The sequence below is a fragment of the Leucopleurus acutus genome (assembly GCF_964270905.1).
Source record: "Leucopleurus acutus genome assembly, chromosome: 1".
Taxonomy (NCBI): domain Eukaryota; kingdom Metazoa; phylum Chordata; class Mammalia; order Artiodactyla; family Delphinidae; genus Leucopleurus; species Leucopleurus acutus.
The window spans coordinates 12,642,873-12,931,230 of NC_139142.1; the positions used below are offsets into that span (position 1 = coordinate 12,642,873).

General features: G+C 40.4%; 2 protein-coding genes across 2 annotated transcripts; one reads left to right on the forward strand and one right to left on the reverse strand.

Moving 5' to 3' along the window:
* Positions 1-54,863: 54,863 nt before the first annotated feature.
* On the forward strand, positions 54,864-242,151 carry RPS6KA5 (ribosomal protein S6 kinase A5). The gene is made up of 17 exons (XM_082841951.1): positions 54,864-55,133; positions 116,449-116,520; positions 138,893-139,111; positions 168,051-168,166; positions 171,177-171,284; positions 196,718-196,801; positions 200,515-200,618; positions 218,151-218,301; positions 221,485-221,646; positions 223,330-223,455; positions 223,833-223,966; positions 224,637-224,730; positions 228,222-228,392; positions 231,758-231,949; positions 237,118-237,277; positions 238,641-238,804; positions 240,428-242,151. Exons 1-17 carry the CDS (start codon positions 55,028-55,030, stop codon positions 240,665-240,667), a joined length of 2,403 nt encoding a protein of 800 aa, XP_082698077.1. The 5' UTR covers positions 54,864-55,027; the 3' UTR covers positions 240,668-242,151.
* Positions 184,429-184,803, reverse strand: LOC309960178 (protein FAM136A-like; the record flags this gene model as incomplete). The annotated part of the gene is made up of 1 exon (XM_082836821.1): positions 184,429-184,803. The coding sequence occupies exon 1, from the start codon at positions 184,777-184,779 to the stop codon at positions 184,429-184,431; it is 351 nt and encodes a 116-aa protein (XP_082692947.1). The 5' UTR covers positions 184,780-184,803.
* Positions 242,152-288,358: the final 46,207 nt, after the last annotated feature.

The following is a 288,358-nucleotide window of genomic DNA, read 5'->3' on the forward strand; positions in this document are numbered from 1 at the left end:
AAATCATGGGATGATGAACACAGAATTCTGTATAGTTTCCATCTGATAGAAGGATACGTGCCTGGGGGGAGCATTCAGATATTTCTAAGAAACTGACACTGGTCTATTTCTTAACTTGGGTGGTGGGGATGCAGGTGTTTGTTTTGCTATTCTTAAGCTGAACATATGGTTATGAACATATTTCACAATTTTTTAAAAAAATTAAAAGAGAGGATAAAAAGTCTCTCGGTGATGGCTAAGAATGCAGAAAGAGGGTCAAATCCCCTGAGGGTGAAGGCAGGCTGCATGCTCTTGACTAACAGGAAAATGCAAATCAAGAGCCTGCTCAGAGGCCTAGCCCCTCAACACTTATTTTTGTCTCCCCAGCACTTTTTTCCTTTCAGAAACTGCCTTTCCCCCAACCCAGAAGGGCTGTCGTTCATGTGGCACATCAATGGTGGGTATATGACTCAGGCCAGCTAGAGTATTTCTACTTGTCTGGCCTCAGTGGTTAATACTGGGATGAGCAGAGGTCCCAAGCCAGCCCAATCAGAGCCATCCCTGCCCTTCTGTTGGAGCAATCAAGAAAGAGGTGGGGGCTTCCCTGGTGGCGCAGTGGTTGAGAATCTGCCTGCTAATGCAGGGGACACGGGTTCGAGCCCTGGTCCGGGAAGATCCCACATGCCGTGGAGCAACTAGGCCCGTGAGCCACAACTACTGAGCCTGCGCGTCTGGAGCCTGTGCTCTGCAACAAGAGAGGCCGCGACAGTGAGAGGCCCGCGCACCGCGATGAAGAGTGGCCACTGCTTGCCACAACTAGAGAAAGCCCTCGCACAGAAACGAAGACCCAACACAGTCAAAAATAAAAATAAATTAATTAAAAGAAGGCTCAACATTTAAAAAAAAAAAAAAAGAAAGAGGTGGGATTACTATATGTAAATGAATGCATGGTAAGCCTAGACCTCCATGAAAATCAGCCTGAAAATGAAGCCAGCAGAGAGAAAGCAGAAAGGAGGACTAGAGAATCACAGAAAGGCAAAGAGACGGGGTAAGAGAGAGAGAGGCAACGTCCTCATTGAGTATCTGGATCCAGCCATTCCTGATTCCCATTAAGTAGACAGTTGCAGATCCAGCTGCAATCAAAAGTGTCCTAAGTAGCACAGAATTTTGGACCAGGAGCAGGATTTTGGAAGTTGGTTGCATTGGGGTGGAGAGCAGGGCAGTATGAAGCCTCCCCTCCGTGACCAGGAAGTGAGCCATATCTGTTAAGTGGAGCAAAGTTGCTAAACTCTCTCCTGTTGAATCCGGTGAGGTTGGAAATTTAGAGGACTTGTTATTCTTTTATGTTAAAGCCAGGTTACTGGGGTGTGTCAGCCCTTTCTTCAGCCCTAAGTGAGGGTCTATAAGAAAAGATACACTTGAATCTCAGCTGGGCCTTTCTGAAAGCAGGGAAAGGGAAAAACAAAGACTCTTTCTGCTGTGGCCTGTAATTCAACTGAACTGAGAGCCAGAAAATCATTTTCAGGATTGCAACAGTCAAATTCCTGCCCCAGGCTAAAGTTGGTGCAAGCACAGGATGGGAGAAGGAAACACAGGGGAAGATAGGAGAGGGGCCCTGGAGAGGGCTTCTCCCCCTCCAGCAGCACCTGCTGGGCACTCCCTGCCTGAGTGAAGTGCCTTTTACCCCACTGTAGGCAGCTGTCCACTGGGAAAGAGCCTGAGAGCAAATGGCCTCCCCCTCCCCCAGCCCAGTGTGTCCAGGGCAGAGGCCAAATGGACAAAGTCTAAATGAAAGCTGGGAGCGAGCAGAGCACAGAGACGGTTGTTAGGGGATAGACGTGGTGAGGACAGGGTCCAGATTCCAGAGCATGACTTGTCTGGGTTCTGGCTCTGGTTGCCAGCTCATGGAGTTATCAAAAAACTAACTTCCCAGCAACTATCTAAGAGTTTGAGAGAGTCATACTGCCAGAGACGTCTCAGTCTAGCAAACCGCAGCACGAGATTGCACAACCACTGGAGCCAGACCCAGATCTCTGGACTGACATCCTCAAACTGTGGCCTGCTAGAGTCTATGGTTTCCAGAAGGGACATTCTCTCTGATCCACCCATGGAGGGCCATGGGCAAGGGACAGTCTTCCAGAGATAGAGCCCTGGGTACCCCTGGCTGATTGAGGAACTCACATCTTTCAGGGATATGAAGTGGCTCCTTGTCAATCCTCTTCTGCAGGATGTTGGACAAGTGACTGGAGCCTCATGTTTCCCCTTCTCCCCTTTACTAAATGCAAGTGGCTTTTATTCAAAGTATCTTACTTTTCTCCACTATTAAATGCCAGGGGTGTTTGAAATGATCATTTAGCTGTTGGTTAACAGACTGTTAAGAGCAATAGTCTTAATGCAATAGTCTTAGCAATAGTCTTAGTCTTCTTGACTAGACCTGGTCAAGAAGAAGGTATATCCGCTCGCTTTGCTTTTATGTGGATAGCCTGTACCATGTTCCAGGGGGTGCATTTCTGAAATTGTATGGGAAAAGGGCACTGATGGATGCTAGGAAGTCAAGGAGCAGAGTTAATGGCTATCTATTACTCTTTCTGCCCTGTAATGGGTTGAATTTTGCCTCTACTCCCTGCAGCCCCGGCCAAAGAATATGTCCAAGTCCTAACTCCCATCACCCGTGAATGTGATCTTATATGGAAAAAGCATCTTTACTGATATAATTAAGCACAGGGTCTCGAGATGAGATCATTATGGATTAATCCAGTGGGTAGAGACAGAACAGCACAGAAGGGGCAGTCATGTGAAGATGGAGGCAGGGCTTGCAGCCATGCAGCTATAAACCAAGGATTGCCTGGGGCCAAAGAAGCTGGACAGGCAAGGAAGGATTATACCCTGGAGTCTTCAGAGGGAGTATGGCCCTGCTGACACCTTGATTTCGAACTTCTGCCTTTCAGAACTGTGAGACAGTACATTTCTGTTGTTTCTAGCCACCCATTTTCTCGTGATTTGCTGCAGCAGCCCTAAGAGACTGATACATGCCCAGACGTTTTTAAGACTGTCCCTCCCCTGGCAGGACTGTCAATCACTATCTCAGACCTAGGTGACCAATCAAAATACCCCACCCCCATGATCACAGTGTTTGGTTTGGAGACGATCACTACAATGGACTGAATGTTTATGTATCCCCCAAATTCATATATTGAAATCCTAACCCCCAATGTGATGGTATTAGGAGGTGGGGCCTCTGGGAGGTGATTAGGTCATGAGAGTGGAGCCCTCATGTATGGGATTAGTGCACTTCTAAGACCCTAGAAAACTCTCCCCTTCTATTATGTGAGGACATAATGATAAGACAGCCATTTATGAACTGGGAACTGGGTCCTCACCAGACACAAAATCAGCCACTGTGTTGATCTTGGACTTCCCAGCCTCCAGAATTGTGAGAAGTAAATGTTTATTGTTTAAGCCACCTAGTCTGTGCTATTTTTGTCTTAGCAGCTCAAACAGACTAAGACAGTCACAGGAGAGAGCTGGCCCGTGAAGGAGCCTGCAGAGAAGTAAGCAGAGATAGGAGTATAAGGGGAGGGACAGGTCTCAGTGATGCCACCCCTGGACCTACAAAGAACCATGTCTAAATACAGATCTCCCTCTAGACTTTTTTTTTGGGGGTACGCGGGCCTCTCACTGTTGCGGCCTGTCCCGTTGCAGAGCACAGGCTCCGGATGCGCAGGCTCAGCGGCCGTGGCTCACGGGCCTAGCCGCTCCACAGTATGTGGGATCTTCCTGGACCGGGGCACGAACCCGTGTCCCCTGCATCGGCAGGCAGACTCCCAACCACTGCGCCACCAGGGAAGCCCTCCCTCTAGACTACTGAGTTAGTAAATTCATCTTTTTGGCATGTGTCAGTTTGAGTCGGCTTTGTCATTTGCAAACCTTCCAGGTCCTGATGTGCATATCCTGTGAGGTATCTGACCCCAGCAGATATCCTCAGTCATGTGAGAGCCCAGGCTTAGAGGAGCAGCAGACGTAGAGGTCCCACTTGGTGATAGGCACAAGGCTCCTGATAGGTCTGGCTCTCAGGGTCTGGGCCATTGGACCTGCCTCGATCCACACAGCTGGACAGAGGGCCTTATTTGCCAGGCTTAGTTGATGACCAGAGACTAGGGAGAATCTCATCTATTGCAGAGAGCAGATTCGGCAGCAAGTACATTTCAAGTACAGTAGGTAACACTGCATCAAAACCAACAAGGAAGGCTTCTGTAAAACATGAAGATTTGCTTCTGTTCCACCACAGAATCAGAGTGAGTTACAACCAACTCTACTGGGACATGACCGTTTCCCTGGCCAATGCACCATCGCCTTCCAGCAGCACTGTGTCCAAGCCTCAGCGTGCTCCTGGTTGAGGAAAGCCACGTTGTTGACAGAAATTCTAATCCACCTCAAATCAACAAGCAGCTACCCCCACAGGGGCCCCAGTTCCTACCTCAAGCCTTGAGTCCTCCTGCACTGTGAACCCCAGAGCCGAATGCAATCATACATGGAATGCAGAAACCCCACAGTAAAGAGGAAGTGGCAGCGAGAAGAGACACACGGTGCTTCCCTTTGCGAAGCGAGACACACGGTGCTTCCCTTTGCTTAACTCCTCGAGGAGTGAATTAGTAAGGAATAGCTGTTTCAGTGGGCTGGGTGTGCAGCTTCTAAACTTCTGATTATTGAAGCCAAATGATGTTTCTATTTAAAAATCAGACACATGGGACTTCCCTGGTGGTCCAGAGGGTAAGACTCTGTGCTCCCAGTGCAGGGGGCCCGCGTTCGATCCCACGATCGAGCTAGATCCCACGTGCATACTGCAACTAAAGATCCCACACGCCACAACTAAAGATCCCACACGCCACAACAAAGATCCCATGTGCCACAACTAAGACCCAGCGCAGCCTAAATAAATAAACGTTAAAAAAAAAAATCAGACACACCCTGAAGCGTTGTTACAATGCACCTTAACGTGATGCATCAGGCTTTGTGAGTAAGAGTTAAAAGTTTCTGAAAAAATGGTGGGTCTGCTTTACCTTTTATAGAGCAACTTCTGTGTGTTGGGCAACATGCTTAAGCACTGGAACTGCCAGTGAGGAAAGAGATGCATGACACTGTGATGACAGTACCAGGCAGTTATGGTCTGGGAGGTGATGTATGAGCTGAGTTTGGACGGACAACTGGAAGTTAGTCCTAGGAAGAAGGGATAAGAGGACACTGCAGTGAAGTCATGTCCCGAGGCAGGAACCTGCAGCACGCTGAGTGGTTGACACACAGGGAGTAATGTTCGAGAGGGGCTGGAAAGGTAGACAAGAAATGGATCAGGAAGTGGATCCATGGATATGATTACACGAAGGAGTGTGAACTTTATCCAAGAGCTTTGGGAGTGCTGAAGAACAGAAGGATGTTCTGAGCAGACAGCCTTGGATGGATGACCCAGGCAGGACCCCAGTGGAGGATTGGAGTGGAGAAGAAGGTCCCTCAAGGGCCCTTTGACATAGCTGTGTGAGAAGCAATAAGGGCTTTCACCAGTGGTAGGGGAATGAGAGGAAGGGGGGATTCAAGGCATTGGAAGAGGTAGACTCATCTGGACAGGATACTTGATTGAATGTAAAAGGTGACATGAGAAGGAGGAATCCGAGATAATTACTAGATTTCTTTTCTCTGGCATGAGCAACTGGGGTAAGGGTGACATTCCTGAAAATAAGAGATACAAGTAGAGGGTTAAGTCTTGGAAGAAGCTGGTGTGGAGCTTGGCTTTAGAACTGTAAGTAGGAAGAGCCAGGCTCAGTTGATGACCAGAGACTAGGGAGAATCTCGTCTATTGCAGAGAGATGTAAGTAGGAAGAGCTGTAAGTAGGAAGAACTGTAAGTAGGAAGAGCCTGTGGGACAGCAACCAGCAGAGGGCCATGACAAGCTGGGCATTCAGATGTCAGAAGAGAGATCTGTATGGAGGAGGGAGAGCTGGGAGCCGTCAGCTCATGGTGGTTGGGGACACCAAGGAAGAGGGGCAGAGGGCAAGAAGATCGGGGGTGGGATACAGACCCAGGGGACATTCAGGGAATGAGTGGACAGGAGGTCTCTGTGAAGGAGATGAAAAAAATGTCCATCAAACTAGGGTGGAAGCCTAGAGAGTAAAGCCAAGGAGCGAGAGGCTCAAGGGGCAGGGGAGTGCAATGGCACCAAGGTTCCAGAAAGAGGGAATCAGGTGAGGGAAGAAAAGCACCTTCTGGACCCAGAGTATGGCTGTCTTTAGTGACTTTAGTCTAGGCATTGATCATGAGAACAGAAACCACATTGCAATGGGTGATGGAGGACTGAATAGGCAGGTAGGCAGTAGAGATGAGTTTTTCAAGAAGGTTGGCCATGAAGAGACAGAGAAAGGGAAACTGAAGAGAGAGGTTAGAAATATGGGATCAAGAACTGGATATTTTTCAGATTGAAGAGACTGAACACGTTCAGGTACTGATGAGAAATGTTGGAAGAGAAGAGGGTGAAGATGTGAGTGAGAGAAAAATGACTGGAGGGAGGCTCCAGGGGCACAAGGGGAAGGGCAGCTGGGGGCTGGAGCACACTCCTTCCCTGGCATGGGGGGATGGAGAAGAAGAGCAGGAGATGTGTTAGGTGGTTGAGCTGGAGGACCTTGAGAGAGTTTCTTGGGACCTTAATTTTGTTGTTTTATCAAAGGGCAAGTTGGGTTCTCTGTCAATGACAATGACAGACACGGAGGTTAAAAAGAAGGGTTGGTGAAAGAGGGACGGTCAGGAGGAGATGCCAGTGGCAATGGACAGGGAAGGACCTAGGGACATCTGGAAGCGTTTCCAGGCATCCTTGGGAATTTCTCTAGCAGCAGCCGGCACCCCAGGAAGGAGCAGGGCAGAAATGTCCTAGAAGTAGGGTTCAGCTGGGTGGGTTCACACAGAAGGATAAGTGGACAACAGTGGTTAGAGAGAATGCAGGTTAGAGAGAGAAACTGACCACCATAGTCAAACAAAGCTGACCGCCGAGTTAACAATAGTAACCGGTTCAGATGTTCAGCAGAGTGGTCAAGGTCACTTCTGTGTATAGACTAGATTCCCTCTTCAACAAAGAAAGTGACAGGGGGCAGATAGAGTAATGATGGAAAGAGCAGGATTTTTCTTGGCCGCACTGCAAGGCTCGCGGTATCTTAGTTCCCCAACCAGGGACTGAACCCCGGTCACGACAGTGAAAGCACCAAGTCCTAACCACTGGACTGCCAGGGAATTCCCAAGAGCAGGACTTTAAGAATCAGCCAGGGCTTCCCTGGTGGCGCAGTGGTTGAGAATCTGCCTGCTAATGCAGGGGAGACGGGTTCAAGCCCTGGTCTGGGAAGATCCCACATGCCGTGGAGCAACTAGGCCCGTGAGCCACAACTACTGAGCCTGCGCTCTGCAACAAGAGAGGCAGTGATAGTGAGAGGCCCGCGCACCGCAATGAAGAGTGGCCCCTGCTTGCCACAACTAGAGAAAGCCCTCGCACAGAAATGAAGACCCAACACAGCCAAAAGTAAATAAATAAATAAATAAAATTAAAAAAAAAAAAAAGAATCAGCCAGATGTGGGTTCAAAAGCATCCTTACTATTTCCCTCTCTGAGCTTAGCATTTTTGTCTATAAAATATGAAATCCTTTATATTAATTTTTTGCAGAGTTGCAAGGATTAAACACGATGATTAATGTAGAGTAATCCTGTTAGGTTGTAATCTCCATTAGGTGTCTGTCTTGTTATTTACTGCTCTAACTTCTGCTTCTTGTAGGTGCCTGGCACATAATAGGCCCTCAACAAATACAAATTTCCTTCTTCATCTCTTAGGCAATAATCATCATAGCACCTTCTCTGGTAAGTTCCCCTGAGACAACTGGCATTCCCTTCCTTGACCTGTCCAATCTCAGTTACTTGCAGTAATGAGAATGGGATATTGATCCACACTTCCTTTAATTGAGCCAGGCTGTTACTTAACTTTGATTTCAGGAAAGTATGCATCATTGGAGGTTGAACTCTAAGACCACAGAGATTCAGGACCAGGTGGCTGGCCATCCATCCACCAAACAAGTGGCTTGGCTTCTTTATCACAGCTTTGTGGGCTCATAGATAATTCCTGATGAGGTGGGGATAAGTTCCCTCCTCAACACATATAAAGATGGACTGCAAGGGAATGGAAGGAACACAGGTACCTTCCCTTAATCAGCCACCAGAGGCCCAAGATCCAAGGAATAGTGACTCTCAAGAGACAAGGGAGTACGGAATTTACTTTGCATGTTGAGAAAATTGTCCAAAAATTCAGAAGAAAAGAATTTAAAACAGAGCCCAATGCTACTCTTGCTGGGAGATTTGGGCAGTGAAGGAGCAGGCTGCCCAATCCAGTGGACAGTCAGTCTGACCAGCCTGTTGGAGAGAATCACACTGCCACCAGAGGTGTTTATCTGAAACATGGAGCTAAGAGCCATCCTTGGATTTTGCTAAAGAAGAAATCCAAGGGTAAAGCAGACATCCAATAGACAAGATGTAGCACACCAATGGGCTGAGAAACTGGTAGACCAAGAAGACCGTAATGACTTCAGATTCAGGTCCAAAGCACACGTCTCTGGCAACATGGTACAGAGACTGTGAACTATCCCCATTTCCACTCTCCCTTTCCTCCTTTTAATAAGAGAACTCCTAAGTTTCAGCTGGGCATATTTAGCTGGCCCAGTTAGATAATACATTTCCCAGGCTCACTTGCAGCTTAGTGTGTCCAAGTTCTGGCCAATGGAAGGACATGGACAACCTCTGAATGACATCATTTAGAAGGGGGCTGCTGGCCTTCCCCCTCCTCTCCTCTTCTCCTTCTCTTCCTCCAGGCAGGAACAGGTGGGTGTGATGTTGAGCCAGCTTTGACTATGCAGAAGAGGACACCATAGGGGATGGGGAGCAACACAGTGGAGGGAACCTGGGTCTCTGAATGACCCTGTGGAGCAGAGCTGTTTACCTGTCCTGGACTGACTAGCATCCTCTTAGCTATGAGGTGAAAGAGAAATACATGTCTCTCCTTTTTTGAGAAAATGTATTTTTTGGTCTTTTTGTTACAACTTAGCCGGCACCCTAAGTAATACAGAACATTTCCCTAAGGAACAGATAACAATAATTTTAGTACTGATAGTAATATTTACTGAAAGCTCACTGTGTGCCAGACATTGTTCTAAATACTTCACATGTATTATCACATTTAATCCACACAACACTCCCTAGATAAGGGCCATTATCATTTTACAGAAAAGAAGGCACAGGTAGATTGAGCACTTTGTCCAAAGACTCATGGCTATTGAGTGGCCAAACCAGTAGTCAAACAAGTGATCTGGATGGAGATCATATCCTTAGTCACTATGCTTTTCAAAGCATAACTTTTCACAATTCCATGCAGCCAAAGAACATGGCTTAGTTTTCCAGAGAGCTGTGCCCAAATGTTAACTTTTCTTCAAAATTACTGCAGGACCAAGGGAAGTCATTTAGCTTCTCTGCTAGTTGGTTTTCTCCAAGAGAGCACAGGAAGGAGACGCAAACTACTTGACCTCACACAACTGCTAGAAGGATAAAATCAATTCATGTACGTTCAAGAAATGTTGTGAAGCTATAAAATGTGGCATAAATGAAATATGGCCTTAAGGCAAGCTGGGAAATCCTTAAAACCAAAATAACAAAATGCACTCAAAAATTTTTTTAATGCAAATACCATCTAGCAATTTGGCAGATCGCCTGGAAAGGCTGCGAAATCTAAGGAGAAAGGTACGTTTGGTTTTGTGCATCTGTCATCCTCAACTGAAAAAGGGAGAGATTAATTGAGGTTAATTGAAAACGAGCATACCTGTGTGCCTGGTGTGTGTGTGCGCACGCACACACACGCACACCGGCTCTCAACAGAAGAGAACCATTATTATCAAGAGCAGAAGTAGCAGTAATCTGCAATGCCTACGGGAAGCAGGCACACAAGTTGGGGCGTGGGGTGGGGATGCAAAATGCTTGCAGGGTGAGTGGGGACTTTGGTGAACAGGCAGCTCCAGCTTCAGCTGCCCTGCTGCAATGTGAACCTGGTGTTTCAGAATTTTCAGGGTCACATATGAAATACTTCCATTGTCTAAAATGCTCAGATTTATACATCAAACATGTCATGGGCCAGCAGTTGATTTCCTGGAATCTAGCCCTGCAGCTGGAGGTCACATCTGACCCTTTAAGATGTTTCATCATAATTAGGTATAAGCCACAGTTTAGCTTTCTCTCAGCTAACCCCACCCTGCCCTGCCCTGCCTCACCCCAGGCCACCTTCCTCTTCCTTCTTCCCCACTTTAACTCCACCCCTCTGGGCTTTCTCTTTGCCTTCTGCCCTTGGACCTCTCCTTCCCTTCCTTTCCACTTGTACCCAGTTATCTTGAAGACACAGAGTAGCTTCCCTCCTCTGCATGCCAATCAATGTCAACATAATCGCAACCTGCTACCCGCCGCCAACACATGATCATTTTTGCATGCCAAGTAAGGTGGATTACAGCGGGCTCTTGATGGTCCATCACGAAGGAGGGGGGCAGGGGGGCACAGGTAACGCTACATAGGGGACACCCAAAAGTCACAAGGCTTTGTCTTTAGCGTTTGGTGGCCCACAAGTCAGAAGCCCGCCACGGCGGTCACCTGCGCCATGTTGGTCCTGCCCCGCCAGTGGAGACCCAGACAAGGGGGCTCGCAACTGGGAGAAAGCTCTGTCTCCAGCCAAGGTGGGGGTGACGGCCTCGCCTCCACCTTTCCTTCCCCAGAGGTCCCCGCCTGTGTCCTGTGGACGCCCAGCTGACTGCCCATGTCTGCGGCACCTGGAGTCCCTGCACCCCCGCTCTCCCCACCCTCACCTTGGCCATTAGCTTTATCACCTCGTCGCCAGCAAGACTGTGGCCCAAAGGCCAACGGTTACTTCTGACAGGTTTCAGTTTCTCTTTCTTTGCTTTCACATGACCTTGGGTCCTCAGGGCAATGACCTGAACTGAAAGGCCCAGGAGTGAGGGAGGACAGAGAGGAGGCAGGCTACCCACACGTGGGGTGCGTCCGTCATCAGGTGCTACCTATCATGAGCCCAGCTTTCCAAAGCTAAGAACAGATGGGAACCCCTGGGGAGAAGTTCAGGAAATTTTGTGCCCTGCTAACTGGCTTTGCCCTGCGCGGGCTCCGCAGGCCCTTCAGCTCCTCCGGTGGCGGCGGGGTATGCGGACATCGCCTGGGACAGAGTGGGGCTGTGCTGTGTTCCGTGCCCTCCTGACTTACTGTTTGCTTGGGACGTCTGGACTAGGGCTACAAACAGTTCCTCTCTTTGTTTACCGCCTTGCAAAAATGTATGCTTCCCTCAAAAAGGCACAAAGGTCCCCTTTCTTCAGCTCGCCTGCACCACCCGGGTTGTTCTGCAGGGCTCGGGTCTGCAAGCCCAGACCAGCCCCAGCGCAGACTGTCGCAGCCTTGCTCGGCAGCCCGTGCTCACGTGGCCTATGCGCTGGCCGGTGGCCTCCTAGGCAGGCAGCTGGCCCCAGTTCTTAAAGCCGCAGAGCCCCCGGCAGCTGGGTGGATGCTACCAGCTTGTGCCTAGTTTCTCTGCAGGAGTTAGCCTGCCCTCCCTGGAAACCGGGACACATAATGCAAGAACTTGACTGACATCACCCAGGGAACTTTGAAAAATTCCGATGCCCCAGAAATTCTTTTTTTTTAACTGAAATATAACTGATACACAATATTGTGTTAGTTTTAGGTATACAGCAAAGTGATTCAGTAATATATATATATTTTTCAGATTATTTTCCATTATAGTTATTACAAGATATTGAATATAGTTCTCTGTGCTATACAGTAAACCCTTGTTGCTTATCTATTTTATGTATAGTAGTTTGCATCTGTTAATCTCATACTCCCCTACCCCTTCCCCTTTTGGTAACCATAAGTTTGTTTTCTGTTTGTGAGTCTGTTCTGTTTCTGTTTTGTATGTAGATTCCTTTGTATTATTTTTTTGATTCCACATACAAGTGATACAATATTTGTCTTTCTCTGACTTACTTAGTATGATATTCTCTGGGTTCATCCCCATTGCTGCAAATGGCAATATTTCATTCTTTTTATGGCTAAGTGATATTCCATTGTGTGTGTGTGTGTATATATATATATACACCACATATTCTTAAACCAATTGTGTGTTGATAGCCCCAGAAATTCTGATGTAATTGGAGTGCAACCTGGGCACCAAAGATTTTCAAAACTGCCCAGGAGAATCTAATGTTTTGGGAATCACCATCAGTGCTTTTCAAACTTCAGTGTGCTCAAGAATCATGTGGGGATCCTGTGAAAATGCAGGCTCTGATCCAGAAGGTCTGGGGTGGGGCTGAGGTTCTGCATTTCTAACAAGCTCCCAGGAGATGCAGTTGCCTCTGGTCCACGGACCACACTGAATAGCCGAGTTGATGGTTGGGTCTGCATCCTGCCACCCCCACTTGGAGCCCTTGGTGAGTTTCTCTCTAGGCCTCCATTTCCCTGTCATTCATCTTGGCCAGCTGTTGTGAGGATTAACTGAGATAATAAGCCTGAAGTACTAGAGCAGCACCTTGTACTCGGAAAGCGTGCAGATATCGGCTCCTGTGACTTTCTGTTAGATGCCTTCTTCTTCAAGGGAAGAACAGGATCTCTTTCTTCTGATCGGTCCCTCTCCTACTTCAAAGCCATCAGGACTTCTCTTCTGCCCCAGGATTAAGCCCAAACACCATCCGAGGTCCCTCACCAAATGATCTCTGCCCGCACCTGTGGCTTCACTTTTCCGGCCTTTCATGAATCTTAGCACCCTCACCTCAAAACACAAGTCATACACCTAAGCCGTCCCTCCTAGGCCTGGCTCACTCTTCCTGACCTCCTCCTCCACCTGGCTAACTTTTTCCCTCTCCTTATGACTTGACACAGGTCTGACTTCCTCCGAAGCCTTTCCTGGCTTCCAGGTACAGGTGAGGGGTCCCCTCTGTGTTCCCACAGCCTGCCATTCTTCTCCTCCCCAAACCCTCACCCTTAGATGTTGTCAGTAGCAATTTACTTGTCTCTCTGCCTCCAGTGGTTGGAAGCTCAGGGCAGGCTGAGCTCACTACCTGATTCAATAATACTGGAATGAGTGAGTTAATGAATGGACGGATAAATGAATGGGTTTAAATGAAAGGTCTCTTTTCTTATAGAATCAGAAACCCTGTGTCATACAGCCCCACCCACCCAGGGTGCTATCTCTGACCAGCTCTGCAAAGGTCCATACATAAATAAGCTACCCATGCTTCCCCCTCTCTAGCCCTAGCTTGCCTTGCCCAGCCCTGGGTCCAAGTCATACTGTTTGATATCCTATTTCCAGAGAATGAAATAAAGTAAATCGAAAGGTAGTTGTTAAATTGGTCCTGATCTCAGAGAGGCAGCAGCGAGTGGTGGTGTGAAGTGAGATCTTAATTCCCTGCCCAGGAATTGAAGATGGGTAGCCTGGATGAAAACCAGGAATCCCAGCCACCACACCCCCTGGCTCTTGCCACCAGTGAAAAATGCATTTCTCACGTAGGCAAAAACTGTGAAAACAGGCTCAAAGTTTATTATTAGAGACATGGCACAACAACAAGTGGGAGAGCACACAGAGAAACTGTTTAGTTAAGACAGAAGCAAGGCAGAGATGCACACCCCGAGAGCAGGGGTGTGGGCGTCCTCCCCAACGAGGAGGAGTGCGGTAAAGAGGCGGTTAAGTCATTCATATAGGGCAGTTCTTCTGGGTCTTTGCTTACCTTTGGCCAATTACCTGGTTTCTTTTTCCACACCTGACCTGCCCTAGGACTCTCCCCAACATGTGTGCGCAACTTTTTTCCAAGATGGGTTTCAGCCAAGAGGCCTATGGGACAGCCTTAGCATCACATATTATGGGGCGCTGCCCCCTCCTTTTTGACCCCCAAGGAGCCTTTCTGCGCATGTGCAGTGTTTCCCTTGCCCCAAGGATAGGAAATATGTGACCTCTTGAGCTTTTTCTCGGACAGGGTTTAGCTCCTCTCTGTCCCTGCCGTGACTGTTATCTTAAGGCATCCAGGGGAGACAAAGCCTGCCTATTTACCCTGTTTCTGTTGTTACTTCCCTTTCGGAGAGCAAACAGGGGGCTGATTTTTTTTTTTTTTAATAAATTTATTTATTTATTTTTGGCTGCATTGGCTCTTCATTGCTGTGCACGGGCTTCCTCTAGTTGCAGCGAGCGGGGGCTACTCTTTGTTGTGGTGCGCGGGCTTCTCATTGTGGTGTCTTCTCTTTTTTTTAAAAAAAATAAATATATTTATTTATTTATTTTTGGCTGCGTTGAGTCTTTGTTGCTGTACGCGGGCTTCCTCTAGTTGCAGCGAGCGGGGGCTACTCTTTGTTGCGGTGAGCACGAGCTTCTCACTGCGGTGGCTTCTCTTGTTGTGGAGCACGGGCTCCAGGTGCACGGGCTCAGCAGTTGTGGCTCTCCAGCTCCAGAGCGCAGGCTCAGTAGTTGTGGCGCACGGGCTTACTTGCTCTGCGGCATGTGGGATCTTCCCGGACCAGGGCTCGAACATGTGTCCCCTGCACTGGTAGGCGGATTCTTAACCACTGCGCCACCAGGGAAGTCCCAGGAGGCTGATTTTAAATGTCTAACCTGGAGCCCATCTATCTCCTGCTTCAGTCCTAGGTCACAGAGGATCCAGATCCCACCTATTACATTAAAGGTTATTAGACAACAGCCAATGGAAACAACCCGAGTCCATCGACAGATGAATGGATACACAGCAAGTGGCATAAACGTACAACAGAACTCTGTTCAGCCATAAAAAAATTCTGATTCGGGCTACAATATGGATGACGCTTGAAGGCATTATGCTAAGTGAAATAAGCCAGTCACAAAAGGACAGATATTGTCTAATTCTGCTTATATGAGACACCTAGAATTGGCAAATTCATAGAGACAGAAAGTATCAACAGAATGGTGGGTACCAGGGGCTGGGGGAGAGAATAATGGGGAGTTACTGTTCAATGGGTACAGAGCTTCTATAGGGGATGATGAAAACGTTTTGGAAATGGACAGGGATGAAGGTTGCACAACATTATGAATATACTTAATGCCATTAAATTTTACATTTAAAAATGTCTGAAATGGTAAATGTTATGTTACGTATATTTTCTCACACACACAAAAACTATTAGAAACTTTGTGGCAACACCCTAACCTGCACCCCTCAGGGGATGACTGTTTATGAAGAAGCACAGCCTCAGGGCCAGAAACATGCCCCAGCCTTTCCATTTTCCTTGAGGCTTAAAGCTGAAGTGCAGAGCCCCAGAAGGTTAAACTGTGTGGAGGACCAGAGGGGCAAGGAATGTCAAATATTTACAGTTGGTTTTTCAGTGGGTGTGATCCAGGAAAAACTGCTAAGGGAGAGAAATATTACAGTATTCAGATAGCGTCAGAGCCCGCTTTGCAAAAGAAGCAATTGCTTGTGTCAGAAGAATTTAGAAGTATAATCAGCTATTGTTTGCAACTACTCAGCTAAAATGAGGCCTCCTCAAAAACAAAATTGAAACCCAGGTAGCTATCCTATGCCAGGTAATTGTAGCTATTTAAAAGTTAAGGAAAGGGAAGGCAATTGAAGGGATTCAGTGGGTGACAGAAATTGGAATTCAAGATACTTTTCCTAAAGAGACACCTCAACCTGAATTAGATGTGAAGCTTCCAGAAATGGCAGTCTCCGACAACCGCAAGGCTGAGGGATTAGGCCTCTGGTTGGAATCCTGATTTCTGCAAACCGTTGAAGAGAGATCAAAGTCCATTTCCTGCTTTGGCTCCACTGAGCTGGAGTATCCAGGGCCTGCCCTGAAACCTCAAGGAGAAATGGGCATCGGGCAGCCAGCACCCTCAGTACCTTATTGCTGTTTTTTTTACGTCAGCCCCAGGACATTTAAGTTAGGGCGGGAAAAATGCAAGTTCCTGTGTGTGCTGGGTTGGTGCTCCAAGGACAATGGTGCTTCAAGGACAAAGGTCCACCCTGCCTGTAAAATTGTCAGCGTTACACCCCCTACGGGGACTCTTAATCGCCCTCCCCACAATGTTGCCACGGTTACAAAATTCCTGAGCCCACCTGGGTGACGCCCACCTGGGAAACGGGGACCTGTTCCAAATAAGGAAAGGCATCTGCCCTGTCCCACTCCCACGCTATAGAAGGAAGGTATATGTGCCTCAACCAATCAGTAAATGAAATTTTCACCTCTGACTATTCCTTTGTTTTCTGGCTATAAAAACTGATCAATAGCACATGTTCAGTCTCGACCCTCCCAGACTACTAGGAAGTCTGCCCGCTGTTCTGGCAGCAACATTTCCCTCTAATAAATTCTGTCTTCTTTACATTCTGCCTTGTGTCTGGAAATTCTTTTCCAACCCGTGTTTGGACCACGACACTGGGTCCACAAAGGTAGCTGGGAAGGACCTGGCTTCTGGTTTCCTGTTCAGGCTGTCTCCATCTGGGTCTCCACCTTCTCAGGTATTACACACCTCTCCCTTTCTACAAAGGGCTTTTGCACCGCTGATCTCCTCCAAGTAACTGCTCCAGCTCTCCAAGGGAAAGGGATGGAGGCAGATGGCTGAGTATTACAATCTGAAACTTATACCTGTGGGATGAGGCGCCCAGAGTCTAGGGCAGCCAGGGCATAAAGACAGCCAGGCCTCAGAGGCCCCACAGGTCCAGGGAGGTACAGCAGGACAGGCTTAGTCACTTCCATCATCTTCATATCTTGAATCACGCTTTACTTCCTCTAGAAGTCACCCTGACCCACCAGACCAAGGCAGCACCTCCTATTATAAACTCTCAAAGCTGCCAAACCTTTCCTTCAAAGCACCCATTACTTTAAGGAATTCTAAACCCATAAAATTATTTGATTGTCTGACTCTTCCACTAGACATTAGGTTGCATGAGAGCAGGAAATATGCCTGTTTTGCTGGCTGCCATGTCCCCTGTGCCTAGCAAAGTGACTGGCACATAGTAGATGCTCAATAAATACTTGCTGAATGAATGAATCAAGGGAATCAGAGGAGATGGAAAGGGAGTTCTGAAATATTTCATTGAGGTCCTGAAAATTAAACTTGCTCCTGTGTTTATTCCACGTTATCCCACAGTTACATTAAGAATAGCTACCATTTCCAACCATACTAGTAATTATAGTAACCATTTACTGAGTTCCTACTATATGCCATGTTCATGGTTTACCTAATTTAGGGGTTAGTCTCATTTGATCCAGACAGCTATGCTCTAAAGTAGACACTATTACTATTCCCATACCAAGGATGAGAAAACTGAAGCTTTGAGGGGTTGGCTAAGTGTCTTGCCCGCGGCCGTACAGATAGCAAGTGGTGGAGCAGGGATCTGACTATTGCTGGGTCCTTTATATACATAACTGCATTTCATCCTCATGGAAATTCCATGAGGGAACTGAGGCTCAGAGAGGTTAAACAACTTGCATGAAGTTACACAGCTAGGAAGCCATGGAGTCAGGCTTCAAACCAGGCTCTGATTCCAAAAGACCACTCTCTAAAAGAATGCCTTCATGGCTTAATGAAATGTGATTTTTAGAAAATGATTAGAGAAGTTCAGATGAGTGAGGCCAGCAGGGTGAATCAAAACGAGAAATCCAGATTCAACTGAACAGAAGACTAGAATTTCCTGCTTAAGGGGCTGGTCCCCCAACTCTAGCTTGGTGTCTACTGAACATTCTCGTCTGCCTCTGTCGCAGGAAATTACCTCTCCTCTGAGATCCGCCATCCTGCAGCCACTACCTCAAACTGAAATGTTTGTGTAGGACCAAACCCTGGGGCAGGGGAGGGTTTCCTGTGACCTCCTTGTAAATCTCTCTGCTTTCACAGGGCCTGGCGGGCACTCAGCCAGCCTCGCTCTCTGCAGTGCCAGGGGCCCACACCGCTGGAAGTTCCTGAAAGGCTAAGTAAGCAACCTTGTTCCCTGTCCTAGGAACACAGCAGCTCTTGAGTCCATTCTGCTGGCAGAGCAGAAGGAAATCATGGCGCCTGTTGGAATAGGGCCCAGCCAATGGGAGACTCCTCGAGCACAGCTGAGCTTCAGCACAAGGGACCAGTGGTTTTCATAGTTTTCAAAAGAACATTTCTCAGCCACAAATAATGCCATTGTCACGGTAGCCCTTCCTGTTTTGCACAAATCAACCACATTAAAAACAGAAAGAGGCAAGAGGCTGCCACTCGTTACATCTGCAGTTGTTTGGGAAATGTTGGCTTCTGGGGATGTTTAAGGCAGGCAAAGGCATATGAAAGGTGGGGAGCCATCAGCTTTTCTTTCCACTGCCTTCTGTTCCAACACCTGGGCCCAGACCATCACAATAAATTTCCCGACTGGTCCCGGTGCTCTGGTCTCTTCTTGCCCCCCGCCGTTCTCCACACGCTTCCAGACCAACAGTCCCCAGGTGGTAGCTTGGTCACATCATCTATCTGGCCAGACCCTTCAGTGGCCTTTCCAGAGACCACAGAGTAAAGTCTGAAGACGTAGGCATCTGAGGCCCTCCTCTAGTGACTGCGACTCCATTTACACACACCCCGCTTCCGGGGCTGAAACCAGGGTGAAACTAGTACAAAAGGTAAAAGGGTACCAAATAACTCAGTAACCGAGATAAGCACTGATTTAAAAAAAAAAAAATTAATGCAAAAAAATCCACGATGAGCAAATTACCAAAATTTCATCTGCACTTCCGTGCTCACCTCACTGGCCTGTTGCCTGTCTCTTGCCCCTTCCCCACCCAGCTCCTGACCCCTCTCAGCCTGCTTTGGTTTTTCACAGCAGGTATCGCCATCTGATGTTCCATTCATTTATTTCTCTCCAGTTATTGCACTACAATCTAAGCTTCACGAGAGAAGGGCCTGATGTCTGTTTGTTCACGGCCGAGTTCCAGGGCCTAGAACGGGGCCTGGTATGTGGCACGTGCTCAACTAGCATTGGTAAAATTGAATCTCTTCAGTCTAACTCTTATGTACACGCTCAGTACATAAAGCAGATAAGTGAAGTTTTTTAGTTAGTATGAAATATACATTATATACGTTCACATTTATATAATTACTTAGAAAGGCAGCCAAAGGAAATATTTTAGTTTGCTTGAACATAAAATTTTGAAAATTGATATTATGGACACTTGTGGGCATCAGGTACCACCTTGCAGCATCTTCATTTCACTTTATATTTGCATTTTCTATGACGGCACAAACTCAAGAGAATATGGATTCATTAAGATAAGATAAGCAGTTGCAATCTGTAACTGTTAAAAAAAAACAAACCACCAAAACTTTAAATGGGTGAATTATATCTCCAGTAAAGCTGTTAAACAAACCAAAATAAAATATTTCTTCTTGCAACTCTTATTTAGATAAACAGAGATTTTCTTTTATTGAAAAGAAATGGAAAGAGACCCTTCATTATGGCCTGGACAAAATCTATTGACCCAAACTAAAGCTTAATGTATTATTACCGTTTTAAATTTTTTATTACAACTTAAAACAATTTAAAATACACTTTAAAATAGAAATTTGATTATTGAATCATTACATTGTATACCAGAAACTAATATAATGTTATACGTCAGTTATACCTCAATTTTTAAAAAAGGAAATTTGAATTCAAAAGTTTGAGGACCCTGTTGAAGCATCTCTAAAGAGTGGGTTTCATGAAATCCTCTTTGAAAACTACTGTCTCTCAATAATTGGGCACCTGTCATATGCTGCCCAACACCTCCATGTATTCTTCTATGTTTCTCTCCAGTGTACTCACTGCAGATAAGTTCTCCGGGAAGCAATCCTGCCTTGCACCATAAATCCCCAGTCTTAGTACTGTGCCTGGCACACGGCTCGTCCTCAGGCAGTTTTTGTTTTTGTTTTTAATTTGATTGAACTTAACACCTGTCTCAGTTTGATCTGGTGAGTCTTCAGTATCTGTTCCTGAGCTCTCTGGTAAAAAGTAAAAAATATGCAATTTTTATGTCTTAGAGTCATAAGTAAAAATAACAATAGATAGCATGAATTAAACCCTCTGTTGTGCATTTATTTGGATTTCCTCCTTCAGTTATTCTGTGCAGTACAGTGCTATTATCATCAGCCCCATTTTACTGAAGAAGAAACTGAGGCTGTCAAGTAACAGAGAAGAAATTGTTACTATGGACACATAGTTGGGAAGCTGAGAGCTGGGACTCAGACAGTCAGGCTCCAGAGTCAGCTTGGAAATGATATGAAGCCACCGGATGGACTAATTAGCAGGAGAGAAGAAAGAGAGATTCGGGAAGAAAGCCCAGGACTGAGTCAGGTAGAAGAGGATCATGCACGTGAGTGGCCCGAAGTATGGGTGGAAAACCAAGAGAGAGAGAGAGGAGTCATGGAACCCAAGAGAGCAGGACCGCGTGTGATAAGCACCTAAGAGAGTTTCTCGGACGTGGCGTCACGGAAGCTCTTAGTGACTCTGACAAGAGGAGTCTCTTTATCAGGGTTTCTCAACTGCGGCACTATTGGCATCTGTGGCCACAGAATTCTGTGTGCAGGGGGCTGGCCTGTGCACTGCAGAATGTTCTGCAGCAGTCCTGGCCCCCACCTGCAGGATGCCAGTAGCACCCCTCCCTGAGTAGTGACAACCAAAAGTGTTTCCAGACATTACCAGAAGTCTCCTGGGGGACAAAAGTGCTCCGGGTTGAGAACTACTGCTTTGGGAGTGGTGGGGGCAGAAGCTAGTCTGGAATAAGTAGAGGAGAGAAGGGGAGGTGAGGGAGAGGAGAAAGCCAGAAATGAGGTGGGGCTGGAGGTGGCAGGCAGGGCCAAGGGACATGTTTGTTGCTGTCGTTGTTGTTTTTAAATATTCATTAATCATTTGGCTGCGCTGGGTCTTAGCTGCAGCACGCGGGACCTTCATTGCTGCGTGCGGGGTCTTTAGTTGCAGCCTGCGGGAACTTTTTTTTTCAGTTGCGGCATGTGGAATCTAGTTCCCTGACCAGGGATTGAACCCAGGCCCCCTGCACTGGGAGCGTGGAGTCTTAGCCACTGGACCACCAGGGAAGTCCCTCTGTGGTTGTTTTCAAAACTCATATATATATATATATATATATATATATGTTATATATAGGTATGTATATATATATGTTATATATAGGTATGTATATGTATATAAATATACATTCATATACACATATATATGAAAGCTTTAAAACTCTCATTATGTCTCGATGTATGTATGTGTGTATGTATATTTTTATATGTATATATATACACACATATATATGAAACAGCAGAGAAGGCCTATAGGTTGATGGCATCGATCCAGGAGAGTGAAAATTTGTTGATGAAGGAGAGACAGAGAGAGAAACAGTAGGTGTGATTTTCTGGGATACGCAAAAAAAGGAATGGGATCTGGATCACAAGTTGAAGGATTTGCCTATGAAAGGAGTAGAGACACTTACTCCAGCATAAGAGTAGAAAGAGAGGCCTGCTGCCAGGGTAGACGTTGGAAGGTGTGTACATTCGGTGGTGGCAAGAGGAGGGGCTTCCATCTGTTGGCTTCTATTTTCCCAGTCAAGCCTGTGGCTGGGTCAGCAGCAGAGCTGGGATGGAGAGCAAGGAGGAGGGAGGAAAATGCACAATACTGTGTTGGAGCAAAGCAAGCTACAAGGAGGAGAGGGTAGGATTCCTAGGCGGTGTCATAGCCCATTTGCAGCCTGAGGCCAGGAATTTCAAATGAAGCCAGCCTACGAGGTGTGAGGATTTTCTGCAGCAACTTCGGCTGCACTCGGGACAGCAAGGAGCAGGTGGGTGGAGCCTCGGTGACTGGCGGAAGCTCCCCAGGCAGCCGGCAGGAACGGAGCCCCAGCGTTGGGTTGTTCATCCTCCACCCAGAGGGAAACCCGGAGGTATCTGTGCACCTTCGAGATCAAGAACTAGGGGCAGATCATCAAAAAATCTACAAACAATAAATGCTGGAGAGGGTGTGGAGAAAAGGGAACCCTCCTGCACTGTTGGTTGGAATGTAAATTGATACAGCCACTATGGAGAACAGTATGGAGGTTCCTTAAAGAACTAAAAATAGAACTACCACACAGCCCAGCAATCCCACTACTGGGCATATACCCTGAGAAAACCATAATTCAAAAAGAGTCATGTACCAAAATGTTCATTGCAGTACTATTTACAATAGCCAGGACATGGAAGCAACCTAAGTGTCCATCGACAGATGAATGGATAAAGAAGATGTGGCACATGTATACAATGGAATATTACTCAGCCATAAAAAGGAACGAAATTGAGTTATTTGTAGTGACGTGGATGGACCTAAAGTCTGTCATACAGAGTGAAGTAAGTCAGAAAGAGAAAAACAAATACTGTATGCTAGCACATATATATGGAATCTAAAAAAAAAAAAAAAAAGGTTCTGAAGAACCTAGGGGCAGGACAAAAGACGCAGACATAGAGAATGGACTTGAGGACACGGGGAGGGGGAAGGGTAAGCTGGGAGGAAGTGAGAGAGTGGCATGGACATATATACACTACCAAATGTAAAACAGCTAGTGGGAAGCAGCCGCATAGCACAGGGAGATCAGCTTGGTGCTTTGTGACCACCTAGAGGGGTGGGATAGGGAGGGTGGGAGGGAGAGGCAAGAGGGAGGAGATATGGGGATATATGTATTTGTATAGCTGATTCACTTTGTTATAAAGCAGAAACTAACACACCATTGTAAAGCAATTATACTCCAATAAAGATGTTAAAAAAAAAAACAAAAAATAAAAACTAGGGGCAGGGCACAGCAGCTTCTCATGCCCAAGAGCAGACACACGTCTCCCAGACCACGCCCAATCCCCCAAGTCCATGCTCTCTGTGTCGTGCCTGTGAGCCCCTACTCTACCGCACCAAGCTGTAACCAAGGTCCACTAACCCTCCATGTTTCGCCAGTGGATGTCCCTGCTCCTCTGCAAGTCATGCCTGCCTTCCGTTCCCAATAATACCTTCCTTTTGGCTCCTGTCCCCAGTCCAGAGAGAGGGCAGCAAGTATGAGAAATGATTCCAGGTAGGAAGCAACATTCAAAATTCCAGACATTACGATCTGCTCATCTTGAGGGAAGTCCTCTACTAGATACGAGATGGAAATTTTAATGAGAGGAATTTCAACTCGCCCCAACACCTCCTTCTGGAATCCAGAAAACTTCAGTAAGAATAAGGGAAACAGGGGCCTTCCCTGGTTGTCCAGTGGCTAAGACTCCGTGCTCCCAATGCAGGGGATCCCTGGTCAGGGAACTAGATCCCACATGCTGCAACTAAGAGTTTGCATGCCACAACTAAAGATCCCACATGCCGCAACTAAGACACGGAGCAGCCAAATAAATAAATATTAAAAAGAAAGAAAAAGAAAAAGAATAAGGGAAACACCCAGAAGTCTGGAGTACTGATCAATTTATTGGAGCCAGAAAGTCACATTAGAAAGACAGTTTCTGGTGGTTTATTTTGACTTGACTCAAGAATGCTTCCATAAGCCAACTTTATGATTTGTGTGGCATTTGGAACCTCCCTAAGGTTTTAGGATGTTACCCCCTTGCTAGGGGGTGGGTGGTTTTCAACATCCCAGTGGAAAGGTCATACCACTGTGAGAACATCAGAAATATTGGCTTTCTGGGGATCCCAGTGTGACAGCTGACCATGCTACTGTCAAGGGGCAGCCTACCATCTAAGGGGGTTTTCAGATGTGAGTGTGCATCAGAATCTCCAGGAGGGCTTGTTAAAATGCAGATTGCTGGGCCCACCTCCAGAATTCTTGATTCCACAGGCCTAGGGAATTTGCATTTCTAAGCTCCCAGGGGATGCTGCTGCCCCAGGACCACACTTTTTACCCACTGGCCTAGCGGAAGACGACAAGTATTGGTATCAGATTAGAGCTTGAATCCTGGCTCCATCAGGCTTTGGAAGCCTGGGCAAGTCACCTCACTGCTCACTTATAAAGTGGGAATCATCTTGCACACGTGGAGAGCTTGTTTTGAAAATCAGAGAGATTTCATGTCAAGTCCAAGGCTCCAAGCAGGCACTCGGGAAAAGAAAGGGGCAGCTATTTTCCACACCTCCACAACTCATAGCTATTTGGATTAGGCATTCAAGACAAGCATCTCCTCGGCCTCAGAAGTCGAGAGGAGGTTACTGAATTAGTAATCTCTCCACCCTCTCTTCCTCTTCTTCTGAACATCCAGGCACCAAAAATAGCCCCCAACGCCCACCAATGCACTGCCAGGGATGACATTTCCAAGCGGAGGAGATAAGTGATCACTTTCAAATTTTGTAATATTTTAAGTACATTATCTTTAAAATCTAGGTCAGGATGAGAAATGAACTTGGGCTGACAGAATGTTAGAGCTGAGAGGAAACTTTAAAACCATCTCACTTTCTTGTTACAGGTGAGGAAGTTAAAGGGGAGGAACCTGAGACCCTTTAGAGAGGGGTGGCCATTTGCCAAAGGGGGCAGAGCAAGTCAAATGGCAGGTGCAGACCTGGAGGCCAGGTGTGCTGCCTGCCAGCCCTGGGCTCAGTCTCTCCCATCCTGAACCTCTGCCTGGGAGATGAGGGCGGGAGGAGATCAGTGTAAAAACTGCTCAACTGACCAAAGACGTTATGCTTTCATAATTAAAACCGCGAGTCCCTTGGGCTGGTGTGGTGACCCAGAGCTTCTGCGTACAGATGATTCTCATCCTAAGGCAATGGTTACCTGCCAAGGGGGACAAATCAGAATCTCTACAAAAGAAGGGAGATCCTTAAGCTTAACAGTGAAGGACGTGTGCTAAAACGAGTTTGCAAACACCGACCCCGCACCCTGTCACCTCCCTTCTTAATTCGTTTTTTCTCTTTTGTAGGTCAGAAGGTAGATCAGTTTCTTTGCCTTAATTCTTCTAAAACTACTTCCTGCTTCAGGCAGCCTCCCTTCTACTCTCCATTTTCTTTCATTCTCCTCTCACATCACCCCCCACATGCAGAGAACGCTTGTTCCGGGCCCAGGACAGAACAGACAACTTTTACTAAACTTATAAAATGAATAAGCGAAAAACCTATTTGCATTCAATTTTCTCTTATCCCATTTTCTCTTGTCCCAAACAGCCAGTATTGTCAGGGGCCTATTATTTGCCAAGCATTCTTTCATTGCTGCCGCGGTTACAAAGGTGGCCCTTCGTTATGCGAGCACGCACTGAGCACACCTAGTACCTGCTGACCACTGGGCCACTCAGGTGTTTCAATGACCACCCAGGTGGGCACTCTCCCTGTCCTTGTAGAACGTCCAAGCCGCCTTCTAAGAAATTATGTCTTTTCGGCAAGAGGACAGGCATAGACAGGACGAGACGGGCTGGAGCTGGCTCATTCGAGCTTATAGGAGCTGACTGATCGATTTTCAGGGATTTTTGTGAGCCAGTGGTTAAACAGCCATTATTAAAAATTAAGTTATATAAACTTACAATTAAATAAATTACATCAAAGACAAAGGTGGTACACACTCAGAGCTCATCACTTCCTAATCATTTTATGATGAAAACATCTACAGATTTAAGGCTGTTGTTGTTTTTAAGTTGACACAGAAACCAGAAATTGTATGAGTTAATCTTGGAGAGTGTTTTCATGGGTAGCATGCTCTGTGCCAGTCCTGCAATTTATCCAATTTTCCCAGGGTAAGCTCAGTAAAATAGTCTCTTGACCATAACTTATCCATCCCTTCCCAGTGGGCCAACTGGTTTCCCTGGGAAAAAGCAAGGAAGGAAATTCCCCGTGAGTAAGCAGAGTTGTCATGAAAGCTGGCCCCAGGCTGAAGCTGTAAGCTAAGATCCTGGTGGTTGAGGAATTCAGAGAAACAAGCCAGACGGGGTGTCCCCCTCAGCAGTGCCCCGAGTGTGGGTGTGGACCCAGAGCATCCCAAAGGCAGACAAGCCTCTCAGGAGAACTGTGCCGTGGTCAGTCCCCAGGCATTTCTGAGAAATCCCAGAGTCCTGATGGCTGTACAAACTGCTCCACTGACTCGGTGCCCCCAGGAGGAGTGGAGAGAGGGTCTCACTCCCCAGTTTTCAACAATGCATTGTTCCACTGGTTCAGTTGGCCCCTTACGCAATTTAACTCGAAGGCACGATGAAGACTCCAGCTATCTCAAAATGTGCCCACCAACAGCCCATCAAGCACCTGCAATCTCCATCATTTCTCTGAGTTACGACAGTATCTCCAGACGCCACAGGGGAGACTCTTGTGAGGAGGGCCTGAGTGGAGTGGAAGGGCACCAGCGCCTATAGATATAGCGGCTCAAGTCAAAGTCTCAGGCCAGCAAGATTTTACCTTGGGAGGCAGGGACTGCATCCTGCTTCCGTGGGACATTGAAATGTGAGGTTTAGATTGGGGCAGTAGTGACAGTTCTAGGTTATTAAGATAAGAGGGTGTGTCTGGGGGAAACGCGGGCCCAGATGAGAAGCTGGGGAGGGCGGGGTAAACCAATGGAGAGTTCCACTGAGATGTAGAAATGAAAGGCCCCCAACATTGGAGGAAAAATCGGGGGCATTGGCTCCTATCTGGTCCCTTCAGCCACCATTTTCCCCCCCGCATTTGTACAGTCATCTCTCTCTCCTCTCATCCCACATTACAAATAATTGCAAGTCTTTGTTCTTTGCCTTCCTTCCCCAGCTGTTGCCTTATTTCTGAACTGAATAAAGGCTCTCTTTTGAAATCCACAAAAGAAATTGATTGAACTGTGTGTACTTTTTAAGAGAGCCTTGATTTCATTAGGAGAAAAAAAAACCACTCCCTTGAAAAAGGAAGAACGGAGTGCATCTAATAGTCACTCTCCTTCATGCGGAAAGGGGTAGTGGTGAGCCCACTCTTAAGGCCACTTGCCTTGTCGTGGCCGGAGGTGAGATTAAGTGCAGGCTGGAGTACAGCTTGACCCCGGAGGATCCTGAGAGGCAGCCCTCACCCTCCTCCCTCCTCATGCCCACACCCCCACACTCCCCCACAGAACAGCATTTCCCGACCATGTCTCTTGGAGGCTCTTTCGGCAGGGGTGGATCAATTGCTTAGCAATAATCACTGAAAGGCGGGACCACAGAGGAATGACACCTGTTCTGTGGCTGCTGAGAAGAGTGAGCATGTATCCTCTGTGCTTTCAGGGCCAAGGCAATCGTGAAAGAACTGGAGGGGGATTTCTCATGGTGCCATTGGGGAGGAGGGACGATGGCTTGAGCTTTGTGAGAGGAGGAGAGGTGACTGGGAACAGGAGTTCAGCCGGTGCCTTACACCCCTGTGCCCAAGGCTCAGAGTGAGAGGGCTTCCTTCACTTTGGGTGGATCCTTTCACAGAATTATATCTTCTTTATATTGATGCCCAGATGACAGCCCAGTCTCGTGAGATCACGGCTTGAACTCTCATTCCAGGCCTGAAGAGATTCCCACCTGTATCTACAAGATTCCAGAGGGCTGTTTTCAAATGGTCACCCCCACCTCTGGGATCCTGCTTCCGCAAGGGCTGTTGTCACTCTTTTTTTTTTTTTAATTGTGGTAAAATATTCGTGACATAAAATTCACCACTCTTAAAGTTTATAACTTCAGTGACATTTAAGCATATGAACAATGTTGTACAACCACCAGCACCATCTAGGTCCGGAATTTGTCATCACTCTAAACAAAAACTTCACAGTTATTAGGAAACGCTCCCCATTCCGCCCACCTCACAGCACCTGACACACACTAGTCTGCTTTCTGTCTCTATTGATTTGCCTCTTCCGGCTATTTCATACACATGGAATCATACAATATGGGGCCTTCTGTGCCTGGCTTCTTTCACTTAGCATCATACTTCAAGGTTCATCCAGGTTGTAGCATGTCTCAGTCCTTCATTCCTTTTTATGGCTGAGTAATATTCCATTGCGTGGATAGACCACATTTTGTTTATCTGTAGTTGCTGTTTTGTATCTCATCTACCCAAATACAAAGCTTGGCCTCTTCCTTCATTTCCACGTGACCACACTCACACTCTCCTCATGAGAATAACGATGTTTCACAGGATTCTGTGAGTGTTAAATCATGCACAATAGATAAAGTGACCAAAAGCACCTAGCAAGTAGTGTTCAATAATATATTATTAATATTATCGTCATGAGTATATGAATTCCTCTAATCCCTTTTCTGTTGTATCCATCCATTTGTTTTACAAAATACCTTAAATGCAATCAGCATCTCATAGCAGCACAGAAAAGATGCCTGGATTAGGTAGTTGCAAGGACTGTATTGAAAGCATACGCCAGTGGTTCCCAATCTGGGCACCCAGAAGCCATGGGGTCTCTACTATACAGTTACAGCAAGGAGCTCCTGAGCTGTATCTGCAGCAAGCATTCTCCAGCACTCAGTGGCTACTCTTACTCTTCCGAACATGCAGGCATGGCTATTTCTCAAATGTGCGTAGTCGCCATTGGAATGAACAAACGATAAGTCATGCAAAAGTCTTTTATCATCACATGCCTTCTCGATCTAGCAATACTCAGCATACCACTCACTTCATGTGGTCTTTATATTTGAAAAGATTAGAAGCTACCAGCACACAGCAAAACTAACAGAAGCCAAAGCATTTCAACTCACTATGAAAATCAAACCACTAACAAGAGTTTATTGAACATGTACTACGAGTTTGGTACTATCCTAAGCACCACGACGCGAGAGTGGGGATATGAAAACACGGAAGGCAGTTTCTGTCGGGCACACCTGTAACTGAGAAGATCAGACCTACAGGCCAGCGTAATAGTGAGGAATGTGTCCGCGTGAGACCGACTGTTGAACTAGTCATATGGATGATAAATGAAATCAATGTGGGTGAAAATTCTCAGGAGAGGCTTCAAGGAAGAGTCTGGCTTGAAGGATTGCAATATTAGAAAGGGTCGGGGGGCTCCAGGCAGGCAGAGACAGGAATGAGTAAGGAGAATAGGAGGATGGCTATCAACCTGCCTGGAGTCCAGGGTTTGATCTGGGAGACATGGTAAATTTCCATGGGTAGGAGGTCAGAGGACAGAGCGCCAGAGTTGCAGGGGTGACTGATGGACAGCCAAAAGCCACTCAAGTTTTAGAGCAGAAGAGGGTTGAAGGAAAGCCGTGTCCCAGGAAACTCAGCCTGGCTGAGGCAGGAGAGCTTGGAGCCAGGGGACCTGAGGGCATTTATTCCATGCTGCAGTCATTCCCACCAGGGATGGAACAGGGGTCTAAGCTGAGAGTGGTCTCTCATGACAGAACCTGGGTGTCTTTATCTTCTGCCCCAGAAATGCAAATCTGAATTGCCCAGGCAGCCTATGAACCTTTGCCAAGTTGCCAGAACTTTTTGCATCGTTTCCAGGTTCAGGAAAAAGCCTATGCCCTCTGGAAATGGACAAGTGGACTGAAATTTACCAAGCTGGTTTAATAGATGTCTTCCCACGTCAACACTGCTTAAAGCAACAGCCCTTCACATGGTAAAGTCCACACTGGCCCCACCTTCCTCCCAGGCTTGTTGAGGGCAAAGGGTAGAAGAGGCCGGGATGCTTAGAGAAGCCAGAGTAACTGGTGGAATTACACCTGAGGACGCAGCCCCCGGGGTCACGTTGAATAGTCCCTGACAGCTCACCCTCCATGACCCTGGAGGATGGGGCCGTCACCACCCTCAACATGTACACTTCCTGGGATTCTGGTGAGGACAGCCTGGCTCCACAAGAAGGGGTTGGGCATCGCTGCCAGGACCTGCCTCTTCCCAGCTGTCCCGGAGAGCTGACCAGTGTGATTCCGCAAGTGGCACCGCATACGGTCGCAAGGGCTGAGTCGTGCACCCCACGGCCACCAGTGGACTCTTTCTGGACATCAACAAGCTCCTCCCAGTGGCTCCTAGTTTCCTAATTAGGACAGGCCTCCCCCAGAGCCTAGGCAGGAGCCACCCCCCAACATTCAGGAACTCCTTGTCACCCTCAGCTCAGACGAGAAGCGATGCTTATGGTCAAAGGAACATGGGAGGGAAGGTTTCAAAAAAGTCACAGGTGGTAGCTCAGGGGGCAGCAGCATCTGAAACAGGAGGGCAGAGCATGTGGGGATGACATTACTGTCATTGAGCAGGCTCCCTCCCCCTCTGCTTTTTTAAAATTTATTTTTGGCTGCATTGGGTCCTTGTGGCTGCACGCGGGCCCTCTCCAGCTGCGGCAAGCAGAGGTCACTCACCGCCGCGGAGCGCAGGCCTCCCATCACGGTGGCCTCTCCTGTTGCGGAGCATGGGCTCCAGGGTGCACCGGCCCCAGCAGTTGGGGCTCGTGGGCTCTAGAGCGCAGGCTCAGTAGTTGTGGCGCACGGGCTTAGTTGCTCCGCGGCATTTGGGATCTTCCCGGACCAGGGCTCGATCCAGTGTCCCCTGCATTGGCAGGCAGATTCTTAACCACTGCGCCACCAGGGAAGTCCCCCCTCTGCTTTTCTGATTGAGGAAACAGAGGTCCAGAGAGAGTAAGTGTTCCTTTCCAGGATCCATGGCTAGGACGGAACCAGTCTAGTTCCCAATCTGTGAGGAACCCCCCTCTCGCCGACAAGCAATTTTGGAACAAGCTGGGAACAGGGGCTTTCCTCTCTAAGGTGTAGTGAAAGCGTGGTCAGGCAGGGGGTGGGAGGAAGAGCTACCAGGAAAATACTTCCACCATCAGGTATTCCCTCCATCTTCACAGCCCCACCTGCTGCACCTCGATGTTGGGCAGATTGATTTCCATCCTCCTTGTATTCATGGGTTATAAGGAGCGTGAACAGAATCCCCAGGTTATAGCTGTTGTCCCAGAGAAGAGTCATCTCCCCCTCAATTCCTGCAGTGTGCAGTGTGATGTCACTCATCCTGGGGTGGGAGATGCAGCTGGCCTTGGAGCAGGGGAGGGAGGGGTTTCCTTGCTTCGGAGGGTGGGGCTCCTGAGGAAAGATGCTGGTACCCAGAATGCATGTGGCTTTAGATTGGGAGCAACCCCACCTGGGGCGTGCTTGTGTGTGCGCACGTGTGCGTGTCTGCGTTCACGGGGCCTGGAGCGCTGGGCGCTGAGGTCCACTGTGACTGCCGCGTCCCCCACCGAGGGTGACCCTGTGGAAGAGAGGCTTCTTCCCTCTCGCTCTTCCTGACACAGCCCACACCTCTTGTGCTGGAAGCACTTTCTTCCTTGGACAAGCTCTGCCCCAGGCTCCCATGTGTCAGCAGAGGTGCTGCTACAGCTTCGGCAACAATAACAGCCGAGAACACAACCCTCCGGGTGCTCCGGCTTTTCTGGTTTTCTTTGCGAGAGGCAGTCACCAGGACTCTCATGGACCCACAAGGGTCCCTGGGTTTGTGGACTTACTATGGAAGGAGACGCCCCCAAAGGGAAGAAACGCATCCTAAAAGCAGTGGGCTGGAGGCTCAGAAGCAGATTCAAAGTGTCATCTTATTAAGTACCTCCCCCCCCAACGTAACTCAGAATATAATGCTCAAATTGTTGTTTTTTTCACTTCTCATGTATATTTTACTGTAAATTCCTTAAGGGCACGGTCCTTGTTTCTACTTGGTTGTAACCACAGAGCTGGGAACAGCACTTGGCACATAGACTAAATTCTCAGTAATTACTTGCAGTCCCCAGTGGGGCCCTGTTCTCCCTGGCTTCCCGCTCGCCTTCTCTGCCTGGAACATCTTCCTCTGGCCCTTTGCCTACCTAACTCCTTCTTGTCCTTGGAGACCACTCAGCTGTCCTCTCTCCCCGACGCCCCCTCTGAGCAGCGGGCTGGGTCAGAGGCTCCTCCCCTGGCCTGTCTGAAGGCACAGACCACACTGCCATGTCGCGGCTGACGATAGGTCTCTCTCCCCTCACCGCGCAGGGGGCTTCTGGAGGCCAATGCAATTTCTGGTACACAGTAGGTGATCAACAAATGCTTTTTGAATGGATGAAGATGATTTTTTTTTCTCAATATAGTTTAACACTTTTACATGATTTTACAGACGAAGATGATTTTGTAAGCAATGTTCTAGGTACAGATCGGATGAATAAGACATTGACCAAGTCCCCTGAACTTCTCTGGGGCTTGACTTTCTTGATCCCTGACAAGGAGACCAGGTGACAAGATCGGCTTGCATCAACATTGTAGCAAATTGCTGGAGCCCCTCTGGGCCTCTGACTTTCAAAGGTGGGTCCCAGGAACTGCAGCTCCTTGTAGGTACAGCCCTGCTCTGGACCCTGGGATCAACCCTGCCCTTGGTCAAGGGGGGAATTTAAGAAAGCCTAGGTTCTTTACTTGCTTAAAAAATGCTTACTGAGTTTCATGGGCTGAATGTTTGTGCCCCACCCCACCCCCAAATTCATATGTTGGAGATGGGGCTTTGGGGAAATAATTAGGTTTAGAGGAGCTCATGTGGGTAGGGCCCTGGTCTGATGGGATTAGTGTCCTTCCAAGAAGAGAGCTTGCTCTCTCTCTCCACCACGTGGGGACACAGCAGAAGGTGGCCGCTACAAGTCAGAAGGAGAGCCCTCACCCAAACCTAAACATGCTGGCAGCCTGATCTCAGACTTCCAGCTTCAGAGCTGTGAGAAAATAAATGTGTATTGTTTAAGCCATCCAGTCTATGGTATTTTGTTATGGCAACCTGGGCTGACTAGGATACTGAGTGCCTTGCCCTCATGGGCCACCCAATCTGATGGGGAATCTGAACAAGTACAAAGTAATGACCCATCAGAGCTGTGGACACACGCTAAGGGGCTTAGGGGGTGGGCAGTTAGCTCTATGGGGAAGAGGAAAAAGAGGTGGGCAGGCATCACAGGAGTGGCCTTTGAACTGGCCCGTAAAGAGGGGCAGGAGATCAAGGCGTGCCCGCATGGGGAAAGGCACAAAAGGGTGAGATTTCATGACCAATTTAAGAGAAGGAGCAAGTGACACCTCTCTTAACTTTTAAAAACCACACCTTCGCCTCCTTGATAAACACAGAATCTCAGGCCCTCCCTACCCAATATTTGATACACAAAAAAGTAAATATTATGAGTACAGAACAGAGCAAAGCTAGTGGGAAAAGCATTGCTTTGCTTTCAATCTGTACATCCTTATTCTCACCCTCAATTCCAATGTATCCCCAGGGGGTGCCCCCTCTCTGCCACCATACCGTAAATCAGCCAGTTGGTTTGCATGGAGGGGCATGAAGGCAGGCTTATAAACGGGGAAGCAGCAGGGTGAGATGCAGGAGGAACGCTTGGTGGCAGGGTGGGATGCAGACTGGGGTGGGCAGAGCAGTTGTGACTATTGTAATTGTCTTAGGAGCTGAACATTACTGCTGGGGGTTAGGGAGGATGGAGAGGAAGAGATGGGTTACAGACATATGATGAGGGGGGGACGGTTCAGGCTTGGCACTGAGTGGCTATGGGGCATGCAGGAGCTCAGGGCACTCACTCGTTCAACAACATGTATCACTAGTTCTACCGTGTGCCACAGACGATGCTAAGCACTGGGGATACGGCACAGAACAGCACAGGGAAGCCCCCTACTGCCATGGAACTTGCATTCTAGAAGGGGGAGGATGGGCAGCAAACAAGCAAGTAAATAGATGAACATTATCACATTAGATAGTGGTTCCTGCTAGGAGGACAATAAAGTGAGGTGAGGAGATGGAGAATGATGGGGGTGGGGTGGGTGGAAGAAGACTCGGGGGTCACGGAAGTGACTCTAAGAAGTGACAGCTGAGCTGAACCCTGAACGATGCTTCAGCAACAAGCCACAGGGAAATCTGGAGGCAGAGCACCCACGGCCCCAAGGCAGGAGCACATATAAAAAAAAACCACTGCTGGCATCCCTACTCTCAAGATGACATAAAAGCAAGGAGACATCTCCAACCCCGGAAGGAACTTCAAGGAGCATACTGTCTTGCTGCTTCTACCCTTGCTTGCCTACAGTCGGACGTCTGGGTCGGGGCCTGGAGGCTCACTCTTTTCCGGGTCTTTCTCTTTGTTCTGTAAGTGTGAAGCAGACCACAAGCCTCACTGTGGTGAAGGGGTAAATGTCTCGGAGCGCGCTCACAGAGAAGGCTCTCTTCCCTATTCTGTTCCCAACAGGGAGATTGGGGGTTGAAGGTGCGGGTGAGGCATGCAATGCCTGCAGATCTTTCTGAATGAGCACAACCCGTACCTCTAACCAAGTGAACCAAAGGCCTGTGTTGGGGACGATGAAACCTATGCCAAACGTGAACTTCACTGGGCTCCCCCAGGCATGTTAAAATTTTAAAAAACCTGGAAAAAAATACTAGAAGAAAATATGCCAAAATAGTAGCAGAGGTTGCCCCTGGATGGCTGGATGAAAGATTATCTTCTCCCATTTCTTTATTACTTCTCTGTACTCTCCAGTTTTCTTCAGAGAACGTGTATTACTTTGAAGACTAAAAACCAAAACCCCAAAATGTCTAAAACCCCAAAACTTCAGCCTGGCATAGTTCTCGCTTACTTGGGTTGGCCACATCCTCCAGGGTATAGGCTACGTCCTTTTCTAACAACTGCTACTTGAATCTTCCTTGTTGAGGTCAATCTAATGTTTCAAAAAGAGGTATCTGCTTCTTGGCAGAAAGGCAGACTGACCAATTTAGTGAATGAATGGATGAAAGGACAGACAGAGAAAAGGTCTCAAAGGAAGAGACCCATGGCGGGTGGGGGTGGGAGGGGGGCAGGTACCGTTTCATTCTCCCCACTGTCGCCTTACCATAAAAAAATTGGGTCCTAAAACACTTGTTTTCATGTTCAGGATAAAAGGAGACAACCAAGTCTTTTGAAAGTAAATGTAGGTCAACGTTATTAAATTCAGTTTTCGAGGGGAACTGAATTTAATTGCTCATTAGCATACCCTTCAAAGTAGCTTTTTTTTGTTTTGCTTTTTCTTTTTGGCTGTGTTGGGTCTTTGTTGCTGCGCACGGGCTTTCTCTAATTGTGGCAAGCAGGGGCTACTCTTTGTTGCAGTGCGCGGGCTTCTCTTGTTGCAGAGCACGGGCTCTAGGTGTGCGGGCTTCAGTAGTTGCAGCATGAGGGCTCAGTACTTGTGGCACACGGGCTTGGTTGCTCCGCGGCATGTGGGATCTTCCCCGACCAGGGATCGAACCCATGTCCCCTGCATTGGCAGGCGGATTCTTAACCACTGTGCCGCCAGGGAAGTCCCCAAAGTAGCTTTTATTGACACTGTTATTATCTTTAAAATTAATTAAAACAAAATAGCTTAGTTTTTTAAGGCCCGCCAGTGTTTACTGTACCAGAAAGACACTATAAGCAGGGTCTGTTTTGCAGGATGTTATGAAAAAGAAATTTATTTTACTCTGCCACCTGTGATTTCCCAGCTCCTGCGGGGTCACCCCGGTCCTGCAGCCTGCCACATGACTTCCTCCCTATGCACTACCTTGGGGCTCTGGGCATTTGCAAAACTCCCAGGCTGCTGTCTTGTGTCTTTTTGTTTTTGCCCTCACCGTTGCCTTTCCCTGGAATGCTTCCTCCATTGCTTTGCCCACTCATCTTTCAGTACTTAACCCAAGAATTGCCACCCCTGTGGAGCTTTTCTCTCTCCTCACTGGGTTTGAACACTCACCCCTTTTCACTTCCACCAGGTTCTAAAGAGGCTCCTATCTAAAAAGAAGGAAAAAAAAAACAAAAACAAAAAGGGACTTCCCTGGCAGTCCAGTAGTTAGGACTCAGCACTTCCACTGCAGGGGTCCTGGGTTGGATCCCTGGATCCCTGGTCAGGGAACTAAGATCCCGCATGCCACGCAGCAGCGCTGCGAAAAAAAATTTTAAAAATAAATAAAATAAACAGGCTCCTATCAGAACCCCCAAGATACTACCACACACAATTGTTTTCATGTCTGTCTCCTCTTGCCTACCAGGAGCTTCTGAAGTGCAGGCCTGTCTGCGATTTGTCGTTATAACCCCTGTAATGCTGGCACACCAAAAGAGCTCAGGAAGCTGCTGAATCAACGAGAAAACTAACCATTGGCAGTGACTTCTCTGGTGGTAGCAAGAATTGACTTAAAAGATGATAAGACGCATTGGGACAGGAGTGAAACGCAAGCCCTCACTCCGTTTCCTCTTCTCCATTCCCGCAACCAGCCAGCTCCAAAGTCAGGCCATCCTATTTCCAAAAATCAATGATTTGTCTCTGAATTCGTCCCTCTGCCACCTGCCTCTGTACCCTGACAAGTCACCCTAATCACACATGGTCTGTCCTGTGCACAAGGGTGATGACAGGTACCATATGGGCATGCCAAAAGAGAAGCTTGGGATGTTTCACTGTCACCTCCCTGTTTAAAATTCTTATTTTGGGGCATGAATTATAATGTTCATACCAGTATTACTAACTCTTATTTAGCACTTACTCTATTTTTAGAGACTGTTCTGAGCACGTTACATATATCTGTCTATTTAATTCTCACAACAATCCAGTAAAATAGATACTATTAACCCCACTTTTCAGATGACAAAACTGGGGCAGAGGGGTGAGGAAATTCTCCAATGTCATATAGCTAGTAAGTAGCAGCTCTGGGATTTGAACTCAGGCAGTCCTACTTCACAGTTCTAACTCTCGTCCACAGCCCTTCCAATGTTGCTTATGTATATGAGTAGGTGTAGTGCACAGGATATATTAAATAATTTGTATAAATAGGACATTCATGCCCCAACTTTTATTGGTGAAAGTATGCAATTAAGAAATGACATATATTCCATGACTTTCTTCAATCACTGGCCATGCCAGGGGTTGGCAAAATTTTTCTGTAAAGGGCCAGATAATAAATATTTTAGGCTTTGCAGGCCAAGAGACAGAACCAAGGATATTATATAAATACTCATATACCAAGAGAGAAAACATATTTTCACTAATATTTATGGATGAAATAAAAATATAATAATAATTGAATATAATATTTTGTCATATCAGGATACTAATGAGTAGAATGGAATTCTTTTCTAAAGGCTAATATTTCACTTCAGTGGGGTTCAAATATAGTGGTCCCTATCACCTGATCAACTGTGAACGTTCATCTGTAAAAATCATTGTTAACTTATGGCCCCCAAAACAGATAGTGAGCAGATTTGATCTGCAGATCACAGTTTGCTGACCCCTGGACTATGCCATTATTGCCCAAATTAGTGCAAACTCCACAATAAAGCCCAAGTATCTTTCTAGCTTTGATCGTTGGCATTCCCCCGATGAATTTTATTTTCCATCCAACTGTATTACCAGTATTCCTTGGACATCCTTTGGTTTCTCCCGAAAGGTCTCATGAACAATAGAACAAGCAGAAATCCAGAAGATCTGGTTTCAAATCTGAATTCTTTCACTTTACAGCCGTATGCTTTGGGGCAAGTGATTCATCGCTCTGTGCCTCAGTTTCCCCATCTGGATGTAACCTGGTTTTCAAGCCTCAACACACTAGGGGCAAAGATGGAGTCACCAGTTTCCCTGGTGTTTGTCTCCACCTTCTCAAATAGGGCCCTTGGTCCCTGTCAAAGCCTCCCTCACTGGCTTCTGCCCACCCCTCCACCCTCCTGTACAAGTCCATTCATGCTGGGCACCACCATCGTCTAGCTGGGCACCACCATCGTCTAGCCAGGCCCCATGGAGTCTCACCGATGCCCTGGGTCCAGATCCCACCTGTGACACCAGAGCGGTTTGGTCAGTCAGCTGGGATGACTTGGGAGGGGGATGACTTGGGAGGGAGACGTCTTGTCCTGTCTACACTTGATTGTTAGAGAAGCACCAAAGCCATACTACTTACGGCCCAGTATTTAAGAGAGTTTCTGGTAAAATGAATCCTTCCCATGTCAGCCCCACCCCCACAGAATTCAGAGGGGAGGGCTTGAGCCAGGAAAACCCTTAAAGTCCCAGCCAGGAGACTATTGTCAGAACTGCCTTGCTTCTTGGATGACCATGACATTCTTATCAGGGAAATCTCTTTGTGCCTGACTGGACTGCTTCTTCTCCTGGGATATTCACTCCAGAAGGTTCTTGATCCCCCCTGAAAACAGTCCTCTGTGAGATTATCCAGTTCATTAACTTGGATTTGAGGTAAGACCCTCCTCCTGCCCCATTACAAGTCCCAGGGTCAAGAATAAAAGCAATGACTCAACTGCAACTTTCTTTTGCATTAAATAACAGCTTAAACACGCTTACAGAGCTCTGCTTCCACTGACACATATAGCTGAGCTCCTCCTAGATCTTTCATTCCATGTCTAGGTGACCTGGTTCTTCTCACTCGGGATGATAATCACTAATGAGGGCAGTGTCCGCATATGCAGCCTTCTCAGAATATATGCACTGATGGTTTCTGGGGTTTTCCCAAGTATGAGTGTGCGAGGATTAGGCAGTGTCTGTGGCATCCATTTCCTCTCGAAGGTTGCCAGATGTGTCTGCCTGCTATGAACAGCCCCACCTCGGACAGCTGCAGACCTCACCTGTCCGCAGGTTGCAGATGTTCACCAGCCCTGCACAGCTGTGCTGCATTATTTAAAGTCAAGCTTCCGTGTGGTTTCAGCTGGCTTGTACTGCGCAGAAGGGGATGTGACCGTTCTGCCTTGGTCCAGTCCAGCACAACTACACCTGTGCTGTTACCATTCCCCAGTGCGAACCACTGTGCAAATACCCTTTTAATGGCTGCATAATCCTACATCATAAAAATATGATTTATTTAATTGACAAGCAAATATGTCATTTTCAAATGCTTTGTTCATATAAAAATTGCTTCTGTGAACATATTTGTACAGCAATCCTTGTGCCATTCAATATGAAATGTACACAATAATGATGAAACTGAATGAAAAAGCAGACATTGCCTGGATTGGAGGTCATAATCTCCCAACCAAAGGAAATGTAGAGGTTCCTGCTCTTCTGACAGCTGAGTTGAATTAGAACTTGGTGTGGCCTCGACACCACAGTTCTCTATGTTTCCCAAAGATTGTAAGGCCTAAAGGGCATTTTCTGACCAGCATATAAGTGGAGTTCCTGAAAACTAAGGAGGATCTGTGGTCTTCCGGAATTGCCCTTCCCAAGTCGTCACGTGAATACAGGAGTCAGCACATTCCAAGGACTTCCGATGACAGGATCACCTCCTTTCCTACTGTTCCTTGTTAATTTACGTGTCTTATTTACATAGGTTTAATGAAATGAAATAAACTGCAGTCCATTGCATCAGACGGAATGACATCAACCCTGAAATGACTGGCAATTTCATCACAGAGTAACCTTGGAGTATTTCTAAGGTTTATGTCCTGCCCCACCCTGTACAATTCAAATGCACCCTTAATTTCTCCAATAGAGGCGATGGTTTATTTGCAATCACAATGCCATCCCCTGGCACATTATCTCATTTGATTCTCGGAACAATACTATGAAGTACAAACAGCTATTTTTATCATCTCAGTTTTATAGAGGCCGAAGTTCTGGCTCAATGATGTTAAATGGTTTCTGTTCCACTTCCCAGGCTCCAGGCAGGCCTCTGGCTAAAAACTGCCCCTTGTCACCAGTCCTCAGGGTTTCTGATCTCCGCCTCCCTCCTCATCCTCGTCAACACCTGTATTTAGTATTCATGAATTCTTCTGCTGTGCTATGGGTTCTGTCATCCAAAAGGAGGAAGATTTCTTTGAGCAAATGACTTGAGAGAAGAAAAGGGGAGAGACTAGCTGGCTTAGGATCTAAGACAGGCAGTGGGGTTGTGAATGTTAAGAGGAGTATGAAATGATCACCAGACCCATCTCCCAGAGCGTCTGGGGCTCAGAGAAGGCACACTGCCTGGGTTTGTCTTCACCGGACTTCTGTGATTGGCCAGGGGTCCTGCCACGGCTTTCACTTTCTGTTCCCCCCACAATCTCGTTTCAGGTTTTCTCTCCCAAGTGCAATGTCTAGAGGCAGCAAACTAGTCACCGCAGCTTGTCTACAGCCACAGTTGAACTTGAATTATTTGCCGACATTTTACATCATTACCCAATGATACCTATTACTTAATAATCTGAATTTTGATGCTTCTTGAAAAATCAGATGAGGCTAGGGTTGGCCAGCATTCCTGTGTGGCAGCAACTGGCCACAGCTGAGGAGTAACTGCCACTTTAAAGGAGGTGTGTGTTCCCCGGTCCGGTCTCCCCCGGCTGCTTCACTTTATCGCTCTAGCCTACAGTAACTATTTGAGTGGGAAACTTTCGAAGGAAAGAATATGATCCTAAGGCACTATAAGCACTTAAAAGCGGACAAATCTATCATGTCTGTTGAAAAATAGCCCCAAGTTCCTCATCCTTTTCGATCAGACCTTAACCATGCAGTTGCTAGGATGCTGTGGTGAGTGCAGGGACCTTGGCTTTGGAATTCGAGAGTGGGTTTGAGTTCAGGCTCTGGCATTCATTGGCTCCGTGACATCAGGGAAGAAAAAGTCATGGTCTAGATGGGTGGCTTCCCCAGTGGGGTGCAACAAACCATAGAACGGCAGGAGGTTTGGGGCCCCACTCTCTGGAGTGCACACAGAGGTTTGTAGGTGGGAGGAGGCTGATCTTTCCAGCTGAATCCCAGAGAAGCTCAGGATGGGACACCACCACACGTGGCAGAGGATGTGAGACACAGGGCTGAAAACAGGGGGATTAATTGAAAGTCTGCATATGGAAACACTTAGTCCTTCCCATCTCACCCCTATCTCTAAAGCAAGGCCTCTATCACCCAGGAAAGGTACTGTCAGACTCCACTCTTTATTGATCTTTTTATTTATCCACGACATGCGGCTTGCGGGATCCGACCGGAGGTTGAACCCAGGCCCTCGGCAGTGAAAGTGCGGAGTCCTAACCACTGGACTGCCAGGGAACTCCCAGACTGCACTCTTTAAAAAAAAAAAAAAAAAGGAATATCTACAGAGTGGGGAAATCAGCACAAGCTACTATTCAGGACTCCCGGGCACTTGAAGCCTTCCTACCAGTCGATAAGCCCAAGCACATGGAACTCCTCATTAGCTTCTTGGGCTTCATTTTTAATTAAAGATGGATGACGAGGAGTCTCTGGGCACTTCAAGAGAGACTAAAATAAATAGGGGAAAAAAAAACCCACCCTGGAGGAAATAGTTATTTTGAAGAAGAGAACCCAAAGCAAAGGCAAACTACATGAAAAAGCTCTAATTAATATACTCAGAAGGACTCATGAAGCGATTTCATCTGTAAAAGAAGAACAGGATGCTCTGACAAAGGACACACAAGATGAGCTCTCCTAAATTAAAAATATGACAGTTAAAGTTATAAAAGAATCAATGGGAAGTTTGGCAGGTAAAATTACAGTACTCCCTCTGAAACTAGACCCTTTTTAGAAAGGTAAGAAATAAGATGTAGGAAATGAAGAGAAGTTCTAACATCCAATTAATAGTAGCTATATGGAGAGAGAGCAAAGAAGATCAAGGGAGAGGACAGTATCAAAGAAATGCCATGAGGGACTTCCCCCGTGGTCCAGTGGCTGGGTTTCTGCGCTCTCAATGCAGGGGGCCTGGGTTTGATCCCTGGCCAGGGAACTAGATCCCACATGCCACAACTAAGGGTTCGCATGCCGCCAACTAAAAAGATCCCACATGCCGCAACTGAAGGTCCCACGTGCCGCAACTAAGACCCGGCACAGCCAAATAAATAAATAAAAGAAATACCACAACAGTTTTCTAGCACTGAAGGTCACACAGCTCTAGACAGTAAGAGTCCACTGAGGGGTAAATACAGAGTTTGGAAAAAAGACCCACCTAGTCACATAATCTGATTTTAAATACCAAAGATAAAGAGAACAATTTTTAAAACTTGCAATTAAAAAGAAAGTCATCTATAGAGGAATGAAAATAATAACGAAAATAAAACAGACTTCTCATCGGCAGCACTGAATGCTAGAAGGCAACAGTGTGGGGAATTCCCTGGCGGTCCAGTTGTTAGGACTCCGAGCTTTCACTGCTAAGGGCCCCAATTCGATCCCTAGCTGGGGAACTAAGATCCTGCAAGCCATGTGGTAAGGAAAAAAAAAAAAAGAAGGCAATAGTGTGATGCCTTCAGAAATCTGTAAGAAAATGATTTTCAACCTATAGTGTTGTCCTCAGCCAAACTATCATCCAAGTGTGCGTGTAGAGTATCTTTTGGGACAAACAGGGCCCAGAAAATGACCTCTCACACACCATTTCTTAGGAAGGTACACGAAAATGCACTGCAGGAAAAGAAAGGTATCATCTAAGAAGTGGGGAGATGCGGATCTTGGAAAGCCTGGAATTGACCCAGGAAACCCATGAAGGAAAATCCCATCACATCTGCTATGCCGCAGGAGGATGTTGGGCCTCAGAGGGGAGGGCTTAAAAACTCAGCAGAATCCCTGATTGGATGAAGAAGCTGGGGGAAAATGAGCCATGATAAAGAAAAATGTAACAAGATAAAAGAGAGGCAAATAGAAAATCCAAGGGAAAAAATTGTACCATAAAAGGAAGAGCGATCTTCATAAACATTTTGCTTCTTCAGAGAACAGTATTTACTGAGTCACAACAATGTAAATGCTATTTAAGTGAGTTTCAGTTTTTAGGATCAGTCTGGGGGAGAGTTAATTATGATTAAGAGTAGAATGTAAATGTTCTTATCCTTAAAACTGTAAATGTCAGAAGTTGGGAGGTAGATATGGAAGAGAAGTGTAGGGCTGCCGCTACCTTCATCTTAGAAAGTGAACAGTCGACAGATACTGACTGCCCTTATGACATACACACACTACTATGTATAAAATAGATAACTAATAAGGACCTACGGTGTAGCACAGGGAACTCTACTCAATACTCTGTAATGGCCTATATGGGAAAAGAATCTAAAAAAGAGTGGATATATGTATAACTGATTCACTTTGCTGTACACCTGAACCTATGCTGTACACCTGAACCTAACACGACATTGTAAATCAACTACATTCCAATAAAAATTAAAAAGAAAAGAGAGATACTACCCTTAGCTGATGGAACAAGAAATAAAGGTGTATCAGAGCAACACAGGTAACCTATAGAAAAACAAAGAAGTTTTGTAATTATATAAAGAGAAGGGGTCGGGGTACTGGTGAAATGACCTAAATCCTTATTTATCATGTAAGGAAAAAATAATGTATAAAACGAATCAATCAATAGTGATAGAAGCATATTATTTACAGATAGATAACCCCAGAAGAAATATCTAAAAAGCTAAAATTGTTGTTTCTGAGGAATGGAACTGGGAGAAAAAGATGAGGTGCGACAGAGGTATTTTCACTGCTCCTGTCTACTGGGCCTCCCACCAGGCTGCCTTCCTACCCTGCCCATTCCTAACCTCCTCCTCTTCACCTCCAGCTTCCTGTCCCCAACTTGTCTATTTATCCATTTAAAACCAATGTTTTGATTGTTGTTTAAAAAGTCAACTGGTGCAAAAGGCATAATCTGATTCAACACCTCCACAAACATCTAATCCCAAACTGGAGTCTTCCAGTCATCATACAAAGTGGTCCGTTTTCTCACAGATCATTTGCGGCTTCTGGAGATACGCTGAGCTCTGCAAATGCAGAAGGGTGAGGAGGGTGTGGGGATGCTGACGTTTATGATGAGGACTCTGATTCTGTATGTTTGGCATGGAGAAAAATGTTGACTACTTGTACTGGTTTTTTATTACAGTGTAACAAATGACCACAAACTTCAGCAGCAGTTATGATCCCCTGGTTCTGTAGGTCAGAACTTGCCAGATCAAATGGGTTCCCTGCTTAGGGTCTCACAAGGCCGAAATCAAGGTGCAAGCCAGGCTGGGCTTCTATCTGGGGGCTCTGGCAAAGAATCTACTTCCTAGTTCATTCAGGCCATTGGCAGAATTCGGGTCCTTGCAGTTCTAGGGCTGAGGGCCTGGTTTTCTTGTTGGTTGTTGTCCAGGGGTTGCTATCAGCTCCTAGAGGCTGCACTCAGGGCCTTTTCCCGTGGCCCCCCTCCATCTCATAAGCCAGCATCAGTATACCTATTTGCATTGAAGCCTTGTCATGCTTTGAATCTTGTGATTTCTGCTACTAGCTAGAGAATACTCTCAGCATTTAAAGTGCTCATGTGGTGGCTTCCCTCGTGGTGCAGTGGTTGAGAGTCCGCCTGCCGATGCAGGGGACGCGGGTTCGTGCCCTGGTCCGGGAGGATCCCACATACCGCGGAGCAGCTGGGTCCGTGAGCCATGGCCGCTGAGCCTGTGCGTCCGGAGCCTGTGCTCCACAATGGGAGAGGCCACAACAGTGAGAGGCCCGCGTACCGCAAAAAAAAAATAAATAAAATCAAGTGCTCGTGTGATTAGGTTAGGCCCACCTGATCATCTCCCAATGTTAAAAACTAATTAGTAACCTTAACTGCATCTGTGAAATCCTTTTTTGCTATGTAACATCCCATAATCATAGGAGTCACACCTGAGGACAAAGGTCATGGGGGCCATTTTACTGTTCTACCACACTACTCAGAAAGTGACTATTATTTTTATACATGGTACTTTTATGATAAAAATAACACAAAAGTACAAAGAGGAAGTTTTTAAAAAACATGCCCCAAATCTCACTTCCTAGAAACAGCCATCGACATTTGGAATATATTATCTCAATGGGTCCTTGTGCTCAGAAACAGAGCCGAAAGAAAGATCAACAGACAACACTGGGATTTTATTCTGCCAATTAGTTTTAAGTAAAATGATTATATTAATTTTATAGAAAAAGAAGCTGAAATGAAATTGAAGGAATTGCTGAACTTCAGCTAAATGTTTCTGTACCACAAACATTCTTGAAGTATCCGTTAAGAAAAACGAATATAGAAATCATCAAGAAGTTGGAATCATGCTTGCTTAAACAGCTGCAGTTCATGCATTCCATTTTTCAGAGTGATTATTTCTGTGTCATTACAGATGAGTAAATTTACATGCTTACAAGTTCTCCCACTGCCTTTTCCCCATCCCAATTTTTCTTAGGTATATAATTATTTTTACAGCGTAAGAGTTTGCAATGTTTACATTTTGCTCTTTAACTGTCAATCCCACAGCTGTTTACTCTTAACTCTGCATTTAAAACCTTGCAAAACTCATCTTCAGCAGTTTTTCTCAATCCTCAAGTCTTCTCTTGATTTGTTTTGATTCATTTTTTGGTTGACTGAATTTAAGTATAAAGAACTTTTCTCAAGAATATGCAAACCCTTAGTTTTTTTATGCTCAAGAATGACTGCCAATAGCCTTTATACTTAAAGGACAACTTGGCAGAAAATAAAATTCATGAGTCGTAATTTTATGCTCTTGACTTCTGTAGACTTGCTTCATTGTCATTTAATATTAGGTGTTGCTTTTGATTTTTTACCTGGTATGTTTTTTTTTTCTCACATCTCTATTCGAGTATAATTGCTTTACAATGTTGTGTTAGTTTCTGCTGTACAACAAAGTAAATCAGCTATATGTATACCTATATCCCCATATCCCCTCCCTCTAGAGCCTCCCTCCCACCCTCCCTATCCCACCCCTCTAGGTGGTCACAAAGCACTGAGTTGATCTCCCTGTGCCAGGCAGCAGCTTCCCACTAGCCATCCATGTTACATTTGGTAGTGTATATATGTCAGTGCTATTCTCTCACTTCATCCCAGCTTCCCCTTCCCCCCTGCACCCCGTGTCCTCAAGTCTGTTCTCTACGTCTGTGTTTTTATTCCTGCCCTGCCACTAGATTCATCAGTACCGTTTTTTAGATTCCATATATATGCATTCGCATACGGTATTTGTTTTTCTCTTTCTGACTTACTTCACTCTGTATGAAAGACTCTAGGTCCATCCACCTCACTACAGATAACTCAATTTTGTTCCTTTTTATGGCTGAGTAATATTCCATTGTATATATGTGCCACATCTTCTTTATCCATTCATCTGTCGATGGACATTTAGGTTGCTTCCATGTCTTGGCTATTGTAAATAGTGCTGCAATGAACATTGTGGTACATGACTCTTTTTGAATTACGGTTTTCTCAGGGTATATGCCCTGTAGTGGGATTGCTGGGTCATATGGTAGTTCTATTTTTAGTTTTTTAAGGAACCTCCATATTGTTCTCCACAGTGGCTGTATCAATTTATATTTCCACCAACAGTGCAAGAGGGTTCCCTCTTCTCCACATCCTCTCCAGCATTTATCGTTTCTAGATTTTTTGATGATGGCCATTCTGACCGGTGTGAGGTTATACCTCATTGTGGTTTTGATTTGCATTTCCCTAATGATTAGTGATGTTGAGCATCTTTTCTATCTGGTATGTTTTATCACTGATCACTTGGTACTGATTTTCCCTTGACACAGTGTGTGCTTTCTACCTGCTGACTCAAGTCTTCTTTTCAGTTAAGTTTCTTCTATTGCTCCATTTATCCTGGGCACTTCTTCAGGAATGCCAATTATTCATATATTGGATCTCCATTGTTTATTTTCTGTAACTATAAAATTTTTAAATAATTTAAAACGTTTCTTTGTTCTTTTTCGTATTGTTCCATTGTGTTTTTACTTGTGTTCGTTTTATTTTTGGTTGATTCTAAAATGGCTTTCCACTCTTTCCCTTCTTGAGTTCTGCCGCTCAGTTTTATCCTCTTTTGTTGCTATGTAATTCCTTATTTGTACCCCTGAACCTCCTCTTTGAAATTTCTAAAAAAACTTTTGTAATTTCTCCAATGAGATGGAGAATTACTTTCTAAAGAACAGCATGGGAAGGGGTGGAAGAAGGGCACAGAGGCACTTGGTAGCTTTACTTTAGTGTGATTCCAAATCTGTTAATTTCCTCTCCATAAAGAATGTCTCTTAGATACTCAGGTTTGGGTGCTGAAGAGCTTCCTGAGGGCCTCAGCAGGGCCCTCTCAGTCTAGGCTCTCTGGGCAATAATCTAGCCATTTTCTCTCCATCCCCTTCACCCTCTCTTCTCCAGGAGAATTCTTTGGTTTGGAGGCCAGGTCACATACAATAGAAATAAATAAACATCAGCCTGCTTTCTCCTTAATGTTGACCTTCCTGCTATCATCCTGTTTGTTTTTTATTGTAAGAACACTACCTGTTTCTCCTCTGGGGTCCTTGGATCTTATTATTCAAATCTAAATTTCAGTCATTTGGGTACCACTTCTCAATTTTTGCCTCATCTGCATATCCTCTCTGGTATAACCAACATTCTTCTTTGAATCAATTCCCAATTTTTACTTATTTAAAATGGAGGCATATCACTATTATAAATGAAAAGCCAGTATCACTTGCCATAAATAGGAAGTAACTATTAAAATAAATACAATGAAAACACAACAAAGATAGCAAGTTCTAGCTAGATGCAGTTGTCTGAGGTCTATATTTTTCTGGTTAGAAAGAGAGTTTAGTACAAATTAGAAATAAGTTAAAGGCCATTGGTACCAAACCAAGACTTTTTCTTGATGTAATCACAAATGAAAGCAAGCTCTAAATGAATCACTTTTTCATTATGCTAGTTGATATAATTAAATGACTCTCCATGTACCACCTAAATTTATCTCCTGTTCCCCCAGTAATATAAGATCCCCCTTGCCTTTGGGAAACCCCACTCCAATCCCAGGATCAATGATTCGGTCCCTTGGGAGTATGATACCAACATCTTAGAAAACATGTTTCCGGCTCAAGCCTGGAGGCAGTGTATGTTGGCTCTCAGCATTTCACCAATTTCAGCACATATTTTTACAGTATTTGGCAGGCATACTTCACGGTTTGTGGTTTGAGGTTTTGAGAGTTTCCTTGTTTCATTAAAAATGGGGCTTTTTCTGTGTTTTTGCTTTGTTTTGCTTTTTGTAGCTTCCGGAAGATTTGGAGGGGGCGGTATGAGTGAGAAGGAAGGGAGTAAAAATGTCTTTGCTATCTTTACCTGGATATCTTTGCGATGTGCATGCCTCTACAGTCTCCCCCCGCTGTGCGCTGGTCGGCACAGGTCCACATAGCCAGATCTCAGACCGGATCCTCAGATCCAGTCAGGTGCTTCATATCTGCCACATCTGGAGGGTTTCTAAGCTTTGTAGGTTCAATATGGGATACCAGAAAGTAGAGTGAGAAAACTGTCTAAATGCTGCTCCCCCCTCACAGAATTTCCTTCCCAATTGTGAACTCAAGGTGTGTGTGTGTGCCTTCCCAACATCCTTCTTGAGAACAGTGGCAACACATCCACTTCAGCCATGGATGGCTGCCTTCGGAGAGTATGAACTTCACACTCTGTGACTCTGTTGGTCTCTGCAGCTACAGAGAGTCCCTTAAATTTCCTGGATCTATACCACACATGAAGGTTCTGACAGGGTCAAAAACAGAATCAAGATGTTGGTAATGTCATTTTGGACTTTTTGAAAGAAGTTCTTTCTTCTCTGAGTATACATCTGAGTGTTTTGATAGAGCCCATTAAAGGGGAGTGTGAGGTGGTGAGCCTCTGGAGTTTCCCAATTCTTACAAATCCAAAGGTGAGGAGATTCCAGCTCACAGTGCCTGAATAATGGGATCATTAAGTCCTGAGGGCTCACACCGAGCAAGGCCCTCCGCCTGCCACTTTGCTCCAGACCCCCACGCTAAGGATAAGACCACGTAGCAAGGTGCCATGCCATGGACACAGGCCCACAAGATAATGGGGTGAGCAGGGACCCCCATTCTAGCACCAGGTACCAGCAAGCCTGGTGAAAGGCCGTTCCTAAGGGGAACAAACCTATTTTCAAGCTTCTTCCTCTATTACTCTTCCCAGCCTTAGCAGAAACCTGACTTTCTCCTGGATACCTTCCGCTTCCCAGCCCTGTCATGGACAGGCCCACCCGCCCTACTTGTACATCTCTCAGGGCAGGAGGGAGCAGGGATGTTTCCCTCAATTCCAGCAGCTACCTACAGAGCCCTGTCCACTATCTCACTCCTCTTCAGCAGGTTCCTCCTTTGACTGCAAGCCATCCTCTAGTGTCGCTGCCTAATCAGTTAAGCCCCGCCCACCCATTTGATTTGGCATTTTCAGCTGATTTATAATTTTCCTTCCTACCTTTCTACCTTATCCAGCATCATCACTACCTTTGAAAAGTTGCCGTTGTTTCAAAACTCCAACTTGCTCTTACTTACCATCCTCTACTCTAATGGTTGTACATTAGAGTTGCACACTGCAAAAGTGGTTCTACATTATAATCACCTGGGGAGTTACAAAAAAAAAGAAAACCTGAAGTCGAGGCCCTGCCTCAGACCAATTAATTCATACTTTTCAGAGATGGAAATATTTATTTTTTACGTATCCCAGGTGATTCTAATGTGCAGCCAAGGTTGAGAAGTGCTGTTCTACGCATCTATGTGAGCTCCAGCTTCTGGACTCCACCCTGTTCCCCCAGGCTAGCAGTTTATTGCTGGCTTCACTGCCCTCTCACCCTGCTTGGGCCCCAGGGTCACTGATTTCAACCAGGTTGTTGCCCAACTGCCAACCTCCGAACCTGAGGGGGAGTGTAAATTGTTAGAGAAAAGACATTTAACTCTCCTGATTCAGGCTTTCAGACTCTACCTGAGCCCCCAGTGCTAGTCAGCAATCATCTAAGCTGGCTCACAATACACAATATTTATTTTCCACAGTGACTGTTCCAAACTGTTTCCACTATCCTCAGACCCCAAATCCACCTCATCCCAGCTCCTTTGTCCCTCAGCACAGAGCTTGAATCTCTGAAGTAAGCTCTTTGCTACATGTGTGCACAACTGTGTGGTTTTTAACTATGTACAAGTGGGATCAGCTCATAGGGCCTATTCCTGCTTTACTGAGATATACCCACAATTAGCAAGTCTTTTTATACCTACTCTTTAAGTGTAGGTTTCCTACTTTCTCTCATTCACTTTTCATTCATTCAACAAACATTTACTGAAAGCCCATTCTGGGCTAGAGCCAATGCTAGATGCCAGGGATACTGAGATGAGATAACCAACATACCCTCAAGTCTATAAGCTGGTCCATGCCTGCCATCAGCCCCTCTTCCCACTCTCCTGCCACAATGAAGGACTTGGGGCCTCTTCCCATCAAAGGCAAACCTCACAGAGAGCTCAGGCTCCCAGCCCCGCCTACTTTTTCAGAGACTGTCTTCCTTGGTTCTCCAACCCCTCCCCCATCACCATCCCATCACCATCCAAACAAGTTCCAGTACTTCTCATCTTAAAAAACAACCGAATAGAAAATTACCATTAGAATACCACAGTCATAACTATTGTAGGTAAGACCCACCAAATGATGCTAAAACCAGTGGGCGGGAGTTTAAAGAGAAACTGAATATTTGCAGAGTCTAAAAGTATCTCACACACCCTCCCAATATTTATTAATTACAGTGGGAAAATAATTTTAGAGAAACCTGGCAAACACCACCTTAACCAAATGTTCAAGGTTGACATCACAAGTAATAAGCATATAAACTTCTTGTACCCCGATACGATGAATTGACAGAGCATGTTTCCTCTATGGTACTCTTGCCCCAAAATGTGTAACCTCAATTTAATCATAAACAAAACATCAGATGAACCCAAAGCAATGGGTATTCTACAAAAATACTTGACCAGCACTTTTCAAAAGAGTTAAGGTCATGAAAAGCAAGGAAAGACTAAGGAACTGCTACAGATTGGAGAAGACTGAAGAGCCATGGCCACTAAAGGTGATGTAGGAAAATGGATTGGATTCTGACACATAGAAATTGGAATCTCACATAACCTTCATGTGTCACGGTATACTCTTCTTTTCATTCTTTTTCAACCATTTAAAAATACAGAGACCATTTTTATGAAACAAGTGGCGAAATCTGGAGTCTGTCGTTCATTTAAGAATATTGTACTGATGCTAATTTCTCAGTTTTGATGATTGAACTTGGTATGTAACATATTAACCTCAAGAAAAGCTGGGTGGAGGGTGTGTGGAAACTCTGTACTGTTTTTGCAACTTATCTGCAATTTAAAAATTATCTGAAAGTAAAAAGTAGAAAAAAAAAACAACACCTCCCTGGATCCCTTCAGCTAAGGCATTTCTTTATTTTCATTCAGAGGCTAACTCCTTGAAAAACATGTTCATGCACACTGTTTCTACTCCTTCACCTCTCATTTGCTCTACCAAAATTGCCTAGGAAATTGTCACCAGTGGCACCCAAGTTGGCAAATGTATGGGAACTTTCCCAGATTTCATCTCATGTGACCTCTCAGGGCATGTAACCCAGCTGACCACTCCCTCCTTCTTGAAACACTTTGGCTTCCAAGATACAAAACTCTCTGGGTTTTCCTCCTGTGCTTCCAGCTCCCCCTTCTCATTCCAGCATCTCAATGTTGAAATTCCTAGAGTGCAGTCCTGGGCTCCTCTTCTCTTCCTTCTGCACATTCTTTCCCCTGGTAATCTTATTCATAACTCTGGCCTCAAATACTGTATGTGCTGGTGGTTCCTAAATTTATATCTCTACCCTAGACCTCTCTGCAGAGTTCCAGACTCATATAACCACATAGCTACTTAATATTGGCATTGAATGTCTCAAAATTAAACTCTTGATATTCTCTCTATGTGCTCTTCCTTTAATTCAGCCCTTCATTACACAGTACCACCTTCCTCTTTCATCCACACAGTTGTACCTGCTAGAAACTTTGGTGTTGTTCCAGACACCCCTTTTATCCTCGCCCATGACATCAATCCTTCATGAAGTCCAAAATATATATCTAGACACCATCCTTTTCTTTTCCATATCTACAATGCCTGCTATCATCTTTTGCCCAAACTGCTGTGATAACCGCCTAACTGGTCTCCCTGTATCCCTTCTTGCTCCCTCCAGCCCAATCTCCAAACACTAACCACAGTACCTTTTGAAAATAGTACCCCAATTCTATCATTCTCCCACCTCAATTCCTTCCATTGCTTCTGACTTCACACAGGAAAAACTCCCTAGTTACTAATAGGCTTATCACAAACTGCACGATTGGGTCTCTGTCTGCCTCCCTCACCTCATCTCTTGCTTACTGTGTTATGGCCCCATTTGCTTTCTCTCAGTCCCTAACATACAATAGGCTCTTTGCCTGTCTCAGGACTTTGCATCTGCATCTTCCTAGAACTTTCTCGCCCCAGCAATTCACTTGTGAAATTGTCAGGGGAGACTGGATTCTGCTTTGGTAGCAAACAACCCCAACATGTTTGTAGCTTATGCCTAAAAAGATTTATTTATTGCTCACATCTCAGTCTGAAGGAGGTCAGGGTGGCTCTTCTTCAAGTGGAGATGCAGGGTTTCAGGGTGCATCTAAAATTGTGGCATGCCCACATTCAACACGTGGCCTTTGTAGGTGCTGTGGAAAGAGAAGAGAGTGTGAGTGATATGCGTGCGGCCAGGCCTGGAAATGGCACACATTGCATGTGCCCACACTCCGTTGGCCAGATCACAGTCACATGACCCTGGCCTAACTGCAAAGGAAAAAATAATGTACTTTTCCTGTGTGTCCAGGAAGAGGAAATGAGATTGGTGAGCATCAGGCCAATCTCTGCCACATCCTGGTTAAAATCTACTCATCTTTAAAGAATTACCTTAAATAAGACTTCCTTATAAAGGCCCCCAAGCTCCTCTAACCTAAATTAGGCCTCCCTGATATATTCTATTGCAGCACCCTATAATTTTCCTTTACAGCATGATCACAATGGAAAGTTTACATTCTTTTATGTGATTATTTAATACTGATTTCCATTTCAAGACTGTATGCTCTACAAGAGCAAGGATTGCATCTGTTTTGCTCCCCTGTGTCTCTAGTATCCATCATAGTACTTGGTTCATAACTGGCATAAAAGTAGTTGAGTGAACAAATGAACATTGCACACAGTCATTTCCTGGCTCCAAACAGCACACTACTTGTGGAGGAGAAAGACAAGTAGGCAGTCATGGTTTAGTGGGATGAATATTCCAGGCAGGTAAGCCCAGGGAGCTGAAGCAGCCTGAAGCAGCTGCTGAGGCTTCTCTGCTTTCTTTTCCATGGCAGTCTAACCCAGGAGTCTGCAAACTATGGCCTGCAGGCCAAATCTGTTTTCCTGCCTGTTTTTTTAATGGCCCAAGGGCTAAGAATCATTTTTGTATTTTTAAATGTTTGAAAAGAATTAAAAGAATATATCATCACGCGAAACTTGTGTGAAATTTAATTACAATGTCCATAAATAAAGTTTTATTGGAACACAGCCGTATCGGTTAGTTTACTTATTGTTTAGGGCTGCTTTCACACTGCAATAGCAGAGGTGAATAGCTGTGGAAGAGACCACATGGCCTGCAAAGCCTAAAATAACTATTTACTATTTGGCTCTTTGAAAAACAGTTTGCTGACCTCCTGATCTAATCCCTGCTTGGTTTAAAAGTTCACTTCTATGTGAATTATATCGAAGTGTCCATCTTTAATCCCCTCCTTTTCCCATTCTCATGGGAAGCTCCCATAAGTTCTATCCTTGCAAAAGTATTCTTGCTGTGCCATCTTTCCCCTCTTCCCTTCAGTCCATCTTCTCACTATAACCGAAGCTAACTTCCAAGAGAACAGCTTTGATATCGTAGCTATTCTTTGAGGCTCCCCATCCTGTACTAAATAAAATCTGCACTGCTTAGCATTGTGGTCAGGTTCTTCATTATCTTATGGAATCTTACCTTTTTAGCTGTGTCTCTTATGTCATACTTCCATCCAGCCTTATCAATCACTTAACCTACCCTTGCCTTCTCCACTTCCAGGCCTAGCTCAGTTACTATCTCTGTATCTGCTGCTGGTATTTCTATCTCACCCATCCTTTTAAGCTGGTTATCTCAAATGCCTCCTTGCCCTAAAAGCCTTCCCCAGCTCCTCTACTGAGAATAATTATTGCCATCTGTACAGTTCTCTTTAACAGTTTGTACGACTGTATTATTTCGAATTCTGCTTTACAGTTTCCTATGTATTTCACAGATCGTCTGTTTCTCGTGTTCTATTGAAAGTTGCTTAGGGGCAGGGATTGTATTCTATTTTATTAATCACTGTAGTCTTTTGGTGCCTAGGATGCGTCTTGTACAAAATGGAAATGTTTATCCTTTGCAAAAGTCCTCACGGTGAGCCGGAATTTTTGAAACGTCTAATAACTACCTGTACTTAAGCACGAACTCCACTTAACTTTGTTTAGGACTCACTAAGGCGAGTAACACCTTTTTAAGACACGCTGCCGTCCAGCTGGTCACACACCTGTGGATCGCTGCCAGGGACCATCAGGTACGTCTGCAAACACGTGCGTGAGAAGTGCTTTCTTCTAAGCTCCTCCTCTGTCCACGGTGACTGGCGGACCAAACGTTCCAATCAGCTCTCCCCGCCTCTTTCGGCAATAGCCAATCACAGATCCCGAGCGCCTCCTGACTACTAGACACTGTTTACTAACAGATCGAAGCTGGGGAATGAGGGGTGTGACCGTTCTGGGAATGTCTGGGACGGGAACGTTCTGACTGCGCGTGCGCACCAGCGGAGACGGGCGGGGCAGAACTCCGGTCTCACCAATCGGAGCGGTCGCGCTCCTCCCTCTCCTGCCACTCCGCCAAGCAACAACAATTCGAGGAGAGGGGCGGGGCGGTTCGTGACGCGTCAGAGAGGACTGTCCAATGGAAGCCGGCGCTGACAGATGCGCGCGCCCTCTGCCCAATAAGCGATGGCAGCTCGAATGGCTGTGGCTACCTTGCTGGCTGTGGGCGGAGCAGCTTGACAGAGGAGGCGGTGAAGCAGAGGGCGGTTTGGTTGCGCGGTACTAGCGGTGCCCGCCGAAGGGGGGAGGAGGCGGAGGAGCTAGCCGTGCGGCCAGAGCGGGAAAGCTACTCGTCTCGGCGTTCGAGTTCTGGAGCCGCCGCACCTCGGCTCCTGGGGCTGCAGCGGGAGCTGTGAGGGCCCGGGCGTCCGCTGTCTCCCGGGTCCCCTCGGAGGACCCCGCGGGATCGGGAAAGGGAGAAGATGGAGGAGGAGGGCGGCAGCGGCGGTGGCGGCGCCACAGACACCAGCAGGGACGGCGGCGCCGGGGGAGAGCAGCTCCTCACTGTCAAGCACGAGCTGCGGACGGGTGAGCGACCCCGCCCTCTGCCGGCCGGACTGGGCGTGGGGGCGCGCCCTGAGGGCACGCAGGGGTCTGCTTGGGCTGGGGTCACGGGGCCGTGCCGAGGGCGCGGGGGGCGGGCCCTGGGCGGGGCCTCTCGGACGGGGCGGGAGCCCGGGGGTCCCGGGAGGTGGGGGCGCGCCCGAGGGGAGCTGGCGGAAAGTTTTCCCCAGCCCGGGAATGAGCGGCGGGCGCGGGGCGTTGGGGCCCGCGGAGCAGCCCACAGCTGCCTGTTGGCACTGACTCTGAGGATGTCTTCGCGCCCCCTTCCCGCACAGGTGCCACATCTGTCACTGCATCCTGTCTAGGGTGAAAGGTGCGCCTTCCTCAGTGTAGGGTGAACGACGCTTAGTTTTGGAGCATGACTCACTTCTCCGCTGCTCTGCTTCCCTAGAGGGGTCTCTAAGGTGCTGCGGTCCTGTGCAAGATGAAAGGGTGGCTTTCCCCCGGCCTTTTCAGGAGTCCAGTCTCTAGTGATATAAAGAGGGATCGCGGGCTCCAGGGACTGAGTGCCTTTATTTGCAATCATCATGAAATACTATACTTGGCCTTAAATTTCTTTCAAAGGTCTCTTGAGAAGAAGGCTCAGTAAATTTGAAGCTGTAGGTAAAAGCGGCTAACTATAGAGCTTAAGCGCTCACGTTCTGATGTTTGCGATCACTAGAGTCGTCCCAGGCTTTATACTTGTTACGTTATTCGTTATGGGTTGTTCATTTTGGAAAATGCTTATTCGGACTAATCAGTATAGGTTGGGTTTATATATGTGGAGCCCAGTCTCCTATTAGAGATCCTTTTGCACTTCTGAACAGATAATACATTTTAATGAATTGTTCATTATTAAATGTTCTTGTGTTTATTAAGGCTTTTGATTCAGCTTCTTTGGCATATTGGGATATTCTTTTCTTGTGGAGACACAGAGCTTAAATAGCAGGTTTCAAGTGCGTGCCTTGAAACAACCACCTTGTTACTGTTTTGAACAGATTGCAAAGTTAGATCTGTCACCTGTTCCTTTATTTTTTTGTTATTGCTGGTTAGCGTTACACTGAGTGCCAGTGTGGTGACTTAATTTAAGAGGGATGTCAAATGCATGCTTACTTATTTCAACATTTTTAAACATTGGCTTAAAATCTTTTTTTTTGGTCATTGTGAATTTGCTATATATCTTGAGCCAGTTACTCCATGATTTTTTGGAGTTCCTAATGTAACCTGTGTATGTTTGGCTGGTTTGATTTTTCTCTCTCAATTTAATAGACAACTGATGTTTTCAAAGGGTTATTCAATAATTTATTCAGTAAACATTTATTCAGTATTAATATCTGATTTTTGCCAGGCTCAGTGTCAGGTGTTTTCTGGTGTGGAAATTTTGAATTTCTTTTTCTTTTCTTACATAACGATTCACTGATTTATGTATGTAGACTCGTTCTGTACAGCAAAAGCTACTTGAAATCATATGCTCGTCAGCAGTTGACAGTGGTGCAGCAAGCAGATTTTTGCTAAATGACCAAGGAGCAACCTACTTTATTAGTCGTCAACCAACTGCTCAGTTTCTGGATTTTGCAAACAATGCTAGTTTTTCAAAATTTTTTTACAATGCTAGTTTTGTACAAAACAATGAGAACTGCTTTATTTCCCCTTCTCTACTCTGTGAATCATCAGCTTCAAGCTTGCATTTTAGAAATTTTTCTGATGGATGGTGAGATTATACTGAATTCATTAGTACTGTTAACTGTCAAAGGAAATGAACAGTCACTTTGATTTATTGCTGAATGCTGGAACAACTGACCGGATATAGTGGTCAAAAACACTGTTAAAATATAGCTTGAAAGATTCTCTCATCTTCAGCCAACTGGGCCCCTGTCAGCACATGATGCTATAATAGGCACCAAAGTAATTTGATCTGATGTGGTCCCTTGCTTCTCAAAATGTGGACAAGCATATAGTCATATCAAGTCAGCAGCTGGCGATTGCCCGTTTGTGCTCAACATTGTATTGTCTGCTGTAGGATGAGTGAAGAGGCAACAAGTTACATGTAAGAACGTGGAAAGTGTTCCAATAGTGTAGACCAAGTAGCATGGCATCCCTGGACATGAAATTGGAAGACCTGGTTCCAAATCCCAGCTCTGCCAGTTACTAGCTATGTAGACTTGGGCAAGTCAATTCAACTCTTTCACACTCACTTCTCTCATCTACTGAGTGTGAAAATTGAATGAGACTGTTGGTTTGGTTGGCACAGATTAGGCGCTCAGGAGATGTTGGTTGCATGCAAATCTGAAGATCACAAGAGTAAAGGATTGATTAGATCAGTTAAACATTTCTTGACACTTTCTGTTTTCTAGGCTAAATGGTACTGATGATACAAAAAATGAGAAAATTTCTTGCCCTCTGATGATAGGGGAGGAGGCCATATAAACCAGTAATTAGGATATATTGTCATAATGTAATAATAGAAGGATATACAGAGTATAAAGTTAGCAAAGAAGAGGTTTAGGACTTCTAGGTTTCAAATCTAACTCTGTTGAACCACAGCAACAAAAAAAGAGGGGGTACTATTGGAAGGGTTATCTTATTCATTTATTCAATAAATATTTCATTACCTCTTATGTACTGAGTTCTGTTTTATATGCTGGGGTTACAAGACACATGTGGTCTTCCCACTGAAAGGACTGAGTTGCATCAGGAATCCCTGGAACCAGAGACTGATGCTGTCTGTACTCTCTCCATCTTGAATCTTTGCTTCTTTGCTTGTCTCTATGTGATGGCTTCATTCTTCTCCACTGCTGTTCACCTTTTTCCACGTGGGACGGAACATGGCTATTGACAGACCCCAAGTTTTATATCTTACAGCTCTCGGTACCAGAGAGACACTGCCTTTTTATCAGCTTCAGGTACAAAAATATTAGCGAAGGACTTTATTAGCCTGGCTTTGGTAAGGTGCCTACTTTTGGATTGTTCAACTAAGACCAGGGAATAGGATCATGTTCTACTAACATGACAGCTACTATGGTGAACATATGGATGGTGGGGGGGGGGGAACTAAACTCTTAGAAGAGGAAGGGTTGCTGGGAAGACATTTCCTTAGATATCCGTCATTAGGAGAGAGAGCCTAACACTGAGGAGAGGGTCAAGGAAGGGGTATTAGTTATCTATTGCTGTGCAACAAATTATGCCAAAACTTAGTGGCCTAAAGCAACATGATTTCTGTGGGTCAGGAATTCAGGAGTTGCTTAGCCTGATGGTTCTAACTCAGGGTCTCTCATGAGGTTTTAGTCACGATGTTGGCCATGACTGCATTCACCTGAAGACTTGTCTGGGGCAGGAGGTTCCCTTCCAAGACAGCTCACTCACCTATTGTTGGCAGGATGCTTCAGTTCCTTGCTATGTGGACCTCTCCATAGGGCTGCTTGAATGTCCTCATGACATGACAGCTGGCTCCCCCAGAACAAGTGATTGGATGGGGAAGCTGCAATGTCTTTTTTTGTTAAACAGCTTTTTTGAGATATAATTTACATACCATAAAATCCACTTGTTTTAAGTGTACAATTCAATAAATTTTATAGTTACACAACCATCACCACAATCTAATTTTAGAACTTTCCATCACCCTAAAAAGAAACGTCTTATCCATTTATATCGGTCACTCCACATTCCCACAACCCATCCCCAACCCTAGGCAACTGCTAATTCTACTTTCTGTGTATTTGCCCAGGGACATTTCTTATTATGGAACTTTATAATATGTGCTCTTTTATCACTGGCTTCTTTTACTAAACATAGTATTTTCAAGATTCATCCATTTGTAACGTGTGTAAGCACTTCATATTTTAAATTGACAGGTAATATTTCATTGTGTGGTTGTACTGTCTTTTATCCATTCATCATTTGATTGACATTTGGGTTGTTTCAACCTTTAGGTTGTTGTGAATAATGCTGCTATGTACATTTGTGTACAAGTTTCTGCATGGACCTATGTTTTCATTTTTCTTGGGTACATATTAAGAGTAAAATTATTGGATCACGTGGTAAGTCTATGTTTAACTTAAGTTTTCCAAAGTGACTTCACTGCTTTACAGTCCCAGTAGCAAGGGCTCCAGTTCCTCCATATCCTCGCCATCACTTGTTATTGTAGGTCTTTTTGCTTATAGCCATTCCTAGTGAGTATGAAGTGGTATCTCACTGTAGTTTTGATTTGTGTTTCCTAATGACTAATGATGTTGGGCATCTTTTCGTGTACTCATGGGCCATTTGTATGTGTTTGGAGAAATGTCTATACAGATCCTTTGCCCATTTCTTAATTGGTTAATTTGTCTTTTTTATTATTGAGATATGAGTTATGTATTGTAAATACAGATCCCTTAGATCTGTATTTAGATATATGGTTTACAAATATTTTCTCCCATAAAGTGGATTATCTTTTTTTTTTTCTCAGTGATAACCTTAGAAGCACTATAGTCTTTAATTTTGATGAAGTCCAATTTTTTTCTTTTCTTTCTCTTACTTTTGGTATTGTATCTAAGAAATCATTGACTAATTCAAGGTCACAAAGATTTTATATCTGTTTCCTTCTAAGGGTTGTATGATTTTAGCTGTTACATTTAGGTTTTTGCCTCATTTGTTGAAAGGCTATTCTTTTTCCATTTTATTTTCTCAGCACTCTTGTCAAAAATCAATTGACTATAGATGTATGGATTTAGTTTTGGACTCTCAATTCAATTCCACTGATTTTTGTGTCTGTCCTTATGCCATCACCACACTGTTTTGACTACTGTAACTTTTTAGTAAGTTTTGATATTGGGAATTGTGAGTCTTCCAGCCTTGTTCTTCTTTTTCAAAATTGTTTTGGCTATTTTGGATCCCTTGAATTTCCACATGAATTTTAGAATTAGCTTGTCAACATTTCTGCAAAGAAGCCAACTATGATTCTGGTAGGGATTACATTAAATCTGTAGATCAATTTTGGGAGTGTTGCCATCTTAGCATATTAAATCTTGTGATTTATGAACATGGAATATTTTTCCATTAATTTAGATCTTCTTTCATTTCTTTCAACATTTTGTAGTTTTCAGACTATATGTTTATACTTCTTTTGTTAAATTTATTCCTAAATATTTTATTCTTTTTGCTGCTGTTGTAAAATAATTATTTTCTTAGTTTAATTTTTGGATCATTCACTAAAAGTATATAGAGATATAACTTATTTTTGTATATTAATCTTGTATCCTGCAACCTTGCCTAACTAGTATATTAGTTCTAATGTTTTTTTATTGGATGTCTTACAAGATCACGTCATCTGCAAATAGAGATAGTTTTACTTCTTTCCAATGTGTATGCCTTTTATTTAGTTTTCTTGCTTAATTGTCTTGGCTAGAACCTTCAGCACAGTATTCAATAGAATTGGTGAAAGCACACATCCTTGTCTTATTCCTGATCTTAGCGGGGGAAAGCTTTAGTCTTTCACCATTAAGTATGAAGTTAGCTGTGGGTTTTTCACAGATACCCTTTATTAGATTGAGGAAATTCTCTTCCTAATTTGTTTGGGTCTTTTTAATCATGAAAAGGCATCGGATTTTTATTTGCATTTAGGGAGATGATCACGTGGTTTTTTTGTTTGTTTTTATTGATGAGGTGTATTACATTAATTAATATTGGAGTGTTAAGCCAACCTTGTATTCCTGGGATAAATCCCTCTTGGTAATGTGTATAATTCTTTTTATACACCACGCTGGATTCAGTTTGCTAGTGTTTTGTAGAGGATTTTTGTGTCTATATTCATAAGAGGTATTTGTCTCTAGTTTTGTTTTTCTGTGATGTGTCTGTCTGGTTTCCCCAAAATATGCTTGATTGATTTCTGCCTCCAATTAAAGATCGTACATATTTGATTGCTGTCATCCATACTTAGGGTCTTCTAAGTATAGGCTAACAGAGGTTGAGGGTGGATTATATTTCTGGCTCTGCCCCAAACTTGCTGTGTGACTTGAGATAAATCATTTCGCCTTTCTGAGCCTAAGTTTACTGATCCATAAAGTAAAGGTGTTGGACTGAGTTATATCCAAAGTACTTACCAACATTAAGTTGGTCTTCAATGGAACTTCTATGGAAATCTTGGTATAGACAAAAGTCAGAAGTGCTGATTTACTTTAAAAGATAATTCTGTTTTGCCCGAGGATTCATGATTGAATCCCATTGAAAAAGAATTCCCTGATACTCTTTGAATATGATTCCATTTATAATGATTTTATTTATACGTAGCTTTTTAGGAACATAATGATTATCTACAAAAAGACACAGAAAAATTTCAGTGACAATCTTAGTTATCTGTGAGAACAATGCAGCTCTCCTTTTTATATTATACATGTATAAATATATTTTGTGTTTGTACTTTTCCCTTTTTTTCACACTTTCCTCACCTTGAGAAGAGTAGGCAGAACTTGTGCTCTATCTTTAGCTTTATAGGATACATTGGATGGTCAAAATATAAATAGGTTTTTGATAGTACCCTATCTTAATTCTGTAGAGCCTAGACTTATAAGAAAATCTCTTATTTCTACCATGAGTTTTAGAGATTAAGAAAATGATCTAGGACTTCCCTGGTGGCACAGTGGTTAAAAATCTGCCTGCGCATGCAGGGGACACAGGTTCGAGCCCTGGTCTGGGAAGATCCCACATGCTGTGGAACAACTAAGCCTGTGTGCCACAACTCCTGAGCCTGCACTCTCGAGCCTGTGAGCCACAACTACTGAGCCCACGTGACACAACTACTGAAGCCTGTGTGCCTAGAGCCCGTGCTCCGCAACAAGAGAAGCCCACGCGCAGCAAGAAAGATCCAACGCAGCCAAAAATAAATTAATTAATTAATTTAAAAAAGAAAAGAAAATGATATATTTGGGCAAAGTAGGTGGCATCTCAGCCCTTAAATCAAGGGGGATTCAAGTATATTTTGTGTTTGCAGTCTATAACGGGGGCGGGGGGTTGCTGGTGGGAAGCTTCTCAGGTGACAAGTCGACTGTTGTATCAGACCCAACATTAACCAGTACTGCAAAGCAAGAAAAAAATCATGAAATCTCAGCTTCCTGGAGACATAAGTGATCTGATGGGCAGGATTGAATTCTTACCCTGAAAAAGAAGATAATGCTTGGTGAAAATTCCTCTAGGGAAAATCTAGCATAATAGCATCATGTGTTGACTGAAGCTTCACAATTAAATACACTGTTGAGAGATGTCAATCCCAAAATGCTGTGGGAGGGAGGGGTTGTCACAGTTTTCTCCTTTGAGCTCCTGTAATGATTTACAGATCTTGGTGCACCTCAGTGGTATGAGCACTCCTACATTCCTCTTGTTTTTCAGGGAAGATGAATAGGGTCTAAAATAGAATCTTGCCCTCATTTTGTTTGTCTCTAGCAGTGCCCCCATGGGTTCAGCTATATCGGTTCCTCCAAAAAGTCAAGGAAGTTCTCTGGACTTTATACCTTCCTAAAGTTGTGAGTGAGCTGGCTAGTTCACTTTTTTTTTTTTTTTAGTACTCAGTAGGCACACTGCCCTGTGACTGCAGAGAGAATAGGGAGTTAAAGTTCCCGATTTTTGACACAGTACTTGGTATTGCAGTTTTATTTATTTCACACTCAAGTTTTTGTGGCAGTGTGCTTCTTTTTATATAACTAGTGTGTTCCTGACAAAACATTGTGTAAATAATATTTTTGTATATCAAATTATTTGGAATAAAGAAGGTGAACTTGGTACTTAAAAGAATCCTATGATTAACTCTTGAAATAAAAAAACTTTTGATTAAGTTTTCCATTTGTGGCTTTACTGTTATTATGTAAATTGGGCCTTACATTGTTATTTTTCTGACACATCATTACAATTTGTAAATTGCAGGTAGCTGCAAACAGGTAAATAGAGTCTTGTGTGGTAGGCTGAAAAATGCACCTCCTCTCCCCAAGATGTCCATGTCCTAACCTGTAAATGCTTCTGTACGTGGCAAAGAGACCTTGCAGATGTGATTAAGGATGGGGAGTTATCCAGGTGGGTCCAATGTAATCACAGGGTCCTTATGAGAGGGAGGTCGGCAGGTCAGAGAGAAGGTGTTGTGAGAATGGAAATAGAGGGAGAGAAGATGCAATAGTGGCATCAGAGATTGGACTGAAGCCGTTACTGGAAGGGGGCCATGAGCCAAGGCACGTGAGCAGGCTCTAGACGGTGAAGAAAAGATAGTCCCCTGGAGTGTCCAAAAGGAATGCAGCTCTACTGTCACTTGATTTTAGCTCCTTAAGACCTGGTTTGAGACTTATGATCTCTAGAACTATAATAAGATTTATGTTGTTCATAAACCATGAAGTTTATGTTATTTTTTACAGCAGCAATAGGGAGCTAACACATCTTGCTTAAGATTGGATGAACCAGGAGATAAGTTTGCCTCAGGCTTGGGTAACTGGATAGGATAACAATATGAAGCAGTTAGTCATTTAGACAACTATTCAGTAGAAAATGGTAACAAATGTCATTCTTAGTAGAAGTAGAATGATGTCGTCTCTAGGGAATCCCCAAGAAGACATTCCTTTCTTATCTTAGTACCAAGTCTAGCTGAGCTGCTTTGACCAGCTCTTCTGTTTTTCACAGGAATGCTGTGAAGTGGATCCCTGGAGCAGACCTCTTTTATCAAGTTGGTGGCTAGAATGCTTCACATCTCTAGCCTACACCACATAAAATTGTGGTCTGGCATGCATCTTGAGCCTCTTCCTGGTGTCATTTTCCGTCCCTAATCTTTCTTCTTATTTTTCTTTCTTCTTTTCTTATGCTTTAGTTATTTTGCCTTAAGTCTTTTCTGGGCCAAGACAGGAATTAGGTAAATATGTAATTAAATGCATTTATATACAAACACATAGATACAAACCATGAGTAAGATGGACAATATGGAAAGATATTTGACTTTCTACTTAGTATTTTGCTTCTTAAATAAAATCTTTGTTGTGATGTTCGTGCTATTTTTATATTTCTTCTAAAAAGAAAAGAAAAGGGAGGTCTCCGATGAATTAATACCATTTTAGAGTTTTTTAAAAATACATAATGAGAAATCAATAAAATCAAGGCATACTTTTAAAAAGAAATTTTATTGGCAAGATGGTGGAAGTCAACCACAGGGCTGTCTTTGTACCAGGCAGTTTTCTACCTTAGTGGAATATCCCATCATTAATAGGAAAATTCAGTCAACTGAAGTACTCTGTCCTCAAACCACTTCGGTACTGGAGTGGAATTATATGTTTTTCCTAAAGGAAAAGCTATTTAAAATGCGTAATAAGGATAGTGTTGCACTTCATATCTAAATGAATGGTGTTGCATTAAGAGGGCATGAACACTTAGCAGGAGATTTACATTAACCCTTTCCCAGGAAGTTGCCCATGGGAAACATCATAATTAGGGCTAGAGTAGGACAAATCTAATGGGCACACACAAATCAAACTTGTAACTTTGACATAATTTTGTCATGTATAAGTTGGGCAAAGCAGCCACGGTTTTATTCATCCATTAAGGATTTGTTGACACCGTGTGCCTGGCACCATAGCAGATGCTGGGTTTTAGCAGGGAACAAATTAGACATGGCTTCTACCTTCATTGAACTATACCTAAGAGAAGGACCTTAAATACATAATCATGCAACTAACCGTATGATTGCAATTGTGATAAACGGTGAAGAAGTACAGGTTCTATGAGAGAGTCTAACAGGGTGGCCGGGCCTCAGGGGATGGGTGAGGGAAGTGGGAATGTTCAAGCTGAGGCCCTGGCTATCATGGGGTGAAGAGTAGGGGGGGGAGGTTAAGCATTTCTGACAAAGGAAGTAACACAGATGGCCCTGAAGTGGGAAATGGCTTGGCACACTGGGGTTACTGGAAGAAAGGTCTCTGTGGCTTGAGCATCGTGTCCAAGCAGGAAAGTCACAGGAAACGGGGCTGAGAAGGTAGCCAGGGCTGTTCGTGCAGGGTTCTGTAGGTGATGATGAGGCATTCAGGCGTTATCCTGAGTGCAGTGTGAAGCTGTTGAAGGATTTTTCCGAGATTAGTTTTGTCCTGTAAAAAATGACTCCCTTGCTGTGAGGAGGATGGAAGGAAAGATTGTCTGAAGGGAGACCAGTTAGGAGGCTATTGCTGAAGTTCAGATGGAATATACAAGTTTGGATTGGGTAACAATTAGAGATTAAGAATCATGAATATATTTGAGATATATTTAGGAGACAGAATCAGCAGAACTTGGTGTGGTAGTGATATGGGATTTTTGAGCTGGAACAAACATATGTTTGAAGGTACCATTTGTTCAAATGGTGTATTAATTTTCAGTGGCCGCATAACAGATCACCACAAACTTAGTGGCTTGTAATAGCACCCATTTATCAGCTCACAATTTGGTAAGTTAAAATTTTCCATGGCATGGCTGAAATTAAGATGGTAGCCAGACACAGTGCTTGTCTGGAGGCTCTGGGAGAAAGTCCACCTCTAAGCTCATTGCTGTAGTTGCCAGATTTGCATTCCTGTAGTCATTGGTCTGAGGTCTCAGTTTCTTTGATGGCTGTCAGCCGGGGGCCTTTGTCAGCTGGTAGAGGCCATCTGCATTCCTTCTCATTTGGCCCCTCCATCTTCAGGCATCAAAGGTGTGTCACATGCTTCCCGTGCTTTGACTCTCTGACTTCCAGATCTTCTCTGGGCTTCATGTGATTAGATCAGACTACCTAGACAATCTTCCCATCGTGAGGTCAACTGAGTTGGGACCTTAATTACATCTGCAACAAAATCCCTTTATCCTAAGAGTGATATTTCATCATATTCAGTCACTGAAGGGAAGGAGGTCATGCAAAGGGTCATTGGGGTCATCTTAGAATTCTGCCTTAGAACTCACAGATGGTGAACCAGGGGAGTTGCATTTGGAGTGGGCGGAAAAGATAGGACCCAGTTGTATACAGGTCAAGTTTTGAGAGACCTTTGACATATTCTAATGGACACATACGGTAATAGCAATCATGGTAATGAAACCTTGCTATGTGCTACAAAGGATCAATAGGTGCTTTTATCAACTCACTTAATCCACACAATCACTTATGAAGTAAGTACTGTTATTATTATTCTAATTTTACGGATGGGGAAACTGTAAAGGTCACCAACTTGCACAGGATCACCCCGGAAGTAAGCAGAAGGACTAGTTTTGAAGCCCAAGTGGTCTGGCCCCCAGGCTCATCTAAACTATTGTGCTTTCATTCATCAGTGGGACATGGGTCTGGAGCTCAGAAAAGATGTCTGGGCTGCAGGTAGAAATTCTAGCATCACTGGCATTTAGATGACTTTAAAGCCCAGGTGTAGAGAGGTCATCTTATGAGAAATTGTCAAATGGAAAAAGGAAGAGGACTCAGAACTGGGCCCTGAAAACTCCAAAATGTAGAGGACGGATCAGAAAGGAGTTGCTGAGAAAGAATACAGAGGAGGAACAGCCAGAAAAAAAACCCAGAAGAAAACCTAGAAAAGTTGTGGTGTTGGGGAAGGCAAGGAGGAAAAAGTGCTTCAAAGGGTATGTGTCAGATTTGACTGAGCAGCTAATGACCTTATCAAGAGCAATTTTAGTGGAGATTTGGTGGGAGAGGCCAGATTGGAATGGTTTGAGGAGTGGATGCAAGTGAAAACTTCTGAGAGGCTTGGTTCCGACTTAGCCAGAGGGGAATGTGTGGTTCAGGGGGAGGGTTATTTTTTGTTATTTTAAGATGAGTGATGCTAGAACACATTTAGTGTGAATCCATTACAGAGAAAGAGAGAGAGGGAGAAACAGAAAGAGATACTGAAACTACAGAACAAGAGGGGATAGCTGAGGGCATCAAGGTCCCTGAGAAGGGGGACATGGGGATCGGAGGGGGGCAATTGGCCTCTGCTAGGAGAAGGCCCATTGCTTCTATTATGATAAGGGAAGAGGGGGCGGATACAGGTGCATTTGTAGATTTGGTGGCAGGAAGATAACGGGAGTTTTGAGCACATGGATTTTTTGTTTCTTCTTTGAATTGTGAAGAAAGGCAATTCTTTATTCAAGAAGAGAAAAATAGCTTCATTGTTTTAAAACAGTGTTATTCTGGCCTTTAAAATTTTTTTAGATAAAGAAAAACACAAAAAGTTGACACAGAATTCAATAATTAATTAATTAATTAATTAATTTTGGCTGCACCGGGTCTTAGTTGCGGCACGTGGGATCTTTGTTGCAGCATGCATGCAGGATCTAGTTCCTCGACCAGGGATTGAACCCCGGACCCCTGCACTGGGAGCGCGGAGTCTTATCCACTGGACCACCAGGGAAGTCCTGACACAGAATTCACGTACTATAAGATGAAAGTTTATGGTAGAATGTTGTAGAACAACGTACAGAAAGAGGTTTTCAGGCATAGCCATTGAAATGCTTCTGTGCTTTCCACAGAGGTCATTCCCTGAACATGTTCTCTGGATCTTGCCAAAACTCTTAGTAAGCATAATGTTCTTTTTCTTCTTTTTGAAGTGTTTTATATTTAGTTCAGTACTTCTTCCTAGTTAAATTTATTTGGTACATGTATTGGAAAAAAAGCCTGGTTGTTATTGCTTTATAAGCATTTCTTATTGACTCAGTTTTCATATTGGCTCAATCATGTAATTGCAGAATCAATTGGATAAGTAAACACTGCTGTTTATACACCAAAAGTACAGTGAGTCTTAAGGGCAAGTGACCCCAGCAGTAAGAGAAAAAGTGGGCAGCGCTGTTTTGAAGTACACAGATATTAAATATAACTTTGTTCTGCCTCCAGCAGAATGTTGTCCAGAGACATGGTTTGAGGCCCAACCACAAATCTAAACAGCTTCAGAATAGCTTACCACAGCGCAGTTAAAAGGAAACTAATGTGCTAGCAACTTAGCTTAGTTTCAAGGTCTCACGTAGTCCTCAGGATGGGGCTAACTGGACCCTGCGGACGGGTTAAAGATTTTAGATTTCAGAGTTGTGTATGTGCTGTCAGTACAATGCTGGACACCCCCAAATGAGAGTTTATCTGGTAAAGTGTTTTATAAATTATTTCTCCCTGACAAAAAGGGAAAAAAGAACTGAAATAGCAGAGAAAGATTTTTTTCTCACTGCATACAATTGTCACCTTTTGACTGAAACTAAATTAGTCCAAGATGCTTATGTTTTTGCAGTGTTCAGTAAGAAAATGCAAGGTTTTACAAGAAAAGTTATTTTACAACTTCATTGGTTTGGTCCCAGTAAATTAGATGCTAACTACGTATTTCCTAGTTGGTATGTGAAGAACAAATCCAGGCATGTTAAATGAAGATGATTGAGTCATATTGTGCTCTCACACCTCTTTTTGAAATCTTCAGAGAACTCACTCTATTTTTTCCCCTCTTTCCCTGATCCTCAGGCTCCTCTTCCCACAAACACAGTTGAACCATCTTGTTAACAACAACAAAAAAAAATCCTCCGTGGCTCTCTAGTTTTTGCTATCATTCCCTTTCCCACCAGATGTTGAGAAAGCAGTTTATACCAGCTGTTTCTGCTTCTTTATCTTCTGTTCACTCTGATGTGCTGTACCATCAGGCTTCCAACTCAATCTCCCCACCAAAACTGTTCTCTCTAAAGTTACTAATGTCTCCCGGTTCTCATAATCTGGTGGAAATGTCTCTGCTTAATCTTACTTAACCCCTTTAGAGTGGTTGGCGCTTGAGCATGGGCTCTGCCCTTCCTTTACCCAGTGATACTGTGCTCCTCCTCCTGGCTCTGCTCTGTCGCTGACTGCCCCACCTCCCTCTTTCACTGGCCTCCATCCCTCTGCTTGTCTCTTACATACTGGTAGTCTGTTGTCAGCCCTCTTTTCCTCTAACTCTGCATACACTCTTCCTGGGAAATCAAATATCATGGCTTGAACTACCATCCAAGGCTCTATTTTCAGCTTAGGTCTCTTTCTTGAGTTCCTTATCAGTTACACCCAACTGCCTACTGAATGTAAGACATCTGGGTAGCCTTCAGGAACCGCATACTCTCATGTTGAAGGGTGTTTTTTCCTCCAACTTTGCAGGTTTTAATCCTGCTAGAACCCTAGCTACCATGACCAGCTTGCGGGATCTTGGTTCCCAGGCTGGAGGTCAGGCCCGAGCTCCTGTGGTGGGAGCTCTGAGTCCAAAACGCTGACTAACAGAGAACCTCAGACCCCAGGGACTATTAATCGGAGTGAGGCCTTCCAGAGACCCTAATTTCAGCACCAAGACCTGGCTCTATCCAACTTCCTGCAAACACCAGTGCTGGATGCCTCAGGCAAAACAACCAGTAAGACAGGAATACAGCCCCACCCATCAAGAAAAAAAAATGACAAAAAAATATGTTACAGATGAAGGAGCAAGGTAAAAACCTACAAGACCAAATAAATGAAGATGTAATAGGCAACCTACCTGAAAAAGAATTCAGAGTAATGATAGTAAAGATGATCCAAAATCTTGGAAACAGAATAGAGAAAATACAAGAAACATTTAACAAGGATCTAGGTGAACTAAAGAGCAAACAAACAGTTATGAACAACAGAATAACTGAAATTAAAAATACTCTAGAAGGAATCAATAGCAGAATCACTGAGGCAGAAGAATGGATAAGTGAGCTGGGAGATAAAATGGTAGAAATAACTGCCAGGGAGCAGGATAAAGAAAAAAGAATGAAAAGAATTGAGGACAGTCTCAGAGACCTCTGGGACAACATTAAACACACCAACATTCGAATTATAGGGGTCCCAGAAGAGAAAAAGAAAGGGTCTGAGGAAATATTTGAAGAGATTATAGTTGAAAACTTCCCTAACATGGAAAAGGAAATAGTCAATCAAGTCCAGGAAGTGCAGAGAGTCCCATACAGGATAAACCCAAAGAGAAACATGCCGAGACACATACTAATAAAACTATCAAAAATTAAATACAAAGAGAAAAATATTAAAAGCATCAAGGGAAAAGCAACAAATAACATACAAGGGAATCCCCATAAGGATAACAGCTGATCTTTCAGCAGAAACTCTGCAAGCCAGAAGGGAGTGGCAGGATATATGTAAAGTGATGAAAGGGAAAAACCTACAACCAAGATTACTCTACCCAACAAGGATCTCATTCAGATTCAACAGAGAAATTAAAACCTTTACAGACAAGCAAAAGCTAAGAGAATTCAGCACCACCAAACCAGCTTTCCAACAAATGCTAAAGGAACTTCTCTAGGCAGGAAACACAAGAGAAGGAAAAGACCTACAATAACAAATCCAAAACAATTAAGAAAATGGTAATAGGAACATACATATCGATAACTACCTTAAATGTAAATGGATTAAATGCTCCAACCAAAAGACATAGACTGGGGCTTCCCTGGTGGTGCAGGGGTTGAGAGTCCGCCTGCCAATGCAGGGGACGCGGGTTCGTGCCCCGGTCCGGGAGGATCCTACATACCGCAGAGCGGCTGGGCCTGTGAGCCATGGCCGCTGAGCCTGCGCATCCGGAGCCTGTGCTCCACAATGGGAGGGGCCCAGGTACCACAACAACAACAAAAAAAACCCAAAGGACATAGACTGGCTGAATGGATACAAAAACAAGACCCGTATATATGCTGTCTACAAGAGACCCACTTCAGACCTAGGGACACATACAGACTGAAAGTGAGCAGATGGAAAAAGATATTCCATGGAAATGGAAATCAAAAGAAAGCTGGAGTTGCAATTCTCGTATCAGACAAAATAGACTTTAAAATAAAGACTATTAGAAGAGAGAAAGAAGGACACTACATAATGATCAAGGGATTGATCCAAGAAGAAGATATAACAATTATAAATATATATGCACCCAACATAGGAGCACCTCAATGCATAAGGCAAATGTTAACAGCCATAAAAGGGGAAATCGACAGTAACACCATAATAGTAGGGGACTTTAACACCCCACTTTCACCAATGGACAGATCATCCAAAATGAATATAAATAAGGAAACACAAGCTTTAAATGATACATTAAACAAGATGGACTTAATTGATATTTATAGGACATTCCATCCAAAAACAACAGAACACGCTTTCTTCTCAAGTGCTTATGGAACATTCTCCAGGATAGACCATATCTTGGGTCACAAATCAAGCCTTGGTAAATTTAAGAAGATTGAAATCGTATCAACTATCTTTTCTGGCCACAACGCTATGAGACTAGATACCAATTACAGGGAAAAAAAAAAACTGTAAAAAATACAAACACATGGAGGCTAAACAGTACGCTACTAAATAACCAAGAGGTAAAAGAGGAAATCAAAAAATACTTAGAAACAAAAGACAATGAAAACACAATGACCCAAAACCTATGGGATGCAGCAAAAGCAGTTCTGAGAGGGAAGTTTATACAATACAATCCTACCTCAAGAAACAAGAAAAATCTCAAATAAACAACCTAACCTTACACCTAAAGCAATTAGAGAAAGAAGAACAAAAACCCCAGAGTTAGCAGAAGGAAAGAAATCATAAAGATCAGATCAGAAGTAAATGAAAAAGAAATGAAGGAAACAATAGCAAAGATAAATAAAACTAAAAGCAGGTTCTTTGAGAAGATAAACAAAATTGATAAACCATTATCCAGACTCATCAAGAAAAAAAGGGAGACGACTCAAATCAACAGAAATAGAAATGAAAAAGGAAAAGTAACAACTGACACTGCAGAAATACAAAGGATCATGAGAGATTACTACAAGCAGCTATTTGCCAATAAAATGGACAACCTGGAAGAAATGGACAAATTATTAGAAAAGCACAACCTTCTGAGACTGAACTAGAAAGAAATAGAAAATATAAATAGACCAATCATGAACACTGAAATTGAAAATGTGATTAAAAATCTTCCAACAAACAAAAGCCCAGGACCAGATGGCTTCACAGGCAAATTCTATCAAGCATTTAGAGAAGAGCTAACACCTATCCTCAAACTCTTCCAAAATATAGCAGAGGGAGGAACACTCCCAAACTCATTCCATGAGGCCACCATCACCATGATACCAAAACCAGACAAAGATGTCACACACACAAAAATAACTACATGCCAGTATCACTGATAAACATAGATGCAGAACTCCTTGACAACATACTAGCAAACAGAATCCAATAGCACATTAAAGGGATCGTACACCATGATCAAGTGGAGTTTATCCCAGGAATGCAAGGATTCTTCAACATATGCAAATCAATCAATGTGATACACCATATTAACAAATTGAAGGATAAAAACCATACGATAATCTCAATAGATGCAGAAAAAGCTTTTGACAAAATTCAACACCCATTTATGGTAAAAACTCTCCAGAAAGTGGGCATAGAGGGAACCTACCTCAACATAATAAAGGTCATATATGACAAACCCACAGCCAACATTGTTCTCAGTGGTGAAAAACTGAAACCATTTCCTCTAAGATCAGGAACAGGACAAGGTTGCCCACTCTCACCACTGTTACTCAACATAGTTTTGGAAGTTTTAGCCACAGCAATCAGAGAAGAAAAAGAAAGAAAAGGAATACAAATTGGGAAAGAAGAAGTAAAACTGTCACTGTTTGCAGATGACATGATAGTATACATAGAGAATCCTAAAGATGCTACCAGAAAACTACTAGAACTATTCAATGAATTTGGTAGAGTAGCAGGATGCAAAATTAATGTACAGAAATCTCTTGCATTCCTATACACTAATGATAAAAAATCTGAAAGAGAAATTAAGGAAACACTCCCATTCACCATTGCAACAAAAAGAATAAAATACCTAGGAATAAACCTACCTACAGAGACAGAAGACCTGTATACAGAAAACTATAAGACACTGATGAAAGAAATTAAAGAAGATACAAACAGATGGAGAGATATACCATGTTCTTGGGTTGGAAGAATCAACATTGTGAAAATGACTATACTACCCAAAGCAACCTACAGATTCAATGCAATCCCTATCAAACTACCAATTGCATTTTTCACAGAACTGGAACAAAAAATTTCACAATTTGTGTGGAAACACAAAAGACCCCAAATAGCCAAAGCAATCTTGAGAAAGAAAAACAGAGCTGGAGGAATCAGGCTCCTGGACTTCAGACTATACTACAAAGCTATAGTAATCAAGACAGTATGATACTGGCACAAAAACAGAAATATAGATCAATGGAACAGGATAGAAAGCCCAGAGATAAACCCACGCACCTATGGTCACCTTATCTTTGATAAAGGAGGCTAGAGTATACAATGGATAAAAGACATCCACTTCAATAAGTGGTGCTGGGAAAACTGTACAGCTACATGTAAAATAATGAAATTAGAACACTTCCTAATGCCATACACAAAAATAAACTCAAAATGGATTAAAGACCTAAATGTAAGGCCAGACACTATCAAACGCTTAGAGGAAAGCATAGGCAGAACACTCTATGACATAAATCACAGCAAGATCCTTTTTGACCCACCTCCTAGAGAAATGGAAATAAAAACAAAAATAAACAAATGGGACCTAATGAAACTTCAAAGCTTTTGCACAGCAAAGGAAACCATAAACAAGACGAAAAGACAGCCCTCAGAATGGGAGAAAATATTTGCAAATGAAGCAACTGACAAAGGATTGATCTCCAAAATATACAAGCAGCTCATACAGCTGAATATTAAAAAAACAACGCAATCCAAAAATGGGCAGAAGACCTAAATAGACATTTCCCCAAAGAAGATATACAGATTGCCAACAAACACATGAAAGGATGCTCAACATCACTAATCATTAGAGAAATGCAAATCAAAACCACAATGAGGTATCCCCTCATACTGGTCAGAAAGGCCATCATCAAAAAATCTACAAATGATAAATGCTGGAGAGGGTGTGGAGAAGAGGGAACCCTCTTGCACTCTTGGTGGGAATGTAAATTGATAAAGCCACTATGGAGAACAGTATGGAGGTTCCTTAAAAAACTAAAAATAGAACTACCATACGACCCAGCAATCCCACTACTGGGCATATACCCTGAGAAAACCATAATTCAAAAAGAGTCATGTACCACAATGTTCATTGCAGCTCTATTTACAATAGCCAGGACATGGAAGCAACCTAAGTGTCAATTGACAGGGGAATGGATAAAGAAGATGTGGCACATATATACAATGGAATATTATTCAGCCATAAAAAGAAACGAAATTGAGTTATTTGTAGTGAGGTGGATGGAGCTAGAGTCTGTCATACAGAGTGAAGTAAGTCAGAAAGAGAAAAACAAATATCGTATGCTAACACATATATATGGAATAAAAAAAAAATGGTTCTGATGAGCCTAAGGGCAGGACAGGAATAAAGACGCAGACGTAGAGAATGGACTTGAGGGCACGTGGAGGGGGAAGTGTAAGCTGGGACAAAGTGAGAGTAGCATTGATGTATACACACTACCAAATGTAAAACAGGTAGCTAGTGGGAAGCAGCCGCCTAGCACAGGGAGATCAGCCTGTGACCACCTTTGTGACCACCTAGAGGGCTGGGATAGGGAGGGTGGGAGGGAGATGCAAGAGGGAAGAGAGATGGGGATATATGTATGCATATGGCTGATTCACTTTGTTATACAGCAGAAACTAACACAACATTGTAAAGCAATTATACTCCAATAAAGATGTTAAAAAAAAGTATATGGGAGGATTGTGTAGGTTAAATGCAAAAACTACACCATTTTATTTAAGGGGCTTGAGCATCCTCAGATGATTTTGGTGGAGGAAGAGGCTCCTGGAACCAATTCCCCTGTGAACACCAAGGGACGACTCTAAATGCTTCTCTGTATTGATCCTAAAGTGGAGAATTCTGAGAGTCATCCCGTAAGTTCCTCAAAAGGTCCACATTAGATTGAGTTGATAATGCATCCTTGTATTGGCTTTTTCTTTTTCTCTCTTTCACTCTCCTGAGTTCTTCCTCACTCCTTCTCACTGGGATTACCTTCCAAATAAACCGCTCGCACGTGAGTCCCGGCTAAGAACTACTAGAACTGCAGTATCTAAAGTGGCTCTAGAAAGCATACCTTGGACGGGACATTGGAGTGGATCACCTACGGGTGAGACTGCAACAAAGACACATTGCTGGCAGTAGTGGGGGGTGAGAACCTCGGCATGTGTGACAGAACAGTTACTAAGACCCCCACTGCAGGGCATGGGGATTGGGACTAGCCCCACATGGAAGGTTAGTGTTGGGTTATGCCATGGCTCTGGGACTTGAGTGGTATGGTAATTGGAAAGACTGAAGTTGACTGACCTATTTTACCTTTGGAAACCTTGAAAACAAGAAAATGGCAGACTTAGATCAGCTAGTCATCAATGCAGGGCACGCTGGGAAAAGAGGGCCTCTGTGGCAGCATTTGAGAAGCGCCTCATCGCCTGCAGCCATAGGACAGATGATGCTAAAAAAGGAGGCCCAGGATTTTGTCCTAAGGACGGTAGAGCTCTATACCTTCTTTGGGTTTGTCTATACTGTGTCAGTTGAGCTACACTGGAATTCCATTTCCCTGAACTCCCTTCTGGGCTCTGGACATTTTGTGGGAGATTTAAAGGCGGAAGCGAAGCAGCAGCCATATTTCTTTTACATATGAAGGTTGGTACTAGACTCCCACACATTGTTGTTGATCTGCCGTGTCATGCTGTTGGTGTAGAGCTTTAGCCAGGCCTCAGCTCTGGCCAGGCTTGCAGCTCCTTTAGCTCCTGTTGGATCACCTCCATCAGCTTCTTAGAATCCTGGGCCAGCGTGCGGAGCTTTTCGGCAGTTACCTGCATCATCAGAGTTGGAGGCACATAGGTAGTGAGAGACAGACATGGGTTCTTATTTGGTTTCATGGGTTCCAGATTGTCTTTGGGATTCCAGTTTCTCTTTGCTCCGTTCCACCTCTTATCCATCTTTCGTTTCCAACTGTCTGCCCTGATGTCTTCAGGCTCGGCTCTAGACACAGAAGCAACAGTCTTACATAGACTGTTTACCTCCCATACCTGTGTGAGGTCAAACCGCTATATGTTACTCATTCTGTATGGTTCATAGTGGTTCTGCCTCTCCTATACACTCTTGATAGGTATTCAGGGCGAAAGTCAGTGCCCCAATGAGTAGGACCCTAAGATCTTATATGGGACCATCTGGGTGGATAAGCCTGAGAACCTTGAACCCCTGAATTTCCCTGAATCCTCTGGACAGGCAGAGTCAATGCCTTGTTAGAAGAGAACAGCCTTCTCTTGTTTGGAGACCATGCAAAGATCCCACTGAGGTGGATGCCTCTCGAGATGATGCACGTTCTCCTTAGAATATGTCCCATCCCTTATCTCTGTTGCCTCCAGAACAATAACTAGACGCAACCTCAGCATAATCTAATCAGGGAGAAGATACTCAGGCAAATAATTCCAGGTCCTGGCTAATATCTACTGATAGGAACAGGAGGAGCATGCAGGGGGCTTGGTGGGGGGGTGGATCTTGAAGGTATTGGACCAGGAGTGGCAGAATAATAAGACTGGACAGGGGAGAATTTATTAATATAGGACCACTATTCATAACTCAGGATTTAATACCCTGGTAACCTCCTCCTTATATACTGCTGGGATGGTTTCTTGAAGCTTGGACATGAATATGACCTACAGTACAGTAGATAAATATGCAAGAACTGCGTTGGCAGAGTATTTAGGTGAAGTCTCAAGAGGATATTAGAGTGGATTTATCATGTGAGACTGGAGAACACACTTTCAGACCATGTTCCTTAGGAGGGTCCAAAGAAAACATCTCATTCTCTAAGGTAATACAGAATGCACTGTTGAAGGGAGACTGGCTGAGGCTGATAGGAGATGCTTTCATGGAACTGGGCTCCCCAGTATCCACAGAAATGATGGGGTTGTGGAATAACAGAGGCCACATCGTGTTCCTTACCATCAGGGGCAAGGTGGATGTCATTACCGTCATGGGCCAGAGTGGCATTCAAGGTGCCCTGACCCACCGAGCTCTGGGGTGATGGCTAATAGGTCATGGGGCCAGAAAGATGGACCACCAACCAGGATGTTACTTGTCTTGTATGATTTAGACCTTAATCTCTGATGGATCTTAGCCTTCAGTTGCCTTGCCTTTGTTGGACTGTCGTTGCTGCAGATGCCTCTTGAGCATTGTTCACTAGGTCAGAAGTAACAAGAAAAATCCTAGTAAAGCCCTTGAGTTCAAGATAAGTTCCTCACTGTCACTATTAAGTAGTAGCAACATTAGTTCATCCTTTAAGACTCAATGACCAATTGGGAGATTGGGGTTGACATATATACACTAATATGTATAAAATACATAACTGGGCTTCCCTGGTGGCGCAGTGGTTGAGAGTCCGCCTGCCGATGCAGGGGACACGGGTTCGTGCCCCGGTCCGGGAAGATCCCACATGCCGCGGAGCGGCTGGGCCCGTGAGCCATGGCTGCTGAGCCTGCACGTCCGGAGCCTGTGCTCCGCAACGGGAGAGGCCACAACAGTTAGAGGCCCGTGTACTGCAAAAAATTAAATAAATAAATAAAAAATAAAATACATAACTAATAAGAACCTGCTGTATAAAAAAATAAAGTACAATAACAAAGTAAAACAAAAAAAGACTTAATGACAGATTTATTTATTTTCCAGCTTTATTGAGCTATAACTGACATATAACATTGTGTAAGTTTAAGGTGTACAGTGATGATTTGATACATGTATATTCAATGACTGATTTACATTTAATGGAAGCAGGAGGGGATCTGAGCTGCACTCTATAAGTTGCCTCTGAAGCACCACCTCACATCGTCTTCATACTCTTCCATGCAGGCCTTGACTCACCTTGCCCGACAGTGTCTTACCTCAAGTGTACTCACTTTTCCTCAAGTATACATCTTTTCCTTTCTGCTCCAGGGCTTCTCCAAGGTCCACCCAGCAGGAGAGACAGGTAGGAGGGCACAGAGGCTTGTTCAGCTTGGAAGTGCCTGGAAGTTAATGCTCCCCCTAGGGCAGCCCTTAACCAGAGGGGGCGGGAGCCAGTGGAGAAATGCTTTTCCCTGTCTTTGCACAGACAGATCTAAGAGCTTTCCAATCATTCCTCAGAGAGTCTTGGCAAGATTGAGCTCCAGTTGCCCAGAGCAGTGAGCATCTCAATAAGATACACTTGTATTGACTCCAGCTCCTTTCCAGTTTCAGCCTCCTTGGTCCTTCTCTTTCCAAAGAAATTACCTATTTACAGGCCCTTTTCTGATTCTCTGCTTTTGGGAGGAACTCAGGCTCAGACAGGTACAATTGTTGTTGTTGTGTGTGTATGTGTCTGTCCATCCATCCATCCATCTGCCTACCTACTGTTCATGCATCCATCCACCCACCCACCCACCCACCCAATCACAGATTACAAATAAGGGGCTTAGAGTGGTAAAAATAATTGCTCACCACAGCTTTAGTAAATGGTAGAACTTGAGTTCTAAACTGAGTTCATCTGAATTCAAAACAGGTTCTCTTCTTCCTTGATTATAGTGCCTCTCCACCTTTGAAGGTGAAATCAATAGGCCTTAGGTAGCTTGTCTGTCAAAGTCCTCAGTGAGCTGGCCCTACCTGCCAGCCCATAGGGGTTGTTGAGAGTTCTCTAGTCTACAAGTTGTGCCATGAATGTGCCCATCCCTTTGTCAATAAGTTCCTGTCCTTTTCCTGGGATTCATTGTTGGGGGATGCCCCCCTCACAGTCTATTTGAAAAATGTCTGTGTACTTTCGTTTCTGTTTCTTCTCTGAGTTCAGTCAACTCTTGTTTCCTTTCTTCCTTTTTTGGTTGTTGTTTGTTTGCTCATTTCTGTTCTTAGTTTTCGTATTTCTGCTTCAGGACTGTTTTTGTTTTGCTTTGCTTTTTTTCCATGTTTCAAATGCTTGTGTGAAGATTTTTAATTCAGTTAGGAGTGTTGTGTTACTGTTTTCTTCAGCTTTGTGGCTTTTCTTTTGGAAGGGGACGGGTTTATCAGCTGAAATGCTTTTATTAGCATTTTCTGTTTTTTTTTAACAGTAGTTTTCTGTGTCTGTGGCCTGCTTTTTGCTTTCTTGCATCTGTTCATTCCCTTCTTAGAGAATTCCATGGCACCCTCCTCTGTGCTTTTTGGATGGTGTTAAGGGAGTGGGTGGGATAGCTCTTGTTTCTCTTTTGTTTCTGTGGGATCCTTAATTTCCCCCCTCTTGTCCCCTTTCCCTTCACTGCCCTGTTTCCAAGGGTGCCTCCCCGTCTCTGTCTGGTTTGCACTCAGAAGCTGTGCTTCCCTGATTTCTGTCGAGCCCACTGACTCTCAAGCCTCTTTCCTAGCCAGCACTTTAAAGTACCGAGTCCTGACGTGCATGGAGTATTTTGGCTTTTACTGTTGGACCCTCTCTGGGGATGACTTTCGTCTTTTTTTGTCTAAGCCCTGGGTGCCCCTCTATTCTTTTTCAGTGGCTCTTATGTGTCCCTCCCTGTCTCTAAACCTGCAGACTTGCTGTGGGGTTGGTGGGAACTCTATCGAATTTGGTCTGTTTTTCAATTACAGGTCTTTTAAAGGTTGTTGTATTTTTTGTCTCCTGGTGCTGCTGAAGGCATGCGTCATATGTGGTTTTAAATCCTCTTTGTTGGTTTTATGGTGTTGTGTTCTTTGTTTGTTTGTCTTTTTTTGTTTGTTTTTGAGGGTGAATGAGATTTGAAATCCCGCAGCTATCATTATCCCCCCAGCCCAGAAGTTTCTCTGTACTTTTAAAGACTCAGCTCAAACTTTACCATCTTCTTTTCTCTGAAGTCTTCCCTGATAGTTTTCCAGTTTCCGTGCTCAGATATTTGCTACTTCCTTGTGTTCCTAACTCCTTTTACCTCTCTTTAATTACATGTGTTATATTGCATTGTAGTTATATACTTGTTTGTCTCCCCATCAAATTGTGACTGTCTCCAGCAAACCACACATTTCTTTTTTGTGATACATAGTGGTACCCACTAATTGGATTAATTTACTTAGAATGGAAACACAGTCAGTAGGTGAATGTCACCTCTGTCCACTATGAATAATGTGCATACTTTTGGATCATATTGATCTTCAGTTTTAAAAGAAGATAAGGAAGTAGAAAATTTGAATAATGATCAGGTTTATATTATAATAATACTAAAGTTTAAGGTAGTAAGGTTACCACTTTCTCCCACAGAGCTTATAATATTGATTGATTTTTGAAAATTGAAATGTCTTTCATAAATACTTTTTCTAATATTGCTGAATAGTTAAAAGTCTGGAATCTGAAATGATTCATGGTTTCTTTTTTTAAAAGAGTATCTGTGAAAAGATTCTGCAAAAATTTTTTTAATGGATCATTTTAATGTATAAGTGACTCTCTACCTTTTTGATATACAAGATGTATTTTATGTGCCGTGTGGCTTAAATTCCACATACCTATGGAAAAGACAAATTTGATTCTTAAATGTACAGTACTGAATTCACCTGATTGATTTTGGGAACAGGAGTGTCAAAATCCATCTTCTGCTCAGTTGTTGCTACTTTTTAGCACCCTGCAAATATCTGGCTTGTGCTTTGTTTTGTATCTGGTTTTGAAATAAAGAATTTGACAGTATGGGTGTATATCCTTAAGGAAACTGGGTAGGTGAAAATGAAGACCCTTTACATGATAATTATTAAGTATTCTATTGATAAAAATTTGTTCTTTTTTCTTGCCTAACTTTTCAGAACATAAACATTTTTAAAGTGAGGGCTGTTTCTTCTCAGACCAAGGGATCCATTTAACCCATTTGTTATTTATAATAACTGCATTTGGTATTGTGGGCCATGATTATTAGATGCAAAAATCAAATAAGATTTTAAAGATTAAATAAGAGATCTGTAGGACTTCAGTGTAGATTTAAAAAAAAAAAAAGATTTCATCCAGAATTCCCTGTAGAAAGATACTGTTATAAGCAGCAGGCATTAGTCAACATAGTACCGCATCAGTTCATTAATGTACAGGTCAGAAGGGAAACTTGTCTCTGTAAATGAATTTGTTCAGAGAATAGATTTGTTAGTTTTTTATATTCTGAAACTAAAAAGGAAAAAGACAAAGGGAACGGGATGGATAGTCATCTGATCTTTGTGTGCCATAAGGAATAGGCGTTCTTTTCAATAATGTTTTAATTGAAAAATCGTTTTCTTTAGTTCTACTGTGTGATTTTTTTTTACCTGTACTCGTCTATATTTTGACTATATATTTGCTCTTTTCAAAAGAAATGCTAAGCAAGCCACATGGATCTAGAACTGTGGAGTAATTTCTTTGGAAACATTTTAGTTTCAGGTGGACATTGCGAGAAGACGTTTGACCCTGCTGTTTTTAGCAATGTCCCCTGTAAGCCATTCAAAAGATTGTGAACAAACCACTCTGATCTTTTGAGACAGGACCTGAGACTTCCTATACTTTTATTCAGTTATGATTACTATTAGTAGTAGTATAATTCAGGTGGTGCTTTACCTGTGCATTCTCATTAAATCATCAACTACCCTGTACAGTAGTGCTGTTACTGTCTTTGTGTCACAGACGAAGAGGAGACTAAGGTTAAAGGTTTTGCTCTAGTTCACACATCTTGCAAGTGGCAAAACTGGGTGTGAACCTAGATATTTGCACTGCAGAAACTGTGCCCTGCCTAATCCTTTTTTTCACGACTGATTTTTCACCCTGCCTGAGAAGAACATACCTTGATTTATTCATTTATGTATTTCACATCGGGGGTGGTGTTAAGGACAAGGGGTGGTGAGGAGCGAGGGTGGCGAGCCAAGGAAGAAAAGCGAATGTTTTGGGGTTTTTTTTAGGAATTGTCAGTTACTTTAGTCTTTTGTTTTTAAAGAGGTCATTTTTAAAAGCATGGATCTTTTCTGATATGTGCAGAGAACAGACACCCATTAACCTACCAACTACTGCTATCTAATCTTAACATTTTGTGATGTTGGGTTCATATCTGTTTTCCAAGAAATTGTTACTAATTCAGTTGAAGCCTCATGTATCCTTCTTGATGTCATCTCCCCTTTGTCTTTCTTTCCAAAAGTAACCATTACCCTGAATGTAGTTTTTGCATCGCAATTATGTTTTTATACTTTTACGACATAAGTATATGTACATAAATTACAGTACATAATAGTATTTTGCATGTCTTTCTCTTTACATAAACGACATCACATGATATACACATCTTTAGTGTATATCCTTATTATTCGTATTATATTATCCAGATAATTATATATAATACGAATAATAAGGATATACACTAAAGATGTGTATATCATGTGATGTCGTTTATGTAAAGAGAAAGACATGCAAAATACTATTATGTACTGTAATTAGATCCTTATTATCCATATTATATATATTCTTCGTTGCTACCATTACAAGTGAGAGTTGTTTGTATGGACATCTGTAACTTTTATTAATTTATTTTGATTGCTCTATGGTATTCCATTGAATGATTATATCATACTTTCTTTATTCATGTTCCTGTTAATGGGCATTTAGGGTTTTAATTTTTTACTGTCTTGTTTACTGTGGCATTGTTTATGTGTCCACATGCATATGTGCAAGAGTTTCTCCATAGCAGCGGTCCCCAACCTTTTTGGCACCGGGGACTGGTTTCGTGGAAGACAGTTTTTGCACGGTCGGGGGCGGGGATGGTTCAGGCGGCGATGCGAGCAACGGGCAGCGATGGGGAGCAGCAGATGAAGCTTCGCTCGCTTGCCCGCCGCTCACCTCCTGCTGCGCCGCCCGGTTCCTAACAGGCCGCGGACTGGTACCGGTCCACGGCCCGAGGGTTGGGGGACCCCTGCTCTATAGTGTACACCTAGGAATAGAATCACTGAGTTGTGGGTATGCACAGCTTTAATTTTATTCAGTATCGTCAAGCTGCTTTCCAAATTGTGCCAGTTCATATTCCCACTGACAGGACACGAGGGTTCATTTTACTTTGTCAACTCTTGGTTTTAAATTTTTAAACTGATTTGATGGGGTAAAGCAATCTTTTTGGGTTATCATTTCCCTGAATGCTGATAGGTTTAATAGAATTCTTGAAAAAAATAAATAAAAGTGAGGCAAAACCAAAAAAAATTAGGTTTCTTGACCATTTAGTTTCCCTCTTTTGTGAAATTGTCCTATCATTTGCCCCCTTACTTAAAATTATTATTTTTTTAATTGGATTGTTTTTCTCTGTTTAAAAGGAGTGCTTTATGCTGCATTTCTTGTGATTACATACCCTGTGTCCCTAACTTCTTAAACAGAATATTTTGGTTATAATTTAACCTTTTTTAAAATGACCGTGAACAACATTTATTGTGCTGTGTTTTGACAGCAATGCTGAAGGTATGTGAGATTATTGGTGTTCTCATACTCAATGCCTTAGACTGCTGTGCCTTTTATAGTTACTGTTTACTTTTATAGTACTTTCTTTTTCTTCCCATGCTTCTTTTCTTCTCTTGTTTCCCTTCTTGATGCTTTCAACGCATTTCATTGCTTTTCCGCTGTCTGATTTTAGTTAAAATTATCTGGTTGAGGCTCTGAGAATTATGTTGTCTTTCGGGAAGTGAAGGTGCTGTGAAGAGCTACTTTCCTCAAATCTGAGAGGGCTCTCTGAGGTCTGTTCCAGCTGGGGGCTTGTATTTAAACTCTGGGTGGCTCAATTTCCTGAACAGTGGCCTCCAGATTAGTGTGAGCATTGCTGTACCCTATCAAAAGTGATGATAAGCTTTTGAGACCAGCATGTATTATTGTAAGTCAACATGAAAATTATCTTTTAGAATTCCAAATTAGAACTTTCCAAAGTAAATTTTCTTCTCTTTTGGGTTTCTGAGTGTTGTTAGAGCAGAACTGAAATCTTTCTAATGTTTCTGTGTTGGGTTGGGCCTCTACTGTGCTTAACATTGCTTGTTGAGTTTTTATCTTCCCGTTGGCTGATCTGAAACGTTTTTATTCCCCTATTGCTTTGGATTTCTCATTGGCATTAACGTTCTCTGGGGACAGGGATTCTGTCTTTTCTTCACATTTGCATCTAATTACCCAGAATAGTTTCTGGAACATGACAGATACTCTGATATTTGAGAACATGTACAGTGGAGTGAATTCCACCTTCCTTATTTTTTGTAACAAAACCGGACTTAGTTGACTGAAAAGATTTATATTTGTTTCAGTCACTTTCTATCTCAAATTATCTGCATCATTTTCTGTCTTTTCTGTTTTTTTTTTACTGTGGTTAAGGATGAGTCTGGTCCAAAGTGTATTCTATGTAGTTAAAAAAATTATTTAAACTATGGAATACACTAAAAAAATATATAAAATATGTGTAAAGTACCATGAATAATGCTACAGTTGTCCAAGAATCTATCACCTAGTTTATGAAAAAGAATATTCCTTTTGAAGTACCTTAGAGACTATTCCCCAATTCCACCCTTCCTTTTAAGAGGGGTAATCATTATCTTGATGTTTGTGTTAATCACTCTCTTGCTTTCTGTAGTTTTATCATATATGTAGATCTCTAAACAATGTAAACATAAATTCCTGCTGTATGCATTCTCTGCAACTTGAGTGTGTTCACCTGGCCTTTTGTTCTTGAATTGATCTGTGTTATTGCATGTAGGTATATTTCATTCATTTTTATGGCTTTAAACTATTGCATGTATAAAGAATACAATTATTCATTCTACTGTCAATGAACACTTGAGTTGATTTCTTTTTCCTATTAAAAGCATTATCGCTATGAGCATTTTTTTGTTACATTTTTCCTGGTACATATGTATAAGAGTTTCTTTAAGCTATATACCTGGAAGTCAAATACTATAATACTGATTTTTTTCAAAATTGTTGTATTAATTTATACTCTTATCAGCAATGTATAGGTAATCTATTTGTTCTTCATTCTGCCCAGCAGTTTTTGTCAGACTTAAAAAAAAAATCTTTGGCAGTATGGGAAGTGTGAATCTTACTGTGGTCTATTGTGATTTTAAATTTACATTTCCCTCATTACTAATGAGGTTGAACATTTTTCATAAGTTTATTGGCTTTTTAGATTTCTTTTTCTATGAAGTGCTTGTTTGTGTCTTTTGCTGATTTTCTGTTGGGTAGTTTATCTTTCTTTACTTTTATGTAGGAGTTCTTTATGAATATGAATTCTGGAGAGTAATCCTTTGCCAGGTATATATATATTTATATATACACAAATATATATAGTTTATATATACATAAATATATATAACAAATACAATACAGTCTCCAAGGTGACAAACCTGGTAAATTATGTGGTTGAGATTTGAAACTAGGTCTTTGAGCTCAGAAGCACTTGCTTTCCTTGAAAATTCTCTGTACCTTCCCTGCACATTTGCTGTGCTATATCTTTTTTTTTCTTATCTTTTCTTTTTTTTTAAAAATTGAAGTATAGTTGATTTACAATACTGTGTTAGTTTCAGGTATACGGCATAGTGATTCAGTAATTTTTGCAGATTATATTCCATTATAGGTTACTACAAGATGCTGGGTATAATTCCCTGTGCTCTAAGGTATATCCTTGTTGCTTATGTATTTTATACATAGTAGTTTTTACCTGTTAATCCCATGCCCACCCTTAATTTGTCCTTTCTCCCTTACCTCTCTCCTTAGGTAACCACAAGTTTGTTTTCTATATCTGTGAGTCTGTTTCTGGGTTGTTAGTTTTTTTTGTGGTATTTCTTTAATATGGAATGTACATTTTTGTTAAAACTCCCTCAGTTCTGCAGGGCCCATAGAAGTCAGGAGAAGCCTTCCCTCATGTTTCAGCTGGGTGTGATCTCTCCTTCCTCTGACTTCTCCACATTTTGTCAGTAGTGCATTTTATTTGGTATTATAGTTGTTTATTGGTAATGTTTACTCTATTAGATAGTAAGCTTTCGGGGAGCTGTTTTCTTCATCTTTGTTCCCCAGTGCCTATCATGATAATGATTGGCATGAGAAAACTGGTTCCCAGGGCCTATTATAATAACTGGTAAGAGAAGACTCAACTACAGTGGTTTAAATAAATCGGATTTAAATTTTAAAAAACCCTACATAACAAGGAGTCTGGAGTCAGGTAGCCCATGCCAAGAATCCAGGCTCTTTCTGTCTTTCTGCTCTGCTGACCTCAGTATGTGACTTTCGTCCTCAGTGTTGACTACTGATGTTGACTGTCCACATTCAGATAGGAATATGGGGCAAGAGGAAAACACTTTCAGTTTGTGAGGTGTTTTCTTCCTATGTAGGATTTGAAATCCTCTTCTTTTTTGTATGTTTTGGTTTTGGCCATATGGCGGCATGTGGCCATCCTTCTGCAAGGGAGGCTGTGAAATTGAATATTTATTCCCAACCTCTCAAGACAAGGAAGATGGTGGTTGAGAGTGGTGGTATGCGGACCAGCATATAGTATCTGCCACAGAGAGGACTCCACGAGTATTCTGTATTTTAAAATTTTTATCAAAAATAATCCATGTAGTTACTTAGTCAAATAGCACTATAAAACGAAATCAGCAGCCGCTGACCCTTATCTGCCATTCCATTTCTGGATTCTGCTTTCTTCGGATACTGTCTACCAATTTACACCTCTTGAGTCATCAATTTTAGACCTCCTTTATTTCTTTGCTCATCTATATCTATCTGTCTATCTATCTATCTATCTATATATATATATATATATATTTTTTTTTTTTGCGGTACGCGGGCCTCTCACTGCTGTGGCCTCTCCTGTTGCGGAGCACAGGCTCCGGACTTGCAGGCCCAGCGGTCATGGCTCACGGGCCCAGCCGCTCTGCGGCACGTGGGATCCTCCCGGACCGGGGCACGAACCCGCGTCCCCTGCATCGGCAGGCGGACCCCCAACCACTGCGCCACCAGGGAAGCCCTTTGCTCATCTATTTTAATGAAGTTGTATTACAATTCTGGTTGAATCCGTATTCAGTCTTTAATGGCTATGTAAACATCCATAGCTGAGCCAAGTATATTATGTTTTTGTTTCCTTCCTTGTATAAATTTTTTGTTTTTCCTGGAGTTAAATTACCCCAATTGCTCCATTTATTTACTTTTCTTTGAGTCTCTAAGTGTTCCTACTTGTTTTAGCAGCTCTGTTAATTACTTTCCTGTATGGTTTTCTGTAGTTGAGATAACCTATGAGCGCTACTTTTTTCCAGAAGACATTCCTTCTGGAACCCTCTGTCCTCTTCCATCTGGATTGTTTACTCTCAGCTACTCTGTAACTGTCTTCATGGGACTTTCCTTCAGCTATCGTCTTGAGCATGATGTGCTTAGTCCATTTTTCTAGATCTTGTGGCTTTTTCTTAAAGATTTTTTGGATCTTAAAATGTCTTGATTATGTTCTCATATGTGTGATAGGTTTCTTGTTCGCCTTATTGTTTGGGAGAATTTTTTTTTTTTGGAAGACTAGGATATAGGAAGGTCTTTACCCTCTTGAAATTGGAAGTCAATAAATGATTTCTGTTCAGTGAATTACAGCAACAGTTAATGTATATTGTGCGCTTACTATCTATGTGGCATCATTCTAAGTGATGTAGTATGTTCATTATCTTATTTAATCTGTACAATATCTGGTTTGGGTCAAACACTGCCTTTCCTAAGAATTTTTAATATTTTAACTCTTTGTATCCCCACAGCAAATCCTATAAGGCCGGTACTATTAATACCCTCACTTTACAGATGAAGGTACAGAGGTACAGAGAGAGGGGTTAGGCAGCTTGTCTGAGAATGCACAGCTAGCAAATGGTGCCCGGATTCTAACCTACACAGTGAAATTCTAGGCCACTGCTGTTCTAGACAGCTCTATACAGTGCCTATATGTAATTAGAACTGGTTAGATATTTGTGGAATAAACATTTTAAAGTATACCCTGGGTTTTATTTTTTTAATTAAGATGGTATTTTTATAGATATACTTTTTGGCTTAGCTGTTGACTACTTCTGTCCTTTCCTTTGTGAAATCTTAATAGTTTTTATTCTCCCATTATTTTCAGAGTCAATTTCAATATCATAAATGAAGCTAGCTTAGTAAAGTGGAAAGCTACTTTTTAAAAGCTAGTAGGCTTTCATCCACATTTTAATAGTTATAGAAAATGGAAGGCAATAATAAAGCAAATAATGGGAAAGCAAAATTGAATCTTTTATGTCATTTCCCATGAGGAACCTATGGGTGTTCAACTTTTTATTCTTGTAATATTCCTTTAAAATTCCCTTTTACAGACATACAACAAAGAGCAAACAAGTCTTTTCTGTGGTTAATCTTTCACTATGGATGTCCTTGAATTTTTTTTTTTTTTTAATGGTTATACTTATCAATGTACTATTGTTCAGATACTATAGCTACTTTAAAACTTGCCTTGTTAGGGCTTCCCTGGTGGCACAGTGGTTGAGAGTCCGCCGCAACGGGAGAGGCCACAACAGTGAGAGGCCCGCATACCACAAAAAAAAAACAAAAACAAAAAAACAAACTTGCCTTTTTACTTTGCAGGTGTATAGCCCAAATTAGAGAATGACGATAAATACAAATTAAATAAATACCTTACTTTGTGTTTACTACCCCTTTGGATATGCTGATGTATTAGTGCTAAGTAAGCAGATAATTAATAACATCTAAATATATATTTACATAAACATCTGAGTATATAAACATAAGCCTATTTGTGCATATGTTCATTGTTCCCTTTATTAAAATCCATGCAAATTCTATTCATTAGGGTATTATGGATACAGTCATCTTCCATAATTTAAAGTTGGCAATAGCTTGCTTTGGCCACAGCTAACTTGTTTTCTGGGAACTCTAATTAAAGCATTTTAGTTTCCGTCACTTGGCCAACTAAAATATTACATATATTTGACAGGTCTTATTTGGATTTACTACATGTCATTTAAATTTCATTAGAACATGATTTCTTTGATTTTGATACAACCTAAATAGTTTTCACATGCTAAGAAGTACATTTCCTTATTTCAGTTAACGGAAATATTTAGGAATATTTCAGGTTTAAGATGAAGCTTCTATTATACAGATTTCTGGTTCTCCTGTGGCACAAGGTAGGTCCATTTGTGCTTGGGCAGAGTCATTTGACTGGTTCTGGACAACGAAATTGGTTAGAGGTTACGTGTAAGACTTCAGGGCTGGTGCGTTGAATTGCCAGTGTGACACCCTTCAACGATTTTATTCCCACTGCTTCATCATCTCTCAGTACTCTAGATGGTGGCTTCTCTGTGATCCTGGGTATCATAGTGAAGAAGACATGGAACAGAACCCTAGGTAACCCGTGATGGACATGTAGAATAAGTGAGAAATAAGTGGTTGTTTTAAGCCACTGGGGTAATATGTTGCTGTAATATAATTTAGATGATTCTGAGCAATAAAACTTACTGTAGGGAAAGCCTTGTATGAGGCCTCTCCGAAAATTTTAAAGCTATGAAGCTGCAAATAAACCACGATTTTTTTTTTTTTTTTTTTTGCGGTAAGCGGGCCTCTCACTGTTGTGGCCTCTCCTGTTGCGGAGCACAGGCTCCAGACGCGCAGGCTCAGCTGCCATGGCTCACAGGCCTAGCCGCTCTGTGGCATATGGGATCTTCCCGGACCGGGGCACGAACCCATGTCCCCTGCATCTGCAGGCAGACTCTTAACCACTGCGCCACCAGGGAAACCCTAATCCACGATTTTTTAAGAGAAAAGGGGTAGTGGTATTTAGCTTTGCGTTAAGGATCAGGCAGAGCTGAGATTGGAGGGTTTTAAACTTCTGTGACATCCTCTAAGACAGTGATCCCCAACCTTTTTAGCACCAGGGACCGGCTTCGTGGAAGACAGTTTTTCCGTGGATGGGCAGGGGGGATGGTTCAGGTGGTCATGCGCGCGATGCGGAGCGGCAGGTGAAGCTTCGCTCGCTGGCCCGCCGCTCACCTCCTGCTGTGCGGCCTCGTTCCGAACAGGCCACGGACCGCTACTGGTCCGCGGCCCAGGGTTTGGGGACCCCTGCTCTAAGAGACTCACAGACCTAGCTTGAAACTTTGTTTGCCTTGAGGATTTTTTGTTTTTTTGAAACTCCAGAAATGATACTTTAGCAATGAACAAGGTTACATATTCCAGGTCTGGTAATGACAGTTGGCCTGATTCTAAATCTCCATATACCCTCCCCCACCCCGCCACCCCTCAGAAAACCCCGTATCAATGAGCTCGAATCAAACCACCTGTGACCCATAACTTCAGCTTTGCTGAGAGATGGAGAATACCATAATCTTCAGGTGATGTCTAAGTAGGGAAGGAATAGAGCAGCAAGTTCCAGTGGAGCTCTTGTTGCAGCAATCCTATGGGGGCATAGAGTGGGAGCGGGTAGTCTTAAGAGAGTCTTGAAAAAAGAAGAGAGAGGCACAGAAAACTTAGACAAAACACAGGCCAAAGTCAGCCTCAAAAGAGAACGTGTCAACAGCATGTGCCAAAATACTGATTCCCATCTTGGGACTTGGTAGCTCCCAGCTTTGGCTAAGGAAAAGAAGGGCTTGAAAGTGGGCAGGATCAGAAGTGGCAGCGTTAAAGAAGCATCACTTCTACAGGAGAATAAATATGGAAGGGGTGGGCACCTTGGGAACGTGGCCAGTGAAGAGAAAAAAAGAAAAGGAGAAAATTACAGATCTTGCAGAAATAAAAGTTACCCACAGTCCCGCCCCATCATCCCTGAAACAAAGTGAACCTCACTAAACTGATAGGACCCTCTTATAGTAGGAAGCTTGTATCCAAAATACTCAGAAATAGAAAAACAAAGTAATATAAAACTGCTGTAAAAAGAAAACAAAATACAAATCAAACATTCCAGGTGGTGCAAAGTCTCCCCTAAATGATGCAGAAGAAAAGCAGGAATGCAATACTTCTAACCGAATAAATATCTTTAGAAAAGCAGTAGGTGATGTTGAAAAAAAACCACTTGAATCAGAGATTCAAAAACTAAGAAAGAAATGGACAAAAAACCAAGAAGGAAATGCAGTGAGAGTTGATTGAATTCAGGGGGAAAAAATGAAGGAAAAGACAATCATATCAGAAATGAAGGCTAAATAACAAAGTCCTCAAGGAAGAATAGAGTCAAGTGAAAATTTAATAAGAGGCATTAAAGAAAACCAGGGAAACAAAAATTTTAAAGTTAGATACAGAAAGAAAAAGAGGCCGGAGAGAAAGTAGTTGAAGTGCAAGACAGACAAAGTTGTAACATGTGTAACTGGATTTCTTAAAGAAGGAAAATAAACTATCAAAGGAATGTAATTCCAAAAATAAAAGAAGACTTGAGTCTACACATTGAAATGGGTAGTGGGAAAAATTAATAATGATATAATGATCAGCTCTGAGACATATCCCAGTGATACTATTAGACTTTAAAGATACATTCTCAGAGCTTCAGGCCAAAAGATGAAATAAATTGTACAATAGTAGGACAGTTAGCTGACATCAGACTTCTCAAAAGCGACATCAAGGCAACACTGGAGCAACTTTTTAAAAAAAAAAAACATAAGGAAAGAAAGTGCACATCAAGAATTATATTCGTCTTCAAGATTAAAGCTATAGAAAAGTTTTGAGGATTCAAGAACTCAGAGAATACCTTACACAAGTAGTCTTCCTGAGGAATATGATGGACAATGGGTTTCATCCAAACAGACTGGGGAAAAGTGCTGATGATGAACACTAGTATTTAGTTAGAGAGCTGATACTGAAACAAAGATGGGGGCCACAGATAGAGGAACATTTTGTAAGCCTTAAATTATATTGGTGATATAACTATTTGTAATTTGTATTGCATAAGTAGGCTTAGACCATAGGTATGTGTACGTGTTTGTTCCCAATTTTAGATTTATTTTCAATTTTACTTGAGGTCACAGCAAAAATCTAGTTCTTTGAGATGTAGAATGCAGGAGCAGAACTAAGAAACAACACACACCATGTAAACATTTTCAAATCCAAGCATTTATTTCCAAGCATAAAAGGTGGTGGGAAGGAGGTATGGGACCTGACTCCTCAAATTGCTCAGCCTCTTTTTCTGCTTCAGCTGCTACCAGGTATCCTCTAGTTGCTGACATTCTGATGTTTCTTGGGTAGACACAGGGAGGTGAGCACACAGGTTGTTTGATGAGAGGTGGCTTAGTGATAGCATGACAGATTATCTAGAGACATGGAGGTTATTGATGTACTTCACATTCCGTTGGTTCAACATTGTAATATTTGGGTTTCATCATTCATAGTTAGATCATTACTGTTGTACTTATCGTATTCTTATTTTTCTGGGTGAGTTGACTGTATGCTTTTTGGTTCATTTATGGTGACTTAAACCAGTAAATAAGAAATAAGATCAAATAATTTCACATACAAATAATTCTTTCATTAGGAAATTGTAAGCAAATGGTTATACACCAGCTGAATGAAGAATCCCTTATGATGTTTTGAAACACACATATAACATATGTGTATGACATAAGCCTTGTATACAGTGTAAGTCCATATACAGCATAAGTATTTGTATAGCAGATTTAATATATATCAAATGATATAAACATGCATTTCCTAGCTTTGTTCATGAAAGAGCCTAAAAGGCAAGATATTCCAGTAGCAGTGAACACACCTGGCACCCAGATCTTGGTTTCTAATATCATTTCCCATTAAAAGGAATCAAGGCTACTTAAGAGAAAGCAAGGAAGTGCTTAAAAAAGAAAGAAAAGAAAATGAAGGAGTCATGTCAGAAGGACGGAGAAGCCAGCCTGAAGCTGCTTTCACTGACCAAATATGGGTCAATTTGTGCATCAAAATAATTAAGGGCAAGAGTGAATTTTAAGTCATTGGAAAAATAGTCATCTATGAATAGTCTGGTGATAGATAGGAAGAAGGGAGGATTCTTCTCAGTACAGTGCTGACTGATAAACATGGAAGGAGTGGAAAAGTTGGAAAATTATTATTTTCTAATCATTGTAGTAAAGACTGGTTCAGGCAAGACTCATCAATGCATGCTAAATTTAGGTGCAGGAGTTTGATGAGGAATAGGGTACTTTAATGGCCCTGATTAGTACCTATATAAAGGAGAAACTGGACAGCACCTTGACTAAGTGATCAAAAAAGAACGTCACCAGTGAGGAACAGACTGACATTGTATGCTTCTGGTTGTGTTACCCTGAGAAGCACACATAATTTGAGTAGTATTCTAGCTGGTCATGCATAACTTGAATCATGAGGAAATTTTAGTCAAACTGAAAATTCTGTTTAAACAAACACATCTATTCTTCAAAGAAAGTCGGTTATAAAAGACAAAGGTTGAGGATGTCTTTGAGGTTAAACAAGATTAAGGAGACATGATAAAATAAATGCAATATGTGATTCTATACTGGACTTTATATGCAAGAAAAAAAATGCTATTAAAGGATGTATTAGTCAGGGTTCTCCAAAAAAACAGAACCAATAGGATGTATATAAATATAGAAGGAGATTTAGCATAAGGAATTGGCTCATATGATGTGGAGGCTAGCAAATCTAAAATCTACCGGGTAGGCCGACAGGCTTGAAACCCAGAAGAGCCAATGTTCCAACTCCAGTTGAAGGCAGTGTGCTGGAGAATTCTCTCTTCTTTGTGGGAGGCTGGTCTTTTGTTCTATTCAGGCTTTCAACTCATTGAATAAGGCCCACCCACATTATGGAGGACAATCTGCTTTACTCAAAGTCCATAGATTTAAATGTTAATCAAAAACATCATCATAGAAACACCCAGAATAATGTTTGAATGATCAGATATCTGGGCACATATATGCATCTCCTTAAACCTTACTTAATCTCCAAATAAAGACAATAATAAGGTCATACTTCCAGCTAACATTTTACAACTATGTTGTGTACAATGGAAAACACAATAACCCTCTCCTCAGAGGAGGCTTCAAAGTCCTTGAGTGATGTTTACTCTTCTCCTTGATATCCAGTAACTTAAATACTATGAAATAAATTTAATACATTATATGTTACATGATAAGGGGATACGAGAGGGAAGAGAATAAAGATACTTGTTTTACACACACACACACACACACACACAAACATATTACTAATAAGATAACAAGGGAGAAATTCTCATGACAATTACAGTCTTCATGGCTGTAGCTGGTCACATGGTCTCTTCACCACTGACCTTCAGGAATGTCCCAGAAAAGAGCTATAGTGTTGTAACTATCCGTATTGGGCAGAACCATCTGTAAACCAGGCCTGAGTCTTGTCTTTTCTGTCTCCTGATCTTAGGGAACTGCCCATGAGGCCACAGATGCAGGCTGGGAGAGAGAAGGCGGTGTGGCAGGGGTGGGGACTGCAGGCATTTGGGCCACTTCTTCAGGGAACATATTTGTGCCTTCAGCGCCTGCTCAGTCCCAGTCTCATGTACGTCACTTCCGTTTGATGATGGAGTGTTGCTGTGCATTCACATTTATGGAGGGCAAAGTACACCAACTTAAATATTAATCTTACCCCATAACACCATCATAGAAATACTCAGAATAGTGTTTGACCAAATATCTGGGCGCTCTGTGGTCCAGCCAAGTTGACACATAAAATTAGCCATCACAAAGTACATCAAACAACTGACAAATCAGAATAGGGACCATAGATTAAAGTATTTTATCAATATTGAACTTTCTGAATTTGATACCTATACTGAGGTTACTTAAGAGAATTTTTAGAAAAAACACACTGAAATACTAAGGTGTAAGGACGCATGATGTGTGCGAACTACTCTGAATTAAATCAGAAAAAAATAAGTAACATGTGTGTGTATGAGTGTATGAATAAGACAGGAAACAAATGTGGCAGAATGTTAAAAATTAGTGAATATGAATGTTGTCTATTTTTGAAGCTTTGGATTTTGAACTCATTTTAAAATAAAATAAAAAATTTAAATGTTCAGGAAGCATTATAAAAACAATTATGTTTAAGAGGCACAAATGATGTGTACCTTTTTACATGGCAGCATAATTTTGCTCATACCCTTGTCATGATCACTCAACTTGGCTTCAGGGGAATGGGTTACACACTTCACCTTTGAAATAAGAAAAGGAAGGGTCACAGGGGAGCATGTTGCTATGGAGTTCTAGTGCCTGTAAGTCCCTCTAGAGCACTCCTGGACCTCTTTCTACTAAATCACAGAATTGGGGTTGGAGCACGGCTGTGTTGAAGAGAGCACAGTTGAAACAAATAGAGGAAGGATGGGCCAAGACAGGATGAGCTAAGTTTCTTTGGTTTCCAGTGTGCATGGCATTAAATTAGGTAGTTCATCATGAATTAAAATTAACATTTTTTAAAAGTGGGATTATTCTTGAAAAACGAGCTCTGCAGCAGCCCTGTGAAAGTTTATAGCTGTAAGCACAGATTATTGCAAACCGATATTTGATTCAAGGCTGCTACACTTAAGTGCTAATAGAAACCACATTGGCACTATTAGCAGCATGTAGCCTGGAAAACAGAAAAAGGAAAGGGTGTTGATAAAGTACTTTCTCACAGAATTAATTGTAGAGGTGACAATAGAATTGCAGTGGAAAAGTGAGGTTATGACTTAGGAGGAACAAAGTGCTGCTGTATTTTCTTACATCAGATTGAAATCTGATCCTTGGGAATATTACTTGTGACTATTAAAAACTATGTTATATCTTGCATGGAAGATATAATTTAAAATATATCAACAAATACCAAAATAATTTTGGTAGCACTTTGGAAGCTGGAATGTTTGCCTTGCTGTCATGGTTTAAGTTTTTGTCATTTATAAGATAACTAGTTTTTTGCTTGCCAGAATACTGAAGCATGTCTCCTATGGTAAATGAAGGTAGAGCGAAACTTGAGAATAAGGAAAGCCTGCTGAGTGTAAATAGCGAGGTTCTATTTGTCTAATCTAGATTTAGGTTCGAAGCATGATTGTCTTTAAACTGTCAGACAGTCAGTGATTTATAAACTAACACTAAGGGAACTAGCTTTTGAAAACAAGTCTTCTAAAAATTTCTGTGCAGTCATTTTGATGTGCTATATTGTTCTCTAAATTATCTGTTACTTCACCTTTTTGTGCGTGTTAAGTCACATGACATGGCCAGGCAATGAAATATTGAATTGACTGTTCTTTTAAAGCTGTATCTTGTAAAATGATTGTGAATTTTTTTAATAATCTGACTACAGTAAAATTTTTATTGTCCATTGGCCATCTTCAATTGGAAGCTCCACAGACATTTCACATACTTATTTCTTAATTCATAAAATTTATGTTAACCAAACTTATACATACACACACTCACAAAGCTGCATGTTAAGTAGTGATGTGCGGTTAAATCACATGCTCTTCCAGCAAGGACAGAAAAACTTCTAACACTTAAGAATAATGCATTCATAAACAAATAGCCTATTTCTATAAAATTTAAGAACAAGGTGCTTAGATGATGTAGTATAAGATGTATCAAAAATGTGTGCATTTTGAAAAATGCCTTAGAAGCTTTATATTGCTGTTTAGAAATATGGGACTTTTCTAAAAAGTAAGCATTAACTTTGATAAGTAAATACATTTGTGCAAAACAATAACCAAAAAAGCATTAAGAAAATCCATGTTGAATCTGAAAGTTTCTTCTCTATAATATTCATGTTTAAACATATTTTCATGATTCTTTATGGCCCTAATTTTTTAAAATTGAGGTATAATTTACATACAATAAAATTTGCTCTTCTTGGTATACATTTCTGGGTTTTGACAACTGAATATGGATCATGTGCACCATTTTGAAAATTGATCATTTTTATTTATTTTATTTATTTATTTTTGGCTGTGTTGGGTCTTAGCTGCTGCGCACGGGCTTTCTCCAGTTGCAGTGAGCAGGGGCTGGCTACTCTTTGTTGCGGTGCGTGTGCCTCTCATTGCGGTGGCCTCTCCCCTTGCAGAGCACGGGCTCCAGGTGCGCGGGCCTCAGCAGTTGTGGCACAAGGGCTCAGTAGTTGTGGCTCACGGGCTCCAGAGCACAGGCTCAGTAGTTGTGGCGCACGGGCTCCAGAGCACAGGCTCAGTAGTTGTGGCGCACGGGGCTCAGTTGCTCCACGGCATGTGGGATTCTCCTGGGACCAGGGATCGAACCCGTGTCCCCTGCATTGGCAGGCGGATTCCCAACCACTGCGCCACCAGGGAAGTCCTGAAAATTGATCTTAACTTATGTTTTACTCCGAGTGCTGTATGATCTCATGGTCACTTAAGGATTATCAATTTGAATTTTAAAGATTGCACAATAGCTATTTTAGTAATTTCAGTGTTTTCACTTTGTGCTTAGTAGTATTGGTGAATAACATATTGAGGAATTTACTTTTTCCCCTATTTCCCTAGTTCCGGTTCCTTAGTGTAGCCTTTATCGTTTCTGTCCTTGACTATTGCATCAACCTGTGTGTTGGTTTTGCCGCCTTCCATGTGATTCCTTTATAATTCATCTCACCCACTGCTGCTGTTGCTGCTGCTCTTTCTAAGGTACAGAACTGTATCTTAATCTTCTGCTTAAAATCTTTCATTGGCTCCCCATCGCCTTTATAACAAAATACATGCTTTTTAAACTTAGGGTCTTCCATGAATTGGTTCCTGCCTTGTGTCTTTTTTTAAAAAATTTTTTTGCGGTTCGCGGGCCTCTCACCGTTGTGGCCTCTCCCGTTGCGGAGCACAGGCTCCGGCCGCACAGGCTCAGTGGCCATGGCTCACAGGCCCAGCCGCTCCGCGGCATGTGGGATCCTCCCAGACCGGGGCACGAACCCGCGTCCCATGCATCAGCAGGCGGACTCTCAACCACTGCGCCACCAGGGAAGCCCCCTTGTGTCTTAATGGGCCTTCTTTCTCCTTCCTTTGCCTGCATTTGCCCATCTGTTCTCTTTGCAGATTCCCAGATGTGCCATGTTCTCTGTCTTCTTGGTAAGCTTCCGTGTGCTGTCCATCAGTGTCCGACTTCCCCAAACCTTCAGTTGAGGGGAGATGCTCTCGCGTGCTCCTCTGGCACCCTTCCTACCTCTTACCGCTCTGCTAGTGCTGGCGCCCTGGGCTGCTTCACCGGCCTGAGTGCCTCCTCTGGACCCTGTGCTGCTTGACATCAGAGAGTATGTCTGCTTGCCAGGGCTTTTGCACAGTATTGTCTACAAGTAAGCATTCAGAATGTTTCTTCAGTTAGTGGACTATATATGTATCAATATATGTAGGGCATGATGACTACATAAAACCTACAAAATAAGTAAGGAGAAGAAAAATGTATTATCACTGCGGTGGGCACCAGAATTCCTGTATGGAGGTAACTGCCATGGAGGCATCGCGTTGTTGTCAGGCTGTGTTAGGGGTGTGAGTCTGAATATTAGCTGGGACTTAGAGGTCCAAAGTGGAGGAAGCTGGACTTCCCTGGTGGCGCAGTGGTTAAGAATCTGCCTGCCAATGCAGGGGACACGGGTTCAAGCCTTGGTCCGGGAAGATCCCACATGCTGTTGAGCAACTAAGCCTGTGCACCGCAACTGCTGAGCCTGTGCTCTAGAGCCCTCGAGCCACAGCTACTGCGCCCGTGTGCCGCAACTACTGAAGCCCATGCACCTAGAGTCCATACTCTGCAACAAGAGAAGCCAGTGCAATTAGAAGCCTGCACACCACAACAAAGAGCAGCCCCTGCTCGCCGCAACTAGAGAGAGCCCACATGCAGCAACGAAGACCCAATGCAGCCAAAAATAAATAAATTAATTAAAAAAAACCCAACAACAACAACAAAACAAAGTGGAGGAAGTTGCTTGGCAGGAAACAAGGGGACAGATTTGTTGGTTTTGTTCCTAATGAGGAAGGAGAGAGAAAAGAGGAAAAAAGTCAGAAAAAGGATGTGAGGCCAGGTAATAGGTGAGATAAAGACCTCACCTGAGGACGGAGGATGGAGAAAGGTTAAAGATGTTCCCACTTCCAGTTTCCTTTATAGTGTTGCCATGCTTGCTGCCCCTCTGCCTTTCTCCAGAAATCTTCACTCAAGTCTTTTGTGCTAAGGAATGCTTTTTGCATGTGCTTGGGTTTTGCCTTTGTCTTTTGTAGAACTCAAAGAAGGACCCAAGTCTTGTTTGGGTGGGTGCAGCACAGAACAGAGATGATCCTGAGTACCTCAGAGGGAGCTGAGGATTACCACTTAGGACTTGATGGAAACCGTGGGAGAGGAGAGGCTTTCGACTTGCACAGGCCTTGTCTCTGCAGGATTTGAGTCCATCAGTCTGGATTCTAAGGAGCTGGCAAGACCCAGCTGATAACTAGGATACATCCACAACAGGAAAAGACTGGAAATGAACACAAAATGAGAGTAGCTAGTATTAGGATGGTGGGGTTACAGTTGACCCCATCCCTGAGACTTTCTCTGTTACAGGTCATAATAAAAGAAAAGTTTTAAAAAGAGAAAAATGTCCACAATGTTGTGATGTGATCTTTTTCATACTGGCACTTGGAAATTAGAGGTTAATGTTGATTTCTTTACTATTGAAGGTGCTGGAAAGGGGAAGGTGAAACTAATTATTGAGGAATAGGGAATTTGCGCTGGGACTAAAACTCCTTACTTTACCAAAAACAGGAACTTTCTCATTAACTCATTAGGCCTTGTTTCTCTTTCTCTTTTTTTTTTGAATTGGTGAGTTAATGTCTCAAAGGGGGAAAAGAATCGGTTAAGTACCTGAAAATTGGCAAGGTTTTGTGTAGACATTGTTTAAGTTTTAGCAGTTGATAGTATTCTGTAGATCATAGATTTATAGTAAATTATGGCTTCATTATTTCAGTTTCAGCTGCAGCAGGCTGTAAGATTCTCTACTTCCTATTGCATTCACAACTAAATCTCACAATGTTGCTTTTTATAATTGTTCTTTTCTTCTGAAACGAAAAATAGTCAGAAAACCATTGACAGGGTAACGGTGTACCACTGCTGTGGTCTTGTATGTATTGTATAGTCTTGTATGTATAGTCTTGTATAGTCTTGTATGTATTGCTGTTAATTAAGTGTTCCTTGTTGGTGGCAAATAGGATTCAGTGTTGGATCATTATGCTATTTGTGTTTTCTCTTCATGCATATAGTTCTACTTATAATCACAAAAGACTGATGTAAACCCCAGTGACACTTTACCAACTTACAGTGGGCAATGCAAATCAACAAGTACATGAAACATCTGTTTGCTTGATTAGTGCATTTTTCTTTTTGGGTAAGGGTATCAAGTGAAAATTGGGTTGCTTGGTAAGCAAGGAGTTAGAAAAAAAAGGGAGTTGGCTGTGTATTCTAATAGCTAAAGACAGAAAGGCTCAGGAGCATGATACAGCTATCTCCAGGATAGGGGTGTTCCTACCTAGGGAACCTGGTGTTTGAAGCTGTTGATTAGGTTATTCCCAGGAAAGTGCTAGAAACACACTGCCCAATTTGACATTCTGTTTTTTAGTTTTCATTTTGTCCAGTCTGTCTTTTGTTGTGCATTCTTTAAATATTTTAGTTCTCTTGATTAGGATATTTCAAATCCTTCTACCCTGCTTACAGTGATTTTTCTTAGACCTCACTTCAGCCTCTGTTGTATATTTTAGCCAGGCTGATTTCTGAGGCATTTTACTCTTGTTTCAATGCACTGCTTCTCTGGCAGTCCCTTCAGAGACCATTTGTGTCCATTAGAAAGGCTATATATAATCTGTTTTTTCAACCATAACACCTTGACCTACCCTTATCCTTCTCTCTGTCCTTTAATCCTTTTGTCCAAGATCCTATTATTTATCACTTTCTGAAGGATCTGCTCCCTTAGAAACCATCCCTCCGACCTCCACTGTTTCCAGCCTTTCCCTTATAACCTTTTTTTTTTTTTTTTTTTTTGCGGTATGTGGGCCTCTCACTGCTGTGGCCTCTCCCGCTGCGGAGCACAGGCTCCGGCCGCGCAGGCTCAGCAGCCATGGCTCACGGGCCCGGACGCTCCGCGGCACGTGGGATCCTCCCGGACCGGGGCACAAACCCGCGTTCCCTGCATCGGCAGGCGGACTCCCAACCACTGCGCCACCAGGGAAGCCCTCCCTTATTCCCTTTGTTCATCTCACTCATCTGCCTTCTAAGTTGGAAAAAAGTTTCATATGATTCTTTCCCATTTCCTCTATTCCTTCCCTTTATATGCCCATTTCTTGAACAAAATCATCTGTACCCATTGCTTTTAAGGATATTATTTTGTTTCTCCATCCCCACCTTTGCACCCTGACCTCACTGTGTAGATTTGAGGCTCAGGTTTTGTGTATTCATACAACTACAATTCAGGAACAGCCAAATGGAAGGGATTCGTAGGGCGGGGTGTTTGGAGTGAGGGAGGTGGTGGGAACTGTGGAACTTTCTTCGCCTCTTAGGAAGCACCACCATCCCAGCACCTCTATGTGTGCGCCAGCCCAGAACCTCTCTGAACCCCAAGTCCTGTTGTTCAGGGGTTTTTATGGAGGTTTCTTACGAGGCATGATAGATTGAATAATGACCATTGGTGATTAACTCCATCTCCAACCCCTGTTCTCTCCCCAGAGGTGGGAGGAAGGAGGGCAAGAAGGTGGGGCTGAAAGTCCTTGGTTTGTAGCAACCAGCCCCCATCCTGAAGCTGTCTAGCAGCCCCCAGCCACCAGTCATCTCATTAGCTTACAAGAGACTCTTACCACTCTGGAGATTCCTAAGCTTTTAGGACTGAGACCAAATATATACATTTATCATTGTCTGCAGTGTGACTTCGTTGATGATCAATTTTTTATTGACATTCTGTCTTTCCTTGGATTCTATACATTGTTAGTTTTCTAACCATTTCTCTGGCTCTTTTTCTTCTTGCATCCTAACTGCTGGTCATCATCAAGACTTGCCCTTCTTTCTGTGGTCTCCTGAAGGGTTTTCTTCTGAAAGCTTTAGCCATTGCCCCCTTCTAATAACCTTGTGCATTGTAGGGGAGGAAAAAAAATACTTTTTTCTCTACCCTTCTACATTCTCAACCTGGATCCCTATGACAAAAGACAGATTAATGAGAGAAAAGTATGTAAATTTATTTCATGTTAGTTTTATGTTACATGAGAGGCTTCATAAGGAAATAAAGACCTGGAGTAATGGTTAAACCCGAGCTTTTTAATATTAGGTTTGATGAAGAATGGAGCATCATGGGAAAAGGGTATGAGTAGTAAACTGGGGGAAACTTAGCAAGTCCTGTTTCTTCAGATTCCTCTCTGTGTCCCCTGTCTTCAAAAATAAGGATGCTCCTTTCCTCTGAATATAGGGAGGGCCCCTTGCACATGAGGGGTTTGTGACATGCTTCAGGGGAAGGTCAGAAAGTCCTTCTTGCATGTGCTGTTTCTCAGGTTACTTCAGCTTAAGATATTCAGTATGCCAAGGCCCTGTCTTTTAGGGTAGCATGTCCTGATCCCCGTCAGCCTGCTATCTCTGCAGAACTTTAGTTCCTTCTCTAGAATTGCCCACACTACAGCCCTTTGGGGATGTCATGCCATCGCTTCAAAATCAGTGTTGAAACCCCAAAACTTCCCCTTTCAACTTTCCCTTTTAACTTCCCCTTTCAACAAAATTCTGTTAGTAACACTACCATTCACCAGACTTTCATTTCTTTTTTTTTTTCTTTTTTTTTTTTTTGCGGTACAAGGGCCTCTCCCGTTGCGGAGCACAGGCTCCGGACGCGCAGGCTCAGCGGCCATGGCTCACGGGCCTAGCCGCTCCGGGGCACGAACCCGTGTCCCCTGCATTGGCAAGCGGACTCTCAACTACTGCGCCACCAGGGAAGCCCAGACTTTCACTTCTTGTACTTTAGATACGGGGTCAATGGGGGAAAATGGAACAGAAGTTCAGTTAGTTTATCTTTGAAAGTGGGGACCCTGTCCTGTTTGCTTTTGCAGTCTCAGCATCCAAGTCAGGTGTTCAGTGAATGTTTCTTGAACTGAGTATTTCAGTGATTCTTAAGTTCATTATTTTCTCTTCCTTCTAGTTTCTACTTGGACCAGATCCTCATTAGCGCACATCTAGTTTATTGCAGTAACCTCACCAGCTTTTAGTATTAGTCTTTCCTTGCTTCTATCTGCATGGCACACTACTGCCAGGGTAATTTTCCTAAAACCTTACCTTCATCTTGTCAAGAGCCATTATTGCTTATGGATTCAATTAAAGCTAATTAGTCTGGCAGTCCAGGTTTGGAATCATCTCATTTCATGTACCTATTTTATGTAATATTTTTTACTGTTTTCCCCACATTTTTCTTATAGCTAAAGAGAACAGTCCACTTATTCTCTGCTAGCAAAATACTATTCCTACTTTGCTTTTGCTCCACCTCTTCTTCTGGTCCAGAATTTCCCAGCCATTCTGTCATCTTTGCCAGTTTCAATCCTGTGCTTGTTAGCAAAAGACCTAACACTTAGTTCAGGTGTTAGTAGGCACTGGTAAATGTTTCTTAAATGAGTGACTGAGAACCAGTATTCTCAATGAGGTTGTCTGATAACTTCACATGATAATGATATTCCCCTTAATGTCCACAGACTCCATAATTTTTTCTATTAAATTACATTTTCACAGCTTATTGCAAATTTAACACGTAGTTAATTCATTGAATAAAATCTGGTATATGAGTGCCTTAGTCATATACCAAGAAACCTACTTGAAATGACTTCAGAAGCATTATTCTCTTTATTTCTACTTAAGAGCTTTTAAATTAAGCCTTTTCTTAGCTTTAACATAAGTGAATCATTGGATCTAATGAAATGATTTCAGCACATGCTCTGTGCAATTACATTTGTACAGCTTAGCAGAAACTATGGCAACAGAATAAAAAATGTGTTGTTACTGATTGTTTTCCTCCATAAGAGTGGGAAGTTCCAAGTTAAATATCTCACAACCTAAAAAAAAAAAAATTATAGATAATGTGTGTTACAAATTATGTTTGGTAATAGAATTGCCTAGAAAGTTGGGATAAGAAGCCATTTAGCAATCATATGTTTATGGCTAAGATCTTAGAAAAATATGCCGAGGATTAACAATAGTTATCTTTCAGTGGTGGGACTATGGGAGATTTTCAAGGTCTACTTTAGGCCTGTTTATATTGTCTGTCTTCTTAAACTGTGAACCTGGATTATTTTATGATAAAAAACAAACAGAAAAGCTATTTAAATTTGGGAGAAAAGACAATTATCTTTTTTGTCTAAATTTATTATTTTAAGAGTTATGTCAGTCACAGTTTCCCACAGTGCACATAACCATAATATTATAGGAGGAGCTGAAGGAATCCAGTTATAGTATAAAGAACCAAGTATTTTATATTTGTTGTATAATATAAGATTTTTCCTTTAAGAACGGTTAATCAACTGTTTTCTAAAGGGAGTCATTTAAATATTGAAATTTATTAGAGTTTTGGCAAACATATTTTTTGAAATCCATTGACTTCTTATAAAGGGCTTAGTTAAATTCAGTCTTAAAAGTGATTTCCTAACTAGGGAGTATACATTATAAGATAATAACACTAATCCAGAAGGGAAGGATTTTCAATGGGATAGTTCCTAATATATATTCTTTTAATTTGGGTATAGTTGTTTTACAGTGTTGTGTTAGTTTCTACTGTACAGCGAAGTGAATCAGCCATACGTATACATATATCCCCTCTTTTTTGGATTCCTTCCCATTTAGGTCACCACAGAGCACTAAGTAGAGTTCCCTGTGCTGTACAGCAGGTTCTCATTAGTTATCTATTTTATACATATCAGTGTATATATGTCAGTCCCAATCTCGCAATTCATCTCACCCTGCCTTTCCCCCCTTGGTGTCCATACGTTTGTTCTCTACATCTGTGTCTCTTTCTGCCTTGCAAACAGGTTCATCTCTACCATTTTTCTAGATTCCACATATATATGTTAATATAAAATATTGTTTTTCTCTTTCTGTATGAGGAAAGGCAATGGACATGAGTACAGGCCTATTTCTTTTCTTTTTTTTAATTAAAAAATTTATTTATTTATTTATTTTTGGCTGCATTGGGTCTTCGTTGCTGCGCGCGGGCTTTCTCTAGTTGCGGCGAGCGGGGGCTACTCTTTGTTGCAGTGCGTGGGCTTCTCATTGCGGTGGCTTCTTGTGTTGCAGAGCATGGGCTCTAGGCACGCAGGCTTCAGTAGCTGTGGTGCGTGGGCTCAGTAGTTGTGGCGCATGGGCTTAGCTGCTCCGCAGCATGTGGGATCTTCCCGAACCAAGGCTCGAACCCGTGTCCCCTGCATTGACAGGCGGATTCTTAACCACTGTGCCACCAGGGAAGCCCCAGGCCTATTTCTGGTACAGTCTGGTCCCAGGCATCCAGGTAGCTCCAAACCATCTAATCAGCGTATCATTTTGGACTTTACCAAGGCATGTGAATGACTCAGAAATACAGCTTTCTGTAAGTGGCTGATGTTTATTGCGCTTCAAGGATGAAATAAAGTGTGTAAATATTTTAAGTCTTGTTCTAATAAATGTTAGTAGTGTTACTGGGAAGTTTGAGCTCTTGCTCTTAGGTTAACAATTTAATTAAGAGAAATGTAGTTTATTTTTAGACTTTCATGTTCAAAGACTTCTAATTACAATGAAAGATAATAATAGAGAAATGAGAACCATTTCGACTCCTAGACTCACATGCTTGAATATATGTTTGTCATTGCTTGGATTCTGTATAACATCGTATTTACCATGTACTTTTATGTGTCTTTTCATTAACACAATGAAAAAAATCTTTTAGGGCTTCCCTGGTGGTGCAGTGGTTGAGAGTCCGCCTGCCGATGCAGGGGACACGGGTTCGTGCCCCGGTCCGGGAAGATCCCACATGCCGCGGAGCGGCTAGGCCCGTGAGCCATGGCCACTGGGCCTGTGCGTCCGGAACCTGTGCTCTGCAACGGGAGACGCCACAACAGTGAAAGGCCTGTGTACCGCAAAAAAAACCAACAAAAAACAAAAACCAACCAAACAAAAAACTTTTAATTAACAAATACTCCCCCATGCCTAAATATGATAGAGCTTCCTAAAGATTTGCTTCAATATGTGTGATCACTTAACTTTGTCTAACAGATATTATGTAAAAGAAAGAATCATAAGGCTATTAAGTTCAAGATCCTTGAGATGGGCCTATGTCATATCACCTTTAAAATTTTATTTGCTCTTTGAAGTTAACTTCCTAGGGCAGTAGTTGAAGTGAAAAGCAGAAACTACTATTATAATGTTGACTGTAGGAAGACTTTTGCTTCTTGTAATGTCAGAATAAGACCCCCTAGTGGAGAATTACTTTGCAGAAAACAACTATAAAAACTGAACTTAATAGAAAAAGCAATGTTTAAGGCACTTGAGAGTGAACAGAAGCAGATAGACTCTTATGGGGAGTACACAGTTGTAGGAGGGGAGGAAGGAATCATTGCCTTTTCACTAATTTTAGTTTCTGGGTAAGTACAGGCCATATTCTTTGGACTCTGGTCAAAAAACAATAGTCTCTCTGGTCAGAGAAACTGGAAAACTAAAGTCATAGAACCTTGGCTGCTGAAGATAGTGAAGGAATTCCAGAAGGAGAAGAGCCTTAGAAGAGGGAGAGTCCTCAAATTTTGTGTACAAAATTTGTATATACACCTCTGACTGACTTCTGAACCATGCATGAGTACAACAGACTTAGAACTCAGCTAAATACGAAAGAAATCTGAACTGGCCTAGAGCTGCCTTCTAAGAAACAGATTTGTAATTCAAGTCAAGCCAGGCCAAGCCAAGATATGTGCCTGCTAAAACAAAAGAAACAACTCTTGTTGGAGAAAGAATAACAATCTAGAATTTTTACAATTAACATTTAAGGGTTAATGTTAAGGGTACAATCCAAAATTACCCTAAGTATGAAGAATCAAGAAAATGTAATATATCCCAGGAGGAAATAAAAACAACTGAATCCCAGCCTGAGATGAATGAGATATTGGCAATAGCAGACAAGAATTTTAAAGCAGCTCTTACAGTATCCTCAATGAAATAAAACGACATACTTTCAGTGAGTGAAAAAATAAGAAATCTTATCAGATAAATAGAAACAGTGAAAAAGAACCACATGGAAGTTCTGGAAATGAAAAATACAATATTTGAAATTTAAAAATCCACTGGACGGATTTAACAGTTGAATAGAGATGCCAGAAGGAAAAGTAAGTGAACTTGAAGATGGAACAATGGAAATCAACTAAGGTGAAGAACAGAGAGAAAGCATATTAGAAAAAAATGAATAGGGTATCAGGGACCTCTTCGGTAGTATCAAACAATCCAACATACATGCAATTGGAATCTAAGAAGGTGAGGAGAGAGAATGGGATAGAACAAATATTTGAAAAATTAAGGCAAAAATTCCCCAAATTTGATGAAAAACAGAAATTTACAGATATAAGATACTCAGTGAATGCCAGGATGAATGAACCCAAAGAAGTCCACATCAAGACACATCATGGCTGGAAGCAACCTAAATGTCCATTGACAGAGGAATGGATAAAGAAGATGTGGTACATATATACAATGAAGTATTACTCCGCCATAAAAAAGAATGAAATAATGCCATTTGCAGTAACATGGACCTCTAGATAGTCATACTGAGTGAAGTAAGTCAGACAGAGGGACAAATATCATATGATATCACTTATATGTGGAACCTTAAAAAACGGTACATATGAACTTATTTACAAAACACAAATAGAGTTACAGATGTAGAAAACAATCTTATGGTTATCGGGGGGAAGGGGGGAGGGATAAAAATGGAAGATTGGGATTGACATATACACACTACAATACATAAAATAGATAACTAATAAGGACCTACTGTATAGCACAGGGAACTCTACTCAATACTTGGTAATGACCTATATGGGAAAGGAATCTAAAAAAGAGTGGATATGTGTATATGTGGAACTGATTCACTTTGAGGTACAGCAAAAAGTAACACAACATTGTAAATCAACTATACTCCAATAAAAATTTTAAAAAGAAAAGAAAAAAAAAGACACATCATGGCAAAACCGTTGAAAGCCAAAGATAAAGAGCAACGTTGAAAGCAGTAAGAGAAAAATAACACATTTCAGACAGAAGAGCAATAATCCACGTAATGACTGACCTTATGTCATAAACCAAGAGGGTGGAAGGACATGTTTAAAGTGCTGAAAGAAAGGAGGAAAAAAAAGCCTGGATATTTTCCTTTGATTCTATATCAAAGGAAAATATCCTTCAAGAGTGAAGATGATTCTGGAATTAGACAGTGGTGACGATGGCACAACCTTGTGAACATACTAAAAAACATTGAATTATATACTTTAAAAGGATGAATTTATGGTATGTTAATTATATCTCAATAAAAAATTTAGATAAAGGTAAAAGAATGACTCTTTAAGATAAAACTCAGAAAATTCATCACCCGTAATACAGAAATGTCAAAGGATATTCTTCAAGGTTGAAGAAAAGTGATACCAGATAGAGTTTTGGATCCTTGGAAAAGAAAGACCATCAGAAATGATAAGTATCTGGAGAAGTGCAAAAGTCTGTCTCTGTCTTTCTTCTTTATTTCTTTATAAAATGTATCATATAAGCAAAACTCATAACATTGTCTGTGAAGTTTATAACATATGTAGAAGATGTTATAAATCCCATATAATGTATGATGGCTGTACCGGGAAGGATGATTGCAAGGTTTCTATATTTTATGTGAAATGGTACTTTCTTAACTGTAAGAGGACTGTGAATAGAGATGTATATTGTACTCCTTAGAGCAACAACTACACAAATAATGCAGAGAAGTAGAGCTAAATTATGAGTGTGAAAATTGAAATTAAATTCTTAAAAACATTCAAGTATTTTTTTCACAAGTCAGGAAAGTAGGAACATGGGACCAAACAACAGAAATGGTAGACCCAAATCCAACCATACCAATAATTATATTAGATTGTTAATAGGTTAAACTATTAATTTAGTAGTTTAGATGAAAATAAATGTTTATAATTAAACACTCTAGACAAAATCCTAGCAGGGTTTCTTGCATAGAAATTGAAAACCTAATTCTAAAATTTATAACAAAACACAAGACAATCTTGAAAAAGAAGATCAAGGTGGGAGGACTTATATTACCTGATTTCAAGACTTATGATAACCAAGGCAGTGAGCTGCTGGCATGAGGCTACACATAGACCATTGGTACAGAAAAGAGAGTTCTGAAATAAACCCATACTTATATGGTCAATTGATTTTTGACAAATGAGCCAGCATAAATCAATGGTAAAAAAAATAGAGGGTTTCTTTTTTTGTTAGATGGTATTTGAACAACTAGATACCTGTATGAGAAAAAAAAGAACCTTGATCCTTACCTCACATTATACAAGAAAGTTAACTCAAATTGGATCATAGACTTAAATTTAAGAACTAAAACTACTAAATTTCTAGAAGAACATTTTTGCAAATATCTTTGTGACATTGGGTATCCAATGATTTCTTAGAATCCAAAAAGCATAGACTGTAAAAATAAATTAATGGACTTCTTCAAAATTTTTTAAATTTGCTTTTAAAAAGACAAAATTAAGAAAATAAAAAGCCAAGCTATAGAATGGAGAATACATTTGCAAAACGTATGTCTGCCAAAATACTTTTATTTAAAATATGTGAAGAACTCTTAAAACTCAGCAGTTAAGACACAAACAACGCTATAAAAAAATGAAGATTTGAACAGACAATTCCCACACACACAAAAATACAAATGACTAATAGACCCATGAAAAGATGTTCAACATGTCATCAAGAAAATGCAAATTAAAAGCACATTGAGAATGTAGAAAATTTGAAAGAATCAACAACAACAACAACAAAAACCCCTCCTGAAACTAATAAGAGATTACAGCTTTATTACAGTTTTAAGACACAAGATTGATAACCAAAAGTCAATCACTTCCCTACCTACCAGCAATGAACAAGTGGAATTTGAAATTAAAAACACAGTGCCATTTAAATTTGCACACCCCCCCCAAATTAAATACTTAGGTATAAATCTAACAAAATATGTACAAGATCTATATGAGGAAACTACAAAACTCTGTTGAAGGATACTAAAGAAGAACTAAATAAACGGAGAGATATTCCATGTTCATGGATAGAAAGACTCAATATTGTTGAGATGTCAGTTCTTCCCAACTTGGTCTACAGATTTGATCTACAGATTCGATGCAGTCCCAATCAAATCCAAGTACATTATTTTGTGAGGATCAATAAACTGATTCTAAAGTTTACATGGTTAGGCAGAAGACCCAGAATAGCCAACACAATATTAAAGGAGAAGAACCGTCAGGAGACTGACACTACCCACTACTTTAAGACTTACTATCAAGCTATAGTAATTAAGAAAGTGTGTTATTGAGGACAGAATAGACAGGAACAGGCTGGAGAGCCCAGAAATAGACCTATATAAATATAGTCAAGTGATTTTTGACAAAGAATATAGTGGAACAAAGATAGTCTTTTCAACAAATGATGCTGGAACAACTGGACATCTACATGCAAAATATTGAATCTAGGCACAGACCTCACATCCTTCACAAAAATTAACTCAAAGTATATTACAGACCTAAATAAAACATAAAACTATAAGTCCTAGAAGATAACATAGAGAAAGCCTAGATGACCTTGGGTATGGTGATGACTTTTTAGGTACACCACCAAAGGCATGATCCATGAAAGAAAGAATTGATAAGCTGGACTTTATCAAAATTACTAAAACTCAAAAATTCTGCTCTGCAAAAGACAATGTCAAGAGACTGAGAAGACAAGTCACATACTGGAAGAAAATATTTACAAAAGACATTATCTGATAAGTGACTTGTCCAGAATATACAAAGACCTCTTAAAACTCAACAATAAGAAAATAAACAACTTGATTGAAAAAACTGGGCCAATAACTTTGGCAGACACCTCACCAACAAAAATACACAGATGGCAAATGAGCATATGAAAAGATATTCCACGTCATATGTTATCAAGGAAATGCCAATTAAAACAACAGTGGGATACCATTACACAACTATTAGAATGGCCAAAATTCAGAACACTGATAAAACCAAATGTTAGTGAGGATGTAGAGCAACTGGAACTCTCATTTACTGTTGGTGTAAACACAGAGTTGATATAGCCACTTTGGAAGACGGTTTGGTAGTTACTTATAAAACTAAATGTACTCTTACAATATGACCCAGCAGTTGTGCTCTTTCATATTTACCCAAAGGAGTTGAAGACTCGTGTCCACACAAAAACCTGCACAGAGGATTTTTAGGGCAGTAACTACTCTGAATGATATAAATACTACAATGGTGGATTCATTTGTCCAAACCCATAGAATGTACAACACCAAGAGTGAACCCTAATGTAAGCTATGAACTTTGGGTAAAAAACCCTATTGCATCTGCTTGGGCCCCAACTGAGGTTAAGACAAGACAGAGTAAAGCAAAGGAGTACATTTTGTCAAGCTTGATCTTTGGTCCCTTACCCCAGAGTGAATCATTGACCTGGTGAGCTGCACTGGGCCACAGGGGCCCTTTGCCCTAAGCAGATACTACTCTCTAAGCTTGTTCACTGGAATCTAACCATTCTTAATCAAGGAAAGGCCAGGACAGATAAATTCTCGGAGAAACTCGAGGTGGATAAAGTGTGTTTTTATAAGCCTAGGGCTAAACTCTTTTCAAGCCCAGAATTCCTAGGACCTGGGGCTTAAGGTATGAGGGAGGGAAGACCCTCTCCCAAGCTCTACCTTAACTCACCAGCCACCTGGTAACAATCTTGATAGAAAAGCAATACAAAGAGTAAATAAACTCGTCCACAGCTAAGGCCAAGAGAGGAGATTCCAAAGAGTACATACCTTGAAGAAAGCAGAGCTAACCTCCTCCTCCTGGGGAAACATTTACCACTGTGACAACTCCTTCCCCAAATACCGAAGGCATCAGTGCTGTTCATCTTGAGCTCTGTCAATTCCTTCTCCCCAGGATTGGAGGTTGGGGAAGCCTTGAGCTCCCTTTGCAGACAAATAGTGTTAATTTATGTCAGAAACCAGATAACAGAGGTAGTAGATTATGAGCAAAAGCAGGCCTTCACAGATTATATGAACAATCTTTGTGAACGATCAGGCTTTCCAGGATGGTATGCTTTGTAGAACCAAGTGTAATTAATCTGTGGCCTCTTTTAATTTCCTCTGAGAATAATTCTATGGTTAGTGTAGAAAGGCTGAAGTGTCTGTGTATCAAAAGATAGTTCCTTATCTTCCTAGTCCAGCTGCAAATATAGATATGGGAGAAATAGTATTTGGACAATGCTTTTGGAAAGCTGGGCCTATACACATCTCATAGTAAATAAAAGATGGCTCCTAACAGCGAGAAACAGGATTGATAATTTGTAACATTTGACTCTTTAATAATGTCTTAAACTGCAAAAATCTTGCACAGTAAAATAACAGAATTTAACATTCAATTAGAGCCAAATCATTATTTCAAAAGTGATGGTTTCCTGTGAGCTTCACTTTTACTGTAGCCTGCTTGACATACTACAGGAGGATATGCTGTTGTGTGTTTACTTTAAGATACTACCTATGTTTCTGGTATTCGTTTTAGATTTATATTGAAGCCAGTGTGAGCTTGAGGCAGGGCCATGTACACTGATTTGTTCCCACTATGAAATTATGCATGAATAGTCAAACTCTTAGGAACTGAAAGTAGAATGGTGGTTCCCAGGAGCTTGGAAGAGAGGGAAAAGAGGAATGGTTCAATGGAGTTTGTTTTGCAAGGTGAAAAAATTCTAGAGATCTGTTGTAAACAATGTACCTATAGTTAACACTACTGTATTGATGCTTAAAAATGATTAAGATGGTAAATTTTGTGTTTTTAACCACAATTAAAAATATTTTTTAAAGTTATGTTTAGTTAAATCAGAAAGACACTGAAATTACTTATCCCCCTGAAACTTTTAATTTTAGAAGTTCTTAGTTGGGTCTAATTTTCATAAAATTGTAGTCCCAAAGCATTAATTTATTTACAAACACTAATAATATTATTGGAACACAGCAAACACTGTGTGAATTAAGCTCATACAATCCTCATCACAACCCAATGAGGTAGGTATTATTTTATTATGTGCCATTTTATTATGAACATTTTCAAATGTAATACAGAGAATTTGAAAGAGTTGTATGCTGAATATCCTTACACTCACTATCCAGATTCTGCAGTTAACATTTTGTTGTATTTTCTTTATCACATATCTGTCCATATCTATATGTGTCCATCAATCCGTCTTTTTATTCGGTTGGCCAAAAAATGCCTTCAGTTTTTAAGCAAAAATAAAAGACACATTTTTCATTTTCACCAAGAACTTTATTGAACAACATATTCACCCTCTTGTTCCACTACCTTCTGCCATTTTTCAGGCAACTTCATAATTCCATCTTCCCAAAACGTTTTATCTTTTTGAGCAAGGAGCTGTTCCAGATGCTTTTTACAGTCTTCCAGGGAATTGAAATTTTTCCCATTAAGAGAATTTTGTAAAGACCAAAATAAATGGAAATCCGAAGGTGCAATGTCTGGTGAATACTGTGGATGAATCAGAACCTCCCAGCCAAGCTGTAACAGTTTTTGCTTGGTCATCAAAGAAACACGTGGTCTTGCATTATCCTGATGGAAGATTATGCATTTTCTGTTGACTAATTCTGGACGCTTTTTGTCGAGTGCCACTTTCAGTTGGTCTAATTGGGAGCAGTACTTGTTGGAATTAATCGTTTCGTTTTCCAGAAGGAGCCCATAATAGAGGACTCCCTTCCAATCCCACCATATACACAACATCACCTTCTTTGGATGAAGACTGGCCTTTGGTGTGGTTTGTGGTGGTTCATTTCTCTTGCCCCACGATCTCTTCCGTTCCACATTATTATACAGTATCCACCTTTCATTGCCCATCACAATTGTTTTAAAAACGGAACGTTTTCATTACATTTAAGTAGAGAATCACATGCGGAAATACGGTCAAGAAGGTTTTTTTCACTTAACTTATGTGGAACCCAAACATCAAAGCGATGAATATAACCAAGCTGGTGCAAATGATTTTCAGTGCTCAGTTTGGATATTTTGAGTGTGTTGGCTATCTCCCACATGCTATAATGTTGACTGTTCTCAGTCAATGTCTCAATTTGATCCTTACCAAGTTCAACTGCTCTGCCCAACCGTGGAGCATCATCCAGCGAGAAATCTCCAGCACGAAACTTCACAAACAACTTTTGACACGTTTGACCATTCACAGCACCTTCTCCATACACTGCACAAATCTTTTTTTTGTGTTTCAGTTGCGTTTTTACCTTTCTTGAAATAATAAAGCATAATATGCTGAAAATGTTGCTTTTTTCTTCCATCTTCAATATTAAAATGGCTACACAAAAATTCACCAATTTTAATGTCTTTTTTTAAGTGCACGCTGATATGACAGCTGTCACATACAATCTGACAAAACTGTTTTGAATGAAGTTAAAGACAACTAAGTGCTACTAGAGCCATCTTGCGGAAAAAAACGAACAAACCTCTCGGCCAACCCAATAAAAATACATTTCAAAGTAAATTGTAGACACCAATATGCTTTGAGGGTAGGAATTTTTATTATCCCCATTTTACACTACAGGGATATGAAACACAGAGAAATTAAGCAATTTGTTCAAGGTCACAGAGCTTTTAAGTGGTAGAACTAGGATTTGGACCAAGCCTTTCTTAATCATGTCTTTCTTATCACAGAATGCTGGTTCACACAATATGAATAGGTTATTACCATAAAAAGTAATTCGTGGTCCAATAAATTTGTCAAATATAAGTATCGCAATCTTGAAGATCCACATGCATATTTTTATGGTGCAGGATCTGTGAGGTTCAGTGTTAAAGAAACTTGTTAAACCTTGTTTAAGCTATTTCCAAATTTATTCAACCAGAGCACTCTTTCCCCACCTTCCCCCCAAACATAACACCTATTAACATTTCATAGGATAGGATCAGAATTCATTGGAGTATGCTCTTGAAAATGCTCACTTATAAGGTATCCTAATTTTGTTTATTTACTACAGAATATGTCTTTGAAGAGTTTATATTTTTAAACATAGTCCTAGAATTTTAGAGCTGGCAGAGATCTTAGAATTCACTGAGACCAGTGCTTTCACCTCAAAGATGAGGGAACTGAGATGCAGGGTGGTCAGGTAATCAGTTCAGGCTACATCATGTTCAAGTGCTTGGTGACAGAAATGGGAGTGGAGTCCAGCCTAGAGCCTGGGAATGGCATTTATAATCAGTAAATATTTGTTTGAATAAATGAATGCATCTTCTAAATCTCTCCAATTTTCTCTCTACTACATATCTATCTACATGTTAGTGTTCATTTTCAGATTATCTGGTCAGTAGAGAGTCTTTATTTATTTATTTATTTATTTATTTATTTATTTATTTATTTATTTATTTGCGGTACACGGGCCTCTCACTGTTATGACCTCAGCCGCTCCGCGATGTGTGGGATCTTCCCGGACCGGGGCACGAGCCCATGTCCCTTGCATCGGCAGGCAGACTCTCAACCACTGTGCCACCAGGGAAGCCCCGAGAGTCTTTATTTTTAAAGACTTTAGACTTTTAGAGAGTCTTTATTTTAATAAAGTAGAGCACTTTATTTTTATGTTAACCTTTGATACAAATGTTATATAGTTACTAAATTCTAAAAAAAGTTTTATTGTGGGACTTCCCTGGTGGCCCAGTGGGTAAGACTGTGCGCTGCCAATGCAGGGGGCTCGGGTTCCATCCCTGGTCAGGGAACGAGATCCTGCATGCATGCCGCAACTAAGAGTTTGCATGCCGCAGCTAAGAAGTCTGCATACCACAACTAAGAGTCCACGTGCTGCAACGAAGATCCCACGTGCTGCAACTAAGACCCGGTGCCGCCCCCCCAAAAAAAGTTTTTTTAAAAAACCCCACAAAAACAAATCAGTAATTAAAAAGATTTTTTTAAATAAAAAACGTTTTATCATAATATGTAACATACAGAAAATTACACAGAACATAGCTGTACATTTTAACGAATAATTATAAAGTGAATCCTGGTTTAACCATCCAACTCAAGAAATAAAACACTGCTGGTACCTCAGAAGCCCCTGTGGGCCCCCTCCTATTGCTGATCCCCTTAATTATTTATTTTTTCTCTTTCTTTTTTAGCTAATTTAACAGGACATGCAGAGAAGGTGGGGATTGAAAATTTCGAGCTCCTAAAGGTCCTAGGAACTGGAGGTAAGTCTTAATTCTTTTTTTTCTTTTTTTCAGGAAAAAAAAGTACTTGATATCCTTATGACAAAGGATTGATATCCCCAATACAGAAATCAGTTAATCTTTAAAAAGCATAAGGAATCCAATAGGAGAACTAAGAATGTGAACAAAGCATTCATAGAAGAAATACAAAAGGCAAAATTTAAAGGAATTGGTAAAGAAATACAAAAAAGGAGTTGGTAAGGATCAAGAAAAACCAATCTCTCTTACCCTGCTGTTGGGAATGTAAATTAATCCAGTTTTTACACAGGACACAATATTTTTAAAAAACCACTAACATTTATGGAGAGCTTGTTACTCGCCAAGTACTCTGTGAAGTGCTTTATACTGATTGATTCAGTCAATCCTCACTCAACTTTATTGATAGTCCATGCTCATCATTTTTAATAATGAAAAATTCAAGACTCTTTGGAAACCTAATGGCATGAATTTGGTTAAATGAACATGCATCTATATGTTCTGTTATCTGTACAATAGGATTGAAATGATCTGTATTTACTAACATTTTTGAAAGATCTCCATAATGTAATAAATTTGAGAAAAGATTATAGAAGAGAATGTACAATATACCATTTCCATAGTATAAAAATTGTGTGAATAAATGTCTACATGTAAATATATAGAAAAATCTCTGATCTGTGCACCAAAATGATAACCGTGTGGCTGTCCCTGGGTGGTGAGATGTTAGATGATCTTGATATTTCTGCTTTATACTTCCTTGTGCCCTCTCAATTTTTGCTATCACTGTTCTCGCTGCTCTGAAGTCAGGAACTCATGGGCATATGACTTGTGCAGGTGCAGAGATCCCTGCACTAGAAGAGCCTCATGTTTGGTTTAATGCTCTGCTTTCACTGTTCTGAAATTCTAAATAATTCATGAACAAGGCACCCCACATTTTCATTTTGCATTGAGCCTGCCAATTATGTGGCTGGTCTTGTCAGCATATAAATTTCTCTAATCAGAATCCCAGAAAGAGCCAATAGCGTGGGGAGAAGTCCTATCCAAAGAGATAATAGCTGAGAATTTTCTAGGATTGATTAAGCATATAAATTTGCAGATCTAGGAAACAGAAAATCCCAAGCAGACAAGTATAAAGAAATTATTACCTAGATACATCAGAGAAACTGATGAACATCAGAGACAGAGAAATACCCTAAAAACAACCAGAGAGAAAAGGCATATTTATAGAGGAATAATGAGTAGATTAACAAATGATTTTTCAACAGCAAGCATGAATGCCGTAGGAGAGTGGAAGAATATCTACAAAATGCCCAGAAAAAATAACTGTCAATTTAGAATTGCAAACCCAGCAAAACTGTTTTCCAAAAGTGAGGGCAAAATAGACATTTTCAGACACACAAAAGCTAGTGTGTTTTCTACCAGTACATCCTCACTAAAAGAATTTCTAAAGGATATAATTTTAGGGAGAAGGAAAGTGATCTCAGGAGAGATTCTAGGATGAAAAAAGTGTTGGTGAATAAAGAAGATCTAAACAATATTGACTGTGTAAAACCATAGTCGAAATGTCTAATTTGTGGGGTTAAAAAAAGAAAATTGAAATATTGGACAAAAATAGCACATAATTTGGGCGTTGATAGGAATTTAGTGGTCTGAGGTAGTGTTCCTCAAATTTTAACATGCACGTGAATCTTGAAATGTGTAAAAGACCAAATTGATTGAAAAAAGAATAGAAAACCTGAATAGTCCTGTAATTCTTTTTTTAATTAATTAATTTTTTTTTGGCTGTGTTGGGTCTTCGTTGCTGCTTGCTGCCTTTTCTCTGGTTGTGGCGAGCGGGGGTTACCCTTCATTGCGCTGTGTGGGCTTCTCATTGCAGTGGCTTCTCTTGTTGTGGACCATGGACTCTAGGCACGCGGGCTTCAGTAATTGCAGCACATGGGCTCAGTAGTTGTGGCTCGCGGGCTCAGTAGTTGTGGCTCGCAGGCTCTTGAGCGCAGGCTCAGTAGTTGTGGTGCACGGGCTTAGTTGCTCCACGGCATGTGGGATCTTCCTGGGCTAGGGCTCAAACCCGTGTCCCCTGCACTAGCAGGCAGATTCTTAACCATTGTGCCACCAGGGAAGCCCAGTCCTATAATTCTTAAAGAAATTGGTCAGTAAGTAAAAATCTTCCTGCTAGGAAAACACTTGGTACAGTTTCAAAAATGAATTTTGCCAAACATTCAAGGCATAGATAATTCTAATCTTCCACAAATTCTTTCAGAGGACAGAAAAAGTGGAATTATTTCTTCCAACTCATTGTATAAGGCTAGTATAACCTTGATTCCAAAAACACACAGAGTATGAGGAAGAAAAATTACAGGTCAGTTAAAAATTCTTTTAATTAAAAAACATTTTAAATTTAATATCAGATTTATAAGACAAACCTTGTATGTGTTTTCTTTCAACATATATAACACTTTGTCTCATTATTTACCTCAACTTTTTGAGTGGCTCTATCATAGGCAGATCTTTAAGATAATTCTGCAAAGGTGAGAAAAGAGTTTACCAGTAATGCTTTACTTGCATTTTCATTTCATGCTTCTTCCTGTAACTGGTCTCTTGTTAGCCATGGATATTGCTTTTCCTTTTCGTCAGCTGACAGTTTCTTGCTCTTATGAGAAGATGGACTAACTAAGAAGTGTCATTGTAGGTGTTTCTGTATTTAAAATCACAGTTTTGATGACTAAATGGAGTAGGTGGAAACTTTTATTATGAATATAATAAAATCTCAATTTTTATTCAAAAATTTCAGTTTCATTACCTTTTTAAGCTAATTTTTTCCAGAACTACTTAGGATAATAGAAAAGCCTCATCAGATGTCTTTATGTGTCATGTCAGGCTTTCTTTGGAAGTGAAACTGAGAACTCTTCTGATGATTTAAGTTTTATGTGTTTTGAACCAGAAAAAATGCTATTCATCCAATATCTTGAAGACTTTGTAGAATATTGGAAAATGAAAGATTTACTTTTTGATCTCATACTTAAATACATGTAATATTCATGAAAAAATCTTTTACTCAGAGTATTGATTTATATCTTTTCAGCTATCGTGTTTCTTTTGATCTATTGCTAATCTTGTTAATTAGTTTCCTTAGCTAGAAACTTGGAAATAATTTTTGATCCTTCTCTATTTTGACTTTTTTTCGTGTTTCTCACAAAATCCTATAATTTTTCTTTCAAAATGACCCTTGGATTTACCTTTTCTGTTCTTAGTGCCATGGCTCATATTACCTTATACATGGATTGTTGTTAAGGTTTTCAAAAATTGGTCTTTTTGCAAGTTCTCTCTTCCATTTTATGCATTTTATACATATTCTGTTATAAATAATATGCAGCCTCATTAAAATTCAACATTATCATGCTATTCTCCTGTTTCAGAACTTATAGTGCTTTCTTCCTAGTTATTATTCAAGTCCAAAATCTTGCCTTACTTTCAGGCTTAGCTCTGTATTTTTTCTCCAGTTACCCCAATATTCCACCTACTTACTAGTCTGGTTGATTTTCTTTTACTCCCCTATAATAATGTGTACTTTCCCATCCTCTGAGGCCCTGCCTTATCTTGTTCCCCTACCTTAGTTCTCCTTCTCTTTTCCGCCTATCCGAATCGTTCTGAATTGCTTCATTCTCTGAATTGTGGCACTGAAAGTCCTTGGTAGAGAAATGGCAGTGAGTGGTTCTCTGAATCTTCCTTCACATCTGCTATATTTTTCCTCTAGATTGTGAGCTCTTAAGATCATCCTTATATATGTTTCCAACCCTATTTCCCTCCTCCCTCCCCATAGCCCATAACAGTATGAAGTATAATAATAGTCTAACAAGTATATAATTCATGCTTTTGTCTCTAGTGTTGTTCTTGAGGTTGATACTCCCAAATTCAGGAAGTATCTTTGGTTCATCTCTTAGAATTATTTTGTCATGATGAAATTTTGTTGCTTGTGGGAGTAATGATTCTTTCTAATTTCTCTCCTTTTCTGCTGCCTTCCTTTTAACGATTTTGCTTTCTTTGAGACATCTGTCTAAGTAGAGAAGAAAGTCTTTAAATGTACCCATTGTGTGCATTACTCGTAATTCTGATGCTTAATGAAGTGGAACATGTATTCTCTTTGAATTTTCTTTATTCATCGTACTAGATCTGTACTTCAGAGATTTTTTGTCATTATGGCAAAAAAGATAAATTTTGTCCTGTAACTGTAAAGGGTGCAGCTGAGTTGATTTTTCTCTTCTAATTTTGGTGCATTCATAGTTGTGACGTACTTGGATATCAAGGATGACTTAGAAGACTCAGGTTTGAATCTTGACATCATCATTGCCTACTGGTGTTCCTTGGGTAAATCGCATGAACTCTGTGAGCCTAAGTGCCTATTGGCCTAAGTTAATAGTACCTATCTCACAATGTTGTGATAATATCAATGAGGTAATCAATATGAATTGCCAATTGCTAAGTAACCATCAGTTGCGGTTATTTATTCAACAGGGAACTCCACTTTAAAGCTGCACCCTAAATTAGAAAAACAAAATTATTTAGGACTTATTAAGGATAGATTATTAGTTCTTTCTTTTCTTTTTTTTTTTTTTTTTTTTTTTTGCGGTACGCGGACCTCTCACTCTTGCGGCCTCTCCTGTTGCGGAGCACAGGCTCCGGACGCGCAGGCTCAGCGGCCATGGCTCACGGGCCCAGCCGCTCCGCGGCATGTGGGATCTTCCCGGACCGGGGCGTGAACCCACGTCCCCTGCCTCGGCAGGCGGACTGTCAACCACTGCGCCACCAGGGAAACCCTATTAGTTCTTTCATGTAGTCATTATGTTAGCATATCTGGGAGAAATTTCAACTAAAGTTATATTTCTAATAATAAAAATCTAACAAATATTTCATAAGTGATGTTAGTTGAAATTTTATTAGCATTTCTAAAAAGTGGATTTGTATATTACCTTCAAAATAACATGTCAAATGAAGACTGTGTTTCTTTCTTTGTTTTCTTTTAACTACTCAAACATTTTAGGTTCTGAACAACCTTTTGTATGTTAGGTTAACAGTCTTATGCTAAAATATGCATAAAATGAGTAATAAAACATTTAAATTGCCTGACATACGGTAAATGCGATATAAATTTTACCTATTTATATATCTGAAAGGGAAAGAAGGCCTCCTTCTAAAAGAGCTAGTATAATGCATTACCAATGTCTCAGATTAGCTTGATACATAAGTGATAGTCATTTCTTAACAAATATTTTATTGTAAAGCCTAAAATATGTCCAGCAATAAATAGGGACATGCAACTACCAAAAGATCTTCCGGGTTTCAGGCTGTTCCTTCCTAATCTGTTCTCCATACTACAACCAGAATGATCTTTCTTAAGTATAAGTTTGATCATGTCACTTCTCTGTTTAAAACCTTTCACTTCATTCCCATTGCTCTTGGGATTCATTCATTCACATGTTTTATTAAGAGGCAAGTACTGTTTGGGTGCTGAGGAAAGAGTGGTGAGCATTTAAAAAAAGGATATATTACATACAAACTTGAAAATTGAATAATATGGCCTTCATTTAATGTTTATTTCTGGGTTTATGAAATCTTCAAATGAGTGCTGGCAGAGTAGAGAGATTCAAAAGGCCTTGCCTCCCATAATGTCTATTGAGCAGCAACCATTTGTGTTTTCCTCAGTCCCTGGTGCCCTGGTAAGAAGGTTACTTTTTCTTTATCCTGTGGATTTTTATTTTTTTGTTTTTATTTTTGGCTGGGGATCGGGGGATGGTCATGTAATCAGCAGGAGATGCTGCAAACTGTTCTGTGGAAATACTGTCCAGTAGGAGAGATTATTATTGGGTTGTTTACCCCAGCCTAAGTGCCATCCTTGAAATGTTAACTCTGATAGGTCTTTGCTCCTTGGTCCCAGACTCTGTGAAAATCATCCCCAGCAAGACAGCCTTTTAAAATATGTACGTATGTATTTTTTTACCGCAGACTTTTCAGAAACGTATCTTATTTGTTAAATAAGACACGTTTCTTTTTCTGGGTAATTTGCCACTAGATGGTGCTAGGAATTGCACTAGGCAACTTAAAGACACAGCTACTTTTCGGCCATATGATCAAAGGGAAAAAAACTTTGGTTGAGGCATATCAAGACTGTTTTAAACAGTATTATGACTTAGTCATCGTTTGTCATGTAATTCGCTTAGGTGTTTGGAAAGTATCCCTATTAAAATAGTACTTTCAAAAGCCTGTATTCACTAAATTGTCAAAATTGTCATTCAAAAAAGTTTATAATTTTGCATCTGTGTGTACCCACTATACCTTCTGCTTCAGTGTAAGCCTACAGTGTTTAAGGAAATCTTAGAGGTCAAATGTTTGTGATGTTTTATACCACAATCAAAAGGCGATTCCATTTGAACATGTTGGTTGACACTGTCTCCCTAGTATAAGTACAATTTGACTTATTCCTGATGCTGTTGTAGGTCACATTTGCTAGAAGCAGAGCCTGGGACAAGGATTTGGGCACACTTGATTTATTGCAGGAATGCTCTCAGGAGAGAGTGAGGGGAGTAGCAAGGACAGAGGAAGAGCCTAAGCAGCACGTGGTCTAAGCTGGGGTTTCGGTTCAGCCTGAACCCTGGGAAGTTTTGGAGGAAGAGTGAGGAGGCACGCCTTTTGTACTCAAATAGCTTGTTGGTTGAGATATAAACGGAATGATTATGAATGTGCTTCTTGGTCCTTATTTCCTTGTTTTCCCGTATTTTCCTTTTAGTAAGGTCCTCTGGTAATCACATTCCATGGGTAGTCAATTCAAGTCTAGACCTCACAGTGGGACATGGTTTCTTTTGTGGCTTTTTCTTCTTTCCTGATGGACCAGAATCTCCGGTTTTCAAGTCATCTGGGACCAGGGATAAGAAATGCCATATGGATTACGTGGGTCATCCATGTGGAGATAGTCAGGAGTCGGCCGCGGCCACATACATACATGCAGTTATTAGCTGGACTAATGCATGTACTGTCTTAGTGCTTTCTCCGAAATTAAAAAGTGCTGATCTAGGAGATATTATACAATTAGTCTGTAATTATTCAAGCTAATACAGTATGCATAAATGGAATCCATAGATAATCATTCCTGTAACTATTTTTTATTTTCAGCCTTCTCACATATTAAGTCCTTTTTTTAGATGCTAACACCATCCGTGAGAAAATGCACTGGTTTTGTGGTCCTAATTTCAGCTGCGCAACGGTTTTTGACCATTCAAAGTAATTAAGAAAATGAGTCAAATGGCCCTGGTTAGTTTAAGAACTTAAACTGGATTACTTCTAGAATCCTGGCACTTTTATTAAGTCTCTTCCAGACCCTCGGTGTTATATATCTTCTAGAGAGGATATAACTGTTTATACCTAAAACAAATGGCCTACCTCAAGTCTCTTTCATACAAATTACCACCTATGATTTCATGTGCTTTTACTGTGTCTCTTGTTTGCCTTTAGCATCTGTGTATTTAATCAAGCATGTTTTGGGTTCACAGCTTTTCCTTGTATGTTAGAAGAATAGTCTGTTTTAATCAGTCTACCTTTCTTAATCTTAGACATTTTGTTTTTATGATGTTACAAATCTTGGCAACAGGGGCTAACTTTAAAAATGGTTGTATTAAATGGCTCAAATTCTGTTTTTATTTTACTTTATTTATTTATTAAATTTTTTTAACATCTTTATTGGAGTATAATTGCTTTACAATGTAGTGTTAGTTGCTGCTGTGTAGCAGAGTGAATCAGCTATATGTATACATATATCCCCATATCTCCTCCCTCTTGCGTCTCCCTCCCACCCTCCCTATCCCACCCCTCTAGGTGGACACAAAGCACCGAGCTGATCTCCCTGTGTTCTGTGGCTGCTTCCCACTAGCTATCTATTTTACATTTGGTATTGTATATATGTCCATAACACTCTCTCACTTTTTATTTTAAAATTATGTTGAAATACTTAGTTTTATAGTTATGTGGAGTTTTTTTTAGTATTTGGAATTTAGTGTGCAATTAAGATATCTATTCTATAAAAGAATTTAGGAATCAGTGCTTCTGTTTGATAAATATGTAAAATCAAGTGCATTTTACTTTCACCATTTAAAATTTGCCAACTTTCAAAAAGAGATTTAAGGGCGTTTTCAAAGATAGAAAAAAAGATAAGGAATCAAAAAAAAAGAGAGAAAACAAAAACAGATGAAAACAGAGCAAAAGCAAAGATAATAGGAAAGTGAGATAGATGTTATAGACATCTGGGCTGACATAGTGACTGCAATTGAGTCCTGAATTTAACCCTGAGTTTACTAGGAGGTAGGTATAAAGGGAAAGTTCTTTGGCCTACATAATTTGTATTTTTTTAAAAAAGGAAAGGCATATAAATTCATCTAGAGCAGTAGCTTTCAAGCTTTTTTGACTATTACCCATAGGACAAAATAGGTACATTTTTGTATTGCTTTTCAGTATGTGTATTTATGTATGTGTATAGACGTGCAGTCACATACACACACTTTTTTTCCACTAACATTTCTGTAGTGTTTGTTATCTGCCAGGCCCTCCTCTGGATCCTTATATTAATTTATTTAATCCCCAAACTGTATGATGTTAAGAACTATTACTGTCCCTAATGAGGAAATTGAGACACAGTTGTGTTTCCTGTTTTGCCCAGGGTTACAGTACAGTTACTAAATAGCATATCTAGGGTTCGAAGCCAGGCAGTCAGGCCCCAGAGTCTATGTTCTTAGCCATTGCTCTGTACTGCCGTCTTTTTTTCCTCTGTCATGTGCTTAGACTTGTTCACATTCACATATACCTACACATGTGTGTGTGTATAAAGGGGGGACAGAAGTTTCATGAAACACGTTTAGTATATTCAGTTCTTTTTTAGTATTTTAGTTTCAAAATGCTGGTTGGACCCACTAAATTGATATTATCATCCACTAATGGGTCACAGCCCACGGTTTGAAAAAAAACTGGTCTAGAGAGACTTTTAACAAGTGCTGAAGTTATCAAATGGCTCCTTTATTGTGGTCAGTAAATGAGATCATGAGACTAGCATCTTTGATAAAGGATATGAAGATATTATTGAAAAAAACATAATTTTATTGTATATAGTCTCTTTAAAAAGTGGCACACAGAAGATTAAACCTCAATTCAGTAAAGTGTGTGTCTGAATAGAACTTATCTACTACTTTGGTCCAAGTGAGGTGATTTCTGTCCATCTGTCTTAACACAGGGTAGATTTTAGAGAATTACTGGGATGGACAGTAATGTTTCTTTTCAGCTCTGAGGTCTAATTTATCAGATATTTCAGATGAGTCTTTAGAAGTACCAGATTATGGTCAGTCAGGTTTCACCATTGAACCCCTTGAGTGTTTGCTTTTTGTGTACTGTTTGTGCTGTGGTAATACTGAAATGAAGCTGCTCTTCTGAGAACCCTTTCAGTGATGGTGGTTTTCCTGGGGCTTGACACATACTGCCCTGGCATTACTTACCACGTATGTTTGGCTGGCCTATTAACAAGGGTACCAATTTCCAAGGGCAGGACAAGTGAAATGTAGAGTTCCAAGAGAGTATTTCTTGTTTGGTTCCATTTCTTTTTTTTTTTTTTTTTTTTTTTTTTTAACATCTTTATTGGAGTATAATTGCTTTACAATGGTATGTTAGTTTCAGCTTCACAACAAAATGAATCAGTTACATATATACATATATTCCCATATCTCTTCCCGCTTGCGTCTCCCTCCCTCCCACCCTCCCTATCCCACCCCTCCAGGCGGTCACAAAGCACCGAGCTGATCTCCCTGTGCTATGCGGCTGCTTCCCACTAGCTATCTACCTTACGTTTGGTAGTGTATATATGTCCATGCCTCTTTATCGCTTTGTCACCGTTTACCCTTCCCCCTCCCCATAGCCTCAAGTCCATTCTCTAGTAAGTCTGTGTCTTTATTCCTGTTTCACCCCTAGGTTTTTCATGACATTTTTTTTTTTTAAATTCCATATATATGTGTTAGCATACGGTATTTGTCTCTCTCTTTCTGACTTACTTCACTCTGTATGACAGACTCTAGGTCTATCCACCTCATTACAAATAGCTCAATTTCGTCTCTTTTTATGGCTGAGTAATATTCCATTGTATATATGTGCCACATCTTCTTTATCCATTCATCCGATGATGGACACTTAGGTTGTTTCCATCTCTGGGCTATTGTAAATAGAGCTGCAATGAACATTTTGGTACATGACTCTTTTTGAATTATGGTTTTCTCAGGGTATATGCCCAGTAGTGGGATTGCTGGGTCATATGGTAGTTCTATTTGTAGCTTTTTAAGGAACCTCCATACTGTTCTCCACAGTGGCTGTATCAATTTACATTCCCACCAACAGTGTAAGAGGGTTCCCTTTTCTCCACACCCTCTCCAGCATTTATTGTTTCTAGATTTTTTGATGATGGCCATTCTGACTGGTGTGAGATGATATCTCATTGTAGTTTTGATTTGCATTTCTCTCATGATTAGTGATGTTGAGCATTCTTTCATGTGTTTGTTGGCACTCTGTATATCTTCTTTGGAGAAATGTCTATTTAGGTCTTCTGCCCATTTTTGGATTGGGTTGTTTGTTTTTTTGTTATTAAGCTGCATGAGCTGCTTATAAATTTTGGAGATCAATCCTTTGTCAGTTGCTTCATTTGCAAATATTTTCTCCCATTCTGAGGGTTGTCTTTTGGTCTTCTTTATGGTTTCCTTTGCTGCGCAAAAGCTTTTAAGTTTCATTAGGTCCCATTTGTTTACTCTTCTTTTTATTTCCATTTCTCTAGGAGGTGGGTCAAAAAGGACCTTGCTGTGATTTATGTCATAGAGTGTTCTGCCTATGTTTTCCTCTAAGAGTTTGATAGTTTCTGGCCTTACATTTAGGTCTTTAATCCATTTTGAGCTTATTTTTGTGTACGGTGTTAGGGAGTGATCTAATTTCATACTTTTACATGTAGCTGTCCAGTTTTCCCAGCACCACTTATTGAATAGGCTGTCCTTTCTCCACTGTACATTTCTGCCTCCTTTGTCAAAGATAAGGTGACCATATGTGCGTGGGTTTATCTCTGGGCTTTCTATCCTGTTCCATTGATCTATCTTTCTGTTTTTGTGCCAGTACCATACCGTCTTGATAACTGTAGCTTTGTAGTATAGTCTGAAGTCTGGGAGCCTGATTCCTCCAGTTCCTTCTTTCGTTCTCAAGATTGCTTTGGCTATTCGGGGTCTTTTGTGTTTCCATACAAATTGCAAAATTTTTTGTTCTAGTTCTGTGAAAAATGCCAGTGGTAGTTTGATAGGGATTGCATTGAATCTATAGATTGCTTTCGGTAGTAGAGTCATTTTCACAATGTTGATTCTTCCAATCCAAGAACATGGTATATCTCTCCATCTATTTGTATCATCTTTAATTTCTTTCATCAGTGTCTTATAATTTTCTGCATACAGATCTTTTGTCTCCTTAGGTAGGTTTATTCCTAGATATTTTATTCTTTTTGTTGCAATGGTAAATGGGAGTGTTTTCTTGATTTCACTTTCAGATTTTTCATCATTAGTATATAGGAATGCCAGAGATTTCTGTGCATTAATTTTGTATCCTGCCACTTTACCAAATTCATTGATTAGCTCTAGTAGTTTTCTGGTAGCGTCTTTAGGGTTCTCTATGTATAGGATCATGTCATCTGCAAACAGTGACAGCTTTACTTCTTCTTTTCCGATTTGGATTCCTTTTATTTCCTTTTCTTCTCTGATTGCTGTGGCTAAAACTTCCAAAACTATGTTGAATAAGAGTGGTGAGAGTGGGCAACCTTGTCTTGTTCCTGATCTTAGTGGAAATGCTTTCAGTTTTTCACCATTGAGGATGATGTTTGCTGTGGGCTTGTCATATATGGCCTTTATTATGTTGAGGAAAGTTCCCTCTATGCCTACTTTCTGCAGGGTTTTTATCATAAATGGGTGTTGAATTTTGTCAAAAGCTTTCTCTGCATCTATTGAGATGATCATATGGTTTTTCTCCTTCAGTTTGTTAATATGGTTTATCACATTGATAGATTTGCGTATATTGAAGAATCCTTGCATTCCTGGAATAAACCCCACTTGATCATGGTGTATGATCTTTTTAATGTGCTGTTGGATTCTGTTTGCTAGTATTTTGTTGAGGATTTTTGCATCTATGTTCATCAGTGATATTGGCCTGTAGTTTTCTTTCTTTGTGACATCCTTGTCTGGTTTTGGTATCAAGGTGATGGTGGCCTCGTAGAAGGAGTTTGGGAGTGTTCCTCCCTCTGCTATATTTTGGAAGAGTTTGAGAAGGATAGGTGTTAGCTCTTCTCTAAATGTTTGATAGAATTCGCCTGTGAAGCCATCTGGTCCTGGGCTTTTCTTTGTTGGAAGATTTTTAATCACAGTTTCAATTTCAGTGCTTGTGATTGGTCTGTTCATATTTTCTATTTCTTCCTGATTCAGTCTTGGCAGGTTGTGCCTCTCTAAGAATTTGTCCATTTCTTCCAGATTGTCCATTTTATTGGCATAGAGTTGCTTGTAGTAATCTCTCATGATCTCTTTTATTTCTGCAGTGTCAGTTGTTACCTCTCCTTTTTCATTTCTAATTCTATTGATTTGGGTCTTCTCCCTTTTTTTCTTGATGAGTCTGGCTAGTGGTTTATCTATTTTGTTTATCTTCTCAAAGAACCAGCTTTTAGTTTTATTGATCTTTGCTATTGTTTCCTTCATTTCTTTTTCATTTATTTCTGATCTGATTTTTATGATTTCTTTCCTTCTGCTAGCTTTGGGGTTTTTTTGTTCTTCTTTCTCTAATTGCTTGAGGTGCAAGGTTAGGTTGTTTATTCGAGATGCTTCCTGCTTCTTAAGGTGGGCTTGTATTGCTATAAACTTCCCCCTTAGAACTGCTTTTGCTGCATCCCACAGGTTTTGGGTCGTTGTTTCTCCATTGTCATTTGTTTCTAGGTATTTTTTGATTTCCTCTTTGATTTCTTCAGTGATATCTTCATTATTAAGTAGTGTATTGTTTAGCCTCCATGTGTTTGTATTTTTTACAGATCTTTTCCTGTAATTGATATCTAGTCTCATGGCGTTGTGGTCAGAAAAGATACTTGATACAATTTCAATTTTCTTAAATTTACCAAGGCTTGATTTGTGACCCAAGATATGATCTATCCTGGAGAATGTTCCATGAGCACTTGAGAAAAATGTGTATTCTGTTGTTTTTGGATGGAATGTCCTATAAATATCAATTAACTCCATCTCGTTTAATGTATCATTTAAAGCTTGTGTTTCCTTATTTATTTTCATTTTGGATGATCTGTCCATTGGTGAAAGTGGGGTGTTAAAGTCCCCTACTATGAATGTGTTACTGTCGATTTCCCCTTTTATGGTTGTCAGTATTTGCCTTATGTATTGAGGTGCACCTATGTTGGGTGCATAAATATTTACAATTGTTATATCTTCCTCTTGGATTGATCCCTTGATCATTATGTAGTGTCCTTCTTTGTCTCTTCTAATAGTCTTTGTTTTAAAGTCTATTTTGTCTGATATGAGAATTGCTACTCCAGCTTTCTTTTGGTTTCCACTTGCATGAAATACCTTTTTCCATCCCCTTACTTTCAGTCTGTATGTGTCTCTAGGTCTGAAGTGGGTCTCTTGTAGACAGCAAATATATGGGTCTTGTTTTTGTATCCATTCAGCCAATCTGTGTCTTTTGGTGGGAGCATTTAGTCCATTTACATTTAAGGTAATTATCGATATGTGTGTTCCTATTCCCATTTTCTTCATTGTTTTGGGTTTGTTATTGTAGGTCCTTTCCTTCTTTTGTGTTTCTTGCCTAGAGAAGTTCCTTTAGCAGTTGTTGTAGAGCTGGTTTGGTGGTGCTGAACTCTCTCAGCTTTTGCTTGTCTGTAAAGGTTTTAATTTCTCCATCAAATCTGAATGAGATCCTTGCTGGGTAGAGTAATCTTGGTTGCAGGTTTTTCTCCTTCAACACTTTCAATATGTCCTGCCACTCCCTTCTGGCTTGCAGAGTTTCTGCTGAAAGATCAGCTGTTAACCTTATGGGGATTCCCTTGTGTGTTATTTGTTGTTTTTCCCTTGCTGCTTTTAATATGTTTTCTTTGTATTTAATTTTTGACAGTTTGATTAATATGTGTCTTGGCGTATTTCTCCTTGGATTTATCCTGTATGGGACTCTCTGTGCTTCCTGGACTTGATTAACTATTTCCTTTCCCATATTAGGGAAGTTTTCAACTATAATCTCTTCAAATATTTTCTCAGTCCCTTTCTTTTTCTCTTCTTCTTCTGGAACCCCTATAATTCGAATGTTGGTGCGTTTAATGTTGTCCCAGAGGTCTCTGAGACTGTCCTCAGTTCTTTTCATTCTTTTTTCTTTATTCTGCTCTGCAGTAGTTATTTCCACTATTTTATCTTCCAGGTCACTTATCCGTTCTTCTGCCTCAGTTATTCTGCTATTGATCCCATCTAGAGTACTTTTAATTTCATTTATTGTGTTGTTCATCGTTGCTTGTTTCATCTTTAGTTCTTCTAGGTCCTTGTTAACTGATTCTTGCAATTTGTCCATTCTATTGTCCATTCTATCTCCAAGATTTCGGATCAACCTTACTATCATTATTCTGAATTCTTTTTCAGGTAGACTGCCTATTTCCTCTTCATTTGTTAGGTCTGGTGGGTTTTTATCTTGCTCCTTCATCTGCTGTGTGTTTTTCTGTCTTCTCATTTTGCTTATCTTACTGTGTTTGGGGTCTCCTTTTTTTTTTTTTTTTGCAGGCTGAAGGTTCGTAGTTCCTGTTGTTTTTTGAGTCTGTCCCCAGTGGCTAAGGTTGGTTCAGTGGGTTGTGTAGGCTTCCTGGTGGAGGGTACTAGTGCCTGTGTTCTGGTGTATGAGGCTGGATCTTGTCTTTCTGGTGGGCAGGTCCACGTCTGGTGGTGTGTTTTGGGGTGTCTGTAGACTTATTATGATTTTGGGCAGCCTCTCTGCTAATGGGTGGGGTTGTGTTCCTGTCTTGCTAGTTGTTTGGCATATATGCTAAAATGCAGCTGGAGGAGGTCATGGAGAGGACATAAAGGCTGGCTGCACGGAGAAGCCGGCCCAAGCAATTCCACGACTCGACCATCGGGCTAGCCGAAGCGCCTTCCTCACATCCTGGTCCTGGTTCCATTTCTGACCCTGCTGACTTGGGGTGAATGAAGTTCTACAGGGAAAGATGGAGGGGAAGGCAGGTGAATTGATTGTCAGTGTTCATGTCACATGTGGAAAGGTAAAAATCTTTCCTCAATTTAAATTATCTATGAGAGAGGGATGTGGCCAGGCACTGTAATCAGTTCTTATGTAGCTGTGGCAGGTTACAAAGCAGTGGCCAGATACAGATGTCACCATGTTAAGATATTTTCCTTTTCTACAGTGGTGGCAGCTAAGTTTCCTGAGCTCACTTTCACCAGGGAGTGTTGTCAGGAATCATATTTAATACCGAAATTAAAGGTGATTACTTCATGAAAGCCCATTGTTCCTTCTCCAAAGGGAAAGAGTGGGTGAGCTATAGAGCTCTGTACTGCAGATTTGCACTGTTAGTTTCTTTTCCTAAAGACCCACCTTCAACTTTAGATCAGAATTGTCAACTGAGAAGAGGGTATTTGGCTATATGCTGCAGAGCTCTTTCTTTGTTTGCTATCTTGTTTATTTTTTTATGCGTTCAGCATTATTTGAGTTTCTACAGTGTGCCAACTCTAGAATTTGCTAATGATACAAAGTGAGTAAAACTGGACATAGTCCCTGGTTTTGTGGAATTTACAGTCCCGTGGAAGCTACACAATGAGGCAATCACACAAGTAAATGAAAACTCATGTTTCTGACAATTTCTATGACAGGGTGTTATGAGAGTATAAAATTAGAGGAACTGTGCTAGTCTGAGAAGTCAGGAAAGGCTGTATGTCTGAAGGAGTGAGAAAATGAGATGGTGAGAGGTGGAGAGAGGTAGGTAGAAGCCAGATAATTTAGGTTATATTAAGGATTCTCCTTATCTTAAGAGTAATGGAAAATCAAGTATTTTGAGCGAGAAGGGTTATATTTTTATCAACAATTTAGATGACAACACAAAAGGTATGTTTACCAGATTGAGGATGAAAACAAGCTGAGAGGCAGAGGTAGTATGGTTGGTGGTCAAGTCACTCTTTAACAAGATTCTGATTTAACAAGTCAGACAGAGAAAGGGAAATATCGTATGATATTGCTTACATGCGGAATCTAAAAAGAAATGATACAGATGAACTTATTTACAAAACAGAAACAGACTCACAGACTTAGAAACGAACTTATGGTTACCAGGGGAAGGGTTGGGGGAAGGGGTAGTTAGGGGGTTTGGGATTAAGATGTACACACTGCTATACTTAAAATGGATAACCAACAAGGACCTACTGTATAGCACAGAGAACTGTGCTCAATATTATGTAACAACCTAAATGGGAAAAGAATTTGAAAAAGAATAGCTACATGTATATGTATAACTGAATGACTTTGCTGTACACCTGAAACTATTGTTAATCAACTCTACCCCAATATCAAAGAAAAAGTTAAAGAAAAAAGATTCCCTTATTCTGGAAGGGTGAGAGAGGGATGAATTCCAGCACCATTGAATATGATCCTTTAGGTAGTGGAGTCTGTCACATACGACATGACTGGTACTTGTGGCTAATCAGAAAAAGTTGGTTAAACTGGAATATCATTTTAAAAGGATATATAAATATGTACTTTGGACATACTACTTTTCACTTAAAATATATAAGTATATATTCACTTTGTGTGTAGGCACAAGACTCTGAGAGTAAGTTCTTAAATAATGGTTTGTTTTGCATAAACCGCACTTGTAATGCATCATCTAAAATTAAGTTTCCAATTCCTTAAAATGGAGTGAGAACCAGACGCATTTGAAGTGATCTGGATACAGAATCCTTTTAGATTTTCACAATTTTTTCCCCTAGCCTTTTATAGTTGTTTTACCCACACCTAATTTTTCAGCAGTTCTTTTTTCTTAAGCGTCTTGCCTTTATGTAGTTCTTTCAAAGCTTTTAACCTCATTTTTCTCTTTTCTTTCACATTTACATTTCAGTGGCTTATGTAATATATAGTTAAATTATATAAGAATAACGTATACAACAGGCACACACAAGTAAGGCAACGAGTATCAGTGACTGGTGTGAAGCACACAGCCGAACGGCGTGGGGACAGCAGTCAGTGCACGTGTGAACTGGTTATAGGCATCAGGGTGCAGTGCAGTGTTTTACAACCGGAAGGGGAGTACCTGTTAGTGTTGGGAGTGGTCTAAGTGGAAGTCGCAAGAAAGTTTCTGCCATACTTTTTTTAAAGCAGTAGTTTGAGTACAGTAATTTACGCTACAAGGTTGGATTGAACACAAAGTGTGGCACGGCTGGTTAAGCAGAGTGTACCATGTATAGAGTTGTAAGCAGCATTAATACAAGTTTGAGTGACAGAAAACAGTGCTTGCAGTGGTGGAGCATTTGGACCCCAATGGGAGCAGCGTGTCCCGGATAAGCACTCTACCGAAGGAATTAATCCAGAGGCCTTCTAGTTCTTAACCCTTTTCTCCAGAATAATGCATGTAAACATAGACAGATTTTCCTTGCTTTTAATTATATGGCATTGTAAATCGATTGCTTTTATAGACAGACTGTAAGAATACTTTTTTAACAAATTGATCTCATCATTTTCATGCCAAGATAAAGGCTACTTCCTAAAATTTTTTTAATGAATTCAGACTTTACAAATAAAGTGAAAAAAATCAGTTTAATTATGCTCAAAATAAGTTTAAGCAAGAAGGCTGCTTTTTGTTTAGCTTGGAAAAGTAGTTGATATCGTGCAGTGGCTTATGATGTGGCAGCATGAATGTCATCTTGTTTTAAAACCGTCAGTCCGTTTTAATTTTTCTGTTATGACAACACATGCTTAAAAACCTGATTCATAATGATCATTGTGGCCAGTGGAATAAGAGTCACACCTGTGGAAAAGCAAACTGAGACCTAGTCCAAGGGAACTAGGCATTTCCCCTTGACACTGCGTTTAGTTCATTTTACATGATTTCCTTTATCATCAAACCATTGAGACCATTGGCAACATTGTGCTGTGTCAGGTAGACTAGGATTCTAAATCCACATTTCAGTTTAAACAGAAATGACCTTTGTAAGGTATCTGTAGTTTGCCCCCCAACCTATGGAATTCTTCTTCCAGCTTTGGAGAAGTTTACATGGTTGTCTGGATCCAGTCCTCTCTTTGAAACGGCTGCTATAACCTGCAGCTGTAAGAGCACACAGGCTATCGGTAACATCCAGAACAGTGTCTGTTGGGCCCTGAATTGAAAGATTTACCTCATTCATATGGTCGTAGGTGTCTGTCAAGTTAAGTCAGGAATTAATCCTTCTTGTCATTTATTTTTAGAGTTTACTTTCCCTCAATGTGTTAAGTAGAACTTCTACCTCAAGTCCCATCAAGCGCTGCTAGCCTTGTCCTCTGGGAAACCAGTGAACTCCACGCCCTCTTCTGCTCACATTTCTTGACAGAGTATCTTGGAAAGGCCCTGGCTCTGGAGAAATTGATAAGATCAGAGCAGTACACACAGCTTCTGTGAAGATTGCTGGGAGTGCGTCTGAAGTCATTGCGTGTTGATGCTGAAATTAGAGTTATGCTGAAGCCTGAAGCTTACTTAGTCTCTTTACCTAAGCAGCAAATCCCAGCTGTGTTGCTAAACATCCATTTTAGGGGCTCCATCTGATCAGGAAGTACTACTGTTTACCTTTTTCGGCCAAAAGAGTTTCCACCATTGGTAGCTTTTGCAGTTTCCAAAAGATGCTTTCAAAATAGGAATTCTTTAACAACATCAGCACACAGTGAACGAAAGCCAGGAGTTGGCTTCACAACAAGGTAGTCATTCATCTCATTACAGACTAAAAGGAAATAATATTGCCACCAAGTTCAGTTGCAGTGGCCCCTCTTAAAATATTGGAAAACATGTAGGCGGTTCTGGACTGGATGGCACTCCTCAACAGAAGGACTCCTTCACTTTCTCCCTCTGTACTAATCTGCAAACCAGCTCAATCAGAGAAGGTGGCTTCTTCAGGGTCTCTCCAGCAGTGAATGTGTTTTCTTCCCCTTTTGCAATGTGATAAGCAGCCTTATGGGTGCTTCAAAAAACGCTGTTTGGAGGCAAACTCTGTTTCATTAAGCAGCCTATTTGTAAGTAAGATCCTGTTTATCTGAAATATCTGGTGCTTGGAACATTGTGAGGCACTCCTTGAAGTTTATTGTCGTAAGCATCTATTGGCATGTACCATGTGATAGAAGTACCATAGCTTTACGTAATCATGGAAATTATAAAAGTAAAATCAAAAGATTTGTGAGCTTCATCATACTTTTTCCCCCGACATTTTACTGATAGATAAAAATAATGGTAAAGGCAGGATATGTAGTCTTTAGCTCATATTATTGGAAAACTTCTGGATATCATCATGTGGCAGGAGGATGACTGTTTATTATTTGACTGTACAGTGTATAACGTGGCATTAAGGATGATTTTATATTATTTGCCCACATACATTAGCGTCCTTTGCTACCTTACGTTTATTTGGAGTGATATATGACGTTTTTAAGGTAATAGGAAAGAAATCAAAGAAAAAGTATTTACAAACTCACGGAACACATATAGGGCACCTCCTAGTGGTACAAAGTCTTAGTCATTTACTTTTAGATTGGTTTAGGGAATAATAACATTTTGCTTGGATGAGATGGCATAATAGTATTTTTAAATATTTTACAAATTATCTTAGAAAAGAAGAGTAATATTATTTTTTGTAAGTCCAGAAGGTATAGAAGGGATAACGGATGAATATTGTAGGAAGGCCTGTTCCCACTCAAGGTAAGGCATATTTTTTGAATATTTAGATCACCCCATCAATAAAATGGGCGACTTTATGAAACCTCCTCTACTTGGAAGTAGTAGTACTGTGTCTTTTCCACCATTAGAACACCTAACCTGTATTGTGACCTTTTTAATGTCTGGTTCCTAATTTCTTTGCCTGTGAGGTCATTCACTTTAGGAAGGCAGCTAGCTGGAGTACTACTCAGAGTGTGGGCTCAGGAGTCAGGCCACATGGGCAAGTATGGCCTTGGGCAAGGGACCCAGTTCCTTTACGCTCCAGTTTCTTCATCTGTAAAGTGGAGGTCATCCTCACCTCCTCGTAGGGATGTGAGAAGAATCAAATGAAGTAATCTAACTTTAACATGCCTGACAGGTACTCAGCTGTTAGATGCTAACACCCTGCGGTCCATCTGCCACATTGGTCAGCACCTGGACTGAAAGACACACGTGAGCACTGGGAAGAAGCTCATAGCCATCTTTCCATGACGTTGTAGAAAGATTTTCTTTGTTGGAGAAGATAGATGGATAACATAATTTCTAAGGACCACAGCACTCTGGAGATAGGAATCTCAGAACAGGAATCTAGAGCAGGTGCCGTGTGTGTAGGGAACACAAAAGCCCCGTACTTACAGAGGACTTGACTTTCTTCTGGGTTTATATAGTGCCTTACTCCATGGAAGGTATAGGACTCTGCTTTAGAATATTCTCTAGCTTCATTTCACTGCTTTTGAATAGATTAACTTTTTTCATTTGTATACTTTAGGTTAATTTGTTAGGTTCTAAAAGCTGTCATTTTCTTTTTTGGTTCACTTCTGCCTTACTAAACTCTCAGTCTATAATTGTTTTATTTACAACGAGATAAGACACAAACCTTTTATGAACTTTTTAGTGTATCCCAGAATGTGTTCAGCATGTTTACGGTGTTGGTTTTATTAAAATCCAGAACCTCCGATTTCTAGTACCGAAGAAGAATCTCTCTTATTTAAAGAAAAAATTCATTTGTGGTTAAGCGTGTGGTCCCTGGAATCACACTGCTTTCATCTGAATCAGCTCTGTCACTTTTTACCCAAGTCTTCTGGCTGCTTCCTTAAGTATTCTGAATCTGCTTCCTCATCTGCAGAATGGAATTACTGAAAGTACCAACTTCACTGGCTGTTCTGAGGAGTGAGTGAATCACTGTGTGGAGTATATTTAGCACGGAGACTGCATCGCCAAGTCCTTGAGGAATGTTGTTTCTCTCCCTCCTCAGGAGCACCACTGCCGTTCTTTGTCTGTTGTACATCTTGGGTCGGCACTCATTTACTTCCTGAAGTACTAAACCAAATAACAGCCAAGATACAAGAGCCCTTCCCTTAAAGCTCTCTTGGTCTAGTGGCTGGATTAGAATAGGATTTTGTGCTAAATACTGTCGAGGTGTGGGCAGGGTCTACGGAAGCACCAGACTGGGTCAGAACTCAGACCAACTCCAGAATGGTCTGATGAATGCACTTAACTTCAAAAGTGGGACTGGGCTCAACCATCCCAGGAGGTGTTTGCATTTTGAGAAGAGAAGAGCCTTTATACCTCGTAGGGATGAATTGGGGGCCTACCCCTTCCCTCTCAGGGTTTTTGCCTGCCTTCCCCTTCCTCCTTCGTCCCACCTCTTCGTGCCCTCTTCCCACTTCCCTTAGGGAAATAAACGCGGATACCTGCTCTGGGCACAGTATCCATGTGGCCCCAATGCCTCACCTAGGGTAGTGGCACTCCACACAGGATTTGAACACAAAAAGGGAGCCCTCACTTAGGGAGAATGTGGCGAGGTTGACCCACTAACCTGTGAATTACTGCCCAGAGATGTAAAGGGGCTTCTGTTGGTACTGCTTGCAATTTAGGGTCTTTTAATGTCTTTCACATCTGAAGATCTCTTTTGTTTATATAATGTCAGCTTATGTTGCTTTAGACTTTTTTAATAAGTATAGAGGAGTAGTTGAGGTACTTAATTTATATGTGTGTATGAGATTTTTTGCTTTTTGAGATTCTTAAGAACTATTTTCATTTGTTTACAACAGCAGCAAAACCTGGTGGTTAATTGACCATAATAAGAGCTAGTTTCCTACAGCTAAAAATACTGAGGAGAGAATAACAGTAAAAGAGTGAAAGCATAACTTTGTCATCAGTGATTGGATATGTAAATATTGAGGCCTAGACCTAGAAATATGTCTGACATAAAATTGAAGAAATATATCAAAGAACTATTGGAAACAGCACTAAGGATACGTTTTCATTCAAAGAGTGTTCCTTTGTGCATTGTAACTTTCAACTTGCACTAAATTACCACTCTGCCTGTGTAGCCTTTTAACTCTTTTTCTCTTTTCTTTTCATTTTCAGCTTATGGAAAAGTGTTTCTAGTTCGTAAAATAAGTGGTCATGATGCTGGAAAGCTGTATGCCATGAAAGTTTTGAAAAAGGCAACAATAGTTCAAAAGGCCAAAACCACGGAGCACACAAGGACAGAACGTCAGGTCCTAGAGCACATCAGGCAGTCGCCGTTTTTGGTGACATTGCACTACGCTTTCCAGACAGAAACCAAACTTCATCTCATTTTAGGTAAGTGTCAGTTGTCATCAGACTTTTGACATTTTACGAAAACTTGGGTCTTGTGCCGTAATGCGCTCAAAAGGAAGCATACTTCAGACTTAGAAGAAACGAAATCTTTTGACTTTCATTCCTCTGTCAGTGGTGGCAATTCCTTGAACATCACGAATTGCTCTGGATTTGGGACCTCCCGTCCTGAAGGAATTTGTGCACTTCTCTTCCACACTCCTTTATTAATCTTAAAACACTTGAGTCATTTGGGTGGCTGCTTCCCTGGGTGGTGTCTTACATTCAGATGTGCTGAGCTGAGTGGGAAAGTGGGCCACAATTCTTAGGAACGTACAAGTTTGGGCCAACAGGGGATATTTATGGAAATCAGTAATTAGGAAAAAGAAAAAAGAAAAGATTTCTATTCTTAGAGATGCTTTGTTTTTCTGGTGACAAACCTGCTTTTCATGGAGATACCCACTAATCAGTCAACCCTTTGCTCACTCCCGTTTCTCTCCACAGACACGTTCTGAATCCTTTCCTTTCCCAGAGTTGGACCATTGTATATGGACTTTGGAAATGTCCTCTGTGCATATTGCCAGATTTCTCTGCAGAAAAGTTGTACCATTTTCTATTCCTGCATGGCAGTACTTAGAGTATTATACTCTTCCATCATAGACTATTTCTTCTGTTATAGTTTTAGTCCCGTTCTTTTGAGAATTTGCACTTATGTATTATAATCCCCTGTTATTGATCTCTTCTGTGGATTAGATGAGGTAGAATTTCACACAGTGCTCTGTAAGCATTAGCTATTTCTTGAGTGCCTTCAGTGTGCCAGCACCACACTAGGTGTTACCCACAGTATCACTGACCCCTACAACACTGCCAGAGTCCTCTCATTAGAGATGTTGAAGGTTCTGGAAGCTGCATTTCCTGCAGTCACGTATCTTGTATAAGCTTGAGAATAAAGATTGGAACTCAGATCTGACTCATTTCAAAGTCTGCCCAACAGTGCTCCTGTTTTCTTTGATTACTAGTGGTATTTGGCAACTTTATCGAATGCTCTCATTTTGAAAATTATACTTTTATTAGTGATGCCTAAAATTGCATTCACTTTTTGAGTCATGAAGTTACACTTCAGGCCTGTCTTGCAGTGCTTACCATCAACTAACCGTCCCAAATCTTTCATACACATAGGCCACAGTCTCTCCACTAATGTCTCCACTAATGTTATCATCTGCCTGTTGTTTCAGGCCTTCATTCTGCCCCCGTGTGTAACTGCTCAGCTGTTATTTACTGATTTTTAAATATAATTCCTTCTGTATTTTTACCCAGTAGGTTGTAGGGGACATAAGATCGTAGTAGCCAGAAGTAGTAAGAACCCAAACTCCTGGCCTCTGCATCACCACACCACAGCTTCTCTCTCTTCTCTCTTTTTTTCTGTTTTCTGTTTTCTGACCATAACTGGACTCAATCTTCTAAAAATTGTTTATTGTAATAGTATAGTTTATAAATAATATTGGGTTGGCCAAAAGGTTCAGTGAATATGTTGTTCATTAAAGTTCTTGGTGAAAATAAAAAATGTGTCTTTCATTTTTACTTAAAAACTGAAGGAACCTTTTGGCCAGCCTGATATTTTTAACTTAAAAGTAGATGAGTGAAATATGTTGGATCTGATTAAAAAACAAATAGTCCTTGATAATGTTGCTTTTTTTGTTGTTGGCTCTTCATTACTTTTGCTCTTTGTCAGTGACCCACAAATAAATAAATACAAACCAAGATAAGAAAACCCATCTCTGGTGCCAGCTCACGAGTGGAATGTAGACAGTGAACTCGTTCCATTGTGTGGCAGTGCATTTAGAAAGCATGCCCTCTGCCTCCTCTCCATGTGGATATGTTTACTGTCATTCTCTTTGTGCATGTCTGTAGTTGTTATTTGACTTTTTGGTGGGGGGGCCATACCGCGTGGCATGTGGAATCTTAGTTCCCCGACCAGGGATTGAACCTGTGCTCCCTGCGGTGGAAGCGTGGAGTCTTAACCACCACTGGACCGCCAGGGAAGTCCCTATTTGACTTTAAAGACAAAACTTTTGAGAAATCTTCAACAGGACATTACTATAAACTGTTTTTATTGTTCCATTATTTGTTTGCAGTGCTTAGAACTCACGCCAGGTCAGTTCTCCAAGTACTGTCTCAGTCTGCTAGGGCCACCATAACAAAATATCACAGACTGGGTGGCTTAAACAACAGAAATTTCTTTTTTCTCAGTTCTGGCACCTGGAAGTCTAAACTCAAGTGCCAGCAGGGTTGGTTTCCTCTGAGGGCCATAAGGAAAAGGTCTGTCCCAGGGCTCTCTCCTCTGCTTGCAGAGGGCCCCCCACTTGCTGCCTTTTCACATGGTCCTCCCTCTGTACATTCACACCCCTGGTGTCCCTTTTTGTGTTCAAATTTTCTCTTCTTGTAAGGACAGGAATCAGATTGGATTAGAGCCTACCCTAATGGCCTCATTTTAATAACTTAATTATCTCTTCAAAGGCCTTGATTCCAAATACAGTCACATTCTGAGGTGTTGGGGGTTAAGATTTCAATATATGAATTTGGGGGAGACAGTTTCAGCCCATAACTGTCTTTAAAGGCTTATTGATTAACTTAATCTAGTTTTGGGGTACTGTTAGAGGTTAACAGCAAGAATTGACAAGTCAAGCTTTTCAGGGATCTAGCTGACCTTCTGCTCTGATGAATAAGTAAATACAATAGACCTTTTTAAAAACATATTTTTAACAACTGCCTTATTACTACAAAAGCATATATATGCATATAGAAGCTATAGGAAAACAAAAATAAGAAGAGAAAACATATATTTTCACTACCCAGAGTTTACCTCATTATACATATATTTCTCTGTTATTACCTAGTATATCCTTCTAGATCTTTTTGTCTGTTTGTCTGCATGCATGTATGTTTCATCAAAGTGAAATTGTCCTGTACATAGGATTTGTAACCAGCTTTTTTTTCTTAAATTTTATTTCATTTATTTTTTTATACAGCAGGTCCTTATTAGTCATCAATTTTATACACATCAGTGTATACATGTCAATCCCAATCGCCCAATTCATCACACCACCACCCGCACCCCCCGCCACTTTCCCCCCTTGGTGTCCATACGTTTGTTCTCTACATCTGTGTCTCTATTTTTGCCCTGCAAACCGGTTCATCTGTGCCATTTTTCTAGGTTCCACATATATGTGTTAATATACGATATTTGTTTTTCTATTTCTGACTTACTTCACTCTGTATGACAGTCTCTAGATTCATCCACGTCTCTACAAATGACCCAATATCATTCCTTTTTATGGCTGAATAATATTCCATTGTATATATGTACCACATCTTCTTTATCCATTTGTCTGTTGATGCACATTTAGGTTGCTTCCGTGACCTGGCTATTGTAAATAGCGCAGCAATGAACATTGGGGTGCATGTGTCTTTCTGAATTATGATTTTCTCTGGGTATATGCCCAGTAGTGGGATTGCTGGGTAGTATGGTAATTCTATTTTTTAGTTTTTTAAGGAACCCTCATACTTTTCTCCGTAGTGGCCGTTATCAATTTACATTCCCACCAACAGTGCAAGAGTGTTCCCTTTTCTCCACACCCTCTTCAGCATTTGTTGTTTCTAGATTTTCTGATGATGCCCATTCTAACTGGTGTGAGGTAATACCTCATTGTAGTTTTGATTTGCATTTCTCTAATAATTAGTGATGTTGAGCAGCTTTTCATGTGCTTCTTGGCCATCTGTATGTCCTCTTTGGAGACATGGCTATTTAGGTCTTCTGCCCATTTTTTGATTGGGTTGTTTGTTTTTTTAATATTGAGCTGCATGAGCTGTTTATATATTTTGGAGATTAATCCTTTGTCCGTTGATTCATTTGCAAATATTTTTGCCATTCTGAGAGTTGTCTTTTCGTCTTATTTGTAGTTTCCTTTGCTTTGCAAAAGCTTTTAAGTTTCATTAGATCCCATTTGTTTATTTTTATTTCCATTACTCTAGGAGGTGGATCAAAAAAGATCTTGCTGTGATTGATGTCAAAGAGTGTTCTTCCTATGTTTTCCTCTAAGAGTTTTATAGTGTCTGGTCTTACATTTAGGTCTCTAATCCATTTTGAGTTTATTTTTATGTATGGTATTAGGGAGTGTTCTAATTTCATTGTCTTACATGTAGCTGTCCAGTTTTCCCAGCACCACTTATTGAAGAGACTGTCTTTTCTCCATTGTATATCCTTGCCTCCTTTGTCATAGATTAGTTGACCATAGGTGTGTGGGTTTATCTCTGGGCTTTCTATCCTGTTCCATTGATCTATATTTCTGTTTTTGTGCCAGTACCATGTTGTCTTGATTACTGTAGCTTTGTAGTGTGGTCTGAAGTCAGGGAGTCTGATTCTTCCGGCTCCGTTGTTTTCCCTCAAGACAGCTTTGGCTATTCGGGGTCTTTTGTGTCTCCATACAAATTTTAAGATTTTTTGTTCTAGTTCTGTAAAAAGTGCCATTGGTAATTTGATAGGGATTGCATTTAATCTGTAGATTGCTTTGGGTAGTATAGTCATTTTCACAGTATTGATTCTTCCAATCCAAGAACATGGTATATCTCTCCATCTGTTTGTATCGTCTTTAATTTCTTTCAACAGTGTCTTATGGTTTTCTGCCTACAGGTCTTTTGTCTCTCTAGGTAGGTTTATTCCTAGGTATTTTATTCTTTTTGTTGCAATGGTAAGTGGAAGTGTTTCCTTAATTTCTCTTTCAGATTTTTCATCATTAGTGTATAGGAATGCAAGATATTTCTGTGCATTAATTTTGTATCCTGCAACTTTACCAAATTCATTGATTAGCTCTAGTAGTTTTCTGGTGGCATCTTTAGGATTCTCTATGTATAGTATCATGTCATCTGCAAACAGTGACAGTTTTACTTCTTCTTTTCCAATTTGTATTCCTTTCATTTCTTTTTCTTCTTTGATTGCCGTGGCTAGGACTTCCAAAACTATGTTGAATAATAGTGGCAAGAGTGAACATCCTTGTCTTTTTCCCGATCTTAGAGGAAATACTTTCAGTTTTTCACCATTGAGAATGATGTTTGCTGTGCGTTTGTCATATATGGCCTTTATTATGTTGAGGTAGGTTCCCTCTATGCCCACTTTCTGGCGAGTTTTTATCATAAATGGGTGTTGAATTTTGTCAAAAGCTTTTTCTGCATCTAAAACCAGATGATCATATGGTTTTTATTTTTCAGTTTGTTAATATGGTGTATCACATTGATTGATTTGCGTATATTGAAGATTCCTTGCATCCCTGGGATAAATCCCACTTGATCATAGTGTATCATCCTTTTAATGTGTTGTTGGCTTCTGTTTGCTAGTATTTTGTTGAGGATTTTTGCATCTATATTCATCAATGATATTGGTCTGTAATTTTCTTTTTTTGTAGTATCTTTGTCTGGTTTTGGTATCAGGGTCATGGTGACCTCATAGAATGAGTATGGGAATGTTCCTACCTCTGCAATTTTTTGGAAGAGTTTGAAAAGGATGGGTGTTAGCTCTTCTCTGAATGTTTGATAGAATTCACCTGTGAAGCCATCTGGTCCTGGACTTTTGTTTGTTGGAAGATTTTTAATCACAGTTTCAATTTCATTACTTGTGATTGGTCTGTTCATATTTTCTATTTCTTCCTGGTTCAGTATTGGAAGGTTATACTTTTCTAAGAATTTGTCCGTTTCTTCCAGGTTGTCCATTTTATTGGCATAGAGTTGCTTGTAGTAGTCTTTTAGGATGCTTTGTATTTCGGCAGTGTCTGTTGTAACTTCTCCTTTTTCATTTCTAATTTTATTGATTTGAGTCTTCTCCCTCTTTTTCTTGATGAATCTGGCTAATGGTTTATCAGTTTTGTTTATCTTCTCAAAGAACCAGCTTTTAGGTTTATTGATCTTTGCTATTGTTTTCTTTGTTTCTATTTCATTTATTTCTGCTCTGACCTTTATGATTTCTCTCCTTCTGCTAACTTTGGGTTTTATTTGCTCTTCTTTCTCTAGTTCCTTTAGGTGTAAGGTTAGAGCGTTTATTTGAGATGTTTCTTGTTTCTTGAGGTAGGCTTGTATAGCTGTAAACTTCCCTCTTAGAACTGCTTTTACTGCATCCCATAGGTTTTGGATCATCGTGTTTTCATTTTCATTTGTCTCTAGGTATTTTTTGGTTTCTTCTTTGATTTCTTCAGTGATCTCTTGGTTATTTAGTAACGTATTGTTTAGCCTCCATGTGTTTGTGTTTTTTATGTTTTTTTCCCTGTAACTGATTTCTAATCTCATAGCATTGTGGTCAGAAAAGATGCTTGATATGATTTCAATTTTCTTAAATTTACTGAGGCTTGATTTGTGACCCAAGATGTGACCTATCCTGGAGAATGTTCCGTGCGCACTTGAGAAGAAAGTGTAATCTGCTGTTTTTGGATGGAATGTCCTATAAATATTGATTAAATCTATCTGGTCTATTGTGTCATTTAAAGCTTGTGTTTCCTTGTTAATATTCTGTCTGGATGATCTGTCCATCGGTGTAAGTGAGGTGTTAAGGTCCCCCACTATTATTGTGTTACTGTCGCTTTCCTCTTTTATAGCTGTTGGCAGTTGCCTTATGTATTGAGGTGCTCCTATGCTGGGTGCATATATATTTATAATTGTCATATCTTCTTCTTGGATTGATCCCTTGATCATTATGTAGTGTCCTTCCTTGTCTCTTGTAACGTTCTTTATTTTAAAGTCTATTTTATCTGATATGAGTATTACTACTCCAGCTTTCTTTTGATTTCCATTTTCATGGAATATCTTTTTCCATCCCCTCACTTTCAGTCTGAATGTGTTCCTAGGTCTGAAGTGGGTGTCTTGTAGACAGCATACATATGGGTCTTGTTTTTGTATCCATTCAGCAAGCCTGTGTCTTTTGGTTGGAGCATTTAATCCATTCACGTTTAAGGTAATTATCGATATGCATGCTCCTATTACCATTTTCTTAATTGTTTTTGGTTTGTTTTTGTAGGTCCTTTTCTTCTCTTGTGTTTCCCACTTAGAGAAGTTCCTTTAGCACTTGTAGAGCTGGTTTGGTGGTACTGAGTTCTCTTAGCTTTTGCTTGTCTGTAAAGGTTTTGATTTCTCCATCGAATCTGAATGAGATCCTTGCCAGGTAGAGTAATCTTGGTTGTAGATTCTTCCCTTTCATCACTTTAAGTATATCATGCCACTCCCTTCTGGCTTGTAGAGTTTCTGCTGAGAAATCAGCTGTTAACCTTATGGGAGTTCCCTTGTATGTTATTTCTCATTTTTCCTTTGCTGCTTTCAATAATTTTTCTTTGTCTTTAATTTTTGCCAATTTGACTACTGTGTGTCTCGGCGTGTTTCTCCTTGGGTTTATCCTGTATGGGACTCTCTGCGCTTCCTGGATGTGGGTGGCTGTTTCCTTCCCATGTTAGGGAATTTTTCGACTATAATCTCTTCAAATATTTTCTTGGGTCCTTTCTCTCTCTCTTCTCCTTCTGGGACCCCTATAATGTGAATGTTGTTGCGTTTAATGTTGTCCCAGAGGTCTCTTAGGCTGTCTTCATTTCTTTTCATTCTTTTTTCTTTATTCTGTTCCGCAGCAGTGAATTCCACTATTCTATCTTGCAGGTCACTTATCCGTTCTTCTGCTTCAGTTATTCTGCTATTCATTCCTTCTAATGTATTTTTCATTTCAGTTATTGTGTTGTTCTCTGTTTGCTTGTTCTTTAATTCTTCTAGATCTTTGTTAAACATTTCTTTCATCTTCTGAATCTTTGCCTCCATTCTTTTTCCGAGGTCCTGGATCATCTTCTCTATCATTATTCTGAATTCTTTTTCTGGAAGGTTGCCTATCTCCACTTCATCTAGTTATTTTTCTGGGATTTTATCTTGTTCCTTCAAGTGGTACATGGCCCTCAGCCTTTTCATCTTGTCTGTGTTTCTATGAATGTGGTTTTTGTTCCACAGGCTGCAGGATTGTAGTTCTTCTTGCTTCTCTGTAAACAGCTTTTTTTTTTGTTTTCTTTCCGTCAATGATGTCCACCTTTCCTGGTTAATAAATTTTCATTTCATTTAATATTCAGTGATACACATTTACTGCTGCATAATGAACCACTCTAAAATTTCGTTGCTTAAACAATGATTTATTTTCTCATGATTCTCTGGGTTGGCTGGGCAGATCTCTCATGGTTTTATGGGTTGGCTGGCTTGCTCATGTGGCTGTAAGCTGGAGAGCTGGCTGGGCTTGAGGGCTAATGTGGTTTCATTCTTGTGTCTGAAAGTTGGTGCTGCTGTTGGTTGGGGCACCTCTTTTCTTCTTCACGTGGCCTCTCATCCTCCCAGTGCAGTAGTAGATCAGCTTCTTCACATCATGGCAGTCTCAGGGCAGCTCATGAAGACAGCCAGGAAGGCAAACATAGAGGCCGCCAGGCCTTATGAGGCCAGGCTCTGGAACTTACATAGCTTCACTTCTTTCTTTCTTTTTTTTTTTTTTGAGGCATGCATATGACAAATTTTTTATTTCAAAGTCTCAAATTTTGACCAGCATAGCACCACTGACACAGGTGCCCTGATAGAACTTTATGATTTGGTCACCGGAAATGATTATGCCAAGGTATAATTGAGGCTAACCGATCAAAATCCAGGTACGCAATACCAGTTAAAATTCAGGTAGAAACTACCAATTGTAGGAACCCTGGGACTGGTTTTCCAGGGAACCACTGAATTATTTTTTAAGTCCACAGCATGTATGAGGACACTGGCCCACAGGCTTGCTTCTCACATGTAGAAACTGATTGACTAAGAGGTAGATGAGAGATTCCAGATTCCACTTAGCAGTGGAGAGGCAGGACTCCAGCTGCTGTGTCAGGGGCCCTAAAGCAAGTCCACCTGAACTGGAGCTCAGGTAAGGGGGCAACTTCCTGGAACCTCCTCCTCAAGGTGGAAGGGGAGGAGGGCTGCCACTGCTCTCCTGGTACCACCGGTTCCTCTTCACCAGCCAGGCAGGGCCTCTCTCGTTCTCCACACTTACCCACCTGCCTCCCAGGGTTAATCTCACAAGTCACTTGTCCCCACAGAGGGGTGGATGTGAAGCCTCCTCACATCAAGTCAGAACATGACTGCTGGGCTTCCCTGGTGGCGCAGTGGTTGAGAGTCCGCCGATGCAGGGGACACAGGTCGTGCCTCGGTCCGGGAAGATCCCACATGCCACGGAGCGGCTGGGCCCATGAGCCATGGCCGCTGAGCCTGCGTGTCCGGAGCCTGTGCTCCACAATGGGAGAGGCTGCAACAGTGAGAGGCCCGCATACCACAAAAAATAAAAACAAAAAAATAACATGACTGCTAAAAATTTGCCACACACAGCTGAACTTCACAGTTGAGCCCAAAGCCTCCAACCATCTCCCCCACATCTGCTGAAAGGAGAGGAATCGGAGGTTTCCCTTTTGGTTTTCCTCCCTGGAAATCAGTTCATAGGAGATGCTAAGCAATGAACATTATGAGTTTATCCACAGACAGATGTGTAACTGCACACACTAGATTAAGAGGAGAAAACACACACTGATTACCTTTCTAAACACAAGAACTGAAGGATTTGTCTCAATTATGCACAATGGCTTGTGTCTCTAAAAAAGCCGTATGAAAACTGAACTCATATTCATGCATGAATTAAACCGACTTCATGAGCTCTATAGAGACACATTAACCTGTGCTGTTCCCCTGCAAGCTCGCGAGCCAGGGCTCAGCCTAACAGGTCCTGCCAAAAGCCCCTATGAGCCTTACTTCTAACACGAGACCAACCCAGATTTAGTGAGTAGGGAAATAGACTTCACTTCTTTTCACTTTTTTTTTTAAGATTTTTTTTTAATGAATTTTTTTATTTTTGGCTGCGTTGGGTCTTTGTTGCTGCACACGGGCTTTCTCTAGTTGCAGTGAGCAGGGGCCCCTCTTCATTGCAGTGCACAGGCTTCTTATTGCGGTGGCTTCTCTTGTTGTGGAGCATGGGCTCTAGGCACGCAGGCTTCAGTAGTTGTGGCGCACAGCCTCAGTAGCTGTGGCATGCAGGCTTCAGTAGTTATGGCGCATGGGCTCTAGGTGTGTGGGCTTCAGTAGTTGTGGCACACAGACTCAGTAGTCGTGCCTTGTGGCCTCTAGAGCGCAGGCTCAGTAGTTGTGGTGCATGGGCTTAGTTGCTCCGCGGCATGTGGGATCTTCCCAGACCAGGGCTCGAACCTGTGTCCCCTGCATTGGAAGGCGAATTCTTAACCACTGCGCCACCAGGGGAGCCCCTAAGATTTTCTTAATTGAAATATAATGGACATACAACATTATATTAGTTTCAGGTAAACAACGTAATGAATTGATACCTGTATATATTGCAGAATGATCCCCACAGTAAGTTTCTTAACATCCATCACACACAGTTACAGAACTTTTTTGGTTGTGATGAGAACTTTGAAGGTTTACTCTCTTAGGGCCTCTCACATATGCAATCCAGTAGTATTAACTGTAGTCGCCATGCTGTACATTACATCCCCATAACTTATTTATTTTAGAGATAGAAGTTTATACCTTTTGGCTCCCTGCACCCATTTTGCCTATCCCCCCCAATCCCTCACCTCTGTCAGCTACCAGTCTACTCTCTAGCTATGAGCTTGATTTGTTTGCTTCTTTGTTTTAGATTCCACATAAAGTGAGATCATATGGTATTTGTCTTTCTCTGTCTGACTTATCTCACTTAGCATAATGCCCTCAAGGTTCATCCATAGTGTCGTAAATGGCAAGATTTCATTCTTCTTTATGGCTGAATGATATTCCTTTTTACATATATATAGAAATACACACGTGCACACACACAGCATTTTCTTTATTCAGTCATTCACTCATTAATGGATACTTAGGTTGTTTCCATATTTTGCCTATTATAAATAATGCTGCAGTGAACATGGGGATGCATATATTTTTTCAAGTTAGTATTTTTGTTTTCTTCAGATAAATACCCAGGAGTGGAATTTCTGGATTAGATGGTTGCTGTATTTTTAATTTTTTGAGGAAGCTCCATACTGTTTTCCATAGGGACTGCACCAGTTTACATTCCCACCAACAGTGCCAAGGGTTCTCTTTTCTCCACACCCTCGATAGACTTCACTTCTTTTTTTTTTTTTTTTTTTTTTTGCGGTACGCGGGCCTCTCACTGCTGTGGCCTCTCCCATTGCGGAGCACAGGCTCCGGACATGCAGGCTCAGTGGCCATGGCTCACGGGCCCAGCCGCTCCGCGGCATGTGGGATCTTCCCAGACCGGGGCACAAACCCGTGTCCCTTGCATTGGCAGGTGGACTCTCAACCACTGCGCCACCAGGGAAGCCCAACTTCACTTCTTAATGAGGCGACTGCAAAGAATTTGTGGCCATCTACAACACAAGTTCATGTTGACATTTCACTCATTGTCCCATAATATCCTTTACAGCTGATTTGTCCAAACCAGGAACACTCACTTGGTTGTTATGTCCTTGAAGTCTCTTAATCTGGAACATTCCCTTTTTTATATCCTTGGTTTATTGGTCTGAAAAAATATCTTGTAGTATCTTTAGGTTACTCCTCTGCTAAATTCCAGTGTTTGGGAAATTAGAGCTAAAGTCTTTACAGATTGACATTAAATATTTTAGGTAGAACACACCATAGGTGATGTTGCATATTTCATATTGTATCATATCAAGAGGAACCTATTAACTGGTTGTTAGTAATGCTAAGGCAATTACAGAGATGACAGTCTGATCCATTTATAATGGAGTTATGTTTTTTTCCTTAGAAGTGAAAATAATCTCTGTGATGTTTTGACACTTTATGGTTTTACATTTAACACTTCATAATTCTTTTTTTTTAAAGCAACTGTTTCATCATGAGTTGCAAAATGGTGATTTTTCTAAATCTGTCATTTTTTCTATATTTATTAGTTGTCATTCTTCTGAAGAGTATGGTTTTCTCCCATCCACTGTAATGTTTTGGTTTCCCTGAGATGCAGTTTCTAATGGAAAGGCAAGACGCAGTCCCTCTAATTGTCAATATTCAAAGTTAGAAGTTAAAGAGCAAACTCAAATGGTGCTATATTTCAGGGTCTCTGATAATCAGCTATCTTCAGTCATAACCAGAAGTAGCCTGCTCTAGGTATTGATACTATTCTGACCTTTCTTTTTTTCACTTAACAGTGTATCCTAGCATTTACTCTGTATCAGTTCATAAAGATCTTCCCCATTCTTTTTTATCCCTGCATAGTATTACATTCCATTCCATAGCATACTTAACCAGTTCCCTAGGACTGGATCCTTGGGTTGTTTCCAGTCTTTTATTTTGATGATTCAGGGTACAACTTGTACATGTCATTTCCCACTTGCATAGGGAAAAACTGTAGGCTTGATTCCTGGAAGGAGATTGCTCGATGTATATTTTTGCCATCTGTAGTTTTGCATATACTTTTTCATAGGGGTTGTACCATTTTACACTCCCACCAGCATTGTATTAGAGTATCTGTTTCTCCACAGAGCGTATTCTCAAGCTTCTGAATATTTGCCTGTCTCATAGATGAGGTGGTGTCTCAGTGTAGAGTTAATCTGCATTTTTTAAGTGAGGTTGAACATCTTTTTCATATGTTTAAGGGGGTCATTTGTCTTTTTCTAAGAATTGTCTGTTTGTACCCTTTGCCCATTTTTTCTTCTCAATTTTCTAGGAGCTCTTTGAGAGATTAAACATTTGTGATATACATAGTAAATATTTCTATTTTCCATTTGTCCTGACTTTATGATGTTTTTACCATGTAAAATTTTTAAATTTTTGTATAGTAGAATTTATTTTAAAACTATCTTCATGGCTTATGGATTTTAAGTCGTAGTTAGAAAGATCTCCTCAACTCCTGTGGTTATAAAGGAGTTCACCGATGTGTTTTTCAGTACTTGGATGGTTTTATTTTTTGTGTGGAGAACATCTACATGGATGTTTACTCCTCCCAACACCATGGAGTAAAAAGTCCAAGTTTACACTGACTTGAGGTTCTGCTTTTTTCATATTTTAAATTCTCATATATGTTCCGGTCTGCTTACTGACTGACTGACAGACCTGTTTGGTTGGTTGAACCATATGCCATTACCATACTGTTTTAGTTTATCAAAGTTTTACAATATGTTTTAATACCTGGCCAGGCTAGACCCCTTTTATCTTTCATTTCTCTTATTTTTCAGAGCTTTTGGGGGCCCATCATGTTGGTTTATTTTCAACATGAACTTTAGAATCAAATTGCCTGGTTTTGGGGGGAGAAACTTGTTAGGGTGTTTTTAGTGCAATTGTTTTACATTTTTAAAAAAATGTAGGGAGAATTGACATTTTTATGATTTGGGTTTTTCCTGTTCAAGGACATGGTATGTCTTCTCATATGTTGAACTCTTCCTCTGAGACCTTCAGTAGTTTTTTTATCATTTTCTTCTACCCACATTTCTTAAGTTAATCTTAGATATTCAATCATCTATTGATGTTAGTAGGGTCTTCTTTCCAACCATATCTTCTAGAGGAGAGCTGTTAATTTTTGTACGTTCATTTATCTCTTGCTGTCTTACTGCATTTTCCTACCTTCCCGTGAGTGCTTGTGTCCTGCCCTGTTCTTTCTCAGCCTGCTCACCGCGTGCTGTTTGGTGGGTATGGGTTTTCTTAGGCTCTAAGTTTTGCTGAAGGAGTAGGTTGTGGAGGTTTACAGTCATTCTTGCTATTCTTTAAGATGCTTCGGGAGCAGACTTGGAGATTCAGGTCTAGGCTGCCATCACGCTGCTACCAGGATTCGTGGCTCACTGGGGATTTCTTCAGGCTGCTCCTTTGGTATAAACTGCTTCCTTAGCACAGGCTTCTCCACATGATAAGATCATTGTCGTGTTGGTATTACTTTGACAGATGCCTACCTTTGACATTTGCCAGATACGGAACATAGCATTTCTCTCAGCACTGAGTACGGATGATTGTTTCCCACAGTATTCTTTGTTTAGGTGTAATTGCCTTCCACCCATTTATGTTGTTTCTGCTATCCTCTAAATCAGGGGTCAGCGGCAGTGGACTAGATTTTGTCTCTGGACTGTAATTTGTTGACCCCTGAAGTAAATTCATCTGTTATAAGTCACATCTATGTTTTTTTCTTTTAATTCTGCATTATTAATATCTTTTTAGGCTTTGTTTTAATTTATATCTAATGGCATCATATAGATTTGGTGGGTTTTCTCCTTTGTATTGTTTTAGCCTTTCCAAATCTTATAACATGGAGACCATACCTCTTTTTATCACTTTTTCTGTACCTCTCTCTGCATGCTTACAACAAGAAATATAAAAATATTTTCATCTATTCTCTCTCTCGCTCTTAAAACTCGTATTCATTTCAACTGTCAGTGGGAAGGAATGCTACGTAGGAAATAATCTATAAAAAACAATTTTTCTTTTGGTGTTCTCTGATGTCTGTTAGTAGTAATTTTGTCAAAACACCAGCTGATCTATGTGTAAACTGTTAGATTAATCAGAATTCACAAGACACTAAAGAAGCAAATCACAAAGGTATTTATAAAGGTGATGCCAAGGAGCATTCTCAGTAATGAATGCCACCCCTGCCTTGTAGATAGTTCTGTCATCATGAGTCATCCTTTCAACATGAGCTAAAAGGTATTTAAGACATTGAAGTTTCACTTTCGAGTATTAGTTTCATCTCAAAAATTGCAGAGGTGAGGATACTTGCTGAGATGGTAACAATTAGAATCATTCATGATCCATTGCATTCTACAGTGTAGAGCAAAACAGACAGTGACTGAAGGAGCTTCCTCACTTTGAAGTAAATCTGACTAATTCACAACACTGGTAAATAGATATGTCTTTGTCAGAACTTTGTAATGATTCTGATGCCCTGGAATGCATTCGCAAGAGGTGCCATTCGAATGTTGAGCTAAAACCAGAAAAAGTGAGATGACTCTGGCGTGACATTAAAAAGAAATTACCTTCAGGTGTGTGTGGTCCATCACATTAAGACTGCAATTGAGACACCAGACAGGGAGCAATCAAGCACGATTTAAGTGGTCTGGAGGAGGAAGAGTAGGTGGCAGTGAGGGCCAGAATGTGTGGGATTGATGTACATGAAGTGTCTCCGAAGAAACAGAAAATTTTGTAGGAAAAAAAAAATAAGACCAAGGAACAGGGCATGGTTGGGAATGGGTGGGTACTGAAAGATGGGGGAAATATGGGATAATGGCAGTTAGCTCTTTGGAAGCTGCCACTGTAAGAAGAAATATGAAGCAGAGAAATTCTAAAGAGAATTTGAGATCAAAAGGCTAGAGGACGAGAGGTCAGTCAGAACATTACTAGATAGAAGTAGGTGTTTGGAGAGTGAAAGCTGAACAGAGACTCTTTCTTTGAAAGTAGGAGATGTAGGTTTTAGCCCTTCTTTCTGTCAGTTAACTCGGCTACTTCCTCTCCTACCAGCAGATTTCTGTGAGATTGCATTAACAAGACATAGCCTAAAAAGCTGGCCAGATCCTTACATGGTTATCCTTTTGCATCCTCAGTGGAAAACAGAGCTATCAGGAAGTTTCTGTAGTTCTCAGTAATACTCTAAGGCTTATGGAACTCAGTATCTCCAGTGGATTTCAGTTTCTGCATCTGTTAATAGAAGCACGTAAACTACAAACAGTAGAGAGGTTTCTGGGTTCAACATTAAGTCAAGTCAAACGTGTAGAGGTCTTGAGCAGCTGAAACTGTCCTCTACCAACTAACAATGTATGTTTCTTCTCGACAAAGTGAATTCTTTCCGTGTTCTTAATGCTCTAATAGCGTGGCTTCTTAACAGTGATGTTAATAGTGTGAATAGAAAAAATTGTTGCAGATACTTACAGGTGACTTTGAACACCTAATTTTTTTTGTTTTGAAATGTAAATTAAATAATATATACTTTAAAAGTAATAATTTTGATTGAAAGCAGATGCTGTTTGCCCTAATGTTAATCCCATGAGGTACATTTTTTCTAGTCTTCTTGAGATATAATTGACATGTAACATTATATTAGTTTAAGGTACCCAACATAATGATTTGATATATATTGTGAAATGATCACTGCAATAAGTTAACATCCTTCACCTCACAGTTACATTTTTTTCCTTGTGATGAGAACTTTTAAGATCTACTCTCTTAGCAGCTTTCATAATACAGTATCATTAATGATAGCGCCATGAGATACTGTCAGAACTATATTAAAAGTTTTGTCTTAGGGAGTTTCTAGAGTCCTGGAAATTTTGTGGTGATCTTCAGTTCAAGTTCTTAAAGTTAATTCACTGTTTAAAAAAATAAATTTACTAGTTCAAAGGCTACTTCTCTCTCCTCCAGTTTCCACCCATCTTCCTATACACACAGAGAGACAGACAGACACACACACACACACACACACACACATATGCTATCCTGTATCCAAGAAGAAATGTTATTGAGGGTGGGGCAACCTTACAACAACAAAACAAAATCTACTTGCTGTTGTTAAGTATCTGTGTCAATTAAGTGTCATTGAAATGAGACATAAATTACGTCCCTAATATGAAAAAAGTTTGACCTAAATTAATGTCATTCTAGTAAGATAGAGAAAAAGAACTGTTTTCAAAGGGGAACAATAAAGAATCTGGCATTTTAACAGTGCAATTTTAAATTATTTTCTAAAGGACATATTAATGTGTCAAAGTACTAGAATTATTGCACATTGGTAGAGGTCTTGAGCATTCTAACTTGTTACTTCTCTAGACATAAACTTCAGCCAAACTTTTGGTGAAGCCTTTTTCCCACAGTCCATGGGCCTAATAATGAGCTACTTAGAAGCACAGGAGTCTTGCAGAACTTGAAAGGAGAGGAATAAATGATGGCTCATCTAAGAGATAATATATGGCTTCAGATTCTTCAAGTTCATTTTGTAAGTTTCTTGGAGGACTCTTGGGATATTGACCCTTTGATACAACAAGTGAACTGCATCAAGATATTGTCAGTTGTAGAACTCTTCATTCATGCTACAAATTCTTGCCTGTTTACTATGTGCCAGGTGCTTGGATAACAGTAGCAAACAACCTAGACAAGATTCTTGTCCTCCGGGCCTTATAATCTAAAAGGGGAACAGACATTAAACAAATTAGTACACAAGGGTTATTAAGTAATAACCCTTGAAGTAAGTAGTTGGAAGGAAATGCAGAGGTTACTAGTGAAAAGACCTAAGTCTATTCTGGGTTATTAGGGAAGACCGTCCAGAGAAGTGACATTTAAAGTGTAAGAGGAAAAATAGAAGTTAGAGGAGCAACAGGAGGGGATACGGATGAACATTACAGACACAAGGCTTCACCCAGCATCTGTGATAGCCTAAAGACAGGAAGGTAAATATGAATATAGTGTAGTAAAGGCGGCCATGCAGGGCCTTTAGATTTGAGAGTCAAATGAACTTGGATTTAAATTCCAGCTTCATCAATTAATAACTGTGTGATCTTGAGCAAGTCACTTGGTTACAAGCATGATCTACAAGTTACTAGTGTATCCATTAGCCTTTTCTGCATAATAAACTACCTCAAATTAAGTGGCTTTAACACAACCATTGGGGGAGACTCACTTTGGGCTGGACCCACAGGGATGATTCTTGTGCTGTGCTCTTCCTGAAATATTCTTTCTCTTGGTTTGCAAAGTGCAGCTGAAAAGTCAAGAAACATAAGGACTGCAAAGTATCCATTTACTTTAGTAACATGAGGTTGTTTTAAAACCTTAGACTATACTGGTGTTATGGGGGTGGAAGTGGAACAGCCCTGTGTTTAGGAGTGAATAGAGGCTGTGGTAGGCAGACTAACAGCCACCCAAGGATGCTGACATTCTCATCCTCAGGACTTGTGAGCATGTTGGGTGACATGACAAACAAATTAAGGGAATTAAAGTTGCAGATAGAATTAAAGTTGTTAGTCAGCTGGCCTTAAAATAGGGAGATCATCCTGGATTCCCTGGGGGGGCCCATAAAAGTGGAAGAGGAAGGCAGAAGAGGAGAGTCAGATGGAGATATGCCTACAGAAGAGGTTAGAGTGATGCAGTGTGGGAAGTGACTCAGCTGCCACTGCTGGCTTAGAAGATGCAGGAAGAGGCCATGAGCCAAGGAATGTGGGCAGCCTCTTGAAGCTGGAAAAGGCAGGAAACAGACTTTCCCCTAAAACTTCCAGAATAAGTGCAGCTCTGCTGACACCTTGATTTTGGCCCAGTGACACCCACACCAGACTTCTAATCTACAACATAAAATAATAAACTTGTCTTGTTTTAAGCCACCATATCTGTAGTAATTTGTTACAGCAGCAATAGGAAGTGAACGGAGAGTAAGTAAGGAGAGTCAGATCAGACATGTAGAGCACTCTTTAAAGAACTTTTGCCGTGAAAGGAAGAAGAGAAGAGAAGATGGGACATACGGGATTTAGGGAGGATGGTCGTGTTTTAAAGTGGGAGAGATTTTGTGACTTTGAATTTTCACATTATTTGTGTGATTTCTGTGTTATTTTTATGCTTCTTAAAAGCACAACATTAGAGTGCTTCATCTGGCACTCCAACTACTGTCACATAAAAATCTTTAAAAGCAATTTATTTGCATTTGAATAAAACCCAGATATCTCTGCAATTTTAACATATGAGGATTGCACTAAAATATCAGTTATTTAAGAAAATTTCTCTTTTGCTTAATACCGACTAAAACTAATTAGACCCTGTAGTACTGTAGAAAGATATATTAAACATTTATAACCTTCGAAATTATGCTTACATTGAGAGAATAGGTAAGTCAGGACACCATAAGTTTGAATTTTATTTTAAAATCATTATAATTAAACATGTCATTATTTTTCAGTTCTATAAATTGTAACTGATGTCTGTAAATAATAACAGTAGTCAATAGTCAGTTTTAGATAAAGGCTTACTGCATGTTTGGCCCAAGTTTAACTCTCAATAGCTCATTTAATCACCAGGACAATCTTATGTGTGAGTCGGAATTATTTATATTCCTACTTTATGGATATAGAGTATAAGCCATTCTACATATAAAGAAGATCATTTAGCAACTACAAATGAATTGAGATATAATCTTTTTCATATAGGAAGTTCCTTTTAGTTTAATCAAGGAACCAGTAGTCTATACAAGCCTCATATGAGGTATTCCATTGTGTGGACTGTAAATAAGTCTCAGCATAATTTTAAGTTGATAAATGTTTTTTCGTAAGAGTCACATTGATGAAATGTGCCTCACAGCTCCTGAGAGCATATCATATTTATTCACTTGTTTATTTATAATTATTGTCACAAAGGTGTACTATTGATGGTCCCCTTCTCTTCTTCAGTTATGAACAGAATGAATCTTAAGACTTATTCCAAACGTTTCTAAGAGGGGAAGAGATCAGAATTTAAGAGATATGTTCATCAGGAAATGTGTTCTTGCTATGTTATTACCCGTTTTTTCCTTTTCCTTTTCCCCTTCTTTTTTGCTGCCCATTGGTCTATCTGAATTGCAGTTTTTAGCTATTATAATATTTAACTATTTCTTTCTACTTTTACTGTTAATAAACTTGAGATGAAAAATCTGCCCTAGTTCTCCTATATGGCTACAGCAGCCAGTAAGCAGAGTATTGCATGTTTATTCAATTCATGCAACTGATATTAGTGGATGCTTTATATCTGCTAGTGTCAGACCCTGTACCTGGCAGAGAGAAAATTGCTCTGGGACTTTCATCTGCCTCATCGGTGCCAGATTTCAACTTTGTTTTCTGACAGCATACATTTCAATAAGCTTTTAGACTAAAAGGTAAAACATGTCATTAGGGAAGTATGAATCTATTTGTGGACTACACTCTCTATAAAGCTGAACTTTGTGTCTGCTATTTTAGAAGCTTTGGAGGTTTTTTTAAAAAATGTCTTTAGGAATTTAAAAATTATTCTTCCCCTGCTTAAACCTCATTCTTTCCCTTATCTTCCTCTTCTAACCCCTTCCATTGTGCTCGGTGGATAACCCCGTGTGCACAAGCACCCTAAATCTTAACCGAGTGTGCCTTATTTACCTTAAGTAAAACCTCCTGTCCTTGGAGGATGGCACTTACCCAGCAGCCCTCTTGCAGAGGGGCTGCTGGATAGGTCCCATTGCTCCATCCTACTCTTATGCTCAACAAAGTAATGGTAGTTAAACATCATTTAAAAGTCATTTCCCATCAGAGCTTCATTTGTGAAGGCGCTTTTTTCCAACTCCCTAACCTCAATCCTGTACTTAACTGACTCGTGGGACACGTGCTTGCCTTTTCCAGTGACTCATTCAGGCCTAGCTTCCCTTTCGTCCAGTTTCCTTCCATCCCCTTCCACAATTTTAGCAGCCGTATTGATAACCATGCCAACACCATGTCAAGCCACCTTGACTTGTGATGTTTTAACCTTTACTTCACTGTAGCCATTCATAAGCCTAGCCACACATTGGGCCTTGTCACTAAAACCAGTCACACGTCTAAGACCTCTAATCAACTTTCTTCTTTGACCGTGATCTTCTCTTTTTCTCCTTTCTCACACTCCCTGGGCCTGTTCTTCAATCCTCATTGACCCTGCCTTCCCTCGAGTCTTTCCTGCCCCTTTCCCCGCACCATCTTTGGGTTCCACGTGCCTCTTTACTGGCCTGGCATCTGCCTGGTCTGGCACACGAGAACCACTTGCCCTGTTAACCTTCCTCCTCGCCTGACATGGCAGTTGCTTTGATTACTCTCTAAACTTTTTTTCCAGTACCAGCTTTCTAAGCTTTTCTCATATGTCTCCAAAATGTGTCAGCTGGGTCTGGTCTGAAATTCATGCTGATAGTCTCAACAGAATTTCACAGAGGTTAGCAGACATTTTACCCCTCTCTCCTGAGTGGCATGTGACTTTTGCTAACCTCTTACAACTTCTCAGCCCTGCAGCCTTATCAACGTCGTCTTCCCTGTCTGAGGTGCCCACTTGTCCTACTGCCACTGAAAATCTATCAAATCTCTCCGGCTGCTGCAAACTCTCAGATTTTCTCCCCTGCTTCTTTCTTCTGCACCTTCAAAATTTCTGTGTCCAATTTGAAATGCCTATCAAATTGGTAGAAATGAAAGATAATGACAATATCAAGAGTTGGTGAGAACTTTGTTTTCTAAGGCATCCAGTCACTGTTAGTGAGGAATATACATGACCTTTTGGAGGAAGGTACCTGTAAACATTGGCAGCAGTTAATAAAATTAATATGTACATATGTTGTGACTTAGGGTCAGAGTCTAAACAGCCATGATATCCGATGCATATGTGATCATAAACCAGATCCTTGGCTGGGGAAGAGTAGCTACAAAGAGCATTAGTGGGGCAAATGACAAACTTCGAACAGAGAGTATAGATTAGATAATAGTATTTTTATCATAAAGTTTCTGATATTGATAATTGTACTGTGGTTGTATGAAAGGGCATTCATTTTTTAGTATTTGCACACTGAAAGACATAGGAGCTTGATGTCCCCAACTTATTCACAGTTGGCTCAGGGGAATTACACAGAGAATACTAAGCCAATGAAGCAAAATATAAACAATTGGTGAATTTGCATACTGGTTATGTGGGGATTACTTGTGCTGTTCTTGCAAATACTTTTTGTATGTTTGAAATTGTATCAAGATATTAAAAAAAAAAAACCCATAGGTAAGGTATTATGATCTAGGAAAAGCTTTTTAAATAGGGCCCAGATACAATGGACAATTTTCACCAGCCTTCCTTGACTAAGGATATAATTCCAAGTTTTATACCACTATCCCTTATCATGTAAGCCTATGGAACAAGATTAGAGTATAATTTTTCCAAAACAGTGTTATCCAAGTTTGTAGCTTTGTCTGAAGTCATTATAGTAAATAATGAGAAAGATGTAAAGATGACATTTATTGTCCTGTATGTATTATTTCTCACAACTGAACATATGATGAGATTTGGACTGCAGGCAATTTGAGGTTCTACTCTCTGGCAAGAACCTAGAATGTAGCTCTTCATGGTCAAATTCAGAGCCATCTGCTTTAACAGGCAGGTGGGTTAAGATGAGAACCGCAGGGCAAGGCCAAGTACTGTTTTGGAGAAAACAGCCCTGGGCCCTCTCCTACAAGATATAAATTGACTTTCTTAAGTTCTATGTCAGCAATAATCTTAGGTTAGCACATTCTCAAAAAAGATGGAGACCCATTGTTTACTGTGGACATTAAAAAGAAATCTTAGTACAGCCCCCTAGGAATGTCTCCTTCTGAGTACTGTGACATTCTGATGAGCCCTCCAAAACTTGATTAAGAAAAGCATGTAAAAAAGAGAAACTTTTGACCAAATATATAGAATTATTGGCTCTAAGCCTTTCAGATATTTGAAGGTCAGGATAGTTGATTTTAAGACAGTTTTTCTGACAGTAACTAGCAATACCAGTTGCCCAGTGGGGCTGCTCCTGATAAATGATAGTAAAAACCATACCAGGAGGGGAAAAAGGGCAACCTATATAGCATTTTAAAAAATCACTGTTTTAGAGTCAGACTGCCCATGTTCATAATCCTTATTCTCTCACTTAACAGATATGCAACTCTGGATAGTTTTTTTAACCTCTCTGGGTTTCACTATTTTCTAGAGATTACCTGTTTTCTCTGGGGATTATACTATTATTTTAATAGCACCAACTTCGTAGCATTGTTTATGAGGATCAAATTTGTTATCATATCCAAATAGAACAGGCACATAGAAAGTGCCCAATATCTCTAGTTGTTATTTCTTTGTCTAGTCTTAAAAGCAGTGAGCTGTGATGAGATACAGATTTTAAAGGAAGGCAGCCAAAACCCTGTTTTACATCGCTTAGTTCTTATCTGCCAGGAGCCCTTTCCCACTTACCGTGACTAACCTGGGTTACTAAGATGCTGCTTCTACACAAATGGCAGTAGCCAGGAGTGTAAACTGAGCCAACACCACTTAGTCCATTTTCGTTGTATGTCCACAGAGGCAAAAAGCCTCAGGAATATCAGTAAAAACTGGATACTCTCATGCTGTTTCTTATCATGAAGAGAATAAAAGCCATTGGCACTGGCTTAAAAAAAAACCCTCACGCTTGCAGTTTGTTGAGAAAGAAATTGACAAAGACCTGAGAAATCTAATTTCTAGAATTCTAATGAATCCATAATTTTGACAGGAAAGTATTCAGGGTAGATGAGTTGGCATGGACCAAGGCCCACCAGGCAGAGTAGATCTTAAATAATTCTCGTAGTAGACAGTTTCCACTCACATGCTTTATTCCATCTGAACTTTTAAATAAGTCTTTTTTATGGAGAAATGTAATTTATCCCCAGTGGGAAAGGGGTGGGATGGGGGGTAGGGGAAAGTGGATGTTCCATGAGTTACAAAGCTGAGAAGACTCTTCCTCTCAGATGTTAGTAATGATCTGGGTTTTCATTGATGTCTTTGACCATATTCATGCCACTGCTAACTCTATCCCGGAATCTGCCTGCATTCTTGATTCCAGTGTTCTCTTTCAAGAGAGTAAAAATTTTATATCAATAATTCAACTCAAATTGAATAATATCCCTGTAGTCTTTTCTAAATTTTGTTTTATTTGTTATGTCACTGCCTGGCTAAGTTGTTTTTAGTTTCAAGGCCAAGCCCTAACCTTCCCCTAACAGAGTTGCTAGCTCTCTGGATAAATACAGAGGTGTAAAGAGACCAGAAATGCAGTTCCAGCACATCCTCAGTAGGCAGAGATCTTGTTAACAATGAAAACTTCATGCTCCATTTCACTTTTTAAAGCTCTGAACCTCACTAGTCCAGCTCTAAATACAGTAAGCTCCAGGACAGCTATGCCAAGCAAGGCCGGAAGTCAGGGAGAAGCGATCTAAATGCTCAGGAGAAATGGCGCTGGGTGCGTACGCTGTGATGATGAAGTTAATGGTGCTGGCGAGCTGTAAGACGCTACTCTCAGATGTTTCCCATGTGCTGGCAGTCCGCATTCATCGGTTTGTTTGTAAATAAACTTCATAGGCAGTTTTCCATTCAGATTTTTAATGCTGTCTTTTGAGTGATGTTCTGAAAACTTTTTTGGCTTGTAACTCCTTGGAAAATCTGATAAAAGCTGTGGACCCTCTCTTGTCAGTAGAATGCACACATGCTTACATATACTTGAAAAAATTGTGCATAATTTCAAGGAATTTATATGCAACCTCCTCTTAATGATCTAACTGGCCATAAGAAATTTATCTTCCTTTTCCTAAAAGATTTCCAGAGGGCTCTTTTTTACCTTTTAACAGTCTTAGAATCAATAATTCAAGATGGTGATGGTGATGATGATAACTACCATTTATTGAGCTTTTACTATTTGTTAGACACTGTGCATTCCTCATTTCCAAAGGTGAACTCTGGATCATCCCTTCCAAATTTGTCCTTCCTGCAGCCTTCCCCATCTCAGGTAACACCAATTCCATCTCTTCATGTGCTCAGGTAGGGCTGGGTCCTTACCACCACCAAGCTGTCACCTTTCTCCTAGGCTCCATCATCTCTCCTTGTTTACTGCAAGTGATCTCCCTACTTTCCCTCTTTAAAGTTAACACAGCAGCCAGAGTCATTGATCCTGTTAAAATGGAAGTCTTATCATACCACTGTTGTACTCAATCTTCCAGAGGCTTCTTATTTCATTCAGAGTAAAATCTGAAATCCTTACAACGGCCAGAAACCTCTGTGCTCTCCAGCTCCAGGGGCCACAAGAAAAAATAAAGAGAACCAAAAATGGTAAATAGGAAGGCTAATATGACAAACTCTAAATATGTACTTGCTCTCTTTTCTTTCAGCCTCTTTGAAAGACATAAATCTATATAAGGTAATAATTATAATGTATTGTTGGATTTGTTAACATAGTTATACTATGTATAACAATAATAGCTCAAAAGGGAGGAAGAAAGAATAGAGCTATGTAGGAGAAGTGTTTCTATATATCACTGGAATTAAGTTGGTATAAATCTGAAACTGTGATAATGTGTGTATGGTAAGCCATAGAGCAACCACTAAGAAAATAACTAAAAAAAGTGAAACTCATTAAAGAAATTATTTACTTAACGAAAAAGAAAGAAGGAGGAATAGAGGAACAAATAAAGATATGAAATATGTAGAAAACAAAAAAGTAAAATAGCAAGACATAAGTCCAACTATATCAATAACAACATTAAATGTGAATGGATTAATCAGTACAATCAAAAGACAGAGATTGTCAGACGGGGGAAAGATTCAACTATATACTGTTTACAGGAGATACACTGTATATTCAAAGGTACAAACAGGTTAAAAAGAAAAAGAATAGGAAAAGATAAATCATGCAAACGGCAACCACAAGAAAGCAGGAGCGGCTATACTAATATCAGACAAAATATACTTAACAAAAACGTATACTAGAGATAAAAATGGATACTTCATGATGGTAAAAGATTCTATGTTTATGGATTGAAAGTCTTTATATTACTAAGATGGCAATACTCCCCAAATTGATCTATAGATTTAACAAACCTCTCTCAAAATCCCAGCTTATTTTTTATGGAAATTGACAAAGTCATCCTAAAATTGTATGGAAAACTCAAGGAACTTTAGAATAGCTAAAACAATTTTGAAAAGGAAGAATTAAGTTGGAAGACTCACACTTTTAAAACTTACTACAAAGCTACAATAATCAAGAAGTATGGCACTGGAATAAAGATAGACATATAGATAATAGATTAGAATTGAGAGTCCAGAAATAAACCCTCACATTTACTGTCAATTGATTTTTTGACGAGGGTGCCAATGAGGAAAGAACAGTCTTTTTAACTAATGGTGCTGGAACAGCTGGATAACCATATGCAAAAGTATGAAATTGGGCCCATAACTCAAAACATACGCAAAACTTAACTCAAAATGGATCAAAGATGAAAAGTAAGAACTAAACCTATAAATTTCTTAGAAGAAAACATAGGGGTAAATTTTTGTGACCTTGGTTTTGGCAGTGATTTCTTAAATGTGACATCAAAAGCACAAACAACTGGGCTTCCCTGGTGGCGCAGTGGTTAAGAATCTGCCTGCCAATGCAGGGGACACGGGTTCAAGCCCTGATCCGGCAGGATCCCACATGCCGCGCACAACTAAGTCCGTGCGCCACAACTACTGAGCCTGTGCTCTAGAGCCCACAAGCCACAAGTACTGAAGGCTGCACACTTAGAGCCTGTGTTCCGCAACAAGAGAAGCCACCACAATGAGAAGCCCGTGCACCGCAATGAAGAGTAGCGCCCGCTCACCACAACTAGAGAAAGCCTGCACACAGCAACGAAGACCCAACTCAGCGAAAATATAAATAAATGAATAAATAAATAAATTTTTTAAAAAACACAAGGAACTAAAGGAGAAACATAAATTGGGATTTCTGCGGGGGGAGTGTGTGAAAATATTTTAAAATTGAATGTGGTGATGGCTGCACAACTCTGAATATACTAAAAACCATTGAATTTTACACTTCAAATTGGTGAATTTCATGGTATGTGAATTATATTGTGACGAAAAAACCAAAAGGGGCAAAAAAGAAAAAACCCTTAATAGACGTTTCACAAAAGAAGATACAGAAATGTCCAATAAGGCACAGAAAGATACTAAATATCATTATTATTCAGGAAAATGCAAATTAAAACCATAACGAGATACCACTACATACCAAACAAAACAACTAGAATTCTAACAACTGAGGGTACTAGGTACTTATCTTAAAGAGATTCCCACTAACCTCATATCCCTGCTATTGATAGAACTTACCCTGTAACACCACTCCAGGTATCGCAGCTCCTGCTGTTACAGTCCTTTGGCAGCCTATATATCTACCTTACCAATGTTGACAGCTTGGACCACTGGATAGAGTTGGCTGTTCAGCTTATAAAGTGTGCAACCCTGTACCTACAAATAAAGCATATTTATTTTATGAATGTCAAGTCTTCACCTTGGGCTGTTGGTCTATTCTACAAGTAGGAAGCAGGTGACGATGTTGTTTTAGGTTTGTCTTCTTAGATTTGTAGTTAATTTTTCTTAGTCTCCCCAGTAAATGCAAATAAAACACTTTCTATGTTTCAAGAAACAATAATCTATAGTAGTTCTGATTTCCATTTTATAGATAAAGAACTAACACTGAGAGAGACTTTATTTGCTCAAGACAGGACACAGTGGAGCCATTGTCTAGTTCAGGTTTATTGATTATAAAGCCCAGGTTCTTTGGATTATATCAAGTTGCCTCAAAGACAGGAGTACATTGGGTTATTTTTTTTTTTACAACTCACTTGCCTTTGAGTTTCAGAGTGATTTTTTTTTTTAAAGATGAATACATTGATCATGACTTTAAAAAGCTCAGAGTTTAGCAGAGAAAGGAAGTATGCAAATAGACATTTTTAGTGCAGCAAGATAATTGCAGTGGTATAAGTTTTTAATAAACACAGGGGGTAACATAAAAGGAAGTGATCAACTCTGCTGGAGTGGTTATTGAAAATGAGATCATTAAGTAGGACATTCAAGGGTGTGTAGGAGTTTGTCAGTTGGTCAACTGACCTCTGAATGCCTATTTCTGTACCATGACTAACTATGGAAACCATATGCATAAACATCAGTATTAGATTTAAATAAGTGACTACTTAAAGGTAGAAAAAATTCACTGTTAGTTTGCAGGAATGCTGTGTTCCTTTACACCTTTTTAATAATTAGCTTTGTGTTAAGATATAATTAAAACCTCTTGGCAAAATACGAAAGTCTTAAAAGGGCCGTGCTTTTTGCTGGCATGTGCTTTGCAAAATACATTGCAAAACAACCAGCTTTTAGAGTTCTTTCATTCTGTTGCATCAGCTGTTTGGAATTTGAAAAACGGTCAAGATAAAAATTTGTGAGTTAATGAAGATTTTGCTTTGGTCTTTTATCAAATTGCGGTAAACTTGACAAATGAATATACTTGGGATACATGCTTTTCAGATTTTTTTTAGGAGAAAAGCTTTATATCTGTGACTGTTTTCTAGGTGTACATTGTTTCTCACACACAAATGTTGTGTAAGATAGTAATGGTTAGTTTCTGATGAAACTATTATCAGTTTATCGATAAATGTCTTAGAGCCTATTATGAACACGGTTGTGGCTTTTTCAGCTCCTAATTTATGTCTCACTGTAGCTTTTTTCTCTCTTATTTCATTATTCCTCTTGGGCTAAAATGGGCAAATTGAAAGGCAAATGGGAATCATTTAGTTTCAGGTGTTTTGATTCAGCCCTGTTGTGCCACTTTTACTTTTGAGTTATGTGGAACCATAAGAAGGCTACCTGCTACCTAATAGACATTTTTAGAAGGGCTCTCCATAGACAATTCTGGAAAATAGGGAATCTGCTTAAAAATAGTGACCGGCCACTACTACAAAGGAAAGGCTAGGAGTTTTGTTTTGTTTTTTTCATTTTTTAGTTATTATGGTGGTTGATGTTTTGGTACTTTACAGCAAGTTAAGAAGTGTATGGTCATGGCAGAGGTTTCTGATATGCTGGATTTGGGAAAATTATTTTAAAATATGCAGATTTCATGTAATAGTTTTAATAGTAATACTCTATGCAAATTCATTTGATTGTGGTTTAGGGTAGTCATTAACTTATGGAACTGTATTTATATGAATTTAGTAATATATTCTATATGAAGCTATATACTAAGAATTGTACAAAAATAATGTATTAAAATCAATGCCTTATGGTTAATCCAAAGTGGTTAAAAGGAAATATTTCCTTTAGTTTATGAATACAAGTCAAAGACAGAAAAAATATATTTCATTTTTAGATTATATAAATGGTGGAGAACTTTTTACTCATCTTTCTCAAAGAGAGCGTTTCACAGAGCATGAGGTGCAGATCTATGTTGGAGAGATCGTGCTTGCCCTCGAACATCTCCACAAGGTAAGAGATGCTTAACCTTTGGGATTTCCTTTTTTTAAAAATCTAGTAACTGAGGTAATGATGGAGCTAAAAGAGCTAATGCGTTTACATGTCATTGTCTTGGTGGAGATTGTGGAAGCACACTCATAGACCATTACCAATTTTTTCAATTTCATTGTTCCCTTTGTAATAGTTTCCTTTTATAGTTTCTGGGTTGCAGATTAAAAAGGTAGAACCTGAGCATTTTTTTGGTTTTGTTCATGAAAAATTCTGATGCTTATTACAAAGTATCATTAGAATAAAGGATTTTCATTCTTAAAATAACCTTTAAGATGAACCCACAAGTCATAATATGTATTTCCTTAATTGTGACTCACTCCATTGCAGACTCTGCCTGTGCATCTTCGGAGTATGTTTCCCAATTAGCTTGGAATATTTGAAAGAAGCTCTTACCTATGCTACCCAGCTGTCCCCCTCTCCCACTCTCACTTTCTTTTCCATTTGGTTCACCCCTAAGGTCCTCTCTTGCTCCCCCTCCCTCCCTCCTGCTCCGTTGCCTTCATGTGGCATGAACTCAGTTACTCAACTTTTTCAGTGGAATTCATATATGTATGTGATGCTGTTTGAACTCTATAAAATCGGTTTAAACTTTTAAAAAATATTATTTCAGATACTATTAATCTTGATCCAAGAAATTTTGACTAAAAATATTTTGTTAATGAGGAAGCATTACTGTAGAAGCAAACAGTCATTATGTAGACTAGGCTTGTGTGTATTTCCAAGAAATAGAAAGTACTAGAATAATTCTTATCAAAGTTGTGTGAGACCATAGGAGGATGACTCGAGTCGCTAAATTCGGATGATACAGGTACATCATAAAGCTGCTGTTTTTCTTTGTTATATATTCAGATGCTACACTAGATTACAGATTAAAAAAAGATGGAAGTGCTGATTATGGAGCATAAAAAAGAATGGAGAGAAATGAAGGAAAAAGGCAAGGAAAAAGGATGACATTTTTAAAGGGGCAGGGAGATTAGAATTGCAGGATGGCGATAACGGGTGGGAGAGGCTGTGAGAAAAGATGATGAGAAGATATAAGAAGGAAGGCATCAAGAAATGGGTAGATCTAGCCCAGAACAGGAACACAACTGGGCAGGCAGAGGGAGACAGGGTTCAGAAGAGGAATTCTAAGGAGAGTGAATGAAAAAACGTCTAAGAACAGGAGGGAAGTAGAGAAGGCTCTGGGGCGCAGGGCTGCAGTGCCATGGCGTGAAAGGAAGGGGAGTGTAAGGTGGGAGCTGAACTGAAGTGATAGGAACAGGCATCTGTATTCCTTCTGATAGAATTGGTGGTGTGGGGATGAACTTTATGCCTATGGTTATTTTTGTGGGGTATAAAGTAGTTAGGACATTTTTATACATGAGCCAAATTGGGCCAGGGAATAGGCTGAAAAGCTTTGTTTTATGCTTAGGGGAATCAGATGTAATTTTTATAATATAAAAACGATGGTGGAAATCACCATAAATACCAGAGTAAACACAAACAAAGTACAAAGCTCTGACAGGTAAGCTAGTAAATTCAGTTTTTGGTTAGTATGAGAACTGTTAATTCTGTTTCTTAAAGGGAAAATTCATGAACATTCATTATTATTAAGACAGGGTAATCAGAAACACAGAGGTAGAGAACATGAAGAGTACAAGATATAAATGTAATTGATATAGAGGGAAGTATATAGCAGATTAGATCTTAGCTAAATTTCTCTTAATCTGACTACCTAAAAAGATAAATACAAAGAGATATAACACAAAGCTAATAATGATAATCTTGATAACACTTAACTAACACTGAGTTTCTCAGGAAGAGACAAAAACAGGGAGTTTACTTGGAAGTGATGAGGTAAAGCAGGTAGTAAATGACTTATTCCTAAAATCTTTTCCAACGAGGTTGTTAAAAAAAAAGTCATACTGGCTGTTAGGTGCTTGTAAGGCTTCAAGTCAAATGTCTAACAGACTGTGCATTTACAATATATAATAATGTTTTAAAATATGAAAAAAAAACCCCACTGAGGTTCTTGGAAGAAAATTGCCTAGTGTTTTTCCTTGTGTAATTTTTTGTTTCAATTTTAAGAAAGCATCAAGAATCTTATTTTTCATATACTTAGTGTTGAGGAAAGCAGTGTTTCTAAGTTTAAAAACATTTAATTCGGGCTGACATAACATGGAATGTGGAATTCATGCATATCAAGTACTTCTTATATAACTTGGGTAGATTCATTTGTCATAGAGCTGAAGTGTTTTACTATAAAACTTACATACAAAACAAAATAGAAGGATATTTAAATATCTAATTGATTTACATTGCTTATTTAGAACTAAAGATCAACTAAAATTAACCTGTGATCTTCAGTCTTCATGTTTAGGAGTGTATTATTCAACAAGCCTTTATTAATTACCTGTTTGACATATGACACTGTGCTAGATACTAGGTAAATGCATAAAAAGTGAAAAAACAGAGTTTGGATATGGTTATATCAAGAAGAACAGGAAGTACCTAGAAAATATCAATTACTTTTATGTAAGTACAATGTAAATATAGATGCTATAGGAATAAAAACAAAGAAATGACCAGTGTGGGAAGTGGTTACTCAGGAAAGCCTTCTGAAGCCATTAGAAGTGATGGACATGAATTGGCTAAGAAAGCACCTGAAGATCATCTGGAGTGAGGATGAAATCCATCAAGAGCAGTGACCCAGGAAGAAGCAGTAGTCACAGTAGACCCAACAGAAGCTAGTCCGACAGGAATGTACCCTCATTATATGGAGCATGAAGACATGGTTGCAGAGGGAACCCAGCAGATAAACCCTGAGATGGAGGAATTTAGATTTGCCCCGACCTGTGACTAAGAGCCGTCATAGCACCCTGAGCAGGAGAATGCCTTTTTTTGGTTTGTTTTTAAGGTAGATAAGAAAGACTTTTCTAATTTATTTTTTGGAAATTGTTATTTTAATATGCATATTTGTTTGTTTTTACAGTTGGGGATTATATACCGTGACATTAAGCTTGAGAATATTCTACTTGATTCTAATGGCCATGTGGTGCTGACAGATTTTGGTCTGAGTAAGGAGTTTGTGGCTGATGAAGTGAGTATTATATTTTAATTTGAAGTTAGTAAAACAGAATGTAAACAATGATGAAAAATGAGCTATAGAATGAGCGTTTAATGGGATAGTACTAAACAGATTATGGATTTTTGTACAAGTTTGCCCAGAGGAATATTTTGACATGGATAACTGTAAAGTTTTTAGTTTAAAATTACCATGGAACCATCCTGCTAGAATTCCAGTAATCCTTTTATGGATATAACAGAATTCCCCAGTTAAAAACAAAACAAAATTATGCATTTAACTTTCTCCATAAAATATAACTGAAATTTTAAAATAACACTTTGGGCCTTTTAGGAAAATCATGGCTTAGATAATAGCCAGTAAAGAATTACAAAACAAAGCACATACAGTTTACATTATAATTACAAGGTAGGACATGTCATGGTGGCTCTTTGAACTCACTTGACAAGAATAGCAAGGATCTACTAGACCTAATTTTTTAATAAACTTGCTGTTTTTTTGCCCATACAAACTAAAATGTAATAGCTAATGTACAGATTTTAAATATGAAGGACTTTGCGTTTTCAGCATTGATTAAAATTTGTTTATTGTTAAAGATGTATTTAATAACGTTTAAAATTGTACATTTATTAGTTGTAATTAGATACTATTTATGTAGCAGTTGTAATAAAAAGTACATTTTTACACTGCTAGTTTTTCAAAACAACTAAGTAATTTGAATGCCAGTTCCTTGCTATCCAAGAAATTATTGTTATAGTATACAGAATCACAGTTAAATTTTTGTAATAAAGGACTTCTTTACTGTAATTTGGGTTCCAAATTAGGTGTATCTATTTCTGATTGTTTGCTTTTTAGAATATTGCCAAAGCAGTCCTAGGTGAGTTAGATAAGTACTAAAATTATGAAAACAAAGGATCCCAATTTTTTCTCATATCTATATTCAATCACTTATCAATAAATATTTATTGACCACTTCTACTATGCTAGATATTGGATAATACAGTGACAAAAGGGAAATGGTCTCTGCCTTCATGAACCTGAGGGTTTAACAATATGTTGATTATCTTTGATAGAAAAATCATAGTTATGAAAAAGATGAGATTAATTTTTGAGGATTTTTCTTCAAAGTTTGATTTTTCAAACTTTGTTAAAAATTTTAGTGGCAACGTGAAAAATGTGACAGCTGAAATATGTTGATGGTTGTTTCCTCACTAAACCCTACTACAAGTAAAAGTAAAGGTGTAAAATAGGCATATACTCAAAAGGGAGAGAGGAAAACAGCAACCAGATTCTGGAAGATGGACAGCAGAAATACTAGTTGTAACCGATGTAACACGCCTGAAACAGCTGAATCCTAAGCCAGTAATATGAGAATCCCCAAAGCAGGCTAATTTGCACCTCTGACCCCCAGAAAGGCTCAGGAATTGGGGGCACCAGGCATCGCTCAAAGCAAGAGTGCAGGACACAAGAGAATTAGTTGGAAGTCTATATAAGAAACAGGTACCCCCCAGATCTCAGATATACACTATCTCCGTAGGAAACCTTGCCTTTCTGACCCTCATGGAAAGCTGACAAGGTTAAATAGACAAAACTGTGGATTCAGGGACAAGGGGCACGGTTGAGGGAGAGGACACCGTCAAAGCTAGGGGGTGGCATGAAGATTGCCACACTACACTGTGGAACTGCCATGGCCTCTTGCTGCCCCTTCCTTCTGAGAACGGTGGCTTCCTAGACAAGACCTGGGAGGATTCCTCTCTGAGAACTGAGAAAGAAATCTACAGATGCTGTCGGCTAGTGGTTTTGCCAGTGAACTGGCCCAGCCAGATCTCCCTGCAGTGATGCCTGCGGCTTAGCAAGCCCAGCCTATGCCGCAGAAGCACATTTGTGATGACGTCACAATTTCTCTTGATATTTTGATTTCATTGTATTTCAATATCATTAGTTTGCTCTGTCCTACAATATATGTAAAAACATTATTCTGAGAAGGGGTCTATCGGCTTCAACAGACTGTCAAAGGACCCTTGGCATGTAAAGATGGAGGACTCCCCCTGCATAGAGAGAGTTGGTGATCACTTTTTTCTCTCCCCGTGGAACCGCACGTACATTTACTCATTCACTTCATCAGTATTTGTTGAGAGACTTCTATCTGCTAGACATTAGGCTAGGTTCTGGTGATACTACAATGAAAGAATCAGTTCGTGAATCCTGTATTTCTGGACATGTGTGGCTCATCATTTGGCAGTAGGCAGAAACAGACTTTGGCACTGAGGAAGAGCAAAATGTTTGAAACCAAAGCAAGAGGTAAACAAAAATCAAACATGATCAGAATTGTTGGGTTTTAATACAGTAATACAAATTGGTCAGAACTGCTGGGTTACTGAATCAGCTGCGTCACTTCTCACAAGAGAGACTTGTGTTTTCTGCTGGTCAATTCAACAGCTATTCCTCAAGGGAATGAGGAGAATTCTTGTCGGATGCCACAGTTTTGGAGCAATTGGTTATTTAGGTGCAAAAATGAAACAATGGGATTCAATCTGAAGTGGAGAAGTAATTTATAGATTCCCTTATTCACAATGCAACCTAGCTGCATTTCATGTAATTATGTGTTATAGTCATGTGTTATTAAGCCTTACAGTTTCATCTGTCTTCTCCCTCAGACTACCAGCTCATTCTTCCTCTTAGCTGAAGAGGACATACTGGCTTGCTAGGCTTCAGGTTTAACTCTTAGGGCTCAAGTAGGGACTCTCCTTTTCTGAGTCCCCTAAAACTTGATCTAATGGTCCTTTGCTCCCCCCTTATTCCACCTGGCATCTGCTTAGCAAGTGTCCCTGCCTAGACCTATTGCACCTCAAAAATATTCCCATCCAACAATTTCTATTTTGATTAGCTAGCATTCCTTTTTGGTTTCCCATGTCAGCCTGACTTATATCATTTCTTGGAATGAGCTTCTTTTTTGTCTATTCCTACGCTACCTCCTTCGTTTTCAGCTTAAACTTCACTTTGAGGAGTTTCCTCCCTGGTTTCCAGTTTATATAGGGAGATTATACATCTCTACCTCTATCTGTAACTTACCCCTCTTCTTTTCTACCTCTTCTTCTTCTGCTTGGACGCTTTCTGTCACCATTTAAGCAAGCCTAGTCTCTCCCATCTTAAGTGTTTAAAAATGGAGAGATGAGTGGATGAATGGACTGACTGATGAACAGCAAACAATCTCAGAATCCCCTATTCCCTTCTAGTTGTTGTCCTATGTTCTCCTTTGTCAGTATTTGTCCGTGCAGTCTATTACCCACAGGTCACTCACCCCTTAATCTACTCCAGTGTGGCTTGCACCTCCTACCAATTGACTGAACCTGTTCTTGCCAAGGCCACTATTGACCTCCATTTTAGGGTTTTTAATTTTATTTATTTTTGGCTGTGTTGGGTCTTTGTTGCTGCACGCGGGCTCCCTCTAGTATGGCGAGCGGGGGCTACTCTTTGTTGTGGTGTGTGGGCTTCTCACCACGGTGGCCTCTCTTGTTGCGGAGCACAGGCTCTACGTGCGCCAGCTTCAGTAGCTGTGGCACGTGGGCTCAGTAGTTGTGATGCACAGCCTCAGTAGTTGTGGCACACGGGCTTAGTTGCTCCGCGCGGGCTTAGTTGCTCCGTGGCATGTGGGATCCCCCCGGACCAGGGCTCGAACCCGTGTCGCCTGCATTGGCAGGGGCATTCCTAACCACTGCGCCACCAGGGAAGTCCCTATTTTAGGTATTTTTGAGCCCTCACCTTACTTGACTACCTAGTGGTGTTGAACTGGAAATTGCGTCTCACCCTGGCTTCTGTGACGCCGTGCTCCCCTGCCTTTCCTTCTGTCTCTTGCTGTCTTTTGCAGGCTCTTTCTCTTCTACCTGAGGGTTCCTCACAGTTCAGTCCTAGGTACTCTACTCTTTTTATGCTTGCACTCTCTCCCTGTACGCTGGTGATTCCCAAATATACATGGCCAACCCTGACCGCTTTTCTGGGCTCCAGACCCAAACATGCCCCGAGTGTGTCTCCCCTTGACTCTCTCATAGATCACACATGCCCAGCATTTCCAAACCTGAATTAATATTCCCCCACCCAAATCTGCTTTTTCAGTTTATCACAGTTTTGTGTATTACAAATTCTGCTCTCATTTGATCTGAGAAATATTTCTATTTAATTTTCAGGAATTACTTTTTAGACATGTTTGAAGTTTCTACTCATGGTGTACTACTCATCTCTCTGTATATTTGTTAATTTAATAATTCAGCAAATGTTTATTGAGTACCTACTATGTGCCAGGTATTGTACTAGACCCTAGAAATATGGTGGTGAAAGAAACAAATTCCTTGCCCTCATGAGCCTAGAGTTTAGAAGTATTCATCATTACCTCATATAATTATTTCTAGATTGTAATTTGCTAAACTAAATTGTATACTGGATAAAATTGATTTATTTTAGAAACCTTAACAGTCTTTTATATGATAATGAGCACTATACAAATTTGATACTTTTACTGATATGTTCTTTTCTCAACCACATAATTTCACAAATCCCTTGTAATTCTGAGAATAAAGGAAGACATTTCTAAATATCTGCACACTGATATATGTTTTTCATAAGGTTTTTTGAGAATACAGTTCAGCAAACATTTGTTGAGTTCTTACTGTGAGTCAATCTGCTAGGTATTGGATATATGGTTTTAACATTGAAGACTTTAAAGGCATTTTTCTAAAAAGGGCATCTGTTCTTATTTATAAGAAAATAATGTCAAAGTGATACATTCATGTGTTATTAATTACCCTATACTTAACTATAGTATATGCATTCTGTGTTTTCATAATTTAACATTGAGCATTTGAAAAAATTCACAACAGGTTATTAACATGAATCCTCAGGTAGATAAATAAAACTAGAAGAAAAATAACATCCCAACATTTAAAACAGAGGTAGCTAAGTTAATTATAACTCACTGACATGGTAGCTGTACTTAAAAGGAAAAGGCCTGTGCATTTTTCTTTCCAGAAAATAGAAAAATGCAATCTTTGCTCCGTTCAGATAATGTTATTCATTAATTAATTCTTTGAACATAGAAGAGGCATTTTAGTGTAGTGGAAAGAACACATATTGAAGTTAGAGGATCTTTTTCGGTTCTCCACTTCCTGGCTGTGTGACACTGGGCAAGTCACTTAGTCATTAACCCCTCTCAGTCTTGGTTTCTTCATCTGTAAAATAATATTTGTCATATCGAATTTATACAATTTTCATATGGATGCAATGAGTTAATGCTCATGAAAGTACTTTTTTAAAGTGTAAAACACAATGTAAATATCAGTTTCCACTGAAAGCGGTACTATTCAGATTTCAGATGACTATGAGTAAAATTAAAACATACGAATGAGAATCTTAAGTTATTCTCCCATAATTTTCTTATTTGTAGGAAAGTTTTAAATTACATCTTTGTCTAATAAATGCCTGGTTTCTAAGGATTCTGCTGTTACAATGTGCATGTCTCAAGATGCCTAGGTGAGGTTCAGGATCCATAAAGAGTGTGTTTGCATGAGGAGTCCGACAAGCCAACTCTCTAAGGCAGCTTTTTAGTTTCGTCCATCTCCCTTCCTGATGGATCCGTAGTGACTGACATCTATTCACGATTCTGTTCATTTGCATGTGCTCCTGAAGAGCCTGTTAAGTCTGTCAGTAAGTCCTATCAGTCATTTGCCAAAATCATGACTCTGGGATAATTCTAGTTATTTTAAGGTAAATATTGAGATGGAAGTGCTGGGAAAGTAGGAGACCTAGAAACCAGTCAGAGGGTTCTTCTGTGGCCCCTGTTTTTCCTCTACTCAAACAATATTACACAATATTCAGTTACTAATACCTACGCTTTAGCCATTTGTAAAGGTTTTGTCCACCAGATATCAGAGCAGATCCCCTGCCCTTGGACAGGAGGAGGGGGAGGGAGGCAGAGATGGCTTTGTCCTCAGGCGCCTCACAGATCCTTTTATAACTTTTCTTATGGTAGAAATTATTGGCTCAGGTAAGATTTATTCATACACTGTTTCTTATCTTAAGGCAGGCTGAGTGCACAAGTTCAGTGGGCAGGTTTTATGTAAATTATGTCACAGGGCTAGCAGGGACAACTTTTGAATTGAGATTCTTTTCAGAGAAACTTCTACTGTAGATTCCATTTGTTCAAATTATGTTAAATATACTTTTAATTTACTTGAAAACAATATTTAGCCATCATATTCTATATTAATATAGGATATATTAATCTATAAACAATATATAAACCTATAAATAGATTATTTTAATCTATTTTCTAAGTGTCAGGGACTTTCAAACCCATAAGGGGAATTTAGCAAGAGACACCCTGGAATACTAACATTGCATAAATGTGATTAATAAATGTTTATACTTTCCAAATTTCTTTTTAAATGTTTTATATTATACAATATTTCAAATGTAATAAAAATACAGCACATGATATAGCAGAATCTGTGCACCCACTATTCACATATACAGTTATGGACAATTTGTGGTTTTTTCCCATTCATTCAGCAAATATTGAGAGAACATCTACTGTGATCCAGGCACTGTTCTATCTAGGTGTTGGAATCCAGCAATTAACAAAATAGACAAAAATTTCCCCCCTAGGCAGATAATAACAAGTAAAATATGTATGGAATATGTTAGATAATGGTAATTGACACAAAGACAAGTACAGTAGGAAAGAGAGACAGGAAGTAGCAGGGTGAGAGCAGCTTGGACTTTTAAATCAGGTGATCAGGAAAGGCTTCACTAAGAAGGTGACAGTTGAGTCAAGACTTGGAGAGAGCATGAGCCATATCAATATCCAGGAAAGAGATTTCTAGGTTGAGGGATCAGCTAGTGTTGAGGCCCTCGGGTGGGAATATGCCTGGGCTGTTTGTGAACAAAAAGGAGGTAAGTGTGGGTGTGTAGAGTGAGTGAGGATAGAGTAGTGGGAAAGAAGGATGTGGAGGTGGTCATCTGGAGGAAGGACTGTGCAGATCGTGCAGGGCATGGGAGACCACTGTAAGGACTATGGGTCCTCTGTGTGAAACAGGAGCCACTGGAGAGCTTTACGTAGAAGATGACAAGGCCTGAGTTATCTAAAAAGATTCTTTTTGCCAAGCTTGATGGTCCTGTAGTGGGACAAATCTGGAAACTTGGAGACCAGTTAGGAAGCTGTTGCATTAACCCCAGCAAGAGATGGCATTGATTTAGACCATGGGGTAGCAGAGGAGGTTGGAAGACATAGTCAGATTTTAGATATATTTTGACATTAGCTCTAATGAAATTTCCTGATGGCTTGAATATAGGGTGTGAGAGAACAAGAGGAATCAACAGTAGCTCCAAGGTTTGGGGCCAGAGCAGCTGGAGGGATGAAGTTGCTGTCAACTAATATGCCGATGGGGAGGTTTTGGGTGGCTGGAGGAGTGCAGTTGAACCAGTTGAGTCTGAGATGTCTGTTAGACATACAGAGATGTTTAATAGGCAGTAGGATATATAAATGTGGAATTTGGGAGAGAAGTCTCATCTAGAGATAGGAATTTGGAATTTGCCAATATATAAGTAGTATTTAAAATCATGAAAATGAATGAGAATACCAACAGAGTTAAGTATAGATAGAAAAGAAAAAACGACAAAGGTATAAACTCTAGTTATTCCAACATTAAGAGAGTCAAGAGAGGAAGATAAACCAGCAAAGGAGACTGAGAAAAAGGGATGAGGAGGTTGGGAAGAAAACAGGCAAGTGTGTTGTCCCCGGAAGCTAAGTGAAGAAGTGTTTCAGGGATGATAAATGATCAACTATATCAAATACTGTTGTTAGGTCAAGTAAGACACGGACTGAAAATTGAGCATTGGCTCAATTTAAACCTAAGAAGAGAGAGACTGGGGATAGATATATTGTCAGCCACAAATATAGAAAAAATGGTTTTCTTAAAACCACATTTAGCAGCACAGGTGCAGGCAAAGAGTGGATGGTGGATTGAATTTAATCTTGTTTTAGTATCCTTACTTTATATATTACATCCATAAACAATATATACTGTTAGCTTGTGTTTCTAAAATGTACATAAATGGCATATTATATTGCAGATTGTTTTTTATTTGACTTATTTTTAAAATTTATTCAAGCTGATAAATAGGAATCTGTTTCATTCATTTTTGCTGCTCTATAATATTCTTTTATATGAATTATCTAGTTTATTTATCCATTCTGCTTCTGAGGTACATTGGTTTCCTGTTTTCTGTATCACAGTGTTGCAATTTTTTTCTGATGTTATTGGTTTGTTGGAGTTCTTTAAATATTCCAGCTACCCATCCTTGATAATTATGCACTTTGTGAATTTCTTTTTCAGATCTTTTACTTGTCTTTAATGTGATTAATGGTGTTTTTGCCATTATCAGATTTGACATTTTAATATAATCAAATTTACCACTCTTAAGATTTATATTCTTTGAATCTTTAAAAAAATTTTAAATTGTGGCAAAATACACATAATGTAAAAATTATCATCTTAATCGTTTTTAAGTGTACAGTTCAGTAGTGTTAACTGTATTCACATTTTTTATGCAACAGATCTCTAGAACTTTTTCATCTCGCAAAACTAAACTCTGTACCCATTGAACAACAACTCCCCATCTTCCCCTCGTCCTAGCCCCTGGCAACCACCATTCCTCTTTCTGTTTCTATGAGTTTGACTATTTTAGATACCTAATATACGTGGAATCATGCAGGATTTATCTTTTTGTGACTACTTACTTCAGTTAGGATAATGTCCTCAGTGTTTATCCATGTTGTGGCATGAGACAGGATTTCCATCTTTTTATAAGACTGAATAATATTTCATTGTATGTATGTACCACATTTTGTTTATCCATTCATCCACTGATGGACACTTGAGTTGCTTTTACTTATTGGCTGTTGTGAATAATGCTGCAGTGAACGTGAGTGTACAAGTATCTCTTTGAGGTCATTCTTTCAATTCTTTTGCATATATGCCCAGAAGTGGAATTGCTGGATCATGTGACAATTCTATTTTTAATTTTTTGAGGAAACTTCATACTGTTTTCCATAGAAGCTGCACCATTTTACATTCCCATTAACAGAGCACAAGGGTTCCAATTTCTCCACATCCTCACCTATACTTGTTATTTCTGCTTTTTTGATTGTGGCCCTCCTAATGAGCATGAAGTGATATCTCATAGTTTTAATTTGCATTTCTGTAATGACTAGTGATGTTGAGTCATCTTTTTATATGCTTATTAGCCATTTATATACCATCTTTGGACGAATGTGTATTGAATTCCTTTGCCGATTTTTTAATCAAATTTATTTGCTTTTTTGTTGTTGAGTTGTAGGAGTTCTTTATATATTCTGGATATTAACCCCCTATCAGATATATGGTTTGCAAACTTTTTCTCCCATTCTGTAGGTTGTATTTTTACTTTGCTTGTTTCCTTTGATGCAAGGAAGTTTTAAATTTTTTTTTTTTTTTTTTTTTTTTGCGTTACGCGGGCTTCTTACTGTTGTGGCCTCTCCCGGAGCACAGGCTCTGGACGCGCAGGCTCAGTGGCCATGGCTCACGGGCCTAGCTGCTCCACGGCATGTGGGATCTTCCCGGACAGGGGCACGAACCCATGTCCCCTGCATCGGCAGGTGGACTCTCAACCACTGCGTCACCAGGGAAGCCTGGAAGTTTTAAATTTTAATGTTGACCCATTTGTCTATTTTTGCTTTTGTTGCCGTGCTTTTGGTGTCAGACCCAAGAAATCACTGCCAAATCCAGCGTCATGAAGCTTTCCCCCTATGTTTTCTTCTAGTAGTTTTATAGTTTTAGGTTTTACATTTAGATCTTCAGTTCACTTTGAGTTAATTTTTGTATTTGGGGTAAGGTAAGATCCAACTTTATTTTTGTGTGTGTGTGAATATTCAGTTTTCTCAGCATCATTTGTTGAAGAGCCTGTCCTTTCCCCATTGGCACCCTTGTCAAAGATCATTTGACCATGTGCATAAAGATTTATTTCTGAGCTCTTTACTCTGTTCCATTGGTCTGTATGTTTGTCTTTATTTAAGTCAAAAATGTTTTGATTGCTGTAGTTTTGTAATACGTTTTGAAATCAGGAAGTGTGAGACCTCCAACTTCGTTCTTCTTTTTCAAGATTCTTTTGGCTATTAAGGGTCCTTTGAGATTCCATATGAATTTTAAGATTTTTTTTCTATTTGTACAAAAAGGTTATTGGGATTTTGATAGGGATTATGTTGACTCTCTAGATCACTTTGGGTAGTGTGGACGTTTTAACAATATTGTCTTCCAGTCCATGAGCATGGGGTGTCTTTCCATTTATTTGTGTCTTTTTAAATTTCTTTCATAATATTTTGTAATTTTTTTTTTTTGCGGTACGCGGGCCTCTCCCATTGCGGAGCACAGGCTCTGGACGCGCAGGATCAGCGGCCATGGCTCACGGGCCCAGCCGCTCCGCGGCATGTGGGATCTTCCCGGACCGGGGCACGAACCCGTGTCCCCTGCATCGGCAGGCGGACTCTCAACCACGGCGCCACCAGGGAAGCCCAATATTTTGTAATTTTAATTCTCCAAGTCTTTTGACCCCTTGGTCAAGTTAACTTCTAAGTATTTTATTATTTTTGTTGCTTATTTTAAATGGGATTCTCCCCCCTTAATTTCCTTTTGGTATTGTTCATTGTTAGTGTATAGAAACATAACTAATTTTTTTAAATTAATTTTATTTATTTATTTTTGGCTGCGTTGGGTCTTCATTGCTGCGCACGGGCTTTCTCTAGTTGCGGTGAGCGGGGGCTACTCTTCGTTGCGGTACACGTGCTTCACATTGTGGTGGCTTCTCTTGTTGCAGAGCATGCGCTCTAGGCGTGCAGGCTTCAGTAGTTATGGCGCACGGGCTTAGTTGCTCCACGGCATGTGGGATCTTCCGGGACCAGGGCTCGAACCCTTGTCCCCTGCATTGGCAGGCAGATTCTTAACCACCGCACCAGCAGGAAAGTTCCATAACTAATTTTTGTATGTTGATTTTGTATCTTGTAATATTGCTGGTTCTCTTATTAGTTCTAATGGGTTTTTTGTGTGTGAAATCTTTAGGGTTTTTTACATATAAGATCATATTATCTGCAAGCAGACATAATTTTACTTCTTCCTTTCCAATTTGGATGTCTTTTATTTCTTTGTCTTGCCTAACTGCTCTGGGTAAGACATTCAGCGCTATGTTGAATAGAAATGGTGAGAGGGCGCATCCTTACCTTGTTACTCATCTGAGAGGAAAGCTTTCAGTTTTTCACCATTGAATATGATGTTTGCTGTGGGCTTTTCATACCTGGTTTTGTTATGTTGAGGTAGTTTCATTCTATTCCTAGCTTGTTGTTAAGTGCTTTCTTTTATCATGAAAAGGTATTGAATTTTGTCAAATGCTTTTTCTGTATCAGTTGAGATGATCATGTGGTTTTTGTCCTTCATTCTGTTAATGTGGTGTATTACATTGATTGATTTTTTGAATCTTGAACCGTTCTTTCATTCCAAGATCTCACTTGGTCATGGTGTATAATCCTTTTTATGTGCTGTTGAATTCAGTTTGCTAGCATTTTTTTTTTTTGGAAGAAAAATTAAGTCTTATTTATGTTTAAAACCAAACCACTAGGAAAATATATCACAGTCTTGAAATAGCAAACAGACAGGCTATATTATCATTTCAAGTAATAAGTTGGTAAAAACACAACGAGGTCCTTGATAAAACGATAAGGTGCCAGAACTGGGGCGAGAACAACGCATGTCGCAAAAGTGGTATTTGGTAATGAAGGGCTGTCCCGTTTTTTTGCTCTAAAGGAGTTACAGCTTGCCCCTGAGTTGCTTTCTTTTTCTCCTCTGACCTTCGTGTTGCCAAGGGATCGTTTCAACAGAGCTCTGTTATTACAGGGGGCAAAGTAAGCAATACTGGGTTTAGGCTTTCATTCTATTTTGTTTTATGAAAACCAGATTTTTCCAAAGCCAGTACTTCATAACTCTCTTAATTAAGCAGCTAACATTCCCTTTCACTGTTCATTCCTGAATACTAGCATATAGCACAGTCAAAATCCCCTTTCCCTTCAAGGGTGAGTGTCACTGCAAGATTGTCTTGTCTCTCTGCTGACTCTGCTGCAGACAGCCTCAGGGCTCATCATGGCTGCCAGTTAGAGGGAAGGTTCGGTTCCCCTACCAGCGTGATAGCGCTTCTTACATTTTTGCAGCATCTCCAGGCTGAAAGATGTAATGTGTGAGAATTTTAAGAAATGCGCATCCACATCTTGATGGCCAGAAAGGGCCCTTTCAAAGTTTTTATCCAAACTACCTCTCCCAACTCTACATCTTTAAAGTAACTTCATGCCCTTGTATATAAAACAAAACTGGGCTTCCCTGGTGGCACAGTGGTTGAGAGTCCGCCTGCCGATGCAGGGGACACGGGTTCGTGCCCCGGTCTGGGAAGATCCCACATGCCGCGGAGCGGCTGGGCCCGTGAGCCATGGCCGCTGAGCCTGTGCATCTGGAGCCTGTGCTTCACAACGGGAGAGGTCACAGCGGTGAGAGGCCCGCGTACCACAAAAAAACAAAAACAACAAAAAACAAAACCAAGCAAAACAAATCCCCAGAAGCCCCCTTTCCCCTTCTAAATTAGTGACCTCCTGGATTTTGTTTTATTTCCAGTTTATGGAAAATGTTGTAGCGATCCTTCTGGCAAACAGGAGGCTGGCAACAAATAGAAGCACCTCTCCTCACACTCCACCAGATCATAAGCAGGTCAGATGAACCTGCCAGCCTGTTGGTGTCTGTGTACTAAGAGAATGTGGTGCCTTGGAGGGCTCTGGTTTGCTACAAGGGAGACTCCCTGTTGCCAGGATAAGCCCTGGCCACATGAAATTCAGGCTCACAAAAACTCTCCTGTGCTATCTCTGACCCAAATTTTAGCACCAGGTTTTTTCAGTTTCTAGGATTCAAACACAAAGGAACCAGTGTCCAGAGGCAAGTGACATAGGCCTTAAACTTGCTGCCATCCTTAATTTCCTCATTCATAAACTTTCCTTAGAAAACCCAAATCCCCATTCCTCTTTTTAAATAGATTCCTTCCTTCAGCCCCAATGGCCAATAGCAGACATCTGTTTCCCAGTGGATGAGAGAGACTCCTTCATCTTCTTGGTCATGGTTGGGATGAGGTTCATGTGGTCATCCACACACGTGGTCACGCAACTCTCCAGCTGCCGCTTCACCTGAAGCTCTTTACTCCCCGCATCTATTGAATCTTTGGCTTTGTTGTTGCAATGGCTGGTGCACCCGGCCAGGCGGTCCTGGAACTTCTCCAACTCGCTGGTCACCAGGGCCTGGGCTTGAGCCAGAGGTGCATGGCAGTGCTCAATGCACTGGTGCACTTGCTGCATGGACACCTGGCTGTCCTCACAACAGCCGGCGCTGCACCGGAACATGAGGCCCTGAATCTTCCAGATGTTCTCTCTCCAGACTCTTCACCTTAGAGTCCACCGCCTCCTACACCCGGAGCTGCTACAGCTCCGCCATGGCCACCCCATGCTGCTCCCCACGTTGCCGGTGCCCACATGGACTCCCGCGCAGGAGCCCACCCCCAGTTTGCTAGCATTTTGCTGAGGACTTTTACATCAGTTTTCATCAAGAATATTGGGCTGTATTTTCTTTTCTTGTAGTATCTTTCCCTGGCTTTGGTATCAGCGTAATGTTGGTCTCATAAAATTAGTTTGGAAGTGTTCTCTTCAGTTTTTTAGGGAAAGTTTGAGGAGGAATGGTCCTACTACTTCTTTAAATGTTTTTAAGAATGTCCAGTAAGGCATCTGGTCCTGGCCTTTTCTTTGTTGGGAGATTTCTGATTACTAATTCAGTGTCCTTACTGATGAAGAGTCTGTTCAAATTTTCTATTCATGATTCAGTCCTGGTAGATTGTATGTTTCTAGGAATTTATCCATTCGAAATTATTCAATTTGTTGGTATATAATTTAGTTTCTTGTAAGGTCTTCTCTTTAATTTCTGATTTTAGTTGAATCTTCTCTCTCTTTTTCTTAATCTAGCCAAGAGTTTGTCAGTTTTGTTTATCTTTTCAAAAATCTAAGTTTTGCTAATTTTTTTCTGTTGTTCTGTTTTCTGTTTCATTTATTTCTGCTTCAATCTTTATCATTTCTTTCCTTCTGCTAACTTTTGGTTTAGTTTATTCTTCTTTTTCTAGTTCCTTGAGATGTAAAGTTAAGTCGTTGATTTCTTTGAATCTTTTAAAATGAAATCCATTCCTGTCTCAATGAACTAAGATATTCTCTTTTGTTTTCTTTTCGAAATTAGCATATTGAAATCTTTAATTTATTAGGAATTAATTTATATATATGTGTGAGGTGGGGATCTTATTTTTTTCTCTTTTTATATAGATAACCCAGTTGACTGAACTATTCATTGAATAGTCAGTTAATCCCTTCCCTACTGATTTGAAAAGCAACTTTGTCATATGCCAAATTCCTGTGCATGCTTGTGAGTCTACTTCTAGGCTCTTCATTCAATTCCTTTTGTCGCCTTGCCTCTCCCTGAGTCAAAATTGAAAAATCTGAAGGGCCATGGCCTTACGGTATGTCTTTAATCTGGAAAGGTGAGATGTTTCCCCTCTTCACTTTTTTTTTTTTTTTTTTGCGGTACGCGGGCCTCTCACTGTTGTGGCCTCTCCCGTTGCGGAGCACAGGCTCCGGATGCACAGGCTCAGCGACCATGGCTCACGGGCCCAGCCACTCCGTGGCATGCTGGATCCTCCCGGACCGGGGCACGAACCCGTGTCCCCTGCATCGGCAGGCGGACTCTCAACCACTGCGCCACCAGGGAAGCCCTCCCCTCTTCACTCTTATCCTGTCATTCTCTCCTTATTTCCCCTGACCTTCCTCCTGCCTCTTCACTGTCTTTGCTATTCTTGGTCTTTTGTTCCTCATTGTGTATTGAATTTATAAATTAATGGAGAAAACTGTGATCTTTGGATATTGAATCTAACAACACAAATTTGCATAAATATTCATATTTTCCTATTTATTTCCTTGTCTTTTATGTCTTTCAATAATATTTTCTAATTTTTGTAATGATTTATACATATATTATTAGATTTATTTCTATTAACTTATTTTGTTCCTATTGACAAAAGCTAGAATATCTGTTTTTCTTGGCAAAGCATAGGAATGTTGTTGATCTTGTATATAGCAATATTGGCGAATTCATATTAGTTCCACTAATTTGCAGGTTCACTTGGATTTTTTATGTAGATGACTATATTAAAAGAAAAATCAGAACTAGTATTTGTAAGTAATGATGGCTTTGTATCTTTTTGATTCTCATACTTTTTATTTTGTGTGTGTTTGGGGATGTGTGGTTTGGTTTGGTTTTGTTGCTCTGTCTACTAAGTTTTATATGTATATATCCTTGCTTTTTACTTTAAGGCCATGTGTTTTAGGTTTTAGCCATTTAGTATGGTATCTGCTCTAGGTTTTTGATAGATAAATTATATTCTTAGTATAATAATATAAGGAAATTCTTATGGTTTTTTCTTTAATCACCTAGTGGTGTGTGTTACATTAATAGGTTTTTTCTTTTTCAATGTTAAGCCATCTTTCAATTCTTGGAATAAACTTTACTTTCTGAGACATATATTTTTAATATATTGCTGGATTTTGTTTGCTAATATTTTATTTAAGATTTTATTGTCTAAGTTGACCTGTAATTTTCCTTTCTAATATTGTATTTGTCTGATTTTGGCATCATGATTATACTAACATCATGAAAGTAATTTGGAATAGTTTATATAAGATAGTTCCTCTGAAGGTTTCCTCTGAATGTACTTCTAGCTATCAGCGTGTATTTTTTTCTTTTTTTTCCCTTCTAGGTGCATATGAGTGGCTTTTCAAATACTGATTTAATTTTTTAAAAATATTTATAGTTATATGCAGGTTTTCAATTTTTTCTTGAGTCAGTGTTGGTAAGTTATGTTTTTATAGAAAATGTTATATTTTTGTTTTTAAATTCTTTGGCATCATATTATTCATAGAAGTGCTTTAGTTTTTAATCTGTATTGTAACTGTAGTAATGTTTCCTTTTAAATGACTAATATTGCTGATTTGTAACTTTCCTCCTCTTTTCTTGCTCAGTTTGCTAGAGATTTCTCCATTTTATTAGTCTTTTTCCAGAAACAGCTTTTATCAAGCCTCTCAATTTTTCTATTTCTTTGATGATCTTCACTACTTCATTCCTTTTACTTTCTGTTAGTTTCTTTTGTATTCTTTTATTAAACTTTTGAGTTGGACATCCAGCTCACTAATATTTAATCATTCTTTTTTTAATAAAACTGAATTTCTAAGAACAGCTTTAGATGTATCTCGCAAGTTATAATATATAGCATTTTTACTGTTATTTATTGTGGTTTTTTTTACCTTGGGCCATGAATTATTTAAAAATGGGTTCTTAAGTTTTCATGTATATAGGATTTTTGAGCTACCTTTTTGTAAATTTTTAGTTTTATTGCTTTCTGTTTGGACAAGAAAACATATATGGTTTTATTTCTGTGGTTTTTGAGATTTGCTTTGTGACCTATTATTTGGTTAACTTTTGTAAATGTGCCATGAATACTTGAAAAGACTGTATAGTCATTCTCTAACTGTTAGATATCAAATTTTATATATTTTCATGAACATCATGCATATCTTCCATAGCTTCACCAATTATTTTCCTGCTTGATCAGTCAGTTATAAAAGAGGTATGTTAAAGTGCCCACTGTGATTGCGGATTTGTCCGTTTCTTCTTGGAAATCTCACCATATTTGCTTTAGGTGGTTTAAGGTTCTTCAAAAATATTTGATTGTGTTAGTCTTGGAATAGTGTTATTTTCTAGTGAAATGTTCCTTTTATTATTATGTAGTGACCCTGCTTAATTTTAATAATTTTTTTTGCCTTAAAGTTCATTTTCCTGCTATTAATAAAGATATTCCAGCTTTCTGTTGGTTAATGCTGGTCTGATATATCTTTTTCTATCTCTTTACTTTCCATATTTCTTTGTTATTATGTTTTAGGTGTGCCTTTTGTAAATAACATATAACTGGATTTTGTTTTTGATCCAGAGAGTTTCTATCTTTTAACTGGTGAGTTAAATCTGTATATTATGACTGCTGATATAGTTTTATTTATTTCTCATATCTTGCTGTGTGTTTCTCTTTATCATAATTTCTCTTTGCTTTTTTCCCCTTCTTTCCTCTCTTCTATTTAAATGATTAAGATTTCTTTATTCCATTTTTCCAGTTGTCTAGAAGTTATATATATTCTATATCTGTTCTTTGAGTGATTATTACCCTGAAATTTTTAACTTATGCAGGCATACCTTGGAGTTATTGTGGGTTCAGTTTCAGACCGCCGCAGTAAAGCAAGTCACATGAACTTTTTGGTTTCCCAGTGCATATAAAGGTTATGTCTATGCTAAACTGCAGTCTATTAAGTATGCTATAAATAGCATTATGTCTTAAAAAAAGTGCATACCTTAATTTAAAAATACTTTATTGCTAAAAATGCTAACCACCACCTGAGCCTTCAGTGAATCATAATCTTTTAGCTGGTGGAGGATCTTGCCTCCATGTTGGTGGCTGCTGACTGATCAGGGTGGTGGTTGCTGAAGGTTGGGCTCATTGTGGCCATTTCTTAAAATAAGACAACAATGGAGTTTGTCGCATCAGTTGACTCTTCATTTTACAAATGATTTCTCTGTAGCATGCAATGCTGTCTGGTAGCATTTTACCCAGAATAGAACTTTCAAAACTGGAAACCTCTTAAATCCTGACACTGCTTGATAAACTAAATTTATGTAACATTCTAAATCCTTTATTGTCATTTCAACAATATTCACAGCATCTTCACCAAGAGTAGATTTCATCTCAAGAAACCACTTTCTTTGCTCATCCCTAAGAAGCAGCTCGCCATCTGTTAAAATATTATCATAAAATTGCAGCAATTCAGTCACATCTTCAGGCTCCACTTCTAATTCTAATTCTTTTGCTTTTTCTACCATATCTGCAGATACTTCCTCCACTGAAGTCTTGAACCCCTCAAAGTCCCCCCAGGAGAGTTGGAATCAACTTTTTTCAAACTCCCGTTAATGTTGGTATTTTAACCACTTCCCATGAATCACAGATGTTCTCAATGGCACCTAGAATGGTGGATCCTTTCCAGAAAAGTTTCAGTTTACTTTGCCCAGATCCATCAAAGGAATCACTTGTCTGTGGCACCTATAGCCTTAAATGTATTTCTTAAATAATAAGGCTTGAAAGTTGAAATTACTCCTTGATCCATGGGCTGCAGAATGTATTAGCAGGCATGAAAATAACATTAATCTCATTGTATATCTCCATCAGAGCTGTTGGATGACAAGGTGCATGGTCAATGAGCAGTAATATTTTGAAAGGAATCTTATTTTCTGAGCAATAGATCTTAAAACAGTAGGCTTAAAATACTCTATAAACCATGTTATAAACAGATGTGCTGTCATCTAGGCTTTTTTGTTTCATTTAAAGAGCACAGGCAGAGTAGATTTAGCATAATACTTAATGGTCCTAGGATTTTCAGAATGGTAGATGAGCACTGGCTTCAACTTAAAGTCACCAAAGGCATTAGCCCCTAACAAGAGAGTCAGCCTATCCTTTGAAGCTTTGATGCCAGGCACTGACTTCTTCTCTCCAGCTAGAAAAGTCCTAGGTGGCATCTTCTTCCAGTAGAAGGCTGTTTTGTCTACATTGAAAATCTGTTGTTTAGTGTAGCCACCTTCATTCATTACCTTAGCTAGATCTTCTGGATACCTTGCTGCAACTTTTATGTCAGCACCTGCTGCTTCACCTTGCACTTTTATGTTACGCAGACAGCTTCTTTCCTTAAACCTCCTGAGCCAACCTTTGCTAGCTTCACCTTTGCAGCTTCCTCGTCTCTCTCAGGACTTCATAGACTTGAAGAGAGTTAGGGCCTTGCTCTGGATTAGGCTTTGACTTGAGAGAATGTTGTAGCTGGTTTGATCTATCCAGACTACTAAAACTTTCTCCATATCAGCAATAAGGCTATCTCGCTTTCTTATCATTCATGTGTTCGCTGGAGCAGCACTTTTAATTTCCTTCAAGAACTTTTCCTTTGCATTCACAGTTTGGCTAACTGTTTGGTGCAAGAGACCTACCTTTCGGCCTTCTTGGCTTTTGACAAGCCTTTCTCTCTAAGCTTAGTCATTTTTAGTTTTTGATTTAAAGTGAGAGCTGTGTGACTCTTCCTTTCACTTGAACACATAAGGGTCATTGTAGGGTTATTAATTGGCCTAATTTCTATATTGTTGTGTCTCAGGGAATAGGGGAGCCCGGGGAAAGGGAGAGAGATGGGGGAACAGCCAGTTGGTCTCAGATCACATACAACATTTATCGATTTAAGTTTGCTGTCTTATATGGGCCCAGTTCATGGCACCCCAAAACAATTACAATAGTAACATCAAAGATTACTGATCACAGGTTAGCACAACAAATATAATAATAATGAAAAAGTTGGAAATATTGCGAGAATTACCAAACTATAACACAGAGACAAGAAGTGAGCAAATGCTGTTGGAAAAAATGGTGCCAATAGACTTGCTCGTCACAGGGTTGCCACAATCTTCAATTTGTAAAAAGCACAGTATCTGTGAAACACAGATAAACACACAATAAAGCAAAGCACAGTAAAACAAAGTATGCCTGTACACTGACTTAACAGAGTCTAAAATTAACAATTATGTCTATGATTGTCATGACCACTACAAGAACATTAGAACGTTTTAGCTTCAGTTATCCATCTCGTTTTATATGTTATTGTTACTTATTATTTTAGTCCCATCTTGTGTTATATTTCCCATATTGATTATTGTGTAATTATTATTTTCATTTTATAAATTCAAAAGATTTTCTCACATGTTTACCTGTTTTCTGTGCTCACTACTGCTTTTTACATCTTACTCTTTTCATGTGAGTTCAGTTTATTTCTGAAGTGCATCCTTTAGATGTCTTTTTAAACAAGGATCAATGAATAGTAAACTCTATCTCTGTCTTAAAATGCCTTTATTTTGCCTTGCATATTCAGTGATAATTTAGCTGGATATGAACATACCTAGGAATGGACTAGGTTTTTGTCTTTGGTATCTTTTTATTGTAAAATAAAACACAAAAACAAAATGAAAGTATGGCTTAGTGAGTTATTACTATAAAGCAAACACTCTTATAACCACCACTCAAGTTAAAAAATAGAAATTTGCTACCCATGGATATATTTTTATTTAGTCTGCTTGGGACTCTCGCAACATTCAGGATAATTTTCTCAAATATGTCTTATACTTCACAGATTCTCTTTAGTTGTGTCTAATCTGTTTAGTCTGCCTATTTTTATTGTATTTTTTCATTTATACAGTTCTATTGTTTTCATAGACTTTTTCATATCTTTCTAGTTTTTTCTATGCTGTTATATTGTTTTATGGATATTTTCCTTTCTTTATGTCTTTCATCTTTTACAACATACTAGGCCTTTTCTAGATTGCTCTTCTAGTATTTCAAGTAATTCTTCTGTTTTATTTGCACAGTATAGTTCACTAATTTGTAATTTTGAGACTCCAGTGCTTTATCTGTGTGAATCCTGAGGCAGCTAAGTAGTGGGAATTCCTCTGGTTCTGTCATATGTTCCAGAGTGTCACCATGTTGGACCAGATTTTCTCACTTTCCCATACTATGGAGGAAAGAGTAAATTTAGGTCCCAAATCTACGAGAGCCACAAGCCTAGGGATTTGATTCCACAAGAGGAACATTTATTTGTTTGTCTTTAAATCTAGGGCTTAGACAGAAACAAACCTGGGCTACTGGGTGAATTTATTTTTTCTAGACTTTGCTTTCACTGAGGGTTCAGCTTCCTTAGATTCCAAGGTTTACACAAGAGTAGTAATTCCAGTCCACCTCTTTAGAGCCAAGGGCCTCATCTTTTGTCCTTATAAAAGTATTGAAATTCAAGGTTCTGGATTGCTAGGATCTGAAACAACTTCCCTTCCTTTCCTTTGTGCTTCCGCGGCCCAGGTCCTATGGGTACCTCTGGTTTTCAGCATCCTCTTTGTGGCTGCCACCTAGGGATTCTCCTTTCTGTCTTGGGAGCATAGACTTGGATGATTAGCAATGCAATATTTCTTCTTAAAAATCTAACATTTGGATATTTGTTGTGAGATTTGTCAAAATTGAGATGGGAAAAAATACAGAATGGGGGAATAAAAATTTCTTTGGTAATTTTACATTTAACTCACAAATTTATCTATATATCATAAGCAGATAAGATCAAGATAAAACATTGGCAAATAAAAGCTAGGCATGATTTAATCTCGTGTTTATTGAGAAATGCCTGAGGGTTTGGCAGTTGAGTTCCTATTTGGATTCTTCCTTAGAAGGAAACCAGTTTTTTGTCCAGTGTTACCTGATCTTTCCCTCTAAGGCACAGTGAAGCCTCCTTGATCAGCTGATACTTAAACACAAGAATACTCCGTATTATGTGCCAGGATGGTGCACACACTGCTTTTACTATTTTCACATTCAATTAAATTCTCCTTCACAATCTTTTAACACTGTAGTGTTTAATAAGTAATGTTGCTTATAAAATAGTATGGACTTAACTGCAAAATTGGCTGATTGCCTGTCTCCTTGAGACATATATTAATTTTTAATAAATAAACAATAATCATAATAGAGTTTAGCTATGCTAGCCTAGCCTTTTTATATCATAGTTCATAACCTATTACCTTGAAATCTTTTTTGTCCCCACCAGAGACCTTCCCCTATGGTACTTCATCAGTTTGTCTTCTGGGTACAATTATTTGAAAGGCATTCTGCATACATTCTAGATCAGTGGTCCCCAACCCCCGGGCCCCTGACGGGTACCTGTCCGCTGCCTGTTAGGAATTGGGCCACACGGCAGGAGGTGAGTGGCGAGTGAGCAGAACTTCATCTGCCGCTCCCCATTGCTCCCCATTGCTTGCATTGCTGTCTGAACCATCCCCCCATTCCCCCCCTTCCCCTGGTCCATGGAAAAATTGTCTTCCATGAAATCGGTCCCTGGTGCCGAAAAGGTTGGGGACCGCTGCTCTAGATAACATGAATCTTCCTAGGCTGATAAACACAAATTCAAAAGTTAAAATTGGGGCTATTTTTTACAATAGAAGATATAAACTCTTAGGAAATTGAGACTGACACACTAAAAGTTAGAATTCGGAGGGAGTAACACTTCCATTTGGGGCAGAGGAAGAGGAAGCAGTTACAGAATTGCAAGAGGCTAAAATGGCAGTGTTTTAAAATAACAGAGAGACTTAAGAAATACTTTGTCTTTGTTTACTATTATTCCTCAGGGATTGGAACTTCCCAACACTTAAGCTTAATTTTGCCGACTCTTGGAATTTTTATAAATTAAATAATTATCTCAATTATTTATTAATGTAGACACTACCTATGTCCCTCCCTCCTCCCCCCAAAAAAACAGAGAAGCTAAAGTGAACTTTAAAAAAGCTCAGAAATCACACGGAGAAGGTAGGAGAAATATCTTTGAGGACTTAATGTGGTTCTGAGCTTCCTGTATGTCAAGACAATGGAGAACTGAACTACATCGTTGCATAATTCTCATTGTCAGATAAAGAAAAAAAAGAGACATGGAAAGTGGTGGTGACTATCAGATCTTTCCCACAGTAATCAGTAAGATCCATATGTTTCTTACTGGTTTTACACTAAACTTATGAATATCTAGTATTTTGAAGAAGAGAGTGCGGATTTTCATGACTTTCAAGTTGTAAAATTTAAGCATTGTCACATACTTAAAAGAAAATATGCATTATTCCAAAGTGGCTTGTAACACAGATATGCCTATAAATAGAAATGAAAATTTGTATGTACTAAAAAGTCTAGTTTTCTAAATAAATAAAAATCTAGAGAAGCAATAAATCAAAACTTGTGATCTTTTTACTCATAAACCATTTTGGAGAATTATTTTTATTTTCTTTCAATATATCTAAGCTTGATTTAGGATATGTTTTAAAGGTATCTTTTAAGATGAGATCAAATGACACAGACATAGAAAAGAAACTTATGGTTACCAAAGGGGAAAGGGGGAGGAAGGATAAATTTGGAAGTTGGGGTTAACAGATACATACTACTGTACGTAAAATAGATAAACTACAAGGACCTACTATATAGCACAGGGATCTGTATTCAATATCTTGTAATAACCATTATAATGGAAAAGAACCTAAAAAAGAATATATATATGTATATATGTATAACCAAATCACTTTGCTGTATACCTGAAACATTGTGAATCAACTATACTTCAATAAATTAATTAATTTTAACTAAAACAGTTGACTGGAATTCACAAAGAAAGATGAGATCAAATGATAAATACTATGACTTAGCAATTTTTCTGTGTTTCTTTATGTCAGCTATATAATGATTTTTGCTTAATATCCTATAAAGGGCTATTGCATAATAAATAGTGTATTAACTACAAACACTACATATTTAGTTTTATGAAGCTTGGGAATTTTTTTTTTTAGCTTTTCAAACTATGACCAGGCTTTACTTCATACACATTCTTTTTTCTTTGTTTTGTTTTGTTTTTGATATATATATACTTTTTTTTTAATTGGAGTATAATTGCTTTACAATTTATGTTAGTTTCTGCTGTAGAACAAAGTGAATCAGCTATATGTATACATACATCCCCTCCCTCTGGAGCCTCCCTCCCACTCCCCCTATCCCACTAAAGAGTAATTTTGGAGTATTTCTTTTTTAATAATTCAGTGAAGAAATGAATGCTTCCTAAGCATTCACGTGTTTTTTTCAATCTAAACATGTCTAACAAAATGTTTAAAATTATTCATTACTTTTTATATGCAAATTTATATGAAATCAATTTTATTTAGCCTTAATCGTTCCAGTAGTTTGATACAAAATTAGCATTTGGTACTGAAGTGATGAAGCAGAGAGATAATGACATTTGATATATGGTTTATCATAGCTGTTCAATGAGATTATTCTGCCAGATAACAAGAAAGAAAATTTTCTACAGATCTAAGCATAACTGGATTATTTCTTTTACTTTCTAGGGGAACAGTAATCTTTCAATATATATATAGTACATAAAAAGAAAGAAGTGAGTCATAAACCATATTAATTTTATTTTTCTTTATATAAAATTATATATTTATATAAAATTATTGAGCTGTATATATCATAAATAAGTAGTTTTAATACATTTGTTATCACAGGGTTTAAATAAATTCATTACATTCATTATCTGTGGGCTGAACTTTCAGCCAATAAAACTAGGGACTTCTACCACTTCTGTAACATTGCTAGGGTCGTGTCCTTTATGTTTAAAGCTGGTAAATAAGAAGAATGCTTATTTTTCTTGAAACCTTGCTGGTAGAAGAAGAATCAAGTGTAAATTGAAAAGCGTCCTCTAAAATAGTTTTGTTAAATATTTTAATGGCACCAAAGTGCCTTTAAAATTTTAGATATAGCCATATGAATGTACATTGTTAAAGAAGAATTATTTTTCCCGTTTAATATATCTGCATAACAATTCATATATTTTTTTCTCCTTATTACATTGAGATATGACACAGTTGGTCATTTTTTTAATTACGTAATTTTTTAAGATTAATTTTAAGGCTGATATATTAAATTAGCCCTTTTTAATGTTCTACAAAAGAGAAACAACTGTCTTTAAGAGGCAGTATTTTTTTTAAAAGACAGTTCTGCTCATCATCGCTTAAACCCACCATCGGCAGTGCCAAACTTAAACATGATGGTAAGATTGGAAAAATTCTTTTCATCCGTTTTCATCTTTGGGTTCCCTGTTTCCCTTCTTAGCATTTGATCTTCCTTTCTCCTTCAGGTTTCCCAATGTTTTCCCAATCTTGCCAATCTGGAAATAAAGTCATTCATACTACTAGGACTATTGGCACTTACAAGAACAGTTAAAGAAATCAGTGATTGAAATATATACACACACAGAAAAAAAGAAGAGCGAATGAGTGGATTCATTAATGGATGGATGGATGGTTGGACGGACGGACGGATGGATGATAGTAGAGTTTCAGGGCTTAAAAAGTTTACCCGTTTACCTCATACTGTATAGGTGTGTATATATAGGTCTGCCGGGTGAGAAGAAGGTCTGTCAAGTAGCTTCTTCCACTACTTTGCTACTGTGGTGTATCTCAACACTGCCGTGTAGTATTAACTCTCTCTTCTTGTCACTTGTCATACGAGCTTAAAATCGAATCCCTTTTTCTTTGTTTGATTGTTTGTTTAAGGCTGAAAGAGCATATTCCTTTTGTGGAACTATTGAATACATGGCACCAGATATTGTCAGAGGGGGAGATTCAGGACATGACAAGGTATGTTCTATTTTTGACACTTCCTGATATATCGCTATAAAATGTATATTAAGAATCCTAGTCTAGCACTTGTGTTTGTTTTTGTTTAATTTGTGGACAAAGACTTCTAGACAGGTGCACAAATAAATCCTCTTTTGCAACCCAGAGCTCATTGTTCAGTATGAGTTTTGATACAGATAAGAAGGAACATGATGCCTAAGAGAGTCAAGTGATGGGGGTGTATTGATAAACATAAAGATTGCTTCCAGGACTATAGAACTGATAATTTCCCTCATATCTTAAGCTTTTAAATTATCAGCTGTACTGATTTAGTACTCTAATTTTAACGTTGACATGAAACAAAGATGGCTTCTTTTTTTAGGCTTTTATCTTGAACAGAGTGTCTGGATAATTTAAAAAGGTATTGGCATATCCCAATGATCTGTACTGTTCTAGGGTGTGATGGCTTAGGAGTGAATATGATTTGAACCTAATACATTTTTAGAGGGTGTCAAATTCAGAACCAGGCAGATCCATCTCCTGACCCTAAACATGGTCCTAAAGTAAATCGCTTGAGGAAATTGGATCCCAAAGATTACAGGTGGGGAATTTTGAAGTGTGTCCATATTTCATTGGAGATCAAAGAAGCCTAACTAAAAGAATTGTGGGCTGACTCACATGATAACTTCATTTTGAAAGGGCTGTTTTATCTTGAAGATTATGAGTTTGGAGGAACTAAGGTGATTGGCAGTGGAAAGAATCAGAACATGTGAAATTCCTTAAAAATTTATTGACTTAAATAACTTTGTGTTACACATAATAAAAAAAAACCCTTTACAAAAAAAAAGAAAAACAGAATCTTAGTTAATAACTTAGGCCCTCTTTTTGGTGTTATCTTCATTTTTTTTTTTACCTTTCCTTTGCTTTGTATACACCAACATATTATGATATCTAGTGTTTTGGAGGAAAAAAGATAATGGAAAGGTTAGGACATTCTAGATTTCCCTTTTTTCAGGTTTTGTTGATGAGGATAATATTTTGTTTTATAGAATAATACTCTTGTTAAAGGAAATCTCAAAATCGACTAATTCTTCAAATAATAATTTTTATTTTATTTCCGTTAAAAGTATCACGTCTTGGGCTTCCCTGGTGGCGCAATGGTTGAGAGTCCGCCTGCCGATGCAGGGGACACGGGTTCGTTCCCCGGTCTGGGAAGATCCCACATGCCGCGGAGCGGCTAGGCCCGTGAGCCATGGCCACTGAGCCTGCGCGTCCGGAGCCTGCGCGCCGCAACGGGAGAGGCCACAACACTGAGAGGCCCGCGTACCGCAAAAAAAAAAAAGTATCATGTCTTGAGCAAAGCATCCATTGTAACCCTGTTTAAAACAGAAATCACCCTTTGTCTGTTGTATGTGACCTGGCCTTTTAGGACACACCTGGGCCACAGTACAATGCAGAGGTGTCATGAATGCAAAAACAGTGCACATTGTCCCCATTGGAGTCATGCTGAATGACTATGGATAGTGCTTATTGGCATTATTGATTTTTGCTAGAGAAACATATGGAAACTATTTCACCTTCAGTCGATAATTTGCTTTGTAAGAGATCCTTAAAAAGGGAGTCTCTCATATTTTCTTATTCTTAATTTCTGCTTTTAACTTTGTAGTGATATTGGAAACTTTGTTGATTACCTCTTCAACAGAAAAAAACCATTGTGACAATCCTTGGAGAAAGAAAGCAATTCTGCATTCAAGATAGTCTAAGTTTGTTTTCCTAAGCCTTCTAAAAAACTCAGTCTTTTCCCTCCTCACTTCCCTTTGTATGTGCAAAATGAAGATTGTAGATGAGGCTTTCTAAGTAGTTATAAAATCGAGGTCACATATTTTTTCTTCTTGTATTAAAGGGTACAGATTTGTTCAGTTCTTTCTTAACACTTTTGCTTTATTAATAACGTTCTCCAAATAAGGAATTCTGACTATTTTTTTGCTCCTCATCTCCCCATCTTCCTCATCCCCTTTCAAAATCTCACATATACAGTAGGAATATCTTTTTTTTTTTTTTGGCTGCGTCGGGTCGTAGTTGTGGCATGCGGGATATTCGTTGAGGCATGTGGGATCATTTGTTGCGGCGCGGGCTCTTCATTGTGGCGCACGGGCTTCTCTCTAGTTGTGGCATGTGGGGTTTTTTTTTCTCTCTCTAGTTGTGGTGCAGGCTCCAGAGTGCATGGGCTCTGTAGTTTGCAGCACGTGAGCTCAGTAGTTGTGGCACATGGGCTTAGTTGCCCTGTGGCATGTGGGATCTTAGTTCCCTGACCAGGGATTGAACCCACGTTCCCCTGCATTGGAAGGCGGATTCTTCACCACTGGACCACCAGGGAAGTCCCCAGTAGGAATATCTTAACAGTGGAGAATCAGTGGTCTCCTTGCTAATGACTAATCATGCATTTACAAGCCCTTAGGAGTTCTTCAAGTTTGTGTGGTATTGGTTTCAGTCCATGACTAGGAATCTGATTATAGATCTGTATTAATTTACAAGCATGGTTCAAATCCAACGTTCTAAGGGTCCTGACTCAGCTGGCAGTAAAGCTGCTTGTATAAATAAAAGAATTGAATTACTGATTTAGTTTCTATGTTATTGTTATGTATTTTCTTTAAAATAACTCTAGGCTCACAAACTTTACATCATCTCTCTGAAATCTTGGCTCTGAAATTTGGAAGCAGAGAGTTTAAAATTTTAGCACCAGTTAATTTCTCATTGCTGTAAGCTCATATATCCAACAATTATTGAAATCTTGATTTGCCTAATTGTAAAGGAACGAATTTTCAATATATCAAGATTCTTTAAATTCTGTATAATTTGCTACGCTCTCAGTTCAGGTAACTGCTTTTATAAATTGTTTTCCAACGTAGATCACATTTTATTTTATATTATTTTCAGTCTTTCCATACCTCCCAGAAAGTGAAGACTGCTAGATTTATGTGACTGGTTCCATAAGAGGAATTGATATAGGTGGTTATGAAAAAGTAACATCTTTTGATGGGATTTTTTTCATTTTCGTTCTTTGGCTTTAAGAAATTTCATATTTATTGGAGCTGAATAGTTAATAAAAATGCTGATTGGTACGTTTTTCCCCCTATCCTAAGTCCAAAGATTTTACTTACTTAAAATTTTTTTAATTTATTTAAAATTTAAAAATTTTTTGAGGGGTAGGGAGGGATGGATTGGGAGTTTGGGGTTAGCAGATGCAAATTGCTATATATAGAATGGATAAACAACAAGGTCCTACTGTATAGCACAGGGAACTATATTTAATATCCTGTGATAAACCAAATGGAAAAGAATATTAAAAAATTTATATATATATATATATCTGAATCACTTTGCTGTATAGCAGAAATTAACATAACATTGTAAGTCAACCATACTTTAATTTAAAAAAAAATTTTTTTAATTAGCCTAAGTAAAACCATTACTAGTTTAGGAAATAATTGAAACACTTTTAGCAATAGAAACACTTGATTGACTTCTCTATGTTTAAATTCTGAGGATACCTGAATATTTGTCCTCTCAGTGTCTTTTTTGCATGTGCTAATTTAATATTCCTTGCACAGGAAGCTGTGCACAAAATCTTTTTGTCAAAATATTGTCAAATATACAGATTTATTTTGTTCATTTTTCTTTTTATATAAAATACAATTAATATTCTAGAAAATGAAATTACTGTTGTTTTATAGGCAGTTGACTGGTGGAGTTTAGGTGTTCTAATGTATGAATTACTAACTGGAGCATCTCCTTTCACTGTTGATGGAGAGAAGAATTCCCAAGCTGAGATATCTAGGTAAGACCTAACAAAATAAAATAAGTGTATTGTTTTCTCAAAGGAACTGATCAAACTTCTGCAATTGGGCTGATAGAAAAAATACTTTTTTTAATGGGGTAGACAAAAACGATGTGTAAGTGGTAAATTTCCAATTATATTCCTGTAGGATATAGATATATAACCTTTATATTTCTTTATATTTTATATGCCCAATTAGATCTTAATTTTCGTAGATAGTGTCGTAATTTTTGTGTGCTCCAAAGTACTTAGCATATCGTCTTAACCTAATGTTTATTTGATGGATACTTTTTTCCCACTGTATACATAATGGAATTTCTTTGTGACTTTAACATAAAGAAACAGTAGTGATATTTTTCAAATCATGGATATAGGCTCAATAGAAACAAATACCATAAAATCACCCTCTTGTAGGTTATCATAGCATTGTTTTGTTCCTTTCCTTCATAGCAATTATCACAATTGCAGTGTTACATTTTTGTTTGTAATTATTTGATTAATGTCTGTCTGTCCCACTAGATTGTAAGCTCTGTGAGAGCCAGGGGCCTGTCTGGCTTTGACCCTCAGCATTGTACGCTTAGATGCCAGCACAGTGCTTACCATGCAGAATTCAATGAATGTTCTTGGAATGAAATGAGTTAATGAACAAATAAACAAAGTGTGATAAAACATTGTACTAATTACTAGTTATGTTTTTGTCCTGTTTTTACTTGAATTTTATAACTTTGAGAACAGATTTGACATTAAAAATTAAAAATTGAGACTTCCACTTCTTACCAAGATGGAATAACAGGGACCGGATTTACTTTCCTGCCTGAAACAATTTTTTAAGTGGGCAAAATATATGAAACCACAGTGTGGAAGACATTGAACATCTAGCAATGAAGCACAGTGAACCCTGAGAGACGGGAAATAAATGAGGTGAGCCCTATGATTGCCCAGCTTACTGCCTTGAGAGAGTATCCAGGCTGCAGTACAGGGAGGGGAAACACAAGTGGAGCTGAGATGGAAATGACAGTCCAGGAAAGCCGGGGAAGCTGGAGTTTGCAGGGCAGAGTGTTGGAGAGGAGAAAGCTGCAGAGAGAGTAGTGAAGTCCAGAGCTTTGCCGAAGGTACCCCTCAAATACTATTCAGTTAAGTAGTGATAAGCGCCATGTGTGACGGAACTACTCAATATAGCTAAGATGTTATTTCTCTCCAAATTGATCTATAGATTCAGCACAATTAGAATCCCAGCAGGCTTTTTTTTTTTTTTAGTAGAAATTGACACCCTGGGTCTAAATGCATAGAATAGCCAAATCACCTTTGAAAAAGTAGACCAAAGTTGATTTGAAGACTTACAAGCTGCAACAATTAAGACACTGTGGTGTTTGTATCAAAATACACAACTCATCAGTGAAATAGAATAGAGAGTGCAGAAATAGAACCACACAGATATAGGTAACTGATTTTTTTTTTTTTAAATAAAGGTGCAGAGTCAGTTTTGTGGAGGAAAGATAGTTTTTCAACAAATGATTCTGGAACCATTGGCTATCATATGGAAAAAAATGAACTTCAATAAATACTTCACTCTATAGAAAAATTTTAAATGGATCATAGACCTAAAATGTAAAACTTAAAATTATAAACTTTCTGGAAGAAAACATGAAGGAAAATCTTTGTGACCTTGCGTTAGGCAAACATTTCTTAGATAAGACACAAAAAGTGCAATCTGTAAAAGCAAACTGATAAATTGAACTTCTTCCAAATTAAATACTTCTGCTCTTCGAAAGAAACTGTTAAGCGAATGGAAAGATAAGGTATGAACTGGGGTAAAATTACAAATTATGTCTGATAAAGGACTGGTATCCAGAATATATAAAGAACACTCAAAACTCAAGGAAAAAAAAAAACTCTCCAGTTTTTAAAAGGGGCAAAAGATTTGAACAGACAGTTCACCAAAGAAGATCTGTGGGTGGCAAATGAGCACATAAAAAGATGATCAACAACATCATTAGTCTTTAGGGAAATGCAAACCCAACAACAATGAGATAGCACTATATACTCCCTGGAATGGCTAAAAATAAAGTGACTGACTATATTAGGGTTCTCCAGGGAAACAGAACCAATAGGATATATACACACATATATATAAAAGGAGATCTATTATAAGGAATATTATAAGGAAAATTATAAGGAATCAGCTTACACAACTATGACAGCTAAGAAGTCCCACGATTGGAAGCCGTGGTGCAATTCCAGTCCAAGTCCGAAGGCCTCCGAACCAGAGGTGCCCCTGGTGCAAATCCCAGTCCAAGGGGAGAGGACCAGTGTCCCAGGTTGAGCAGGCAGGCAGTAAGGGACTGAACCCTCCCTTCCTCTGCTTCTCTTTCTATTCAGGCCCCCAAGGGATTGGCTGGTGCCCACCCACATTGGGGAGGGGATTCAAATGCTAATCTCATCCAGAAACACCCTCACAGACACACCCAGAAATAATGGTTAATCTCAGCCTGTGTCCCAGTCACAAGTTAACCATTACAAGTCCCGTCCCTGTCACCTTGGCAGCCATTTGTATCTCCTTAAACTGTACTTGATCTCCAGATAAAGACAGTAACGTGGTCATTCCACCCAACATGATACAGCTATCCCAACAACCCACTAACCCTTCCCCAGAAGAGGACGTAAGGTCCTTGAGTGGTGTAGTGATATCCGCTCTTCTCCTTGAAATCCCATAACTTAAAGACTATGGTATAAGTTTAAAATACTTAAGTACCATGGTTGATATAAAGTCAACACATCTTACCTAATATGATGAAGGAATAAGGGAGGAAAGGAAACAAATATATAATTTATACACACACTTATTCATAGCGAAGTAAGGAGGAAATACACATGGCAGTCACAGTCCTCGTTTCTATAACTGGTTACGGGGTCATAGCTGGTCTTTGTAACTGCCTTCTTCCACTACCCACTTTGTATTCCCTTTGCCTTCAACAAGTACCTTAGCTTGTGGGGTGATCCAAACCTTCATTCCCAAAGAATGTGGGCCATTAATAGTCCTGACTAGATTGCGTTGTAGTTTTCAACTGACCTTCGTCACAGGTTCTAGTCATGCTCATAGACCCTCTAGGGCATCTCCTGTACTCCAGACAGTCTTCCTTACTTCCACTGTGGAATAGTAGTCCAACTTCCCTTGATAGTAAGGATCATTCTCCCCAGCCAGTGTCGCAACTCCTTTTGCCTGTTGATTCAGAGGCCTGAGCAACCCAAAGTGGCTGGGTGGCAATCTTAATTTCCAGTTCAGTGGAATCACTGTTTTGTGTCTTGGAGGAAGCATCATTCCCCCTGGAACTAAGACCTTTAGGCTAGCAGAGCATAAAGTCATGCAAACAGAAAGCAAAAATTTTGCTAGTGGGTCACGACGGGTAGTAGTAAGTGGTGCCACTCCCATGTCTACCCCTTGATTTCTGGACCCGTGAATCCTGGCTATGGGAGAAACAGCACCATATATTGGATGTTGATTCAGAGTGTTTCAGCCTTCTGGAGAAACTTGCCGCCCTAGCTTGCGCTGTAACTGAGTCTTCGAAAGATCATTCCACCATGATATCAAGCCAGCTTCAGAATGGTGGGGAACATGGTAAGACCAGTGAATTCCATGAGCATGGTCCATTGCTGCACTTCTTGTGCTGTGAAGTGAGTTCCTTCATCAGAAACAGTGGTGCTGTGTGGAATACCATGACAGTGCTTAAGGAATTTTGGCAGTTTGGGCAGAAATATTGCATGTAGGAAAAGCGATCCGTATCCATAGTAAGTGTCTTTTCCAATTAGAGTGCAACTCTGTCCCTTCTGTCATGTAAACAATCCATTGTAATCAACCCGCCACCAGAGCTGGCTGATCACCCTGGGGACTGGTGCCGTAGTGGGCACTCAGTATTGGTCTCCACTGCTGGCAGACTGGGCACTCGGTGGTGGCTGAAGCCAGGTCAACCTTGGTGAGTAGAAATCCATGTTGCTGAGTCCATGCGTAAGCTCCATCCCTGCCCCCATGGCCACCTTGCTCATGAGCCCGCTGGGTGATGACGGGTGAATGGAGAGAGGCGGATTGGTATCCACAAAACAGATCAGCCTATCCATTTGACTGTTAAAATCCTCCTCTGTTCAGGTCACCCTTTGGTGAGCATTCACATAGGACACAAACGTCTTCACATTTTTGCTCATTCAGAGGGGTCTGTCCACATACCTCGTCCCCAGATATCTTTGTCAACCAGATTTCCTTGTCAGCAGCTTTCCCAGCATGTTCCTTCCAAATCCCTGACCATCCAGCCAAACCATTGGCCACAGCCCATTAACTAGTATAAAATTGCTTGGTCCAAGCAAAGTGAACAACTAGGTGCACTGCTCAGAGCTCTGCCCACCGGGAAGATCTGCTTGCACCTCTGCATATCATGCAAAACCGTCTGTAAACTAAGCCCGAGCCTCCTCTTCCTCTATCAGCTAAGGTAGGGGACTCCCCATGAGGCCGTAGATGCCGGCTGGGAGACAGAAGGCAGTGTGGCAAGAGCGGGGACATGGGCACTTAGGCCACTTCTTCACGTACATGTTTGTGCCTTCAGTGCCTGCTCAGCCCAGTCTTGTGTATGTCACTTCCATTTGATGATGCGAGCATTGCTGTGCACTCCCAACTCTACGGCTTGATGGATCAGATAAATGGGCATCTCAGGTTGCGTGTAACTTGGGAGCCCATAGTTAAATGTTCAGTCTTTGCTAAGGCCAAGTAGCAGACGAAGAGCTGTTTCTCAAAAGGGGGGTCGTTATCCTCAGAAGATGGCAGCGTTTTGCTCCAAAATCTTAAGGGCCTGTGCTTCAGTTCACCTCTAGGAGCTGCCAGAGTCTCCAGACAGCATCCCTGTCTGCCACTTCCAGCACCTCTGATCTGCTGGATCAGATGAACCAAGTGGCAGAGCAGCTTGCACAGCAGCCTGGACCTGGTGCAGAACCTTCTCTTGTTCTGGACCCCACTCAACAGCAGCTTTTCGGGTCACTTGGTAAATGGGTTGAAGTAACACACCCACACGAGGAATATGTTGCCTCTCAAATCCAGAGGCCCACTGGGCATTGTGCCTCGGTAGGAGGCACCAGCTGCAACAACTTATCCTTCACCTTGGAAGAGATATCTTGATATGCCCTGTACCACTGGACTCCTAGAAATCCACTAGAGGCCACTGAGTTTTAGTCAGATTTATTTCCCACCCTCTGACACACAAATGTCTTACCAATAAGTCTAGAGTAGTTGCTACTTCTTGCTCGCCAGGTCCAATCAGCATAAAGTCATCAATGTAATGGACCAGCGTGATTATCTATGAAGAAGAAAGGCGATCAAGAACTTTGTGAACTGAACAATGACACAGGGCTGGAGAACAGATAACCCCTGAGGTAGGACAGGGAGGGTACATTGCTGGCCTTGCTAGCTGAAAGGAACTCTTTTTGGTGGGCCTTATGGACAGGACTGGAGAAAAAGGGCTGCATTCCAGGTACCAGAGCTTGTATTAATTTGCTTAAGCAATGAAACCACAACTGGTACGGCAGCTGTAATTGGAGTCACCCCCTGGTTAAATTTACAATCATGCACTGATTGTAGAGCCGTCCATCTTCTGCACAGGCCAGTTAGGCGAGTTCAATGGGGATGTGGTGGGAATCACCAATCCTGCATCTTTCAAGTCCTTGCTGGTGGCACTAATTTCGGCAATCCCCCAGGAATGCGGTCTTGCTTTTTGATTTACTATTTTCCTAGGTAGAGGCAGTTCTAATGGCTTCCACTTGGCCTTTCCCACCAGAATTGCCCACACTCCACAGGTCAGGGAACCAATGTGGGGATTCTGCCAGCTGCCAGGTATCTCTGTTCCAATTATGCATTCTTGACCTGGGACAGTAACCACAGGATGGGGTCAGGGACCCACCGAATCCTCTGTGAGATGGACCTGAGCTAAAACTCCATTAATTACTGGACCTCCGTAAGCCCCTACTCTGGCTGATGGGCCACAGTAATGTTTTGGGTCTCCTGGAATTAGTGTCAGTTCAGAACCAGTGACCAGTAGTGTCTGAAAGGTCTGATGATTTCCTTTCCGCAATGTACAGTTACTCTGGTAAAAGGCCGTGGGTCCCTCTGGGGAAGGCTGGGAGGAAGGTTAACAGTACAAATTCTCAGGGTCCTTCCTCAAGGTGACCCACCATCCCCTTTATTCAAGAGGTTGTGGGTATATAAACTGGCTCAAGTGTGGGAATTGATTGAGGGACAGTTGATTGGGGGGAGGGCAGGAAAGATGACAAAGGGACACAGTGGAACTCTGGAGGGCATTGGGTATGTCCATTATCTTGATTGTGGGGATGGTTTCACAGGTGTATATATATATGTCAGAATTTATCAAGTTGTACACTTTATATGGTGAGTTTATTGTATAATACATCAATTTTACTTCAATAAAACTGCTGAATTTTTTAATGTACCTTTTACAGGACATATTAGGAAGTAAATAATTTCCCACTATTACAGCTTATTTAATTTTGAAGCTAAGTGATCAGAAATATTTCTTGTTAAAATCAAATTTAAATCATGCCTATTATTAAAATTCTAAACATGACTTTGCTTATTTTAAATGTGCTTTTTGACAGTTTGAAAATGCCTCAGAATTGTAGGAAACCTTGCCCATAGTCTTTTGAGAATTCGGGTCCCCTTGCAGGGTCACACCTGTCATGGTGACAAATGAAAGGGCAGACTTAACCTGACAACATTAAATAGTGGCTCCTCTGACTAATTCCCTCTTTCTGATTCCACATACACAAGCAATCTTCTTTTTACAGTTTTCCATTCCACCACAGGTCTGCCTGTAGAGAGACAGTATATTGCTGATCATAACGGCAGGAAAATTCTGAACCAAAAGATGTTCAAATTTAAATTGCTTTGATTGCCTTTAGATAAATTAGTTGGCATTCTGGTTTTAGCAAGAGAAAGAGAGCCTGAATCAGATTGTCTAAAATCTTAAAACTAGAGCAGATTTCTCAAGAATTTAAATAGGATTCTTTCCCTTTGATCAATTAATTATTCGCTTTGTCATGTTGTTAATAATTTTGCTTAAAGCTTGGTGTTAACCTATGATTCCATGGTTTTTTTGTTTTGTTTTGTTTTCTTGAAATTTACTAACAGTGTAATAGCTGAATTATCCCACATTACTTTTGCCTTTCAAGATAATCATTCTGATTGTCTTTCCTGGTGTAAAATCTTTTACAGTCTGTTCTTTATAAAATATGCACCATTCAGAAAAATGTGTCATTACCTTGTCCCCAAATGTCTTAAATAGCCAGGGCTTTTTCTGATCATTGAATTCTTCCATTCCTTAATTATTGTGATCTCCCCTGAACTCTGCATACTTTCTATAGAGTTTATTTGAGATGCATCAGAATAATATATTATCCAAGTTATCTGTTTGCCTGATGTTGTCTACAGGTAGCCTAAAATCAGGACAAATATGTTTTCTCTGGTTATCAAATTTTAAAATATGATAAGAATTTAGGATGAGAGGAGAACTTTCTCCATGGTGTAAGAATCCCTTTATCAGTGTCCCTGACGGTTCTCTCCTTTCTGTCTGAGTGCCATCAGTAAACAGATAACACTGTTGTGTAAGGTATTTTCAAGGAAGCCCCTTCCATCAGAATTTCTCCTCCCGTAAAACAAGCTGAAATTAGTTTCCTCTAACCTCTGCACGTCAGTTCTGGTCAGGAACTAAAGAACAGAGTGTTCTGTGGTTTCTTCCAGACATTGCTTTAGGTGTCTGAAGATAGTTTTATCTAGGGTAAACCTTTCTAGTTCTCTTAACTGTTCATGTGAAATGATTTCTAGATTCATCATTCCTCGGTACCATTCTGAACAAACATCAAATTGTCAACATTATAGATTTAAATGATAGCTCTTCAGCTTTTCTGTGAGTCTGTTTCTTAGTTTTATTTCACGTATGTAGCATGTGCTTTTCGTACACATATGTTTCCCACTAGCTTTTACTGCCTCTGTGTAGAGCTTCCTCTTTCAGGGTATGTGTTACTGCCACACAGGAAGGTGTCCCCTCAGCCACTGGTATTGCTAGCAGTTTTTCTGCCTTCCCTTCAAGAAGGAAGCTTTTTCTTGCCTGGGGCTGTGTAAACCAGGATAATTAGATTTACCCTCACCTGGGCATCAGGACGTAGAGGTTCTGATTGCAGGTCCTCCATCATCTCCGGCAGGGTTGTTTCTGTCTCATTTTCTCTGCCTTGGAAATTTACAAAGTACTTGCCAAGAGATGTTTATTTGGTATTTCATTATCCATCAATAAAGTATACTTTACTATTGTGTTTCATAGTGCCATCCTAAGCATAATGTTATATAAATTCAGGTCTAAGTGTTATAAAAATAATGGTTTAAACAGAGCTGTAGGTGTTGTTTAGGTAGGGGGTTGGCAAACTGTGGCCTGCAGGCCAAATCCATTCTGCTGCCTGCTATTGTGTAGCCTGTGAGCTGAGAATGCTTTTTACGTTCTTAAGTGGTTGAAAAACTCAAAAGGTGACCAATATTTTGTGACATGTGAAAATTAGATGAAATTTAAATTTCGGTGTCCATCAGTTATGTTTTATTAGAACACATCCATTAGTACTCATCCATTTACCTATCACGTCTGGCTGCTTTCATGCTGCAGCAACAACACTGAATAGTTGCCCCAAAGACCATAGAGCTTCCAAAGCCTGAAGAATGTATTGTCTGGCCTTGTATTAGTTACCCATTATCCATTGCTCAGTAACAAATGAGCTCAAAACTTAGTGGCCTAAGACAACATACATTTATTGTCTCAGCGTTTCTGTAGATCAGGAATCTGGGCACAGCTTAGCTAAGTCCTCCACTTCAAGGTCACTCACAGGCTGCAGTCAAGGTGTTGGCTGGGCTTTCAGTATCTCAAGGATCAACCGGGAAAGGATTTGCTTCGAAGCGCATGTGGTTGTTGGCAGGATTCAGTTCCTCTGGGTTGTTGGACTGAGAGCCTCAGTTCCTTGCTGGCTGTTGGCTGAAGACCACCCTCACTTCCTTGCTGTGTGGGCCTTTCCAACATGGCAACTTCTTCATCGAAGCATGCAAGCTGGGAAGGCAATAGAGAGAGTCTGCTAGAAAGATGGACTGTTTTGTAACCTAATCATGAAAGTGGCATTCTCTCATCTTTGCTGAATAATATTGGTTATAAGAAAGTCACTAGGTCCAGGCAACATGAGGCTGTGAATACAAGGAGACAGTGATCATTGGGTAGCTTAGAAATCTGCCTACCATGGGCCTTTTACAAAAAAGTTTGCTGACCCCTGGTTTAGGTAAGAATTTATTTGTCCTCGCAACGAGTGTTTCTCTTTAAGTAATTATTTTAAAACATTGATTTTGTGTGATGTGCTAATTTAGTCTTCTAAGTGCAAAATCAAAAAACAGTAATTCTGTTGTATTTTTCTGTTTTATCCATGTTAATTATTCAGTAACATATTGAATTAGCCCATTTGTATCATTTTACATTTTCTGTTTATTGATGTCTTACTTTCAGAGTTATGTATAGAATAACAACAAATATCATTATTTCTTACGCTAAGAAGAGATCAAATTTATTTTTTTCCTTGGCTTTCTTATTCTTCTTATGTCTTTATGATGAAATTTTTTTGTCAGCATATTTTATAAAGCCTTCTTAATTCCCCATAGGCAATTTGTTTTTTTCTTTTCTTCTCTCTAGGTATTTTTGTATCCAATAGCAGTATCTATATTTCCCAGGTGTTTTTTGACTCGTTACCCCAAATCTATTAATGTGTTTGTCACAAGAGCTATTCCTCTACCTGTTATTTAACAGGATACAATTACAGCAGCTTCAGACCGGAGTCCAGTGATGGGAGAGGAGCAGGGCGAAAATGACCCATCCCTTGGCACCATAATCCTCAGCTTTCCATCTTCCCTCTTATCATCCTTTTCACTCCTGCTTCCCTTGCATAACACGTAGTGGGGAGGGCCAAATGGTACTGAATTACTAATTTGCCTCTGAAGCACTCCCTGGGTGGGGAGAGGGTTTGGAGCCCTTCATAAAACATAGGGCTGATCATTCCCGCCGTGGAGAGGGCCCCTCAGAGCCTCCATCAGAGTGGTTGCCATTTCCTGAGCTTCCCCTCCACCTCCTGCTTCGCTGCCACCTCTGATTACCGCCCCAGCCGGTTCTCCACTGCTCCCATCCACCTGGAGCCTCAAAGGTCAGCCTCACAGCTACTGGAAAAGGCTGTGGAAAGAAGAGTTAGCCTCTGCATTCACAAATCCGCCATCTCTTTTGGTCTGCGGCGTGATCTGCTGTTCCTTACATGCCGTGGTTCTCCAGGGCCTCCCGGGAGGGCGCCCCATCCTTCAGGATGAGCATCTTGGCTCCATACTCTGGCTCTTGTTCTCTGCCTGGGCTCCTTTCCATTCAGCAATCTCTTTGAAATTCCACGTGTTCCACTCTGCTCTTGACCCCCGACACGGCCTTAGTTTGTTGTCACATGCAGCCACTTGGTCCGCAGGAAGCCCCAAGGCCCTCTCCTATCCCTGTCATCTTGCCCTGTTAGGAAGGGCACTCTAACACAGATAATGGAGTGGGTGGAGAAGTACCAGCTTGGAGAGCATCGTCTGGGCCACAGAAAAGAGTGTAGTAAGGAGGAGGGCCTGGGAAGAGGTCTGCCGGTAAAGCCCTGGTGAGTGAAATGGGATCCCAGCTTTAGCCTAAGCTGGGCCCACCTCTGAGATTAAGACGCGTTCAGGCACATCTGATAAACCAGTCTAGTAGACCCATTAGTAATCTAACTGTGCGGGCGTCAAAGGGAGAGGAGCCCAGGTATACCAGCTGGGTTCACAGAGGCCTTAGCCATTGAGCGGGGAAGGACAATTCTAGGTTTCATCTGTCACTTTTAAGGAGGAGATGCTATAAGTTGAAACGAAAAGGAACTTAGCCCAAATCTTTACAAGATCACGCACACATCTTTGGTTCCTCTAACCTCATGAGAAACAGGTATTTTCTCCCTTCGGCTTCTCAGGTGGGTGGCTTCTCAGGCAGTGGGGGTCGGAGGCCTTGTTAGAGACCTGGGGGAAGGACGAAACAAGATGCTGTAGGAGAGAGTGAAGAGGAGCATTCATAGCTCACAGAAGACATGCCCTGGGGACTCCCAGGAATTACTGGATGAGACTTTGAGTGGAGTCGCACGCTCTGCAAAAGCCAGCAGGGGTACCAGCCAAAGAATCTCATCTCATTATTCTTAATCACCCAGTGGATGTGGCCTCAGGAAGCACAGGTTAGGTGGATCTGGATCAAGAAAGAGCTCAGTGACATGCAGAGGGAAGTGACCGCATGGGACCGTCCTCCCTGGGCAGCCAGTCTCGTGGCTCAGAGAAGGGGCGCTCCTGTGGAGTAGCCAGGCTAAGGGCCCCGCTGTGTGCCAACCTCTGTGCCCAAATTCACCCACATCATGGCCTTGAATCCTTACGACCCTGAAAATGAGGTAGCAGCATGTGCTGTCCTACAGACAAGGAAGCTAAGCTTCAGTTACCTAAAGATTCAGAGCTACAGGGAGGTGGGACTGGAGTCAAGTGCAGAGTGACTGGGAAGTTACTTCATGCTCTTTCCTGGGTAACACTTGGTTCCATGTGGCTGTTTGCTGGTGAGGCAGATGCTTATTTCAGGTAAAGGATTGGGAAGGACTGGTCCAGAGACAACAGAGGGATTGATTTCATTAATCACTTGAGTATTTGTTGAGTGATTTTTTTTTTTTTTTTTTTTTTTTTTTTTTGTGGTACGTGGGCCTCTCACTGTTGTGGCCTCTTCCGTTGCGGAGCACAGGCTCCGGACGCGCAGGCTCAGCGGCCATGGCTCACGGGCCCAGCCGCTCCGCGGCATGTGGGATCTTCCCGGACCGGGGCACGAACCCGCGTCCTCTGCATCGGCAGGTGGACTCTCAACCACTGCACCACCAGGGAAGCCCTGTTGAGTGATTTTTAACTCCTAGGAGGAAGAGAAATAGAAGCACATAGTTCTTGCCCTAAGAAAACTTACATACTGTTTGGGAAGATATGGAATAAATAGATGACAATTCATCATAAGAGAGAGTGTTGACAAATGTTTGAGTGGTAAGATGAATGCTGTGGAAGTACAGAGGCGGCACAGTCCCTTGGGTTTGGGAGCGTCAGGGACGCCCTCCTGATGGAGAGATAGCGTGGGCTGGGCTGAGAGCGCCAATGAGGTTTGCAAAGGCAGAGGGTAGAAGGAAATGCTTTTCAGAACGTGGGGAAACACGCACAGGGTCCTGCAGACTCCCTGGAGTCCTCGCCAGTCTGGGTAGTGCTCTTAGCAGGTCCGTGATCTTGTAAATGAAGTTCATTTTATCATGCCTATTCTTAGAGGTAATGTTCACTATAGTTTAAAGCGTGCATAGGAGGAAAACAGCAGTAATAACACCCAGAGATGAACACTGCTACTATTTCCCGTTCGTCTTCTTCACCTGAATAATGTGCTCATACTAGAAATTAACTTTATATTTTGCAGTTTTTGTGTAAACTTATAAGCATTCTCTAATTACAAACTCTTCATAAACATACTTTTGTAATGGCTGTATAGTATACCATTGAGTAGATAACACCATGATATGCTTTACTGTCCCCCTTGCGTTGCACAAAAATTAAGAGTCAGTAGTTCAGTGAAAAATCTTTCTAACTCAGGCAGGCACGTATGTGATTCTGTGATTTGGGGACCACTGGGGAACCAGGAAGTGAGAGTCCACAATGAAATGGGGAAGATTGTGAACTTATAAATGGAGGACAGAGAGAAATAATCAACTCATCTTTTGCTATCTGCAAAAAAGTGGAAAAGTTATCTGCAGGCATCTATGGAAACTGAAGAGGAAAGCTCCTCATATAGTAAATGGAGAACAATTAGACATGTATTGATTTAGTAAATATTTGTTGAGGACTTGCTCTAGGCGAAAGCAGTGTTCTAGGCCCCAGGGAATAAAGCAGTGAACAAGACTGCTTTTTTTAAAACCAAAAAAAAAAAAAAAAGAATCCCTACTCCCATTGAGCTTACATTTTAGTTGGGAGAGATAAATAATAGACAAATAAATATATAGTAGTCTATAAATTCCGTGAAGAAAAATAAAGGAAAAGGTTAAAGAATGGGGGTAACAGCAATTTTGTAGGATGTAGGTGATGTGGGTGATGTGGAGGGATGAGGTGAGCATAAACCACTGTCCTAAAGGTCACTGATAACTTTTTATTGGGACAGTTCTTTGTTGTTATGTTTTAGTGAACATACAAAACACATGTGCCAAGTTTCATAGGTTCACTCTTTCCACCACATTTTATTATGAAAAGTTGCAAATATTTGTTACGGTGGACACTGCCATGATTCTACCATGAATATTTTACCATCCTTGCTTATTTCGTATCTACCTACCTCTCTCTCCATCATAGGTTTAATTTTAATCTTGATGTCCTCACCCTTTACTCCATAAATTCTTTTATTTTTGCTGTACGCGGGCCTCTCACTGTTGTGGCCTCTCCCGTTGCGGAGCACAGGCTCTGGACGCGCAGGCTCAGCGGCCATGGCTCACGGGCCCAGCGGCTCCGCGGCATGTGGGATCTTCCCGGACCGGGGCACGAACCATGTCCCCGGCATCTGCAGGCAGACTCTCAACCACTGTGCCACCAGGGAAGCCCTCCATAAATTCTTAAGCTAATCAGTTGTGCATTTCTTTTACCACAAGGGTTTTCAGAAACTTCCATCCATGAATAGGAAGAAATTTTATATTCATTTATATATTACTATAGATTTTAATTTTATTTCATTTTGCATTTTACATGTAATTCCTCAATCCATTCAGAGTTTATTTGGGCTTACGGTATAAGGCAAGGGTCTTGCCTTGTTTGTTTCTTTCCCACATAGCTGGTTTACCCAGCACATTTGTCAAACAATGCGGTCTTTCCTATGTTGGCTGGTCACTTTTTAAAAACAATGTAAGTTTTTGTATATGCCTGGTTATTTTTCAAGTTGTCTCTTCTATTCACTTGATATGGCTGTTAATTTATTTTACTACCACTTCACTTTCACAGTTTTGTTTTATAATACATTTTACTGTGTAGTTAGGCAAATTCTCCCCAGTTATTTTCTTTTTCAAAATTTTCTTAGCTGTGTTATCATTAATTCTTGCAAATAAATATTAATATTATCCAGGTTCTAAAGTATCTGGTTGAAATTTTAATTCATATGTATATTTCTTGGTTTTTTTTTTTGAAAGGAATCTTTCCTTATCTGTAAGACAGGGATAATAATAGCCTTTTGATAGGAATTTTGTATGGATTGAATGATCATATACACTGAAGTGTTCAACGTGATATGTTAATTCAGAGCTTGTTCTGATTTTACAGAGAGCTCTAAGATTCATTTGGAAGCAAGAAAAAATAGCTCTGGGTTATTACCAGTTCAGAAATCAAGCACATTGGAAGAGGTAAAGTGGCAGCCAACACCCAAGAAATGTCTCCCAGCCCTTGTTGCGAGATGCCCTGGTATTGTTACAAGTGGGCCTCCCACAGAAATCCTCCACCTGCACCCGCATTTCTCAGCGCCCACTCTGCACAGCCACGGTGGGCTGGCCCTCAGACTGACATTCATACTCACAGGGCACAACAGGCTGGAATCTGGCACCAGTTTTACTTAGCTTTCTGGAAGGATACAGGTCAGGAAGCATAGGGTATCGGCATGAGAACATCAAACATCTCATCAGAGGTCTTTCCAACCACCTAGGCCTGACTTCCCAGACCAGAAGGGACACGCTCAGCCATTAGTGATGGGACCTAGTGGGCGGGCATGGACCACCCAGCAGAGGAAACTCAGTGCAGGAACTCTGTCTTCTAACTCCCACGAACACAGCTTCCAAGCCCCGACAAGGACACCCTCGGGAATAAGAGAGAACACACAGAGGCTCGTGAATATGTTTTAAATAGTCCTGGACAAGACAACCCCCAGGACCTACGTGCCTGTTCACACCTGTCTGGCCACGGGCAGTTCACTTCTCAGGGGTAACTTCAGAATGACTGAACACCTGACACCTCACATCCACCTTGACCCGGTGCACTTCAAGGAAATAGTATAAGAAGACGGTAAATCCGGGATCATCTTCCCGTGGAGGAAAGGGTTGAGCCTACTGTCTCCTTACCACCCCATCCCCAGTTTCTGGTCCTCTTCCTGGGCTTCAGAGCCTCTCCACATCGCCACTCTGCTTATATGACAACAGCAGTGGTCCTTCCGTGAGTCTCCAGCAAGGCTCCTGCTGTCACTCCTCTACGTCGGGTGGGTGTTCAGCGTGCTCTGTGCGGGTCTGCTCCCGCTGCTTCTGGCCCTGTTCTCACTCAGGAAAGGGGAGGGTCATCTCTGTTTGTTCTGCATGTTCCCTCATCAGCACTGTTTTCAGCAGGAATTCCTGTAGATTTCTACTCAGTTTCTTCCCGATCTGATCCCTGCCTCACCCGAATCTAAACCTCTCATTCCCTTGCATGTGGACCTGACGCACACCTCGGTGGCACACCGATGCTGTTGTCTGTGTGTCCAGACTACTGCCCGGAAGTGTGCACGGGGTCTCCTGTGCCTCCTTGCAGTCTGGGCATTTCAGTGGGGCCGTGCCTCTCTTCAGGTGCTCATGGCTCTCTCGCTGGCCCTCCTTCTCCACGAACCCTCCACGGTCAACAAGACTGACCATTCCTTCCCCCAGTGCCTGACGGAGCAGACTGCCAGTAAACGTCGCTGACTTAGGTGTAAGAGTAACAGTACAGAGTCAGCACCCTCAAATGAAGTCAGCCAAAGTGCTTCTTTCTACACATGGCTCAGCAGCAGTGAATCTAGAGCCTGGTCCTTTTACACAAGAAGCTCTTGCTTTTTGCAGAAAGGACATTAAAGATGGAGAAACGGAACAGGCTGTGCTTGCTTTTCCCTAAGAAACAGGGCGCCCGCACCTTATGTCAGGAGAGGATAATTCTCTAATGTCGCAACCCTGACGGGCAGTGAGTCATGGGAAAACACTAAAGAATCAGAAAGAAAAGAGGTTCTGCTGCTTTTTTTTGGGGGGGGGGGCTTGTTCTTTCAGCATTTTCTTAGGTTCCCAGGATGGAGTGCTAGAAGTAGAATTCGCTTTGAAATGAACAACACTTGCTGGAATGTTCAGTCAGAAGTTACCATCCCACCATCATTTCCCTGATGCTCAGTGCTTCTTGCTACAGGCTGTCTGTTTTCTTTGTGGTTGCCTTAAATAGGGGAGCAGGACAGTGAGTAGTTCATATTTATCAAGCATTTGCTACGTTTCAGGGGCAGTGCCAAGCACCGTACATCACGTCTTCACTCATTTAAGAGGCATAGTACCCATTTTAGGCAGGTACTGCGGTTGAGAAAGCGGTTGAGGAAACTGTGGTACAAAGGCATTAATTAACTCTTTTAAGGTCACACAGCCAATAAGCAGCAGAGCCAGTGCTTGAACTTGATCCCAAAAGGCTCCACATTCCTGTTCTTACTGCACTGTACTATCTCTCATTAACTTATTATCTATTTTTTGTTCCACAACAGTTATTACTATTTTCATGAACAACAGGGGATCTTTTTGCAAACCAAATAATTGAGAAACTGTTTATCTCCATGTGTACTATGTTAAGCTTCTTAATTTCCATCAGCCCCTTCCATTATTTCTTTCTCATTAAACTATTGCTCTGGCTTTTAAGAGTGGCAAAGGTACATTTGGATTGGATCGATTTCATCTGTGACCTTAGAATAATTCAAGATATTTCATCAAGAAACCTGATTATCTTAATTTTTTTACTTTCTGTGATAAATAGTAGCGTTTACTCCATCTTTGAACACCACTTGCCTTCTAAGGCTTTCCAGTCTGTTTTAGCGTCGCAGATAAATAAGCAGATGCTTTCATCCCATGAAGAGCCCCCAGCTCTGGTGTCAAGAGTTGAGCCACGTCCAATGGGTTCTGACTCTCCCTTTCTGGGGCTTCCTTCCCTCTGCATTCCCGCTGGCGCCTTATGTTCACTGGCACACAGGGCAAGAGAAGCTAGGCAGGTAGAGTTGGGATTTCTTTTGTCCTTCCAAATCTGAGTGCTGAATTCTCTTCTCTGAGATTATTAAAGTTGTTTCCATTGTAAAAGGTTTACTCATAGAGTCTAGTCCATAGATAGGAGATCTAATCCAACCCCAAGCCTTTTTATTCTAATTAAATATTTGGGATGTTAGTTTCCCATGAGGATTGACTTATACTGGAAAATGATCAATGCTTTTCGTTTCTGCTTAAGTTTGAGAAATTTGATTTCATGGTATCTCATATTTTTATCTCCGTTTTTCACATATAGTTCAATTTCAGAGTGTGTTGCGCCATACTTGTTTTCTGTGAAGAATACGGTCACTATCACTTCATCCTATGGTGGTTTTAACAGCAAGTTTTATCTGCCTACAGGAGAATATTAAAAAGCGAGCCTCCGTATCCCCAAGAAATGAGTGCTGTAGCCAAAGACCTAATTCAACGTCTGTTGATGAAAGATCCCAAGAAAAGACTGGGATGTGGTCCACGTGATGCAGATGAAATCAAAGAACATCTCTTCTTTCAGGTGAAACATACTGAACAGATGGTCTTATATGCCCTGCTGTTTTCAGAGTACTTGGCGTTCTTGGTGGAATGAGTGAACTTGGGCTGTTTCCGAGTCATTTTCTCCCAATTTTTAAATGACAGGGACCCTTGAAGAAGAATCAGAATTCTACTTGTAGGAACCTAAATGGTCTTTTTCTCCCTATATGAAGGGAGAGAGGGGAGGATTATAATAACATTTGATTTTCTACATACTTATTGGTTAGAGTTTCTGAGTATTGATTTCCATTTGTGATCTCAAGATTTAGGCATATAGACTAAGGAGACTTTTATTATATTTTTTACTTCTCAGTTCACGAGTTATTACTGCCACTGTGTTATACTTTTTAGATAGTGATTTCATCTCTTCTTTTCCCAGAAGAAATCTTAGAAAATTCAAAATCAGCCTCTTTCTCAGTTACGTATTATAATATATAGGGAATTATTCATTTACTTTCTTTGTACTTGAAACAGTGCTTTATTCCGCAAAAGCCTAGTAAGACCATTCTGCAGAGCACCAACACGCCTGCTCAACCTAGTATGCTCAGTGCTGTCCACAAAATGACCACAATTTTAGATAACTCGAAAAAAAAGTTAAATAGACTGAGCTGACTAATTATTTCAATCTAAATGGTCAACCTGGGATACCATGACCTCGATTTCTAAAACTCTGAGCTTATGACTTTTAAATAATTTCATCGTATCAACAAGCATGACCTAAATATTTATGCTCAAAAGGGACCATCAAGGTTTTATTTTTACTTTGCAGACTGAGCTTTTACATTATTATCACCAAAATTAATGAAACTGTCACACCAAAACAAAGAAAAAAACTCTGCTGCAGAGCAAGCTTTCATGTTGTTATTTATTGTGTTTTTAATACAGAAAAACACATAGTAATTGAGAATAAGAATTCTCTCTCTGTACTTATATACTCAAGAAAGGGCACATTTATTTCAGTCTCTTGGTGTAACTATTTAAAAAATCATTACTGTACATCTTACAGAAGTTCAGTAACATAGTGAGAAGTACCTTTAAAATAAAATTAATTTCTCAGCATGTGCATTTCATAGATTAATATGTCTTGGAAAGGTTAACATTTGAACAAACTATTTCATATATCTTGTTCAGGAGTTCGGCTCAGAAATTAACAATAAGGTAAAATTCAAGAACATACTCAAGCAAAATACCCCAAATCATATTTTCCTAGGATCTTTTTCTCCACGGTTCCCTGTACTTGTGAATATTGCAAAATAGCTTTCATGTTAGAGAAATTTCTCTTTTCTATAGCTTAGAATAGTAATTTTAGGTTACTTAATTGCCTTGACTTTTTAAACGACAGGGACACTTCAGGAAAGACCAAAATTCTACTTGTAAAGACCCAAATGGGGTGGAGGTGGAGAGGATTGTAAGAGCGTTCAATTTTCTCCATACTAAACGTTCTCCTGCTAACAGTATATTTCTTTAAATTACTCCTTTACTCTAGAAGTTTCTCTTAATGTATGTACAAGAGCCAAGCACAAATCATACGCTTGTAATCATATGCTTGTAATGTAATCATACACTAGGAAAGAACACGAACTAGAAAGTCAGGAGACTGACCCTCCCAAAGGTTTAAGTGAAAAGGTTGGTTCTGATTTCCGGGCTTCCATTTCCATCTGGATCAAATAAAGAGGATGAACTAAATGATCTCTAAAACCCATTTTAGCTGAAAACTTTGAAGGTCTAATTCAATGATTTTACCTCCATTGCTTCCACAAGAGGGCATAATAAAAACATTTTATGTTAGTTGATTATACTTACTGGATGTCATCAACCAAGAAGTACAAGTTTCACATTTCACCATCTCTGAAATCAGTATGCAGCTTACAGTGGACAACATTTTACTATTCTGATTGGTAATGCTTTTTCTTTCTTAATGGTACATAAAATAAGTGTGTATCTTACTATCAAGGATGACATCTTAGATTATAAGAGAAATATATTAATAGGATATCTGTGGGATTCAATTCAGTAAGTATAACCTGAGGTGGTTTTTCGTGGCAGAAGGAGAATAAAGAAAACGGAACAGAGGGTTGAATTTGAATAATAGAAGACATGGCAGTTTATCAGACAGTGACTGACATGGGTAGAAAGGGGGCCTGGATTATCCCATGGGGTAGAGAAGAGGCAATGTTGAATAGCTTAAACACAGTTGAATGAGAAAAGAATGGTTACATCAGTTCATACTATCACAGTATCATTTAGACTTATAGACATAAACCGATGCATGAATTAGAGTGAGTTTGTTTATTTTCTAATTTGTCCAGATGGCCAGGAGGAAAAGCAAGTACAGAAGGAAAGCTAGTTAACACTGCCTCTAAAAAATAGGGATGTTCCTTTAGAGTTAATATTCATATCCATTTTAAAGCCCTTTATTATAATTTAGTTTAGGTTTGGTTTGGTTTTGGTTTGGCTTAACGCCTGTCTCAGGGGACTCATGACAAAATAATTTTTGTTATCCCTAAGGGTGAACTAGGGTGTCCTGGTGCCCCCCAGTGGCCAGGACGAGATTCCACAGTGGTGGAGAACAGTCTCATCTCAGTCACAGCTTTAGTGAGCTATAAGCTGTGGTCAAAACATGTGCTCCTGCTTGTAAAAAAATATTTTTTTAAATCATTAGTTTGAAATATGTGCTTCTCGCGCTTCCCTGGTGGTGCAGTGATTAAGAATCCGCCCTCCAGTGCAGGGGACACGGGTTCAAGCCCTGGTCCGGGAAGATCCTACATGCCGCAGAGCAACTAAGCCTGTGCGCCACAACTACTGAGCCTGCACTCTAGAGCCTGTGAGCTACAACTACGGAAGCCCGCGAGCCACAACTAATGAGCCTGCGTGCCACAACTACTGAAGCCCGCATGCCTAGAGCCTGTGTTCCACAACAAGGGAAGCCACCGCAGTGAGAAGCCCGTGCACCGCAACAAAGAGTAGTCCCCTCTCGCTGCAACTAGAGAAAGCCCGTGCACAGCAACAAAGACCCAATGCAGCCAAAAATAAATAAGATAAATATTTTAAAAAATATGTGCTTCTCTCTGTTGTTTAATTAAAATCATTATCTTTGTTATTTTTCAAAAATATATTTCAACTTTGTTGATTTCTACTTTGTACCAGTTTTCTTTCTCTGTTTTAGAAAATAAATTGGGATGATTTAGCTGCCAAAAAAGTGCCCGCACCCTTTAAGCCAGTCATCCGAGATGAATTAGATGTGAGTAACTTTGCAGAAGAGTTCACAGAAATGGATCCCACCTACTCTCCCGCAGCACTGCCCCAGAGCTCCGAGAGGCTGTTTCAGGTAATCTCCAAGAGCCCACACATGTTTGTTGGCCATGTATGCTTTGAAAGAAGAGATTAATTTTCCCATGTGAAAGCTTTTTGGCATCTTGAAAAACAGGACTGTATAATCTCTTCAAAATTATTAAATACAGAGATATTGCAAATAAATATGTGTTGAATTTACACCTGAAATTTTACTTCTGTTCAAGCTCTTTTATAGAGAATATAATACTACTTTACTTCTAATCATACAAAATATTCCTTAATTCATAAACAGTGTTATCTGATTCTTTATCTTCAGTGACTAATCAGAACTGTTTCTCAACTCGTAAAAAAGATTTAGAAAGGATTTTACACTTAGGAAAGGATCTTTTCTCAGACTTAAGATAAAATATTCTATTAAATGGCATCATAGCTTCACTTCTTTGACTCCCATTAGTATCCCAGTAGTATGGTTTAATTTGGCTGTCCAGACACTGTCTCTGGACATAGGTGACACTAGTGGCTAGCACTTGGCTGGGACAAAGCAGATGTTGAAAAAAATGTTCCTCGAATTAGTGAATGTTCTAGCTTAAACAGATGAATCATCCATCATTATACAGATGGTCCCCAATTTACGATGGTTCAACTTAGGATTTTTTGACTTTATGGTGGTGCAAAAGTGATACGCATTCCACGGAAACCTTACTTAGAATTTTGATCTTTCCTGAGATGGTGATGTGCAGTACGATCCTCTCACGATGCTGGGCAGCAGCAGTGAGCCCCGGCTCCCAGTCAGCCACTCGATCGTGAGGGTAAATAGCTGATACACTTACAACCAATCGGAACCCAAACAACCATTGTTTTTCACTTTCAGTACAGTAGTCAGTAAATGACATGAGGTATCCAACACTTTATTATTAAATAGGCTTTGTGTTAGATGATTTTACTCATCTGTAGGCTAACGTAAGTGTTCTGAGTTTAAGGTAGGCCAGGCTAAGCTGTGACGTCTGGTAGGTTAGGTGTGTTAAATGCATTTTCAACTTAGGATATTTTCAATTTATGGTGGGTCTGTCAGGACTTAACCCCATTGTAAGTCGAGGAAGATCTGTACCACTTTTGGTTCAGCACATCATTCTGCCTTTTGATTTGACTCCTTTTCTAAAACTCAGTTTTGAATTTAACCTAAGGAAATATAATGAGTCAAATAATTGCTGAATTAGAAAGTGACTGGAATGAAACTTGCTATTTATCTAGTTTGAAAACCAGTAGCATTTGGACCACTTTTTAGTTCCTTAACTGTACCTTTTTTGAGAAGTTAGTTGTGTTCGTTTATAAGCAAACTTTTATCAGCAATGCAAAAGAATTATATCTATGAGTCAGATGCTGGGGATGGGATAGGAAGGAAGTATTTTTGTGCCTTTAATTTTGAATTGGTTTAGTTCTACCAGAAGATGGCGTGATCTCCTTCTGAAAAGCATTATTCTATTGATTTGAAATAACCTTGCATTTTAGATTCATCTTAACAAATATTTGAGCTTTTTTTTTTTTTTTTTTGGCCTCACCATGTGGCTTGTGGGATCTTAGTTCCCCAATGCGGGATCGAACCCACGCCCTCAGTGGTGAAAGCACGGAGTCAAAGAAGAAAAAAATGATTACAATCTAGTCTGTGCTAAACTGGAAAATTGCAAATCCTTATTTTTTTACCTTTCTTTTTTTTTAGGGCTATTCCTTTGTTGCTCCTTCTATTCTCTTCAAGCGTAATGCAGCCGTCATAGACCCCCTTCAGTTTCACATGGGAGTCGATCGTCCCGGAGTGACAAATGTGGCAAGGAGTGCAATGATGAAGGTGTAGCCATGTGGTTAATTAAATGACATATTCATGGTTTAAATACCAACACTAATTGACTTTCTCAAGTCAAGTAAATTTAATAGACTTTCCATTTGACTAAAACGTAATTTTAAAAAATGAATAAATGGAAATAGTAAGATTTGCCCTAGAGAATTATTAACATCCATTTGAATGAGCTCGTTTCTTACGATAGAAAGTAATATATTTTAAATAAGTGATATATGTGATAGAAATGAGCTAATGATGAATTTTTAGAGATTATAAGTGTATTCCACTCCTATTAACATTAATAATGTTCTGTTACTCAACAATTTTATCTATCCCTGTGTATTACTAATATTTTCTTAAGTGAAATGATGTTGGTTTCTTGTCAGGACTCTCCATTCTATCAACACTATGACCTAGATCTGAAGGACAAACCATTGGGAGAAGGAAGTTTTTCCATCTGTCGAAAGTGCATAAACAAAAAAAGTAACCAAGCATTTGCGGTCAAAATAATCAGCAAAAGGTATCACATTTCCAGCAGTCTCTCTTATGTATTTGTCCTAGTCAATGGCTTCTATAAATTAAGATTTTTATTTAAAAGGAAAATAATGGTATATTATAAGGTTTTCAACCAAGGTTTTAGCCATTCAGCTCATCAGTTGATCCATTATACTTCTAGCTCTGAGGAAGTAATCCATTTTAGACATAAATCATAGTATGATATGCTTTTCAGGTTATTATGAGAAGACTTTCTTGTGGCGGTGTTGTTTAATCAGACTCGCTTAGTGAGTTCAGCAGCTTTTGCCATTCCTGTTAGTTGTATATTTGAAATATTTTGTTCTGCAATTATTTAGTGACCTAGGCGTAGTTTGAGAGCCAGCTAGTTGTTTTGGTAACTGATTATTACCTCCATGATTGTATATTCTTATTACCAAATTGTCAGGCAAGTAGACATCCATTTCTTCATGTGATTAGCTCTTTCCTGACTCAGAAATGATCATTTTTCTCAAGAATAATGCTTTACTTGTTCTGGTGGGTGTATGACTCACCCACCAGGGTGAGGGAAGCCTCATTCTGATACTTTGACACTTACCTTCTGAATATACTGTAAATAAAAACAAAATTAGGATTGGGGCAATGCTTCCAAAAACTTGGTGAAGAGGGATGTAGAGACTAACTGTTTCATCTTGCAGGTTGGAAGCCAATACTCAGAAAGAAATAACAGCTCTGAAACTCTGTGAAGGACACCCCAATATCGTGAAATTACATGAAGTTTTTCACGATCAGGTAGTCCACTTTTTTTTCTGTGGATACTAATTCATATACAGGGTTCTACTTTTCATCAGCTGTGTTGGTGCTGGGTCAAAGTCAGGGATATGGGACATGACCGAGCCACGTGAGAGGGTGAGAAGCCACTCCACACATGCTTTCACCCATCCCCACATCAATGCTTCCTCTCACTTCTGCTTCTCTCAGTCGTGGTCGTGTAGGACCTGGAAGGAGGATGGGGGGCTAAAGCCCAGCTCACTGTGCTTACTGCACGTTCAACTACCACCCCGCATAGCTTCGTCTCAGCGTACCTCTCAGTACTCAGTCATTTTCAGCCGTCAACTTAACCCTTTAACTTCAAGAGTAGAACTTAGCCTGAAGCCTCATTAGTGCAAACTGAAAGAGCAGATAGGAAGCAGAGGGCAAAGATACTCTCTTTCCATCTTCTTATTCCAGGTGACAGATTCTGTTCAGGCCACAGGCCAGGTCATGCTATCCGCCTTCTACCCCCGGTCCCACTTTCCAGCAGTCCCCTCACACAGGGTTATGTAACGTTAGAGACAGGAGGAACACTGTTTTGTCAGGTCCATGTCTCCTTCCCTGCAGAAATCTCTCCATTACAGTCATCTCTCCTCCTGGGACTGAGCGGGATGGCGCAGGCTGACGCAAGACAGCGTGCTGCGCGCGAGAGCTAAAACCAGTCCTGGATGTGGTTGGCCCTCACTTTACCAGAGAAGACACTGAGGTTCAGGAAGGTCATGAGTGTTTTCCCACAGGAAAAAAAAGGGGGGGGGGTGCATCATGAGCCTCGTCCAACCAAGGTCACATAGCACATCAGTGAAAATCTAGTAGGAAGACTTGGTCTCCGGTTCTGGGCTCTCTCCAGTGTGGTACCGTGACATCCACGTCCTAGGAGAGCGGTGGCCCAGTTCTCTACCACATTGAACCTTCCCAGAGTGCCGTGGCCAAGCATGACACACGGTGGGGAAACCAGGCGGCAGCAGCAGGAGCATCATAACTATAATAACTGCTGCTGTTTATTTTCACGTACGTTACGTGGTACAGGTATTGTAGCACTCATTCTACATGTATCATCAAACTCCCGGAAATTAAGTAACCGGGTCTCCCAGTTTATAAGTGGTACTGCTGGAATCTGAACCCATGCAGTCCAACCTCAGAACGAGCACTTAATTAATTACTTTGTTCTACTGCCTTAGGGGAGGCAGACACAAAGCTCACTCACATCAGGTGAGTGAACACCCAAAAATGACATCATCTACTTGCATCCTTGGTGCTTATAGTCAGGAAAGGAAGCTCTTTGAAGCAAGGACTCGGGGGGAACTGTTCTCCCTGCTCCTCTGCTGCCTCCACCTCACCGGGCCACTCAACTACAGTGCAGGTAGAGTCCCCTGCCCACTGAGGGTGCTTACAAGGAGCCTAGGTAGTCTCCTGTTGAAGGCGATCCACACATCCATCAAGGGCTTGGTGGATGACCTTGGACACACCCCTCGGTTTTGCAGCTGTGCCCCTAGCTACTTCCCCCGAAAGACTTTCCATCTCTGACCGTCAGGCCACTGTCAGATCTCAGGAACTACATCCCTAATATTTTACTTATGTGACAAATTAACTTTATTATTTGCTATTTTTATATTCAAGAGTTACTAGAATAGAAACCATCTCATGATGTAATCCTATGTATACCAGTATAAATATATTATCATTCTAATATACAGTTGTTGATAGTTTGCATTGTTTTCTCCATGATGGTGACACAGTTGCCTAGATCATGCCCGAATCCACCATAGTTCTCTTTTCTACTGATGGGTGAAATTGACTGAGGGTGTGTCTCCAGCCTTTGACTGTACAGCAGTGTAGTCTGTGTACCATGATTTGTGCTTTACTACTCTATTAGTTTCCTATTGCTGCTGTTGCAAATTACCACAAACCTAAAACAATACGGAGGTATTATCTTACGGTCTGGAGGTCAGATAATCAAAATCAGCCTCACTGCTGTAAAGTCACGGTGTCAGCAGGGCTGGTTCCTTCTGGAGGTTCTAAGGGACAGTTTATTTACTTCTCTTTTTTAGCTCTGGAGACTGCCCACATTCTTGACTTGTGACCCTTCCATGTTTCGTTCCAGTCTTTTGTTTCCATAGTCCCATCTCATACTGTTGACTCTGGAGGATAATTAAGAGAGCCTTCACATCTCAAGAGCCTTAATCACTTCTGAAAATCCCCTTTACCATATAAGGTAACATCCATAGGTTCTGGGGATTAGGATATGGACATCTTTGGAGGGCCATTATTCAAGCTACTATATATACATTTTTTCACTGTTACCTGCATTTCATTGGTAAGGGTGCTAAAGTTCATAGAGGTAAAGTAACACCCCCAAGGTCATAAGTAAGTAGCAGAACTGGCATTCAGATGCAGGTTTGACTCTAAAACCTATCTCTTAAACCACTATAGGTCTTGCCCCTCATTTTTTTAAAGCTTGCTGGCATATACTTGTAGCAGACCTTTAGATTTGATCTTAATTTGTCTGACGTAGAAACTCAAATTAGCATGGTCTCTAATAGCCTGGGAGCAATTCTCTTAATAAAATCGTTATTCACCTTCTAGAATTTGCCCACTATGTGCAGGATAATGTCTTTATAATCATCTTTTTAATGAAGCAATTTTCCTGGACTTTGCTAATTCAAAGGAAAGCATACTTTGTTTTGTTTGTTGAGTGACATTGGTGCTATAGGCATAGCGCTTGAATCTGAATATCGATTTGTATCTTTTTTAAACCATTTGTGTTCGTTGGGGAGCTGATGTAATTCCCTTGCTTTTCAATAGCTCCTACATTATTTTCTTTATGGGAATGTATGCAAAACATAGTAAATACATGACTTTTAATACTATTTAATTAAGATAATGCCTTGGGTTCAAAAGCAATTATTTTTAAAAAAAAAAAAAAGCCCAAAGTGAGTTATGGGTATTTGGCATGGGAATTAACAGGAACACTGAAACTAATCTGTTGAGCCCTAACAGAAGATTTAAAGTGACATCATCCAACCGTGCCTTTTTTAAAAGGTAAATTTGCCATTAAATGTGTGTGTCAGGCCTCCTGGGGGTAGTTGCCCATATTCCATCAGTAATCTATATTATTTAAAGCAGCCAATTTCACATTATTATCTGTACTAGGTTACACTTTAAGAAGAAAGATATGTACACTTGATAGAGAGGGTTGGAATGGAATTCAAATGAAAGAATTAGTCAAGGAAAGGATATACAAAAATTTCACTGCAGTACTTGAAATTTTCCATTACCAAAATAGAACTCTAAAAAAGTCACATTATCCTTCAACTCTTTCCCCTAAAATATAAGGGTCGCCGTTGACTATTTTAACAAGGGACTATTTAAATTTATTGGTAATGGTTCATAGTCAGGAAATGTTTTATACGTTGATAGGCTTCTACTCCTCTTCATTAAGGCCCTCCACATTATTCTTCTTTCTTTTCTAGCTTCACACATTTCTAGTGATGGAACTTCTGAACGGGGGAGAGCTATTTGAACGCATTAAGAGAAAGAAACACTTCAGTGAGACAGAAGCCAGCTACATCATGCGGAAGCTTGTTTCAGCTGTAAGCCACATGCATGATGTTGGAGTGGTACACAGAGATTTGAAACCCGAGGTATAAAATTACATGTTTTCTCATATAATGCAATCTAGCATCATTATTAAATATCCCCCAGATATGTGTGGGCTTTTTTTCGGGGGGGGGTTGTTTTGATTTTTTATTTTCAGGGCTTTCTGCTAAATAGATACTTGCAAATATCACGTTTCTTGCATTTTTTTTCTTTTCTATTTCAGTCTAAAATAAATTTGTCTTTTCGTTCGTTCTTTTTTTTTTTTTTTTTTTTTGCCGGCTGATCATCTTGAGGTTATATTTGTAAGTGTGAGAGCCTTTTATGGAAGAAATACTTTATGCAACAATTGTGGACTAAAAATAGCAATGGAAATTTTTGTAGCAGAAAATAATGCCCCTGCTATATGTATACCATTTTAGAGGGATTTTAACAGTGTATTTTGAAAGCTTATCTTTTACTTTTGTAATCAAATTGATTAGCTCATGAATAGCAATGTATATTGTTGTGTTCTAAATTTTTAAATATAAAGCATTGTCTTTGTTTAATGAGTTATGCCATCCTTACATGTGCTTTTCTTTGCTCATGTACTATAATATTTATAGAACTGTGTAGCAATGTAGAAGTAGCAGCTTTTTATATATTTTTTCTTTCAAAAGGTTAAGAAAGAAGATTCTAACTCTAGAATGATCCCTTTTTAGTATCAAAAATATGAAAATTCCTCCCGTTTAGAAAATCATCGAAAGAATAATGAAAATTTAAAAACAAAACCCAATAATTTATAAAAGAATAACAATGAATCATCCTCTGTCCTATGCAAAATTCTATATATTTACTATCTAAAATAGAATTTCAATTTTAACTACCATGTGATTATAATGCCTTAAGTATATTTAAAATAATAATTTGGTGTTTATTTTTGTATTAGATTACAAAAGAATATTTCTCAAAAAGCACCATTTTTGCCTTTTATTGAAGTACCTTGGATTATTGGTAGGAAGAGGATGTTTTAAAAATGGAATTCTGTGCCTTCGGATATAATTGACTGAGTCCCAAAATATTTAAGCTTCTATGTACTTTCTGTTACTGTTATTCATATTACTCGTAATTAATCAAAAGTGAATTGTGTTTTATGAACTTGCAACTATGATAGCTACCCCTCTGCTTCCTTCATCACAATTCTCGCTCTCCCACACAACGCCCACTAAAAATATGGCACTCTGTACATTGGAGATTTGCTGTCTATTTTTAAATGTGAAAGCATACCACTTAACTGTTTTTTTTTTGATAGACAAGGAACAAGCATGTAATTTTTTTAATTGAAAAGATCTGTTCCATGACTGTCTAGAATTCATTTTCACATGTTTTATTCTTTGATAACTGGCCATCTGTCACCTCATGAGTCTCAAATGATGCAACTGTCCTCTCCAGCGGAATTGAAATTTGCCTTCCTATTTTACTGAGTAAAAAGATACTCACATAGCTTAATTCTTATCTGCCATAAAGCTTTTCTTTCAAATAATCATTTGAAAAGAAGAATTGTCTGATTATTAAAGACATTCTACTACCGTTACAATCCTAAATCAACATATATTTTGGAGACATGAAAATGTGCCTTTGTACTAACACTTTCATAATAAAATAGCTTTCACTTTGACTTTTAAGTGGCAGAGTATATTATTTTCAAGCTAAAAGTTTAATCCTTTTCGCATTGATGTAGCATTTTAAGATCTGACTATATATCTTTTGGTAGATATTTATGTGGTATTCATATTCTGCATAGGCAAGATAATTTCTAGGTGAGAATCAAATAAATTTAGAAGCTGGCTGACATTCTTAGTAAGCTGCTTTGTATTTTTCAAACTGGTCCCCATATTCTTGAAAGATTGAGAAATTTTATCAAATTAGTTTCTGGCAGAACTTGAGACAAGGATAAATGTGGTTTGAATGACTAATTCCTGCCACTTCTGACCATGCACAGCCAACTACATTTTGAGAATTGGGAGAGGAGTGAAGAAGGGTGTGCCACGTCTCCTCCATTTCAAGATCTAAGAACAAGGAAGTCCTTAGCTGGTCTTAGTATAGAAGACACTAAAGTCATTTCCAAAGTCTTGTAGGCTCTGGGAGGACAGGCCAGGTGTGCTTCATCCACTGCTCTGTATGTAGCACAGTGCCTTGTGCTGTGGAAGAGTTCAGGGGTCATTTGCTGAGACTTCCCCCAAGTACCTGGTCCATGAACCCCAGCTATGACTTCAGTTGTGGTGAAGCCTTACACTGAATAATATTCACATTTTAATTCCATCAGAAATTCAGGATTAGGCATTTTGTATAATAGAAAATTTAAGAAAACTTTTCAGTTAGTTTTTTTGCTTCTTTCCTACCACTTCATTCATTTTTAACTTTTGAATGGGGGCCTAGAAGATTTTTCTTCTTTGTATCAGTGAAGCATTCTATGATGTATATTATTTCACTTCAAATAATATTAAAAAGCAAATGGTGTTCCAGAACTGGGGAATAATTTAATGGTCAAAAAGGCATAACAGATTTTGTTAGATGTCTAAAGACAATATCATCAGATTCAATTACTGTGCATACTAGCTTGATGTACTAATAAAAATGTACATAAAAATTTGCCCATCAGTACAGTTAGATTTTTTTAAACAAGTGGTAAATACAAAAGTAATCAGTAAAACCTTAGTGATTGACACGGCTTGGCAAACGATTCAAAATAACAATGTTTTCTGAATAATAGAGGGGTAATATCCATAAGCATCAAAAATGTTCAAGTATTAACTGTTTTGGAAAAAATATTTCTGAAACGTATGTCTCCACCATGTATTCTTTAATAGGCTTTACTAGATATTATGTATAACTATTTTATTTATGACTTCATTCAATGGACAAATATTTACCAAAGCATCTACTACATGGGAGAGTCATGAATAAGGTAGACGCACAGTTGCTGGCCTCATGGAATTATGGTCTCATGTGGGTGAAGACATTGAACTAATATTGCAGAGCTGATAAGTGCCAGGAAAGAAAAGTAAATGCTAGAAGAAAATATAATAATCTCCATCTTCTGTTTGGTGGCATCTCTAAATGAGGATTAGATGCCTGAGAGCCAGGTTGGAAGGGAGGTTGGTGGAGGAGGTCGAAGACAGACACAAGCAGACAGAGAAGAGGCATGGTCCCATTGAAAATGTTCCACATGACCTTGTACAAATTGATGTGATACAGAAAAGTATAAAGCAGAGAGTGACGGTACGCTGACATCCAGGTCCCAGACCCACCCTGTCAGACCTTTCTGTATCTGAATCCAGTGTAAATAGATAGACAGGTAATATTGCATAAATGCATCACCAAGTCCCATTACATTTTAATGAGAAGGTAATGAAGTGTTTGTATCTTGCAGAATTTATTGTTCACTGATGAAAATGACAATTTGGAAATTAAAGTAATTGATTTTGGGTTTGCACGCTTAAAGCCACCCGATAATCAGCCTCTGAAGACGCCGTGCTTCACTCTTCACTACGCCGCCCCAGAGCTCTTGAATCACAACGGCTACGATGAGTCCTGTGACCTCTGGAGCCTGGGTGTCATTTTGGTGAGTTCATATGTCAGGCCGTTAAACCCAGTCAGTTCTCTGATGTCCTCTGTATATCTCTCTCTTTGCTGTTTTTCTTACATTTGTGAGAAAATTGGCAAATTGGTTTCTTTTCTTTTCAGTAAAAGGCCTGACTGAAGACTATTTCCCTTTCTTAAAATTTACATTGGAGAAAATGTAGGAATTTTTATTTTGGTTTATTCTGGAATATTTAAGGCAACTGTGTTTAATGTGAATTACAGTTATGTATATATGTATTTTTAAAGAAGCAGTAGTATATTTTCATAAGATGCATGTTAGATATAATGTGAAAATAGCTAAGTGACTCATTAATAGAAAAAATATTTTAAAATATATTCTCTGAGATTTTCAGGCTAAAATGTAATTAAGGAATATCACTTAGGATAAATTAACAAATTAATAGAAAAAATTAAAAATATTTATAGTAACTTATAGTAATCGTGGTGAGCATGCTTTTCACAAACTCTCTTTGGATGCCGGGATCAGAAACAGAACATTAAGCTAGAAGAATCTCGGCATGTTTTTTTCTCAAAATAGCTTTACTTTTTCTGCATATAATCTGTAATGCATAATCATAGGGAGAAGTTTTCAGACAACAGAGAAAGATATAAGGAACAAAGTGAGATCACTTGTAATCTCATCATACAGAGATAATATTGTGTAAGCTCTTACTCTCCTCCCATCCCTACCCCCTATTATGTATGCTTTATATCTTTCTACAGATTTCTCTATATATTTGTATATATATTCAGGGTTTTTTTTTAACAAATGAGATTATGTTATATATGTAGTTTGATATCTCATTATTTCCTTAGAATAGATTCCTAGGAGAAGGATATATAGATCTTTATTTTGACATATATGCCTGTATTTCCTTCTAGAAGGTTTATCAGATCATGTTCTCATCAACTGTATGTGAATACATTGGATACTATCAATTTCAATTTTAAATTATTTCCTACTGTTATAATTTGCATGCATTTTCTTGATGAGTATTCAGTTTGAGCATCTTTTCGTGTATTTGAACATTTTTATTTTCTTTATTATGAATTGCTGTTTATGAGCTTTGCCCACTTTCCTATGGGGAAATTTTTCTTATGGAAACTTAAAGGTCTATTAAGGATTTTAATTCTTTGTCTGCCTTTAATATTGGAAATGTTTTTTCTGGTTTTTCATGTCTTTGAAAACTTTGTAGTAATATGGGGTTTTAATTTTGTTTTTTGAGAGGCTTAAATAGAGAAGTTTTTTCATTTTTATGTTGTAAGATATGTTAGTCTTTTCCTTTGTGGTATCTGGCTTTGATGTCAGATTGTCACTCCACCCCAACCCAAGATTATAAAAATATTCTCTTAAATTTTCCTTTAGAATTATGTTTTATTTTTATACTTATGCACTCCATCTGGGATTTATTTTGGTGTCAGTTTGTTTTCCCCCAATGGAAGCCAGTTGTCCTTACAGGATGGTTCTTTTATTTTTAAGCTTTATATAGTTTTTATTTCAGCAGTTTTAAGTCATTATTTATAATTTTGAAACTGAAATTACATATTTATGAATATGATTTTTAAATTAAAATAAAAAACTAATTTCTGTAGATTTGAGAGTTTTGTTTGACTTAAACTGATTTCAGTAGCACTCTCCTAAAAAATTCGTCTAAATAAAAAAGAGCCTTTCTTTTTTAGCAATAATATGTTTACCCCTTGTAAAACAGCCCTTACTTAAATACAGGCCAAATATAATTACATGCTTTTTAAGGTTTGAAAAGACAATCTTAGACATGCAGACAGGTATTTTAGAGCCTCCAAATGCCGTGTCTGTGGAAATAACTTTGTATAATGGCATGGGGAGAAGCCAGGCTTCTCTCTAGATCTAATTGTCAAGTTTTAAACAGGAACAGGGGACAAAGAACAGATTAAATGATACCACAAGAGTACAATCACAACGGCCAGACTGCGGGAAGTTCTGCAGGACAAACAACCGAGTTTCTCCAGCAAATAAATTATGAGAAAAAAATAGCCTGGGAACCTATAGATTAAAAGACACTTAAGAAACAGTGTTTGCATCTTACTTGAATTCTGATTCAAACAAGTTCTAATTTCAAATCTATTTATTAAATTCAAACTGTGAATCTAAGTCATACAGATATATTTATACAATGTATATAACACAACTAGAGAAATTTGAATATTGACTGGATATTGGATGATACAAAGGAATTACTGCTAATTGTTTTAGTTGTGATAATAGGTTGTGGTTGTGGTTTTTAAAAATCCTTGCCTTTTAGAGACACGAAATACAGATGAAAAGCGTAGTTAGCACCTGCATTAAACTGTCCAAAAAAAAATAAGAAGAATGCTTTGCAAACTTTTCCATATAAATGAGTGCATATCTCCAGAGGATCTAGATACAAAGCCTGAGCTATCCCATAGTAAGCACAAAATTTTCTGGGGGGGTCGTCTGGTTTGCCTTAGAAATCTATGGCCCTTTTACATGTTGCATCTAATACACATGAATATGGATACTTTAATATGAAAATAATTTATATTACCCCCATTGGGTAAAACAAATACTTCAGGAAGATGCATCACATCATATCATGCAGCTTTGATTACAGCTCAGTCTACGTCATGTATGTGCAGTTCACTGGAAATTCACAGGACTTTAATTAAAATAGAGTTTACACAGTGTCTTAAGTCTGCTCGGGGCCACCATAATGAAACACTGCAGACTTAAACAACAGAAATTTATTTCACAGTTCTGGAGGCTGGGAGGTCCAATATCAAGGTGCCAGAAGGTTGGTATCTGGTGAGGGCTTTCGCCTTTGGTTGCAAACAGCCATCTGTTCACTGCGTCCTCACATGGCCTCTCTTCAGTGCATGCGCTTAGAGAGAGAGAGAGAGAGAGAGAGCCAGCTCCCTGGTGTCTCTTTTTGTAAGGACACTAATCCTATTGGTTGAGGACTGCACCCTCATGACCTCATTACCTTTACTTCCATAAAGTTTCTACCTGCAAATACACTCACATTGGGGGTTGGCTCTTTGGCATATGAATTTTAAGGCACACAATGATTCAGAGCTTAACAGACAGTATTTAGAAAATGTAGGATAGGATTATATACTATCCCATAGGAATATATAGCATACCCACAGGATGGAATATAATAACATTTAAAACATATTTCTTCCAAGAGATTTATTCAGGATTTCTTATTTTTTCAATTTCTTCCCCAAATTTTATTGTGAAAATTTCAAACCTAGAGAAAATTTGGGAGAATAACACTGTGAACATTTAAACATGTTGCCACATTTACTTTTTCTTTCTCCCTAATTCCCTCTTGTGTGTGTATACATACATATATATACACATATATAGAAAGAGATGTATATCTTTATGTATATAGATACTTTCTTATCACACCATTTGCAAACAGTTTGCAGATACAGAATTATTCTTAACAGAAGTTGATTCCTGGATAATCAACTAAACTGTAAGATCTTGGAGTTGAGAGGAGCCCTAAAGTTTGTTTAATTCTAACTCTTCCAGAAAAGGGATCTTTTCCACAAAGTCCCTGTCACCAGTCTCCTTTAAAGATTTCCAAAGACGGAGAATTAGTTTTTCCATGCAAAAGCCTGTTGAATTATTACACATGAGAGCGAGAAAACTGTGATATGAAGGATATTTTCTTGTACTTAGCCACAAATGTATCTGTTAGGAAGTGGGGTAAGATAAGAAGCCGAGCAGATTTTGGAAAACTACTTGGCAGTATCTACCAAACATACACAGACCAAATGACCCAGCAGTTCCAATCTCAAGGATACCGTCAACAGAAACGTGTATTTTTATGTACCGAAAGACACGTACCGGAAGATATATAGCAGCATGTTGCAAAATGCCCCAAACTGGAAACAGGTCAAAATCTTCATCAACAATAGAAAGATATTTTAGTCTGGATTCCCCAGAAAGCAGAACCTGACGTTAAAGCTTATGTTTTGTCATGTACCTAAGGACCATAATCCCAGGGAGGCAGGGAAAGAGGGAGAGCAGAGGCTGCACCACTGAGTTGCCACCTACTGTTACCAAGTGGAGCTGATCCCTTGAGTTCGTGGAACCAAGATCTCTAACTGAGCAGACCCTAAGGCTGCAGGAACAGGAAACGTGAATTCTACAAGTGGGTCGTTTGCCCATAGAGTCTAGATATGGGGGACCCAGCACCAATGGATCAGCCATTGGTTCAGCACAGTCCTAAAGGACAGCACCCCATCCCCACAGGGTATTGTCCTGAGCTGGTGCCTTCACTGAGCTTTTCATGTTCTAACAGGCCAGCTGCACCCAAGTGAAAGAATGCCAACCCACCTGACAAGTAGGCCCAATTTCCTTTCTTCCTTCATCAGTTGATCATCGGGAGCCCCCCTCAGTGAGGCCATAGGTGTGAGTTAAGGAAGAAGCATTGGTGCAACAGAGAGGTGATGGGCACCTATGCATGTAATTTGCTGTGTCTTCTGGACCTCCTCGGGTGATTCTGAGTGTGCCGTGTCCATAGTACAGCGACTGCTGCTGCAGCTTTACGAATCAGTGCATCTGCTGATCCCAGTACACAGTTTTGTTCGAGCTTCAAAGAGCCATTTCAGCTGACTACTCGTACTGGCTCCAGGTGTCCCTGCCAGGATGTTGAATCCTGAGTCTCAGACAAGTGTTTCCATGGCAATAATTTCTTCTCCGTCAGCCAGGTCTTATGTTCCACACACCCACTCCAGCTCAGCGTCTTCAGGATCCATTCTCATTTGCGTCCCCTGATCCCTGCTGGGCCATTTTAGCCAGGGCCTGCAATGCCTTTGGCATGTACACACCCCCCTGTCAACATTAATACCATCTTTTGAGATGGTTAGAGTATCCCTTTTTTATTCTTCTTATCTGAATACAGTTATCAAAATGGCTTTAAATCTTGATATCATACTAAGCCATTCCTTTTTATATACAAGTCTGAAATGTGTTGGTTGTTTCAGTGATTGAAGCCATGTAATCTTTTAAACGCAGTAATGCTAAGTGTAATATCTAGGAAATTACGCTAAGTTGGTCATGAAATTACCAGAGTGGCTTTGATGGTGATTTTGGCAGACATTCTGTTTTGCTCCTTTTTTTTTTCTTGATAGTATACAATGTTGTCAGGGCAAGTTCCATTCCAATCTCATGACAAAAGCTTGACGTGCACCAGTGCGGTGGAAATCATGAAGAAAATTAAAAAGGGAGATTTCTCCTTTGAAGGAGAAGCCTGGAAGAATGTATCCCAAGAGGCTAAAGATTTGATCCAAGGTAAGAATCTAATGGAGAATTTCATATTTTATATGATGTGTAGTGACTGAAGTAGAATCATACCCATGACATATATTTGTTTGTGAATTACTCAAGGAGTCCCTGTGTGTTCTAAAAGGTTTCAGGCTACTCTATTCAGCCTTATTTTCTTCTCAGAACACTCTCCCTCACTAATCTTATCCACATTCACTACGTGCACTAGCACTTGGATCCACCAGCATCTCAGTCTCACACCTTCAAAATGAACCTCTTCCTTTTTACTCTCCTTTCCCCCAAGCATGTGCCTCCTCCTTTCCCCCTCCTTTTACATGGCCACGAAGCCAGATCACCAGGACAGGACCCAGCATCACCCTAGATCCCCGCGACCTCCCTCGCCTTCCGCAGCCAGGCACCCGGTCCTGCGGGCGCAGCATCCCTCCCAGCCACCCCTCCTCCCCATTCACATGGCTGTCACCTTAGTTCTTGTCATCGTCTGTCTCCTAAAATCCACAACATGCTTTCAACTTGTCTCACTTCCTTTCACTTTACGTGTCATCCATCGGCACAGTGACCTTCCTAATAGCCAAATGCAATCATGCCTCTTTTCTGTTAAAAATCCTTCAGACAGTCCCCGTGAGCTTCAGGTCAAACTCCATAGTGCAGCCTTCACAATTCAAAGCCCTTCACAGCCTGGCCCTGCCTGCCTCTGCTTCCTGTCACCTTCGCTCCACCATCCTCGAACACTTGAATTCCTCAAATGTGCTGAGCGCTCGGATTCTGCTCCCCTGTACACGTGCTATTCCTAATCCCTGAAGAAGGGCACCCTTCTTCATCAAACCCACTACGGCTCATCCCCCAGGACTCGTCTCCTGGGAGCCTTCCAGGATGCCCGCACTCCCTAGGCTGAGTCTTTCCCCTGGGCCTGCCGTGCGTGTGGCTCGTGCTACAGCACTTGTCCTGTAATGTGATGAGACCTGGGTTTTGTCTGTGTGCCTCCCCGCAGCTCTTCTCTGAGTGTCCATCTCCATACCTGCACATTCCCTGTACATGAATGAAGTAAATCTCGGTACTCTTTGTTTTGGGGGAGTTTGCCTGGTCACTAGTGGGAGTCCTTGTTTTAGGTGGTTATTTTCTCCTGATTGGAAAGCCAGCTGGCCTACAGCCTCCAGATATAGGCTACCGTGGGCTTTATTATTAGCATCCGGTATTCACTAGGGGATTTAAATGTACATGAAAATGTACGTAATTATCTTTGTAGGAGGTTGACGCCTTTCAGAAACCATCATGTCTTGTGAACATAATTGTGATCTATGTCTGAGGTTGACTTTAAACTACGTTTGAAATGACAAATCATAAAATAAAAATATCTTATTTATTCCCACAGGACTTCTCACAGTCGATCCAAATAAAAGACTTAAAATGTCTGGCTTGAGATACAATGAATGGCTTCAAGATGGCAGTCAGCTATCCTCAAACCCTCTGATGACTCCAGACATTCTAGGGTCTTCAGGAGCTGCTGTGCACACCTGTGTGAAAGCAACCTTCCATGTAAGGCTCTGGGCTCTGCACTTGTAGGGCGGTTTGGAAAGGGATCAGATAGATGTTCTTACTCTATAATGTATTGCTAAGAGACACCCTCTTAGCAATACAATTTTTAAAATGGGTTCTTTAATTTTAGATATGCTTTTATAAATCCCTTCATGATATAAACACATTTATAAACAGAACGTGCATGGGGACCAGAGTCACTGCTAACCCACAAAATATTTATTTGACATTTAGAATGAGTTTGCAAGATGAGGCAGTAGTCTGATATTTGAATAGTTGAAATTTTTGACTTGGTAAGGAAAACAATATGCATACTATTAGAACTTTAAAAAAAATTTTTGTTTTATTGAAGTATAGTTGATTTACAATGTTGTGTTAATTTCTTCTGTACAGCAAAGCTATTCAGTTATACATATATATACACTTTCGTTTTCATGTTCTTTTGAATTATGGTTTATCACAGGATATTGAATCTAGTTCCCCGTGCTATACAGTAGGACCTTGTTGTTTATCCATTCTATATATAACAGTTTGCATCTGTTAATCCCAAACTCCCCATACATCCCTCCCCCACCCCTTTTCCCCCTTGGCAACCACAAGTCTATATTAGAACACTTTTTCTCTCAAATAAGCTAAATGACTGTCTGTAAAAGCTATAAATAGGCATTAGGAACTAAGGCACATGTGAAGGTCCATTCATTCAAAAATCATTTTGTGCATAATATGTTCTAGAGACTGTGAGGGATGAGAAGTAAATTAATTGGTATTAAGTAAAGACTGTATACTTGAAAGGCTGAGACTGCATAGCAATAACTGTAGATTCTGCACATTCGTGCCAAGCAGATGCAAATACATTAAGGATAAGGAGCCAATGAGTTAGAGAGAAATTAAATTACTTCTGAAAGGATTATCTTGAGAAAGGAGACAGGATAGCATTTCCTCTTCAGCTGCAGAAATGGATTAAAATATTAATAAACTGGGATCTGGTGAGGTGTGAAGAGATGAACTGCAAGCATTTGAGGCAGGTGATCCAAATCTTGTCAGTGACATATGATGTAAGGTTGTCACTCAGCAATGCCTAAGCTTGAATCTAAGAAAAGTAAAGACAGGCTGCTGTGAGGAGGAAGCCAGGCTGAGGTTTATAGAGCTAATCTTCTCTGCATATATTGTGTCCAAGATGTACCCAAACTGCATTGACGTGGGAGTGGAGATCAGGGGCTCTGTGTTGGGACTTTGTGGTTGGAATTTTAAATCTCAGACACAGAACTAGTCAAAGTGGTGGAGAGAGGTGAGTTAGATTGCTAACATTCTTCAAGAATTTCTAGTCCGTCGATGGTTTTTTAATTGAGAGGTAGCCCTGCCCTCTTCAAAAGATTTATTAGGATTGTGACTCCTGGACGCCCTAACAGGTGGATTTAAACAGAGCCCTCAGAAACCCTTTCCCATGAGCTTCTGTACCCTGCCCGGAGTTTTGGATACAGTGGTGTTAAGGACCATGTTCCCAGAACAACTTGAAGCTGTGGTTGCCAAGCTTGCCAAACGCAAGTTCTCTATAAGTCATGACGGCCAGGAAGACTTCAATCCTTTTACCTTCATGGGGGTTCCCCTTGTTTTCTCCCCTAGGCCTTTAACAAATACAAGAGAGAGGGGTTTTGCCTTCAGAATGTTGATAAGGCCCCTTTGGCGAAGAGAAGGAAAATGAAGAAGACCAGCACCAGTACCGAGACGCGCAGCAGCTCCAGTGAAAGCTCTCACTCTTCTTCCTCCCATTCTCATGGCAAAAGGACACCCACAAAGACATTGCAGCCCAGCAATCCTGCCGACAGCAATAACCCAGAGACCCTCTTCCAGTTCTCAGACTGAGCAGCATAGGAACGGTAGGCGCATAACGGGTGATCCACTGTCCCTTCTGCTCCCTCATCGTGCGCCTGCGGCCAGGTTCTGTGCTTTGAAAAACGTGTCTCATTGGTCTCCTTGGAATCTGCCTCGCAGGGAATTTTTTCAGGAAAACCCAATTGGTTATCCTCATCCAAAAGCACTGGACAGAGAATGTTACTGTGAATAGACCACATGTCATACTGTTTAGTGACCTAGCATGGTGCCAACAGGACTGTTTTTGAAAGAGCAAAGATGTCTGTCAATTTAATTAGGGACTGGTGAGATTTGAGCTGCTGACACAATAAGTCACAGGTTCTTCAGATGTCTGCCAACAAGAGTTCCTCGTACTGTGATGATACCTTTTGCTTCGCCTTGTGGGCATCGTGGGTTTTTAAGAGACTTGCACCCTTTGAACAGTGATTTATCAGCAAAAAAGGTCTGTTTTGAAAAAGAGTCTGTAATGAATTTTATGTGTGGCATATACTTATTTCTTCAGAGAGGATTTTAACTTATTGTTTTTATTTTATGGTTACCTATGACGATAACCTGCTATTATTAATCTTCTTCTAAAAAGTAAAAAACAAAAGATATAAGAACTTCAGGTCCCACGCTCTATATTGGGGACCCATCTGAGATGCATGCTAAGCTATGTATGTTTTTAATTTTGCACTGCTCTTTCCTGGCAATTTGTTTTAATGGTTATTGCAAAATATTAAGGTACATGTCTCTGTTTTAAGTAATGTTGCACTTTATAAAAGAATATGAATAAAGCAAGCTATTTCATAAAGTGCACTCTTTAAAGCATATGTACTGTATTTTTGCCTTTTTCTCCCCCCCCATTATCTACTTTAAATTTGCCCTCACATCCCCCTTCCACTTTGGATGCAACAAGTAGAAGGGGCCTTGTATAACGTAATCATTAGCCCCAGAGGCACTGATGTGAGGAACACCTAAAGGGAAATTCTATTAAGCACTGTGCTTATTTGTACACTGTGCTGTGCTGCGGTGAGGCTTTTCCTCCTGTAGTCAGATATTATGTACATAATACTTTAGAATTATAACTATGACTTGTTTTGAAATTTTTCTGTTAAATTGAAATCCAGAAAGCATATTTTATAAACTTATGCAGAGCACTTTTATTGCTCAAAAGTTCTGAATTCATACCGAAAACAAGTGCTGTGTGCTGAAGACATTTCACTGAATGATTGCTGCATTTTAAAATATGATTAATTCATCCCCTATGCAAAAAAAGAAGTGGTAGGATTTGTGTGTTGTATTTTGTTTTAAAACCATCACACGAAATGTCAGGACTGAGAAAAGCGATTTTTTGTGATGTTTACAGGAATCATGCTTAAAGAGGCCCAACATGTTTATTTTGTAGTTTTTGTTAATGATAACCTCTTGAGCATTAGTTTGGAATTGGGCATGATATTTATTTATTCCTTTCTTGAGATAATAGCAGCATTAATTTCAACCAGTTATGAATACTAAAAATATTGCACTCTATGTAATAGTATATTTATTACTGAACCAATGTATATATTAATAGCACAGGCAACAAAAATGGCAAATATTAAACTATTTTCAAAATGTATTATCCTGTTCACATTTTTGTCCACAATGATTATCGGAAATAACTTTTTATACTTTTCAGTGGCCCAAATGGCTACCTAATTCTCACTGAGTCAATGAAAATTTTGTAGTCCTAGCTTATGGTCGTTCTTAGTAATGATGGGAAATCTTAGGTGCATTATTACCAAACTCTGTAGCTAGTTCACAGAATGTGACCCCATCAGGCACGGGGTTACAATAATCAGAAAATGTCCATATATATCTATAGTAAGGTTGACTATGTCTAGAAATGTGTTAGTTAGCTCTTCAAGCCATTTTTTAAAACTGTGCGTTCTAGTAGAAGATACTAGTAAAGTATAAACCGAAGGGACTTTGTTGCTAAGGGGAAATGATCCAGAAGAATGGTTGGTATACCCTAATGATTGAGGGTGTAATTGATGCATTGTGAATATTGGAAATCAGTGGGTTTCACTTTCGTTTATTTTCATTGCCTCTTCTTCTGGAGGACTTGACAGAAAATGAAATGGTAAAATGGCAGGCAGAGTGAAAGGAAGGAAAGAGAAGCTAATTTATCAACTGGTGAGCCTCCTTGAATAATCTAGAATGGGCTTTTGAGAAGAGCTCAGAAAACACTCAGAGGAGTGCCCACTTAGAGAATATCTTCATCCTCACTCTACTTATAAGTACCAGAAAGATACTGAGTTTGCAGCAGTTATGGTACATGCAGGCTGTTAGTGTCAGTGAATTGCACTTTAAAATTCACAGAGCTTTCGTTTAGTCACATCAAAAATGAACTAAAAAATAATTCATATGAAAATGTTAAATGAAAGGACTCTTTTCTGGTATTAGGAGAAAAATAGAAGTAGATTTAAGAGAAACAAATACACTAAATTCTCTTTGTAACAGTTTTGGAGATAGAGCCAAATCATCCCTTCCCTTCTTCCTTTATTGATTATAGTGTAATTTTCATATCATCATAAATCCTGACTCATATATTTTGTAACTATATATAGCTAATCGAGAGGCAAGAATAAGAAAAGGAAAGTAATAGAGGAAAGACATTTTAAAAGACCAGTTTCTTCTAATTACTGTGTCAGATCCTATGGTTGAATGAATTAAATTAGCTGTTTTGAAATTCATTAATTCTTCCAAACCTCTATAAAACAAAAAACCACTGGAACAGAAAATCAAGTCTTCTGAGTTAATTTCAATATTCTGGTCCGTCTTGGAATTACGGATTCAGTTACCCTTGAAAAACTGCCTTTTATTTATTTATTTTTAGTTATTTATTTTATTTATTTATTTATTTTTTATTTATTTTTTATTTATTTTTTTATATTACTGCTGATTTCTTAAATAACTATGCTGATATGCTGATAAATAACTGATATGCTGATAAATAACTGATATGCTGATAAATTACTATTACTGATAAATAACAAATGGCTTTATATAAGATAAGTTATTTTAAAGAAACCTACTAGGATAGCTGTGACTATTTTTTTTCAATAAGGGAATTCCTTTTGTATCTCAATTTTTGGAGTATGTTCTCAAATACTTTATAAAAGTATACAATTTAAAGTCTACTTATTCACCTTGCCCACATTTCAAGCACCTGTTATTGTCATATTTATTAAGAACAGGGTACCTCAAAATGGTGAAAATTTCTAAGTTATTGGCCCTATATGTGTGTTAGACCACATTATTACTTAGGGTGTTCTCCCAATGATCAGTAACATGATCTGGGTGATTGTATGATCACATTTCTGATATTTTTAAGATCTAAGTAAATAAGTTAAATACTGATATGCTACTTACACCATAGCAATATAATTATAGATGAATTATTGAAATATAATGAAATATCTTTCAATTGTATGACTTTTGGACCCTCAAATGTCTTACACCATAACACCCCAATTTCTGGCCTTGAATTAATTTATTTACCCCACACAAGAGTTCCCCTTTATTTGATACCTTTATCTGGCACTAAAATGAATGTAGCAGGCTCTAATAAAATTCAGAATTTAAATTCAAGTTATTATAAAACTCAAGGAATGGAAAAGTAATCATAAGATAACAGATGCATCAAATAAATAGTTTAAGTATAAACCATCCAAAGAAAATAGCTGCTACAGCTGCATAAAGGTTTTATTTGCTGTCTTGTTAAGTAACTCCAAATTGTGGTATTCCTTAGAATGTTTCCCTTAAGGGTAATTATTTAAATGTTGTTTATATGGGGCAAAAGTATATTTTCAAGGAGGCAACATTTTTCATCTTAAAAACATTTGGTTAGTCTCATTTCAGTCCTCATCTTCAGCATTTCTTACCTTTGAGATTTCAAGATATTTCTTCTGAGCCCTTTTCTTTGTATGCCCAGCTCCCTGTTATGTAATTAGGTAATTGATGCTTCCCTTCCCTAAGGCAGTTGTCCACTTTTTAGTTCATGAATTTGTGAACTAAGCAGGTGCCAGTATTTTATATTTACCTACTATTACACCAAAAAGGAGTAAGACATTAAAGTGGCTCCCAAATATATCTGTCTTGGCTTCATATTAGTGCAAAATAGGTACTGCTTATTGCCAGCCATCTCTTTTCCATTACTCCTTTGAGCACATGGTAAAAAGCTTGATATTTTGTATTTAGAAGGAGACTTGAATTAACAGACAGGATTCTTGGTAGTTATTCTTCAGGCTTAATTTTCCTGGTGTATTTCTGCTGGAATAGGTGGAAGGACATTTTGTAATATTTTTCTACTTAGAATACTGCTTAGGTTGTCCTAAGGAGTTGAATACTTCAGATCGGTCAAGTAGTATTCAATATAGCAACGTTTCTCCAGAGCACAGGAAACTGGGATAATACTTAACGTGATGTGGTTTCCATTTAATCTTCTCCACTGCATAACATTTTTAATTTGTACAGTTATGTAAAATTTGTCTCTTCGCTAAAAAAAAAAAAAAAAATCCATTTTAATTCTTGTTCCTTCACATAGGGAGCAGTTTTGATCTTTTAATTTATGTTTTGAAGTCCTCCTATGTTGAAAAAGAAGAATAAAACAGAAAGAACAACCCCCCAAAATGTCATGACTTAGAAAAGGAAATTTAAGTTGTATGAGCAGAATACTACAGGTTTATTTCCTGGCATTTCTGCTTGTAGATAGATTGGAAAATCACTGTTTCTCTTGTCTTATTTGTTCTAAAATTCAGTAAGGTTGAGGAACTTGACATTCTTAACTGCAGTTTTATTTTTAACTTTGTGAGAGGCTGGTTGAGTAAATGTGCACTGTTGTGTTGGAATGGATGTGCGATGATAATCCTCATAAAAGACCTGTTGCCGTAGTAGACATTTGATTCTTCATAACAGTTTATTTTAGGTTACTGTAATGCTCTCCTATTTGCTCAAGTCATAAATACTGGTAAAAGGAGAGATGAAATGTACAATAATTCTCTTTCTTTTGATGGATAAGAAGGGGAATGTAAAGGTGCTACATCACATATAAATTTAATACTTCAGTACTAAAATTTTGAAAACTACCCCTAAAACTTTACTGCATGAATTTTTACAAAGAAGAGGAAGCCACATATACACATACTTGGAAGAATTTTGAAAAGACTGGCATTTTAATTTACAGCTTGTACACTTCTGTCTAAAATGGTAATGTATCCTTGGGTGTGGAACCGAAAACTTGTTGAAAATCATCTAAGCTGCAGTAATCTATGTAACTATGTAAATTCTTCCACGGCTTTGCATAAAGATAAGACTTTGTCTTCCTAGAAAGTAAATGGAAGATAAAAAGATGAAAAACATAGTTTTTCCTCTGTTCTATGTGGACAATTAAGAGTAAAAGTACTGTCAAGGCACAACTCAAAGGAAAGCCATTCCTATCCACTGCCGTCTGTGTTGTCTTCATTCACTGCAGCACTTGTGCTTTTCTTGTTTTTTTGTTTTCCAGTTGTATGACCACACACATTAATGGATCCCTACACTGGTGTTTCACTCACTACTTCTTAATACGTATCGACTAACATTTATAGGTTGTAATTAAGAGCAGAGAAATAAAGACTCGATTGGGACAGAGAAAGATAAATTTGGGGATGAAAGTTATTTAGGAATAAGAAAATATGATGCTATGTGAGAAAGTGGGCAACCTTACCACTCTGAGATACAAACATTTGGTATGAACGTGGAGAGGGCTACTTTACAAAAATGCTATTTCAATGGCCTATAGATAAATAGCTTTTAATTTGTCTGTTGTGTGGATAAATGAACTTATTCAACGTTATACACAAGCTTTGCAATGTAAGGTGGTGATTTTCTTCTAGGAGGCCCATTTGATAACATTTTCCTCTCTGTTTCCCTACCTCCTCCCAAACTTTTCCTACTGCCTTCCACCCAGACCCCTGACATTCTGTGGCCAAAGAGACCAGTCAAAATGGAGGACTAACACTACATAAGTAGAGATCATGGTTTTAACATTTTTAATGCAGTATGACGTATAAAGTGTAGAGATCTTAAGTGACAGCTCAATGAATTTTTACATATATATGCAACCATATAACCATCACCTAGATCAAGATGAGGCTCTCAGTCCATACTCAGACGTAGCCACTGTTCTGACTTATGTCACCATAGAATAGTTTTGCCTGTTCTTGACCTTCCTGTAAATGGAATTACACAGTCTGTAGTCTTCGTGTCTGGTTTTATTTGATCATCATAATGTCTGTGAAATTCACGTATGTTGTTGCATGTAGCAATAACAATAGTTTGCTCTTTTTTATTACTCTGTAGTATTCCATCAAATAAGTATATTATAATTGATCCATTCTACCATTGGTGGACATGTGGGTTGCGTATAATTTTTGGCTTTTATGTCTAAAGATGCCATGAACATTCCTGTACATATCTTTTAGTGCACACATGCACTCATTTCTCTTGGGTTTATACATAAGAATAAAACTACTAAATCATAGGATGGATGTATATTCAGCTGTAGAAGATATTGCCAAATAGGTTTCAATAGTGGTTGTACTAATTTAAACTCCCACCAAGTGTATGAGAGTTCCAGTTGCTCTATGTCCTCAGCAGTACTTGGTACCATTAGCCTTATTAGTTTTAGCCATTTTGGCAAGTGTGTATTTCTTTGTGTTTTTATCCATTATGCTAAGTGTGTATTTTGTTGTGGTTTTAATATGCATCTCTCTGAGAAGTAATGATATGTGGAATACCTTTTTATATCTTTATTAGCCATTTGGAAATTTTCACTTGTTAAGTGCCTGTTCAAGTCACTTGTTCATATTTATTGTGTTATCTGGTTTTTTCCTATTGATTTGCTGGGGTTCTTTATATTTTAATGATATGAGTTTTTGGTCTGATGTATTATTATAAACATCTTCTCTTTGGTTTGCTTTTCCACTTTCCAAATGGTGACCTTTGATGACCAGAAAGCACTAATTTTTATGAAGTCCAATATACCCATCTTTTCTTTTATTGTTAATGATTTTTGTGTCCGGTTTAATAAATCTTTGCCCCAGTATTATCAAGATATTCTTAAATTCTTCTAAAAGCCTTGTTTTACCATTCACATTAGGCATACAATCCATCTAGCACTGATATTTGTATATGGTGTGAGACAGCAGCCAAAGTTCATTTATTTCTGTAAGAGGATCCACTTGACCCAGCCCAATGTATCGAAAAGCTTAGTGCATTGCAGTTGGAACTTTTACAAAGTATTCATACCTGATAATGAAAGACTGCTAACTTCGATCGTCTTCCAGATAGTCTTGGCTCTTCTTGACCCTTTGCATTTTCATACACATTTTAGAAACAGCTTGTCAGTTTCCTTGGGGGTGGGTGCAGATATCCATTAGGGTTTAACTGGTATTGCATTGAAAATATAGATCAATTTCAGGATAACTTATATCTCCTCAATCTGGGGTTTTGCAATCCATAGATGTGGTATATCCCTCTACTTACTTAGTCCTCTTGAATTTGTTTCAGCAATGTTTTAAGATTTACATGTAGTGGTTAAATCTATTTCTGGATTTTTGATGTTTGTATTTTATTAGCTAATTCTTTTTTGTTAGTAGATAGAAATATAATTGATTTTTTATATTGCCTTTGCATCTAGCAACCTTACTAAATTCACTTCAATTATTATAATTCTATAGATTCTTTTGTCTCTTCATTTATATATACAACCATATCTTCTGTAAATAATGATAGTTTCATTTCTCCCTTCCCAGTTTTTCTTTTCTTACCTTATTGAGTTTACTAGAACTTCTAGCAAAATGTTGAATAGAAGTGGTAACAATGGACCTCTTTGACTTGTTCCTGAGCTCAGAATAAGAATTCAGTATTTCACCATTCAATATGATGTTTGATATAAATTTTAAAATAGATACCATTTACCCCAAATTTTTTACTCCTAGCTTTCTGAGAGTTTTTATTAAATAGTATTTCTATTAAGATGACCATGTGACTTTTCTCCTTTATCCTCTTATAGTGATAAATTACACTAATTGATTTTCAAATGTTGCATTCCTGGTCATGGTGTATTATTTGGTCATGGTGTATTATTCATTTCATATATCATTGGATTCAGTGTGCTAATATTTTGCCTAAGATTTTTGAGTTGTCTTTTATTTGGGGTATCTAGTCCTTTTACAGTTAATGTGATTTCTGATTCCTGGTTTTAGATCTACCATCTCAGTTTGTTTTTTATTTGTCCCATTTCCTCTTTGTTGCTCTATTTCTCTTGTTCTGCTTTCTTTTTTAAATAAACCAAGTACTCTCTGTTACCCCTTTTTTCTCTAGTATTTTAGTTTGTTGGAGATTTTTAAAAAATTCATTTAGCAGTTGCCTTAGACTTACTTCTATCCAGGATTATTTTCCTTCTGCCTGGAGAACTCTCTTTAGGATTTATTTTAGTGCCAAGTCTGCTATCAATGAATTATCTTAGTTTTTGTTTTTTGAAACTTTCTTTTGCCTTTATTTCCTTTTGTACCACATATATTGAGATAAAATTCATGTAACATACTATTCACCCATTAAAAGGGTACAGCTCAATGTTGCCTTTATTTTTGAAGGATATTTTTGTAGAATCTATTGATGTTCTTCCTCAATACTGAAAATTCTTAACCAATCATTCTTCAAATAATTATTTCCAATCCATTCTCTGTTTCCTCTTTTCTAGGAATCTTCCAAAGCTTTACACCATGTTCCATATATATCTTACAGTCTTTTCTGTGTTTTCCATCTTTGTTTCTCCCTCTGCTTCAATCTGTGTAATATTCACTGACCTGCCTTCCAATTCAGTTATCCTGGATCTAATGAATATTAATTTTAATTTCACATATTGTATTTTGGGATCTAAAATATGCATTGACTCTCTTATGGACTCTAGGTCTCTGTTGGAATTCTTAATCTTTTCCTCTATATTCTTGAACTTCTTAATCAAAGTAATTTTAAACTTCTTGTCTGATAAATCCAGTGTCTGAATTACTACCTATTGGTTGTTTCTATTGTCCATGTATATTTCCTCTTGTTTTTCAGTCATTTGGTTCTGTTTTTTAGGATGCCTAGTAAGTTTACCTGAATACCGTACGTTGCATATATAAAAATTGTGGAGGCCCTGAATGATATCTTCCTCCTAAAACGGTTCTGTTTTCTTCCAGCAAGTAGGTAGAGTACAGGCAGATCACCAGAAGCCCACTGAGGGTTGATTTTAGATTTTGTTAGGGCTGGTTTCAGTTTTTCCCTTATTCCTGGCACATGGACTCTCTGGGTTCTCAGTTGAAAAGCTGGGGTGTTTATTGGGGCCACTTCACCTTGGTGGCCTTGAACTCCAGCCTCTCTCTCCTCAGCACCAAGTTTTGCTCACCTCCTTAGCCTCCCAGTTGCTGCTGTTTGCTGGGTTTCTGAAGGTCTCACCTTGTGCACATGGTTTAGGATTGGCAAACACTTCAAGAGGAAGCATTTCAGGCTCACTTTCCTAAGCTTTTTCCTAAGCTTTTGTCCCTCATGTCCTAGCTACTTTGGTAGCCCAAACTCCAACCTTTGTTTCTTTTTTTTAAAATTATTTTTATTTATTTATTTTTGGCTGCATTGGGTCTTTGTTGCTGCGTGCAGGCTTTCTCTAGTTGTGGCGAGCAGGGGCTACTCTTCGTTGCGGTGCGTGGGCTTCTCATTGTGGTGGCTTCTCTTGTTGTGGAGCACAGGCTCTAGGCATGCAGGCTTCAATAGTTGTGGCACATGGGCTTAGTACTTGCGGCTTGCGGGCTCTAGAGCACAGGCTCAGTAGTTGTGGCGCACTGGCTTAGTTGCTCCGCGGCATGTGGAATCTTCCCAGACCAGGGCTCGAATCTGTGTTCCCTGCATTGGCAGGCAGATTCTTAACCACTGCACCACCAGGGAAGCCCCAACCTTTGTTTCTTCAACCAACTGGGATTGCTGCTTTATGCTAGGCTTTATTTCCTTGTGTAAATTTTCAGTGCCTCCAGAGAAGGCAGAATGAATGTGGAGCTCACCCCAGTGTGCTTTCCTTCTTTCAGGGACTACAGCTCCTTAGGTTCTGCCTACATCGGTTTGCTCCCTGATGTCCATAAGCAGACGTTATGTATTTTATATAGCTTTCATTGTTGTTTTCACTGGGAGAGTTAGTTCCGATCACAAGCTACTCTACTGTGGCCAAAGCAGAAATCTGGTAGTCATCATTTTTAATCACCATTGTTATTTCCCCACAGTACCTTCTGGCAGTGAGAACTTGGTTGTTACAGGTTCACATGGGAGGTTGTCACAGGTTCATATTTATAAATTTGTTCCTTCATGCACTAAACATTTTTTGAGCTCCTGCTTCAAGCCAGGTACTATTCTAGACACAGGTAAGATAACAGTAAGTTAGATAAGATCTCTGCCTCTTGTTTTAAAGGAAGGCCACTAAATGGTTTCTGTCGTGCTTGTACTAATTAAAGACTTTTCTTATGTGTGGGTGGGAGAAAGACTGAGACTAAGACTTTTGGGATGACAACACCTTCCTATTTTATACAAATATTTTTAGCCTTTTATAAAGTTCTGCAGATATTAATAACCCAGTTCACAGTTCACACACAATACACCAATATTTTTTCCACCTTTGGAAAGCTAAGACATTATGCTTAATTTCCTATCTATGAGTTTCTACATCATACAAACAAGATAAACATATGAAAACTCACTTTGAAGCACAATTATATGACAATTTGAGTTGAAGCTCCAGGAACTAACTTATGGAGAACAAATTTAACTCTGAGATTAAATCTCTCCATGAGTGTCAACGGGAGTCTGATAAAGAATCAGCCTACTGTGGCTTCTCACTTTAACTTCAGTTTTCACATGCTACAGAGCACTTATTAAATGCTTTGAGATACTGAAAAATGGCTTGGTGTTCTCAGTCTTCCAGAACAGCTTAAATGTCACTGAGAAAAATATAACCTGGGTACATGTCACTGTTAAGATATTATGGTCAAATCAAAAATTTTACTCCTCTGTTCTTTGGTATTCTTTCCCACTTCAGAAACTCCATCCAATGGATTATTTTCTATTCCAAAGACATATTCCAGAGATGATAATTTGTATTTCCCATTACAGTCCATTTTCATGTGATCAAAAGGCAGTCAAAGAACTAGAACATCATCATACATAGGAGGTCTGTAGAAACTAAAGTGCACTCAGAGGACAGATCAAGAATCTTCAGCACCTGCGGTTTAGTGTACTTGGAATTACGGCCCTTTGGGAGTGGTCTAAGAACAGGCAGTTAAAAGTGGAAGAAGCCAGGCACAAAAGGCCACATATTGTATAATTCCATTTACGTGAAATGTTCAAAACAGGCATATCCATACAAATAGAAAGCAGATTAGTGGTTTCCAGGGGATGGTGGGAGGGGGAAATGGGGAAGTGACTACTTAATGTGTATGGGTGATGAGGTTTGGGGATGATGAAATGTACTGGAATTAGATAGTGGGAATGGTTGCACACCATTGTAAATATACTAAAAACCACTGAATTGTACACTTAAAATGGTGAATTTTATGTTATGTGAATGTTGTCCTAAATTTTTGAAATTATTTTGGCCACACCATGCAGCATGTGGGATCTTAGTTCCCTGACCAGGGATTGAACTCGTGTCACCTGCAGTGGAAGCGAGGAGTCTTAACCACTGGACTGCCAGGGAAGTCCCAAAGTTACCTTAATTTTTTAAAAAAATCACACATATAAAAGAACTACCAACTAGAGAGCAAATAGCAGAAATTGAGTTCTTGGGGACAAAGTGAATGTTTTTCTTGCAGATAACATCAAAGACCCAGCCTAACGGAGAGAGAGCACCTCCTTTGAACCATATTTTTTCCAGCGTAGGTTAATGTTTGGATAGCTATTAAATGTGCTCTTTGTTTTAATGGTGATTACATCCAGCTTCTCATTACTGTACTTTTATCTCTGCTCTGAGGGTTAATCCCTTGCTTTTGGCCTTGTTGTCATAATGGGACCACAAGCCTCTTGTTTCACGTATGTTTTTCTTTGGTGAATGCTTCTCTCAAATCTCTCTAATCCTGCCTATGTTAACTTTCTCTCAGAAGCAGATTCATTTGTGCAGTGAAGTATTTTATTTACTCATGAAGTCATTTGGAGCAGTTATCTTTTTCTCAAACATCATACCATTGAAATACCAGAAAATTGTGCTACTCATGACTTTGCCATTTCACTAAAAGTATAGTTGACCCTTGAACAACACTGATTTGAACTGCTCGGGTCCACTTATACATGGATTTTTTTCAATAGTAAATGCTACAGTACTACACGATTCCCAGTTGCTTAAATCAGCAGATACGGAGGACCCTCATAAAAGGAGGGCCAGCCACAAGTTATATACAGATTTTTGACCACGTGGAGGGTCGTCACCCCTAACCCCCATGTTGTTCAAAGGGTCTACTGTGATCAGAGGTTATATTGTCTCTCTTAATTCCACTGTATACATTTAAAATAATTTTATCCTCAATAATTTATTTATACTCAGCGAATGCAAAGGTTTTATCAACATGAGAGTGAAGTTATAAACCTTTTTTATTCACCGATTGAGACATCCATGAAACTTTTCTTTTGTCCTAGCAAAGATGAACTATTTTGAAGAAAATTAATTAGACTTTAAAAGTGTCAAAATGCTTTTATAGAAAATGCAAATAAAGTTGTTTCAAATCACAAGTTGTTTTACATAAAATCTTTATGGGAAGAATATATATTTCAGCACAATAAAATCAGTACTTTTTATAAATGTTGAATGGTAAATGTTTTGAAGGTATTTTTAATAGTAACTATTAAAATTTCTTTTCTTAAAATATTTAGAATAAATCACACATAAAATGTATGAAGTAGTATAAGTATTTTGTTGTAGCATTAGTCTCATTGTATATATGTTTTAAAACAAGAATGGGCTGGGAAGATAAAGATTAGTTTGTAATAAGTACACTATTATTTTACTGAGTGATTCTATCTTTTAGATATTTGAGTAAAGTCTACTGACAAAATAATCCTTTTTTTTTTTTTAATTTCAGTGTCCTTGCTTTTGAGCCTAGTGTTGGCTTTCTAATGTCAGAATAAATCCTACTAACTGAAAAATTCAGAAAAGTTTTTCTAATGATAAATACATTCAGTGAAAAACTCGAGTCTTTAAAAATTCTAATTAGAGTTTAAATTGATTCATTTGAGCCATATGTATGCTATGAAAGCTAAAAAGATAACTATTTGTGACTATTGTCCTTAATGTATAATCTTCATTATTTAGACTTTTTATTTTTAAGTTAGTTTCTACAGTGGTTTCATGTTAAGTTTTTCAAGCATCAGCAGATTATGGTGGTTATAGTAAAGGGTTTTGTTTTAAATCTGGTAGCATATTTAGGAATCATTAAATTATAAATTACAATTTCAAACCTTCATACTTGCATTATAATTACTTAAAATCAGTCTGCATTAATAGCCTAAATAGATACCTTAGTTTGGAGGAAAAAACACTATTCTATTTTCTAGTTACTTAACAATTCACTTAATTGTTACTAGTTACTTAATAGTTCAGTGAAATGTACCTCTGTGTGTGTGTGTGTATCTGTGTATACACACACACACACACATATATTTGGGGCTTGTAACACCTAATTAATAAGATCCATTCCTTAAATTCGCTATCTACCCTGCTGTGATCCCCACCTATACTGAAGTACTCTCTGGTATGAATGATCAGTCAACTATAGGGTATGAGATATCTGTATTTGTTTCTTTCTAAATGAAATATATGGATACAAACAGTTCAAACTAGTAATACCAGATTGGTTTCCTAAGAACTAATAAAGCTATAAGAGGTGGTAACATTCCAGAGTTCCATGATTATTTTAAGGTAGCTTTAAAGATGGTTCGATTTTGATTTCATACAAAGACTTCAGAGTCCTAAACTTGGTTATTTAGAACATCCAGAGATAGTAGGTATTTGTTTTTTGAAGATTAAGTAAGGAATGCATTTTGTTTATTTGGTTGATTTTATCTAGACTTTATAAATGTGATTTTTTTTTTCCAAGCTACTTCATAGTTGGTGCCTTCACAGGAAATTTTAGTTTGATTAGTCAACTCTCTCTGCTGGGTTTTGGGTATTTGAATTTTTTTGTTTGGTTGGTTTTGGGGGTTTTTTGTGGGAGAGGTGATAACCTAAGAAGTTTCTGCTGCAGAAATATCATGAAACCATATATGTCCCTTACAAAGTTGTGGCATTTAGAGGAGTTTTTCAAAGCCTGTGTTGGAATGTAGGCAAATTAGGCAAAGCATCATAATGAATTCAGCTTACGTACAGAATGACAAGCACATTTAGCAGTTTTTGCTAATATTCTGGGCTTCTTTTCATCGTGACTGTTTTGCAGACTTAATAATGCTCCTTCCTGATAAGAGGCCGACTGGAATTTATTTTTGTTTAAAGAAATATTTTTAATATGGAGAAAATAAAAGCTGCACATATGCCTCTCATATGGCAAACTCTAAATTAGCATTACTCTATCACAGCATTAGATACCAACCATACTAACAGCATGCAGATATACTGTTTTTCATTAAACTTAGCACTTTACATTGAAAGTTTTCAAATCAGATCTTATTTGGGCAGATTTCACATGACTGGACTAATACATAAATATTTACTCCTTTGAAGGTAGTTAGACATTGGAAATTAATGGCTTGCTTATGAGCCGTAGATTTGAGGAGCCATTTGAAATGAAATTTCCATTTCTTAACCTTTTTGTAGATGGACTGGTTGGGCATAATGCTATGTTTCTATATTCTAGGACTGTTAACAAATAATACTATTCATTTCTTAATATCGACCAACATATTATTAAATTAGCTCTTTTTGCTCAAAAGAGCTCTGAGATGACGGGGAACACTATGTGCTGAAGTTGGATGCAAAGTTGACTATTGTACTGTGAACCTCTTGGGAGAACCGAAGGCTCAGGAAGCTATGAGTAATGAAGCATAAAGCCCGTCATTCATATGTAGCTTAGTCAGTGCCCCAGCTTTGCTTCTCAGTGTTCAGTTTTTAATAATTATAAAAAGCTCACTTTATTCCTTCTCTCTTCCCTGAACGCTTGGCTTTAATTGAAGAGTAAAATGTATTATGTATGCCTCTCCATGAGTATTGCTGATGATTTTGCAAAAAGGAGGTGGGAAGGCAATTTAGTACTGGATTTCCAGACTGGCCAGACACTCAGCATCGCTGTGCCTCTGTTTCTTCATCTGTAAAATGAAAATAATTATACCTGTCCTCCCCCCACCTCAGCAGCATACTGAAAGATCAATTAAAGTAGAGGAAAAAAATCTCTAAGATGCATTGATCCAAAAGATGGACAGAACATAGATGTAGCTGTTATTTAATAATGACAGCTTTGCTATATAGCAATTTCATTGTATCTTTGCCTAGTACTCTATAGTGAATATCAACTAGCATTTTGAAGTAGAAACTGATAATAGGGAGTTTTTTAATTATAGATTTTTAATACTTAAGGTCATCAAATAATATTGGTAAAAATTTATAGTGTATGTTATAGATCTGAGTGTGGGTTAAAAACATATCACTACACTCAGCTAATTTGTAGAATGTCTTGCTATTTGAGTTGACTTGGTTATTTCAGAGGGCTGCAGGGTTAATCAGGTCAAACTGTAGTCATAGTTCTTTTTTAGCATATCCCAGAATCTTAGAGTTTAGGAGCCTTGGAGCTCACCCAGGGCAATTTCCTGCCGGAAACCAGGTTCCTTCCTGGTGATGTCACTGACAGGCGCTTATGCAGCCTCTTCCTGAAAACTTTTTTGGGAAGGAGGAGTGTGCTGCTACCTCACTGCTTTGATATGTCCCTTTTGTTCAAGAATTTCCTAAAACTTGGAACTAGTCATGTGTTACATTAGAAGACGCAAGCATTTAAAATTTTGTATTGAACACCATCCTTATTTAAAGGGCCTAGGCTTGTATTATTTTCTGGGGTTTGTTTTATGTTTTCAAGATGGTCTTCCCCATTGATTGGGTTGTTTTTTCCATTTTCTTAATAATTTGACAATATTTTCTTTCCTTTTTATTTGTATCTTCTTCCACTTAGCATTTATGGTAGCAAGGAGGGGAAGGATGTCTATTTTTTCAGTGGGCTGAAATCATAGCTTCTGTTTTTGTCTTACCATGGCAACTGGATTGATGACCATCTCTTATTTAAAGGTCCTTCAAAACTAGAAGCCATTCCTTTCAGGGCAATGCCTGAGAAGTGATGTCAGGAACTCTGGGGAAGGGGAAGCTGAGAGGACCCCAGAGTAGAGTGTCCAGATGTCCCGAAACTGTCCTGAAACTGTATTTCCCTCTAAGGAGCATGCTTCCGAGAGACAGGAGAGACACGGCAGAGACATGGCATTCTAGTGTAGTGCCAGCTGCCAGGTTAAGACAGCCTTGAAACAATGTGTGCATTTTGCTTTAACAGGTCAGGTTTAGGGACGTATGTAGCTTTGATATTTAAATCCACCCTTTGTTCCATCTTTGGGAAATGAGAGGACCTTGGTGTTGCTAACTGGCCCAGATGTGCACCAACAAAGTAAATCACTTTAATTGCATCTTTTCATTTGGTTTTCGCTTGTCTCGTTTCTCTCTCTCCCCCTCAGTCTCTCTCCCCCATGGCATTCCTTCTGCTTTCTCCCACCTTTTAAAAGGAAGCTGTGCTTGTTCTTGCTGGAATCCAGGTCACCATGTCACCATATTAAATGAACCAGCCTTAGACTCTAAACCCTGTAGCAGGGATTATCTGTGGGTAGCCACCAAATTAACTATTTTAGACAGTTTTAAACAGCTATTTGCTGTCCAGTCACATCAGCTGTCTAGCAGTCCAAGGTGGCCTTTCAGGCAGAAGAATCACCAACCAGAGTGGATACGTTTCTAAAATAAAAGACCTGTAGTTAGTGATCCCCTTTGAAAAGCTTCTCTTTTCAGACATACGGGTGCATGTTCCTCTCAGGCCAAAAGTTTGTTTCCAATCTCAAAAGGGCTGTTTCTGAAGGTGTCTTTGCAACCCTTTTGTTGCTGGCTCTGTTAGTTGCCTGATAAGCAGTAGCTAATTCATCATTCCCTAAATACCAGAGGAGCAGCTGTTATATTCAGACTCCCAGGCAGCCTATGCAGGTCCCCTCAGCTAGGATCAAGTACTCATTTGTCATCAAAGGAGGGAACTATTCTATTTGCAGACATTTGATTGTATTTTTCTTCTGTCGATCTTTGTCATGTTCTGCCTGCCTTAATGAGGTTCTTTACCTTCATATCTGTCTCTCTCTCACCTTACTCCCAATTTTCCAATATGGAAAATTCCTTTTTATTTGAGAAAGAAGTAAAAAATCCTTTTAAGTGAAGTCTATAGATAGAATTTGCTTTGCAAATAGATGATTTCTTCTTCTTTCGGTTGTAAACCTCAATTTGGATGGCGATTAGAACGGGTTTCTTAACTCTTTGAAAAAGCCCTTCTGGGGCAAACCGCTGACAGAGTCACTGAACTGGCATGCAATTACAATTTTATTTGCATGACTTTTTTTCTAAGTCGCTCTAGAAGAATGTTAAGACATTTTGACAGTGCAAAAGATAAAATTATTCTCACATCAAGGATCAATTTTACTTTATATCTGCCTTTATGCCATCTTCCATTGTTTTTATTAGTATTAATCTAGTATTAATTCTCCCCAAAGGGAGTGGCTTGATGCCTCCCACATTAAGTAGGTAGAAGCTTTTCTTTAGCTGCTTTCCTGAATCCCATATTTATAATACTTTAGGGTAGGATTTTTTTTTTTGAAATTGATTAAGTTTAGTTGTGCTAGAATCTTCAAGTATTAATTTATAATGAACTTTTCCTCTTCTGGGATTATTAGAAGAGCTAAACGTTACATGTTTCTTTTGTTGCTATAAATATACACAGTCATTTGAAAGTTATTTGAATGCTTTCTTACAGTGATAATTGGTATTGCCATTGATTAAAGGTAAAATTTATGGAGTTAAAAATTTGTATACGATATACTATTTATTGAGAATTTTCAGAATACCATAGCTGCTTGTCTTTAAAATTTATAAGAGGAATGTGTTTTTTTCCCTTCCTGGTCTCAAATTTAGTTTTCCCTTTGTTCAGGAAGGTTTGAATGAGTTGTATCACTGGAAAACACACATGTATCAAAAGGTAGATATATTGTAGAAACATGATGTTTTCTTGCCTTGGAAATCTGACCAGACAGTTTTTATGTATGGGTTTTATTTTTAACAAAGCAGTAAGGGCTTACTTTCTACCAGCTGCTGGTGTGTAAAGATGTATTTGTTCAAGCTTTAAGAAAAAAATTAACCTGTCAGTGTACAAACACCTGATATCTGATTTGGATTTGCGGGGAGGTGGTTTGGGGCAGAGAGAGCTGTTTATAGCATGTTGTTTTTTGGAATTAAGTAAGATTATTAAAGTAACACAACAGTAGATATCAGTAATTTTATGTCTTAGAGGAATGACTCAAATTAACTTGCTTGTGCTAAAATTGCATGTAGGTAACTGCAGTTTTCTGTTGTTCTCTTAGCTGCACTTGTCTGCTCTGCTTTGCACTGCCTTGAAAGTAGAGGAAGCTTCCCTTGCACCGAGTTCTCTAAAGGTCTGGTACTCTAGCTGCCCATTCATTGCTCTTCTCGAAAGAACCCCTGTCAGAACCTGAAACTGGCCGCTGACAGGTCATAAGGGAGGGAATGCCTGGGGCTTCGTTACCACAGCTCTTGGCAGCCGGTTCCCCATCTCCTTGGCCACCTCCCACCCAATCTTCTGTGACTCTCTCCCCTGCTCCCTTGGGCACCGATCCCTCAGTTTTATCCCCTGAAACTCACCCACCTTCTACCCCTCAAGGCCAACTTTTCTCAGTCTTCCAAAGAAATAGTTCCTTAACTGGATTATTTTTGGAGACAGCAGCAGTTGATGGAATGAGCAGAGGCTTAGATGCTGTGTCAGCTCGCATAACAAATAACCCCAAAACCCAGTGGCATCAAACAACCACCATTTATTATTATTTACCAGTTCCTGTGGGTCAGGAATTCAGGAGCAGCTTAGCTGCATGGTTCTGACTCAGACCAGAGTTTCTCATGCAGTCAGGATGAAGATGGTGGCTGGGTTGCCATCATTTGAACCCTTGACTGGGGCTGGCTGATCTCTCCCAGGATGGTTCACCCAGGCTCTCAAAAGGGTTGCTTGAGTGTCCTTACAATATGACAACTGGCTTCTCCTAAGCTAAGTACCTACGAGAAAGCAAGGAGGGAGCGACAGTTCCTTTGCTGTCCTAGTGTCAGATGTCACAGACGTTACATTCTCTAGAAGCCAGCAACCAAGTACAGCCACTCTTAAGGGGATGAGAGTTAGGCTCCCCTTTTGAACGGAGGAGTATTAAAGAATCTGTGGACATATTTTAAAATCGCCACACATGTAAATCCTTATTCCCCCATTTTACTATGTGGTATTGGATGAGTTGCACTCCCAAGCCTTAGTTTCTTCATCTCTAAAATGAGTAGAACACTATCTCCTCAAAGGGAAGTCATGGATTCAGACCAAGCCTGAGGCCCAGTAGGTGTTCAATGAATGGTAGTTATTGTTATCTGGGCTTGGGAAGAAGACCAAGGTTGGACTCTGCTGACTGCCCAGGTGAAGATGGACCCCCAGCATGATGGTGTTTGGGAAAGGCACTCGCCGGACAGTCCCACAGTACGGGGGGCTTCTCCCAGCTAGGTCAGTGAGGGAGCCAAACTGGCTTAGTGTAAAAGTGCCAGTTTCTGAGCTGGAAGCCACCACTTTGTTTTTCTCCTACTTCTCACCCTGCAACAGACAGAACAATGGCTGCGTCCTAATCTCAGAATATGGTGCCTTATGCCACAAAAGGAAACTTCCTGGTCTTTATTTTCTTTTCGAATTTTATTTTATTTTTTAATACAGCAGGTTCTTATTAGTTATCTGTTTTATACATGTTAGTGTATATATCTCAATTCCAATCTCCCAATTCATCTCACCCCCCCACCACTTTCCCCCCTTGGTGTCCATACGTGTGTTCTCTACATGTGTCTCTATTTCTGTCTTGCAAACCGATTCATCTGTACCATTTTTCTAGATTCCACATATATGCGTTAATATACGATATTTGTTTTTTTTCTTTTTGACTTACTTCACTCTGTATGACAGACTCTAGATCCATCCACGTCTCCACAAATGACCCAATTTTGTACCTTTTTATGGCTGAGTAATATTCCATTGTATATATTAACCACATCTTCTTTATCCATTCATCTGTCGATGGGCACTTAGGTTGCTTCCATGACCTGGCTATTGTAAATAGTGCTGCAATGAACATTGGGGTGCATGTGTCTTTTTGAGTTAAGGATTTCTCTGGGTATATGCCCAGTAGTGGGATTGCTGGGTCATATGGTAATTCAATTTTTAGTTTTTTAAGGAACCTCCATACTGTTCTCCATAGTGGCTGTATCAATTTACATTCCCACCAACAGTGCAAGAGGGTTCCCTTCTCTCCACACCCTCTCCAGCATTTGTTGTTTGTAGATTTTCTGATGATGACCATTCTGACCAGTCTGAGGTGATAACCTCATTGTAGTTTTGAGTTGCATTTCTCTAATAATTAGTGATGTTGAGCAGCTTTTCATGTGCCTCTTGGCCATCTGTATGTCTTCTTTGGAGAAATGTCCATTTAGGTCTTCTGCCCATTTTTTGATTGGGTTGTTTGTTTTTTAAATATTGACCTGCATGAGCTGTTTATATATTTTGGAGATTAATCCTTTGTCCATTGATTCATTTGCAAATATTTTCTCCCATTCTGAGGGTTGTCTTTTCATCTTATTTATAGTTTCCTTTGCTGTGCAAAAGGTTTTAAGTTTCATTAGGTCCCATTTGTTTATTTTTATCTCCACTACTCTAGGAGGTGGGTCAAAAAAGATCTTGCTGTGACTTATGTCAAAGAGTGTTCTTCCTATGTTTTCCTCTAAGAGTTTTATAGCATCCAGTCTTACGTTTAGGTCTTTAATCCATTTGGAGTTTATTTTTGTGTATGATGTTAGGGAGTGTTCTAATTTCATTGTTCTACATGTAGCTGTCCAGTTTTCCCAGCACCACTTATTGAAGAGACTGTCTTTTCTCCATTGTATATCCTTGCCTCCTTTGTCATAGATTAGTTGACCATAGGTGCATGGGTTTATCTCTGGGCTTTCTATCCTGTTCCATTGATCTGTATTTCTGTTTTTGTGCCAGTACCATACTGTCTTGATTACTGTAGCTTTGTAGTATAGTCTGAAGTCCAGGAGACTGATTCCTCCAGCTCCATTTTTTTTCTCAATATTGCTTTGGCTATTCAGGGTCATTTGTATCTCCATACAAATTTTACGATTTTTTGTTCTAGTTCTGTAAAAAATGCCATTGGTAATTTGGTAGGGATTGCACCGAATCTGCAGATTGCTTCGGGTAGTATAGTCATTTTCACAATGTTGATTCTTTCAATCCAAGAACATGGTATATCTCTCCATCTGTTTGTGTCATCTTTGATTTCTTCCATCAGTGTCTTAGAGTTTTCTGAGTACAGGTCTTTTACCTCCTTAGGTAGGTTTATTCCTAGGTATTTTATTCTTTTTGTTGCAATGGTGAATGGGATTGTTTCCTTAATTTCTCTTTCTGATCTTTCATTGTTAGTGTATAGGAAAGCAAGAGATTTCTGTGCATTAATTTTGTATCCTGAAACTTTACCAGATTCATTGATTAGCTCTAGTAGTTTTCTGGTGGCATCTTTAGTATTCTCTATGTATAGTATCATGTCATCTGCATACAGTGACAGTTTTACTTCTTCTTTTCCAATTTGTATTCCTTTTATTTCTTTTTATTCTCTGATTGTATGGCTAGGACTTCCAACACTATGTTGAGTAATAGTGGCAAGAGTGGACATCCTTGTCTTGTTCCTGATCTTAGAGGACATGCTTTCAGTTTTTCACTATTGAGAATGGTGTTTGCTGTGGGTTTGTCGTACATGGCCTTTATTATGTTGAGGTAGGTTCCCTCTTTGCCCATTTTCTGGAGAGTTTTTATCATAAATGGGTGTTGAATTGAAAAGCTTTTTCTGCATCTATTGAGTTGATCATATGGTTTTTATTATTCAATTTGTTAATGTGGTGTATCACACTGATTGATTTGCGTATATTCAAGAATCCTTGCATCCCTGGGATAAGTCCCACTTGATCATGGTATATGATCCTTTTAATGTATTGTTGGATTCTGTTTGCTAGTATTTTGTTGAGGATTTCTGCATCTATATTCATCAGTGATACTGGTCTGTAATTTTCTCTTTTACTAGTATCTTTGTCTGGTTTTGGTATCAGGGTGATGGTGGCCTCATAGAATGAGTTTGGGAGTGCTCCTTCCTCTGCAATTTTTTGGAAGAGTTTGAGAAGGATGGGTGTTAGCTCTTCTCTAAATGTTTGATAGAATTCACCTGTGAAGCCATCTGATCCTGGACTTTTGTTTGTTGGGAGACTTTTTTTTTTTTTTTTTGTGGTACGCAGTCCTCTCACTGTTGTGGCCTCTCCCGTTGTGGAGCACAGGCTCTGGACACGCAGGGTCAGCGGCCATGGCTCATGGGCCCAGCCGCTCCGTGGCATGTGGGATCTTCCCAGACCGGGGCACGAACCTGTGTCCCCTGCATCAGCAGGTGGACTCTCAACCACTGCGCCACCAGGGAAGCCCTGTTGGGAGATTTTTAATCACAGTTTCAACTTCATTACTTGTGATTGGTCTATTCATAGTTTCTATTTCTTCCTGGTTCAGTCTTGGAAGTTTATACCTTTCTAAGAATTTGTCCATTTCTTCCAGGTTGTGCATTTTATTGGCATAGAGTTTCTTATAGTAGTCTCTTATGATGCTTTGTATTTCTGCAGTGCCTGTTATAACTTCTCCTTTTTCATTTCTGATTTTATTGATTTGAGTCTTCTCCCTCTTTTTCTTGATGAGCCTGGCTAAAGGTTTATCACTTTTGTTTATGTTCTCAAAGAACCAGCTTTTAGTTTTATTGATCTTTGCTACTGTTTTCTTTGTTTCTATTTCATTTCATTTCATCTGCTCTGATCTTTATGATTTCTTTCCTTCTACTAACTTTGGGTTTTGTTTGTTCTTCTTTCTCTAGTTCTTCTAGGTGTAAGTTTAGATTGTTTATTTGAGATTTTTCTTGCCTCTTGAGGCAGCATTGTATTGCTATAAACTTCCTTCTTAGAACTGCTTTTGCTGCATCCCATAGGTTTTGGATCATAGTGTATTTGTTGTCATTTGTCTCTAAGTATTTTTCTATTTCCTCTTTGATTTCTTCAGTGATCTCTTGGTTAGTTAGTAACGTATTGTTTGACCTCGATGTGTTCGTGTTTTTTATGTTTTTTTCCCTGTAATTTACTTCTAATTTCATAGCGTTGTGGTCAGAAAAGATGCTTGTTATGATTTCAATATTCTTAAATTTACTGAGGCTTGATTTGTGACCCAAGATGTGATCTATTCTGGAGAATATTCCGTTTGCCCTTGAGAAGAAAGTGTAAATCTGCTGTTTTTGGATGGAATGTCGTATAAATATCAATTAAATCTATCTGGTGTATTGTGTCATTTAAAGTTTGTGTTTCCTTATTTATTTTCATTTTGGGTGATCTGTCCATTGGTGTAACTGAGGTGTTAAAGTCCCCCACTGTTAATTTGTTACTGCCGGTTTCCTCTTTTAGAGCTGTTAGCAGTTGCCTTATGTATTGAGGTGCTCCTATGTTGGGTGCATATATATTTATAATTGTTCTATCTTCTTCTTGGATTGATCCCTTGATCGTTATGTAGTGTCCTTCCTTGTCTCTTGTAACATTATTTATTTTAAAGTCTATTTTATGTGATATGAATATTGCTACTCCAGCTTTCTTTGGATTTCCATTTGCATGGAGTATCTTTTTCCATCCCCTCACTTTCAGTCTGTATGTGTCCCTAGGTCTGAAGTGGGTGTCTTGTAGACAGCATATATATGGGTCTTGTTTATGTATCCATTCAGCAAGCCTGTGTCTTTTGGTTGGAGCATTTAATCCATTCACATTTAAGGTAATTATCAATATGTATCTTCCTGTTATCATTTTCTTAATTGTTTTGTGTTTGTTTTCATAGGTCCTTTTCTTCTCTTGTGTTTCCTGCTTAGAGAAGTTCCTTTAGCATTTGTTGTAGAGCTGGTTTGGTGGTGCTGAATTCTCTTAGCTTTTGCTTGTCTGTAAAGCTTTTGATTTCTCCATCGAATCTGAATAAGATCCTTGCCAGGTAGAGTAATCTTGGTTGTAGCTTCTTCCTTTTCATCACTTTAAATATATCTTGCCACTCCCTTCTGGCTTGTAGAGTTTCTGCTGAGAAATCAGCTGTTAACCTTATGGGAGTTCCCTTGTATGTTATTTGTTGTTTTTCCCTTGTTGCTTTTAATAATTTTTCTTTGTCTTTAATTTTTGTCAATATGATTATTATGTGTCTTGGTATGTTTCTCCTTGGGTTTATCATGCCTAGGACTCTGCGCTTCCTGGACTTGGGTGGCTATTTCCTTTCCCGTGTTAGGGAAGTTTACGACTATAATCTCTTCAAATATTTTCTCAGGTCCTTTCTCTCTCTCTTCTCCTTCTGGGACCCCTATAATGTGAATGTTGGTGTGTTTAATGTTGTCCCAGAGGTCTCTTAGGCTGTCTTCATTTCTTTTCATTCTCTTTTGTTTATTCTGTTCCACAGCAGTGAACTCCACCATTCTGTCTTCCAGGTCACTTATCCATTCTTCTGCTTCAGTTATTCTGCTATTGATTCTTTCTAGTGTATTTCTCATTCAGTTACTGTATTGTTCATCTCTGTTTGTTCTTTAATTCTTCTAGGTCTTTGTTAAACATTTCTTGCATCTCCTCGATCTTTGCCTCCATTCTTTTTCCGAGGTCCTGGATCATCTTCATTATCATTATTCTGAATTCTTTTTCTGGAAGGTTGCCTATCTCTGCTTCATTTAGTTGTTTTTCTGGGGTTTTATCTTGTTCCTTCATCTGGTACATAGTTCTCTGCCTTCTCATTTTGTCTATCTTTCTGTGAATGTGGTTTTTGTTCCACAGCCTGTAGGATTGTAGTTCTTCTTGCTTCTGCTGTCTGCCCTCTGTTGGATGCGGCTATCTAAGAGGCTTGTGCAAGCCTCCTGATGGAAGGGACTGGTGGTGGGTAGACCTGGGTGTTGGTCTGGTGGGCAGAGGTCAGTAAAACTTTCATCTGCTTGTCTGCTGTTGGGTGGGGCTAACCTCCCCACTGTTGGTTATTTGGCCTGAGGCGACCCAGCACTGGAGGCTACAGGCTTTTTGGTGTGGCTAATGGCGGACTCTTGGAGGGCTCACGCCAAGGAGTACTCCCCAGAACTTCTGCTTCCAGTGTCCTTGTCCCCACGATGAGCCACAGCTACCCCCCGCCTCTGCAGGAGATCCTCCAACACTAGCAGGTAGGTCTGGTTCAGTCTCCTATGGGGGTCACTGCTCCTTCCCCCTGGGTCCTGATGCACACACAACTTTGTGTGTACCCTCCAAGAGTTCAGTCTCTGTTTCCCCCAGTCCTGTCAAAGTCCTGCAATCAAATCCCGCCGGCCTTCAAAGTCTGATTCTCTAGGAATTCCTCCTCCCGTTGCCAGACCCCCAGGTTGGGAAGCCTGACGTGGGACTCAGAACCTTCACTCCAGTGTGTGGATTTCTGTGGTATAATTGTTCTCCAGTTTGTGAGTCACCCACCCAGCAGTTATGAGATTTGATTTTATTGTGATTGCACCCCTCCTACCATCTCATAGAGGCTTTTCCTTTGTCTTTGGATCTGGGGTATCTTTTTTGGTGAGTCCCAGTTTCTTCCTGTCGATGATTGTTCAGCAGTTAGTTGTGATTCCAGTGCTCTCGCAAGAGGGAGTGAGCACATGTCCTTCTAGTCCTCCATCTTGAACCAATCTCAACTTCCTGGTCTTGAGATGGAGATTAACCTGGATTATCAGGTGGGCCCGATGTAACACAAGGTTCCTTATAAGAGATGCAGGAGGTCAGAGAGCAGAGAAGATGCTACACTGCAGGCTTTGAAGATGGAGAAAGGGCCCACAAGCCTAAGGATATAGGTGGTATCTAGAATGGCAAGGAAATGGATTCTCCCAAGAGCCTCCAAGAAGTGCTGACCCTGCTGACACTTTGACTTAGACCAGTGAGACTGATTTTGGACTTTGGACCTCCAGCTCAGCATGATGGAAACTCCACTCCAGAATGGTGAAGTCAAGAACACAGGGCTCCCTCTCCCGCAGCTCCGGGACAGAGGGCTGTCTTCCCAGGAGAGGCAAGATGTCAGCATTTCTAAACCTGCCCCAGCTTCCTGTTGCCAAGGCCAAATTCTGGGGGACATGCAGATGGGAGCTGGGGCCTCATTCCTCTGCCTGGCCCACACTTGTGGGATGGGGCTCCACCCCTGGCATGGTCCATCGAGAGCACTGGGGCCTGGTTGCCTTGCCAGACTCCTGCGGCAGAGTTCCATGCTGAGAGAGCCTAGGAGACCGGAGGCTACTGCCCACCCACAGCCCCACCAAACACTCAGCTCGAAAGCAGGGGCATCACTTAGAGGGAAGCACACCATTGTTCCCCAGCCCCAGATAGAAAGTAGATTCGTGGTTGCCTAGGACCAGGGGGTTTAGGGGTATAAGGGAGTGAAAGCTAAAGGGTACTGGGTTTCTTTATGAGGCAATGACAATGTTCTATAACTGGCTATGGTGATGGTTGTCCATATCTGTGAATATACTGAAAACCTCTGAATTGTATGCCTTCAATGGGTGAATTGTATAGTGTGTGAATTATATCTCGATAAATCTGTTTTTGAAAAGAACCAATAAAAATTACACTTGTGTTGTTTTAAGCCACTACGCCCATGATAGCTATTACAGCAACAATAGGAAACATACACCCCATGCCCACTTCTAGCCACCATGGGTTTGGCCATGACCCAACTGCTTGGTGTCCCTGCTGAGCACACACTCTCCCAGCACTTGCTTTCTTCCTCCTTGGTGGTGCATAGCATCTGGGTGGGTTGGGGATGTATTTTTTACTTACCTTGGGTGAGACAAGCTTTACTTTACACCAATGAACACAACACATAGGAGACTCCTTTTAAAAACCAGGGACAGAACAGTGCAGAGCTCCCAGAAACGAGCAAAGCTCCTCCCCCTTCCCACCAACCTCCAGGAGTGGCCCTGCTTGGGATCAATGCCCCTGAGGGCTTTTCTCAAGACATTTTGCTCTTGAGCTCAACAAGCTAAAACCAAAATTTGCCAGTGAAATAAATGTGTCCTCGACTTAGAAGCTTGGGTCCTTATTAGGCCCAAGAGTAAAGCTTCATTTGTTGGTGGTTGCCTTTTGGGTTCCCTGCAGCTGGGCTGTGTCCAGTACAGTGTTTGTTTATGTTTTGCATCAAGTTGAAAACTGCAGGACATTTTTATCTAAGCCTTTGTTTTAAACTGGATGCTTAAAAAATAAAAAAGAGCAATAGAAATTTAATTTGCTGAGAAGGAAGGCTGTTCGTCAGTGTTCCCGACTCTGTGGCACAGCTCTTTCTGTACTCTTAATCCTTTTTTATTTCTTGGAAATAAATTATAGCCCATCCTCCTGCCCTGGGTCCCTTGTTCTCTATTCCTATCCCCTTCTCCTCCCTTTCTCTGGGCCCTGAAACCTCTTGACCAAATGGAAGAAGTTTCCTTTCGCCACAGAGAATTACCAGAGAGCAGAGAGCGGTGGCGTCTTCCACGGCAGGAGGGGTAATATAAACAGGTTTCTATTATACGGGATAATGTAAACAGGATTGCGTGGTGAGGGCTGTTTTTAGCACACTTCCCTCTTTGATCAATTCTCAAAGTCAGCCACACTTTCAAAACTGGACTTGTGCTTGGCATTCTGTGGGGTTTTTTTTTTTTTTCCCTTTAACTCTGGTCAGCTCTGCTGTGTGTGCTGTGTGCTCAGTCTGAGGAAGACATGATTCCGAAATCTCAGAGCAAGCCCCCGGGATTAATAGCTAACCTAGGCATGTGTTTGACTATTTATAAGACAAAGAAGAAGTAATCCCCAGGTGATGCCAAAGGCAGGACTAAGCCTCCAGGCAGAGGTGTGGGGTGAAGGGGATAACCTTGGGCCACCTGATGACCCAGATGGTGGCTCTGGCTTGCTGCTGCCTGTCTGCAGGCTTACTTTCCAGAAGGTTCAGCTGCAAATGATGCTGCGCCACATGCATGGACTGAGTCAAGAGTCTCATGTTTGTAAGATAATAATATATGCAAAGCATCCACGGATGTTTCTAGTAAATATTCTAGTTTATTCTATCAGACTTTCATAGTCGCAGGTGATACAGCTCAGCGAAAGCAGTAGTCAGTTCTTCCAGACTGTACCTTGTGGTAGTTTGAGGCTGCAGCTGGTGCTGAAGTGGAACTCACAGGAAACCCAGATGAAGGCCATGCTGGGTCCCTCCACCGAACAATGTGGTGTGACCACGAGTGGCTAAAAGACAACCAACTAAATGGATAGACCGGCCTGGCAAGAAAACAGAGTCAGCCTGCAGTGGAAGGTCTGGGGAAGACCTATGCCTCAAAATCCTACCTTCTCAGCAAGTTTGGTACAACTCTTCGGTACTGCCTGTGTTTCCACCACTGGAGGATCCAACCCATCTGGGCCTTAGTTTCCTCACCTGCAAAATAGGTATAATGTTATTGTTATCCTTTCATCACAGAAGACTGGGACATGCTCTGCATAATTTTTTATGCTGCAATATCTATATAAAATGTCTGATACATTTGGGGTGCTCAAAAATTTTAGTAGTTATTGATTAATCACAAATATTGAGGGAGGGTCTAAGGTCAGTAATATACCACGCAGCTTGAAGAGGGCACCTACAGTAGGAAGAGCCAGCACGACCTGAAGAAGTTGGGCATGGTGGCCCTGCAGGAGGTCTGGGCACAGGGGAAGGCCGTGGGCCTGGGCATGACTTCATAATTTGGGCCTGACAACACCCCTCAACTTGACAGTGTGGCTATCATTAGGATGAGAAGGGGGATCAGTGGGCTGAAGTCAAAATTCCAACTCCACACACTGGCCTGCCCACGTTGATCTTGCAGCTGGGGACGCATTTTGGATGCAGAAAGATGCAGTGATAGGGATAATAATTGTTAGCAATCTCCTAGGCCCACAGCGACTCTGCAGTGTCTTACCAGATCAGACACAGGAGCTGTGTTTCACTGTGGCCCAGTGAATTGCTGTTGATCCCAAGCATAGGAGCAAGTTGCAAAGCTCTGCTTTAGTGTTTGGGGCTCTCTAAGCGGGAGGCTGCGCTTGTATTTCTGACGTTTTCTTTCTTGAGCTTAGTGGCAGCACACAGGTGTTAACACCTATAGCATTTCCTAGGCCTTTCTGCGTATCAGAAATACTTCCTAAGGACTTCTTTTTTTTTTTTTCTGTACGCGGGCCTCTCACTGTTGTGCCCTCTCTCATTGCGGAGCACAGGCTCTGGACGCGCAGGCTCAGCGGCCATGGCTCACGGGCCCAGCCGCTCCGCATTATGTGAGATCTTCCCAGACCGGGGCATCGGCAGGCGGACTCTCAACCACTGCACCACCAGGGAAGCCCTCCTAAGGACTTCTTAAAGGCAAATGTAGGCCTAGTCCCACCAGCAAAGCACAGTCCATTTTTTTTTTTTGGCTCTAATGACAGGCTGTAAATTTTATTCAAAGGGCCTTTGCTTTTCCAAAGACACATCTGTACTGCAGAGTTGCCTGCATCTTATTTGCTTTTTTTTGGTTTGTTTTTAATTTTCATTGGAGTATAATTGATTTAAAGTGTTGTATTCATTTCTGCCGTACAGCAAAGTGAATCAGTTATATGTATACATATATCCACTCTTTTTTAGATTCTTTTCCCATGTAGGTCATTACAGAGTACTGAGAAGAGTTCCTTGTGCTATACAGCAGGTCCTTATTAGTTATCTATTTGATATACAGTAGTGTGTATATGTCAATCCCAATCTCCCAATTTATCCCTCCCAGCAGTCCGTTCTTGATGACAAAACCCGGCAGAGAGGAACAGAGGTGCAGAAGACGGAGTGCCACGAGCAGCGGACTGGCACGCCAGTACCTTGTTAGAACTAGTTTCTAAACATTCCCTGAACAGCCGGTAAGGGAGACAGTCCACCCTGAGCACAATGGACGGTGAGAGGAGGCCACCCAGGGATTAAAATTTTAACCCAGATGATCCCGAGGGTGAGTGAGTGTACAGTACAAAGTGCAGTTCAAGGAGCTGTGTGCGCTCACTCATGCAAGCCATCAGGCCTTTGGGGTTCGTGGACCTGCAGAACGAGTGACCTGTGGAACTGAATCCATCAGCGAGTCCCACCGTGCGGGGCATCCTATACTAACGTGTAGGGGGTGGGGTGAAAAGCAGGGCGGAGGGAGCGAAGGGATTCAGCAGTATTCTGAATACTCAGCAGCTGCTTAATAACTACTCATGGACTTGAATTCAATAAAATCAAGAAGAAAAATGGAAATGCAGATCCTTGCAAAGTGCCTTCTGGCAGTTCAAAACATTTTTGTACTCTGAGGGCAAGTGGCAAGGATTAAGCATATCCAACTGGCTTTGTGCTCCTAAGTCCACTTGATCCTGGAAGCTCCGTTTCACTCCCCGCACCTTCACCTCCTGCCCCGGGTCGGGCGATTATCTGTGGTGGTGCAGAATAATGGAATAATTTTGCCATTTACTGTCAAGACACTGCATCCAACAATGAGGGTTTTATTCTGAGATAAAGTTTGAAAAAAAGGCTCAATAGATGCCAGATATTAATTTCCATCCTTGAGAAAGAAAGGAATGCAAACTGCAGCAAAGTTGTGTTGATTCATCAGTCTATTGACGCTCGAGCCCACGGTCTTTCCCTTCCCAGCTTGAAAGAATATGACTCATTGTCTCAGTCAAAGGTTGCATCCGTTCTCCCGACCGTTAGCGCACCTTACTTTTGGAGAAGTGACTGTGTAGCCACTGTAATTAGGGGCCATACATTCTCCCTGAGGAATCTTCATCGGGGCGACCCAGCCCTCATGGGAGCAAGCTGAGCTGCGCATCACGGGCCACGTGTGAAATAACAAGCTTTCCTCCTTTCTCTCAAGACCACTGTTTGGACTTACAAACACCGTCTGCTTCTTATGTGTTAAATAGCTAAAGATCAGACTCAGACTATCGTCAGCAGCATGAACCAATAACTCGCAAACTCCTGAGTCATCACGCAGTTTCATAGTTTTCTTTCCAAAGGCACTTTGAAAAAAGACTTCAAACAAACGAACAATAACCTATCCCCTGATGACTGTCCTTTGATATGTGAATGTTTCCTGAGGTTTTAGGCTGGGCTCTGAGCTGCCCTGTGATGTCACGGAGACGGACAGCCCCCTCTGAAGCTTAGGGCCTACTCCTCTGCATGCGTGTGAAACCCTCCCGGGAAACCTACTGGCTGACCTGGGAGGCCCAGGGCCTCAATGCAGTTGAGTTTCTGGACTCTGTACAATTGGCTGCTGACCAGGATGGGGTGTCCAGACACTCCTACTCTGAGATACTTTGGGGTCAAGAAATATTTACAAGAAAAGTGAGGCTCAGAAGATGAATTGACTTACCCATAGTCTGGTAGAAAGACCCTCAGAGATAGCTCCACCCTGGAAATCATGTTTCTTTGTTTTGTTTGTTTGTTCAGAAATTTTCCTAAGAGAGAGAGAGAGAAAGACAGACAGACATCATTCCCAGCCTTGTATACTGATACCCCAAATGAATAGGCCACAGAGGAGGCGCGTGGGTGATTTAGAACCCAGCTTCTTGACAAAGGGACGGGTCCCAGAGCTGACTTTGTCTGTTAAACAGCATCCTTCTGCCCTTGCGGCTGGATCACGCTGACTGGAGTGCTCTACCCTTGTCAGAAGGTGGCTCTGTAGCTTTCCTGAGATTTCGGAGAGGTGGAAAGAAGGCCTGAGAGAAAATGGTACTTCTGCCTCCCAGGCACAAGTGAGGGGCCAGCCAGCCCAGAAATGCCCCCGTGTGCTCTGGTGTCTTGGGTCTCCAGCCAGACCAGGGTGTCTCTGGGAGCTGAGGAAACTCCCTGAAGCTCAGGGTGAAGAGTAGGCTTAAATGTTACCCCTCTTAAGTGAATGAGAGAAGCCTGAGCTTTGGTTTCTACACCAGGGACACCGATCTGCTTGTGGAGGGGGCGGCCGGCCTCCCCAGAGGTTCTCCTGGGTGGTGTCAGCTCCTGGGTGAGGGCCTGGGCTCCAGTGGGGTCCACGGTCAGAGATATTAGAGGAGGACGTCCCCTCAACGACCATCTGAAAATTCCAATCTGATTATGTCACGTTCCCAGTGAAACTCCTCTGTGTCTCCCAACTGCTCCCTGGAAGAAGCCCCAGAGCCCCGTGGGGTGCTGGTCCCCTCTCCATCACACAGCAGACCAGGCCCTGGCCCCCTGTGCTGCCCGCCTTCCTGCTCTCCCCCTAGCACTCCCCAACCCCTTCCTGGCAGACTTTCACTGCCCTTCATCTGCCCGCTGCTTCTCCCCGCCCTCAGCCCAGGGCCTTCAGATCACTGGCCACCTTCACGGAGCCTTCCCGGACGCCTCGCTAGGTTGAAGAGTTCCTAATATACCTGGCAGTTATGAGTAAACGACCACATACCCATCGAATGAATGTCAGCTCCCCACTGCATGTCACCAGCATCCAGCTTTGTCCCAGGGGCCACACTCAGGAAGCTGGAAGGAACTGTCTGTCTGCGGCAGCGAGGCAGGTGCAGCATAGAGGGACGGAGGTAGGAGCCCTGGGCTCAGGTCTTACCTCCGGCACTTCCTTCCAGACTGCAGACGCGTCCTTTTGATGCCCTGACCTGGTCTCCTTCTCTGTGCTGTCTGACCCTCTGCTCTCTGAGGACTTCCCTCCGGCCCTGACATTCTCAATGGCCATGAATTCATTCAGGCCTGGTCTCAGAAAATCATGATGTCAAGAAGTTTCTCCTGGGCGCCCTCCCACCCCTCCCTGGGCTGGCAGGGCCTCTGCTCTGCCCTCCATCCCTTGCTTCTCTCACAGCCCTCTTGAGGCACCTCACTTTGCTGGGAACATTTCACTGCCAGCTGCAAGGGAAAGCAAGATAAGAAACTAATTTGAACTAGGAGATTGGAGCTTCATATATTATCTTCAGACACATGGGCATGTTAAAAGGCAGCTGCCCAAGGCGAGAATCTCTAAGGACGGTTGGGGAGGAAGGGTAAGGCCTTTGGGTAGAAGCCTTTTTTGATACCCTTCAAAGAGCAGCTGGGGTTATTGTTTGCATGAATGACTTGCAAAAACATTTGTGAACTCACATGTAGAAGCCAGCCTATGATTGGTTTGTTAACGTGGTGATGGTTCCTGAGGCCTGGCTGGGAGTATCTGCTGATCAGGCCTGGGGTAGAAAGAAGTCCTGAGAAAGTGCATCCAGATTGGGGCCCAGGAATTACAGCGATCATGCAGAAGATGATCCTGCCAGGAGCTGAGCCTTGATCCCCAAGGGCTTCTAGAGAAAAAGCAAAGCACTTCTCTGATTTCAGGAGCTCAATAAATCCAGCTCTCTGGCCTCTTTCAAACAATAGCAACTCTGCAGAGACAAGGGACGAGGTGAAGTAGACAGGATGAGACTTCACATTCTTAAGATGTCTATACTCACCAAACTGATGTACAGATTCAACACAATCCCTATCAAAATCCCAGCTGCCAGTTTTTGCAGAAAGGGACAGACTGATCCGAATTTTAATGTGAAAATGCAAGAGACCCTCAATGATTGAAACAATCTTGTAAGAGAACAATGTTAAAAACTCACATTTCCCAACTTCGAAAGTTACTATAAAGCTACAGTAACCAAGAAGGTGTGATACTGACGTAGGAATAGGCATAGAGATCTATAGAATAAACATCAGAGTTCAGAGATAAACCCTTTTTTTTGATAAGGGTGCTAATATCATTCAAAGAAGGAAAGAATAGTCTTTTTAATAAATGGGGCTGTCACAACTGGATATCACATGCAAAAGAATGAATTTGGACGCCTACATCACACCATATACAAAAATTAATTCAAAATGGATCACAGACCTAATCGTAAGGGCTAAAACTACAAAATTCTTAGAAGAAAACATGGATGCAAATCTTTATGACCTTTGATTAGGCAATGGTGTCTTAAGCACAATACCAAAAGCAGAGGTAACAGAAGGAAAAATTAGATAAATTCAATTTCATTGAAATTAAAAACATTTGCACTTCAAAGGATACTACAAAGAAAGTGAAAAGACAACCCACAGAATAGGAGAAAATATTTGCAAATCATATATCTGCTAAGAGAATTGTATTTAGAATATATAAAGAATAATCACAACTCAATTATTAAAAGGAAAAATAACCCAATTTTAAAATGGGCAAAGGATCTGAATTCTCTGAAGAAGATAAACAAATGGTCAATAGGCACATGAAAAGTTGCTCAACATCCTTAGCCACTTCACATACACTAGGATGGCTAAAATTAAAAAGACAGATAATAACAAGTGTTGACAAGGATGCAGAGAAATTAGAACCCTCATACATTGTTAGTGAGAATGTAAAATGGTTCAGCTGTTTTGGAAAAGAGTGTGACAATTCCTCAAAAGGTTAAGTATAGAGTTACCATATGAGCCAGCAATTCCACTCCTACGTACATACCTAAGCAAAACGAAAATTATGTCCACGCAAAAATGTGCACACAAACGAACATAGCAGCATCGTTCACAATAGCTAAGAAGTGGGAACACAACTGACGAGTGGATGAATAAAATGTGGTCTCCACACAATGGAACATTATTCAACCATAAGACTGAATGAAGTACTGATACATGCTACACTGTGGAGGAACCCTGACAACATTATCCTAAGTCAAAGAAGCCGGTTATAAAAGACCATACATTGTATGTTTCCATTTATATGAAATGGCCAGAATAAAATCTATAGAGACAGAAAATGGATTAGTATTTTCCAGGGCTGGCAGGGGGAGGGGTTGGGAGTGACTGCTAATGGGTCCAAGGTTTGTTTTTGGGGTGACATGTTCTAAAATTGATTGCTGTGGTTGTTGCATAACTGTCAATATATTTTGGGGGTGACATGTTCTAAAATTGATTGCTGTGGTTGTTGCATAACTGTCAATATATACTGAACTGTGTACTTTAAATGGAGACTCTGTGCTATGTGATTTATATCTTAAACTTTTTTAAAAAGATCACACATTCCAACACACTACACAGACATTATAGGGGAGTAGGTGCCCTCAGCATGACAATTCCATTCAATGACTGTTCCTTTATTCAAAAACTACAGCATGCCAGCCATGTGCCAGATGATGGGGGAGGGGGATGTTGAAGTGACCAAGACACAGTCCTGGCCTTTCTGGGACTCACAACCTGTTCAGAGAAGCAAATACATACCCAAATGCCTCTAACAGGAGAGGGATTGTGGATACCTGTTATAGTAAAAACACAAAGTGTAAGAAAAACTGACAAAGGAGTGAGTTGGAAATCCTAACTGCTCCTTCCTCTTGGGGAAGGAGATGAGCCTGGTGAAGAGGGAGGTGTAGTTCATCAGGGGTTTCCCTTCTCCTTCCTTTGGGGGCTCTCCAAAGACATCCACATTGCATGGGTGGGAGAACTGATGAGTGCCTGTGGAGCCGTGGGCAGCTGGGTGTCCGGGAGATGTGTGGAGGACTAAGGCATGGCCTGTAGTGCCAGGGACTCCACAGCCCACCAGGCAGGGACGCAGTGAGAAGTGGGCGCACTGAGCAGACGACCTGCAGAAGGGAGCAGGTGACAGATGCTGGTTTGAGTGCTCAGGATGGTAAGTGCTGCAGGGGTAACTTGTCCTGCTTCCACTCTTTCCGGATTGTTCTCCGTAAGCCCCCTGTGTGGGCAGATGCCTCCTGGGCTCGTTCACATGGACCTGCACACAGGGCTGTGTGGAAGTTGATGGTTTAAACTGGGGTTAGGGATAAGATGACAGACCCACAGCCCGGTCCCTGAGAGCAGGGGAGAGAGGCCTGTCTGTGGGGTGCCAGATTCTGCCCCCGCCTTCTGGAGGCCTTTCCCTCCTCTTCCTCCTCTATGTACTTAAGCCATTCCCATTGCTTGCTCAAACTCTGCTTCCAAGAAAGGACCTGATCTCTGGGCCCCCAGTATGCATCAGTGCCTCCCCATGTTGGATGAAGTCTCACTAGAGGGGCCCCTCAGCCGCTCAGGGGTGGCATCCCCCAGAGGCTTGGGTTCAGGAGTCCATTCTAATGCACTCAGAGCTGCAAGGGCCCATTCCACTGGAATTTGTTGCTCCCATCAAAGGCATAAATATTAACAGCTGTGCTGGAGCAGGGGGGTGTTATTTTAATCTATATCTTTCCTTGTAAAAAGAAAACCCACCCCTGAAGCAAAAGCAGTTCAAAGAGGGAAGTTCATAGCAATACAGGCCTTCCTCAAGAAACAATAAAAATCTCAAATTAACAACCTAACCTATCACCTAAAAGAATTAGAAAAAGAAGAACAAACAAAACCTAAAGTCAGCAAAAAGAAAGAAATAATAAAGATCAGAGAAGAAATAAATAAAATAGAGCTTAAAAAAATAGAAAAGATCAATCCAAGAGCTGTTTTTTTTGTTTTGTTTTTTAAATATAAACAAAATCAACAAACCTCTAGCTAGGCTCATCAAGAAGAAAAGAGAGAGGATCCAAATAAACAAAATAAGAAATGAAAGAGGGGAAACGACAACTGATACCAGAGAAATACAAAAAATCATAAAGAGAATACTATGAACTGTTATATGCCAACAAATTGGACAACCTAGAAGAAATGGACAAGTTTCCAGAAACATACAGTCTGCCAAGACTGAGTCAAGAAGAAATAAATAATTTGAACAGACTGATCACTATAAGTGAAGTATAATCTGTAATTTTAAAAAACTCCCTGCAAACAAAAGTCCAGGACCAGATGGCTTCACTGGGGAATCCTATAAAACATACTACAAAGAACTTATACCTATCCTTGTCAAACTATTCCAAATTTATTCTATGAGGCCACCATCACCCTGATACCAAAACCAGACAAAGACACTACAAAAAAAGAAAATTACAGGCCAATATATTTGATGAATATAGGAGCAAAAATCCTTGACAAAATATTAGCAACCTGAATCCAATGATACATAAAAAGGATCATACACCATGATCAAGGTGGGTTCATTCCAGGGTCCCAAAGATGGTTCAACATACACAAATCAATCAATGTGATACACCCCATTAACAAAAGGAAAGAGAAAAACCACAATGATCAATCATCTCAATAGATGCATAAAAAACATTTGACAAAATCCAACATCCATTCATGATAAAAATTTTCACCAAAGTGAGTACAGAGGGAACACATCTCAACATTTACAACAAACCCACAGCCAGCATAATATTCAACAGTGAAAAGCTGAAAGCCTGTCCACTAAATTCAGGAACAAGACAAGGATGCCCACTCTTACCGCTTCTATTCAACACAGTATTGGAAGTCTTAGCCACAGCAATCAGACAAGAAACAGAAATAAGAGGTATCCAAACTGGAAGGGAAGAGGTAAAACTGTCACTGTTTGCAGATGACATGATACTCTATATAGAAAACCCTAAAAGTCTACACATAAAAACTATTAGAACTAATAAATGAATTCAGCAAGGTAGCAGGGTGCAAGATTATTATGCAGAAATCTGTTGTGTTTCTTTACACTAATAATGAAATATCAGAAAGAGAAAGTTAAAAAAAAACATTTAAAATTACATCAAAAAAATAAACACCTAGGAATAAACTTAACCAAGGAGGTAAAAGACCTATATGCTGAAAACTAGAAAACATTGATACAGGAAAATGAAGATGATTCAAAGAAATGGAAAGATAGCCTGTGCTTTTGGATTGGAAAAATTAATAGTATTAAAATGGCCATACTACCCAAAGCAATCTATAGATTTAATGCAATCCCTATCAAATTACCAGTGGCATTTTTTACAGAACTAGAACAAAAAAAAATCTTAAAATTTGTATGGAGACACAAAAGACCCCAAATAGCCAAAGGCAGCTTGAGGGAAAAAAAGGAGCTGGAGGAATCAGACTCCCCGACTTCAGACTACACTACAAAGCTACAGTAATCAAGACAATATGGTACTGGCACAAAAACAGAAATATAAATCAATGGAACAGGATAGAAAGCCCAGAGATAAATCCATGCAGCTATGGTCAATTAACAACAAAGAAGGCAAGAATATACAATGGAGAAAAGACAATCCCTTCTAGTGGTGTTGAAAAAGCTGGACAGCTACACGTAAATTAATGAAATTAGAACATTCCCTCACAACATACAAAAATGAACACAAAATGGTTTAAAGACCTAAATGTAAGACATGACACCATAAAACTCCTAGAAGAGAACATGGGTGAACATTCTGAGACATAAATTGTAGAAATATTTTCTTAGAGCAGTCAAAGCAAAAGAAGTAAGAGGAAAAATAAACAAATGGGACCTAATCAAACTTACAAGCTTCTGCACAGCAGAGGAAACCATCAACAAAACAAAAAACAACCTACAGAATGGGAGAAAATATTTGCAGACGATGAAACCGACAAGGAATTAATTTCCAAAATATACAAACAGTGGGCTTCCCTGGTGGTGCAGTGGTTGAGAGTCCGCCTGCTGAGGCAAGGGACATGGGTTCGTGCCCCGGTCTGGGAAGATCCCACATGCCGCAGAGCAGCTGGGCCCGTGAGCCATGGCCGCGGAGCCTGTGCTCCGCAGCGGTAGAGGCCACAACAGTAAGAGGCCCGCGTACCGCAAAATATACAAACAGTTTATATAGCTCAATATTGAAAAAAACCAAACAACCCAATCAAAAAATGGGCAGAAACCTAAATAGACATTTCTCCAAAGAAGCCACACAAATGGCCAGTAAGCACGTTAAAATATGCTCAACATCACTAAGTATTAGAGAAATGCAAATCAAAACCACAATGAGGTATCACCTCACTGGTCAGAAAGGCCATCATCAAAAAGTCTACAAATAATAAATGCTGGAAGGGGTATGGAGAAAAGGGAACCCTCCTACACTGTTGGTGGGAATGTAATGTGCCGCCAGTTGGAAAACAGTATGGAAATTCCTTAAAAAACTAAAAAGAGAGCTACCATATGATCTGGCAATCCCACTCCTGGGTATATATCTGAAAAAACTGAAAACTCTAATTCAGAAAGATACATGCTCCCCAATATTCAGGGCAACACTATTTACAATAGCCAAGTCATGGAAGTAACCTGTGTCCATCAACAGATGAATGGATAAAGAAGATGTGGTATTTATATACAATGGAATACTACTCAGCCATAAAAAAGAACAAAATAATGCCATTTTCAGCAACATGGATGCCACTAGAGATTATCATACTAAGCGAAGTAGTCTGAAAGAAAGACAAATACCATATGATATAACTTATATGTGGAATCTAAAATATGACACAAATGAACCTATCTGTGAAACACAAACAGAATCAGAGACATAGATAATAGACTGATGGTTGCCAAGGGTGAGAGGGGTGGGAGAGGGTTGTATGGGGAGTTTGGGATTCGCAGATGCAAACTGGTATATGTAGAAGGGATAAACAACAAGGCCCTACTGTATAGCACTGGGAACTATATTCAATATCCATGAAAAAGAATGTATGTATATGTATAACTGAGTCACTTTGCTGTACAGCAGTAATTAACACAACAGTGTAATTCAATTATACTTCAATAAAAAATAAAGTTAAAAACGAATAAGTTAGTACAATCAAAAAAAAAAAGAGAGATGTGGTAAGTATATACAATGCAATATTACTCAGCCATAAAAAAGAATGAAATCTTGCCATTTGCAGCAACATGGATGGACCCATAGAATATTATGCCGACTGAAATAAGTCAAACAAAGAAAGAGAAATACTATATGGTATCACTTATATGTGGAATCTAAAAAGTAATACAAATGAATCTATATACAAAACAGAGAGAGACGCACAGACACAGAAAACAAACTTATGGTTACCAAAGGGGAGCAGGGGGGAGAGACAAATTAGGGGTATGGGGTTAACAGATACAAACTGCTATACATAAAATAGATAAGCAACAAGGATTTACTGTATAGCACAGGGAATTATATCTAATATCTTGTAATAACCCATAATGGAATATAATCTGCAAAAAAGCAAACACCGGAATCACTATGCTGTACACCTGAAACTAACACAATATTGTAAATCAGATACACAGAAAGGAAGGAGGGAAGGAAGGAAGGGGGGAAGGAAGGAAGGAAGGAAGAAGGGGAGAGAGAGAGGGAGGGAGGGACAGAGGGACGGAGGAAGGAAATCCACCCCTAGTTAAATAACACTTTAGGTGAAGGATTTAACTTTTGGCTTTGGAAGCGGGGGAGCACCCTGAGGCTCCCCAGTCAAACCCGAGAAGCTGCCTATGCAGAGGCTCAGGAAGTCTAACCTTTCCCTCCTAACCCAACCTCCTCTTCCACAAAGGAAAAGCCCAGCATTCTTGAATGAAAAGCTCAGAGAGCATCAAAGGGAAAGAAGCCAGACTTGCAGGAAAACCCTCCAGCCCGTTCGTGATTCCTGTGACCCTCTGTAACCCCTGTGAGGAGCTGGAGGATGCTCTGACCTGCAATGTGACTCACTTCCCTCCGTACAATGTGTGACTCGGTCTGAAGGACAGGGTGCTGCAGCACTTCTCCCTGCTCGAATGCCATTTTCTTCTACCTGGGCACCTGCCCCCTCATCTAGCCCTGCCAGTGTCTGGCCCTCCTTTGTGAAGCCTCATCCATCAGTCCTGTTCACCGTTAAAAGCCACAGAAACCAACTCTGGCTGATTTAGGTAGAAACGGAATTAATCTCGGGTGGTTCACAATCTCTGGGAGCCGCTGCTGGGTGTGGGCACCCAGGTGCACCTGGAGCAACTCTACCCACAGCTGCTAGAGCAACCTCAGCTGAATCCGGAAGCAGCTGCCCCTGGACTCTGAGTGGTGTCTGCCTGGCAGAGCTGTTACCCAGCTTCACTGTAGCCACCAGGGAGTCTGGCACGGTGAGCACCTGGCATCTTCAGCCTCTCCAGTGGGAGGAGCGTTCCGCCTCATCAGGCGGGGAATTCCCCCAATACAGGACAGGACATAAAGATCCCAGGTGGCCATAAGGCATGAAAAATGGTTGTTCTGCCTCTCAGGAGTAAGGGCAGCTAGTAATTCTATTCTTTTCTCCCCCTGCCTTCCCTGACCAGCACGATCTCTGAGTTTGGTAAAAGTCACTCAGGCAAAGTATTGATGAGAACTTTTTTCATATGATGAGAACTTTTAAGATTTACTCTCTTAGTGAAGTAAGTCAGAAAGAAAAACAAATACTGTATGCTAACACATATATATGGAATCTAAAAAAAGAAAAATGGTTCTGAAGAACCTAGGTGCAGGACAGGAATAAAGACGCAGACGTAGAGAATGGACTTGAGGATACGGGGAAGGGGAAGGGTAAGCTGGGACGAAGTGAGAGAGTGGCATGGACATATATACACTACCAAGTGTAAAACAGATAGCTAGTGGGAAGCAGCCACATAGCACAGGGAGATCAGCTCGGTGCTTTGTGACCACCTAGAGGGGTGGGATGGGGAGGGTGGGAGGGAGACACAAGAGGGAGGAGATATGGAGACGTATGCATACGTATAGCTGATTCACTTTGTTATAAAGCAGAAACTAACACAACATTGTAAAGCAATTATACTCCAATAAAGATGTTAAAAAAAAAAGATTTACTCTCTTAGCTACTTTCAAATATACAAACAATATTAACTACAGTCACCATGCCATACATTACATCCCATAGCTGATTTATTTTATAACTGGGAATTTCTCCCAACCCCCACCCCTGGCCACTGGCAACCACCGATCTGTTCTCTGTGTCTATGAGTTTGTTTTATTTTGTTTTAGATTCCACATATGAAATCATACGGTATTTGTCTTTCTCTGTCTGACTTATCTCACTTAGCACAATGCCCTCAAGGTGCACCCATGTTGTCACAAATGGCAGGATTTCATTCTTTTCATGGCTGAGTAATATTTTTATATATATATTATAATATAGAACACACACATATATCTTGCATTTTCTTATTTTCTTTTCATCTGTGTGTGGACACAGGCTGTTTCCATGTCTTGGTTGTTATTGTAAATAATGCTGCAATGAACAAGGGGTGCACCTATCTTTTAGAATTAGTATTTGCATTTTCTTCAGATAAATACCCAGAAGTGGAATTACTAGATCATATCATTTTACATCTTAAAAAAGAAATCTGGGGGCTTCCCTGGTGGCGCAGTGGTTGAGAGTCCGCCTGCCGATGCAGGGGACACGGGTTCGTGCCCCGGTCCAGGAAGATCCCAAATACCGCGGAGCAGCTGGGCCCGTGAGCCATGACCGCTGAGCCTGCGCGTCCGGAGCCTGTGCTCCACAACGGGAGAGGCCACAACAGTGAGAGGCCCGCGTACCGCAAAAAAAAAAAAAAAAGAAAGAAAGAAAGAAAGAAATCTGGGTGGGGTGAGGACCAGTGTAACATCTGTCATGCTCCTTCAGCAACAGACGTTCAAACCATCCATTGCCACTATAGTTCATCAGAAAATAAAATAACTTCCTAGAATAGACAGTGCTGTCAGCATCTTTCTGCTGACCATAGACTATTCTGGGCAGTATTTTGAAAATGAAACTGACTTATTAAAAGCTTGCAAGAGGAGGCGAAAAGGCCTGAGGTTGACCTGACTGCTTTGCTGTGAGAGCCCTGGGCTGTGACCCAAGGTCATGAGGGTGAGTCCCCTGGGGATGCAGCAGTGGCCTGCAAGCTTAGGGCTCATGTAACCATGGGCAGGTCACTTGGGTCTCAGTTTCCTTGTCTGTAAAACAAAGCTGAATCCCTCAAGAGTCCCTGGGTGGCAAATCTCAGGAATCCACATGGGTCAGTCAGGAGGGGTGTTTGTTATCAGAGAATACAAGCTGAGGAATCACCTGCTACCTGAGGGCTGGAAGGCAGCAGGGCCTCAGGTAGGTTGGGAAAGTGATCTTTCCTTCAGCTAACGGAGTCCTGTGAGCCAGAGCCAGCGACCTAAGTCTGAGAAGTAGGCAGAGGCTGGTAGTGCAGGGCCTGGAGGGCATCTAGGAATGGATTCTCTTTCCACCCCCCCCCCATCTCTGGACCTATGTGTCTGCTTCACTCCTCTTCTTCCTTCTGAAGACCAGTTTCCTCTGCTCCCCAGGCCATATGGCAGAACAAGTCTGCCCTTGGGTACCATGTTCACCCTTAGGGTCTAGTCACTCACAGAAACCATCTCAATCAATTCTAGGACAGCACTGTCACAGGTGCATCTCTGGTCCAATTACTTGTAGGCAAAACCATGGCAGCTGCTAGGAGCCCTGGTGAGGAGCCTGGAGTTCCATGGCAACCAAAATTACCTACCCCAGAAGGACTGGACTACAGGCCCCCAGACAGGCCTAAGAGTCTGGGAGTGCAGGAGTGAATGGACTGCAGGGTAACTCTTCAGATTGTGCAGAAGCAGTCTCAAGGGTCATGAGGATTTGATTTAAAGCCATTCTCAAACTTTTTTTTTTTTTTTTTTTTTTTTTTTTGCGGTACGCGGGCCTCTCACTGTTGTGGCCTCTCCCGTTGCGGAGCACAGGCTCCGGACGTGCAAGCTCAGCGGCCATGGCTCACGGGCCCAGCCGCTCCGCGGCATGTGGGATCCTCCCGGACTGGGGCACGAACCCGTGTCCCCTGCATCGGCAGGCGGACTCTCAATCACTGCGCCACCAGGGAAGCCCCATTCTCAAACTTGAAGGTGCATCAGAACCACCCGGAGGACTTGTTAAAACACAGAGGGCTAGACCGCAGAGTTTCCGATTCAGTAGGTCTGGAGGGGCACAGTCTGAGAATTTGCATTTGTAACGAGCTCTGATGATGCTCAGATGCTTGGTTCCCAAAGTGGGGTCCACATTCCTGGCCCTGCCAGTTTCTTCAATCTGCAGGTTCCAGGGTCAGAAGGACTGGAAACAGGGGTGGCGCCCGGTGTGTGCAACCTACATTCTGGATCCCCCTGTACACCACGGTTTGAGAATCACGGTTTTAAAATGTTTCAAAACGTCAGAAATGTCTTTGTTCCCAACCTTGAGTGTCACTGCGGAAATAAAAGGTGACCAGCCAAGGGATGTTTGTTCAGTATCATTAAACGGTTAAAGCGGTTAATTAATCAGTGTGTTTGGATTAAAACAAAACAAACTTTCCACTTTCACCAAAGAAACGCGAGTTACCTCAGGATGAGTAAATCCAACCTTTGGGGTGGGAAGAGGTCTTTTTTCTGGGCATTTTCATTTCTCCCTTCAAGAAGAGACGCACTCATCGCGTGGTTCTCCCCTTAGGGTAAGTAAAAGCTGGGCAGAAGTTTGCAGACTCGCCCTGCAATTCCTGGATCTCGGGCGCCCAGCTGCCACTGGCCAACCCGCCTTGCAGTCTGCGCCGGCGCCTCGGGGATCCGCCAATGAAGCGCTGAGGAACTCCATGACTTCATCGGATTACTCTCTCATTGGCTGCTGCCGCCGCGCCGGACCCTCCCCTTCCATTAGAGCTCGGGAAAACTGCGCGGGCCCCGCCCCTAAGTGGAAGGCAGGTTGAGTTCTTAACCTCGTCTTCGAGTCTTGCGGACTTCTCTTCAAACAACAGATACCTCAGAAGGAAAATTCTGCTTTCTGACAAAGACTTGAGCGTGCCTCTCAGCCAAAGTACTGGTTTTCTGCGCTGACCTTTGACTGCTGCATCGCTGAGGTTTAGCTGGTGTCTTCAACCTTTCTTAGGTACCTGGCAGATCGCACGCATTTCCCACTTACTTTAATCGTGTATTTGAATGAGTTTTGTCCTGCATCTCAGTGGATGAGTTTCTCAAGCCCCAATTTACTGTGGAATGCTAGTGATCATCTGTCCCACATTTTACCTGGGAAGTAAATTAGGTGGCTCCCACAAGGTCACACAGCTGGTTGGTGAACAGAGATGAAAATCAGATCCAGGGCTCCAACTGCAACCTCAGTGTTGCACACCTCCACCCCCCCACACCCCACCCGCCGTCTGATACCTGAGAGCTCAGAGCAGCATTGCAGTCCAGGAAGCTCTGCCTGTAGGAGAGCCCACAGACTAATAAGGGATAATCCAGGTTTCCTCACATTCTAGCAACTGCCTAACTCCCAGTTTGACAGGATAGAGTCATGGACTACAATCTCCCGGAGCAGTGTTCTCATTTTACAAATGAAGAAATTGATGGATCACAAACCAGTTGTTTGTGGGTAGAGGCCAGACTTGACCTCCTGCTCTTCTTGTCCAGCGATGAGCCCCAAATGCTGGAAAGAATGGAAAGCCCACGAGTCCCCAGGGAAAGTTTTGTGCAGTGAGCATGGTTTCAGTACTGCAAGCACTAATTTGGGAGTAAGGAAGCAATCCGAAGTGTTTGTATGCTTCTCTGGCTGGCCAGCAGTTCAGGTGAGACTTCATCCCCAACCTTTCTTACCAACAGGTTCTTTGCTACAGGAAAGGAGACCAAGCTGTGGATTTTTTCTCCTCTGACGTAGCGGGTGATCTGGTGCTTGAAGTGTCTGAATGCTATGACCCTCTTTTGAGTCAAGGATTTTTGAAAACTCAGGACCGCTCTGTTAGATGGGGAGACTTGGCAAGCAGACTAGACCTGAAATCCTTTTGCAAGGCTTGGCTCAGAGTTTACCTCCTCCAAGACTTCCTGGAATCCCCACCAATAAAGGTGGACCAAGGGCTCCTTCAGCCCCCAATGCTCATCTGAGTCCAACTGCAGTGCTATTGTTCACTTCTTTGTCCCCTTTCCAACTAGACCATGAGTTCCTGAGGGATGGCATCACACTTTATACAATTTTGTATTCTCAGGGCCTAACGTGGTCTGACACATAGTAGATGCTCCATAAATGTTTGTTGAATTGAACTGTGGAAACCTTGCACGCTAGTTGCCTTGTGCAGGGGAAGATCACTCGCAGTTCCTAACAGATGCAGATTTTGTGTTTATGAGGCTCCTTCACACAAAATGAGACTTCTCACTCTTTTTATTAGTAAAGTGTTTGAAATGAAAACTTCACAACTGTTTGCTAATATTGGGTTGGCCAAAAAGTGCCTTCAGTTTTTAAGTAAAAATAAAAGACACATTTTTCATTTTCACCAAGAACTTTATTGGACAACATATTCACCCTTTTGTTCCACTACGTTCTGTCATTTTCCAGGCAACTTCATAATTCCATCTTCCCAAAACTTTTTATCGTTTTGAGCAAAGAACTGTTCCAGATGCCTTTTACAGTCTTCCAGGGAATTGAAATTTTTTCCATTAAGAGAATTTTGTAAAGACTGAAATAAATGGAAATCCGAACATGCAATGTCTGGTGAATACTGTGGATGAATCAGAACTTCCCGGCCAAGCTGTGACAGTTTTTGCCTGATCATCAAAGAAACATGCGGTCTTGCGTTATCCTGATGGAAGATTATGCGTTTTCTGTTGACTAATTCTGGACGCTTTTTGTCGAGTGCTGCTTTCAGCTGGTCTAATTGGGAGCAGTACTTGTTGGAATTAATCGTTCGGTTTTCCGGAAGGAGCTCATAATAGAGGACTCCCTTCTAATCCCACCATATACACATCACCTTCTTTGGATGAAGACCAGGTTTTGGTGTGGTTGGTGGTGGTTCATTTCACTTGCCCCACGATCTCTTCCGTTCCACATTATTGTACAGTATCCACTTTTCATTGCCTGTCACAATTTGTTTTACAAACAGCACGTTTTCATTACATTTAAGTAGAGAATCACATGCGGAAATACGGTCAAGAAGGTTTTTTCACTTAACTTATATGGAACCCAAACATCGAAGCGATTCACATAACCAAGCTGGTGCAAATGATTTTCAGCACTTGATCTGGGTATTTTTTTGAGTATGTCAGCCATCGCCCGCATGGTGTAACGTTGATTGTTCTCAATTAATATCTGGATTGGATCGCTATCAACTTCAACTGGTCTACCTGACCGTGGAGCATCATCCAGCAGGAAGTCTCCAGCACGAAACTTCACGAACCACTTTTGACATGTTTGATCAGTCACTGAACCTTCTCCATACACTGCACAAATCATTTTTTGTGTTTCAGTTGCATTTTAACCTTTCTTGAAATAATAAAGCATAATATACCGAAAATGTTGCTTTTTTCGTCCATCTTCAACATTAAAATGGCTATACAAAAATTCACCAATTTTGATGTCATTTTTTAAAATGCAC

Bases quoted from the DNA above. Each gene is read 5' to 3' on its own strand.
- RPS6KA5 (XM_082841951.1), top strand. From the start codon at position 55,028: ATGGAGGAGGAGGGCGGCAGCGGCGGTGGCGGCGCCACAGACACCAGC. The intron at 55,134-116,448 runs GTGAGCGACCCC...TTTCTTTTTTAG, and splicing joins CAAGCACGAGCTGCGGACGG to CTAATTTAACAGGACATGCA. The intron at 223,967-224,636 runs GTATCACATTTC...TTCATCTTGCAG, and splicing joins GTCAAAATAATCAGCAAAAG to GTTGGAAGCCAATACTCAGA.